General features: G+C 45.7%; 9 protein-coding genes across 24 annotated transcripts; 5 read left to right on the forward strand and 4 right to left on the reverse strand.

Moving 5' to 3' along the window:
• Window positions 1–1952: 1952 nt before the first annotated feature.
• On the reverse strand, window positions 1953–32125 carry LOC128843214 (phosphatidylinositol 3,4,5-trisphosphate 5-phosphatase 2-like). Of its 5 annotated transcripts, none has more exons than XM_054039844.1 (28): window positions 32046–32125; window positions 29663–30273; window positions 24107–24170; window positions 22747–22885; window positions 22266–22419; window positions 21657–21797; window positions 20350–20437; window positions 18217–18303; window positions 16730–16837; window positions 16058–16172; window positions 15496–15602; window positions 14021–14123; window positions 13281–13477; window positions 12174–12291; window positions 11706–11802; window positions 10969–11107; window positions 10595–10694; window positions 9712–9800; window positions 9027–9108; window positions 8804–8893; window positions 8236–8352; window positions 6796–6884; window positions 6245–6332; window positions 5363–5518; window positions 4964–5039; window positions 4068–4632; window positions 3509–3627; window positions 1953–3188 (listed from the first exon to the last, which is right to left on the reverse strand). In XM_054039844.1, the coding sequence occupies exons 2-28, from the start codon at window positions 29797–29799 to the stop codon at window positions 3056–3058; spliced, it is 3498 nt and encodes a 1165-aa protein (XP_053895819.1). In that variant the 5' UTR covers window positions 29800–30273; window positions 32046–32125; the 3' UTR covers window positions 1953–3055. The 5 variants fall into 5 exon arrangements, with proteins under 5 accessions (XP_053895819.1, XP_053895821.1, XP_053895818.1 ...); XM_054039846.1 differs by having other exon boundaries at window positions 22344–22419; window positions 31981–32081; XM_054039843.1 differs by having other exon boundaries at window positions 31981–32081.
• A 23413-nt stretch (window positions 32126–55538) lies between these two features.
• On the forward strand, window positions 55539–70775 carry ARR3 (arrestin 3). The gene is made up of 16 exons (XM_054040155.1): window positions 55539–55555; window positions 57220–57250; window positions 57722–57782; window positions 58561–58605; window positions 59041–59240; window positions 59976–60035; window positions 60406–60473; window positions 60864–60999; window positions 61596–61680; window positions 63165–63237; window positions 64013–64150; window positions 64883–64966; window positions 66577–66600; window positions 67383–67435; window positions 68563–68572; window positions 70582–70775. The coding sequence occupies exons 1-16, from the start codon at window positions 55539–55541 to the stop codon at window positions 70679–70681; spliced, it is 1185 nt and encodes a 394-aa protein (XP_053896130.1). The 3' UTR covers window positions 70682–70775.
• A 5271-nt stretch (window positions 70776–76046) lies between these two features.
• On the forward strand, window positions 76047–99886 carry RAB41 (RAB41, member RAS oncogene family). 8 transcript variants are annotated; one of them, XR_008446153.1, is made up of 8 exons: window positions 76047–76224; window positions 81428–81486; window positions 82808–82861; window positions 89964–90072; window positions 90355–90466; window positions 93446–93539; window positions 94085–94178; window positions 95615–95681. XR_008446153.1 is itself a non-coding variant. In XM_054039363.1 (8 exons), exons 1-8 carry the CDS (start codon window positions 76146–76148, stop codon window positions 97025–97027), a joined length of 639 nt encoding a protein of 212 aa, XP_053895338.1. In that variant the 5' UTR covers window positions 76048–76145; the 3' UTR covers window positions 97028–99886. The 8 variants fall into 8 exon arrangements, 7 of the variants coding, with proteins under 7 accessions (XP_053895338.1, XP_053895341.1, XP_053895340.1 ...); XM_054039363.1 differs by lacking the exon at window positions 94085–94178 and adding an exon at window positions 96963–99886 and having other exon boundaries at window positions 76048–76224; XM_054039366.1 differs by lacking the exons at window positions 89964–90072; window positions 94085–94178 and adding exons at window positions 85774–85879; window positions 96963–99886 and having other exon boundaries at window positions 76049–76224.
• An 11912-nt stretch (window positions 99887–111798) lies between these two features.
• On the forward strand, window positions 111799–116725 carry LOC128842778 (START domain-containing protein 10-like). The gene is made up of 6 exons (XM_054038964.1): window positions 111799–112241; window positions 113748–113895; window positions 114367–114470; window positions 115103–115220; window positions 115529–115581; window positions 116410–116725. The coding sequence occupies exons 1-6, from the start codon at window positions 111933–111935 to the stop codon at window positions 116629–116631; spliced, it is 954 nt and encodes a 317-aa protein (XP_053894939.1). The 5' UTR covers window positions 111799–111932; the 3' UTR covers window positions 116632–116725.
• A 3311-nt stretch (window positions 116726–120036) lies between these two features.
• PDZD11 (PDZ domain containing 11) lies at window positions 120037–129070 on the reverse strand. Its single transcript, XM_054038965.1, has 7 exons — window positions 129035–129070; window positions 128724–128823; window positions 125711–125794; window positions 124286–124342; window positions 123761–123859; window positions 123059–123119; window positions 120037–121806 (listed from the first exon to the last, which is right to left on the reverse strand). Exons 2-7 carry the CDS (start codon window positions 128808–128810, stop codon window positions 121766–121768), a joined length of 429 nt encoding a protein of 142 aa, XP_053894940.1. The 5' UTR covers window positions 128811–128823; window positions 129035–129070; the 3' UTR covers window positions 120037–121765.
• Window positions 129071–129103: 33 nt separating this feature from the next.
• On the forward strand, window positions 129104–166954 carry KIF4A (kinesin family member 4A). The gene is made up of 32 exons (XM_054038963.1): window positions 129104–129280; window positions 129985–130110; window positions 131109–131251; window positions 131436–131550; window positions 132341–132531; window positions 133923–134012; window positions 135089–135255; window positions 135568–135662; window positions 139673–139792; window positions 141199–141374; window positions 142132–142193; window positions 147311–147443; window positions 148093–148151; window positions 148355–148460; window positions 149213–149290; window positions 149636–149821; window positions 150534–150637; window positions 152670–152814; window positions 153278–153388; window positions 154414–154497; window positions 155569–155682; window positions 156669–156824; window positions 157941–158035; window positions 158535–158664; window positions 160120–160290; window positions 160944–161051; window positions 161961–162038; window positions 162142–162243; window positions 162940–163101; window positions 164597–164716; window positions 165534–165656; window positions 166149–166954. The coding sequence occupies exons 3-32, from the start codon at window positions 131129–131131 to the stop codon at window positions 166332–166334; spliced, it is 3690 nt and encodes a 1229-aa protein (XP_053894938.1). The 5' UTR covers window positions 129104–129280; window positions 129985–130110; window positions 131109–131128; the 3' UTR covers window positions 166335–166954.
• Window positions 166955–174924: 7970 nt separating this feature from the next.
• Window positions 174925–180422, reverse strand: TAF9B (TATA-box binding protein associated factor 9b). Its single transcript, XM_054039676.1, has 7 exons — window positions 180340–180422; window positions 180012–180093; window positions 178257–178393; window positions 178041–178175; window positions 176920–177001; window positions 176048–176161; window positions 174925–175280 (listed from the first exon to the last, which is right to left on the reverse strand). The coding sequence occupies exons 1-7, from the start codon at window positions 180388–180390 to the stop codon at window positions 175117–175119; spliced, it is 765 nt and encodes a 254-aa protein (XP_053895651.1). The 5' UTR covers window positions 180391–180422; the 3' UTR covers window positions 174925–175116.
• Window positions 180423–191052: 10630 nt separating this feature from the next.
• On the forward strand, window positions 191053–193503 carry LOC128843130 (growth hormone secretagogue receptor type 1-like). The gene is made up of 2 exons (XM_054039700.1): window positions 191053–191809; window positions 193211–193503. The coding sequence occupies exons 1-2, from the start codon at window positions 191053–191055 to the stop codon at window positions 193501–193503; spliced, it is 1050 nt and encodes a 349-aa protein (XP_053895675.1).
• Window positions 193504–197452: 3949 nt separating this feature from the next.
• LOC128842882 (fibronectin type-III domain-containing protein 3a-like) lies at window positions 197453–274699 on the reverse strand. 5 transcript variants are annotated; one of them, XM_054039142.1, is made up of 26 exons: window positions 274611–274699; window positions 248711–248848; window positions 240369–240444; window positions 239354–239430; window positions 232695–232923; window positions 229553–229837; window positions 225758–225816; window positions 224283–224437; window positions 223961–224020; window positions 220640–220778; window positions 219315–219368; window positions 218045–218166; window positions 217790–217964; window positions 217275–217361; window positions 216879–217017; window positions 215433–215501; window positions 215033–215151; window positions 214795–214900; window positions 213984–214159; window positions 213083–213196; window positions 212053–212202; window positions 211127–211407; window positions 201918–202130; window positions 200767–200933; window positions 199796–199917; window positions 197453–198049 (listed from the first exon to the last, which is right to left on the reverse strand). In XM_054039142.1, the coding sequence occupies exons 2-26, from the start codon at window positions 248804–248806 to the stop codon at window positions 197735–197737; spliced, it is 3585 nt and encodes a 1194-aa protein (XP_053895117.1). In that variant the 5' UTR covers window positions 248807–248848; window positions 274611–274699; the 3' UTR covers window positions 197453–197734. The 5 variants fall into 5 exon arrangements, with proteins under 5 accessions (XP_053895117.1, XP_053895120.1, XP_053895116.1 ...); XM_054039145.1 differs by having other exon boundaries at window positions 225779–225816; window positions 248711–248851; XM_054039141.1 differs by having other exon boundaries at window positions 248711–248851.
• Between the last annotated feature and the right edge of the window lie 10557 nt (window positions 274700–285256).

Raw genomic sequence — 285256 nt, forward strand, 5'->3', positions numbered from 1 at the left:
CATACTGCCAGTAAGGACAGCCTGAAGTGTTGTTTGTCCCTAGCGTTAGCTAGAGTTGCCCATCTGCAGCAGGACTGAGCGGCAGGTGAGAAACGGGCAGATACAAGGTGTGGGTCACAGCTCTGACTTGGAGCAGCAGGTGACACACGTTGGTGCCCCCTACAGGCTACAGCCTGCCAGGGTTCTGGGGCACCTCACAATACCGTCAGCTTCTGTCCCTGAGCCAGTGAAGGTTGGACACGTGTGGAGCTGACAGGCAGGCCATGTCAGTCTCCCGCCTGTGGCACATTCTCCACAGGAGATATTTCCCCCGCTTGTGAGCACCAGGTTGCAGGGGTTGATATCGGGACAGTGGGGAATTTGATGCAGCGTGCATCACTGGAACCATGTCACTAGGTTCCACCAGGGCCAGGCACGTGCAGGAGCTGGGCAGGGCACAAAGGGCCAAGCCAGCATTTCCCCACCATTTTTTGTACTGGCTATGTCAGTATATAGGAGCTGTAAGGCTGCCATAAGTGCCCTCTAAGCAACCCCTGCTGTACAGAGCAATCAGAGTCAGTGGAGCTGGTGCTAGCTCAGCCCCCAGCACCTCCAGTAGTCCCTGTGTCAGAGCAGCAGGGGCTGTGGCTGCTGCATTCCCACACTCTGGTATTCACAGCTGGCAGAAAAGCCCACAAGCCATTGACAGCTAGGGCAGCCCCTCAGGAACTGTTCTAACCTGTGCTGGCAGCTGTGTCAGCTCCCTGCACCTTACAAGGGTTTCTCCTCCTCCATGGTCCCTGTGCTAAGCTCAGCTCCAGTGCTGCTGAACTGGGCCCAGCGGCCCTGAGTGCCCTCCCACTTAGCCCCACCTGACAGCAGAACTCTGGGGGGGCCTCAGAGGAGTTACTCCTGATTCACACCAGTGCCAGTGAGGCCCGACCTCTCCCAGGGTTATTGCTGGGACAAAGACTAGTGCTGCCACCTACAGGCCAGTCTGAGGAGAGTGCCTTAGAATGGGTATCTGGGGCAAGTGTAGCCAGCAACACTGCCAATCACCCTGCATGTTTCAGCCATGCTATCCCACCCCGGAGTCGGACAGGCTGACGCACAAACATGCCCACATCCGGCTGACATGGCATTGAGTAGAGGCTTGACTAGATGCTCAAAGGAAACCCAAATATTTGCTTAATGTCCACCCTGAAGCTCAGTGTTAAACAATACACAGAGGCTTGTGTGACCTAGGCCCATCTCTATGCATGGGCAGGGCGCAGCTGGACTGCTCTAATATTAAGAAACAGATTGCTCCATGCTGGGAACAGGAAATAACCTGTTGGGACAGAAAGCACCAGCAGCAAATGGACCCAGTGTTTCCTCCCAGACAGCAAAGTCACAATAGCAGAGGGTGTGGGTGTGTGGGGGGGCACATACATCACCTGTGCACACAAGCTCCTCCAGGACAGCCTTCTCCAGTGTGTGTGACACAGACTCACAAGCACCTCTCCCCGCCATGTCTGTCACCAGCCAACACTTGGCTCTGATTAGGAAAGGTTTGGGTGTTGTTGCTCGGGCTGGAGGGGCATAGGCAGAGCTCTGTGGGAAGACCAGGACTAGCAGGAGGGCTGCAGGTCAGGGCTGGGATGGATGTGTTGCTAGAGCTCGCTGGAGGGAAAAGCTTCAACCAGCCTTGTTCATAATTTGCCTGGTTTTAGCCAGCACTATCACCCTTTTCCTGCCTCAAGCACCGACTTCATCCTGTCACCACAGGGTCATAGAATCATAGAATCATAGAATATCAGGGTTGGAAGGGACCTCAAGAGGTCATCTAGTCCAACCCCCTGCTCAAAGCAGGACCAATTCCCAACTAAATCATCCCAGCCAGGGCTTTGTCAAGCCAGGCCTTAAAAACCTCCAACGGAGGAGACTCCAGAAACCAGAGAAACCAGAAAGTGGACTAGATGTTGAGCTTCCTCGCAGCTTTGGGATTTTATTGTTAATTGAAACAGAAAGTGTATCTCACGAGAAACCAGCAATATGGAGCCTATAAAAACTCCATGTGGCAACTGCAGCTAAACACAGTGTGATTGAAGGCACATGGCAGGAGGATGTGGGGTGCTCTGCAAACATCTAGCTGCCATCTAAGGGGCAGAGCAAGCAGCCTTGTTCTCCCACAGAGGGACCAAGTCTCTGCCCCCAAGGGTGGCTGGACTCGGAGAAGCTGTTGTCCATACATAATAAGTGCATTAGACTAGAGTGTTCTCCCCTGTGACGCACTTGGAGGCCCCATGATGCTGCAGCGCTGGGACTCTGTCCTCCATGTGATGTTTTAAGGTTCAGTTCAGACCCTATCGAAATCAAGCCCTTGTGACCAAGCTACAACGCACATCAGGTGTCCAGCACCTGTGTGGGCAGAGACTGGGAGAGGTACCCAGCCAGCCCAGGTTGTAGACTCACCACCCACATCAGCTGTATCAGACTCAACAAGGAAAGTCTCAGCTCCAGTGCGATGTGGCCACATGGACTGTTGCTCCCACCTCCCCTAACTCAGACTGTATCATGCCTCTATGCTGGGTGTAAGTGGAACAAGGCTCAGCATTAGGATCCATGCCCACCAGAGGAGAAGTCAGGCCCTTTCTGTGGCTCAAAAAGGGAAGGAAGAAAAGTTAGTGCTGGAGTCTCAGTAGCTGCTGGGGCTCCCCTGTTACGTTCTGGCTACTCTGAATTCCCAGTCACCCCTCCATGGAACCCGGCTAGACAGTTTGGGGTTGTGGCCAGTTTCACCACAAGGCTAAATGTCCTTTTGGGTCCAGGCCTTTGGCAGAGCCTCAGCCAGACGCACAAGGCATTTCTGAAGCTACCGCCAGGGGAGATTATGCACGATGACATCAGAGTGACAGTGAAGGTTGCAAAGGAAGGCAGCAAGGGGGATATTTCCAATCCAGAGGCTTAGCTCAGTGACCCCAGATCTTGGCCCTGTCCCAGGGACAGAACATCTTCAGCAGCGCTCCACCTCCTGCACCAGGCAGCTGTCCAGAGGAGATTAAAAAGGCACAGAGGAGTCTGAATGCCAGATTCATTATGGGTTTGGTTTCAGACTGGGTCCCTGCTGCAGGCTCCTGGGGCTGCTCTCATGGAGCTTGGCTTGGATGAGCTTCCGATGAGTGGGGCTCAGCACGCCAGCATCCAGCAGGTCCTGGTCAGTGATATTTCTAGACAAGGGAGAGAGGGAGAGCAACTGAGGGAGAAGCCAGCAATGCAATACAAGGCAGGTAGGAAGGGGACTCAACCACCTATGACTATTGGACACGGAAGGACCATGGGACTCCAGAGGTCATCTCCCCTTAGTCTCTGCCCTGCGCTCTGCATCCAGGGCTCAGCTAGGAGGCCCCAACTCTCCTCCTGCCCCACGCTGAACTCAGAGCTCTTGCAGGATGTCCGTGGGGCACACGAGCTGGACTGTGTTATTCCAGTAAGGCACAGTGGTACACATGAGCCAATGAGCCCTCACACACCACTATCCTTACGATACCTGAAGAACTCCAGATCATCCCAGCCATTTTCATACAGCCCCGCCTCATACTGTTCCAGGCCCAAGCGACTCAGCCACCTGCCAACGCTCCGGGGGTGATCACCACTGCCACAGGGCCACTAGGAAAGAAGAACCAGGATATGGCCCAACAGCGTCACGCCAGGGGACTACAAAGCAACGACTCTAGCCCCAGCTCTGCTGAGTCTCCTGAATCCAGTCCTCTTCTATCCCTGCTCATCCCCCATCACAGCTCTGCTAAGGTGCCTCCCTTGTGACCTGCTGTTCCAGCCCCAGGCCTTCCCTGAGCCAGACTGACTGTGGTGCCCAGTGTGGACAAGAGAACTAGGATGGGAGACCCCCAAGCTCGCTGATGCCCAATCAACACATTTACACATAGGTCTCCAGAGACTTGTGCATTAACACCCTCCCTACACCTGGAGCTCCTTCAAGGCCAACACGAAGCCCTCGCCAGGCTTGGGAGTGTCTTGTCTTGGTGCATCATGTCTCCCTGGCACATAAGGCAGCTGGTGCTTTCCAGTGTGGGTTGCCCAGGACATACCTCTCCGGCACGGTTGAGTCGGCGAGTGTCCCGCTGGGACCTTGCCCCCTCCCAGCAGCTCTGCTGTGGTGGCTCCAGTGCACTGCGGGTGTGGCGCAGCAGGTTCTTCCGGCCCTCTGGCTGGCTGGGGCCCAGGCAGCTTCCTCTCTTGGGGGGCTCTGTGTCCACATCACTGAGGCACCAGGCCATGTGCAGGGCAGTGAGGGAACAATCACCTGATGTCTGCGGATCTCTCGTCAGAATGGCTGACTTGGGCCTCTTGTGCCTCCCAATCTGAGAGAGGCTGAGCTGGTGCCCACAGGAGGTGGTCTCGGACACAGGGTAGTGGGGGCTTCTCTGTAGCTGTTCCTTGGAGGAGGAGTAGGCTTGTGCTCCTGTCAGGCTCTGCAGCCTGCGGCATGGAGAATGGCCCGGGTGCCTGTCAGCCTGCGTGTCACTGGCCGGACTGTAAGGAGGCTCAGACAGGCTGGGACACTGTGCCCAGGTGTTGGGGACCCCCTCAAATATGAAATAGGCTGGATTGGTGTAACTGCTGGCTGCATCCGGGAGGCTGAGGGGCCGGCTCCTGAAACACACAACAGTCGAGTGGGTGTTTTTGCCCAGAAAAACAACTCCAACAGATAGATAATCCCAGCACTCTGGGACAAACCCAACCCCAGTTCCTGGCAGAGACAAACTGACAGACATCCCAACACTGCGACAGAGAGACAACCATGGCACTGTGGGGCAGATGGACCGACAATCCTAGAAGACAAACAGACAAGCAGCTATTTCACCCACTCAGAGTGCGCCCTCATTTGGAAACCAAACCAAACAACTCCCATCACGAGCCCTGGACTGGCAGCACTAAGTGTCCTAGCAGATTAATGGCCAAGGTGCGGCATGCTGGCAGTTACCTGACAGCGCGCAGAGTTGGCTTGGAGAGGGTCGGGAAGTCAGACTCCGTCTCGTCGGTCTCAAAGCTGATCCACTCTGCAGAGAACAAAGACTGTAAAGGTTAATGGGAATGCAGCAAAGTGTTTCGACTGAACTGTTAGCCCAAATGGTGGGAACTCCCAGCTGCTCCAGTACCAGCCTCTCCCAGCTGGGAGCTCTAGAGGGAAGGGAGCACAAGGAACGGCAGCAGGGGAACTCCCACTTATTCCAGGCCTGTCCTGTACTGGTGCCTCCTGGGGCAGAAGAGATGGCTGCAGGGGAGCTCCCCATAGCTACTCTGGGTTTTCCCTGGTCCCCAAGCAGGGAACTGGAGCCCATATTTCTGAAGCAACAGCAGTTCAGTGGCATGGCTGTATTACCGTAGAGCCTCTCGCGTGTGCTCCGCCTGTCCTTGGGGACTCGGACCTTCATCCAGCCACGCATGGAGCCCGTTTCTTCACCCCGGTGGAAGAGGAAAGTCTCAAACTGCTGGGCCAGGCTGCCAATCATAGATCTCATGGCAATGCAGCACTCACCTGCCCAGAGAGCACAGCATCACCTCAGAGGGCGGGGCACCCCATGGTCACTCAGGCACCCACCGACAGCAGCTAGCATCCTCCTCCTCCCACACTCTCACGTTCCCATGGAAAAGTACTAGCACCAGGGACTGGCGGATGCCACACCACAATGTGACACCCACCAGGAACATGGAGTTGTTCATATACATAGAGCTAGTGTCCATGGGGGGTGGGGGTAGCCTGTCCTGCCAAAACTCCAGATGTGCCTCTAGTTTCCCAGTAGCTTGGAGAAACCATTTTCTCCTGAGGGAGACAAGACTCAGTCTCCATGGTCACCACATTCAGGCTACAGCACATGTCTTCAGTGAGGCACCAGCCTCTCCTTTCTGGGCCTGCTCTGGTGGTCAGGGCCCTGCACTATCTACAGGCCCCAGGTCCTCCCCCTGAGTCCCAGGGGCAGCAGGGGCTGAAGGACAGTGCCCTGCACTGCTGGGAGAAGACTTGGCTGCTGCCCCTGGGTCTAGTCTCTTGCTCCCTGGTTCAGGAGGGAGCAGGTGAAGCCACAGGGGGACTTGGACCCTTCACTAATGTAGGTGCTCACCCTGATCCCCCTGATCTCCTGCTCTGGGCTGCTCCAGGATACAGGAGCCCTGTAGAAATCACCTTAGCCCTCTGTGGGGTTCATGTGCCATCCTGGCCACTCCCTAACACTCCCCCTTTCCAGAGGAGGTGTTGGACACACACCATATGACTCGCAACTGTCCATGCCCTTGATGCTGAGGAGCAGGTGCTGGTCCAGCAGGTACTCCAGGTCCGACAGGATTGGGCTCAGCTGCACAGGGAGAGACAACAACTCTCAGAAGGTCGGCAAACCGCCAATCCAGCCACACAGCCATGGGACCTGAGCGCTGGGCTTAGGTACAGAGACATCACAGTGACCCCACTGTCCTATAGTACAAGGGCTAAAGCCCCAGTGCTCACCACTGGGTTCACTCTGTGTGCAAAAGAACTTGCTCAGGAGATCAGCCAGGGAAAGGGAGCACCAGGGAGTCAGGGCAGAGGGAGAGGGATGGGTATGCCAGGGAAACAGGGGATGGGGGTGTGTTTCAGAGCCAGTGGGGTGGGAAGTCAGGACCAGAGAAGGGGTGGAGGAGCCAGGGAGTCTAACAAAGTCTACAGGCTGTCACTCCTTATAGTCTGCCTATGTCCTTCTCACTTGCCTCCCCTTTGTTGTGCCAGCCCCTGCCCATGCACATACCCACCAGCCTGCACCCCCCCCACCCCACTGTGCTTACCACTGGCAGCTGTTTAGCTGACCAGCTGAGTTTGAGGAAGCCCGGGATGTCGCTGCTCTGGGAGCTGTTCTCCCCACTCCGCTGAGACTCTGGCAAGAAATCAAGAGAGAGAATTACAAGAGCAAAGCTGTGTCCTGCTGTCAGGGCCGGCTTTAGGCCAATTCCACCAATTCCCCCGAATCGGGCCCCACGCCTAAGAGGGCCCTGCGCCCAGTGGCAGGGCTGCCGGGGTGGGGCAAGTGGCCGAGAATCCCTTCCCTGGCTAGAGGCTCCTTTTTAATTTTTACTCACCTGGCGGCACTCCGGTGGCACTTCGGCGGCGGGTCCTTCACTCGCTCCGCATCTTCGGCAGCACGTCCTTCACTGCCGCCAAAGACCCGGAGCGAGTGAAGGACCCACCGCCAAAGACTAGGAGTGCCGCCTGTTGAGTACAAGCCCCATGTGGTTTTTTATGTGTTTTTTTTCTTTTGTCATCCCTGCCGGGGCCCTGTCAAAACTGTTTGAATCGGGCCCCGCACTTCCTAAAGCCGGCCCTGCCTGCTGCCAACTTACCCACCTCTCTCTCCACCTGGGTATGAGCCTCCCTCCTCTTCCCTGCCAGCTCCAACCTCTCCTAGGCACCAACCACATTGCGATGGGGAAGGGGGGTGAACTCAACCCAGGACAAATCCCAGTTGTTTGTCATTAAATTAATGGAGATATCCTATCTCCTAGAACTGGAAGGGACCTTGCAAGGTCATTGAGTCCAGCCCCCTGCCTTCACTAGCAGGACCAAGTACTGATTTTGCCCCAGATCCCTAAGTGGCCCCCTCAAGGATTGAACTCCCAACCCTGGGTTTAGCAGGCCAATGCTCAAACCACTGAGCTATTCCTCCCTCCCATTGAGATAGAGGTGCCAGCCCCATTGCCCCCAGAAAAAGAATCCCAACACATGAACAGACTGCACGGAGATGACATCACCCACTGCTGAAATGCAGCCACCTCTGAGGTGAGATGTAGCAGCTGCTTATACCACGCACAGCAACAGTGCACAACCATTTAGGACAGGAAGTTTAGAAGAGGCCTAATCCTAGTGAAACTAGAGGTTGTCACAATCTAACCCAAGTGTGACACCAGCGATATACCTCAATCCTTACACAAAATGTCCTGGGATATGCAATGAGCACAAAAGGCCAGAAGCTTGGCTTTCCATCTCACTTGAAAAACAGCAGCCTGGGCCCTGAGCTCAGTACTGATTCTGGGGACAGCACCCCCTTCCGAGGAGCCCTCTGCAGCACAGCGCCCCTTAGCACTGCACTGGGGCATTGGGGTCAGCAAGGACTCGGTGAGGAAAGTCACCTGTGCTGCTCCCTGCAGCACTAGGTTTTCCTTGCTGGTCTCCTTTCCAGGTGCTAGACAGGCTTGGCATGTGGCCAGTAGAGATGCCCAGGCAGCGCTCACCTTCCAGGCAGTAGGAATGGAACTCAATGTAGCACTTGCTGCGGCTGGCTGTTTTCACAATCACCTCGATGCTGTCCCACTCGATGCAGGCCAGGGACTCGGGGCTGGAGCCAGGAGCTGCCAGCACAGAATGGCCAATCAGTGTATGCTGAAGGGGCCCCACCCTGTCGCCAGATCTGACCCCTCAGATGGGCTGTTCTCGTGCTGGCTGATATGACCCCTTGAGGACCTGGGCAGGGTGTCAGATTGCTACTACCCCAAAGGTAGCAGGGAGGGGTCAGTCATAGCTCAGGTCTGTCTGCGGGGTCAGCAAAATGAGTTCCCTGGATCCTATTCCCCAGGCAAAGACTGATCTGTTCATCTCCCCACTAACAATGCTAACCAGCACTGCTGGCTGGTAGCCCTGTGGCGACATGTGTTGGCCCTGAGAACACTGCTGTTTGGAAGTGATGGCAGAACCCCTACTCAGCACATACGGGGCTAGGACTGCAGCACTCCTGCCCTAGATCCACCAGGGGAGCAGGCCCTCCCCACCCTGTCCAGTGGCCAATGGGGGCAGCCTCCTTACCTTTCCTAGGCACGAACTGAGACGTCACTCCCACCTCAAACGTGGCAAAGACGGGCGAGTGGTCACTGGTCACAATGTCATCAGTGCAGCCTGAAACACCCAAGAGGGAGCCCCGTCTGCCACAGAAACCCACTGTTCCATGCACCTGTTCCAGGCTGGGCCTTGGAGGTGCCAGACTAATGGCCTTTGTGCTCCCAAGCAGCCCCCGGGGCTCCACACTCACCATACGAGTTACAGAGCACGTGAGTCTCAGGGCGTGACTTCCATAGGATGCGATCACACCAGGAGGGAACGTTGATTCTCACCTGCAACCAAGAGCAAAGAAGCTTTAGGTGCATGGCTGAGCCTGGTTTGAGCTGCCTGGATTTCCCTGCAGCCTCCCACACTCCCAGCACATCTCCCCTCCCAGCTGAACTAGGGAGGTTACCATCCTGTTTGTTCCCAAGGGCAGGGTACTGATCATCCCAGTGTCACTGAAGGCGTGGGGTCCCCCGCTGCTCACTGTTCAGTGACAGCACAGATCACAGTGTGAGAGAGGCAGGGAGTGTAGGATGAGGCAGTGTGGGCTGAATACAGGGCTGGGAGCCAGGAGCTCTCGAGCCCTAACCCCAGCCCGCCATTGCCTCGCTCTAGACTTCCTTGGTCCAGCTATTCCCTTATGGCCACAGGCAGCCAGCACAAGCCAGAGGAGCTTCAGAGACCCAGCCTGAGAATAGCGGTGGCTCAAAGCCACTGTGTCTTCACCCCTACCCTGAGTGCAACTTAACTGGAAGACAGAATTGAGCCTGCTGGCCCAGTCCTATTCCCTCTCCCAGCCAGGTAGTGCCATGGAGCACCTCACCTGGGACAGTCCCTCATGGGAGCCCTGGCCAGATCCCAGTCCCTTCCTCTCGGGGCCAGACACTCACCCCTGTGGTTTTGAACTTCTGCCAGACATAGCTGTCCCGGGAGCCCCGTTCATATCGGTATGTGGGGGGGAAGGAGATGTCTTCCTCACCTGGAAATGGAACAAACAGGAAGACATGGAGGCGAGACTGCGCCAGGCAGACACTGCCCGCAGAGCCGATGGCAGGGTCAGAGAAACCCAGCCAGATTATTCTGTCAGACTAGAAAGACTTCCTTCTCCTCCACTGACACACACAGATCTACCATTTCCTCTCAGCCCTGAACTTTATCCCTGCTCTTGCTCTGCCAAAGCACTTCCATCCTGGCCTGTAGCCCCTCTGCTATCCAGCCCAGGGCCTCTCCTCAGCACAGGGAACTGTGTACAAACATCCCCTGGGGACTAAGCTGAGCCAACTACCTCACTGAGCTTACCACCTGAGGCTGCGTTTCTTTTGTGCACATCAAGGTTTCTAGCACATTTAGACACTATGTAGCACAGCCCTGGCTGGGAGTGACACTAGACTGTTTATGGCTGGGCTAGGGGACAGAGTGATGGTTTGGATGGGTGAATCTGTGGTGTCTGGGTGTGGGGGGTGTAGCGAAGCTCATTGGCCCATAGCTGTTATCTGCATCATGGCAGGGGTAAAACCCCAACCACAGGGCAAAGCCCCATCCTGGCTGTGCTGTATCTGCTGCTGTTGGAGACCTGGAGGCTCCTGTCTCTCCTGCACATTTTGGCAGCAGTTGTAGAGCTTGTCCTGCCTTAAAGCACTGTTGAACTGTGAGTGCAGGAGGTGGCGATGGGGGCATGGTATACGGGAGCCTTGCTGGGGGTGAGGCAGCAGACAGGCAGGCGGTGCTCTGGGAGGGCAGTGTGGGCTCCCCATCTGTCCCCATCCCACTCACTAAATCGCAGGAACACCTTGTTCTTCTCCCGCTCCAGGGTGAGCTGGTCCACGGCCAGCAGGGCCTCAAACTCCTTTTTGTTCACATGAGCTAAGATATCCTGAGAGGGAAGAGAGAAAGGTCCATAAGCACTAGGATTTGCAGGGCTTTCCTGTACTCTTCCCCCAGCATGGGATCCCACCACAGGAGTCCTCAGAGAAGACAATGAGTCCGTGTTCACATTCCACACCCATCCCCTGCAAGCCTTTGGGGCTGGGCTGGGAGGAGGGACTGAGCTGCCTGCCCCAAGAGTGTTCCCACAGGTGGCCTATTCTCGAGAGCAGCTTTGTGGAGCTCAGCAGCAACCCTGGGCACAGATGGGACCAGTGTCCTACCTGGACTTCCATATCAAGGCGGTAATTGAGGTCTCCAAACCAGAAGAGGTGGGTGAAGCGCAGGGTTAGGTCGAAGCTGCTGAGTCTCTTGTCACCCAGGACCAGAGAGCGCAGAATGTCACTGTAGTTCTGGTTCCGCCTGCACCGGATGAGGGTGGCACAAGGCAGAGAAAATCAGGGAAATCCCCCAGGACTCCATTGCCCTGCAAATCCGCAGAACCCCACTTGCCTCCACAGATCCCACCCTGACCCCTACCTGCCTCCACAAATCCCCCCAGCATCCCATTGCCCCACAAATCAACCTGGGACCCATCTCACCCTGACACCTACCTGCCCCCCACAAGGCCCCCTCTCCCTGTCCTCACAGATTCCCAGCCCCCACTTTCCAATTTGACAGTGATCAAAGTGACACTAACCCCAGCTCCTTCAAGCCAACACCTTGGCCTCTCCCCAGCCCTGCAGTAGGCTGGACAGAGTCCCAGCCCTGCACACATCTACCCCAGCCAGTTGGAAGAGAGCAGTCGTTGGGTGAGCATGTCCAGCCCAGTATCCAGGCTGTATGGCCATGGCAGGGTGGCTGAGATGAAGGCTGACTGTGTCTGAGACAGAGGAAAGACCAGGAAGTAGCTAGTCAATGCAGGAGGTGATGCACTGGCTATGGGGCAGCTGTGCTAGCATCCCCAGCCCCCTGAGGGTCTCATGCAGGCACGGGGGTCAGGAAGCAGCCCGCCAATCACCTGTGTGTCTTCTCACTCCCCGAGGCCAGGTGGCAGTTCACAAAACCAAACGACGTCCCATTGAAAAGGAAAGAGACGCCCACAGCCCCTTTGTTACCTGAGGAAACACACCAGGCCCAGTCAGCCCTCAGCCCTGTGTGTTCCCCTTGCCGGGGGCTCCTCACAGGACCTGGCTGTCCCCGTATGCTCTGATCCCCACTGGGACCTGAGACCTCCTCACTCCCTGGTATGGCGCCCAGAGCACTCCCCTATGCCCAAGATATAACCCACAGAGTACTCCCCAGCTCCCCTCCTCCTGATCCATATACAGACCCCAGACCATTCCTCTGCCCCTTCCCCAGATATGGCCCTGGAACATGTCCCTCCTCCCACCCCAACATGGCTCTTCAAGCACTCCCCTGCCCCCCAGTGTTTTCCCCTCCTCTCCTCCCACTCCAGCCCCCAGATGCCCTTCCCCTTCTGCTGTACCTAGTGTGTTTGCAATTCCTGTTTTCACACTTGACGTGTTCACATGGCTGATCCGGCATTCGTGCTCTGGTTTCACCAGCACCACAATCTTGATGCTCCAGAGGCACTGTAAGGCAACCTGCAATGAGATTGGGGAGGGAGTGAGACCACCCCAAGCAAGAATAGGGGAATGAGAACACACTGTCCTCTTCTAGAAATCACACTGCAATAGGCAACCCTCCAGCAGCTGGGCCAGGTATCCCTGAAGTCTTGTGTACAAACACCCTCTCCCTGGGCCCAATGTCAGGTTTGGGTTTGCTGGGTCTGGCCTGGACAAGACTCCATTAGCTCCCTCCTGGGCTGTGGGCAAGACCTGCTTGAGCTCAGGCTGTGGGGAGATTTCTCAGGCCTGCTTCCCAGCTCTCTGGGCATGACCATGGCCATCCGTGCCACAAGGCCCTGGCTTCAGAGGCCACAGCCTGGAAAATGGCACCACACAGATGAGAGAACGTGTCCTGCCTAGGCAGGCACCAAGGAGGATGGCTAAGAGAGAATTCAATTCAACTGTAGAAATTACTCTCCCAATGGGGAGAGAGGGAGAGAGAACCCAGGGCCATGAGACAGAGAGAAGAGGACACAGGTGAGAGGATGATCTCAGCTTCCCCATCTCCCACTGGAAGCATCTGTGGGTCCCTGAACTGTTCTCCAATCCTTCAGCCAACAGATGGAAAGGGGGATGGTGAAGGAAGCAGAAAAGTGGGGTCAAACAAGCCACCAAAGTGTCTGAGCACCAGGTCTCAACAACAGGCTTGGGGAGGGCATCTTTCCTGCTTGTCAAGGGCTCTGGTGGTGATCTGTTGGATCCCTCTGGCTTTATCTTAGGCAGTTGGTTATGGGTGTAACAGCCCAAGGACAATTTGTTGCTGAGCGATCTACTTCCAATAATAGTTGGATGAAGGTAAGTCTTTCCAATAGACTCTTAACTGAGTGAGTGCTGGCAGGCACCACTCCTTACAAAGCCAGAGAGGGCAGGTAAGGTAAGGAGAGTCAACAGGGACAGGGGATACTAGGGACGTGGGCACTGTCCCTCCCTCAGCATTGCGTGAATGGGGTGGCCTGGGCCCATACCACTCGGAAATCTATGGACATCAAGGTCTTCAGAGAGGCTCGCAGGAACTCCACCCATTCGCGGTCCCCCAGCGAGTTCTCCTGGGTGCCAATAACATAGATGTCATGCGGGATGCCAGCTGTGGTCTCATCCTGAGTCCGTCCCAACCCCCTTGATGTCAGCCATGAAGCCATGGACCTGGGGGGTGGAGCGCTGCCTGGAGGGAAAGGAGAGATGGGATCAGATTGCTACATTTCATTGCCTCCCCACGCCTGCACCAACCCAAGCACATTGGTGGAATATCATGTCCATAAATTGGAACCACGCTGGATGAAGTGGGATTTGGTTACCTCTCATTCTGTGCCAGGACCTGGGGTGGTCTAATAGGTCCCCTGTCAAGGATGGAAAGTACCATGGCAGCTCTTGAGTCCAGCCAAAAGACAGCTTGTTTCTGAGGTTCGCTGACATGTCCCACCACCACTGACCATATATCAGCAGCTCTATTTACTCAGCAAAAATACAAGATGTGGCAGGTGCATCGTGATATTGACCCACCATAGTGCAGACAAGCCCAGGTAAGGCCTGAGGGCGAGGGCTTCTCCAACCTTCTCACCTCACCAGGACTCAATAAGAATCTCAGAACTCCTGGGCATGGCTCCCTTTGGAAATCTGCAGAGATTTCAATTCCAGAACTATCCCTGGATTCACGACAAGAACCCGTGGTCACGCTGGAGGTCTCTGACCTGTCCTTACTCCTTACCCATGTTCCACGTCCCAACATACACAGAAATGAGGTCTGGCTCATCCAGGTTGGAATGCTGGATCTTCATGAGCTGCAGCAGTTGGCAAAAGGCCTCTCGCTTCTGCAAGAGAAGAACACGACTATCTGCTTGGGTCCTGACACAGAAGGCAGAGTTCAAGAGAACACGGCATCTAAGCTGAGCCACAGGCCTGTCCCCACAGAGCTGCAGACTGGTGGTGGTCAATGTTAACTACCAGTCTTCAGTGCAGGGCTCATCTGTATTACTCTGGAGCATCCCTAAAGCCTCATAGTGGTGGACAATCCTGCTTTTAGCTGTAACCCCCATGTCTAGTGATGATCAATGGATGTAATTGTCCTACGACCCACTTCTTAGAAGAAGAGCACAGGAGGAAGGGCCTCCAGGACCACAGTCAAGCTCACATGGGCATCATGGAAAGAGGCAATGAGAATAAAATTTGACAATGGTTGGGCTGTTGGTGTGGCAAGACCACTGTCAGTTGTGCTGACCAGTATTGTCTCATTGTGTCCTAGTTCTCCCCCATCTGTCTATCCGCATCCACCTGTCATCTCTTGTCTTAACTTAATGTGAACTCTTTGGCGCAGGTAATGTCTTTTCATGTTGTGTGGTACAGTGCCTAGTACACTGGAGTTCGGGCACACTATAATAATAAACCTCAGGGATCACAAATCTCTAGGCTCCTGCCAGCTAAGGAGTAGAGGGAGAGGAGGCCCCATGCTCCAGCAGAAAGCAATGGAGCACACTGCAGCCTCACAGGCCAAGCCTCCTTGCTGAATAGTTCAGAGTCTAGGGTTAGTCTGTGATTAGCTCTCTTCAGTGCACCTCCCAGCATAGTATCTAGGTGATGCATATAAGTGCCATGTTCATCAGCCACCTGTAAACACACAGGGCAAAGCAAACAAACAGGGATTCAGGATACTGGCCCCCTCTCTACTGGATACCAGTAAGCTAAGGGCCAGCTCTGCCAACTCACACCAGAGATGGAAACAGTGGTGCCTGAGAGGTCTCTCCCACACCAGCAGAGGGCAGTGTTGCACAGCCACATGAGCATCAGGCTCGGAAGATGGGCTGAAGCCCCTTGTTCCCCTCTCTGGTTTCATGTTCCCCTCTCTGCACGTTCCACCTCCTGGGTGCTGAGGGGAAGCCCTCACCCACCTTTTCAATGATCCCTTTGGGGGCGAACAGAATACCCCCCATGTGTCACTCAAAGAGCTTGCTCTCAGGCCCCTGCGCTTTCCACGCCAACATCCCCTCATTGCCTACATACAGCAGAGCATAAGTGGGTTTCCTACCAGGCAATTCTCAGAGGCCAGGCAGAGAGAGCCTGGATGCCAGCCCACAAACAGGGCTAGTCTGCACCGGGGGCAAATACAGCCCCGTGGTCTGAGGCCTGGCCCTAGTCTTTTGCTGCAGTGAAGCTGGTGGGAGCCCAGACCTTGGGAGGATCCCTTACCCGTGCGTTCTGGAAGATGAAGTCCCTGGTCAGGCTTCTGTGCTGGTCTCTGTCATACACTAGCCTCACTTTGCTCTGCATGCTCTGGTATTTAATCAGCTGCAAGACTGAAGACAGCCACACCAGCAACAGTGAGACACAGAATGGCACAACCCCCAAAAGCACAGCCAATACACCCCTAAGGAAGGGCACTGCTGCTGCCTCTCAGCATGACACAGAGGGGTGTGGATACGGCTGCCCCTCACTCCCCCAGGATGTCACGCTGCAGGAAGGCAGCCAGCACTGAGCTCACCAAGCGGGGCTCCTGTGTGCATCCAGTAGGATCTGGCTTATCCCTCCCATCCTTGGGATAACTGTTCAGCAGATTACCCTGGGTGAAGGAGCCCATCGGCCTGGCTTCAGCCAGGAAGCCTAGTGGTGGTCATGTTCCATTTGTGCACCACAGAGTATTCTTGACCTCTCACTGCTGCTTCTCCCAGGGGTCTACTTCAACAATGGGCCAATTACTCAACAACCTTCCAAGGCCTACTCCAAGTCAATGGACTGAAGGGGTTTCCCCTACTTTTGTCCTGAGAGATGGTCTCCTCTGGAGAGCTGCAGCCCCTCTTTGTGATGGCCATTGTCCCAGACTCCACGTCCACTGTCAGGGAAGCCCTCTGTGTTTTGCCCACTTTCACCTGCAGCACAAGGAACTAGGTTATTGAGGCAGGTGCAACTAGGTTGGGTGCAACTGAGGGCAGGAGCAGGGAATGTATGCCCCTTTATCTCTGTATCTCCCTGGCACATACATTTGGGCCGGGGGCTACCCCTCTCCTGGAGGGGCACTGCTCGCATGGCACCCCGCTGAGCTCACTAGGCAGGTGCTGTAGCTGCATGGAGGCTGGCTTCCTCCACACCCTGTGTCTGAACCCCAATTTATTGTGGCAGGTATAAACCAGCTCTTCTCATGCTAGCTCCCGCTGTCCATTGGAGAATAGGAGAAGGGCAGCCCCACAGACTTCCTGCCCCTCCCCCCAGATTGGCTTTCTCATCTGTCTGAAGGGGAAATCACACCCCATGTTGACTCGCCTACAATCCCACTGCCCAGCTGGCCCACAAGCTGCAGGCCCCACATTATGTAGGGCCCAAGCTAATCATACCCACTCTAGTCTCTGCCTGTGCTGGGAAAGGCCCCATCAAAGCCCCTGAAGGGAGCAGTGCAGTGAAGCTCGCCACACCTAAGCACCTCTCTTACCTCAAAGTTCTGCACAGCCATGGGCTTGGCAGCAGGGGGGTGCGCCACAGCCACACTGGGAAGAGCCAGTTTGTGCTTGGTCACTGTCTCCTGCAGTGTCTTCAGCACCTACAGAGAAGGAGTCAGAGACAGGCAGGTGTTGAGAGACACAGAGAGACCAGCTGTACAAGGGAGAGGGTTCAAATCCAGCTGCCTTTCCAGCAGGCGAACTAGGGTCTAGTGGGAGCAGGAGATTCTAACATGTTGCTGACTGCAGGGCATGGATGGGGCTTCCTGCTAAGCACAACAAGTGACAGGGGGAACTTTGGAATTGGGTCCTGATGAGGTACCACATGCTGTTTTCTCTGTGTCTACACAGATTAAAGTGAAGGCAACACCATCTACTAGTCAGAGGGGAAGACTGGAGCCCTGGGTTCTGTTTCTGGCCCTGCCACTGACTTGCTTGCAATCAGTCACCTCCTCTTTTGGTGCCTGAATTTACCCATCAGCTATTGGCACTATCTGGCATGTATTGACTAGGCAGTGCTGGAGCCATCAGTGTGAAGAACCCAGGCAACAGTCAGCAGAATGTGCTCCCTCCCGCCCAGCGCTCCAATCACCCAGGGAGGGGACAAGGTGAACAGCTCATGTTTGAGAGAGCCATACACAGACTCTGTCAGCTTCGCCATGGAGGCATCCAGAGCAATGGCTTGGCTACAAATCACAATGCCCTGCTCTAGGAAGGAAGCAATGACACAGATCTGTCCCTCATGGCTGTCCCACAGGAGGGCAATGTCACACTGCTTGTGATAGAAACCTCAGGGATCTCAGCAAAAGTGAGCAGGAATTGGGAACCAGGTGACCCAGTGGGCCAGCACAAAGAGCATGGAGACCCAGAGGCAGAGGTTGGTTTGTGAAAGTGTTAAATTGGTAATGTGTGTTGTGAGTAAGGTGGAGAAGGCTGATTGGCTAGAACCTGTTAGGGGTGGGACTAAGGAACTATAAAGCATGCTCCAGGTGGAAGGAATTCCTTTTCCTCCAATTTAATGAGAGGCCTGTGCCCTTCCTGAAGTGGTCTCTAATGTCTGGGAGCTCAACCTCATAGAAACTTGCTCTGTCTGGGAGTTTTAATTTATCCTGGGAGTTTGCTCAAGTTTAAGGAGCTTATTCTAGTCTGGAGAGCTAGGGGACATTAGTAAAGGTTGCAATTAGTAGCTCTTCTACCCTTCATGGGGGAATTTATAAAGGGGTATTTCTTCAGAGGTTTTTGCTATAATTCTTGTAATTTAAGTTGACTTCTTCTAGGATCTTAAATTCTAAACCTGCCTATATTTAATGGAATTCTAACTTCTGCTTTCTTTGCCTTCTTTTTGTAGCTTAATCCATGGCAAATGCACTGTTTATGTGCCATGGCTGCAGTGTGGCAAACTTGTACCCCTGGGCTTCTTTGCAGAGGAATGGTCCCAAGCCCTAGCGATGTGTGCTGAGATTACAAACCCACTAGGCACCTTTTTCTCTAGAGAGGAGAGCAGGTGGTTGACAGTGGAGATCTTGCTGAGGAGCAGTTCAAGGTCTGGATCGCTGGCCAAGAGACCCTGAACAGAAAGAGAGACAAATTCTGATACCTGGTGCTCTTAAAGCAGCAATGACAGATTAAACTGTAGTGGACATGTCCAGAAACCTTGGTGAGTTTCCAGGGTCACTTCAGTACCTATGGAGATTAGAGCTGCATGAATAACTGTTTTTCTCCCCCCAAGTTTGGTAGCTAAACTGAAAAATCTGGAAAAAATCATTGAGTCAAAACTGATTTTTTTTTTCTTATTAAAACACAAAAACATGTTGCTTGGGTCAAACAAAGCATTTTGGAGGTTGATGTGAATTGAGATTTTTTTTTTAACTATTTTGACATTTCTGAAACTTTTAATTTTAGGTATTCTCAGCCTAAACTATTTGCTGAATTTCTGAATAGTTTTGGTGCCCCACAAATGCATTTTTTCAGAAAATTTACTATTTGCCAAACTTAAAAAAAAAAAAAAAAAAGGCTCTCTAATGTAGGGTGACCAGACAGCAAGTGTGAAAAATTGGGATGGGGTGAGGGGTAATAGGCTATATAGGAAAAAGCCCCAAATATTGGGACTGTCCCTATAAAATCGGGACATCTGGTCACCCTACGCTAATGGTTATTAACTACACTTTGGGTCACTAGCAAGGAGTTGGGAAGGTCTGGAGACACTTCTCTATGGAACTAAAACATGCACACACAGTTTAGCACAATTAGCACCTTTGTGCGTAGGTCTGTGCAGGGAGCTGCGGAGCAGGACTGAGGCGCACAGGCAGAGCAGTGAGGGCAGGCTGGGGCTGGAACAGCATGGGGGGCTTTGGCTCAGGACACAGGTCTTCACCCCCAGGCAGATCTTAGAATCATAGAATATTAGGGCTGGAAGAGACCTCAGGAGGCCATCTAGTCCAACCCCCTGCTCAAAGCAGGACCAACACCACCTAAATCATCCCAGCCAGGGCTTTGTCAAGCTGGGCTTTAAAAACCTCTAAGGATGGAGATTCCACCACCTTCCTAGATAACCCATTCCAGTGCTTCACCACCCTCCTAGTGAAATAGCGTTTCCTAATATCCAACCTAGACCTCCCGCACTGCAACTTGAGAGCATTGCTTCTTTGTTCTGTCATCTGCCACCACTGAGAACAGCCTAGCTCCATCCTCTTTGGACCCCCCCCTTCAGGTAGTTGAAGGCTGCTATCAAATCCCATAGATTCATAGATTCATAGGACTGGAAGGGACCTCGATAGGTCATCGAGTCCAGTCCCCTCACTCTTCTCTTCTGCAGACTAAATAACCCGAGTTCCCTCAGCCTTTCCTCATAAGTCATGTGCCCCAGCCCCCTAATCATTTTCGTTGCCCTCCACTGGACTCTCTCCAATTTGTCCACATCCCTTCTGTACTGGGGGGGACCAAAACTGGATACAATACTCCAGGTGTGGCCTCACCAGTGCCGAATAGAGGGGAATAATCACTTCCCTTGATCTGATGGCAATGCTCCTACTAATACAGCCCAATATGCCATTGGCCTTCTTGGCAACAAGGGGGCACTGCTGACCCATATCCAGCTTCTCATTCACTGTAATCCCCAGGTCCTTTTCTGCAGAACTGCTGCTTAGCCAGTCGGTCCCCAGCCTGTAGCCGTGCATGGGATTCTTCCTTCCTAAGTGCAGGACTCTGCACTTGTCCTTGTTAAACCTCATCAACATGCTCTGGGTCAGTCCAGCTGAGGTGTCCCAGACCAGATCCCTGACCTGCCCCATCACTGAAGTATTCTTCCTCTCCCAGGTCCCTGCATTGCAATTTCCAACCTTCACTGTAGCATCTAGCCTGCTGCATCTGAACTCCCTCTGGATTTGAGCTTTAGCACTTGGTTCATGAACATAGGCAGCTGGCTCGGCCTCGCTCCAGGAAAGGAGCATGGTGCCCTCTATGGGTGCAGATATGCAGGAAAACCAAACCCGAACAATGAAATCCCCCATGACCAACTTCCCCCTCCAGGCCAGGCTCAGATGCAGAGACGTGCTGTCGCCTACCATGAGGCTCCCTGCCCTGGGCCAGCACTTTGGGGAAGGGGAGGGCTCACCTGCTCTCTTACGGGGCTCCGAGGGGAAGCTGGAGGGTCAAACACTTTGGCCAGAGTCTCTAAACCAGCCAGCGTGAAGTCAATCTCACTGCAGAGAGAAGAGCACTGAGTGGGGAAGCTCTGTGTGGTCCGAGGAGCCATTCACCAGGACACCCCTGCTGGTCCTATCCCAGGTCCTGATAAGCCACCAATCACATCCATTCAGAGAAGCCGGGCTGGGGGCAGCAATCCCACATCAGGCCCCTCTGTCTTACTGGTGGGGACTGCCATCAGGTGGTGCCACCTGACACCTCAGTGCCAGGAGCAGGTCCTTCCCACCAGAGAGTGCAGCAAACCAGAGACACTTTCAGTGCCGGAGGAGTCTAAGCAGGGCTGGGCCTAAGACTCCACAAAGCTCAGGGGGGGTTGGTATCAGGCCCCTCCCAGAGTCCCAACAGGGACAGTAACTGCCTAAGAAACCCCATCACAGTGCCCTGCAGCTGACTCAAAATGAGGAGGCTGCTGAGGGCTGGATTACAGACGTGCCCTTTCCTGGTTTGCAGGGCTCAGGGAAGTGGTGCAGGAGGCTAGTTCAGCAGCCTCAGGCCGCTAATGTCTGAGCTGGAACCCCTGCTGCCCTGAGCCTTCCAGTCTCCAGAGGTAGCTGAGGCCTGGCTGTGGCATCTTGCCAGGGCCTCCAGATTTAAAGCCTTGTTGCAGGGGGACTCAGCTCTGCGAAGTGGGCGTGCTTTGCAGTTACTTGCTAACACAGCTGCTGTTTAGGCACTTGAATCTGAAGGATGCAGCCACTGAGGGGGAGTGGGAAAGGGGCTGTAATTAGGGCTGAGACCAAGCAAAGGAACAGCATGAGACCTTCGGGGTAGGGATTTCTCGTCTTGTGGATGAGCTCAGCGAACCACACTCCCCCAGCACCCACACAAGAAGAAATGCACACATTTCTCACCGGCTGCAGGACACAGAGCCAAACTAAAAGGGCAAAGCAGCAGGTGCCATCTGTACCCAGCACATACGAGACCCCCTAGGGGAAGGTATTCAAAGCAGCAGATGCCAATTTTACCCAGCAGAGAACAGCCTGCCAGCGTTTAAAGTAGCAGATAGCATCTGTACCCAGCACAGATAAGATGCCCAGAGGAAGGACTGAGAGGGCCGGATATGAGACAGATGTCCTGTCTCTAGAGAAACCTGACGTCCTGTCTCTAGAGAACAGACAGGAAAGAACAACCCAGCCCTGGGACCTCATGGGGCTTTTCTGCCTCTGACTAAGATGAGTCTATCCCCAACCCACTTCCTTTCCCTCCACTGCTCACCTGTGCAGCCCACGGCAGGCAGTCACTAAGGCTGTGCTCAGGTGTTTCAGCTGCAGGTTTCCATTCCTCAGGGCCTCCAGGTCAAGCTGTAAGTGGTGGCTGAGGTACTCAGCCATGAATCCCATGAAATCGCTGGCCGGGCTGCAACAGGTGGGGATGTGTGAGTGTGTGAGTGAATTTCTTATTGAGAGCCCCAGCTACCTGCCCCAGGTTGTGCTGATGCAGGTACTGCCGCTGGCACCACGATGGGGAAAGTCAGCGGATATTGCAGACCTCAGGGAAAAGACAGGGCTGGCTGCCAGTCACCCCGAGCTCTCCAATCTCACTCTCACCATGTGGGGTTGGGTGAGAAGGGGTGTTCTAGTGCCACCTGTGGGCAAAGGCAGGTGCTAGAGGTACAGCTCCCACTGTGTCCTTTAATCAAGCTGTCCAATTCCCCCCCTCACTGCTGTGGCCTCGCCCTTCCCAATGGGACAGTTTCCACTCTCCAGAGCAGGAAGGGAAGCTCTCCTCACACGTGCACTGGTAACTCACTCCAGCAGCCTCTGGACATCCCAAAATATAGGGCTTGCTACCTGCTCTGTGAGGTGTGGAAGTGCCAGGCAGTACCTGCTGTGAACCTGCTCCTGCAGCCTCAGCTGCAGCTGCTGAGATATCTGGGCCTTGTTTGGCTGAGCGGTAACCCACCCACTGGTGCTGCCCGCGATGTTCCCACTGTGAGGCACCAAGCTTGGAGGGTGGCTGGCTCTGCCATCTTCACCATCTGCAAACACAAAGGCACAGCATCTTAAGAGAGAGAAGTAACCAGTTTCTCCTCCCCCAAGCCCACCCCTGATCTCCCCATTGTGTCCAGCATCCTTGCTGGGTCAAGGGGGCGTGGGGTGAGTGGAATGTTACACCCCATTTAAGCCATGACCCCCAGGCACAATTAGGTGCTGGGGAGACTATAATTCACTCTCTTGGGGAGCTGAATGGCCGATCTGCACCCTCCACATCCCCCATTTCATTTCCTTTCCTAGCCCATGGCTTCATCCAGCCCCCCAAATGCTCCCCTCACCACACACGCACCCCCCAGTCCCTCCAGACTCACCAGAGTCCTCATCCACTGGCTCTCTTGCTCTGTTCACAGGGTAGAGCAGTGGGATCACCAGGCCATTGTTGGGCTGCTGGTAGGCCCCTATTAGATCAGTCAGGGTGCGGAAGCATTTGGCTTGGATGCCCTGGATGGTCTAAGGGAAGAAGAAGAATGGCTGTTGCTCTGGCACGTCCCACCCCAGACTCTGGATACCCACGGCATCCTGCAGCCAGCCCAGGAAGGATTCGAAACATACAATATTTCTCTGTTACATGCAGCTAATGAGCCTGACTTGGCTCAGGGTACAATGGAAGACCGGTCCCATCCCAAGGAACTTACACTCCACAAGACCCAGGGGAGCTGGGGAGGGCGCTCACTTAGAACATTAAACAGCCTTAGATTTCTCTCCTCTGCCCTGACATCGTGCTGGGGAGAGAGGGAGTTTGCCTAATGTGGGTCATTGTTCATGGGCATCGCTCTTTAGGAGAGATTTGAGTGAGGAGAGGATGGGGGCTCTGGGACAGGGAGATGATTCCACACACAAGGGGGCAACCTGGCAGCCATTAGACAGATGGGAATGGGAGGAAGACCCAAAGAGGCAGGGAGGCTGGTGCCACTGGCACAAATAAGGGGAGAAGTGGGGACATGCTAAGAGCCAAGGTCTGATCTGAGTGGGTGGAACCGTGCAGGGCTATAAAAGGGAACACCTCTGGGATGGGATGTGATCACTGTTTTCTGAGAGCTGTCACCCAATCCCACACAGCAGTTTAGGACAGGAAGTGAACAAAAATCCTGTATCCAGCAGAAACTGAAGATGGGTCAGAAAGGAAATGGGGAGGAATAGATGTCTCTCTAGAGCCACCCCAGTTATGACAGTAACGTCTAATGCAGGCATGCAACATCAGCATGGAGCGGCCAGCGAGCTGCATTCCCAGGCTGTTGCTGAGCGCAAGGCCGTACCAGAGATGAGTGAGGCTGTGACGCACTGCGTCTGTGCAAAGGAAACACATCCTGTGGGCTCTGAGCACTGCAGGTTCTTACGCTGAAAGGAAACCACAGTGCTAGCTTGTGGCTCCCAGCAGGAAGGGAGGCACATATACCCCCTAGTCCCATCCCCAGATGCTGCCAGTGCTGTGTCCCTCCCGTTTGCAACTGCAGAGTAGAGAGTGAAGGCAGGGCCCTTCCACATCTGCTTCCTGTGCAAACCCCAAATCACACAGCCAACAGGGGATCTCCACACCTAGAGGCCATGGAGAGAGGTGCCTTAAATATACCCGAAGGAGAGAGATTCAAGGGACAGCAATACTAGTGATTGGGCATCTCTGCTATAGCTGCCTCCTTCCCACCTGCAGCCAGTGGACCCCACTCCACCCACCTGCACAGATAGCAGCCCCTCCTCATCGGGCAGGATCCTATAGGTGTGCACGTGTCTCTGGAACCTAGGAGGAAACAGAACAAGGTATCAACACCAGATTTCCACCCTTGTAGGTCTAACAGTCAGGTGGGGCCAGTGATGGTGGGAGGAGCCTTTAGCCTATTAGGAAGGCAGGGAGGGATCACAGCAGCACCCATGAGCTCAGCTATATCTGGATGAATCTGGAAACCAGTTGTTCTCAGGGAAATGAGGGACAATAATACTCCCATTCTCCCAGCTTCTGTCTTGTCTGGGGAGCTTGTAATCTCCCTGAGGCAGGGACTGTCTCTCACCATGTGTATGTGAGTGCTGTCCCTACCCAACGGGGCCACAAAACAAATACCTCATAAGTTTCTCTCCCATTTGGGAGCAGCAGTCAACGATCCCCAGCACTGTGATAAAGGGCCCAATTGGCTCTCAGAGCATTACCCATAATTAGTACCTGGGACAAAGGGAGCAGAGAAATTAAGCTTCTAACCTTGGAAATAAAAATATCACCATAGGCCCTAAGCTGTAGTAATGCCCCCAACCCAGGCCACACAACAGGGAACCCCATTGATGGACGGGTGCCCTGCCCCCATTGAAGCCTGAAGCTAACTTGTCACATGGATAAACATCCTTGTTTGGCCAAAGAACCCCCTACAAGGCCATTGCAGCTGGATACTGGTTCTGACTCAAGCCCTCACTCCTGGTGTGTGAGGGAGGGTTTGAGTGACACATGTCCCTCCCTCCTTCTCAAGTGACAGGCCAAGTACAAAAGGACTTTATGGGCAAAGTTTTCAGGAGAGGCCACTGATTACAGATGCTTCCAATTCTGGGTCTCAGCTGAAGTACAGTGGGCCTGATTTTTCAGAGGCGCTGAGTCCCTGCAGCTCCATTTGGCATCAGCAGAAGCTGTAGATGCTCATGCACAAGCTGTCTCAATTTGGGTATCCAAAATCTGAGCCACCTAAAATTAGCTGCCATTGTTGAAAATAATGAGGAATCCTTGTGGCACCTTAGAGACTAACAAATTTATTTGGACATAAGCTTTTGTGGGCTAGAACCCACTTCATCAGATGCATGGAGTGGAAAATACAGGAGCAGGTATATATATACACAGGACATGAAAAGATGGGAGTTGCCTTACCAAGTCAGTCTAACGAGACAATTCAATTAACAGTAGAATACCAAGGGATGAAAAATCACTTTTGTAGTGGTAATGAGGGTGGCCCATTTCAAACAGTTGACAAGAAGGTGTGAGTAACAGTAAGTGTGAGTAACAGTAGTAAGCTCTAAGATACAACCGCATTTGCTCCAATCCTTCAGACAGAGACAAACACCTACAGCAATAGTTCTCAAAGTTTTGTACTGGTGACCCCTTTCACATAAGAAGTCTCTGAGTGAAACCCCCCCTTATAAATTAAAAACACTTTTTTATATATTTAACACCATTATAAATGTTGGATGCAAAGCAGGGTTTGGGTTGGAGGCTAACAGCTAGGGTGACCAGACAGCAAGTGTGAAAAATCGGGACGGGAGTGGGGGGTAAAGGAGCCTATATAAGAAAAAGACCCAAAAATCGGGACTGTCCCTATAAAATCGGGACATCTGATCACCCTACTGACAGCTCACAACCCCCCATGTAATAACCTTGCGACCCCCTGAGGGGTCTTTGAGAACCCCTGACCTACAGGATCTCTATCAAGCTTTCTTAAAACTACTATACCCACCTGGTGAAGTGAAGAAACAGATTGACAGAGCCAGAAGGGACCCAAAAGTCATCTACTACAGGACAGGCCCAACAAAGAAAGTAACAGAATGTCACTAGCCGTCACCTACAGCCCCCAACTAAAACCTCTCCAGTGCATCATCAAAGATCTACAATCTATCCGGAAGGATGATCCCTTACTCTCACAGACCTTGGGAGACAGGCCAGTCCTCACTTACAGACAGCCCCCAACCTGAAGCAAATACTCACCAGCAACTACACACCACACAATAAAAACACTAACCCAGGAACCAAACCCTGCAACAAACCCTTGTGCCAACTCTGTCCACATATCTATTCAAGGGACACCGTCATAGGACCTAACCACATCAGCCACACCATCAGGGGCTCATTGACCTGCGCATCTACCAATGTGATATATGCCATCATATGCTAGCAATGCCCCTCTGCCATGTACATTGGCTAAACCGGACAGTCTCTACGCAAAAGAATAAATGGACACAAATCTGACATCAGGAATTACAGCGTTCAAAAAACAGAGGGAGGGGCTTCAATCTCCCTGAACACTCAATAACAGACTTAAAAGTGGCAATTCTTCAACAAAAAAACTTCAAAAACAGACTCCAATGTGAAACTGCAGACCTAGAATTAATTTGCAAACCGGACACCATCAAATTAGGCCTGAATAAAGACTGGGAGTAGATGGGTCATTACAAAACTTAATTTGACCATACTAATTTCCCCCTACTGTTACTCACACCTTCTTGTCAACTGTTTGAAATGGGCCACCCTCATTACCACTATAAAAGTGATTTTTTCCTCCCTTGGTATTCTACTGTTAATTGAATTGTCTCGTTAGACTGACTTGGTAAGGCAACTCCCATCTTTTCATGTCCTGTGTATATATATACCTGCTACTGTATTTTCTACTCCATGCATCTGATGAAGTGGGTTCTAGCTCACAAAAGCTTATGTCCAAATAAATTTGTTAGTCTCTATGGTGCCACAAGGACTCCTCGTTGTTTTTGCTGATACAGACTAACACGGCTACCACTCTGATTGTTGAAAATGTGGTTCTGGACATGTCGGGGGCAGGGCTAAGCACCCCTATGACAGCCAGGCCAGAGGCAGCAGACAGTGACCCATGTTGTTTTGCTGAAGAGCCGGACTTCCTGCAGCTCATGTGGCCACTCCTGTTCAAGTGTGAATTAAACTGCCTACAAAAGGACAGCCTAGACCTGGGCTAGTGAGAGGACATCCTTCTCTGGGAGCCCAAACACCCCACAGCTACTCAGAGCCAAGGCAAGGGCTTTGGAGAGAAAAAGTGCTTAGCAGTATCTAAGCCCCTGCAAGTTCGGGGGGTCTGGGCAGCTCATTGGTTAAATCCCCAGCATGCACTGCGCCTCCCACACTCCTCAGGACCATGTGTTTGTAATTTGTACCATGGTCTGGGCCAGGAAAATCATCGGAAATGGAACGGCATCCTTCCAAGACTCTTAAAGGAACAGCATCTTATTCCTGCAGCACCCTGACTACTAGCTGAGCTTTCAGTGAGTTATGCAGACGTGTGACTTGGCTGGGAGTCGGGATCATTGTGGCAGCTCAGTCACTGACACCACAAAGGGACTCCTGTCCACTCAGATCACACCCAGCAATCAATCTCCAGCCAAAGGCTTTAAACCATGTTTAGGTAAATCTGATACAATGTTGTCCTCAGGAATACGAGCAATTGGACAGCACTGGCTAGCCAAATGCAGTGCAGAGCCCTGCTACTACATTCTGATCCAGAGTTGCAGCACCCTGGCTAGTCCAGCCCTGAGCTCCCACACAGATCTGCCAATGCACTCAGCCCTGACCTACCTAGTCCCTGCTACTCCAGTCCTTGCACACATGAACAGCTTGCTCTGTCTGCTAGTGCAAATTTTAAATTGTGGTTACGATCAGAAATGCGACTGTATAAAAATGGCTCCTCCTTACTCACCAGATCTGAGCACCATGCATGTCAGAGTCAGATCTGCTGACTTCAGGGACAAATTGGTTTTCACAATCTTTTACTCCTGTAAAGCCTACAGGAGCCAGTGCAGCTAGAGTAGAGGGAGCTGGCTCAGTGGTAGCTCCTGCATCACCCACACAATTCTTAACTAACTAGCCAATTGCAGAACCTTATTGCTGGTAAGCCAGAAAGAGCCCAGCCCAGCGCAATTCTCCGATCCCAGGGGAGTTTGCAGCGCTGGCTGCTAGAAAAAAAACGACAGCTTTTCACTTCCAAACGGAGCTAGTTTGATCTGCAGTTAAGATACAATGAACATGGGATTCCACATTTGCCATTTGTATACAGGCATGTTTAGAGCAGAGTGCCACTTTAGATTTCAGGGCACTAGTAGGGTCTGGATACCAGGGATCACCGAGCACAGAGTGAATAGAGGGATTACTAGTACGTGGAGCATAGGCGGAATAGGCTGCCCCCATCAAAACTCCACTCTGAGTTACCTGCACATAGTGTCCTCATCAGGGACCTGTCCTTTTTGTGCAGTGCCACGCCTGGGTGAGGACTTAGCAAACACATTCCCATGCCAGGGATGGACATTTAAAGGATCTCTGTGCCCTGGAATCTAAAGAGTTAACTGTGTGCTCTGGCTGCTGCTGAGTTTTGGGGTGACTTTGTTTTTACAGAGAGGGGATTGCACCCGCCTGAGTGACTCACTCCCTCACTCACAGCACTAGCAGGGTCCAGGAGTCTCACACAGTGCGTAGTGGCTCCGCTGGACACCCACATCAGAGGCAGACGCTGCTAGGACGAATGGGGACACAGCTGGGGCAGGCGCTCTGGAGTCTAAGGACCTGATTCTGCTCCTCCTTACACTGATGAATTGAACATGGTGTGAATGGAGAATCACACCCGAGATTCACTGCCTCCGCAGCCACATTTCACAGATCCTGTTCTCAGAGCAGGGCTGCTGGCTTACAAACCAGGCAAAGCCACTTGCACTCCAGGCCCCCTTAGAAACAGGATTTTCCCTTGCATGGGGAAGGGCCGGTGGTGATAGGTATATCTCATTTGCCCACTTCTCAGAAAAGAGGGTTCCCAGGCTACATAGCTCCCAGTGTAGCCAGGACTGTCTTACAGTCAGGCTGTGTAGTTACTTCCACTAGAAAGACTCATGCTTATTCCATTGATACAGCTGCACTGTGATCTAGGGGTTGGAGCATGGGTTAGGAACCAGGGACTCCAGGGGGCTAAACCTAACTCAACCACTGTCTCACTTTGTGCCCTTGGCCAAGTCATTTCACCTCACTGTGCCTAGTTTCCTCATCTGGGGATACAATCCTTACCCACTTGGTTAATGTCTGCGCAGGGCTTTGAAGGCTATCAGCGCTCAGCAATATTATTAGTCACTTCCACAATGAGCAGCCTGGAGACACCATAGCCAGATTCTTACAGCAATGTGCGAGTGTGTGTGCATGTTTACACCATAGGATCAGGTGGCCCATAGTTAGAAAAGGGCATCTCTTTGTCATTATTTCCTATTGACCTCTCCAAGAATGATCCAAGGAGTCTTAGCGCACCATCAGAGACAAAGGGGATTAAAAAGGCTGGCACCAGCCTGAGGTGCAGAGAGATATCTCCAGGAACCATTCACCCAGGTTCAGCCTGCTTCTCACCCTGGGTCTGGGCACTGGGGATTTGGGCCTCAGGGTCAAAGCCTTTTGGCAGAACAAGCAGGTTTGTAAGTGACAGGTGTCAGAACCTGAAAAAGGAAAAGGGACAGAGAGAGACAAAGATGAGAAGTCAGATGGGCACTTACAGCAGGCAAAGGGCGTACGCCCCAGACACGGACTCGCTGTCTCGCACCAGGAAGCACCCATCCTTCCCAGCTTTGGCCAACAAATCCTCAGCCACAACACGACTGATATCCCGGTGATACCAACTTGCTGCTGTCATTCTCTGCACCAGTTGGGCATGGACCGAAAGTTGTCCCCAAAGGCAAGTCCACACTAGGGATCCTGCTGCCACAGAAGCTCTGGGATCAGCACCTGCTGTCAGTGATCAGGCCAGACTAATGGGGTCCAAGCCAGAGGGTTCAGTACAGAGGCAGTAAGAGCTGTTGAGGGGAGAAGGGCTCCCAGCCCTTGGATAAATTAGGGGCTGAAGATCAGAACACAGCTGTGCCAGCTTCAAATCTGCATGTCCTGCATGTGGTCTCTGATTCATCTGTTCCGCCCATTAGGGGACACTGCCTTGGATCTGCACAACCATGCGAACCGAGCCAGGCGGAACCCCCACGAACATTTAACTTGGTCCAAGCAGAGCCAAATGGGGCTGAAGTTTGCTGAGGAGAGTTGATCGTCCAGAACGCTGGTACACTCTTCATCTCAAATCATTCCGATGGGCCTGCCAGATAGGAGAGGGAACGAGCTGGGGAAGGTAAAGACAAAGGGGCCAGTTAGCAATCGCACTTCTGCCGCAGTGACTTCCAGTAACCGTCTACCCCAGGGAGCTGCCAGGCCCCTGCCTGATCTTCGGTTAGGGGCCTATGGTCCCCGTGAGAGCCTGAACAATCTCTGCAGCAGTGAATGTGACCCTATCACAGGATGACAAAGAGACCCATTCTGTACAGGAGTCCAATAAAAGCAATCTCCCTTTAATAGGGATGCTTAGAAGGGGGAGCTGAGTTCCAGCCCGGGATTCCCTGGGACTGTCCTGGGTAGGGTTACCATACGTCCGGATTTTCCCGGACATGTCCGGCTTTTGGGGGCTCAAATCCCCGTCCGGGGGGAAATCCCCAAAAGCCGGGCATGTCCGGGAAAATCGGGAGGGCTGGGTGGTGCTCGGCCGGGGCCGGCGGTGCGGGGCCGGGGGCATGGTGCCGGGCCGGGGTCCGGGCTGGGAGCCGGGCCGGCCGGGCCGGCGGGGAGCCGGGCCGGCCGGGCCCGCGGGGAGCCGGGCCGGCGGGGAGCCGGGCCGTCCGGGCCCGCGGGGAGCCGGGCCGGCGGGGAGCCGGGTCGGCCGGGCCCGCGGGGAGCCGGGCCGGCGGGGAGCCGGGCCGGCCGGGCCCGCGGGGAGCCGGGCCGGCGGGGAGCCGGGCCGGCGGGGAGCCGGGCCGGCCGGGCCCCTGGGGAGCCGGGCTGGCCGGGCCCGCGGGGAGCCGGGCCGGCGGGGAGCCGGGTCGGCCGGGCCGGCGGGGAGCCGGGTCGGCCGGGCCCGCGGGGAGCCGGGTCGGCCGGGCCCGCGGGGAGCCGGGCCGCCGGGGAGCCGGGGTCCGGCAGTGCTGGGCGGGCCGGGGGTGGTGGGCCGGGTCCGGCACCCCAGGGCCCGAGCCGACCCAGGCTGGAGCCGCCGGGGGGGCTAGCCTGGGCTGCGCCTCCTCCCCCCCACACCCTCCTTACCTGCTTCAGGCTTCCCGCGAATCAAATGTTCGCGGGAAGCAGGGGAGGGGGCGGAGACTTTGGGGAGGGGGCGGGGTTGGGGAGGGGGTATGGGCGGGGCTGGGGGCGGGGGCGGGGGCCGTGGAGTGTCCTCCATTTGGAGGTACAGAATATGGTAACCCTAGTCCTGGGGAGCAGGATCTGTGCTACAGTCAGAAGGGGAGGGAGTTCCCTCAGACTGACTGGTCCCATGGCAAAGGGTATCCATGCTGGGATTCCCTGGGGTCTGTCCAGAGAGCAGCCTAAGGACAGGGCCCATTCACTTCATTAGCCAGAACACACCCAGGCAACCTCCATACAGGGATTTTATGACCTCTTCACACATGTGCCCCATCCAGAGCTTGGGCCATTTCTCCGGAGCACACGAAGCCTGTCCCCTGTGCCTGCGGGGCTCTCAGTCACTCCCTGAGGCAACTTAGTCCTGTGCACTTCGGAAAGCCGACTGAGCCCCGCTAGCTGCTGGTAGCTGTGCTGCGTGCTAAATGTCCACTTGATGATTTCAGTTTCCCCCCGAGCCCATGTCTCCCGACTGCACCAGGCATTCACCCCAGCCTGCTGCAGCTCCCTGCGGGACCCCTAGCTACTGCACCAAAGCCGGACACATCCCAGACTAAGCTTGGATGCTTAGCCCAGGCCCCCACAGTCCTCCCCTCAGGAACACCCAGGCCCAGGAAAACTTTCTCCCGTGGCTTTTTACCACTGTCCCGTGGAGCAGGAAAAACAGCATCACCCTGCCTGCTGGATGGGTCCTCCGTCCTTCACCTGGCTATAGCTGGGCCTGGCTCCTCTCCGCACAGTCTGGTTCTCTCGCTTGTGCTCCTCTTCCTTCTTCTCACCACTTTTCTCTCCTCCGAGGCTGTCAGGACCAGCCTCCTCCTTCCCCCTCCCCCAGGTTCAGTCACTCTGCAGCAGGCGCAGCGGCAGCCGCTCTGCTAGAGGAAGCCAGTATTAGTCATGTGGGTGCAGTACTCACATGCTGCCTCCATTCTCACAGCTCCAGTGGCTCAGGATGCAGCCCTGTTTGCAAGGCAGCCCCAGCCCTGTGGGGAGAGGCAGCCAGAGAGCCCCTCGGGGGGCCAGCTGCTGAGTCCTGGCAGTGTCTTAGCCTTTGCTTCACAGAATCCTCGGGGTCAGCAATGGAAACGGGCACGGCCCATTGGAACACCCGGCTCCTCTCCCAGGAGCCAGGGCAGGGTTGTCTCCTGTTGGACATTGTCAAATGCTTTCTTCTGCATAGTTCAGAAGGTCTCAGGCACTGAGGCATCCAGCCCATGCCCTGGGGAGATCACACCACAGCTTGCTGGCTTGAAAGGTTTTCTCACAACCAGTCTACACTTTTCTTTTCATTGGCCATGTCTGCACTACGGGGACTATAGCGGCTTATCTAGGTCACTGTGGCTATGCAGCATAATCCACTGCATAGACGCAGCTTACAGCAATGGAAGGGGTTCTTACATCGCCGTAGGAACACCACCTCCCCGAGCAGTGGTAGCTAGGTTGACAGAAGCACTTTCTCATCAATCTAGCTACGTCTACACTGTGGCTTAGCTCCGCACAGCTACAGCGCTCCCAGCATATAATAAATAAATATATGGAGATATTCCTATCTCATAGAGCTGGAAGGGACTCTGAAAGGTCATTGAGTCCAGCCCCCTGCCTTCACTAGCAGGCCCAAGTAGATTTTGCCCCAGATCCCTAAGTGGCCCCCTCAAAGATTGAACTCATGATCCTGAGTTTAGTAGGCCAATGCTCAAACCACTGAACTATCCCTCCCCCTAGAGACAGTATTGGATTTTTCACACCCCTGAATGCTGGAACTATATCGGCCTAAAGTTTAAGTGTTGACCAGGCTTTTGTTTCATCCTATTTCTCCTCATTTTACCCCCTGGTATCACCCTAAATAAGTACATTCCTTCCTTGGTGTTGACACCCTTCATGTACTCACAGATTGTGAGCATCAGATTTCAGCCACTGTGGTAGCCGATGACCAGAGCCTCCTTTTCCACTGGTGGAACAGTGGGTTATCTGGGAGCAGACTGCACTGCCCTCGTATGGATTCATTATTCACATTTACTTGGTGAATAGTTGCCTTATGTGGATTGATCGCAGCATGCAATACTCAGTATTTGTGATTTCAGTGTCTTGGTTAGTTTTGATTGCTAGAGCATTCATGTGGTATTATTTCCGATCCGTAAGTAGATAAGCATAAGAGAACTTCTGATATGAATACTCACGCCTGTGACTTGGCCAGTTGCTTTCTATGAACATCCAGGCACGTAAAACTTATTGGATCAAATGTTTTCAGGGAGCAAATACAGAGGGGGCATGCAGTGCTTAAGTTGTACTGAAAGAGGTGCTGGGATTCAAGCAATTTTTTTACATTAATAAATGATGCAGCAAGCTCAGAGGTGCTGGGGCTATGAACTGCCAAGCCTAGAGGTGCCGGGACTCAGCCCTGGAAAGCCCTGGCACAAATTAAGCACTGGGGGCATGAGCTTAGCCTTAGTCAGTGAAAAACTCAAGCATATATTCCCAGAGTCTATTTTAGAGCATTCCTCATCAACCCCTCGTGTTCACACTAGGAAAATTACCTCTTGCTGTTGCCAGGTGTCAGCAAAACATTCAGCTGAATGGGTGCTAGTGCGGCTTAACTGCAAATATAGACCAGAGCAAAACCATGGTTAAAATTTGCTCTATGCTCAGCTCCAGCAAGAGGAGCCTGGTTCAGCCACCTCAGGAGTAATGATGGGTTCCTGAGGGGATCACCTTCCAGCCAGAAGGGTGGGTCTGCCCAGCATGGGGCTTTCAAGGGAGATGGGAAAATAAAGGAGAAAATAGGGAATGGCCCCCTCCCCTACAAACCGACCTCACCAAAAGGAATGGAGAACCCAGCAAGCTCTGCCTGGAGCAAACAGCAGAAACAAACAGCTCTGCTGACTGACCTCCAAGGGTCCCATGGGGTAGGACCTGGTCAGTGGGCCAAGCTTCCCACAAGGACTGCTCTGTGACTCTGCCCTTGGGACACGTGCCAAGGGAGGCTGTCCACATGAGAAGAGAAATTCTCAATGTGTTTGGCATCGGCTGTAATCACACTTATGATGGCACCACATCCCCATCCTCTGGGAGTGGGGAGGGAAGACGTGAATGAAGGGCTTTGGGGTCCTCCTGGAATTTGGGTGAGAATGAATGGTGCGGCTCATGGGAATAGGTAGGCAGGGCAGAGCGGCAATACCGCCAGAGCTTCATAGGCTCTTCCCAGCCAGAAATCCTGAGCTTCAGTCAGCGCAGCTATAAATAGGCTGTTAGAGGGAGTCAGTGTGTGTGTGTGTGCGCGCGTGTGCGCAGTGCTGGTGCAGGGAGGTACTCTGCTGTGGCCACTGGCTCCTGAGAGAGAAGCTAATTAGGGTTTTGTTAGGATGATTATCAGCACAGAGTTCAATTAATTACAGATGAGCAACAGCCACCATCTGTCACTGGGGAGGCTGTGGAAAGGTGAGACCGGAAGGGCAAAGAGAGGGTGATGGGTGACAGCCAAGGCCCAGCAGGAGGAGGGGCCCAGGTCTCAGGCCAGGAGAGGTGCCCCTCTGCCTTAGAACCAAGGCCTATGACCCTCCAGCAACATGGGATGCAACAAATCATAAAGCCAGCTCTGCCTCTGAGCCTCTTTAGATCCCTTACTCAGCCCTTTTCTCTGCAGAATTGACACGTGCCTTCAGCACAGGATGACTGTACCTCCCGCGCTTCGTTTTACTGTGACTGCAAGAACCACAGGGACTATGGCTTGGACAGCACTCATCTGCTCAGTCTTCTGTAGTGAGCAAGGCAGAGGTTCTTAGGGCTGAATGAGGAGTATGAGTGAATGTCCTGGTCCCCCGAGGGCAGGCTGGGGGGGGGGGGGGGGGGCTGAAGAGGTCAGGGTGGGGAGCCCTGTGCTAGAGGACCTTGGAAAGCCCAGGAGTGAAGGAAGCTGGGGACTGAGACCTTGAATCTCAGCTGCAGCTGGTGTAGTCCAGAATGTAGGATGCGCAAAGGTGGCTGTGCACCCCCTTCACAGTTCCTGGGTCTGCTGGGGACAGGTTTAGCCTCTGCTGTTAGCTTTACCAGACCCAGCCTGCAATGGTCCCCAAGGAACTCTTTAGCAGCTCAGAGCAGCCATGCCCCATCCTTCCCCAACACACCTTCTCCTTGCTCTGGGCCTACCCCTGAATTGCGGCCCGTGGAGGGCAATTCCGCTGACCCTGCAATCTCCTTTACTCCAGGACTATTCCCAGCAGGGAGAACACAAAGGAAAATCAGGATTCTACAACCATTTACATAAAACTGCAAGATCTGAAGTGGCCAAAGCTTCTTTCCAAGGGTGGCAGCATCATGCTGCTTCCTGTACACTTTGGTTACTGTCACATTTACCCTTTAACATCAGTGGGAGGGTCTGTGGGCTGGTCTGCTGGGAGGTTCCGGAGAACCTTTGCTGCCTGCTTTGTTTTCAGTTGGTGGCTCCCTGGGTTGTGAGCAGCTCCGCTGTGTTTGTGTCTCTGACCCCTTCGGGGCAATGGTGAGGGAGAGACGCTAAAGGCTGATACTAAGTCCTCTGGTGATATAATGTGTGTAAGCAGGACAGGCTGCTCACCAGTTACACAAGCCACCAGGATCAGAAATAGCAATCAATGGACAGCCAGGAGACTAGCTACTTAGGGACTCTTTCCATAGAGTCACAGAGGAAGCTGCCCAGGGACCCTCTCCAATACAGATTTGGCTAGTAGGGGGGTGCTTATCTCCCCTTTTAGACAAGCAGGGGTTATTTAACAGCATTGCACTAATTTGTCAGACCTAAGAGGATGCCCAGATCTGGGAGCAGAGCTTGGTGATTAATGCCACTCACACGCCTTAATCCAGACCAGAGAAGGAAAGACAGTTTGAAGCTTTGAGGGACTTTGGGAAATGACGAGAATCTGAATCAGTCATACAATGGCTCCAGCACAGGAGCTCTGTAGTGTTTATGTAACGATGGGGGATGCATGCACATACAGACACCATGGCTGTCAGCTGGGATCATATTTCGGGCCTTGAGCACCAGAAGTACAGGCTTTTACTGCTTGAGTTAAGGGAGAGCTCCATTAGCTGTGAGACAGTAGTAGGCTGTTCTGTCACTGGAACCAGCTACTATAGGGATACATGATCACACACACACACACCAGTGTATTAAACGCAGGCTCTATTTCAGGGCTGGCCAACCTGTGGCTCTGGAGCCACATGCGGCTCTTCAGAAGTTAATATGCAGCTCCTTGTATAGGCACCGACTCCGGGGCTGGAGCTACAGACACCAACTTTCCAGTGTGCTGAGGGGTGCTCACTGCTCAACCCCTGGCTCTGCCACAGGCCCAGCCCCCACTCCACCCCTTCCCGCCCCCTCCCCTGAGCCTGCTGTGCCCTCGCTCCTCCCCCCTCCCTCCCAGAGCCTCCTGCATGCCACGAAACAGCTGATTGGGAGGTTCTGGGAGGGAGGGGGAGGCGCTGATCGGTGGGGCTGCTGATGGGTGGGAGGCACTGGGAGCAGGACGGGGGAGTGTTGGGGGGCTGCTGATGTATTACTGGTTTCAGAGTAGCAGCCGTGTTAGTCTGTATCCGCAAAAAGAAGAACAGGAGTACTTGTGGCACCTTAGAGACTAACAAATTTATTAGAGCATAAGCTTTCGTGGACTACAGCCCACTTCTCATGTATTACTGTGGCTCTTTGGCAATGTATATTGGTAAATTCTGGCTCCTTCTCAGGCTCAGGTTGGCCACCCCTGTTCTATTTGGAACACAATGTGTTATGCACTGGGTGGGTGGCCACCTCAAAGTGAAAATGTATTGAGGAGAATAACAACATGGGGGCTCTACATTCAGAGCTGGGCTGGGCTGGCCTGTTAAGTGGTGAGAGGGCAGGTATGTTAACACCTTTCCCAAGCTGCCATTTGTGCTCCAGAATCTCAGCTCTCATTTGTCAATAAAGTAAATCTAAAGCTGCTGTGGTTGCATGTGAAAACATGTGAATGGAGTGTAAAGGTTGTAGTGATTTCTGCCTGAGTCTGGAACAATGGCTCTGAGAGGTGTGAACTGGCCCATGCATCTCAATGAGGGGTTAACTCTGATGCCCAGTGAAGATTATTTAAAAGCTAGCATTGTAACTATTCCATTGTTCATTAAAATATGTGGGAAGGGAAAGGTGGGATGTGGGGGAGGAAGGTCTCTAATCTCCACAATCGTCTGGGAGTGGCATCTCATTTTGGCACCATGGTGGATGGCATTTGGGAGATATCAATACTGGCTTTCTCTCCCTGTCAAGGAGCAAAGCCCTGGGAGCCTAGCAGAGTTCAGGAAGGCATTCCAGCCCACCAACGGGGAGCCATGCTCAAGGAGCCCAGTAGAGCCAAGCAAACACCCATAGTCATATTCCAAACATCTACTCAATCTGCAGTGAGTGGTGCCTCATGTGTGTGCAGTTTATTTTGTGGGGTGGGGCTTGGAAGAGTACCATCACCTTTTTTTCACCAACTTGACCCCTGAATTAATATGTTAAAATGTGAGTTTTCCAGGAAGCTTCCAGAGCCCCCTGTCACCATGTTGCTCTCCATAGCTGTGCAAGGCATTGGGGTCTCTAAGACGTCCAGGGTGAGGATGGAGGATAGGATTCAGAGAGGGCAAGCCTCCATTTGAATGCAGAGGAAAGCAGGAGACTTCCAGAGGGAGTTATGGCAAGTTGGTTAAACGCCTTACTACTGGTGTTGGTTGCTGCTGTGATACAGAGCTGACTTTGCAGAACTTTGAAAGTCCCCTGCTTAGCTCTGCATTCCAATGGGGGCTGCATTCCCTGAGACAAGCCTCAGTCTACCTCAGAGTCTCAGAATACCTTCCTGGTGGCTCCACTTTGGCTGTTCATTGCAATGCTATTGCTATAGGCTGCACAATGGTTCCCTCTGCTCTGTGAGTCAGTGTCATAAGTGGGCTCTCTTTATATGTCCCTGCACTTTTCCTGTGGCCTCAGTTGGCTTTTATCATAGCCAAGGGATCAGATGTGCCTCCTGAGTCCTTGTGCCCACTGCTCCCACCCAACCCTGGTGGCACTTCATCCTCTTGTCTGCATCTCCTCTGATGTAGACCTTACACACCCAGAGTTACAGCTCTTCTGAGTGGGAATTGTGCACAGAGGGAGCGAGCAGTGCATTCTCAGAGCCATGTCATCCTCCCCAGTGTAGCCATGTGCCCTGCACAGTATCGCAGGGACTCCCTGCAGGACCAGCACACACACTCCAGAGTAAGAGGATCCGAAAAGGGCAAGACTGACAGCTTCTGTCTTATCATAGATAGAATCATAGAATATCAGGGGTGGAAGGGACCTCAGGAGGTCATCTAGTCCAACCCCCTGCTCAAAGCAGGACCAGTCCCTAGACAGATTTTTACCCCAGTTCCCTAAATGGCCCCCTCAAGGATTGAACTCACAACCCTGGGTTTAGCAGGCCAATGCTCAAACCACTGAGCTATGGGGGTAGGATATGGAGCCCCTATACACACGTCAGACTCTGTTAATGGAGTTGGAGCATGGATCCTCCATACACATTTCACATGCTGTTAATAAGGATAGCAGAGTAAATGGGGCCAACTTCTGATGCAGACCAAACCCTTAATCCTGACCCTACCAGAGGGAGCTAGAGTAGTTTGCGGGGAAGGGACATCACCAGGACCAAAGGAATGGTGAAGAGTTTTCACTGGTTTTATTTTCCGTACAGCCCAACCTTTGTCCTTCCAGACTTACGAAGGATTAGTGCCTCCAAAAGATCAGTGAGTGCACCCTGCCAACCTGCACAGTACCGTCACTGCAGAGACCCTTGTCCTGTGGAGACCCACAATGCTCCAGCTAGCTAGTTAGGGACCTCTCAGCACCCAGAATCAATTTCTGCTCCTATGTTGCATCCCTTTTCCCCCACCCTTTGTCTGCCTTGTCTTAATTATAAGCTCTTTGGGATAGGGGCTGTGTTTTATTATGTTTTTGTACTGCTTCTAGCACAATGGGGTCTTAATCCTCATTGGGAGGCACTATGGCACTAGATAGATAGATAGATAGATAGATAGATAGATAGATAGATAGATAGATAGATAATACCAGCAAGATGTTGTCAGGTTGGATGGATTCCATGGGGTCTGAAAAGATTAGGACTAAGTCTGTCCGTTCTGGCTACTGGATATGCTAAGGGTCTGGAAGAACCTGATGATTGCAAATGCCAAGAAGGGGGAGAGACTATTTATTAATGGGACCAAACTAGGAGGAATGGAACGGAAAATCCAAAAGAAAGTCTGAGAGGCAATCAGGAAGCATTGCCAACCTGTGAGATTGATCAGGCTGTGGAATCATCTCAGAAGAGAAGGGCTGGGAAATGCAGACCTAGAGACATTTAAAACTGGACTGGCAATGCACTAGATGGGACCTAAGTGTTGATACCAATGGATTCAATTCTTTATTGATAAGACATCAGATAACTCAACTCAGTTTATTGAGCATAGATAAATCAGCACAATACAGAAAGGGTTAAATACTTTACCCAATCAGGAGAACAGGCTTGCAGCTTACATCTTCACTGTCCCAAATGGATTACAACTACCTGTTTTTATACCCCACTTGTTTACAACAGATAGAAAATTCTACAGATTCCACTTCATTAATTAAAGCACTTACGCACCTGTTCTGATCTAGTTTCTAATTATTTTGCAGGTCACAAAGATATCTGAAAGCATCTTATACCAATTATCCCTAAAACTAGCACTGTTCATATTTGGCAAGCCTTAACAGAACATACATCTTCTTTTTGTTGGTTCCTATATGTACAAGGAACAGTGTCATACACAGTTTACCTATTAGTACATTTCTACTATAAGCTTAGCATGAATTGAAAAGCATGACAGAAGTATGTTCATAGTTATACAACTTAGCATATGTGATATTGTCTGACATAAGGCTTTTCTCAGGCACTCCTTTTCAGGCACTTCTGGAAACTGGAGCCCCTCCCTCATGGGAAAGGCCCTGTGTAAATTACAGTTCTATTTTATTTTAATTTTTTTAGAAAATTCATGCCAGTGTAAACAGCAAAGTGTTGAATTTTACAGAGTTTTCATGGAATTAATTTTACAACTAAATTTAATCAGTTTCAGGGACAAAAGCTCACAGTTTGGGGGCATTTTCACGATTTCCATGCTCTCCATGAAACTGTGGTTTATACAAGGCCCAACTGATGGGCAAATGGAGAGACTCCCTGCTATCTGAGAACGGAATAACCTCAGATATTGAAACAGCTGGGATGAACTACCTCCAAGACTACTGTTGGGTGGATCTAACATGTCATTAGTCTTTATTACCAGCAGGTGTCACTGTCCTCAATTCAGGAATAAAAATGAGCACACTGTGAGCAACTAGGAAATAGTTAACTCAAGCACCTATACCCACCCTGTCCAAGCCAGCCTCTGCACTATCACAGGTCTGCTCAGTGAGATGGCCTGATACGTTCCCTTATGTCTACACCAGATAGCAAGTGTAAAAAATCGGGAAAGGGTGTGAGGGATAATAGGTGCCTATATAAGAAAAAGCTCCCAAAATTGGGACTGTCAATATAAAATCAGGACATCTGTTCACCCTACTTATGTCTGCACACACTCACGCTCTAACACAGGCATGACAGAGCTGCAGTCACCTATTCAATCCCTTCAGTCTTTTAAGCGAAATGGGACAAGGAAGAGGTCTTTGTATCTGCACCCAGATCAGATTGAGGATAGGGTCTGAAGGTGCACCAGGGTCCGAGTTCAGATTCCATGGCGCAGAAATTGCAGCAGTTATTCTCAAGAGATTTGCCTGCATCTGAACTGGAACCAGAAAATAGGCTTCTTCTGGGTTTGATCCAACCCAGAGCCCAAATGGAGGGGTGGGTTTGGATCTGAGGAAGCTCTTAAGGGGTTCAGATTTGAGGATCCAGTTCCAATCTCGACTTTAAACAGTGTTTGAATGTGGGGGAAGGGGTTCAAGTGGGAGGGATGTGCCCAAAGTTGCTTCTTAGGCATGGTCTACACTTAAAACTTAGATTGACATAGCTACGACACTCTTAAGTGTGAAAAATCCAGACCCTTGAGTGCTGTAGCTATGCCAACCCATCCCCTCTGAGATCCAGATAAGTCAAAGGAACTGGTAGGGAGGTGGCAGAAAAACCCCTCCTGTCACTATAGTCTGCGTCTATGGTTCAGAGTTACAATGGTATAGTCACGACACTGTAGCTATGCCACTATAGCGCCTGTAGTGCAGACATGGCCTAAGGTTGTATACGCTTTGGGCAGTGACTGTCTTTTTGTTCTGTGTTTGTACAGTGCCTAGTACCATGGGGTCCTGGTCCCCGATGGGCTCCTAAGCACTAAAATCATACAAATAATAATAATTATAATAAGAGAAAAAAAGGTGGAAAATGCACTCCTCCTACCCTCCCACTCCAAACCCTGTCTTTCTTCTACACGTTCCCAAGGTATCCATCTGATTAACACTGCTGAACTTTTGCCTTGTTGGATAATAAGATCCTTGGCTGTTGCCAGTTTCTTCCTCTACGTTTGTTCAGTGCCCAGAACAATAGGAACCCAATCCTGGCCGAGGCCTTTGGATGCTACCAAAATGCAAATAAATAACAAAGAATCATAACTGCTTAGACAAAATGTAAATGCTAATTAGAGAGAAATGCTAAGGATAGCTAGAGGAATGTCAGCTAAGGAGAGGTTTCAGAGTAACAGCCGTGTTAGTCTGTATCCGCAAAAAGAAGAACAGGAGTACTTGTGGCACCTTAGAGACTAACAAATTTATTAGAGCATAAGCTTTCGTGGACTACAGCCCACTTATGCATCCGAAGAAGTGGGCTGTAGTCCACGAAAGCTTATGCTCTAATAAATTTGTTAGTCTCTAAGGTGCCACAAGTACTCCTGTTCTTCTTTCAGCTAAGGAGGTTAGGTTGAAACACGATGCGGGGGACGAGGGGGTTTTCATGCACTCACATGGATCGGAGTGACCAGAAGAGAATACGTTGTTTTGTGCTTGCTCAAACAAGCCCACAAAGATTTGGCCGAAAGCTATTATCTCTGAGAGTGCAGATGGGAGTTCAGACTGGAAAGGCCGAATCAGGTGTGTGCATCCCTACACTGATACACATGCTTGCATACACTAGCAAACACACTGTCCTGTGCCTGACTACAGTGGGCTAGTGAAAAGCCTGAGATGTTTCTTCTAGCCGACCTATCCCCCACACCTGGTCCGTAATTCAAAAAAAGAGCCATTGAATACATTAGTTGTTTTAGTCAGGGAAATAAGTTCTTCCCCACTGGATCCAGATAATGGGAAATAAACTGAACTGAACCTCTCGACTGTGGTTCCTTGCATCCTGCCTGGACAATATTCTGACTGATCTATCCACCTTCATTTTCTGTAGTGTTCATGGCCACTGCACCACTGAAAGAAAGCAGGCTTTAAGGGCTATCCTAAGAGCCTGAGTCTCAGGCCAAAACCTGGAGATTAGGCAGCTTTGATACATGCTGAGGGTTCTCCATCCCCGCTCATCACAGGTGCCTGTGTAACTACCACCAAGAACACAGACCTGCCCACTCCTATGGCTGTATCTCTACCCACTACATCTGTGCAGAACAGGTCTCTCAGGAGTGTGCATCCTGTTCCCTGCAAGACTGTCACTAGAAAGGTCACAGTTCATGTGTCCTCCTGACCTTGATGGAAATAGCCAGTGCTAATCTACAGACTAAGCAGCTCTCCTGTGTACAATTACAGGATCACAAGCCCCAGCGATGGGCAACGTGTTCTGACAGATAAAACCCTCCCAGCAGAGGCTGGCTTGACAAAGATGCTTCTTTTCAGCTTACAGAGACCTGAGAGCACAGGTGGGCTTAGGGTGACCAGATGTCCCGATTTTATAGGGACAGTCCCGATTTTGGGGTCTTTTTCTTATATAGGCTCCTATTCCCCCCCACCTCCTGTCCCGATTTTTCACATTTGCTGTCTGGTCACCCTAGGTGGGCTAAGCGTGAGGAGGGGGTACACAGTGATTAAAGGTTGGTGACAGAGTTCATGAGCATCAGAGATCCCTGGCAGCCCTGGGAGATGGGCATAGAGGGGTCCCAGAGGCAAATCTATGAGACCCAGAATCAGAGATCTTTACAGTCCAATATTCCACCTTCCCTACTCCCCTGCTGCTTTTGGGAGTCAGCTACCTTGTGAATGCACCAACCATGAAGCACAATGGCAAAGCAATAAAAATAAATACAAATGCTCATAGGAACCTGAGCCTCAACTATCTACAGTACCGCTGGAGCCCTGCAGGGCTGTCGGAACAGGGTAGCAGAGGCCTAGGAGCGGAAACAGAAACAAAAGCATACTTAAGGCAACCTAGGCCTGGGATTGTGTCTGAGCACAGACCCTGGTGAGCTCATTCATGCACTATACCTTGCACGCACAAATGGTAGCATGTCCGTGCACAAACCCCACTAGTGCTCAGTCAGTCTGTGCTGGATTTGTGTTTGCAGAGGCGTTTGTCCTGCCCATCTTTCAGTGGTGCCTGCGAAGCTGCACAAGCACAAATACAGGCCACATTCTAAAGCACAGGACAAGGACTGCACTTGGAATTGACAAAGTGGCAATAAAGCCCTTGGCCTATAGATTTGGCACTGTTGTCATTTTCCCAGTCTGCCAGACAATACAGTAGTTCTTGATCCTATAGCTTAGTTGTGCTCAGTGTAATGCTTAGTGAATAACATACACGAGCCCCAGAGAATTCAGGTATCAGGCTTACGCTGCTGCACATCTGATGCTGTGCAATCCCACCACAAAAGAGCTGCTTCTGTTACAGATGTTGATGGCTGGGAGGTCTCTTTTCTCATCTCCTAGTAACAGCACCGACATAGCCAGGCACAAATGTTCTTTGCTGCATTCAAAGTCTTCACACATCCCCAGATTTGCTACTTGATCAGATAAACAGAAAGGCTAAACCCTTATCTTCTCCTTAGCAGGTGGAATTTGCAGGGTTTATATTCACCCTGTGGGATTTTTTTGTTCTTGGGTTTTATAAACGCTAAACTGCTCCATAATGGCTGCCTCATAATGGGCACTTCTGGCTGGGTTCTGATAATAGTCCTTGGGATCTGAGCTTCATTCTCAGACCAGAACCCCTCAGTGTAAAAACACATAGTCTTGTGTTGCTGTGAGTGCAGTCACTATCCTGCTGCCAGGTGCAATCACAGGAACTCAACAAATCTCTCCTGGTGGGAGAGGAGACTTTGGCGCACTCTGTATGCAGAGCGATCAGCACATGTTGCAGCGCATTGCAAATTGACAGAAATCACCAATTTTTTTCCCCAAAGAAAACTCATTCCAGGAGGATTTTCTTGCTGAAGGAGGGAAGGAGACTTTGTTGTTGAATTTCTTTTCCTGGGGTTTTAGCTGTGATCAGAGGCTGTTGTAACTCTGAACTCACACTCTGTCAGAGGCCAAAGAGAATGGGCTTCATCTAGTACTTTAGTAAGACCTTCCTCTCTCCCTCCCTCTCCCTTTGGCAAAATATGTCACCCCATTTGACAACTCTGACAGCCTGGGACTGCGCCAGCTGATAGCCAGACAGATAGTGCTGTAGAATATTTCCCATGAATGAGCTCAAGTGGTTCCTGATCTTGCTGCTTCCGGGGGCCTGGCACTCCCTTCACATTGACTGGCAAATCAGATTATGTGCTGGTATTAATATAGCATGATCCAATGGCTGGAAGCTGAAGCTAGACAAATTTAGACTGGAAATAAGGCATAACAGTGGGGGTAATTAACCATTGTAACCGTTTATGAAGGGTCGTGGTGAATTCTCCATCACTGACAATTTTTAAACCAAGGTTGGATGTTTTCCTTAAAGTTCTGCTTTAGGGATTATTTTGGGGACGTTCTCTGGCCTCTGTTATGCAGCAGGTCAGACTAGACTCACAATGGTCCCTTCGGGCCTGGGAATCTATGAATCTATAATCATGTTCAGACGTACATATTGGAGAGGCAGCCTCAAGGGGAGGCTATAGAGTTTGATGAGTGTCTCACACTAAATGTAAAGCAGATTCCAGCAGATTGATAGGGCAGTCTCACCAGGGGGCTCAGGGTGACGCATATGATTAGCATTGAACTTGGCCCTGATCTCACACCTGATCATCCACATTCTCCTGAGCGTCCCACTTCCTCAGGGAGTTGCCTACCTCCCACTTTCCTGTTGGGCTAGCTGGCTCTCTCCTCCTTTGGGCCTCCTGTGCATGAGTCCATCACAGTGCGAAGAGAGCAGGACAGCCAAGCACTGAGCAGCCCTGGAGGAGTCACCTAACCTGAGAAGCTTCTCATCAGGAGAGTGCCTCCTTATCCTGGCAGTAATGGGGACAAGAGAAACCAGAGGGAGACTCTGGAGTTGCAGTAATGAGAAAGGGCAGCCTTGTAGCAACCAGGCAAGTGAGGGTACCAAAGAGGCTTCCCCAGCTCTAAACATAAGTTTGGAAACATCCTTTCATCACATCTTCAATTTGGAATTGGGCACTCTCCGTCTGTTGGCCTGTCTCTCCCTCTCGCTTTTGGGAGCCATAGGATGACACAAGGCCAGCCCTTCTGAGAGAGGCTGGGGAAATTCCTGCTATTTGGCCCAGTCTGTAAAGGCAGAAGGAAGTTGGGAGTGGAGGCTATTTTGTCTCATAAAACAAAGCCACCTTTACTCTTGCAAGAGTTTTCCATTCACAGCAGGAAGCCATTGATTAAAGGCATTGTAATAGGATCAGCTGAGGCCAGCACGTGTTGTTATGAAACCAGTAGGGACATGTGAGCCACATTCTTATAGGAGTATGCTGGCACTGCCATATGGGAGAGATCATTGGCCCAGCTAGTCCCACCTCCTGCCATACCAGAAGAGATGATTGGCTCAGCTAGCCTGATATCCCACCTCCAGCAGCAGACAGCACCTGCTGCTTTAGAAGAAGATGAAAACATATTGATAAATTGGAGAATTGGTCTGAAATCAACAATATGAAATTCAGTAAAGACAAGTGCAAAGTACTGCACTTAGGAAGGAAAAAATCAAAGGTACAACTACAAAATGGGGAATAATTCACTAGGCAGTAGTACTGCTGAAAAGAACCTGGGGATTACAGTGGATCACAGATTGAATATGAGTCAATAATGTGATGCAGCTGCAAAAAAGTGTATTATCATTTTGGAGTGTACGTGTAATGCCGACAGACCCCGGTCGATAACTGGTGTAGCATCTGTTAACCACCTAGTCTGTCTATCACCCACAGGTGTTACCACAGCGTGTGTCTCAGTCTTGAACCCTCTGTCAGAATACACAGAATATCCCTGATTAATGCACTGAGGTACTCAGCACAGAACCAGTGGACATAAATGGCAACACCTCAAACTGAATAGGAGTCACATCCTATTTCTGCCCTAGCTTCTGCAACACACATTTTCTTCCTATGTGTATCACAGAAACAGAGTCTTCAAATTAACAGAGAATCATATTCTTTTGTTCTCCCTTCACCCGCCTCATATTAGTCACATGACCAAAGATTCTCATAGCCCTCTTAATGTCTGCTGTACTATCAACAGGGGACACATCAGTGACCAAAATGGTCTTATAGGGATCTAACCCTAATTGTATATGAGTTTCTATTATCTTAATAATATTAATACAGTGCACAAATTCAATAATGTTCAATAACACCACATTCTTTTATAACTAACTGCAATATTCCTCAAAAGAATTCAGAGGTGAGTTCTGAGCAATCCTCAAGTCCCTGTCTGTTCGAGCACAAATTTGTAACTTTTGTGGGGGCTAGAGTTCACTTCATTTCCCATCTCCAGTGCCTTAAAAAAAACCAACTCCCATAGAAAGTAGCTGGAGACCAGAGTTCAGTCTCTAAGGATTTTCAGCAAGGATTGCACAGGGTCAACCTCCCCATATTCAAGTCCCAAAAGGAACTAAAGAAATGAATTTAATTAAATAACTTTATAAAATCTTATGATAAAGAAACATATAATCTAATTTTTACAGCATAATATGGCTATTTTATAATCCACAGACATTACCTTCACAGTTATACATAAACATAAATAAAGAAAACAAATTAAAATCTGAACAGTTCAGTCCCCACAGAAATACAGTGAGAAGAAACTGAAAGTTCCTAAAAGCTTAGGTTTTGTTCTCCTAAGTCTCAAGTAGCGTCTTCAATCACCAAATCTATACAGTCTGAAGAGTCTAAAACAGTGGTCATCAACTGGTCGTTGCAACCGACTGGTCGATCCTAGAGGATCTTCCAGTCGAGCGTGATCTCCGGCGGCAGTGCAGTGTGGCTGCCACTAAGGCAGACTCCCTGCCTACCCCGGCCCCACGCCACTCCCGGAAGCGGACACTGCAGCCCCACAGCCCCAGGGGCGGTGCCGGTGGCAGGGGACTCCCTCCGTGTGCTGCTCCTGCCTGCAAGCACCACCCTGCAGCTCCCATTGGCTGGGAGAGCTGAGGGGATGGTGCTTGCAGAGAGAGGCAGCGTGCAGAGCCACATGCCCCATTCTCCCCCACTCCCCAGGGGCTGCAGGGACGTGTTGGCCCTTCCAGGAGTGATGTGGGGCCTAGGTAGGCAGGGAGCCTGCCTTAGCCTCACTGCACTTGCCGCCGAGCAGGAGCTACTGGAGGTAAGTGCTGCCTGGCGGGAGGCCACACCCCAACCCCATTCCTGAGCCCCATCCTGAGCGCCAGTACCCCGTACCCCTTCTGCACCCCAAAACCCAGCCCTGACCCCACTCCCAGAGCCAGCATCCTGTACCCCCTTCTGAACCCCAAACCCCAGCCCTGACCCCCCTCCCAGAGCCAGCATCCTGTACCTCCTCCTGCACCCCAAACCCCAGCCCTGACCCCCCTCCAAGAGCCAGCATCCTGTACCTCCTCCTGCACCCCAACACTCTGCCCGAGCCTGGAGCCCCCTCCTGCACCAAACTACCTCCCAGAGCCTGCACCGTGCAACCCCACCCCCTGCCCCAGGCTCAGCCCTGAGCCCCCTCTCACACTGTGAACCCCTTGGCCCCAGCCCAGAGCCCGCACACCTCCTGTACCCCAATCCCCTGCCCCAGCCCGGTGAAAGTGAGTGAGGGTGGGGGAGGAGCAAGCGACTGGGGGGGATGGAGTGAGCAGGGCAGGGCTTTGGGGAAGGGAAGGGGCCTCAGGGAGAGGTCTGGGCCTCAGGGAGAGGGCAGGGTAGATCCTGGGTTGCCCTTAGGGCTGGTCTACACTTGGGGGGGGGGGAATCAATCCAAGATACGCAACTTCAGCTACGTGAAGTCGAAGTATCTTGGATCGAATTACCTGGGGTCCACACGGCGCGGGATCAACGGCCGCGGCTCCCCCATCGACTGCGCTACCGCCGCACGCTCTGGTGGAGTTCCGGAGTCGACGGTGAGCACGTTCGGGGATCAATATATCGCGTCTTAACGAGACGCGATATATCGATCCCGGATAAATCATTGCTACCCGCCGATACAGCGGGTAGTGAAGACGTACCCTTAGATTCAAAAAGTGATCTTGGGCATAAAAAGGTTGGAGACCACTGGTCTAAAACAACATCTTCCCTCCACTTGCTTGTAGGCATTTTCAGTTGGAATCCATGCAGACTTTTCCTCTACTGAAATCACTGCTAGCCAGTCAGCTAACTGATTAACCACTCAGTTAAATGTATAGATTTAAAGAAACCCTGTTACAAGAAAATACAAAACTGAGAAGAGCAAAATAGAAATGACTCTTTCTACCCATTACTACATTTAAAGAAAAGTTAGTGAATCAGACTAGTTGACACAATTTAACTAGAACAGTTTGGCTAACATCAAAACAACATTCAAAGCATACAACTAAAATAGAAGTTATTTTTCCCTCCCAATTTCCCTTTGCTATAATTAGCATTGCCCAGGCTTCTCTGTTAGAGGGTTAACATTAACAATATCACTAACCTGCTGCAAAATGCTTCAGAGTTAGGGACAATAGCCTGCTTTCTGCTTCTGTGTAGGGCTACAGATAGCAACTATGAAAAAACAGGACAGGAGTGGGGGGTAATAGGCGCCTATATAAGAAAAAGTCCCAAAAAACGGGACTGTCCCTTTAAAAACGGGATGTCTGGTCACCCTATTCCTGGGCTCAGCTTCTCCCAACTCACCCAGGGCACATGGCCTTCTGCAAAGCAGCTGCCCGGACAGCTCGCCCTCATGGAGCCTGACCCCAGCAACATGGAACCTATTAGAGCAGACCCAAAACTACCACACCCAATTCCAGAAGCTTCTGGATGTGGAGTGCTTAATCTGCCTAGCAACAATGACCCAGAAGTGTCTTCCGCCTCAAGGCCCTGCAGAGGCTCATTTATGGTGCAGGTAGTCCGGCATGTAGCGTACGGGCCCTCCTGTGCCACTTCTGAGGGCTCCGATAGGACTGGCACCTGCTTTATCTCCATCCGAGAGGTCTTCCGTGAGACTCTCTGGGCTGCCGGTCTTCTACCAGGACCTCCTCTGGACCTGGAAACTGCTCTTGATGACCAGGTCCGTGGCGGCCACCGAGGGGGTGGATCTGCTCGCGGAGCCCCTGCTCCGTGTACAGGTGGCGGAGTCCCCCTCGGTGTGCCAGAGGTTGATCCTGGTAGAAGTCACCAAAGTCGGAGACCTCCTGGACTACGATCGGGGAGACTGGCTGGATCCCTTGACGTTCACTCAGCGCACGGGGCTCTCCAGGCCTCGTACTCTCCGGCACGTATTTCAGGAAGTGAGGGCCCCTAACCACCCACTGCTCAGGGTTTCCTTGACCAGGTCCTGCAAGAGGGCACGCCCCACCCATCCTACACCCCAGGCCCCCTGGACCTTTTCATCGGGCTCCTGCCCCATGGATCTACCTGGTCATTGCACCCCTTTACTGCAAGCCAGCTGCACAAATTGCAGCCAGTTCCATTCCGGACTGCACCAAGGAAACATCTGTACACGCTCATGCTCCACACTCTTCACATCCTCACCCTCGCGTCCCGCCCCAACACGGAGTGGTGGGACCTCCTGCTACCTCTGGAGGGTGAGGGGCCCTGGTGGGCCAGCCTATATTTCACCCTGGTCCTGAGGCTCGCCAGGGACATCAGCTGGCGGCTCCTTCATGGAGCCGTGAGCACGGGCATGTACTTGGCGTGGTTCACTCCCCTCCCAGACACCTGGCCCTTTTGCGGCATGAGGGAGACCCTGGCATGCGTATATCTGGAGTGCACCAGGTTGCAGCCCCTATTCCAGCTCCTCCTAGATATATTATTACGGTTTTGGTTGCACTTTTCCCCTCACCTTCTCATCAATGCACTTCCTATCCATGGCCCCACAAATTCACAGGTCCTCCTTGCCAACCTCCTCCTAGCCCTGGCCAAAATGGCCATCTACAAAACCAGGGAGAGGAGGTTGGCCAACGGGGTTTCCTGCAACTGTGGGGCCTATTTCCGTTCCTCAGTCTGTTCACACATTCGGGCAGAGTTCCTCTGGGCGGCATCCGCTGGCTCCCTTGACACCTTCGAGAAGCAGTGGGCGTTGCCCGGAGTTCTCTGCTCGGTGTTCCCATCTGGTTCCCTTCCTTTAGCCCTGTGACCTCACTCCTGTTCCTGTTATATCTTTAGTTGTCCCCTGCAATTACTTGGAATCCCGGACCTGTGGATCCTACCCCTAGGCTGGGGGGAGGTCCTTTAGCAGTGGGCGGGCTTCTGTCCGCCCACTTCCTGGATCCCAATAGGAACAATGACCCAGACACAACTCACTCCTACCTCCCCCCAATTGGTCTCTTAAAGAGATATCTCCCTATTAGGCACATGGGTTACATATGACCAGGACTGTCATATGGAAGACATAGGAGGTAATTGTCCCACTCTTCTTGGCATTGGCGAGGCCTCTGTTGGAGAACTGTGTCCAATTCTGACCACCACAATTTAGGAAAGATGTGGCCAAACTGGAGAGAGTTCACAGGAGAGCAACAAAAATGATAAAAGGCTTAAAAACCTCACCTCTCAGGAAAGGTTAAAAAACTGGGCATGCTTAATCTTGAGAAAAGACGACTGAGAAGGGACCTGATAAAAGTATTCTGATATGTTAAGGGCTGGTATAAAGAGGACCTGGTCACTTGTTATTCATGACTATTGAAGGTAGGACAAGAAGTAATGGGCTTAATCCACAGCAATTTAGGTTAGATATTAGGAATTTTTTTCTAACAATAAGGACCATTAAATTTTGAAATAGGCTTCCAAGGGAGGTTGTGGAATCTCCATCATTAGAGGTTTTTAAAAACAGGTTGGACAAACACCAGTCAGTGATGGTCTAGTTTTCCTTGGTCCTAGCACAGTGCGGGGGGCTGGACTTCATGACTTCTCAAGGTCCTACATTTCTATGATTCTATGATTGACGAATGCCAGGAAGAAACAAGGACCACAAAGCTTCCCCATTCTAATGTCAGCTCTCTCCCTGGGCTTCCCAGGGCTCCTCGCCACACCTCTCCCTGCTAGTTTCTCAAACCAAGTCTCCTAATGACCTGGTGTGATTTTGCAGCAGTGCAGTGATTGTGGAAACAGGCTCCCAGCATTGTGCAAACTTCAAATGTGCAAGAGCAAAGCATCCATCCTAATTACAGTACCATCATCAGGGTTTAAGCCTGCTCTACCTATCTCTCTAATCTGCCTTCTCAGGGCTCCAGCAGAAGCATTATTTATAGCCCACTCTTACTTACTAAAAGTCCCCCAACTAATAAAGTAATAGGATTCTAGCCTCAAAATACTCCCCCTACAATACGCACACACACACAAATCACATCTCCAGTCAAAGCCCCTCTGGCAAGAGCAGCCTCCAGGGGAGGGACTAACAAGGAGCTATAAGAAGCCTACGAGCAGAGAGCAGAAGCCTCCTAGTAACTTGGCTACAGAAGAAGGGGCTGGAAGAGGAGCTGGGCTCAGTTCACTCATCTCACAGGTAAGACCTCTCTACCTCCCTTTTTCTCAGGCTGGGAGAAGGAGGGGCTGATTCTGTCCCTCCCATCCAGTACTCTGGGGGAAGGTCGCTTACCCTGTGTGGTTACGTTATGAGCTCACTGGGGTAGGGACCCTTCTGGGTCTTGTAAAGTGTTGCGGACCAGTAATGTTAATAATCAATAGCGGCTAGGTAGGTGGGTAGCGTCTTCTGGCCCGCAGGGGGCTAAAAGAGGGCTGCCTGCCTGCTGAGACGCTAAAGAACTTTGCTGACTCCAAGCAGGGAACCCAGGAGCCTGCATGTGGTTGAGCTGGAAACCAGAGAACAAAAGTGTTAATGTATCAGAGTAGGAGATGCCCCATCCTAACCAAGCAATAATATGTCTCCAAATCCCTAGTGCACCCTTCCTCACTGCGGCCTTAGGAGCAATAGGAGGGGACTCAGCTCCTTTCTTCTCTGGCTTCCTCCTTCCACTTTCTTCTTTAATTCCCATCACATCCCACCACCAACATCCTGCCACAGCCCGGCCTTGTCTCCATCTGGGGAATGGATGAGGCCCATAATATCCTCCTCTGCTTCCTCTTTCTCTGGACTCAGGATAATCTGCCTGCCACTGCTCCTGAGGTCTAGCTAGGGCAGGTGCCCAGGGTTTCAGAATCCCAGAGCTTTTCCACAGGGCATTAAAGGCACAGTCTACTGTTAAAATTAATTACCTGTCTCCCAGTGGGGCAGAAGGGGGCTCATCCCTCTTTCCCCCAGAGTTCTGATTTCTTTTTTCTCCTGGATTTCATTTCAATTACACTAAAAAAAGCTCTGCCTACAGTCTGTCCCACTTAGCGTTCTGCCTGGGTTCCTAGCCCACCTGGCTTAAGCAGGGCTATCCAAGTTTAAGATACTGAGCTCATCCCTGCTAAGCTCCCCGCAAATTAGCTGATTACAACTGAGATGTTTACAAGTAAAACTCATTCAGATGATGAGAAGATCTTGAGCATGCCCCTGAGTGCAGGGCGAAGCCAGAATCCACTCCATGTTGGCACAACACTACAGTGCAGGGTTTACCTGAAATTGTCTCTGATGATATGATCACTAAGGCAGTCTATGCTCTCAGACCATTCACTGGGGCAGAGGGAAGGAACCGGAACTGGATATCTATGGTCCCGGGAATTGACATAGGTTTTGCACTCCCCTGGAATGGACTTTGGGACCCTGGCCCTGCACCACTAAAACCATGGAAGTTTTTATGGATTTCAGTAAGAGCAAAAGCAGTCCTCGTAGTAGCTATGTAAAGAGTGAAGAGAAAGATGATGGATGCATGAATGGTGAGAGACAGATCTAGAGGTAGAAGTGGTTAAATATGGAAATGTTCAAAGCGGAATGGTATTTTCATTTCCCACAGGCTGAATTATAGGAAAGCCCACTGTGTAGACTGTGAGCTTTCTGGGGCAGGGACTGTGTCTTCCTGGGTATGTGTATAGTGCTAAGGACTAATGAGCAATGATAGTGGCAATTGTGCTTTCCCATTAAACTGATGTGGGGGTAGAGACAGGAGAAATAATTTCCTATAGCAGCAGTATGAGATGGATCTTACCTGCCCTATTTTTGTGCCTTCTCAGAGTAATAATAATTAACAGTACTTAGCACTTAACTAGCACTTTCCATCCACCGATCTCAAAGCACTTTACAAAGTGCGATCAGCTTATTATCCTCATTTTACAAGGGACAAGCTGCTGAGGAAACTGCGGTGCAGAATGTAAGGACAACAATTTCAGAAGTGGCCCTATTTCTGGCTGATCAGCTTTTGGGCACCCAGTTTAAGACATGCAGGATCTAATTTTCAGAGGTGCTGAGCCCGCACAGCTCCCATTGACTCCAATGGGAGTTACTTGTATCTTGTCAGAAGAGGATAGGACCTAAGGAAGAGACTTCTCTTATGGGGAAAGCCAGCTCTTTGTCCTTGTTCAAAGACCCCTTCGTGGGAGGTTGTATGTAATTAGTGGCTTGAATATGCATTGGTCTTGACTGCGCTAAGCTTGGTTTCCTAGCTCCCTTTATAGAGGGCTGGCAATATAGCAACCAGCAGCTTCCTCCTAATAAGTCATTACAGCAAATTTCTTGCAGATAAGGACTTGCGTAAAATGCTAGCTCCTCTAGTATCTTCATTCATTCATTTCTCTTTCCCAGCCCCGCAGACGCTCACTCAACAGTCACTTACCATCAGGATGGTCCAAAGTGGTTCTTCTGTCACCTTCTAACATCTGTCCTGCCCTACTCATCACTCTCACCTTTTCTGACCCTCATTTTCTTTGCTGCCTTCCAGTGTAACAGAGGAAGAGTTGGATTCTAGGTCTGTTCCCATCTGGGTTATGGGGTATTCTCGAACCACAGTTAAACTTGCATCAGTGGTGCATGCACCTAGCCACGTCCACCAAGTCCTTAGGGAATCAGGAGCAAACCTGGGCTGGGAAACAGAATGCCCTAACCCCCCTCATAGCCTGCTCCTCTGCTGTCCTGAGACGTATGAAAGAACCAGTGAGACCATAGCCTGAGACCCCAGGCTGAAAGAAGGCCCTGGCTTATCCTAATATCATAGTGTCCCATCAAACGTTGGACCTGTCATTGTGAGAACTAGGGCTCCTAGATATCTCACCCTGCTGACCCTAGGCTGTGGAACCAGGGGGCCGCCCAGGCCATGGCCTGGCCACTTTTTGGCTGGGCCAAACCTGAGTGGCACTGGGACCCCACGTGCCAGGTCGCAATGCGCAATGCCACTCACTCAGATTTGGAGGGGGTGGGTGTAGGGCAGGGGTTCTCAAATTGGGAGGTCAGGGGGTCGCAAGCTGTCAGCCTCCACCCCAAACCCCGCTTTGCCTCCAGCATTTATAATGGTGTTAAATATATAAAAAAGTGTTTTTAATTTATAAGCGGGGTTGCACTCAGAGGCTTGTTATGTGAAAGGGGTCACCAGTACAAAAAAGTTTGAGAACTATGGTGTAGAGGCTCATGGGCCAGGGGAGTCAGGCTGCTGGTGGGAGGGGGGCGCCTGAGAGGGGAAGAGGAGGGTCAGGTGGGAGGAGCGCAAATCTATGCTCCCTCCAAACTTTAAAGGGCTCTCTGAAGCCTCTGCTGCTGACTGTTTTCTTTTGCTTCCTTTTGCAGAACCCCTGCTGTGCAACGACTGATTGAAAATGTCAGACAGCTCCAAGTATGTCTTCCTCTTCCTTCTCCCACTATGTATGGGATTGGGGCACTGCAGAGTGCCAACATGCAGCACCCTTCACAGGAAATAGGGGACCCCAAACACACTGGGTTAGCTCGCCCCAGCCCTAGTGGAGGCAGTCCATGCCCTACAGAGATCGGATGGAATGGGGTAAATGCCCATTGTTCTGAAGGCCTCAGCCCCCTCCAGGGACAGTCCTGCAACCAGCCCATGTCGTTCTTTGCTCTCTCTCCATGTGGGACTGGGACGTGCCATCCTCCAGGGATGGGCAGGAGTCTCATGCACGTGTGTTTAGCAGTGGGTGACAGGGACTTTGCCTGGCTTTGGTGGCCCATCCGTCTCTCTGTCATGCATATGCAATGCCATCTGCTGGCATTATGCAAGCTCTCCCACTCTGTATCCAGCCCAGAGCACAGCCTGCGTCTGAGGGAAGCTGGGTGCTTAATGTTAGACTCGATGCAAAGGGAACGTGGGATTATGGTAATTGGAATTGACATTGAAGTCACTATCAGCTCCTTAGCATCAGCCTCCAGCTGGCAAGGATGTCCAAGGCGACTTTAATCCTCCAGAGTCTGGGCCAGGAGCCAGATGGACATAGGACCAGAGGAACTTCCAACCCAGTCAAGTGTCCCAGCTCCTGCCAAAATCAATCCAGTCCAGTGGTCCATTAAGTCCAGTGTCCTGGCCCAAGTAGTGGCCAGTTCTTGATACTTTAAAGGAGGAGGAACCCCACCATCACAAAAACCCGGCCCTTGTGGTAGGTCATATGTGCTGCAGTGTTCATGTGTAGTGGCTAGGCCCAGTGACTATACACCCTGCATCCATCTCATAGATCAAGCAGTTTAACTTTGTTGCTGAAGGTCCCAAGTCCAGTCTCTTTTGATGAGAGCGATGTCTGTATACGTATGCAGCCACATCTATGTACATGGGTGGATTTTCCCCATCCCTGAGCACCTGTTGACCTATGTTTTAAGTGCAGACCAGGCCTGAGTGTTTGGCAACAGTAGCTCCCTGTCCTGTGGAGAAATCCACTCCCCAGTGCCAGCAGCTAGAGACAATTGGGGGAATGCAGCAGCCCTACCTGAGGAACCTGAGACAGGAGCAGGAGCAGTGCCTGACTGGCTGACCATACTCTACAGTGAAGGGATATATACACACAGCCTTCCTAACCCCAGGAGCTGTTCACTAGCTAACACTCTCACATTGCAGTTCCCTGCTTTCCTCCCCAGCCTCTAAAATATAGTCGGTGGCAACAGTATGTCCTCCACCTCTCCCCACCAGGAATATTCTCCTCATGATAGTAGGCAGAGAAATCCACAGCACAAAGAGCTCAGGGCATATGATATCTCCCTTTTCCCCAGCCATTTGAGTTTTCACCAGGCAGAAACAGGCAGGGGCTCAGTATGGGGTCTGACCATGCAAGGGACTGAATCCCCAAAGATCCTGAATTCACATGCCCACTTCTCCGTAGCCAAGAGTTCTGGCTACAGACTCAGCCTCGCTCCCCGACTTCCTCCTAACTACCAGGTGAACTGACTCCCCTTCTCCTCCCTTTCTCTGAACACAGAACTTTGGCAGAGGCCAGCCTGCAGGGACTTGCAATCTTTACCCAGACCTTCCCAACCCCTTTGTGTTTGTTTCCTCTGCAGGGTTTTTAAGAAGACCAGCCCCAATGGGAAGGTAAATACACGCTGAGCTTGGGCACGCCTGGGGGGGCTTCAGAACACAGACACATGTACATTTGTATCCCAGGACACTTTACCTGTTGAACTAAATTGTATCTGATTTATCCAGGCACTACTAAGAGAGACCTGCAGGAACATGTGTGTCAGAGACTCCATACCAGGGGGATTCCCAACCCACCAGGGGTGCATTGTGGGGAATCCCTCCCCTTTCAATCTCTCTCTTGCTCTATTTCTGATACACCTGGCATGGTGCTATCATGGAGCTTTTCAGGAAGAATTTTTTTTTTAAATATAATGAAGTCCCTAAGTAATGATGGCTGTTCTGATAACTTGAATAATCAAGAGATCTCCATTCCCTGATCCCAGCCACAGCTACAAACTTGAAACTTCCACTGATCAAATGAAGAACAACAACCTGTTTCTTTGCCGTTCTTTTTTCTTTTCTCCCCCCTCATGCTGCCTCCAGTTATCCATCTACTTGGGAAAGAGAGATTTCGTGGACCATGTAGATTCTGTGGAACCTGTAGGTGAGTGACGTTATCTTCCCCATCCCATTCTGCAAGCCAGTATCCTCTGCATGTGACACTGCAGCTGATTGCTGTGTAGCTGGTTGTCACATTACAAACAGAGGTTTCATGAGGCCAGATCCTCAGCTGGTGTAAAATGGCTTAGCTCCATATGTTCCAGTGGTCAGTGATTTTCAGTGGGAATAAGCAACAGGAACAAGCGAGACTTGTGAGAAGCAAAAATTCTGGTTTCCTGCAAATATCTGTAACATAAGGCAAAGGTGGGAAAAGCAGAAAATCTAGCCCGTAGGAGCAGGCAGACAGACACGTACTAGCTCTGCTCATGAAAATAGAAATGTGCCCATGACAGCATGAGCAGCTTGCCTGAGTATGTACCCAGGGGGTCAGGCAGGACTGCATATGGAGAAAACTGATCACTATATGGAAATGGTTTCGGAAGTATTTTAGGAAGCGGTAGCAGCTCTTCAACATGCAATTTCCCTATGGGATGAGCTAATGTCTCTGTAGATGGAGAAAGGAGCTACTTTTGTTGACAAAATTTTATGGATAAAGCGCATTTTTAAGTATCAGGGGGTAGCCGTGTTAGTCTGTATCTACAAAAACAACAAGGAGTCTGGTGGCACCTTAAAGACTAACAGATTTATTTGGGCATAAGCTTTTGTGAGTAAAAACCTCACTTCCGAAGAAGTGACGCATTTTTAAAAGGACATTCCCACCATTTGCAGCCCCACCTGTTGCGAAGGCTGAGCTCACCTGCACCTCTTGTGCTTATTTGCAGATGGTATTGTCTTGATTGATCCAGAGTATCTGAAGGATAGAAAAGGTAACTCTCTGCAGCAATAAGAGGCAAATGTTGAGGCTATGATATGCCTTGTGACTGTAGTTAGATTAAAGTGCCTAGTGATCACCAGTCTCCCTATTCAAAGCAACCATTCCTGAGCCAGAGACAAAAGACTGTCTTTGTTTTCTGCTCTTCTCTTCTGTCTTGGGGACTGATTCTGAAGCTACCAGAGGCTTGAAGAAGGATTTCATGGATCTTCCTATCTTTGCACTGGGCTTTAGAGACCCAGCCCTAGATAATTGGGTCAGATTTTTGCCTGCACAAAAAAACTGCTTTTAATTTTGAAAAGTCATTAACATGGTCTCTTCTCTTGTCTCAATCCCGCTCCTCCACCTGCCCTTTCCTTATTTCCATTCCTTCCTTTTGCTCATCTTCTTTTCTCTCTTTCAAATTCCATCTGTCCTGCACTGGCCCCAGTGTATGTGACCCTGACTTGTGCATTCCGCTATGGCCGAGACGACCTGGATGTCATTGGCTTGACCTTCAGGAAGGACCTCTATGTCCTGAGCACTCAGATTTATCCTCCTGTGCCAGAACAGACGCCAACTTCCCTCACTCCTTTGCAGGAAAAGCTGCTGAAGAAGCTGGGCGAGCATGCTTACCCCTTCACTTTCGAGGTAAGAACTTCTCAACACACATGGCTCTTTCCATTCACACCCTCCAGTATCTCTTGCTGTGCAAGCTCTCTGGAGCTGTGAAGCAGTGGCCACTTCTCATGCTCCCCAACAAATGATCCAGGATCAGTGGCAACTAAGTCAAGGAGTTAACTCATGGTAGTATCCTTCTCAGCTACATCAGCTCAAAGGTGCTCCCATATTGCTGGGGGAGCAGTCTTGGGATTTTGTCCCTTGGGTAAGGGGTTGGGGCAGAACAAGCACGAGCATCAACTTGAACAGAAGCTTCCTATGGACAGACATAAAGCCCATGTCATAGACAGTGGCTTAAGAAATTATGAAGAGACTATGGGGCCCCAAATGAGGTGCTACCTTGAGGTGTGTATATGGGTGTGTGTGTGTGTGCATGCGTGTGTGCTTGAAGTTCCTTGCTCCATTTCTGCCTTAGGGTGCTAATCCTCAGGCACACTCCTTATCTGAGCCTATAGCCATGATGGAAAAGGAAACTCACCTGCAGCTACTACCAAAATACCTGCCAGGGACACATCTATCCCACCATAAACCCCAAGCCTCAGGGGACTCCAGCTAGGCCTTTTGCCATCCTGACAGCCCTCAGTACCAGGGATCACTGGTCTGGAGTCAGACATTACAGTGAGTGAGGAGGAACCCGAGCTCTGATCGTGCTGTTCCGCTGGGTTGGGTTTGGTGTTCTTGGTAAAAATTTCCTCTCTCCCACAGATGGCGACCAACTTACCCTGTTCAGTCACTCTCCAGCCAGGACCGGATGATCTTGGAAAGGTGAGCTTGAGTTCTGCGTTTCATACCTATCATTGGTCTGAAAGAAAGACACAGGGTGGTCGGATGAATTAAGAATCTGTCTCCAACAACTTCCCCCAACTTTAGGGCTCCAAAAATCACAGCTGCTTCCATTGTGGTGTCAAGCAAAATGGTACAGCTGTTGGGGGGGCAGCTCTGAGAGGGAGGTAGCACAGCCGCTTCATGCAGAGACAGGGTTTTCAGTGAGGTCGAGGATACACACTGATGTGATGAGGAAGGGAGGTGAATAAATGTAACTATCAGCACTTATTATCCCTGGTGGAAGTTAAGGGGCCCTGTTCCATCCCGAGGCCTATCACAATAACCTTGTAGCCATTTGTGTTTTCCTCAGGCTTGTGGTGTGGACTTTGAGGTCAAAGGATTTTGTGCTGAAAATCTGGAGGAGAAAATTCACAAGAGGTAATTCCAGTGCATCCCTTCTTCCCCCATCACCCTAAAGCAAAAGAACCAAGTTTCTCCCCTCAGGCCAAATCCCTGCAGGAGGGCAGCCCTGGGTTTAGACTTCCAATGGAGGCCACAGGCTTTAGCCTCCATCATCCCTGCCTCATGCTTTTTGATTTAAGGGTGCCAGCCTCTGTTTCCATTTCTAATGCTTCTTAAGAGCAGACTTTGGTTTGCCCATGCACCCTGGGGCAGGGGAATAAAAGTGTTCATCTGTTTAAGCAAACAGACATTTTCCTCCGTTCTTTTAGATCTAGCTGGGGGAGAAGGGTAGGTTATGGGTGGAACCCCCTGGGACAGACCAAATATCTCTGTGCTTACAGGCCTGGCCATTTCTCATCCCTGCAGGAATTCAGTGCGACTGGTGATCCGAAAGGTCCAGTTTGCCCCAGTAAATACGGGCCCAGCACCAAAGTCAGAGACTACCAGGCAATTCATGATGTCTGACAAGCCCCTACACCTCGAGGCCTCCTTGGATAAGGAGGTCTGTATTGAGTCTCTCCCCTGTACTCTTGCAAGTAGGGTCTGTCCCACACAGACTGGGACATGCTGGTCTTTCCAGCTGCTGGAGACTGATTACAGCAGAAATGCTCAGCTGTGAAACTGAGGCTCCAGAAGAGGATCTCGCACCCATTCCAGCCTGCTAACCTATTGTGCCTCTCAGCCTTCCAGCATCCATCATTCATTTGCGAACAAATCTGGGGGCTTCATCCCAGTCTGTACTTTTTAAGACATGCTTTACCCAGGTGTGAATCCTCAGGAGTTTAGTCGGGCTGGAACTTTCTCTTCTATGTCTGTATTTCTAGTGCTTGGAAACAGACCCTCTCCACAGACCCAAGAAGACAAAGGATCCCCTCAGATCTGGGCTGTCCTCTTCTTGGAGAGGAGAGGTCCTGGTGCACATTGCATATGCATTCCCTTGGGTCCCTGCATCCTAACTATTACAGGCCTCTCTTTCCATGGTGCCTCAACTTCTACTTATCTATTTAGGTCCTTACTTTGGTGCCCTTCACCACAGTATCTGGTTACTTCCTTAACTCCTGTTAGCGTGCAGTGTAACCAGATCCATTCTGATTGCAGATCTATTACCACGGAGACCCAATCACTGTCAATATTAATATCAACAACACCACCAACAAGATTGTGAAGAAAATTAAAATATCAGGTGAGAGAGAGCATGGTGCACATCCCCAGGCCTCAGCTTCATTCTTACCTCCTGTGCCCCACATCCTTCCTTTTGCCCTCTGCCCTACACTTTGCTCATGCCCCACACCCTGGGGCAGACCTTTAAAACACCTCTGTGAGAGTCAGGTTCTATAAATAAGTGTGCACATGGGCCCAATAGGCAGGGCCAGCTCTAGCGTTTTTGCCGCCCCCAGCAGCAAAAAGCAAAACAAAAACAAACAAAAAAAGCTGCGACGGCAGCTCTACCGCCACTTCATTCGACGGCAGCAATTCGGCGGCATGTCCTTCGCTCCGAGAGGGAGTGACGGCCCCGCAGCTGAATTGCCGCCAAACGGCCGGATGTGCCGCCTCCCTCTTCATTGGCCGCCTCAGGCACCTGCTTGCTACGCTGGTGCCTGGAGCCGGCCCTGCCAATAGGTGAACTGTGCTGGTTGGGCACAAGGCCAAATGCCTCACCCTCTTTTCTTCCCCACTCTCCCAGGCCCAGAGAGTAAATCCCTGTGCCTGCTTCTCCTCTCACTTGCACCAGTTCTACACCTGTGTAGTTCCACTGACTTCTGTGGGGTTATACCTCCTTTAAACCAATGCATGGGAGGGAAGAACCAGGTTCTCTGTATGGTTTAGGGCTGCGGTTTAGAGACACAATAGTTTCATAGCCATCATAGAGCTCAGACTGCTAGGGGAGGGATGAGATGTAAAACAACGGAGAGGCCAGAAGCCTGCACTACGTGTCATGCTCCAACTTTATCAAAGCTGTAAATTCAGCGGTGGAATGACTAGGAAAATCCTTGGGAAGCCCCCTGATATTCCACTGATTTAAGGAACTACCTCCTGAGATGCTATAGAGCTGCAGTGTCACAGGGGCATGCACAAGGGGGGGGGAAGCAGGAGCATACCCCCCGCTCAATCTCAGCGTGTCTCTACAGCCCAGGGAGGGAAGAAGCAGCAGGGTGGCTGGCTGCCAGCTGAGCTCCTCCTTCCCTGATCCCTGCAGGTGCAGTCTGCTGCTTCTCCTTCCCTGCTGCTGGAATCCCAGGTGTTGTCTCTGCCTCTAGCCCTGACTCACCTCAGTGGGTGCCTGCAAAGCAGGCAGCAGTGCTGGGACTCCAGCACGGGGAAGAAGCAGCAGTGTAAGGGGAGGGGGAGGAGGAGTTCAGCTGGCCGCCAGCCGCCCTGCTGCTTCCTCCCTCCCCAGGGGCATCAGGGACACAGAGAGTGCAGCTGCCAGGGGAGCTGCTGCCATCTTGCTGCTGGGCGTCCCCACCAGGGTGTCCTGAGAAATCTGGAGTGGGGGGTGTCACGCGAACCTTTCATTTGTGTGTGTTTAATGTGCCCCTCCGAAAGTGGTCAAATTTAAATTCCTGCACTTGCCTCTGTATAGAGCCAAGGACAGTGTGTGCAACATTCTATGTGATACGCATGTCATTGCCAGGATAGAATTGTGTTCCCTTTCTCTCTGATCAGTCGAGCAGATCACGGATGTGGTTCTCTATTCGCTGGACAAATATATGAAGAACGTGTGCACAGAAGAGATAATGTAAGTTAGAGGAGGTAGCAACTCATATACCACTGGGCTTGGCTGGCCAATAGAGTGATGGAGAGAGAGAGAGAGTCAAGGAGTGGGAAGAGAAAGATGGGGAAAGAGAGGAGACAGGAAAGATGACATTTCAATGCGGAGCAAGATTATCCAGAGTTCTAATAGTAAATAGGAAAAAAGCAACAGAGCTTTGGAAGGGATATAAACACCCATGCATCAGAGCATAAGCCACTGTCTAACTAATGGGGGCTAGGAGGAAACTTCCCTGGGGACAGATTGTCACACAACTGCCCACAGCAGGGTCCTTGCAACTTTCTCTGGAGCCTCTGGTGCTGGCCACTGTCAGAGACAGGATACTGCATGGACTAGATGGGTCACAGGTCAGATCCAATCTGGCAGTTCCTGTGTAAAAGAAGAGGGATAAAGAAAAGGGGAGGAGGAATAGAAAGGAGAGTGGAAGAGAGAAAAGGAGACATAGAAGCTGGGGGATACAGACAGCAGGCGCGTGTGTGTGTGTTGGGGTGGGAAATAGAGATTCTCCTCTTCCTGGGGCATACAGACAGCAGGGTTGGGGGAAGGGATCAGGTAGTGTGCTGTGACCTTGCTCTGCCCAGACGCATCTGCTCTGGGTCCATAATCACAAGCCGTTCCCTGGTGCAGCAGCAGGCAGCTCAGGATCCTAGCTTTCCAACGGGTTACATGCAATTGTCATTGCCCTGTTCTCTGTTGGGACTTTGTTGGCTGTTCTGAGCTTTCTTCTCTGCATCCCTTTCAGTGAGACTGTGGCTGCCAATTCCACATTCTCCAAAAGCTACACAGTGACTCCCAGCCTATCATCCAACCGTGAGAAGCGTGGCCTGGCACTTGATGGCAAACTCAAACATGAGGACACCAACCTGGCCTCCACCACCGTGTAAGAGAAAGGCCTCCACCCTGCCAACCATGTTCTCCGGCTGATCTCTTTGCTTCTCTTATCAGTCTCTGCCAGACAACCACTTCCCACACACCACTCGCACTTTGTACCATCCAGTGCTGCTTGCCAATACCTAAGTACCCAAACCTTGAGCTGCAGCCTCCACTCCTGCTAGTCCAGTCCTGGGCCCCTACACACTGCTTACGTACCTTGATCCTGTCCTGCCTCAGTCCCTGCAGCTCTGTTTCTAAGACCTTCTTGAGCAGAGACTGTTAATCATGCTGAAGATTTTGTTGAGTTTGTGATGAGGATGCCACACTCACTGATCCATCTTGCAGGTGAGAGGTAAACCCATGGGCCTGACCATGATCTTTAAAAGATCCCATCGCACTTTTTCCAAAAGCAGGTGCATCAGCCCTAGTGTCCTGATAAAATTCCAGCTGAGGTAATTACCATCTACCCCCAGAAATTCCTCCATGCTTTCAGCTACATTAGTCTTCCCTTCCTTTGTGCCATGTGGCTGTGCAGTTAAACAGCTACAGTACTTCCCTCTGCACAAGATGGAGCCCTATGGCAGTCACAGATTATAAGATTTTTGTCATTGTTGTGGTGGCTTAAACTATCTCAGTAGCTGTCATCCTGATCATCAGGCAACAAATTCAGCCCCCTCTGATCACATGGCATCTCATACCAGGTCATCTTCTGACCTCTTTTCTGTGCTTTTTCTTGTAGACTGAGAGCTGGGATGGATAAGGAGGTATTGGGGATCCTGGTGTCCTACAAAGTGAAGGTCAACCTTGTGGTATCCAGAGGAGGGTGAGCATCTCTCTGGTACATAGAGTGTAACTCTTTGGTGTAAGAGTTGTGTGTTTGAACAACACCTAGCATAACAGTGTCCTAGTCCATGACTGGAGTTCCTAGGCACTACCACAATACTACTACAGCTAATCATAATAATACTGACATGTATTGACCAGGGAAATAGCTAATAACTGGATTTCTTAGTTTGCCTTTGGGGCCCCCTCTGTACCCTACAAACACTTAAGCCAGGGGTTCTCAAACTACATTGCACCACGACTCCCTTCTGACAACAAAAATTACTATACAACCCAAGGAGCGAGGGCCAAACCCTGAGCCCGCCCGAGCCCCACTGCCCCAGGTGGACGGGGCCGAAGCCTGAGCCCGTCCAAGTCCCACCGCCCCAGGTGGAGGGGGCCGAAGCCTGAGCCCGCCCGAGCCCCACCGCCCCAGGTGGAGGGGGCCGAAGCCTGAGCCCGCCCGAGCCCCACAGCTCCAGGTGGAGGGGGCCGAAGCCTGAGCCCGTCCGAGCCCCACCGCCCCAGGTGGAGGGGGCTGAAGCCTGAGCCCGCCCGAGCCCCACCGCCCCAGGTGGAGGGGGCCGAAGCCTGAGCCCGCCTGAGCCCCACCGCCCCAGGTGGAGGGGGCCGAAGCCTGAGCCCGCCCGAGCCACATCGGCAGCCAACTGCTCCCTTTCCCCCCAGCACCTTCTGCCCACTGCGAAACAGCTGATCGTGGCAGGCGGGAGGCGCTGGGAGAGAGGAGGAGGAGTTAATCGGAAGGGCCACCAATGGACAGGAGGTGCTGGGGAGGGAAAGGGAGGAGTTGGCTGCTGATGGGTGCTGAGCACCCACTAATTTTTGGAGCACCCACAGAGTCGACGCCTATGCCCAGGTGAGGGGCCTGTAACCTGAGCCCCGCCACACAGGGCTGAAGCTGTCGGGCTCAGGCTTCTGGCTCAGGCTTCGGCCCGGGCCCCAGCAAGTCTAATGCGAGCCCTGGCAACCCCATTAAAATGGCTTCGCGACCCACTTTGGGGTCCTGACCCACAGTTTGAGAACCACTGACTTAAGTCATCCAGGCATTGGGTCATCCACATGGCATCCATTCCTTGGATTCTCAATGATTCCCACCCCTTTGCTCCCAGGTCACATCCTCATTTATACCCCTGCACCTCACTTTATTACCAAACATTCTCTAATGCCCCACATTCTCATAAGCAAACTAGGGAAATGTGGTGGAGATAAAATTCCTATAAGGTGAGTGCAGTACTGGTTAAAGACCATATTCAAAGAAAGAAGTTATCAAAGATTCATTGTCAAACTGGGAGAGCGTATGTAATGGGGTGCCACAGGAGTCAGTTCTAGGTCTAGTACTATTCAGTATTTTCATTTATGATTTGGGTAATGGAGTGGAGAGTATGGGACTCTTGACACATCACCACAGGATACCTGGGTGCCATGACAGCAGGGACCTGTGAAGGGTGTCATTCACCTGCCCAAGATAACTGTGACACGAAATGAAAAGCCTCATTGTCCAGAAGGGGACATTTTCCACTCATTCATTACGTTTGTATTTGTTTTACTGTTCTTTAGCTGAATTCTGTGTTCTTTCTTTCATCCCCACAGCATCCTGGGAGATCTCACTTCAAGGTAAAGAATGAGTCAGTTGACAGGTGTCTATCAGGAATGGTGTCCCTGCTTATGGAGCTTTGTAATCGGATGGTGCACGGGGCCCAGAGACAATGAATCCTCCTTTCACTGTACAGGAATGAATATCAAGCCGCCCCCACAGCTTCACACCTCCAAACACACACACACATGCACACACACTTTCAGACACCTTGCGTGAAGATGTGATTGTCAAGCCCCACACCGCCTGTGTGACACCTTCCTGTGCCCTGCTAGTGGGTGGCTCCTCTTCTCTGGGCTCTTATATTCCCTGCTCAGCCATTAGTGCAATTACCCAGCAGATGACTTGTGCTAAGAGAACTTCACTCAAAGTTGAGGACACAGTGGAGCAAGTAGAAAATCCAAGGCCTTTTCTGACCTGAAGCATGATTTGCAGCCTGACCTCTCTCCAATCCACTCTCTGAGCTGTATTTTGCAGTGCCATTCAGGGAGTTGGATGCTGTTTCTAATGCAGAACACACAGCTGCTCCCCACGCTGTCCTTGTCCCACAAAAGTTAAGGTTACATTTTAACACATATCAGTTTTAATTATGATTTTGATTATCTGATTGTTGCAAAGCATTGTGGGATGTTTCGATGACTGCCAGGGTGCTATAAGCAAGCCTGAGCAGAGACGGCCAGACCTGTACTCATGCCCAATGAAAAGGCCATCAGTTCCGGAGGATTTAACATATTCTGTGCTTTCCCTCACAACTGTCTCTGTGTAATTTTCCCCTTTAAGAGATGTGTGCTTTTCCTTCCAGCGATGTTGGTGTTGAGCTGCCTCTTATTCTGATGCACCCAAAGCCCACTGATGGTAAGTGATCACGCTGGAATACAGTTTTCACTAGGGAAGCAGCAGGGAGGAAACGCATTCACATTTATGAAGGTGTCAGAAACACTAGTGATATCGGTTATCCCTAAGGCCAGGTGAAGCAGTTCAGCTCAGAGAAGACCCAACCCAGATGGCAGCAAACCTCAGAGCCTTTCCAGGGTGGGATCAGTTCATTTGCCCTTTTCTCTGTGGCTCTGTTCCTTCCAACATGGCCAGGCCTGGAAACTCTAACACACCCTGAAAGAGAGAGGCTTGTATTATTCCCTCTCCAAACCGAGCTTCCACACTTTCTGAAACTGACCCATCACTGGGTCAGTTCCCAGGATGTACTGCACAGTGTGCCAATGATGAAAATGGCACGGGCTGTGCTTTCCAAAATCCATTGTTTCCAATGGATTTGGAGTCAGTCAGAGCTGTTCCCACTTACATTTTAGCCATGATCTGTCTATGGCGTGCTGGGGGGGGGCTCCCATAAGTTTGCCACCTCTCCAGATCTTGACAGGACCATCTCGTTTCCTGCAAACTTATCTTGCAGAACACGCAACTACATCATCACACCAGTATGCTGCGTTGTGATGGCACAGACATCACAACTTCATAATGCCATGGGTTTGTAGTGGAGGACAAATTTTTAAGGGTGGTGATCCAATGCTCACCCAAGACTTGAGGCTAATGCTCTGCTGGAGCAAAGGTCCTATTTTGCAATTGCGTGTCTGAGCCACTAAACACAACACATGTAACGGGAGAGCTGTGAACTGTGCTTAATGCTTATTTAGCAGAATTGAGTGGAGTCATTTTATAATAAACACAAAACTCCACAATGTGTGTAGTGTAGTGGAAGATTTGACTTTGTCTTGAGATCTAGACTGAGAAATATTCACAAGATTGTATGGTGTCTCAACCACATGTCTATTACTGATCTTCCACAGTAACTCTGCAGATAAAACACACGACCCCTTTCAGTTATTTGCCCCAGAATATGTCTTTCCAATAGAAATATCCCAGCAGTAAGAACATGTCCTTTTGAAATGCCTGTTTCAGACTAACCTCTGTGTGTGTCTCTCAATCTTTCTCTGCCTCCCCGCGATGTGTTTATAAATGGACTATAGACAAGCCAAGGTAAGGAAAAGGTTTCTCGGCCTCTACACCAACACTTTCTGTAAGAAATCTGTGCTATAAACTCATTGGAGATAGATGCAATACTAAATAACCTGCTCCCATTTCAATATGGAGTCTCCTGTGCTGTGAGTGTCTTGGACCAAAAGATCCATCATAGATCTCAGGCTCAGGCCCCACAAACTTGTGCTCTCTACATCACAACAGACACTATGACATTACAATGTGATGTCACCGCTAAAATGAGCATTGTCACAGCGAGAGGAGAAACCAGAGCTGGGAGAGAGGCATGTTTGCAGCTTAATTTTGTTTATTTTATAGTTTCCTGGCTTTTCTTCTCCTTGCTAAAATCACACTGGCCCCTGTTGTTTCAGATCCAAACTGTGTTGCCTATTTCAATGTTACTTCATTATTTTCTGGAGGGAGTTGCTGTCACCGACTTGGCTCCATAGATACATGCAATGCTCTGTTGCTATGATAGGTGGCCCACTGATGGAGATTTCTGTCCCTTGCTCCAATCAGCACAGCTCAGAACACAGACTACAGCTTTCCCAGTACTGTTGTTTCCTTAGTAATCTCAGCTGGCTCCAGCTCACTTAAGCTTAGTGGCAGCTGGAGGCTGCACTCCAGGCACTGGACTACAGGAAACTGTAACCAAAACAAAATCCAGAATATCCCTAGAGAGAGGGCACTGGCTGAATTCTTAACAGCAATAAATCCTGTAACTACCTTAATTGGTGGAAATTACTAAAGCATCCAAAAACTGTCCCAACAGGACACAAATCCACCAGGATTGTTAGCATTAAATCCTGCTATGTGCCAATGAATTATATATTGAGAGCCAGCCTCATAAGATAAAGTCCTGTGTTGCCCTGGTAATTCTGTTTAGCTCCAGAACACTCTATCCAAAGGACTCTAATGGTGAAATCCCACTTCCCCAGCTGGCAGCAATTTATACTGACCAAAACACCAGGATGGAGTTGCCACGCTTACAAATTTGCCTACTAGGAAATCTCACAATGCCAAATCCATCCCCCACTCCAAAGTCCACCAGCTATGAATTTGATCTGTAGTTACAAGACCATGAAAGACCCATTTTTGTGTCTAGTTATATCCTGCAAGCTGCTGCTGCGGGACACTGGAGAAATGCATGAAAATCAGAACAGTACTTTGGGAACAGGCAGAGTCCAGGAGCTGCCTGTGCCTAGATAAACTACTCACATGTTCTCACAGCAAAGAATGTGCCCTTTATAGCCCCTCTGTGGGCCTAGTCAGGATATTTCAAATTTCTCTTAGGAGCATGGAACCCCCTGATCGGTCCCTTTCCTACCCACTTGCACTTCATGCAGTTTGTCGAATCACTTTGTATTCTTAACATTTTGGAACCTGTTTTGCTGAATTTTCTCCTTTTTTCCTTTGTTCCTTTTTGTGCCTCTTTCTCTGTTTCATGGTGTCATTTTGCATTTCCCTCTTGCAAGGAGGTAATTAATCCTCTTTATGTCTCTCTGTCTCCATTTTTTTTGTTTGTTTTATCATTGTGTAAAACTTTGTCTTCAGAAATCTCTTTAGATGCAGGTTTCCCCCCTCCATACACACACCTAGCTGAGTGTCCTGGGCAGAATTGCATTGCTGCTGCTAGTAAAAGTCTCAGCCACTTGAGTAGTTATTTACTATTTATCAGCACATCTTGTGGATTTCCTTCAGTAAATGTTCCCCACTGCACTGTCCTTATCAGTTAGCACTCCGAGCCTCCTGGGGCCAGGGCTGAAATATGTACTGAAGGCAAAGCACTGTTCCTCAGCAGAACATGTGCATTGAGGAGTCCTGTGAGGCTGGGTGTCAACAGAAAGTGGACATTGTCTCCATGGTCCTGATGATTTGAGCAGGGACTTCACCCTTTTGGGACTTTCACACTGTGACCTTCCCTCCTCTCCCCCCCCGAGGCAGACGATGTGTGAAGTCAACCAAAGTCCCAATTTTGAGACCTTATCATGCTGTCTTCTTCTCTCCAGTGAGGAGGACATTGTGATTGAGGAATTTGCTCGCCAAAAACTCAAGGGGGAGAAAGACGACGAAGATGAGAAGGAGGAAGCTGACAAAGACGAAAGCTAATCTGCTGCCCTGCCCAGCCCAGCCAAAACATGCGGTAGTGACCACTCTAGTGCACATAGATTTTTTAGAGCAGTCCCTGATGTACCAATCTTATATGTGTGGTGTGATACAATCATCATTTGTTAGCAACTGTAACTATTTGAATGCTGTCAAGGAAATGTGTTACATTCTGTTTATGCCACTCACTGGAATGCTGCAAAGTTATGCAATTTCTTTATAAATAAAACTGTATAAACTGAAATGTGCTGGGAATCCATTTATTTTGGCTTTGTTTTTACTCTGATCACTTCCTCACAAGTCATGGAAGAGCTTACAAGCTAGAGGCAAAGTTGGTGCACAAGTCCCTGTGTCTCTTTCACAACAGCACCAGGTAGGTGGACACCACCCCAAGGGAAGGGTCAAGTCTAAAACAAATTGTTTTTTATAAACATGTTATTAAATGAGAATGTTCAGCATATGCTGTATATACTATTCTTGTAATGAGTTCAGATCTGTAACAGCCTTCCAAGGGGAGCAGTGGGGCAAAAAACCTAATTTGTTTCAAGACTGATCTTGATAAGTTTATGGAGGGGATGGTGTGATGAGGTTGCCTAAAATGGCATATGCCACCCATCTGCGACTGCTATTAGCAAATATCTCCAATGGCGAGAGATAGGACCCTAGATGTAGAGTTACTACAGAGAATTCTTTCCCAGCTGTCTGGATGATGGGTCTCACCCACATGCTCAGAGTCTGACTGTCATAACTATAGAGGGAAGGGTAACAGCCCTCCTGTGTACAATACTATAAAATCCCTCCTGGCCAGAGACTCCAAAATCCTTTTACCTGTAAAGGGTTAAGAAGCTCAGGTAACCTGGCTGACACCTGACCCAAAGGACCAATAAGGGGACAAGATACTTTCAAATCTTGGTGGGGGGAAGGCTTTTGTTTGTGCTCTTTGTTTTGGTGGGAGTTTGCTCTTGGGACTAAGAGGGACCAGACATCAATCCATGCTCTCCAAATCTTTCTGAACAAGTCTCTCATATTTCAAACTTGTAAGTACAGCCAGGCAAAGCGTGTTAGTTTTATCTTTGTTTTCTCAACTTGTCAATGTACCTTTTGCTAGGGTGTTTACCTCTGTTTGCTGTAACTTTGAACCTAAGGCTAGAAGGGGGTCCTCTGGGCTCTTTAAGTTTGATTACCCTGAAAAGTTAATTTCCATCCTGATTTTACAGAGATGATGTTGACCTTTTTCTTTAATTAAAAGCCTTTTTTAATAACCTGGTTGATTTTTCCTTGTTTTTAGATCCCAGGGGACTGAGTCTGGATCTACCAGGAGTTGGTGGGAGAAAGGAGGTGGGATGGTTAATTTCTCCTTGTTTTAAGATCCAAGGGGTTGGATCTGTGTTCACCAGGGAGTTGGTGGAAGAGTCTCTCAAGGTTATCCAGGGAAGGGAGTTAGCCCACTGGGAGTGGTGGCAGCGGACCAGATCTAAGCTGGTAGTTAAGCTTAGAAGTTTTCATGCAGGCCCCCATATCTGTACCCTAAAGTTCAGAGTGGGGAAGGAGCCTTGACATTGACTGATCACCATGTTTGAAGTCAGGAAGGGATTTTTCCCCAGGTCAGATTGGCAGAGAACCTGGGGAGGTTTTTTTTGCCTTCCTCTACAGCATGGGGAATGGGTCACTTGCTGGTTTGAACTAGAGTAAACAGCGGATTCTCAGTAACTCAGCCAGAGGTTGTGGGTCTATTGCAGAAATAAGTGGGTGAGGTTCTGTGACCTGCGATGTGGAAGAGGTCAGACTAGATGATCATGAGTGTCCCTTCTGGCCTTAAGGTCTATGAGTCTATGATTTACACACAAAACCCTTTCAAATCTGCCACAGTCCAATGACGTTAGTTTGCCTGCTCTGGAATTAGGTGATGTCATTGGGATTGGCTCTCTCTCCTCTCATCCCAAATGCCCAGCCTGCATCATTTTGTTTATGCAGACCAACATACGGACAGGAGATTGTATTTACTGCACCTGCTCAAGAAGCTGAAGTCGCTGATGGCTGGTGAGGTGCAAAACTGGATCTCACAGGACCTAAAACATGATAAGAGTGAGCTTTGAGGTAATTATGTGCTGACTACACTTCAGCCAGGCCATTTGGCACCAATTGCAGAAGAGGATGGAACCAGCAGGATCATATTTGTCATCCATGTTTAACTGTGATTGTGACAACAGTTGACCAAAACCCCATAACAGCATTACAGTCAATATCTAGTGCTCTGTGGCAAGCAAGATCTAAATTCTGCAACAAGGTTCTTTGGATTTTTCTGAAGGGCGCAGAGACTGGAAACTTTGTGGCAGCTAAATTTAAATGTTAAAAAAGATGTTTAAAATTAAATATGTAAAAGAATAATACAGTCAATAGTATCCACTCTTTTTTATTGTGTTATTAAACTCAATGCATTTTTACCCTTGTTGGTGTCACTAGGCATAGCTACCAGGTAACTCGGGGGGGTGGAAGGCCATAAGTGCCGATGAAACCCCCCTGCTCTGGGTCTAAGTGAGCCAAAGCAACTCCATCTTGTGAACTTTAACCAGCCTCAATGCTAACAGCCTAAAAGCAGAATAGCTTTTTTAGCATACAGCTGCAGTTTCGCTCAAGCTAGCAAAAGCAGTAGTGATAAGGGAGGGGGAGGGGAAAGTCTACTACGTATAAGCCTACGAGGCCAAAGATAAACATTTTCTAACACACCACCATGTAGTGCCTACTGTAACTGCTGTTGGGAAGGGAGGGGTGAAGGGAAAACAAAACAAAAGGCATACACAAACAGCTTGGAATATAAAATGGGAAACTTGCTTATATTTGTTGCGCTTCTGATTTGAAACATGCTGGTCTCCTGAGTGCCTTTTCAAAATCTCGAATAAACATGGTTTGCTTCTCCACCCTGGTGTGTCTATTGGTGCGACGCACACCGGGCAACGAACCCCCTGTTGCCCCCTTGGGCCCTCTGGGCCGGCAACACCCTGGCCCCACATGTTCTGTTTGGATTGACAATGCATAACTTCATCATAGAAGCTATGATAAAAATAAGTTCCGGCAGCTAGAAAGGCATTGCAGTTTGGGAGCTGGACATTTCTGCTAAAATGAACAACAGTGATGTAAACTGTTATATTTAGACTTCAGAGTTAATACTACATTAAGATGAATGGGGCATTTCACACCTCAGACCTACTGCTTGAGTCTGTCTGCAAACTCAGGCAGTTATCATTGCCTCAGTGGCAGTCATGATTTGTCTAGATTAGGGAAATTTACACCAGTGTAACCATATCAATGTAGTTACACCAGAGCAAATTCCTTATGTATTGCATTGATGCAAAAGCGGGCTCGCTTCTATGCAGGTAGGTTTACATTGGAGAAGCTCATTCCGTGTTGCACATGAATACAGGGAGGTTGCATTGGTTTAGTTACATTGGTGCAGCTACATAAGTGTAACAAAAGCCACGTTTAGACAGGACGTCATTTCCTATATTTCAGATTTTCCACTACAACCATGGTTATGTTTACACTAGGAAAATTCAGACCCATAATTTACGACCGGGGTAGAAATGTTGAAAGTACTGTACTAGTGTGTGCAGGACATCAGCATTCTTACTATGTGACCTAAGTATTCAAGGCCCGTGAAGGCTAAAAACCCAGTGTTGTTCTTGCAAATGGAGGCTTATAGTCTACAGTACGTTTGGGCAGGGAAGGGTAGATTCCTGTAATCCATCTGATGGGTGGGCCTGTTATAGGTGGATTAGGGGGAATCCTGGTATCCAGCTGGTGCGGAGCTCCTGGTATAGGTGCATGGGAGGATTTTAGGTAAATATCTGGTGGGGGGGGTATTCCTGTCACAGATGCAATGGGGGATCCCCATTACTCATCTGGTGGAGGGGTTCCTTTTACAAGAACATTGTGTTATCCATCTGGTGGGAGGTCCCTATTATAGGTGCATGGGGGACCCCCTGTTATACATCTAGGGGGTTCCTGTTATAGGTGCATGGGGATCCCCCTTACCTAGGGTTACCATATGTAACAAATAAAAAAAGAGGACCCTCCACGGGGCCCTGGCCCCGCCCATTTCCCCACCCCAAGCCCCGCCCCAACTCCGCCCCTTCTCCGCCCCAACCCCGTCCTAACTCCACCCCCTCCTCCCTCCCACTCCCAGCCACGCGAAAAGGGCTGCCCGAGCGCTACCGGCTTCACGGTTTGCCGGGCAGCCCCCAGACCCTGCGCCCCTGGCTGGCACTTCCCCAGCGCAGCTGAAGCCCGGGAGGGGAAGCGCCCAGCCAGGGGCGCAGGGTCTGGAGGCTGCCGGGCAAACCGTGAAGCCGGTAGCGCTTGGGCTTCGGGCAGCCCCCTTGCCTCCGGACCCTGCGCCCCCGGCTGGGCACTTCCCCTCCCGGGCTCTGGCGGCGCAGGGTCCGGAGGCATGGGGGCTGCCCGAAGCCCGTAGCGCTCGGCTCTTAAACAGAGCCGAAGAGTCAGGGGAGGAGCAGAGCCGCCGCGGCCGGAGGCTCTGCTCCTCCCTTGACTCTTCGGCTCTGTTTAAGAGCCAAGCTGCCCGAGCACTACCGGCTTCGGGCAGCCCCCATGCCTCCGGACCCTGCGCCGCCGGCCGGGCACTTCTCCTCCCCGGCTCCAGCTGCCTCTGTTCCTCCCGTCTCAGACTTCGGCTTTGTTTAAGAGCCAAGCTGCCTGAGCCAGCGCTACCGGCTTCAGGCAGCCCCCCGTGCCTCCGGACCCCAGCCACCGGAGCAGAGCAGCTGGAGCCGGGGAGGAGAAGTGCCTGGCTGGCGGCTGGGGTCCGGAGGCAAGGGGGGTTGCCCGAAGCCGGTAGCGCTGGCTCGGGCAGCTCGGCTCTTAAACAAAGCCGAAGTCTGAGAGGGGAGGACTCGCAGAGCAGCCGCGGGAGGGGAAGTGCACGGACGGTATTTTTCCCGGACATGTTTGGCTTTTTGGCAATTCCCCCAGGACGGGGGTTTGATTGCCGAAAAGCCGGACATGTCTGGGAAAAACCGGACGTATGGTAACCCTACCCTTACCCATCTGGTGGGGGTCCATTACAGGTGCATGGGGGACCCCACCCCCCTTGCCCATCCAGGGCTGGGTGGGGGTAGCTAACAGTCTGGGGGAAGGGTGTTTGAGTAATGCATCTCAAGCATTTACTGTGTTGGGGTGTGAAACTCCCACCCTTGACATCAGCATCAGCGTGCCAAGTGACGTCACATCGGCACACGGTGCCGTCAGACGACAGGAACTGGCAAGCTGGTACGTGAAGACGTCGCTCACGCGCTTGCCTGGATGAGCCCACGGCGCAGGGGGATGACGTTTTCTGTCTCTGCGTCTGCGGAAGTGACGCCCGAAGCGGTGGCGGTGGGTGGATCCCGGAGCGGTGGGAGTTGGGCAGCGTCTCCTTTCCCCAGTCCCGGCTCGGCCTCCCCGCTCCGCCATGTCCGCGCCCGGCAGCGGCGGCGAGTTCGGGAACCCGCTGCGCAAGTTCAAGCTGGTGTTCCTGGGCGAGCAGAGCGGTGAGCGGGGCGGGGCCGGGGCTGGGGTGGGGGCGCCGGGGGCAGGGTGGAGCGAGAGGGGTCCGTGCCTGGGCGGGGGTAAACCCGGGGCGGGAGAGGACTTGGGGGCAGGGTGGGGTCTCTGCCTGCGGCATGGGGGGGGGTCTCTCTGTTACTGAGGGGGGGGGCACTCGGAGCTGGGGGCGGTGGTCCAGGCCTGAGGCGGGGCAGAGCCGGGAGTGGGGGTGCGGTGTGGCCAAGTGGAAGAAACAGACTCAGTGGCTGCATCAGTGGCCCGGGGTGTGGCCCCGTGGGTTTCCGCAGGAGCTGCAATCGGGATGATTTCTAGCCTCTCGGGGCGGGAAGGGCGCTGCTGTCGTCGAGCTGGTGCTCTTCGCAAAAGGCCAGATCCAGATCTTAGCCCAGCTCACCCTTCCTGGTAATGGCTGGCTGTGTCCCTGCCACTGCTGCCCTGAGCTGCTGTGTGGGGTGTCTAGCCAGGCTGTCAGCTCTCCAGTCCTTAGCCATGGATAAGACCTTATCTGCATCGCTGAAAGCTGCTGTTCTGACAATGATATGCTCCTGTCAGCACACTTCTAACATGCTTGGTGACCAGGCACAAGTGCCCCATTCAGATCACCAATGTGGATGGAGGTGTTTGGAGTTATAGTATGAATGTTGCAAATAGTTCTTCTCTTACTCTTCTGCAGTGCACTGGTTGTGATATCCCCACATACACAGTTTCTGCCAGCTCTGTCAAGAACTGGGAGTGGACACCCAGAGAGTAGTGCAACTGAAATGGCTTTAAAAATGGCCTAGTGTGGATGGGGGACAAAACTGCATTGGTTCAAAATATGATTCAGTGTGGACAGTGTAGGCACACTGAACTTTTTATATTAATGGTGGTTCAGTCCCACCAGTTCAGTTGTTCACTGAAAACAGCCCACTGTGTTTGCTTGTTGGCATTATCCAGCTTTGCAAAATTCTGCTCACTCACTTTTGAGCAGGTGAGTTTAAAAAAAGCTCACTTTTTTATCACAGGGTAAGCAAGCAGACTTTTATGTCTTGGCTGGCTAATGTTCATAACATGTGTGAGGTTGCAGTAACATATGTGCACATATAAAGCACTGAGATTACTATTGAGGTACTTAGTGGGAAATTAGTCAGTTTCTCCACAACCTGAAAGCTGCTGGGTTTAGAGTAATTCCACGTTTCTGGGAGCTGCATGTGGAGGGTGTTCTTGAGGGAATCTCCTTCCTTAGAGGGTTTTAAGGTCAGGCTTGACAAAGCCCTGGCTGGGATGATTTAGTTGGGAATTGGCCCTGCTTTGAGCAGGGAGTTGGACTAGATGACCTCCCGAGGTCCCTTCCAACCCTGATATACTATGATAAAGAGATTTCAGGAATCCCACTCTCTGCACTTGTGGGAGAATTGCATTATCTTGATGCATTTCCACTAGACCGGTTGGGGGAGCACCATGCCCAGGTGCAAACAGTCAGAAAAGGCTTTTTCTGTTGCTCTGCTGAAAGCTCACATTTTTGAAGAAGGATGGTCAGTGGTTAGGGCACTAGCCTGATGCTCAGGAGACCACAATTCACAAGCTTCCTGCGTGATCTTTGGGAAGACATTTAGTGTCTCTGCCTCGTCCTCATGTGAAATGAGAATAATAGTGCTTCCCTACTTCACAGAAGGGTTGCAACTCAAGGATAAATATTTAAAGATTGTGGCCCCGCCGCCCTAATTTCCCACCATGGTGAAAACTGAAATTGATAAAAATAGAAAAAAATATTTAAAAATAAACATGGATATTGTCAGTCAATATTATTTAAAAAAATTAAATTCTGTCAAGCGTAATTATGATCCAAGTGCTATAATGTTGTCGTTTCAGATCTGTGTGGACAGAAATTACCATTTCCTAAGTGTTAATAAACTGTAACTAATCATGGTTTGATAACCATATTTTGGTGTAGATAGCTAAAGCACTTATGGTGACTTCTGTCCAGCATTGTAGAACACAATTGCAAAATATGATTATCCCCAAATGTGTTTAAGCAGCTGTTTTTTAGCATAAACTAGGGCTGAAAGTGCAGTGTTAAGAAGCTGTATGAGGGAGCATGGTCCAGCTTGGGAAGGCAGTAGAGGAAGGGTCACTGCAGTGTTGGGCGTTGGGGTGGTAAAGGAGAACATGAGAAAATCAAATGATTGCATAAGGCAAATTCCCCAGTGGTGGTCTGCGGAGTGCTTGGTTGTCCATGGAGAGCTGATTAGTGCTGGCTCCTCCCCCATTCAGCTACTAAACAGTGCTTAAAGAAAGCTAAAAATATATTGTTTTCCTAATGTTACTATCTATGTTGGCAATGGCTGTAGTTTCCACAGATAAGTTAAGCAGTTGTGAATGGATAGGAAGGGATCCATATTAAAATGTGGACCCTGTTATGAAACCACTTGATAGCCCCTGTCAAAAAATTATGCCCTCTTCCCATGAAGGGAAAGAGAGGGTGCTCAGAAGCATTGGTGCAACTGAGAAGAGTAGATACAAGTGAAGAAACAGAGACCCTGATTTCATACCTGGTATAAGCAGGTGCAATTCCCATAGACATCTCAAGGTCAAACTCCATAGTGATGTAAATGGGATATAAATTGCATATTGGTATTAAATAGCATATGTGGTATAGTAGTGTAACATATATCACCACTCTCATCCCTCCCATGCAGTTCCACTTAACCTCTCTCTCTTCCCTCACAACAGAGGCATACTTTATCTAGTTCCTCCCATCTTAAAAAAAAAAAAAACCTTTATCCCAATTGCCTTTGCAGCTACCTCCCCTTCTTCCTTCTGTCTCTAAGCTCTTTGTAAACAGAGCAGTCAATCGCTGTCTAGAGTTGCTTTCCAGTCTGGCTTTCTTTCACAAGAGTGGTTTCAGCAGAGTGCAAGTGGAAGTCTTCAATGATTTATTCCTAGCCAAAGTTCCGAACCAGTACTCCAGCCTCATCCTCCTTGATCTATCAGCCACCTTTGGCATCACAGACCATACTGTTCCTGAAATGTTGTCCTCTCTTAACTTCAGTGACTGTCTTCTCCTGGTTCTCTTCCTACCTCTCATTGCTCCCTCAGCATGTTCTTCAAAGGATTCTCCTCATCCCCCTTTCAGCTAGTTGTGGGGGTTCCACTGGACTCTGTTCTTGGTCCTCTTTTCCATCTCTGGATTGTCTCATCTGCAAACACAAATTCAGCTGCCATCTCTGTGCTTACGACTTGGAAATCATCTTCTTCTCCAGACCTGTCTCCAAACTAAAATTTCAGCCTCTCTCTGACTTCTCATTGTAGCTGTCCAGTCAAAAGCTCAAGGTTAACATAGCTAAAACAGAACTCTTGATCTTCCCTCCCCAATACCTCATTTTTCAATCACTGTGGACAACACCACTGTTCTGTGTACCTCACAGGCCCATAACCTACGCATCATCTTTGACTCAGACCTGTAGCTTCTGCTGATTGTTTCTGATTCGCATCTCTGAGATACAGCCTCTCCTATCCATCCACAAAGCTCTCGTCTTGATTACTGCAATATCTTTTTTGCTGGCCTTGACAAGTGCAAGCATTTACTTCACTTCCTGGTTCAATAGACCACAGAGGTCCTTAGCTGAGCTTAGAATTTACTCCACCTCTTTCTATCAAGGGTATATGTTTTCAGTTGATGGTAAATCCCAGTAAGAGCTCTTAGGTTGCTCGGTATTATTCCTCCATCTTCTTAGATCAACCATGCCACTGGATACCATAAAGATGACCTTCCTGGTGGAGCTTAGCTTGTTTGTCTTCTGTTATCCTACCATTCTGCCCACTGAAGCCATTGAGATTTCAGAGCATTTATTATTTTTGGTTCTTCCATGACTTTCTGCAGTTTCCTGTTAGATCTTCACCACACAAACTTGCCTCACTCATATCCATTCAAAATATTACTGCAAAGTTCACTTTACTAGCCCATTGTTTTGACCATATCATCCCTCTCTTTGCATTTCTTTACTGGTTCCCACTTTTCTATTGCATCGCACATGAGCTATTTGTCTTCATTTTCAAGGCCCTTCACGGCCTGTCCCTACCCTCCCTATCATCTCTCATTCACTATTGAGATGTCGGCTCCTGCCTCTAATCGGCCCATGATACCAACCTACATTACCCACTTGTTAAATTTTCAAACAAGCAGCTTCATGCTTTCTCATGTGCTACCCCTCAGACTTGTGAGGAGCTCCCATAAGTATCGACAGAGCTACCTCATTAACTTTCAAATCCCTCCTTAAAAAATTCCTTGTGTGTGATGCCTACAAAAAATGGTTAGTCTGCTAGTGTGCTGAGGCCACTGCCTATCATGCTATCCAATACTGTCACACTGTTTCTTTGTAATCCACCCCACCTCTGTATCCATTTGCCTCTTAGTTAGATTGTGCACAGTTTGGGGCAGGGACTAGCTCATTGTTCTGTTTGCGCAGAGCCTAATACAGGGGTAGGCAATGTAGGACATGCGTGCTGAAGGCGGCACGCAAGCTGATTTTCAGTAGCACTCTCACTGCCCGGGTCCTGGCCACTGGTCTGGGGGGCTCTGCATTTTAATTTAATTTTAAATGAAGCTTCTTAAACATTTTACTTTACATACAACAATAGTTTAGTTATATATTATAGACTTATAGAAAGAGACCTTCTAAAAACATTAAAATGTATTACTAGCATGCAAAACCTTAAATTAGAGTGAATAAATGAAGACTTGGCACACCACCTCTGAAAGGTTGCCGACCCTTAGCCTAATACAATGGTGTCCTGGTCTGTGACTGGGGCTTTTAGGTGTTACAATACAAATAACTTACACAGATTTGGCACTGTTTTGGGTGAGCAAAATGAATAATTTTTAGATCCCATCAACACTTCAGCTAGAACTAAGTTGAGGACCAGGTTACAGTATACTTAGTAATTAACTAGTACAGTCTTGAAAATATCATGTGACTTGGTTAGGTCTATTCTACACTATATTTTTAACCATGTTGTGACTGGGTTCTTTGTCTAGATATTTTGTAGTATAGACAGTTCCTTACAGGCCAAAGAAGGTTGTAGCAAGAAGAGCAACGAACATTGAGTTTGGAAGCTTTATCATTTGAATTAACAGTGCTTTGTGGGAAGCAGCCTTACTCCTTTTCTACCACTTGAAAGTAATTATTTTTTTCTCTCCTCCTGCAGTTGGGAAGACATCTCTGATCACCAGGTTTATGTATGACAGTTTTGACAATACTTATCAGGTGAGTGGGAGCCCAGTAAATGCTTTTTTATCAAAATATATCAAATTCCTTCATTGTTTGGGAAGAACTGATCTTTCAAGAACTGTGATAAAAGCTACATTAGCCTGGGATTGCATCCCTGACTATCTTGGCTAATAGACATTGATGGACCTATCCTCCATGAATTTATCTAATTTTACTTTGAACCCAGTTATACTTTTGGTCTTCACAACATTCTTTGGCAATGAGATCCTTAGGTTGACTGTGTATTGTGTGAAGAAGTACTTCCTTACGTTTGTTTTTAAACTGGCTGTCTATTAATTTCATTTGGTGACCCTTGGTTCTTGTGGTATGTGAAGTTAGACGCATGACGTTTCACATAGGTAGGTGCTGATATCTCAGTGCCATATGGAGATAGATAAGATGTGGAACCTGTGTAACTCCCCCTCCTTACGGTGGCTACACAGTTCCCTGCCTACATATGAGTTTCCCAGCATGTCAGACTGCCTAGACAAGTCAGTATGAGCATTTTGCTTTCTTCTCAGGGGCTATAAACAGCATAATTGCCCACCATTATGAGTTCTCACACAGCCCATTCTAAGCAAGCACACTTAGTCTTAAGGTGAAAGCATTTCAGAGAAAACATATTAAACAATAAAAGAACCTACACACACCAATAAGCTTTACCAGAGAGAATTCAACTCCCACAAGGGCTCTGGCAGGTGATCAGTTCTTCAAATCCCACCAAGGGTTTTTTCTGTGGTTCATAATAGCTGTTAGCTCAGAACAGGCACTCCCATGAATTTGTAGTTTAGGCTTTGATCTTCAGATTCCAGGAATAGGTAATCTGCAGACAATGGGTTTCTCCTCAGGCCATAGCTTCAATAGGTTGGATCAGGAGGTAGGAATTTGCATTCACCTCCTCCCAAGCATTTCCTAGGAAACCCACTTAATTTTGTCCCAAAAGTTCCTCCTTGTCTGGTACTTTGTTTAAAATAGTCCTTTGACGCTCAGAACGCTTCCCAGGGTTTACATTGGTCACATCTCCTCCCTAAAGAAAGTTATGCAATCCCACAATAAGAGATAAGGTTTGCATGTATACTACAGTGGATTCCAAAGCTACTTAAACTTAATTCAATGAGGTCTTGCAAAGATACTGCAGAAAATTGCTGTATCTATCACACTTTGTAAGACACTCTCTCATGGACAGATTGAGGCGATAAATGCACATGAACAACCTTAATTGGAAGATTTTTGATACTAATAAATATAATACTTTACAAACCAGTATGAGCGGATAAATTTCAGGTTACTAAGACTTTTTTTTTTTTCTTCTTTTCAGGCAACCATTGGAATTGATTTCCTGTCAAAGACAATGTATCTAGAAGACCGCACGGTGAGTGAGGACTCTGTAATTAACCTGGCAAATGCAGTCACAAGAGCAGCAGTTGCCCACGTACACAATGTTTCTACCTGGTTCTTCATGCAATGGCCATTCCTCCAAACCCTACAGCAGCCTTCACAGGGACAGTGTTTAACAGGAGTTGCCAGACCTAGTCAGGCTAGTAATCTGTCTTGCATGGAATCCTGTTTCCTGTTGTACTGGCTCAAACCATTGGTCCTGTTTCTGGTACTTGTGATAATACTTGGTGCTTCAGAGGAAGGTCAAAAAAGCACTATGCAAAATTGGGTCAAGTTCACAAATCCATGTGCTTGGAGAAAAGGGCTGTCTTTGTGTTGTACTTGTTGCTGCTATATCACCGGCATAACATGCTCATTCTCATAAGTGGCTGCAATGCTGCCTTTGGGACTATCAGTATAAATGGATCGAAGTAGACCAGGGTGATTCTGCTCTGTGAAGTCACTGAAGATTTCTGAGGCAAACAAGGTCACTTCTCACAGGACAGGTGGCCAGATAAGTCAGTAACATAATTCTAACCTACAACATTCAGATAACAAACATCTCTCTGAATAAAATCAGAGATGGAAGGAAAATGTTCAGTGAACCAATACAGTTAAGTGTGTAGGCTACATGATGTCCCCTGTGCATAGAGAGGCCCCCTAGATTTCTCTCCCATTCCTTTTGGTATATTTACCTGTTGAATCTCAAATGAGTACTCATCACTGGCTGAGCAGGTGAAACTGGCCTTCCTTTGGAGACAGTCGCTGGTCCTGAGTGATGTGATGCTAACCCTTCTGGTTAGGTGACACTGGGCATGCTGCCTCTGCACCTGATCTTCAAACCAGAGCAACATCCCTCTCTCTGGTCCACTGTGGCAGAGAATGAATTTCCTAACTGCCTTCCTCTCGCATTATTTCCACTGTTAGCTTTCTGGGTCATGTAGGGGGACCACCAGAGGCCATAAAGCCTGTTAAGAGGGCAAAGATGGCAAAATGGGAGATGAAACAGGGGAAAAAATACCTGCTCTCAGGTTATCTGCATGTCTCTTCTCACAGGGCCTTGTAAAATCTAGCACCAGCCAAGTCTGAGACAAGGCTCTGGCTGCCATGCTGGGATAGAACCATGACAGGGCCTTGCTTGCACACTGGCTAATTAACATTTTGGTGCATACTTGGTTTGGTGTGTTGGATGTATCCTCCCTTCAGAGCTATCCTTGTTCCAGATGCTCAAATTCTAAATCCATCCTGCGTTGCCTGTACCAGTGAACAGAAGAAACAACTGTCTGTAGCCCCTAGTGCATGTACTTTTTCATTCTCAAAATCAGCCCTAAGTAAATTGCCAAGAAAAACACTCACGGGCTTTGACTGTGGGAAATAGAACACAAACATGCTGCTTACAACTCTTTGCTTGTCGGGTGGATGAGACACACCAAATTAAATGGAGTGTAAAATCTCATTTACCTTAATGAGTACCCATAACTGTCAGACAGAGCTCCATGTCACGCTACAACCTCAGCCTGGGAGGATGGATGGAACTTCGTCCTTCACCTCTCAGTATTGCTCCTAACAGGCTGAATTCTCAAGTACAAGTTCAAAGCTTTGGGGCTTCATTCTTCTTCATACTATGAATCTTTAACTTGTGTGATCCTGGAATGGAAGAGAGGAATAGGCTGCTGAGGTGTAGAGAGATTTGGCCTGGAACTGAAGCTCCGCTTGCCCTCAGCCATCACAGTGTCTGGGTGCAGTTCCCAAGTCAGCATGATTGGTAGGTTTTTCTAGATTTTTTTTTTTTTTAGGACTTGTGAAAACTGGTCCTACATGGCACAACCTTCATCAAGAGGTAAGGAAGAGCCCAGTTCTATGGCAGCAATATCAACTGTTAGTAAATTATCTTGGGATGGTGTCAAATCTGAGTGAGCACAGAGGGCTTGCAGGTGGTCCTGCTTTTTAGGTTCTCATGTAATGGCTTCCAGTGTCATCTGTTGTATGTATTCCCTTTTTCCACTGTGGGATCCTCTGTTCTGAGCATGACTGATGATGGTAAGCGAGTTTGGAGGGTGTTTGATAACACTATATCAGGAGAGCAGACACTCCAGTTGAATGTGGCTGGGGCCTCACGCATTATCCTACCTTTGTGCTTTAGACCTTATAATGAGATTAAACAAAGTCCCTCTTGGCTCCATAATGAACTAATCTACGACAGGCTCCAGGATGATTAAGTCCTTATTTATTAGGTGTGACTGCATACAGCCATATGTAGGCAGCAAGCATTGTGGATAGCCCTGTCCTGTCTGACTGCCAAAATGTAGTGATACAGATACACATTAATGATTCATCTCTGGTGGATGCTGTTAGAAGTAAAAAGCAACAGAGGGTCCTGTGGCACCTTTGAGACTAACAGAAGTATTGGGAGCATAAGCTTTCGTGGGTAAGAACCTCACTTCTTGCATCTGAAGAAGTGAGGTTCTTACCCACGAAAGCTTATGCTCCCAATACTTCTGTTGGTCTCAAAGGTACCATAGGACCCTCTGTTGCTTTTTACAGATTCAGACTAACACGGCTACCCCTCTGATGCTGTTAGAAGTGATTTTTATGAGGGATGTTTTGGTTTTCCACCGAAATAGGGTGTCTCTTACACCTCAGCAGGTAGAGGTGGAAGCTGAGTGATGGTTCTGCCATGTTAGTTGCGGCCATTGCATGGAAGGGATGGAGAGGTACCTTCATCACTCTTCATTCTTCTGCACTGCATTTTTGTTCCATTTTAACTTTCCTTTGAATGTTTGTTTGCATTATTTTTTGCCTTGCAAAATAGTTTTTCTTTTTATTTCACTTGGGTTTTGGTTTTATTTTGTTTCCATTTTTCCTGCTCTTCCCCTTCCTCTCCCCCCACATTTTTCCATTTCCCAGATCAGGCTGCAGCTGTGGGACACAGCCGGCCAGGAGAGGTTCCGCAGCCTCATTCCCAGCTACATCCGTGACTCTGCTGCAGCTGTCATTGTCTTTGACATTACAAGTAGGTATTGAGCCTGAGGTCCTGCAGGGGCCTTGCTGTTAACAGGTTCCCTCTAAGTGGAGGAGACAGCTCTGTTTTTGGAAGGGGCTCATTTCCATACGAGGTGGGGCTAAGCTCACAACTAGAGCCCTGCAGGTGTTTTGTGGGTGGATCTCCTGCCTCTGGGGGAGGTAGCCGAAGTCTCTTCTTTCCCACTTCCAAAAGTAATTCCATCAAGGCTGCTTAGGGAATTGGGAAATCATTGATTTCTATTTACTCATATCTCAAACCTTAAAGATGACCTACAAAGGGTGTGTACGTGTGCGAATTGGATTTATGCCTTTTTATATCCCTCTGTGTTATTAAAAAAAGGCCTTAAGGGTTTTTCAGAAGCTCTTATCTACTTGTTTTAATGCTAGAACTGTAGGATTTCTCTGGACAAGTAGAGCACTAGAAGGAATTTGACAAAGATACCAAAGAAGGGAAACCTGAGTGGGGGGAGTAACTCTTTTTTTATTTTCAAACTGTCTGAAACTGTATAACACCAACTTAAAAACTGCACAGTGCACATCTGGGTTGTCCAAAGAGCCTTCTAACAAAAAGGGAAAGGCAAGACTTAATATTCCTGGCATTTCTAAAGAATAAACAACTTTGAAGGGAAAACACCCATCATTCAAACTTTCTCTAAATTAAAATGGTCTTGTCTATATGGGAGGTGTAAGCTAAGGGGTGAATTTAAATTAATAGTTGTACTGGTATAACCCCTGGGATAGACACTTATTCCAATATTAAGAGTTCCGTTCCTTGGTTTAGTTTATCACTTGGGAAATCAAAAAGTGATTTATATCTGAAGAAGTGTCCACATGGAGGGTTATACCAGTATATCCATATGGTATAGACTAGAGCTAAGTAAAATAAATAAAAAACACTGCCCCAGTAGTTTTTTCTTAATAGATTCACTTTAATCTAGAGTTTAGGATACAGTAATTCTAACTTCTAAGGTTTTATGGGTGGGGACTTCCTTTATTTTTGTCATGCACTGTGCTGAGTACATAAATATTTAACAAGTAAGATCACTTTTCTGTTTGAATTTCCCCCCAATGATTTGTAGTGGGGACAAGCAATTGAGGTCTCTGTAATTTCCAAGATTACTCCACTTTGCGAATGATTGTCTGAGACTTCCTTCAGGGAAAGGCCTCTGGGGTGGCAGAACATACAAATGTAATGTGCCATAGGGCACCATGCAGGAATTTGAGGGGAAAACGAGGACAAGTCTGCCTTCTGGACATAGACAGGGACATGCTCGGATATACATTGGGAACAGCTCTAGCTGAGGTTGGAGTTTGAGAGACAGGATGTGCACTGTGCCAGTCTGTGATGACATCTGTCCCGGGCTGGATATTGTGAGGGGCATAACATGCTATTCAGCCTGTTCTGCAGCAGGCTATGGGAAGCTTCTAGTTCTGTTTGGACTCGGAGTGAAAGATTGTGCTTATGCAGCCCTGGCCACAAATGAAATGGTGAGAGTTGGGGATAGGAAGGATGTTACAATTGTTTCCCTTATTCTCCCCACACACACTTAAAAAAAAAAAAAGGCGTGCATATATGCAGTCTGTCCCTACAGCAACTTCAGCTTCTCCAAACAACTTAGGCTCCAATAAGTCAAAACCAGGGGTTCTCAAACTGGGGATCAGGCCCCCTCAGGGGGTCGCGAGGTTATTACAGGGGGAGGGGGGTCAACCTCCACCCCAAACCCCATTTTGCTCCAGCATTTATAATAGTGTTAAATTAAAAACGCGCTTTTATACATTTATAAGGGGGGTCGCACTCAGAGGCTTGCTATGTAAAAGGGGTCACCAGTACAATAGTTTGAGAGCCACTGGTCAAAACAGTCTAGCAGGTCAGCAAAGCTGTGGCACTCCATACGACATACTTGGATGCCTGCTGAAACAAGCTGGCAGAGCGGGAGCTCAGCTGGCCTTGGGGGAGTGGTGAGGAATAAATCCAGAATGAGTGCGTGAACCTCTCAGTAACACCTTCTAGATACGGAGGAACATGAGTGGCAGCCGTGTAAGTGAGGCAGCTTAAACTCCATCTTTTTTGGACCCTGCCTGGGTGAATGGGAGGTGGGCAGCAGTGATGTGGGGACCACCATGGAGGTGCATCATGAAGCTAAGGAATGGGCCTAGGGTACAAGTCTCAAACCTGAATCTTGAGGGCTGGTATACAGTGTAGCCTAGGGGCTGGGATTCACTGTTTGGATTTCCTCTGGCACTGGGGGACGCTAGCACAAAGCAATGCCCTTTATAGGAGAGGGAAGGGCACCAAGGAGTCTAACACTTAAAGTTAGACCCCAATGCAACTGAAACCACAGGGCAATGGAGTGGATTCTAGTGCTGGTACCATAGGGGTTTGGAGAGGTGGTCTGCCAAAGCTTCTCCAAGAACAAGTCTCTTCCTAAACAGAATTTGGCAGTCTGCCCTTCTCTTTCCTTAGTAAAAACTGCCACCTTCATCTTATAGCTAGCGTTGGGCACCTGCAAGCTCACTCAACTAATATGCTCTTTCAGGCATAAAAGGGCCACTGTTCCAAACTGCTGAGCAATTAGAATTTGTGAGCACATCTAGCCTGCTCAGATACTCCTACTAGGTCCTTTCTGGGGCTTCCTCTAGCTCACACTAAACATGTTTGATCACTGAAAATGTCAGTAGCAGGCTTTTCTTGCTCTGTCAGACTGTTCAGAGCAGTGCTGCTAGCGGGATGACAGTTGGCAGCATTTTGGGGAGACGGAATGGGAAATCTGAGGTGAAACTACTTGATATATTTTATTAAGCATTTGTTCACTCACCATTGTGGTATCTAGGGGCCTTTTTTGAGCCCTGACACTTCATGTAGGTAGGACACACCTTCCACCAGGCATAATCACCGTTACTTCTTTCTGACCTCCCAAGAACCTGTGGATATGAGGGTGGAGTGGGGGAGGGAGAAATAACATTTTTAAATTGTGGTGTCTCTTGTAGCCCCTTTTGTGCTTTGGATATTCTGACTGAGCTAATATGGCTGCTGTGCTAGAGACCAAACTGTCCTCTTCTTGCCAAGTAACTGGTGCATGTTTCTGCTTTTCATGCTTTTCTGCAAGGGAGCATCGAATGCCATTTGTGGGCTGGGGCTTGCTGCGTGTGCTTTTTTTTTTCTTCCTGAAACCTCTTGACCTAAGCTTACACAAAAATCCCCATTACCCTTTTTTTGGATGCTTGATGCTGAGGAGAATGTAGATGCTATTTCACTACGTGGTCTCCTGAAGAAGTTGTCCCTTGTCTTTGCATTGAGTATAAATTTGAGAATTACACAAGGGGCTCAGATCTGAGATTCTAGCTCCCTAGACTAGGCCCTGGTCTACGGTGGGGGGAGGATCGTTTTAAGTTACGCAACTTCAGCTACGTGAATAATGTAGCTGAAGTCGACTTACTTAGATCAACTTACCGTGGTGTCTTCACCGCGGTGAGTCGACTGCTGCCGCTCCCCCATTGACTCTGCTTGCGCCTTTCATGGCACTAGAGTAGAGGAGTCGACGGGAGAGCGCTCGGGTCGATTATCGTGTCTAGACTACATGCGATAAATGGATCCCCGCTGGATCGATTGCTATCTGGTGGGTAGTGAAGACATACCCTAGGTGTGTTAGGGAAGCAGCATACTCCTCCCTTGGAGGGAATGGTCAACATGGTAGGTTACTTATTGGCCACCTTTCACAATGTTAAATAGTGTTGATGGGTACCAGTGGGTGTCCTTTTTGGTTGGAATGGCAGTAGCCTCAAGGTAGAGCTCATGGGTATGGGGAGCGGAAGGGTGTGAACTTCATGGGACTTCCAAGCACACAGAAGGGGTAATTAAAGTAGGCCTTCTTACAGCCTGAAATAGACAGAACAGCTGGGTTCACTGCTCTTTGCGTGTTCAGGGGGCTGGTCAGCAAGGCAAATATCCAGTTCCCAGACTGAGACCTGTAAACAGTTAGTTCTGGCAAATAGCCTTTTCTCTAAAGGACAGTTTCCTCCTTTCTTCTTTCTCTCTCTCTCTGCTCTTTCTGCTCTCCCTGGCCTGGTACCAGCAGGTTCGGCTACAGCTTTGGGACACAGCAGGCCAGGAGCGGTTCCGCAGCCTCATTCCCAGCTACATCCGCGACTCCACCATTGCTGTGGTAGTCTATGACATTACAAGTGAGTGGTGCTTTGATGTCTCATTGTGTTTGAAATGCTACACTTGAGCGAGGGGCTAGTAAGTGTACAGTCATGAGTTATTACGGAAAGATAACATTAGAAACATAACTGTCTCTTCCCTTCTGGGTGGACAAGAAGCAATCTAAGGATGTCCTCTATGCAGTGCTGGGGGAATTGGCAAAGCATAGGGGTGAAGACACAAGTAGTTTTAGAAGTGTTTCATTATCCCCTTGTTTGAAAGAGCTTCTAGTTAATGTGTTCAATCCTCCTCTCTTCACACAGATCTGAACTCGTTCCAGCAAACCTCCAAGTGGATTGATGATGTGCGAACAGAGAGAGGAAGTGATGTCATCATCATGTTGGTGGGGAATAAAACTGACCTGGCAGACAAGAGGTAATGGAGGGGAATTGGTGACCTTGCCAGTTTGACAGCAAGTGGCTGGTATACTTTTTAAGGGGACCACTAACTGTTCTTAAGCCCAGACTACAATGGCCCTTTGGGGCTTAAGTAGTCAGTGACGAGTGAGATTCCCACTCTCCTTGCTGTTGGTTCCATAACAGATGTAATAGAATGCCCAAGGTGCTTTGTCTTGTTATAAACTGTACAAATCATGTTTAGAACAAAGTCAACTGAAAAAGCTTCTCAGGCCACCAAAACAAGCACCTGCTCCACACTGTTTGGTACAAAACACGCCCCTAATAGGGAGATAAGACTGAAAAAGTAACTTCACAAAAGTCAGGAAATTCTGGTTCCCACAGCAACATTAAATGGGTCTTTGTGCATGGCAAATGTAAGAGACCCTGTCAAGTCTAATTTGGCATCAGATGTAGGTGTATGGAAAACAGATTTTACAAAATCTGAGATCAACAGAGAGGCTTCCTCCAAAACAGAATTCCCTGCAGTAGCACAGCACTACAGTGTTCGGAACCAGCAAATGAAACAAACTCACAATTAACCAAAATGAATCTGGCCACTCAACTGTCCAAAACGAGAGATGTAAAAAGTAAGCTTGACTCTTCAAACTCAGTCAGGTTTACTAATATAAAATGCTACTAGTATGTTAAAGAAAGCAGTTCAGTTTTTGAAAAATATTTTAAATGAGACAGTGCCACTTTAGCATGTGCAGTAGGGTAGTTAGTATCCTAAGGGACCAGAGGCTTGCATTCCTGAATCTCTTAACTTCAGATTCTCATCCTTAATGTTGAATTCAAGCTTATTCCATTGATTGAAATTTACTTTGTATAAAGGACAAAGTGCACTGAGATTCAAATGTCACATAAGTACCATTATGATGGACACAATAGAAATACTGTAGATACAAATAGCTGCTGTGCCTTTATTTCATGGTGTTCATGTATATCACGTGCTAGGCACCTCAGCACATTGTTAGTGAGGGAAAAATTAGACTGCGCAGTATTTTTTTAACTATTAATTTCAAAACTGTTACCTTCAACTGTGTCAAAAGCACTAACTTTACTGAGTTCTGAGTTCCATGGGAAATTTGCTTCAAGTTAACCTATTTGAGTTTAGTGTACAGTAAAAATCTAAGTTGCTGAACTGGGGAAAACACTTGGAACTTTCACAGCCAAATGCAGTCTTACCAAACTAAAACAATTTACCCCAGGCTGCCCACAGATACGTCTGTCTGCTGGGTGAGTTTCAAGCCGTAAGAGGAATTTAAACAGAAATGCTTTGTCAAACGTAATTCTTTCACCGGTGCAGTAGCCATGCTAGAAAAATTGTAAACATTCAGCCAAACACCCTCAGCTGGCTATTTAATTTCCTCTGCTTTGATGTGAGGCTCAACAAGATGTCTGACTATACAACTCTGTTAAAGGGGTATTTTTAATACTTTAGAATTTTTAAATTTGATTTTTATTTTACCATTTCCATGAAGTATAAAAATCATTTTAGAGTTTACTGCGTGCATTCTCTGCTTCCCCCGTTGTGTTGGAGTTGTATAGTGCTCATGTGACATGATACTCAACCTTGCAAGTGCATATTGCTGCCATGAGAGTCTCATTTTCTCTTTGGCCCTTGTCTACCCTTACCGCTTCCCCTTCACTGGGGAGAACATGCCTTGCTGCTGTGTTGAGCTTTCCAGCCCTACTGGGAAGAACATATGCAGTTCTGTTAAACCATCTTGCAGTGAGTTACTAACAGAGGCTAGGCTCCTACACACTATGCCACCTTAGAAGTGGGATACCGACAGATGCTCCGTGTCAACTGAACTAAACCATTGTCATATTTTCTTCATTCCCCTGTAGCTCTACTATAGTTCACTTCTGTTTTCAAAGCTCCTTTCTACTAAGGTTACTTCACAGAGTCTCAGCTTCAGTGGACGCCACCATAAACGATGCCTTACCGCACTTACCAGGAATATGGAAAACTCTTCCCACCCAGGAACAACTTAAACTAGGTTGTAATTAACACACATCAAATGGTCTGGACTGAAAAATCTGGCTGACAGGGATTCCAAGCTGCCTCACTTTGGATCAGCCAGGGAAAGTGACTACTAGATAAAACATGAGAACCATGCTCTATCCACAATAACAGTATGGCCTGAGCAATTAGTACTTTATGTCCTTCCTGGGTGCCCAGAATAATATTAGTCATCTGGCTCTCAGATTTTGGGCTTTCTAATTTTTAGCAAGCTTGTGGAATCTGCCACTCTTGTCTTTTTCCAGCACTGGAAAATACAGTAGGAACCTCATCAGTCACAGGATGACTGATGGGACAGAAGTGTAGGGCATCCTGTGTATGCCAGCTCAACATTTGTACCAGCCCTATCAAAAAAGCCAGAGACTTTGCCATGCTTGCAGTATACCTGTAGTTGGAGTGCATGTGGCATTAGAAATTCCCTCCCAGTGGGGTAATCTAGGTGGTACCAGATGTTTTGTCTAGACTAGGAATTAAAGGTGATGATGTTAAATTGAGCTAGTTAATGTGATCTAACACCTAAAACTCTGGTCAAAGCAAGAACCTGCCTTGTCGTGCCTAGAGTTTTAGGTGTTCAGATCATGTTGGTTAGTTAAAATACTGCATCTCTAATCCTAAACTAAACAAAGCCCTAGTGTCAATCTGAGCCTAGCCATGACTTCTGTGTCTTGATAAAGTCCTCAGGAAACTGTTAGCCCTTTGAGAAGAATCAGGTACTGTCCTCTAAGCTGTAGTATCAAACATGTTTGAAGAGTTGAGCCATTTATTTAATTTGTCATTTTATTTTGTGTAGCCTGTATGTTTTCTTTCCAAGCTAATGTTATTTCAGTTGCTGGTCAGTTCCTTTGTGGTTTATTTTAATTTCTACTACCATTTCTGTCTAGTTTTCCTTTGTTTTGGTTTCTTTTCTGTGATTTGTTCTCATTGCTGTAGACAGGTTTCTATAGAGGAGGGCGAGAGAAAGGCCCAAGAACTGAATGTGATGTATATTGAAACCAGTGCTAAAGCAGGATATAATATGAAACAGGTATGTACAGGTCACTGGTCAGGGATGCTCTTGCAGATGCTTCGCTTCCAAGCAGCAGCTCAGTACTTGCTGTTGAATTTCACCTCCTGCTGGAGCCTTTGAGACCTTCCTATCACCTTACGGAGTTTCCTTCTGTTGACTTGGGGGACTTGCTTTTTGCATGGCTGCACACTGATTCTGTTGCATTAGGTACAGCTGAAGAGGGCCCTTCCTTCCCCCACAAGGAGGCTATGAATGAGACTTAAGTGTGTTGTTACATGAAACTCACCCGGTGCAGACTCATCCTATTGGTTATTATAATCTACATATTCCCTCAGCTGCTCATTTGGATTGGTCCCATCTTAGCTGGAGCATAAGGAGGAGGTAAAGGGAGGGAGGGGCGTAAAGGCTCAGAAGCCCTACGGTCTCCCTTCCTGGACAATACTCTATTAAAATCCTTCACTGAAGAGTGTTTCAGTCACAGAAGTCTCTAACTCATGCCTTCTCTCTCCTGTCTATTCTTCCGTCTCTTGCTCTTTCTTTCCTGTTTGCATCTGTCTGTCCAGGCAAATCACTACGGAGGAAGGTGAGCAGAGAGCCAAAGAGCTGAATGTGATGTTTATTGAGACAAGTGCGAAGACTGGATACAATGTGAAACAGGTAGAGCAGCACTGTGCCCTCAGGATGCAAATTCTGCACTTTCCACTTCACTGTGATCAGGGAGATGAGCTGCTTTATGGGTTTTGTGCTGCATCAGGTCTTCACTTCCCACTTTACCCTCTGCCTCTATATTCCCAGCCTCTGAAATTCTTCCCTTTAGGCAGTCAATGTGTCCTTTAAATAAAGGAGGCTCCCTCTCCTGCCAAGCCAAGGGGGCTCATTCAGGTAGAATGCTAAGGGATCCTGTCAGCAGCTGACGTATCCTGTTCCCAGACCTGTGACACCAACAATACTTGTTGCTAAAGCATGTCAGAGCTTTGGAAACAAAGCACCTGTGTTCCCTTCAAATCACAGCTAAACTAGTGTCTTGTGGAATTTCCTTTCCCAGGTGGTGGTGGTGGTGGTGGTGGTTTCTGCTGGGACAGAATTAAACCTTGTTCCATATTTACTTTTAAGTACACCCAACATCATTGCTGTCAGGAAATTCTTCATCTCTGATTTGCACTAGTCACAACATGCTGCAGGGCAACAGGTTTGGCAGAGAACCTCACACTTGGGTTTGGGGACTTCTCAAACAGTAACTTCATTTTACTCTTTAACTAGATCACTCTGCACTAGTGTAAAATTCTGGGCTTACTCTACTTGATAGCATTGCTTTATTTGCCTAGCAGAAATTTGTAATGCATGAATTTCTGTGATTCTCTAGTGCTGCAAGGTAAGTCCAGCTTTGTGTGTTGTGGCCACAATTACCATCCTGCACCTGAGGCACTATTCGTGATTGTCTGAGGTGGGGAAGGAAGAACATGAATAGATAGCTTTTAAGGACAGGCTCTTTTCTATGTGCAGCACTCAAGTCAGCCCCTCCACTCCTGGCTCACTGCCTCAGAGCTTGGATTTCTTTTAACTTTTAAACACCATGTCCCTAAAATCCTGAGCTCATTCTGGAACAAACTAGATCAGTTTAGTGGTGGATAGCACTATCAGTAACAAAATCAATAACAGCTATGCACAGAAGCAATGGGGTTGGAATGGTAAATTGCTGCCTCTGACTTGCTTCTCTGTTGAGTGAGCGCAGGATTGAATTATTAGCCAGCCTGCTCTTAACATCCTGGCATTTTGTGATGTGTGTGTGGAGCAATGGTCTGGTATATTTTAAAGAAATAAAAAAGCTGAAGCAAAACCTGGCACCAGAAGTGTGCTTTGTAGATATTCAGTAACTTACTAAGCTTGATAAAATATTTGGACTGGGGTTGAATAAAGTCCTTAGAGATATTCTTGTGAGGACTGTTAAATACTGCAGTGCTGGCTAAAATGTGTATATAACTCTTGGCAAAACTATGGCTTTCCAACAGCAGCGCTAGAGAGAAAATTGAGGTTTCTTTTACTTTCTTTGACAAGTTCTGCATTCACCTGTTACTTTGGTTGCTGCCTTTCAGCTTTTCCGCCGTGTGGCTGCTGCCTTACCTGGGATGGACAGCACACCTGAGAAGAGCAAAGAAGACAGTATCCTTGTCTGCTATGCAGTAACTTTCTTATTTCAAGAGTTAGCAAGTTTTCCTTGTTGCCAGGTCTGGCTTGCTGCCCTTGACAGATTGAGGGCAGTCATGGACCTCGATTCAGTTACGTCGCTGCAAAGCATAAGTAACCTTTATATTGCAGTGCTCACTTGCATGTGTAAACTGAGGATCTGCAGCCAAATGGCTTGGCCGCTTCTACCACTGGGGCCAGTATTGAGCTTTTGCTGTTTAGGCCTGGTGTGAAATGGGTTTTGATTTGTAATGATTCAGTATAATCTAATCTTTTCTGATTCTGTATTCTGCAAGCAAGATGGCCTGGGGCGATACAGAGATCCTTTTGACTGGCCTGTCCCCTTCCGAGTGCTGGGTGAAACCAGTCCCCCCACTCTTGTGCATCATGTCTGCTTTTCAGTGTACAGTACATGTTCTGCTAATGCATCTTCCCTTCTCCGGAAGGGTGACTGAGAGGCTATTCAGAATTACAGGAGAGAGAACTGCCAAGTGGGGCTTAGCTAGAACCCATCAAACTCAGCTCCTAAATGATTGTCTTAGACTGAAGGGCAGGAACATAGCCTCTGCCAAAGCAACAGTCCATAGAAATTCATTACTTGCCCATGTATCCAGCTAATGCCCTAACAGCAACTGGTGACTCCATATGTGCACACACCTGATATTATAGCATGGGGTGGAGACCGTCAGTTGTTCTTGAGAAGCATGCTTCATGGGGCTAGGGGTTTGCCATGGGCTATTTATGGAGAAAGACCAGTTCAGATTTATAGTAAAAATGCCCCAAATCCCAGGTCACACTAGTTTAAAGCTACAGGTAGTTGCTAACATGCTGTAGTCAAAATGCTGGCTTCTATCAAGGAGAGTAGGTGCTGTCTTGGGCAGTGCATGCTGATTCAACTGTTATCGCAGCAGCCTTCGTTGTCAGATGTCAAATCTATAGCTGTCACTTCAGTACTTCTTCCTAGCTTCAACCTTCACAAAGGCAGCAGCTCTCTACCAATGCCTTCAGACAGCTGTTGGTTCTGGAGATGTCTGCTTCAAAAAACAAACCTCATAGTTCCTGGCATTGATGCCTATGTACCAAGCCACCTAAGTGGCTGCACTTGTTACCCAGTTCTTAACTGTGGAAACCCCCAACTTTACTCCTGGGTTAGGTAAGGTCTGTGCTTTGTCCTATGTGCTCTACTGGGCTTGAGTTGTATTGTGATGCTTTGCCCATGACCCTGGCCAGGTGGCTTCCTTAACTTGTCTTTTACAGTGATTGACATCAAGCTAGAGAAACCTCCTGAGCAGCCAGTAACGGAGAGCGGCTGTTCCTGCTAAAGTGCCCGTTGTATAGCAACACTTTCCCTGATTGGCCAGTCTCACCGAAGAGCATCACTTCTCATTGGCTAGGCAAACCTACTTTCTGTGAACTGAAGAAACAGCTAATCAATCTACTAAGTCAGCGAGCTCCCTGTTAGCTGGTGGGGAACAGCCCTGGCTGCCCCTCCTATTGCATGGTATGAGCCCTGAGTGCAGAATGAATGTCATGTCGTCCTCTTTTAGTAGTGCACTTTGGCACCACGGTGCCCTTTACTCCATCCCACACCTTGGGCCTATCTGCACAGGTGTCTTTTTCTGTGAATGCAACAAAAAAGCTGCCACGTTAGGGAAAACAAAAATAAAGCTGGGGGTTGGTTCTCCACCTCCCTAATTGCCTTGCATCTTAATCAGTTTTCCTTCCACTCCAGTAATTTTTTCTCTCCCATGCACCACTTCCTTTTTTTATTTTTTTTCCCCTTCAGAGGCTTCTCCTTTAAAACTAGTCACAATTTGTTTTGGCCTTGCCTGTTTTGAAAGTTGGGGGTGATCTGTTCTCCATGTCCTGCTTCCTGCAGAGGTTGCACAGTACAGGCTTCCCAGTCCCTCCCTCCTGTGGTTGGTCTTAGCCAATTCCTGGGTCTTCTCTTTTGAGGTTTGGGAGAAGGAACTTCCCTGCCCTCCTCACTTCCCGCATCAGTGTGAGTGAGAGCTGAGCACTGGCCATTCTACTCCCAATCTGCTCTAGCACAAGCCACTGATCTTGTTTGCTCCCTTTGTCCTGTGGTGGGTAGAATTCCCCAGGATCACTGGCTTCAGTTGGATTCTTTACCCTGGGGAATGCTGTCAGCTGCAGGGGAGGAGGTTAGAAAGACTTGCTGCAGCATTCAGTCTCTGTGGGAGAGCCTGCCTGACTTCATCTGTGGATGACCTGGGCTCTATCTGCAGGCTGCATATGGAATCTAGAGTTTATCCCTAGGATGGCAGTATTAGGACTGGGCATCCCAGGTCCCATTCTGGTTATCTTCACCTGCAGACATATTCCTTTTTCTTGTGGAACATGCACAACCTACTGTCTGCTAGCCAGACATAGGATACAAGCTACACAGTTACTAGTTATGCAGAAATGGGGCTTGCACTGCAGAAGTGACTCAATCCAGTGCCAGCAGCTCCAACCAATGTGGTGGAAGGGCAGCTGAGCATCTTGTATTCCACTAGATTGAATCTGGGTAACAGCAGTTTTATTCTTTTAACTATCTAGTGCAGGGGTCGGCAACCTTTCAGAAGTGGTGTGCCGAGTCTTCATTTATTCACTCTAATTTAAGGTTTCGTGTGCTAGTAATACATTTTAACGTTTTTAGAAGGTCTCTTTCTATAAGTCTATAATATATAACTAAACTATTGTATGTAAAGTAAATAAGGTTTTTAAAATATTTAAGAAGCTTCATTTAAAATTAAATTAAAATGCAGAGCCCCCTGGACCGGAGGCCAGGACCCAGGCAGTGTGAGTGCCACTGAAAAACAGCTGACATGCCACCTTTGGCACACATGCCATAGGTTGCCTACCCCTGCTCTAGTGTGTTGCCTATGAAATAGAACATGGCTACCCTCAACCTTGCAGCTGCCTTTGCTGGAGAACCTCCCCAACCCTGTATGTGGAGAAGATGCTAGGTCATAATGTTCCCAACATTGGGACAAGCAGTAGGGTGGGTTTGTTCCCACCTTCAAAGGAGGGGAAGATGGGATTAAATAAAGGGAAACGTTGCTTTTTGTGGCTGCTTCTGTTCCATTAGCTTGGGTTGAGGGAACATTGCCTAGTGACTCTTATGATCATTTTAAAGGGGATTTTTTTAAAAGTGATTTTTGCCTCTGTGCCCACCCACAACCCTGCTGTGATCAGGCTTGTCCATTGGCTGAGAGGAATGTACATGGAAGAAATGGAGAAATCCTGTTAGATCATCCATTTGACCACCATTTGACTGTGTAGTGGTGTCAGGGTACATCCTAAAGGGAGGGTAGAAACAGTGCAGTAGAACAGGGGCTTGGATGGGGTGCAGCGGCATAAATTGTATTTCCTCTGGTATAATGCCTTGTTGGTCACCACTTCAGCTATGTACTCTTTCTGTGAACCCTGTGGCCCTATCCAGGGAGAGGAATGAAGTATCACTTTTACCTGGATGAACTAACTTGAACGCTGATAGCTGGGATTTCCCTTTTGGGAGCACCCAATTCATGATGCCAGGGCTGGCTCTTCTAGTTGTGTTTACTTAATGGCCATGGGAGTACCCTGCTACTGGTTGTTAAGATAGATACATTTGGTATGTGGTCAGCATTGTCCCTTCCTCTCCATGTGAGTTGACCTGCAGGGAGAAGCTGGGATGTTTTGTTCTTTGTTTCTCCTTCCTATTCTGGAGTGTTCCCTTTTTCCTACCTGAAGCCCTCAGTGGCCTAGTCTGAGTCCTTTAGAACCCATCCCCAGGGTGAAGCCCTGTCCCATACTATGTATATACTCCCTATTGTGTGGGAATTGCTGATGTTCTGTCAGTGTGTCTGTGTCTGCAGTAGAACAGGTTCCGCTCTCCCCTTCTTACAGGCAGACATACCCTGCCACTGTGTTGTATTGTTCTCTCAAGTCACTGGACTTTCTTTTTTGGGGGGGAAGGGGATAGGAGGGGGAGAATAAGTAATCGGGAGGGAAAACCTAGTGAAATAAAATACTTCACTTTCCACTGCCTTCCCTATGAATGTGCATAATAGTGAGTGTGTGTCTCTGGCCCTGCTGTCTTCTAGCTGTTAGCCAAGTAAGTGTGACTATTAATATGAATAGCGACTGTCTGACCACAGCCGTGTATCACACTAAATAAAGTTATTTCACCAACACCTTTTCTATGTTTGTTTTGGGGAGAGGACTGCTGCTGCCACTATTTACTTTACTCAGAGCCCCTGCCCATCAAAGGCCAACACCAATTTATCTGTGGAAGAAACAGGTAACAGGCTGTCCCATCTAAATGCATTCTTCAGCTATAGATGCTCTGTGAAGCTTAAGGGTTGTCTGGGAAATGTCTTCTGGATTCTTTATGCATCTTAAAAAGAACCTACCACTTTGGCCTTTGGGGTTTTTTAGTCACTTGTTCTTCCTGGAAGTTGTACAGTCAGTAATGTACTTAAGTCCTATAACTCTGCTCATTCCGATGAGACACATGCATGCAAAAAGTAAATGACCCAGTTTCATCCACTTTGATGAGAACTATGAAAGAATCCCTCGAAGTTACACAGTTTTAAAGCACTTTACAAACCAATTGTGAACAGAAAGTATTGTACTTTCCAGATGGGGAAGCCAAGGCTCTGAGAGAAAACTACAGTGCCCTCAGATGATGGTGAGTTGGTTATAGGTTTGGGAGTAGGATCCCGGAGTCCTGACCCCTAGCCCCAATACCCATTGTCTCCTGCTGTAACCAGTATGTTCCACTTTTTTGGGAAGATAATTTGTATGTGCCAGTTGCCAAAGGACGGACGAAGGAGGGGCAGAAATGTTTGCTCATTTCCAAGTGACCCCTGATAATCAGAGTAGGGGGGTGCTGCCAACAAGCAATAAGTAACAGGTGCTGCTGCTGGCACTAAGAAGCCTGCTCATCTAATCTAGCTAAGGCCTATCACCTGTCTTCCATCATGCTGTGAAGTCAGATAAGTCAATGAAGAGTGAAAATACAAACAAGAGGAACTTAAAAGTTCTTATGAGGGCCCATGTAAACCGCTAGCTCCCTATGGGGTCTATTGTGTACTTGCAATGAGTGAAACTCACATAAAGAAGGGATTTGTGCAGTAGGAAGTTGGGATTGCTGCAAGGCTGTATACTGTTTAATACATGATACTTTCACTGATATTTCCACTCCTGGGTGAGGGATGTTGCTCCCCTTGGGAAGTTACAGTTGAACAAATGTAACATATTCGGAGATGCTTCTTTACTCTGTTTTTCCAAGACTTGAAGCTGAGTGAGTGATAGGGAGCACTGGAGAATGAATTTCAGTATTACCCCACCAGTGAGGAAAGCATCCCTCTGAACAGCAAAAAACAGACTTTGCATGGCAGACATCCTTTTCAGCCATAGGTCGGGTCCTACCAGTGAATTGCCAGCTCTAGAGTTGCCTGTCATTACATTATAGTCACGAACATGAGAAACTGGGCTTTTCTGTTGGGCATGGAATAGTCTGCATTATGTACAACTAGGATACATCGCTACGTTTGTAAATCCACTTCCTGGATAAGGATGTTGATGGCACTTCAGGGGCCTGTGTGAGATGAGTAGGTGGGCTTAGCATTATAGATAGATAGGAAGGTAGCACTACCTATTAAGGTTGCCTGATACTTCCCATTGTAAGACCCTGTTTTCAGTTGCTTATAACTTTGCCAAACTATAACCATTGGGGCTGAAATTTTCTACGTTGAGTGTCAGGCAGAATTATTTTTCAATTATTTTGGAAATTTCAGCCAAAATAGTTCAGCTGTTTCCAAGAATTAGGGTAAGGAAAACATTTTGGTGATTCCTGCTTTACAAAGCTCTAGTGCTCCTATGCTGTGTAGTAGGGACTGCAAATTTGTCAAAGCGTGGCCTGTGTGTCACTAATGTGCCTTTTGTTGTCACCATGAAAATCCACCCAAATTTGATCAAATTATAAGCCTTTGAAAAATTGCAGTTTGCACATGCTTGGTACAGACTTAGATTTTTAGCAGGTAAGACTCCAATTGCAATAGGCATGCTCCAACCTGAGGTTCAGTGAGATTTTCCCTATAATTGCCGTTCTCAATTGATGCAGACCTGGCTGGGTCCAGGCACACCTACTGAGAGCAGGGAGCCTCTCTCTCTCTCATTGACCCCCCCTCTGCTGGGCTCAGGTGGCAGAGAGGAGGAAATTAACTGATTCAAATATAGAGGGGACAAGAGCCAGAGCTGGGGGAGAGTGGGATGAGGAGTTTGGAGCACTTGCTGGGCAAGAACACTGGGACTGGAATGAGACAGAGACAGAGATGGGCCAGGGATGGAAACGAGACAGGACTGGGCAGAAGTCTGTGCCCATTAGAAGAATGCTCCCTTCCAAAGCCTGAAATAGAACCCAACATTCCCAGGTCAACCATCCCTCTGTTATCAGCAAATATCTGTGAAACCCACTGACAGTGTCCCATTCCCTTCTAGCGCTAGTCAACATAGAGGATGACAGCCTAGTACTGCTATCAGTTCTTTGGTTAGCTCAAATGTCACACGTCTGTGTGGTGGACCTAAAGATTCCAAATGATGCTGATGACCCATGTGGGTGTTAATATGATGCCGCATGATAATTTTTTTTCTTTTTCAGTTTGCTTTTTTAAGTCTAAGAAGTTACCCACAAAAGTATTAAAAGAACATTAGTAAGCTTGCAAAGTCCAGCACTCAAAAGTTAGGAAATGCTTGCGTAACCTTAATTCAGCCCCCTTCTATCTGTGCATCATGATACAATCTAATTACATGATCACATATTATGCTTTCCACAGGAGCCCTGCCTTATTCAGTGCACAGGCTGTTCCTGCTGTGGGGTAAATTAGGATTGTGTAATGAAAGAGACTAGTCTGTAGGACTCATTTATTTGTTGCAGAAGTTGGAAAGTATGTACTTACTGTGGTTGGCAAGAGATAGCAGGCTTAACCCAGCCGTCAGCTGAGTGAGCGTGGCCATGGAACCCAGGCCACAACTAAATACTGGGCACAACAACTGAAATAACAGGGATGGAAGTGAGGTTCAAAGGGCAAAAATCAGAACTGCAAGGGGACACCAAGCAGAGAACCTCCAACAGCGTCCACTACTCCTCAAAGGTGCCTAAAAAGTCAGTGGAACTCTGCTTGGAGATATGACTTAACAAGGGCTTGGAAACAGGCCTCACAGAGCACCCTGCTCCATCCAGCTTCCTCCTTCTGGAGTGATGGATGGCCGTCTTGGCCAGCACCAGGACGAAATTGAGGAGGACATCACGCAGCTTTGTTGCCGTGGATGAGGTGTGCAGCTTTGAGGAGGCACATGGAGAAGTGCAACCCAAACCTTTTACATAGGTTCTGGAGGAGCTGGAAGAGGGGTTGCAATCTGACACACACTAGGTAGATGTGTGTCCAGGGTGTCCTCACTACAGAAAGGACAGGTGTCATGAGATTGTGAGCTCTGTCAGGCAAATGCCCATGCTGATGGATCCTTGGAGGAGCTGTCAACTGCTATCCCCGGCAGTCCATGAACACAGAGTGAGGATCAGGCTGGCCAACCAGGGTTCCTCGCCCTCCTCAGGTGGCAGTAGGCCCATCACTTAGGGTTGGTGTGGGACATGAGCGCAAGGAAGTGGATGGTGTGAAGCATGAGCACGTACAGACATTTTCTGGGCACAGTGTGGAAATGGACCATCTGGCCCTTGTTCAGCCAATTTAGGGGATCGGGGTGTACAGACGCTTGTGGGACAGGGGTCCACTGAGTTCCGGAGGGCCAGGGGGAGCAGAGAGGACCTGCTTGAGAAAAGTGAGAGAAACAGGAGGCAAGGATGGCTTCACTTGGAGCACCCGAGGGGGGAAATGCAGGTGGGCGGCCCATGTGCTGGCTGAGCACCATAGGGTCCACCTAGTCCCTCCATTTGTTGGCCAGGAGGGCTCCAATTCTGGTGGCACTAGCCAGGACCAAACCTCCGGTGCACCAAGGGGGACTCCACCACCTGCACGAAGAAATGGGGTTGTGTAGCAGGGGTTCCATGAGGAGATCTTCCCACTTGGCCGCTAGGGACCTGGTTGCTGAAACTAGCTTCTAGGTCCTGATAAGACAGGCAGCTCAGAGAGGTCTCGCTGGAGACAAAAGAGCTGCTGGTTGTATTGGAGGTGAAGGAGGAAGGCATATATCAGCACACACTATGCCAGCCTACCTGCACTACCACAGTCTCTGCAGGGTCTGAAGGTGGAAGGCGTGGACCTGGCTACAGTTGCATACCAGGGCCTGTCTGCCCTCCCCAAGAGGGAGGCTTAGGACACCTGCAGAGAGCCAGTGCAACCCTGGCTAGAAAAACTCCAGAATCTTCTGCTGGAGGCTGGCCAGGGTCCCTGGGGGTTGGCTCATGGTGTTGAGCTGGTGCCAGAGCATGGACTGGACTAGCTGGTTGATCACCCACATCAGCTCCAGCACCTGAAGGGAAAGGCACTGGAGCAGCCCTGTCCACCTCCACAACCCGTCACACATCCTGGCCTCTAGGTCAATCCAATTCTCCAGCAGGGAGGGACCAATGGCAGTAAAGTGATACCAAGACAGAGCAGTGGACCCTACAGCTGGCACACTATGGGTGGGAGAGAGCTTTCCTGCTACCTGTCTGACTATCAGACCAGCGCTCGACTCAGTTGACCCAGGCAGAGGAGGCTGCCAAATAAATGGCTTGGCATGCCTCCACCCATGCTAGGTCTCCTGGGTCCTTAACCACAAGAAATACGTTGTTGGCATATGCCAGCAGGCCCACCTGCAAATCCAGCTGCTGAAACACCAACCCAGTCATCCTCTTGCAGGGCAGATGGAGGAATGGTTCAATAGCACTGGTATAGAGCTGGCCAGACAGTGGGCAATGGAGGCAATCAGGGCCAAGAGGCCGTGGGAGGCAAGAAACAAACAATGAAGGAAAGGGCCTGGCATGGAACAAACAGCAAAGGTTGGGGCTTGGGCAACCTAGGGAAGGCAGGCAGGCAGGCAAACAGATGGGGCAAGGCAGGGGAGGCAAGTAACAAACAAGGGGGAAGCCCGTAACAAATGGAAGGGGGAATGAACTGCAATGAGAGGGGGACCACACAAGACAGGGGGCTGCAGTGAACTGCAAGGGGAAGGGAACAGGTGAAATGGTGGCGGGGGGGAGCAATAAACTGCAAGTGAGATTGGGGCCTTGTGAGATGGGGGGGGGGGTTTGCAAACCATGAGAGGGAGGGCTGGTGGGTAGACAGGAGGAGGAGGCCCACCAGCCCAATGCAAACTGAGGGGAAAGGAGGTGAGGGGAAGTCCAAGGGGGCATGTGTACTCACATGCGCTTGCAAAATTAGGGTCTCTGCTACAGCAACCGCACCAACAGAGTCACAGGTGTGCCGGGAATGAGGCAAGGGAAGAATAGTGTCATGCTTAAATCAGTTGAATGCTGCCCCTGGGAAATGGATTCTATCCCTGCCACCGCTGCAGAGTTCTTATGTGATGCTGATGCTGGCAAGTCACTTAAACCAAACTTTTCACAAGTTGTCACTAATTGTGTGTTCTTAATTTTCTAGTGCCTGACTTGATACTTGATTTGCAAAAGGGTTGAGCACTCACAATTCCAACTGAAGTCAATGGGCGCTGTGCTTTGAACATATGAAGTGCTATATAGTGCTAAGTACAGTACTTTGAAAAATCAGCTCCTAGGAATCTCAAATTGGGCACCCAAAATAAGTGAGCACCTTTGATCTTAATCTCTTTGTGCCTCACTTCCCCATTTGTAAAAGTGGGATAATACGCACTTGTGAGGTTTGTAAAAATGGATATATTAATAGTTGTGAAGCACTTAGATACTATTGAGGGAAGTGCATAAAAAAAGCCCCAGAGGAAATTTTAAAAATCTGTCTTGTGAGCAGATTTGAATAGTTTGCAGTAAATAAGGCCTGGAGTCACGTATTGAACAATGTGGAGAAAACAAAATATTGAATCAATAAGTGAGCTCTGTGCAATAGCACTGAAATAGGCAGGTTCTTGTAGAAAAAATAGTGATTATGTAACATAATGCATACCTGAAAGGGGGCTGAATTAAGGCTGCACAGAGGGAGGGGTGGTGGGTTGCACAAGCAATCTTAATTCTGGTCTTTTCTGACTACAGAGTACTTGACTTTACAATCTTAAGAATTTTTTTTAGTGTTTTGGGTGTGTTCTTTGTTTTGTTTTTGTAATTAGTTCTTATGAACTGGCCTCCTCCTTGCTCATGCACAGAGGAGAGAACAAGAACTGAAACATTATTCTTTGGCCTTGGCTACACTTAGTTACAGCGCAATAAAGTCACCCACAGCGCTGTAGCTCACTCCCCGTCCACACTGGCAAGGCACGTACAGCGCTGTATCTACGTGGCTACAGCGCTGCTTGTACTCCACCTCCCCAAGAGGAATAAAGAGTATTGCGCTGCCGTTGCTGCGCTGCGGCACCAGTGTGGCCACCCAATGCGCTCTGATTGGCCTCCAGAAGTATTCGGCAGTATCCCACAATGCCTGTTCTAGCCACTCTGCTCATCAGTTCGAACTCTATTGCCCTGGCCTCAGGTGACCAACCATCAGACCCGCCCTTTATATTCCCCGGGAATTTTAAAAATCCCCTTCCTGTTTGCTCAGGCAGGTGTGGAGTGCTATCAGTGAATCTTTCCAGGTGACCATGCCTCCATGCGCCAAACGAGCCCCAGCATGGAGCAAGGGCAAGTTGCTGGACCCCATCAGTGTTTGGGGGGAGGAAGCTGTCCAGTCCCAGGTGCTATCCAGCCATAGGAATTACGATACCTTTGGGCAGATATCAAGGGCCATGATGGAAAGGGGCCATGACCAGGATTGCAGTGCAGGATTAGAGTGAAGGAGCTGCGGAATGCCTACTACAAAGCCCGCGAGGCAAACCGCCACTCCGGTGCTGCCCCCATGAGCTGCAGTTTCTACAAAGAGCTGGACGCGATACTTGGGGGTGACCTCACCTCCACTCCGAGCACCACCATGGACACTTCAGAGCGGGGGGAGGGGGAGGAGGAGGAAAGCGGGAGTGAGGGTGCTGGGGTGGGGGGAGATACCCCAGAATCCCTGGAGGCATGCAGCCAGGAGCTCTTCTCAAGCCAGGAGGAAGGTAGCCAGTCGCAGCAGCCGGTACTTGGTGGAGGATAAACAGAAGAGAGATAGCTCAGTGGTTTGAGCATTGGCCTGATAAACCCAGGGTTGTGAATTTAATCCTTGAGGGGGCCACTTAGGGATCTGGCGCAAAATCAGTACTTGGTCCTGCTAGTGAAGGCAGGTCCCTTCCAGTTCTAGGAGATAGGATATCTCCATTAATTTAATTTAATTTAATTAAAAAAAAAAAAAAAGCAGGTTCCCAGTAAGTGGCTTTTTGTGGGGGGTTGGGGGGGAGTTTTTTTTCGGGAAGGAATTTTTTCGGTGCAGGCTCTTTGGGAGAGGAGGGTTAGGGCTGCATGCATGCATAGATGCGGAATAGCGCATTGATGTGATCTATCACATCGCAGTAATCAGCCTTGGTAATCTCTTTGAAAGTCTCATCCAGAACGTGGGCAATGCGCCTGTGCAGGTTTATTGGGAGAGCCACCGTGGTCCTTGTCCCAGCCAGGCTAACATGTCCGCGCTACTGTGCCGCGAGGGGCGGGGGGACCATTACTGCACACAGGCAAGCTGCATATGGGCCAGAGTGGAAGCCGGATTGCAGTAGAAGACCCTCCTTTGCTTCCCAGGTCACCCTCAGCAGCGAGATATCTTCCAGGATAAACTCCTGTGGAAAATGTTGGGACAGTGTTCAGTGTAGGTGCCCCCTGCAGCTGTTGGCTCTCCCCAAGGCACAGAAACCCGGCTGAGAGACTGCAAAAACTCCGGAAGAGATCGCAAAAAAGCAAAGAAGACATGCTGCACGAAGTGATGCATCAATCAGAGAATCAAAAAGCACAGGAGTGGAGGGAGAGCAAAAGCAGGATCCGCAAGGAAAACGCAGTGCACCGGAAGCAAAGCACGGATCAGCTGATAAGCATCATGGAGCGCCAAGCGGTCTCTCTCCAGGTGGTCATAGCCATGCAGGCAGAGCACTACCGCCCCGCTCGCCCCTGCAGCCCTTGCCCCAAAACTCTTTCCCTTGTGCCCCCATGTCACCTCCAACCCACTTTCCCCAACATCTGGGTTCTTACGCCACCAGCTGCCTCCAACAACTGTATCTTCACCAACCAGCCCTGAGAACTACGACCCTTACCCTCTGCACTCAACCCCCATCACCATGCAGTATAGCCATCCTGAAGTGCAGCACTCATTGCACAGCACTCCAGACAGGACATATGCAAATCTATGATTGTACCGTTCCCCACCCCACCCCCTTGCCCTTTCTGATTCCCAAACAGTTGTGTTTCTTTCAATAAATGAATTTTCTTTTCAATAAATGGATTTTTTGGCTTTGAAAACATTCTTTATTATTGCATAAAGTAAAAGATACCTTAGCCCAGGAAAGAAACAGGCACTGCAAATCAGCTTAGCAAACACAGATTCCTACTGACATTGTAACCACTGCACTTCACTCCCGTGCAGGGCACCAGACATTACTGCTGGTTTTCAGCCTCAAATTGCTCCCTCAAGGCATCCCTAATCCTTGCAGCCCCGTGCTGAGCCCCTCTAATAGCCCTGCTCTCTGGCTGTGCAAATTCAGCCTCCAGGTGTTGAACATCGGAGGTCCATGCCTGACTGAATCTTTCACCCTTCCCAAATAATATGGAGGGTACAGCACGCGGATATAACCGCGGGGATGCTGTTTTCGGCCAAGTCCAGCTTCCCATACAGAGATCGCCCTTTAAACAGCCAAAAGCACAATCCACAGTCATTCGTCACCGGCTCAGCCTATAGTTGAACCATTCCTTGCTGCTGTCAAGGCTCCTTGTGTAGGGTTTCATGAGCCACAGCATTAATGGGTAAGGGGGGTCTCCAAGGATCACAATGGGCATTTTGACTTCCCCTACTGTGATCTTCCGCTCTGGGAAAAAGTCCCGGCCTGTAGCTTCCTGAACAGGCCAGTGTTCCAAAAGATGCGTGCATCATGCACTTTCTGGGCCTGCCTGCATGAATGTCAATAAAACGCCCACGGTGATCCACAAGTGCCTGGAGAACCATAGAGAAATACCCCTCCTGATTAACGTACTCGGATGCTAGGTGGGCTGGTGCCAGAATAGGAATATGCGTCCCATATATCGCTCCTCCACAGTTAGGGAAACTCATTTGTGCAAAGCCATCCACAATATCCTGCACGTTACCTGGAGTCACGGTTCTTCTGAGCAGGATGCGATTAATGGCCCTGCAAACTTGCATCAACCGATTCCAACAGTCGACTTTCCCACTCCAAACTGGTTCGCGACTGATCGGTAGCTGTCTGGAGTTGCTAGCTTCCAGATTGCAATAGCCACCCGCTTCTCCACTGGCAGGGCAGCTCTCAATCTCGTGTCCTTGCGCCGCAGGGTGGGGGAGAGCTCCTCACACAGTCCCATGAAAGTGGCTTTTCTTATCCAAAAGTTCTGCAGCCACTGCTCGTCATCCCAAACTTGCATGACGATGTGATCCCACCACTCAGTGCTTGTTTCCCGAGCCCAAAAGCGGCGTTCCACGGTGCTGAGCATGTCTGTGAATGCAAAAAGCAATTTTGTGTCGTACGCGTTACGCGACTTGCTATCATCGTCGGACTCCTCACTGTCACTTTGGATCTTAAGGAATAGCTCGACTGCCAAATGTGATGTGCTGGCGAGTCTCGTCAGTATACTCCTCAGCAGTTCGGGCTCCATTTCCCGCAGACCGAAACAGAACACAGATCGCGCTGCACAGAAACCGTTGAAAGATGGCGCCAAATGTGGACGGAAACACAGGGATTGCTGGGATGTGAAGCGATGCATCACGGGGCGTTGGGACAGGACCCAGAATGCCCCGCACCCCCCGCACCCTTCCCACAACCAGGGCCAGCTCCAGGGTTTTGGCCGCCCCAAGTAGCCAAACAAACAAACAAACAAAAAGCCGTGATCGCGATCTGCAGCGGCAATTCGGCGGAAGGTCCTTTGCTCCGAGCAGAAGTGAGGGACCATCCGTCGAATTGCCGCCGAACAGCGGGACGTGCCGCCCCTCTCTGAAGTGGCCGCCCCAAGCACCTGCTTGGTAAGCTGGTGCCTGGAGCCGGCCCTGCCCACAACCCATGGCGCCAGAATGGGAAGAGATAGCTGTGGGATAGCTGCCCATAATGCACCGCTCCCAATGCCGCTGCAAGTGCCGCAAATGTGGCCACGACAGTGCACTGGCAGCTGTCAGTGTGGACAGACTGCAGCGCTTTCCCTACTCAGCTGTACGAAGACAGGTTTAACTCACGGCGCTGTACAGCTGCAAGTGTAGTTCTCAAAGCATAAGTAATTCTCCTCTTTAAAGGGGAAGAAGAAAAAGTGTGCTTAACCTGAGAAGTGAAAAGGGTGGGTGAGAAAGCAGCCTGTGACTGAGTCAGAAATGGACAATAAACCCACATAGGCTCCTGGGGTAAAATAGCAAGTACCCGCATAGAGCCCTGTACTAGACCTTGTCTACACTAGAATTTACTTCGGTATAATTTACATCGCTCATCAGGGATGTGAATAATCCACACACCCCTGACCGGCCTAAGCGCCAGTGTTGATCAGCAGAAGAGCTTCTAGCGCAGATGTAACCTGAGATGAACAAAGAACATCTTGTTCTGACTTATTTGCTCTGCAACCCCTTTGATTCCAGTGAGGTTAGATGGGAGTGTAACTTAGGGCAAGATTTAGCCTGTTGTCTGTGTCTTAACTTTGGTGACATCAGTACAGCTTCTCATGTCAACAAGGGTTTTAAACTTAAACTGGGCACCTTCTCTCTTCCCCAGTGGTGGGTAACTCCAGGGCACTGAGTGGAATGAGTCTCACTGGCATGGGGCAGTAGGGGCTGGACTGGTTGTGTGCCAATGCCTAGACGCTGGCCTTAGCCCCAGAGGTGGCTGCATTTCAATCCTGCATGTAGTGATGCCTTTCTAGTACTATTATTCTGCATTTTTTTAAGCTCTGCCAAGGGCACCCCTCCCTAGCGCTGAGTGCCCACTCCCTACATGAAGAGTTACAACACAGACAGCTAAAGCTATTTCATTGCCTTGCTCCAATCAGGCCACCTACTCCCCCATCACTAGAGTGTCTGCAGCTAATGGACATTAGAGATCACAGTCTTGTGGTCCAGCTCCACGCCCTGGTCGTGGTTAGGGTTGCCAGGTGTTTGTTTTTCGACTGGAACACCTGGTCGAAAAGGGACCCTGGCGGCTCTGGTCAGCAGCATTAAAAATCTAGTTGCCGTGTAGCAGGCAGGCTCCCTGCCTGGCTCTTGAGAAGCAGCAACGTGTCCCGTGGGCTCCACATGCTACCTCCCCACGAGCGCTGGCTCCACAGCTTCCATTGGCCGGGAACCGCAGGGGCATCACGGGGAGCCTCCTGGCCGCCTCTCCGACTAGGAGCCAGAGGGACATGCTGCTACTTCCCCGGAGCCGTCTGAGGTCAGCGCTTCTGGAACCTGCATCGCAAGCCCCCAGGTGAGCCCCCACCTGTACTCTGAACACCCCAGCCCAGAGCCCCCTCCTGCACCTCACACCCCTCATCCCCAGCCCTGCCCGAGCCCGCACCCCCAGCTGGAGCACCAACCCCCTGCCCCAGCCCGGGGAAAACGAGCCAGCGAGTGAGGTGAAGAGTGAGTGACGGACAGACGGGGGATGGAGTGAGTGGGGGCCGGGGCCGCGGCCTCGGAGAAGGGGCGGGGCAGGGGGCGGACGGACATGCCACGGGGCGACACAGGCCTGCTCCTCACAGGGCCCCCCGCCCCGGCTGTTCCCTCTAGAGCCAATCCCCACCAGACACTCCATCCCAACAGCCAATCCGAGCCCTCCCCAGCTCCTAGCCACGTGGGGCGCGGCCTGTTTCATACTGTATCTAATTCCGAACCCGCCATTGATTTTTAAAATTTCACCCGTCACGAGGCGGCAGGTGTGTTCCGTGCGGGGACAGTCCAACCAGGAAAAGAAGCCGCGGACGTCGCGGCCAATCAGCGAGTAGGGCGGGGCAGGCGGGGCGCACCTGGCCGGAATCGTTGGCTGATTGGCGGCTGGTTCGACGAAGTGAAGCCAATGAGGAGCAGGGACAAGCTGGGCGAACCTGGTAGGGGCGGGAGCTACTACGCCAACTGCGTATGGGGTGGCGAGCGGGTAGGGCCTTCGCCGGCACCTGTGTTCACCCGTCCGGCGCCTTCTGCTGCTGACCTCGCCGGCTCCCCAACGCCTATGGAGCCTGTGCAGGTGCCCGATGCCGACGCCTTCCGGGCCTTCCGGGCTCAGTGCGAGGCGGAGCAAGGCTGGCAGAGCAGATACAGCCGGGAGGGCGTCGGGGTGTGGGTGCAGCCGCCCCTGCCCTCCGGCCCCGCCGTGCACACGGTCAAGGTGAGCCGGGGGTGGCAGGGCAGGGCACGTTGTGGGGGGCTGGGAGAGGGCACTTGCGGGAGCCTGGCGGCTGCTTTGCGCTGCTGGAGCTCCCCTGGGAGCGGGGCTCACTGTGGGAGTTGTTGGATGGCCTCACGCCCAGATCTGGCACCGCAGGCTCCGCTCACCCTGAGTTTGACTATTTGTAGTCCTGGCTCCCTGTCACAAACTGAGGTCCAATGTAGTCTGGGCCTGGACCCTAAGCGGGGGGAGTCGGGGATCGTGTCACGTGGAGACAGAAATTGGGCACCAGAGGAGTTGCTGGGCTCCTGCCCCAGAAGGTGCTTGCCAGTGCCTGTGCCAGGATTAGAGTAACTGATTAACTCTAAAATATGTAGTGGAGCCTATCTGTGCTAATTGTCACCATCTTGTATGGGCTTTGGTGTCCCTTTTCCCTGGTATTCAATTCACACAGCCCTCGCCTTTGCCATGTGACACATCTGTGACCCAGAGGTACTTGTCACTCCAGTATCTGGGTGCCAGGAATCTGATGTGAACTTCCCAAGAAAGTGGCCAGTGAGATGCATTCATTATTCTTCCTATCCAGTTGTCTGCCCTGGTGATAGCCTTCCCCACAGGAGTCTTCTTTGCCCATGTGGTATAAAACAACATAGTGAGTGGTTGTGGAGTTGCACCAGCCTTGAGACTGCAGTCTGAGTTATGCTTTCTCTGTAAATCATTGACTCATATTGACAAACACCACTGTAAGTGGCTGAAGTCTGGTACAGGGTGATGGGATTGGAACTAGAGGTTCAGCTTCTCTGAACCAGTAACAGGAAAGCTATTCTTTCTGGGATCTCCCAGGCCTGCTATTTGCCCCTGAATTCTGGTCAACCACAAGCCGTTGAGGGGGCCTACTGTGCATCTCCACGCTGGAGTCATCTGTGTAAGATTGGACACCTCCGCTGTCTGCCTGGTTGCTTCTATTTGGAGACTGGAACGTAGTGTCCAGCTCTGACTTATTCTGCTCACCTTCTTCCCTTCTCCATTCTTCGGCACTAACATATGCGGTGGTACCTTAGTTATGGAAGCCTGTGCCATGTGCTTCTTGTTCGTGATTCTGGTTGTTGTGTGGACTGGGATTTGTCTAGTTATGGGATAGGGCTTTTAACACTGATCTGTTTGCGTTTGTCTCTGCTGAATGTTTCAAGGGCAATAAGTATTGTTACTTTGGAATGGATTCTCTGCCCTTATCCCCGTTTTTGATCTTAGGTGAGTTGCTTCCCTCGCTGTTCATCATTTCCCCTCATAGTGGGTTGACATTTGCAAAGTGTTTTGAGTGGAGGGTTCCAGTGATTTGTAAAGGGGTAGTGTTACCCTGTCTGACACCCTTCCCCACAAATGGGAGCCCAGCTGAGAATGAGGAGCTCTTCCCTATACACGGATCAAGTCAGCTACTCCAATCGGTAGTATGGGGGCGGGTGCAGCCAGCCAGTGTCCTGACTGTGGTCCTGCTCCTGCCTGCAGTGCTGCATTGACATCCAAGATGTGCCAGCGGAGACGATGTATGATGTGCTGCATGACATTGAGTATCGCAGGAAGTGGGACACGAACGTCATTGACACACATGACATTGCCCGGCTTGCCACCAATGCTGATGTGGGCTACTACTCCTGTGAGTGATGGCTTGGGGGCTGCTCTGATTGGCTGAGTGCGGCAGGAAGTGTGATCAACCCCAGAGAATTGAAATCCTGACTTAAACAAGTCAAGGAAATGGGATGGGCCCTTCAGTAGGAAGGAGCAAAGACTGAACCCATTCTGTATGCCCTGAATAGATACCATCTGGTCAGCAGTAGGGCAAGCTTCTCACACACCAACATGCCTCAACCCACTGGACTTTCTAACAGGAGAGGGGAGTTCAGTCCCCCGGGTTCATTTCATCCTTGGCATCTCTGTTGAGGCTGCTAACAGAAGAATCAGCTGGGCTCTTAAGAGATGAGGGGAGGCTTTGGTGGCAGGATACAGAGAGATCACTAACCTCACCGAGGGGCAAGTGCAGGCAAGGTAGAAACCCCCTAGTGTGACTGCACTTCCTGCAACTCTTATCACCGGTGAGTTGAAGTGACTTTGCTTCCTTCTTGGCTAGGGAAATGTCCAAAGCCCTTAAAGAACAGAGATGTGGTGACACTGCGATCCTGGCAGGTTGTGGATAAATCTTACATGATCATCAACTTCTCTGTCAAACACCCGGTGAGTCAGGGGGTGGGAAGAGTTTAATTACTTAGTCCCATGCTCCCACGGGAATCTCAATAGTGCTTGCTCAGATGCCTCCTTGATGAATGACTCCACCCCACAGCTACAGTCATGAGCTGGGTGAAGTTTGTCCGGGTTACAAGTTAAATTAATGGAGATATCCCATCTCCTAGAACTGGAAGGGACCTTGAAAGGTCATCGAGTCCAGCCCCCTGCCTTCACTAGCAGGACCAAGTACTGATTTTGCCCCAGATCCCTAAGTGGCCCCCTCAAGGATTGAACTCTAAACCCTGGGTTTAGCAGGCCAATGCTCAAACCACTGAGCTGTCCCTCCCAATCCATTAAGGATGCTCTGAGCAGAATGTGACTCTGGCTCTTCTTAACCTGAGCTAGACTTGTTTATCTACCACCCCTTACTATGCCTTAGAGTGTATGTAGTCCCTGTGTCCCTTTGGATGTGCAGGGACCTTTTATTATTGTGGGATATGTATTGCACAGCTAACGCTTTACAGACCAGGCACGGTGTCTGAGCCTCTAGATTAGTCCCATTGCCCTGTGTGTATAACACCAGGTCTGAGAGAGAGTCCAGGGAAGGTGACAGAGTTTGAGTGTCTGATTTCACCATACAGCAATATCCTCCCCGAAAGGACCTGGTAAGGGCTGTTTCTATCTTGGCGGGATACTTGGTGCAGTCAACTGGACCAAACAGCTGCACCTTGACTTACCTGGCTCAGGTGGACCCCAAAGGTAAGTCTGGCTCTGTATCCCTTGTGGGTGTGCAAGGGGATGAGGCAACTTCAGGTCTAGGTGAACAGAAATTCTACTCCCTTATACAGGGCATAAATTGTATTGCTTTCTTTCCACACATTTCCCTCCTAGGCATCCATCTAGGATCACTTTGCAACATGCCATGGAAATGATCTTGCAGCTTCACAATTGTACCTTGGTGAGGAGCTGGAGCATTGCGTGCAGTTGCAGCCTGGCATAAATGCAGCATTTTTCTGCTATGGCTCACTAATTATTCTGTTTCTCCACCTTTCTTTCTTGTGCATTAGGGAAACTGCCAAAGTGGGTTGTGAATAAAGCTTCCCAGTACCTGGCACCAAGGGTGAGTGAAGGAGCTCCTGAGTAGTGGGTAATAAGGATCAACCATTCCTCATGGTTAGAGGAAAGGGCTGGCAGTTAGTGGAGATCTAACTTGTCCTTCGACTTTCCAGCCCCTCCAACTTCCTGGTACAGGCCTGAGCAGTAGAGAGAATGGGGCATCCTAGGTATCCTTGGATTTGGTACTAAAATGTGCTGTCCTGGTTAGTCCAACTTCTGACAATGACCAACCTCTGATGCATCAGAGAGGTGAAAAACCTGTGCACAATGCTTTGTCTTGGGGTCCCCAGCTTGTGACCACCGGATTCTGCATTCTGAAGTTCAGCATCCTCTGAGCTCTTGGCGTAGTGGGGAAGGCACAGGTCAGGATTGCAGGGCATAACTGTGGGGAACCTATTTGGCATGAGGTGTAGTTGAGACACAAGATTGCAGCATGGGTCAGCATCCTGGGTTCTGTCCCCAGCACTGTCACTGGACTTGGCCAAGGTGTCACATTGACTTTTTGGCTCAGCCTCCATTTCTCCATCTGTAAAATGGGGCTAATAATTGTCTGCCTCCTAGAGGAGAGGCACCTGAAGCACAATGAGATCCTTAGCTGTATTGAAGATACTGATTGCTTATCCAAACAAATGGAAAATGCTCCTGTATGGAACTGTACAGTATTAGTCTCTCCATCCATGCACTCAGGTCTCCCCCTTTTACCTGACTCAGGTAACTGCACAGCACCCACCCTTTCCCAAGCATTAAGTAAATACAAAAATGCAGGGGGTCTGGTAGTGGTCAGATTCTAGGCTGCTTCCATTTTCTTGGTCCCCTTTTCTGCTTTCTTCAGATGCTGAAGAAGATGCATAAGGCCTGCTTGAAATACCCCTCCTGGAAACAGCAGCACAATGTCAGTGTGAAGCCCTGGCTGTATCCTGAGCAGAACGAGCTCCCCACCATGATGCTGTCAGACCTGGCACTCCAGCATGCTGCCTCTCTGGAGAACATTGATGAGAGCAGCCTGTCGGAGGTGAAGGACGAGAGGGGAGACCACAGTGGCTCTGAGAACTGATGCTGCTTGGTTCTCTTCCAGGAGCAACACTGCATTAGACTCTGTTTGGACTCTTCCTGACTGTTTTACATTAAAGGGGGGAAATGTATCTTTATGCCCAGGGTTTGTAGTTCTTCCTGTCATGAGCTAAGAGACCATGTTTAGGTCTCAAGCATATAGGGGTGTCCGTTCCCATCAAGATGGGAACAGAGGACAGTGGCTGCGTGAGGAGCTTGGAGCACCTGGGGCCCATTGTGCTGAGACAGCTATCGCAGTGAGCAGGGTAAATCTTGGGAAGTTATCAGTGACCTCCGATAGGCTGGTATGAATTTCTTCTCCTTCTGCTCGATGATCCTTTCTGTACTATGACAGGTTTCAGAGTAACAGCCGTGTTAGTCTGTATCTGCAAAAAGAACAGGAGTACTTGTGGCACCTTAGAGACTAACAAATTTATTTGAGCATAAGCTTTTGTGGGCTACAGCCCACTTCTTCAGATGCTTAGAATGAAACATGAAGGTTTTTTTATTTTATTTTTATTTAATATATACATACACAACACGTAAAGGTGGAAGTAGCCATACCAACTCTAAGAGGCTAATTAATAAAGATGACCTATTAATTAATTAGCCTCTTAAAGTTGGTATGGCTACTTCCACCTTTTCATGGGGTGTGTGTGTATATATAGATAGATAGATATAGCTAGCTTACTATATGTTCCATTCTATGCATCTGAAGAAGTGGGCTGTAGCCCACGAAAGCTTATGCTCAAATAAATTTGTTAGTCTCTAAGGTGCCACAAGTACTCCTGTCCTTTCTGTACTGTGACCAAGATCTGTTGCTTCATATGAAGGTAAAGATATCCATAATGCATCTGGCCAACTGTGCTGTTGCTCCCAGAAGTGCTAATGCTGCCCCAGTCTGAGAGGTTTTGCCTGTGTATTCTGAGAGCCATTAAGAACTGGTTAGCATTAGACCAAGTACCCTCCTACAGAAACGGGCAACAGGAGTGAGTTTGGGATGGATGGACATCCCTACCTCCTGGGGCACTTCTGGGGAGAGAGGATAAACATGTTTCCCTGTTCAGAGTTCATGTGATGCTCCGTCAGAGCTGAGGAATTCAACGCCAGTGCAGGAGGGAGAAGTGTGCCCCAGAAAGGCCTTGAAGACTTACCCAGGTTTATTGCTGCTGTAACTCGGGATGTCACCCTGTTGCCCCAGGGCTGAACTTGACCCTAGCAAAGCAGGCTTGTATTGAATGGGGTGCTGTAATAGGTAGCTGCAGCAGTGAAGCTGGAAAGGGACTGAGGCAAATAAGTCTCAGGGGAGCAGATTGGCTTTGTTGTCAAGGTGACAGGAAATGGACTTGGAGTGGTAAGAACTGGGCTGCCAAATGAGTAAAAAAAATTAATCACAATTAATCATGAGATTAAAAAAAAGTCATGATTAATTGCATTGTTAAACAATAATAGAATACCTTTTTATTTAAATATTTTTGCCAATAGTTTTGGTTTGGTGGGTATGGAAGAGCACGGTCTTTTTCAGCATAGCACTTTTCAGCCAGCAGCAGCTGTTGTCAGCAGCACTCACTTCTGAGCTGCCAGCAGCAGCAGACAGGTTCCCCCGGTCCCTGGCCTCAGCTCAGTGGTGACCAGCTACATGGGCGAGGGGAAGGGAATACCCCAGCATCGGCCTCCACACCCCCACTCTGCACAGGAGGCTGGCTCCCAGTCAGGAGCAGCTTGGCCAGAGGCAGAGAGGTGGGATCCACAGTGGAGGAGGGCGGCAGGAGATGGGGCACCCTGCCCCAGAGGCATGCAGCAGCACCCCCTGAGCATGGTGCCTTGGGCAGTGGCCCCCTTTGCTCAGCTGGTGCCTCCTTACCTGGCCACCACTGAGTCCCATCTGCAGAGATGTGTGATTAACGCTCATTAAAAAAGTGTTAATTTTTGAGTTTGACAGTTCTAGTGAGAACATAAGAATGGCCATACTGGTCAGACCAGAATCCATCTAGCCCAGTATCCTGTCTTTTGATAGTGGCAGGTTCCAGATGCTTCAGAGGGAGTGAACAGAACAAGGCAGTTTGAGTGATCCATCCCCTGTTGTCTAGTCCCATCTTCTAGCAGTCAGAAGTTTAGGGACATCTAGAGCATGGTAAGGTTGACTGAGTCCTGGAGCTGAGAGGTGTAAAATGGATGGAGCTAGTGCTGCACTTGAGGGTCCTGCTCTTAACAAATAGGATGAGCAGCTTGAATGTTCAGTGAGAATTTTTAGGGTTTGTTTCTGTGGGTTTGTGTTTGTAGTCATCTGTGTGCAGGTAAGTTAGGGACAGCCCATGGGCCTCTGGCCATAGGTCCCTCAGTGATACTGATTGGAGTCTCCTGTTAAGACCCTATGCAAATACACTTGTCTGTGCTGACAGCAGTGCTCAACCCTGCCAGGCCTATTTGCTCACTGCACTCTCCATTCCGCAATACATGGTAGGTGTTGGCTCTGAGAGGCTGGGTGTGGAACTGCTCATTGAACTTTCCCCTGGGATTTTGCCGTCTCAAGCAGGTGACACTGATGAAGCTAGAGAGAAACTAATCTTGACAGTTGTTGGATTTGTGGGGTGTGAGATTGGCTTGTAATGATAACACTGTGTTCCTTCTCCAGGCCAGTGGAACTGTGTCCATGGGTGTGCTATAAAGGCAGGTCAGTATGAGGAAAGGGCCTGGGCCCTGTGCAATACTTTCACCCGTCTCTGCTGTGGAAATGCCTTGGGTTCCTTGTCCCCCGGGCATTATTCCTATTGGCAGCAGCTGGCCTGTAGCAGTGAGGCTGCCAGTTCATGTTAGGTTTTATAGAAGATTGTTACTGAGAACAAGTCATTGTGTTAGTTCTGTCCTTAGTTTTCAACTCTTTATTCCCTGGGTTGAGTCCAAAGCACTGGGGGTGGGGAGAAGACTGGCTAACCCAGGCCTGTAGGTGCAAAAGCTGGGCCTAGAGCTGCTTTTTTCCTGCAGTTTGACCTTTTTTGAAGAGACAGTCCCAGTGTTGCTAACAGCAGTGTTTACTAGAACTTCCAGCAGAAGTGAGACAACACCAGCTGCCACAGGTGGGACTAAGTGGCACATCCGATTCCTTGTCAGAGAAAGTCAAACAGACTCAGTGTTTGGCTTGGCTTGCACTGGGGTTCCCACCTCTGGAACTGAACCAGTAATCACAATGGTGGCAATTGTTAGAAAGTGTCCCTATATGTGCCAAGGGTCCCTTCCAGTGCCTGCAGTTGCAGAAGTTAAGGACAGAGTCTTGCACATAACTTTAGCCTCCAATGCTGATGTCAATTGAGCTATGCTCACTGTACTTCCTCCATGTGTGGGATGGGCGGGTACAATTCATCAGACCACATTCATTTCCTGGGAGGGAATTAAAACGTAGTACAGGAGCCAGACTTCAAAAGTAACTTTATTTTTATTAAGACTTTTAGGTGCCTACAAAGCAATAGAACAAATCCCAGCTCAGGAAGGCAGACCTAGCCCCAGATCCTGTTTGGCAAGAGCAAAGAAGGTTTGAGGATAATGACACCACCCCACTACCGTGCTAGAAGAAGTCAGCTGCTAAGAGGAACTGCAATAAGCTTCCACACATAGGGCATAATGGGTTCTCTTTTGCTTCATAAACAGCCAACATCCAGTTAATTCAGTAGCAGGTTGTGTGACTTGCTTACATGGATGGAATGTGAGGGATGGATGAGTGCAGGTACCTCGCCCTTTACAGCTGGCTGGGAATCTTAATGGGAGAGAATAGTAAAGGGACAAATGGTGTGATAGTGCAAAATGATGGATGTGTCCTCAGTAGATAATGTCCACCACATCATCAGCAGGAAATGCTTAACAATGAAAGCAGCAGTGCTACACAAGGAGCCTAGCAGAACAGTTGTGTGTGTGTTTGGTGCTAGACTACAGCAAGCATGATTTGGAAACTAGTCCCAAGAATTACTCCACCGTTGGGGGTGTTAAATCATGATGGGATACAAGCATATGTCCTAATCTTAAAATCCAGGAAGATGGCTGGACAGACACACAATACTAAAGTTCACTGAAGTTACCTCTTCTCTCTTCCATGGATCCCAACCAACCCATTGCCCTAGAAAGGAGCAGCTGGGGAGGGAGGAAGGATTTCTAGCCATGTCCATAAAAGGGGCTGAACAGTTTGTTCACCTTCTAGAATTTGGGAAGATGGCAGTGTCAGGCTACAGCAAGTGGCCACTGGACAAGAACAACAAGGCAGAGTCAATCTCCTATGCAGTAACTGCTGTGCTACCCCCCTCCCCCCGTTCTCTTACCACAGAGCACTTATTCCTCTTACCGCCCAAGTGCTTCTGTGCTGTGAACAAGGTACAGGGCCTACTTTTAAAGGAAACTCCAGTGGATGGTGAATTGTGCAGAGGCACCTACCTAGGCAATGGCAGACAGCAGCTTGGCTGTGCCTAATGCCAGGTTCTGCCAGCTACTTTCTCCCTCCAACACAGCAAGAAGTAGCTACTTCACTAGTGTTTGTACAATTTTGCAGTGCCTGATGGATAGGGCAAAAGACATTTGAGACCATGTTGGAAAGAGAGCCTGCTCTGTGCTTGGCTTAAAATCAGCACCACAGCCTCATCATCTTGTGCTCTAATTCAGACATGGTGCATGTATACAGACCACCCTCTTTGGCCTCACACCTCATTTTGATGGGCAAGAGCAGCACCCTATAAGGATCTCCTTTAAAAGAAGCAATCACCTACTGGAAAACACACTCACTCCATGGATACAGGTCTGGCTACAGAAGCCACCCTTCATTCCCCAGCATCCTCCATACCCCACTTCTCCATCAACTTGTGCAGTGCCTAAGCCAGAAACTGGAGATTAGAGCCCAGCTCCCTGTCCTGCCACATCCTTGACTCCATGGTGTAAACAGGAATAGGTTGGGTCCATCAGTACAGAGAGCAGAGCTGGGATCTTGTGGGAGCTGAGACCCACAGAGCCAGCAGGATAGTCACACCTCTGCCCGAAGCTGAAACTTGAAGGAAAATCTAGGTTAGTGTTAAATCTCCCCAATGCTGCGGAGAGCAGAGTCTTCCTGCTGTGACCCAATGAACTGCAGGGCAGAGCAGCCATTACTAGAGAGGACCTCATCAGGGACAGTGAACAGTTCTCTCCTTCTGCCTCTGGTAATCTGGAATGGAAAAGCAGGCATTAGTGTGGCTGATGGAGTAGGACACACAGAGAATGGGCTCGGGGTGCTATTTGAATGCAGGCATTGCTCTATATGGAACAATGTCTTGTCAGTAGTAGTGAGGAAATTGCTACTACAGTAAGGGTGACAAGTCTAAGGTCCAGGATCAGCCTGAATACAAGACTCCGAGGACTGCTCTCTAGAATTGATTTTAATGGCATGTTTGTTGGCAGCTTAGCCACTTCATTCCTAAATTCCTTCAGCACTCTTGAAAGTAGAGCAAAATCTAGGGATTTGGTGCCCTTTGATTTGTCAGCTTGTTCTAGCACTTCCCTTTGACACTTCAGTCAAGACACCTGATCTTAACTAAGGTGAGGCACTATCTCACACCACCTTCCATCATGAAGACTGATGTAAAGAAGTCACTTAGCTTCACTGCAGTATCCTCTTCTTTTAGCTACCCCTTTTGATTTCCTGATAGGACTTGTGGGGTTAAACACTCAGGCATCCTACATCTCAGATTTAACGGATATCTTTCTGGTTGTGGCCCTGGCTATTTGCTCTGTTTAATTTCCATCCAATTCAACTGCCATAGTTTGCTTCTCTCTGATGGCCTCATTAGGGTTGGATTTCCATTTTCTGCAGGATACTTGTTTGGCTCCAATAACCTCAAACATGTCATTTGACCACCTGTGTGTTTTCTTACATCTTTGTACCTTGGTTGCTTAGCATGCGGAGTCCTAAGACTTTAAAATTTGCTCCTGTTGATCAGTCTCCTTTTTAAAAAATCTCCATTCTAAAGAGCCACCACTATGTGGCACCTTTCCTCCCCTGAGAAAGTTTAACAATTGCAGCCACTGTTAGTTATTCAAATTATATCTACTGAACCAATTCCTGAGTTAAGACTAATTGCTGCTTGTGTGCTCTAGATCTAGCTGTTCCAAGAACCTGTTTTAAGCTGGTCAGTTGTTTGTTTAAACCTTGCCTTGCTAGGACGTGACCAGTTTATATGCAGGTACTGGATGTCACCCATTTACTGTTTTATTTGACTAGTGTAAAATCTTGAGAGATCAAAGCAGCAATTGTTTCTGATCAGCAGCCTGCTACTCTAATCCTATGTTTGACTCTAGCTTTTTAGTATTTGTTTAGCTGGGGTCAGCACAGTCTCTTGCTAGGATGCAAGGCATCAGGCTTCACCATCAGGATTTCAGAAGCAGCTGAGTCATGGGAGAGGGAACTAACATGCACTTACTGTAGGGGAAGTAACGCACTCGCATGATGATCTCACGGGCAGTCTTGAGGATCTCAACAGCCTGGAAGGGAGTCACTAAGTTAACAGATTGGGCTGGCAGAAATTAGTTCTAAAGAGCCTGCCCCCATGCCACCCCTCAAACCCAGCTAGAGGTTCCAACCCCCAGCACACAACTTGCACTGATTGCTGCTGCTGCTCTAAGTGCAATGCTTTAGCATCCATTCAACTTCTGTGGGTCAGGACTGAACCATAACACATTAAGGAAGGGATGAGGGGCTTCTCCCCTACCCATCCTATAGCAGGCTTGTGATGACCAATTCTGTGCTTTTTCCCTTTTAGGGTTGCTCACTTCTTTAAATCAAGAGCGAGCTCTTACTGAAGAATCTCACAGTAGACAAGGATCATTCTCCTAGTTTATAGGTGGGGAGATGGGAGCTGCCCACGGGCACACTGAGTCAGGAATAGAACTAGGAATAGAGGTCTAGGAGCATGCCTTCTAGACTTGCTCTAGCTAATAGACAAAGCTGTAAAGTAAATGCCATACTGCAGGTTAGTGCAGGCTGGGGTGATGCTGTGAGGGGGCAGGATCAGCTCTCCTCACTGCACATGCCTCCTGCCTCACTTCCCTTAAACCCCTTTCTATGTATCTCAAATCGATACAAGCAGTATATGACCCCTAGCAGCAGCAGGGGGAGCTCTTACCTTGCTGTGCTCAATGTCCTGGAAATCTACATCATTAACTGCCAGGACCTGGTCTCCCTCCTGTAGCCCTGCTCTGTGTGCATCTGAGTCAGGGATCACCTGGAAATGGAAGAGAAAAGATGGTCAAGTCAGTCAAACCAACATATCAGACTATGCAGAGCTACTAGTCCACAGTTCCCTCCCCAAACAGGTCAAGTCAGACCCCCAGAGCTCTATAGTACCACTCAGCCTCTATATTTCCCCTTTGTGGTGTCCACCTCTGCTCCCCTCAAACCAGTAGGGCATGGGGTTTGGGTCAGAACTGAGGTTCATTAGAGCTACAGGGGTAAGGAGTTGGAATCTGATGTGCTATGGTCCAGATTGTCCCCACTTGCTGATCCTTTGGCAGTTGGTAGTTCACAGCAACGGGTGCTAGAGCTCCAGGTAGTGTATAAATCAGCCCCAAATAAGTAAACTCTGCTGGTTTAGCTTGTCCAAAAAGCACTAGACAAAGTGGCAGAGAGAATGGCAAAGGGACTGATGTACCTTGGAAATGAAGATCCCCAGCTGGGAGGCCTTTCCTCCTCGAATGTTGAAGCCCAGCTGTGAGAAGAAAATAGGATTAGTAGTTGAGTGGAATGTGAACAACTGCCAGCTACTGGGACTTCTGCTCCAGTGGCAGCAGGGGAAGGCATTCAGAACCTGCAGCTGTTACCCATGGGTTCAGACAACACCCTGAAGCATTCAGTGTCTCTACTGGCACCTCTATGGCAACCCTTGTATCCCCCTGTAAAGCATCATCCCCATTTTACAGCTGGGGAGTGGAGGTAGAGGTCAGTGGCCCAGTTGGGAATTTAACCCCAAGCTTTTCTCAGTCCCAACCCTGTGCTTCAACCACAAGACATCCACTGCCTGGGGGGATAAGTGTCAGCCATCGCCCAAGAATAGGCCAGCAGAACTCTAATGCCCTGGCCCCCAATTTCAGTTTATTATCTAGGAAACATTTTAACAAGTGATAAAAGTAGGACAGGGAGTCACCCTGGTAACAGGAGCCCCATTCCCAGGGGCAGCAGGTTTGTATAATTTTTAGTGATGCCCAAAATGGGTCCAAGTCTGCCCCTGCAACTGCCTAAGGTTCTGGGAGGGAGTTTGGATGCAGGCTCTGGGCTGGGGCAGGGGGTTGGGAGGGGTGCGATGTGGCTCCTGGGCAGGGGTCTCCTCATGCTGCTGCCTGCAGGCACCACCCCCACAGCTCCCATTGGCCACAGTTCCAATGGCAGAGTTGGGGCGGGGGCAGCGCGCAGAGACACACCCGCACTCCCAGGGGCCGCAGGGATGTGCCAGCCGCTTCCAGGAGTGGTGTGCTGCATGGAGCGAGGGCGGGAAGGAATTTTAAAATCGCTCAGGGACTGGGAGATGCTCTGAGGGAAGCATGCAGGGATGGCGGGAGAGACCAGCCCCTGAACGTTGGTGGAGCCGAGCCCCTGGGCTCTGAATATTTCTGGAGCACAGGCACCACAGGCCCATACAACTCGCTGCCACTGCCTCCAAAATGTCTCCCTTAGCATGTGCAGAAGGATGATATCCTTCTCAGAGTGTGGTGTGGGGTTACCTCCTCCCACCAACATCTCTCTACATGGACTGGTCTCCAAGTAGGACTTTTCACCTCTCAGTGGAATGAGATTGTTGTACAAGGGGCTGGAGAGGTGAGCCTGAACTGATCCTTCACTGCCAACAGCTTCTCTAGGAAGCAGTAGATGAAGACCGTATTTGTGTATGACCCATATCTCCCATCCCCTGAGGCCATGGGGCATATTGTGCCTTAGAGCCCTGGAGTGAAGCAAACCTGCCACAGCAGAACAAGAACCTACTAAAGCAGCAGACTGCACACATTGATGCCAGGCCTCAACCAGCAGTCAACCCTACCTGGGCCTGTAGAAAAGGCTAGTGCCATGCCCTCAGAGTTCTCACCTGAGCCCCAGGAGGCTTCTTCAGCACAATAGTGCGAGGCAGGTACTGGGTCAACTCATTATTGTAGTCAGGGTGGCCAATTCTCTGCAAAATGCAACAACTGCTGTAAGAGACCTGAAAGCAGGGAACATAATCCCCCTAAAGGAGTTTTCTACACCCCAGACAGGAATTCCATGCTATCACTGCTCAAGATGCACTTTTGATACCTATGGTATGCTGCCAAGTAAAAGTGGTGAGGCTGGTGGCCAGCAGGGATTCCTCAAGTCATTGATATCAAGTACTTATGTACAGCTAAAGGAGATCCATCAAAGCCAGCTAACACTCAGCAAGGCTACATTACAGTGTGATCTCATCCCTATTACCATCACCCTTCCCTTCCTCCCCAAAACATACACAGCCATTTGCTTGTTACCCCCACTTGTGTTATTATGTACACTTTTCCAGGAAAGGTCTGTTTTGTCCTATGTTTTTGTACAGCACCCAACACAATGGAGACCTGACCCTGATAGAGCTTGTGTGCGCTACCACACTACAACTAGTGTGACAGCCTTATTCCATCCAAGACAAGCAAGGATCTCTGCTGTCGGATGCAGGCTGTGAGGGGAGGGCAGTGCTAGCCAGAACTCAGCATCACGTTAAACCACTAATTCAATATTAAAGGATGTGTTGAATCAGGGGGTTAGACCAGGGGTGGGCAAACCGTGGGCCATTTTAAGCCAGCCCCCTCTGGCCGGGACGCTGGGTCGGGACCAGACCATGCGGCTTGGCCCTACTCCAGTCGGGGTGCAGGGTTGGGGCCGCACCACGTGACTCAGCCCCACTCCGGCACTCCAGATGGGGTGCAGGGTTGGGGCTGCACCACGCAGTTCCTGGAAGCCATGGCTTGGTCCTGCTCTGGCTCCTACATGCAGGGGCAGTGCCTGCAGATGGGACAGTGTGGAGAGCCACCTGGCCACGCTTCTGCGCAGGAGCCGGAACATGCCACTGCTTCCAGGAGCCGCTTGAGGTAAGCGCCACTTGGCGCCTGCACCCGATTCCTTCTTGCTCTCCAAACCCCTCGATCCCAGCCCGGAGCACCCTTCTGCACCCTAAACTCCTCATCCCCATCCCCACCCCAGAGCCCACACCCCCAATCAGAGCCCTCACTTCCCTCCCACACCCCAATTTTGTGAGCATGGCCCACCATACAATTTCTATTCCCCAATGTGGCCCTCGGGCCAAAAAGTTTGCTCACCCCTGGGTTAGACTCTGATTCTTCCGGGCTTTGACTGGGCCCTAAGCAGACCACATATCTTCTCAGCCAGTTCCTTATAAAAGGCATCATCCCTACCCCAAAAATTAGGCTTTCTGGTCCACCCAGGAAACCCAAAGACCCTGCTGTCTAGCTCAGAGAGCCAGGGCCAAATAAAGTTGTAACCTCAGCATCTCCTTTAATAGGAACAAGGAAACTTCACGGGATATGGCACAATTGCTGTAGATCAATGCAGTCTAGATGGGAGACCTGGGAGGACAGTAGGTCACGTGGTTTCTTTTTCCTCTGAACAGGGGTCCCCAATGCAGTGCCCGAGGGCGCCAGGGCATCTAAGTGCACCCGCGTACTGGCCAGTGGATGAGCATCCGCCGAAATGCCGCCGGCAAGCAGCGTCATCCAGAGGCGCCACTGAAATGTCGCCAATTTTTGGTGGCAACACCTCTGGATGAGGCTGCTTGTCGGCGGCATTTCGGCGGATGCTCCTCCGCTGCCACGGTCCTCCGTGGCTCATCGTCTGGCCAGACGAAAAAGGTTGGGGACCACTGCTCTAGAACACCTTGGCACAGCATCACAAGTTTGAAAGAAATGGCTATGGGTGGAACAGGTTCCTTGCATTAGTCAAGGAGACTGGGTGTGGTGGCCCCAAGCAAGGCAGAGGACTGCCATTTTTACTCAAGGGATGCTCCTGTGATAGCCAGAGCTGGTCAGAAATCTGAGCAAATCAATGCCAAAAAGCCCCAGCAGCTGCTGCAAATAGGAACTCTATGGTAATAAAGGGGGCTGTAACCACTGTATTAAAACAGAAGGGAAGAGGACACCAGGAACACACAGAGGGGCAAGTATCAAAAGATTATTTGGAGAGTTAAAATGTATCCTTTTAAAACAGATTTCTTCTGTCACTAATTAAGCCTGAGATAACTAGCAAAAATAAACTTTATGATCTTGTTTACTTTTTGTGCTTCTTGTTATTTGGATGGAAAGATCAGATTAAGTAGTTTGAGGTTTTAGTGAATTTCACCTTCGAGTTCTATACTAGGCTCAATACTGTGAACACTGCAAAACAAGATTTAAAACAAAACATGGCTTTCACTAAATATTTTATTTCATGGAAGTTTCTAGCAACATTAAGTAGTGGCTTGTAAATTCTAGTTCAGCTTTCTGATTTATAGCAGGCTTAGCTCTTATTTAGGCCCCTGTCCTGCAATGAGTATGGGTGGATCTGTTTTTAATTGAGTTCCATGCAGAAGTCCATCTGCGGTTGTAGGATGAGGACCTTGAATTACAGAGCAGAGCACTGGTGGTCTTAGCCATCTGTAAGGCAGAGCAAGCTGTTGGTGTAAAATGAATTAATATTTAACAAAAATAGTTGATACTTATGTTAAAAAAGGTTACAGACAATTATAATAGCTATTTTCCACCCAATTTGCCTCTCAATCTACCCAACCTGACAAAGGGTTAGTAAATGCTTAGCTCATTTTAAGAGAATCACTGACACCACCTACAGCTGTAAAGGTTTATAAAAGAAGAACAGGAGTACTTGTGGCACCTTAGAGACTAACAAATTTATTAGAGCATAAGCTTTCGTGGACTACAGCCCACTTCTTCGGATGCATATAGAAGAAATTTCTGAAGACTCCCCCAGGTTAAGCCAAGGCGGCTCACCCAGAACCGAGCTCTCAGAGGAACCATCATTCCAGCTGTAACGAGTTTCCCCAGGGCCCAGCACCCCATTTTTCAGAGCGCCGGAAGCCAAGCACTGACCTCGTGGGGAGGGATCCAGGCCGGCGGGTTCTCATAGGCCGGCAGAAAAACGACAGGGTAATCGTCATAGGGGATCCTGCTGTCCATAGCGGGAGCGGCTCTGCGGGGAGAAAGTGCGGCGTCCCGTGAGCGCCTGGACCACTGAACCCCGAGGCCACCCCCACCCCACGGCGCTTCCAGCTGCGGCGGGGCGAGAGCAGGCTACTGGCTGCCCCGCAGTCTCAGCTGATGGGGCCCGTCCCGCCGCACCGATGGCGGAGAAGTCCCCTCCTACAGCGCCCAGGCCCGTAGCTCCGCCAGAGGGAGCCCACCCCGATAACCGCCACCGTCCGGCTTCCTCGCACCGCGCCCACAGCACGATCATGTGACCGAAACCGACCTAGATCATGTGACAAAGCGCGAGTCGATGACGCCATCCCTAGGTGCTGCCCCTGGTTACATGTAGGGAGCGTGTCTCTTTCCGTACGTGGTGACGTATCACGTCGTGGCCCTGCCATTGGCAGGCGGGGCAGGTTTGAATGTTGGCGGTTAAAGCTCCGGGACAAGGAGAAGGACAAGTAAGTGGTGGCCGAAGGTTCAGGCAGGTGACGGTTCTTTCCCGCGGCCCTGGGCTGCTGGCGCCTGTGCGTTGTCACGGGGCCTCCGCGAGGGCCGGTATCTCTTCCCCGGGCGGCCCGGGGGCTCTGCGGCCCGGCCCGGCTTGTTCTCCGGTGGCGGGATCCGAGCTCCCCCGGTTGTTGGCTCGGGGGCCTGGGCTGCCCCCATGGCGTCCCAGTGACCCTCCGAGCGCGGGGCGGGCGGAGCTGGGCAGAGCCTGGCGGCCCAGAGCTGGGCCCGTGTCCCCTGCCGGCTTCCCCACGGGGCCCCGCCTCAGCCCCTCGGGGTTAGAGAAACGGGGGTGCAGCTAGGAGCAGCGCCCGCCTCCCCGGCTTGGCTGAGCCCCGCCCCGCATGATAGGAGCGGGTCCGTCTCTCTGCTGCGAGGCCCCTGCCAGCACCCCGGCCCGCTCGCCATCTCCTCCCGCCCTTGTTCCCCGCCACACAGCTGGAGGCAGTGGAGCCCTATGCCCGCCTCCCTGCCTGGCGCTGGTGCTGCCTGAGTCACCCCAAGCCTGGGCTCTGCTGGCTTCTCTCCAGGAGCGTTTTATGAATGTTATTACGCTTTCTTCGTGGTCGGTTTGTCACGATTCCTCCCGTGGGAAGCTCTGGGGCAGACAGAGCCATGTCTGCTGATGGTATGGCATGATGATGCTCTCTTCCAGAAGGGGCTCGGTTACTATGGTGACTGGACACAGAAACTGAGGCTCAAGGAAGTGAAGGTTGTACAGCACGTCATCATTTTGGGAATAGGGAGGAGAAAAGCTGGTCATCTCTCTCTAGAGCCTCAGGTGACAAAAATGCTTCTTTCCTCCTGTTAAAACTGATATTTTTTATCATTTGTACTATTTTTTTTTCTGAGAAACAACCTCCTTTTCAACTAAATAGCAATCTGCTGCAGACACCTTGTAGCAGATATTGATGAGAGATTGCAGCAAAATCTACAGCAATCCTTGACCAGAAGTGTAGCCACCACCTGCAGCTGAGGAGAGAGAATGGGGTCTTTACTACTCCACATGTTCCCTAGCCTTAGTGTTTTTGGTCTTCCTTGCTAATGTATAGCTCTGTCTGTTGCTGTTCATCCTTTTCCTATGCATTGTCAGAGTGAAATTATCTGATTCTTATTAGTTTCAAGGCTAGCCCTGAAACTCTAAGCAGTCATAAAACCAATCAGGTTGTCATTAGTTACTCTGGTCCTTGGAAAAGCTTTGAGCAGCAGAGGCCTTGGAGGTATGTTTATGTGCTTGGGTAGATGATGCTGCTTCAGGTCACCTATAGCAGGTTTTCTTTACAATTCTGAGGGCTTGCCTACTACAGGTTATAGCAGCATTATGCTGACCTAAGCACCGGTGTGGACAGCACAATGTCAGTGGGAGAGCTTCTCACGCCAACATAGCTACTACCTTTCATGGAGGGGGTTTTATTATGCTGATGGGAGAACTCCCTCCTGTCAGCATAGAGTGTCTTCACCAGATGTACTACGCCACTGTAGTGCTTCTAGTGTAAATGAGCCCTAAGTGTCCTAAAATCTAATTAATTTTTTTTAAGTTAAATGTTAAATTTATGCAGAAACGGCTAGCTTAGGGTTTCTCACTTATATGGGTAAATTTTCTTTGTGCAGTGAATGTGATATAATGGAATCATAGACTCTTTCCAACTTGCCGGTGCAGACTGTGTGGAAGCTAAATGTGTCTTAATGCCCAGAGCGGCTGTCAAGCCTGAGAAAGGAAATCCAGCTGATGATACTTACAGTGAGACACACTGAATTTTATTTCTTTGGTTTTTTTAGGGAAGCTATTGTAATCTGAAATGGTGAAAGAGGATGAGAAAGTCATTCCTGTGCGTGTGGTACTCCGCTGCCGCCCCTTGGTCCCCAAAGAGATCAGTGAGGGATGCCAGATGTGTCTATCCTTTGTGCCTGAAGAGCAACAGGTAAGTAAATGATGTCTTGACTATGAAGGATCAAAATCTTTCACTTACACTAGAATCACTCCATTGAGTCAGTGGTGTTTCTGTAGACTTGTACCATTGTAAATTAGCTGTATTTAATATCAAGTAAATGAACCCATAAACTGCAATGTATGTGTCACTACTTGCTTTCTCATCTTTCCCACAGGTGATTGTAGGCAATGACAAATCCTTCACGTATGATTTTGTGTTTGACCCATCTGCTGAGCAGGAGGAAGTCTTCAATACATCTGTTGCCCCTCTGATACGGGGCATCTTCAAAGGTGAGAGCCTGTTGGGTTGTTCATAGTAACTAAGTGAAATCTCTTTTTAAAGATGCTGTCAACTCTATCAGTTGGGTTCAGGGTGGCATCACAAAGTCAAGTAAAACAGCAAAAGCAGCCAGGAAAGATCACTTGGTTATCCACTTTGATTCCCCCCACCCACCATACCTTTCCAAGTAAACAAAATGCTTCTCTGATTAGGAATCAATTCCAGGCTGCAATGGTGAGTGCTAAATCCTGCCTATTTACTGCTAGCGTGATATTCCACTTGGTAACCAAGATGACTTGTGCAGTCTCACTGAGCTTCAAGGAAAGCAAAAATGGACTGACTGACTGACTTAAAACACCATAGAACATAATGTTCTATGTTAAGATCCATTTGACTGCTTGATCTGCAGTCTGACACTTGATTGTTATATACTTCAACTTTGAGATTGGTTACCGAAGATGTTGGTGGGGAGGGGAAGGTTGACAGAGCAATTAAAAATTGTTTCTGGCATATTTAGTCAGCCATAAAATTAGGTTTAATTAATAAATCTCACCTCATATTTCATAGTCCAGATAAGGCATCTGGTTCTTTTCAGCTTTTTGTTCTTGATTTAGCAGACTATGAATTGTGCATTTATGCTGTGTAAACTGAGAGGGTGAGTGCCAATGCTTCTCTGAATTGGAGATTCTAGCTTCTGAGGACACTTCACACGGAAGCATACTAGGATACTCCAATCTGATAAGGTCTCTTCTTAGATAATCCCATCCTCCTCCTGATTCCAGGCATTCTCTACTTCTTCAGGGTATAATGCTACTGTCTTGGCGTATGGACAGACAGGCTCTGGAAAAACATATTCTATGGGAGGGACTTACACTGCTGATCAAGAGCATGAACCTACTGTTGGGGTCATTCCTCGTGTTATCAAACTGCTCTTTCAGGAAAAAGAACGGAGGCTGGAATGGGAATTCACCCTGAAAGTCTCTTATTTGGAGGTAAAAGCTATTTACAGTTTCAAAATATCTGGAATTAAAAGCAGACTTTGTAATAAAGTGAGGCTTAAATAGGTCAAATTCTTCGGGCAACCAGGCTTATTAAAATCGAAGCCTTAGGTCACACATTATGTTGGAGGCTTGGCTGGGACTGGAACCAGATTCCAGTAGGCTCCTAGTCTTTTTTTCTAATCATAAAGCCTCCTTCTTGTGGTTGTTTAAATAGTCTGGTGTGTTTTTTTTTTTTTTTGTTTTTTTCTTTTGTAACACTCCAGTGAGTAGGGTTGTGGCAGCTGAACCAGGAGAGCTGGTATAAAGGGGGATCTCAAGGACTTTAGAAAGGGACCTATAACTTTCCATGAATGAAAGCCTATGTAGCAGATGGGACTGCATCCTTTTGTCCTCAGTGTGCATATCTGGCTGCTAAGTCTAACCTTATATGCTTGCTACCTGGGACAAGCTCCTAGAATGTTCTGTTGCAATCTATAATGGGGATAGGACTGCTGCACTTCTTCCTAGAGCAGTGGTTCTCAAACTTATTTGATCAATTGAGCGCCCCCCCCCCCGCCCCCTTCTTTGTGTCTGTAGTCGTTTACGCAACGAGTACATATACCATCACACCACTCTGAAGGCAGAGTGGAGAGCAGCAGCGGCTGCTGGCTGGGCACCCAGCTCTGAAGGTAGTGCATGCTAGCAGCACCCAGAAATAAGGGTGGCAATGTGAAAAGTGAGATGTGTCAATATCACTTTTCACAGTAGATTTAGCGCCCCATTGCCACCCTTGCTTCTGCCACTGCAGGGCTGACAGCCAGAGCCCGCCACTCTTGGTGAGGGATTGAGGGGGAGACTAGGGAAGGAGAGCCTGAGCCTGGGTGGCGCAGCTCTGGTTGTCCCCTTTATCCCTGCCTCCCAGGTGTGCACAGCCTTTGGCATGAGCCCCAGCCACCCAGGGCTGACAGCCAGAGCTCTTCCCCACCCCTAAAAAAGCACACAGCTCTCTCCTCTCTTGACACATTCCCACACCTCCCTTGGGAGTCCCACCCCATGGTTTGAGAACCGCTATCCTAGAGAGATTTGCCTCAGATGAGCAAGGAGCATCTCTAGCATCACACTCTTCTCTTTTGGGAATTGGGGTGCTCAGGCTTGTGGAACTTCTGTCATTGAGAAGGCCATGAGGATGGAGAGAGGGGCATATGTAGAAATAGAATGTAATGATAACACAACTCCAACTCACAGGACTGGGGTCAAGTTAAGTCTGCACGTCTTAGTGAGTAAGAGGTGTGCAATGTCTTGCAAAGTTAGCCTGGTTCAGCCTAACCCTGTATTGTCTCTCATGCTCCATGCCCACTTCTCCCTGGACCACTTATTCTGAGTTTCTGTTCAAATACCTTCAGATCTACAATGAGGATATTCTAGACCTGCTGTCCCCATCTAGAGAACGATCTCAAATCAGCATACGGGAGGACCCCAAAGAAGGCATAAAGGTGCGCTGTTCCCACAGAGGTGGGCATGTTGGGGGCTGGGGAAGAGGTCGGAGTCCAGTGTTTCAATCAAACCCAGACACGCTTTTACAGTTCGTAATCTTGCTGTCTTGGACTCTCTCTTGTGCTTCACTCTAGTCTCTGATACAAAAGCATGCTGACTTCCAGCTCTTTTCTAAATTAAATGTCTGGTGATTCTCAAACCTACTCTGTGGTAACTTCATTAGGATCTAGATTTCAGATCACAGCTAATTAAAGCTCTCAGTGAACTGATAACATTAACTCAAACCCTGATTTTATTTAAAGTAACTAACACATTACTGCAGTTCCCGTAGCCAAACTTCCTTGCTGCATGCCTTCTCCCAAACTTAAAAAGAGGAAAGCTACAGCAAAATGGCTATGGCAGGAACTGGCCGTAGATATGAAACTAACCTCTGTCTCGAAGTCCCCCAGAGTAGGCCTGAAGTCCATAGATGGGTTTGGGGTACGGTGTAGGGAAAGCTTGTGCTGCTGTTTCATTCTGCATCTGGTCTATGGATAAATTTAGCTTTTGTCTCCAGGGCTTGTCAGTCATACTTCATTAATATGAAACTCCATTTCCAAATGGTGGGTGGGTTGCTGAGTTCCACGCGTCCAAAAACCTTGGCCATATGTAGTATGTGTTCTAGATGGATGCCTGGAATGGAACAATGGTTGTCATATGCATCTTTGCATGCTGGCACCCTCAGAGGATTTGCTTCTGTATTTTAGATCAGGCATGACTCATGTTAGTGGCAGCATTCTGGACTCATAGGTGGAAATTAGATGTGCTTACTTATAAGCTGTTAATGCAGCTCTTAGTTGGCACAAGTTTGGACCTCTTGGTGAGCATTAATCTTTCTGGTAAAGTCTGTTAGACTACAGCAGAGTGCAAATGTGTTTTCTCCTTACTCTTTTGGTTTGCTAGTTATGGTCACAGTGGCATAGAAGCAGGGACTTGGTCGGAGACATAAAGTACACATCTGTGATGTAGTAAATAAAGGCTGAATATTGGGAGGCAGGGGAAGAAAATGAAATCCAATTCTTTATTCTTGGCATAGATTGTAGGATTAACGGAACGGGATGTGGCATGTGCCCAAGATACCATCCTCTGTCTGGAGCAGGGAAACAATTCCAGAACCGTGGCCTCTACAGCTATGAACTCTCAGTCCTCGCGGTCCCATGCAATCTTCACCATTTCAATCGAACAGAGAAAGAAAAGTGACAAGTAAGAAAGCGATAACTCCTTAGGTAACAGTTCTGATTCAACCCTGTCTCTTGTCAATCTGAGATTTCATACTTGCCTATCAAAAAGTAATCTTTCTAACCATTACTGGTTGACTTGCTCTAGAAAAAGCTGCATCGACGATATACAGTCACTGGACTCTGCTAATTTCAAAAGCTAGTGGCAGTACTTTGATGTGAAATGCACTCTTAAACCCATTCGATCAGCTCTGATGTGAAATCCCCTCCATCCTGCTTGTTGCTCGCATTCTAACTACACGTTAGCTCAGGAATGTAACTTTTCTGTCTTCTGTAGGAACAGCAGCTTTCGCTGCAAGCTACACCTTGTAGATCTTGCTGGCTCCGAAAGGCAAAAGAAAACCAAGGCTGAGGGAGACCGACTAAAGGAAGGTAAGGAAGCACAGTAACTTCAGACAGCTTCAGTAATGCAAGCTTATGCTCTTCACATCTGACATTCCTGGAAAGGACAAAATATAGCACACCACTCTGAAATCTTGACCTTAAAGGTGACACACAAAGGGGAAAAATACTTGTTTTTGCTGGGTTTTGAGGTATAAGGAGAGCTTGAAAGGTCTCTAGTAAAACGTTCTGTTTGGCTTTTATGTCAGGAATATATCCGGCTTTGTCTTCTGGACTCTGAGGGCTGAAGGACTAGCTAGATCATGGCTTCTTAAGTGACTGAAACATATGCCATTGAGGGCGAAGCTTTTTGGTCTGATTATCAAACACTGTGTTATTCGGTTTTTAGCTCAAGTGCATGAAATGCTTTTGAAGAAAAGCTCTCTGAAAGATTCATATACCTTCAGTTTATGGCTGATCTTCCATTGCAAATCTCCAAGGAATCCAGCAAAAACAAAGACCAAAAAAAAAAATATATATATATATATTCTTCTTTTTTTTATCCACTAGAGCAGCGGTTCTCAAACTTATTTGTGTCTTTGTGCACATGCTTCCTCCCCTGCAACTACATATACTACCACTCAGCTCTGAAGGCAGAGTGGAGAGCATGCAGCAGCACAGAAATAAGGGTGGCAATGTAAAAAGTGATATTTGTCAATATAACTTTTCACAGCAGACATAGCACCCCATGGCCTTGCTTCTGCCACCTGACGGCTGATAGCCAGAGCCCTGCTGCCTCCCAGTGACAGACTGGGTGTGGTGGTGGGAAGGAGAGCCCAAGTGCCAAGGCTCTGGCCGTCCTCTTTATCCCCACCTACCAGGTGTGCTGGCCCTTCTGCCTGAGTCCCGGTCACCTGTGGCTGACAGCCAGAGCTCTTTTTTTAAATCCACACATTCCTGAGCCTCCCTTGGGAGGCCTGCCCCATAGTTTGAGAGCTGCTGCATTAGAGGACTCATCCAGTTCTTCCTCTGTAGTCACCTTTTAAAATCAGAACAAGATTCCTAGGGTTGGTGCAGAAGAAGGGGAAACTTGGAGGAACTCATGCTAGCCACTGAAGAGGAGTAGGGCTCTAAGTAGATTTAAAACTGCTATTCACCTTTGATCATAAGGACATTCAATGAGATCCAAAGGCAGCCAATTCAAAACTGATACATGGCTTTTCACACACGACAGAAGATGTTACTGCTACAAGATATTGCTGAGGCCATTAGCTTAGCAGGATTCCAAAAAGCATTCGACATTTAACTTGGATAACAAAATATCTTGTCAGGTTTCAGAGGGGTAGCTGTGTTAGTCTGTATCAGCAAAAACAATGAGGAGTCCTGGTGGCACCTTAGAGACAACTAATGTATTTGGGCATAAAGCTTATGCCCAAATACATTTGTTAGTCTCTAAGGTGCCACAAGAATATCTTTGCTTTTACTATTATAACTCATCAGAGGGGTAGCTGTGTTAGTCTGGATCTGTAAAAAGCGACAGAGTCCTGTGGCACCTTATAGATTAACACGTATTGGAGCATAAGCTTTCGTGGGTGAATACTCACTTCGTCAGACACCTAGTAAAAGCTAAAAATAAACAAGAGCTATGGAAGAAATATAAATCCTCAACTTTGGGGCATAAGACAACCTCTAGTGAGAATTAGGATCAAACTTTCTCTGGAGCAAGTTATTCCATAACTACCCACTGTAGGGTTTCTTCTTCTGAGGCTGTTGATGGTGTTCACAGTCAGAGATGGGCACTGGATTAGATGAGACGTGTTGTCAGTTACTACATTACATTCCTGTGTTCAACTAGCAAAGTATGGGGAAGGAAAATGTGCCTTGTCTTCCACTCTTGCCATCACACTGTAGCTGATGTCAGCATTGACGTTTCTGGGTGGAATGGATCTAAGATATAAGGGTAGAGGTCCAACATGCTAAAACATCACTGCCTGCTATGCTCTTTATGAACCTTTGACTGTACCAAAATAAGCCATCTGCTGCACTCTGATAATGGAGTAGGAGGTGAGAAGGGCAGATACTGTTCATCCTTGGCTCTGGTTTTTAAAAAAAAATCTAAATCTAGTAGGATGAGACTGATGTTCATTAAGTCAGAAATATAGGGCTGGAAGAGACTTCAGTGAGACAAGTCCAGCCCCCTGTACTGAGGCAGGACCAACTAAACCGAGACAGGTATTTGTCCAAACTGTTCTTAACCTTCAGTGAGGGGGATTCCACAACTTCCTTTGGAAGCCTATTCTGGAATTTAATTAGCCTCATAGCTAGTTTCCTAACATCTGACCTAAATCTCTCTTGCTGCAGTTTAAGCCCATTATTTTTTGTCCTACCTTAGTGGACATGGAGAACAATTGATCACCATCCACTTTATAACTGTCTTTAATGTATCCGAAGACTACCATCAGGTCCCTCTTAAGTTTTTTTTTCTCTTTTTCAAGACTAAATGTAACCAGTTTAACCTTTCTCACAGTCAGATTTCCTAAACCATATATCATTCTTCTCCCCCACCCTCCCAGGGGACTCTTTCCAGTTTGTCCACATCTTTCATAAAGTTTTGCACCCAGAATTGAACACAGCACTTCAGCTGAAGCCTCACCAGTGCCAAGGAGAGCAGGACAACAACTGCCCGTGTCTTAATATGACACACCTATTAATACACTTCAGAATTATATTGATCTTTTTTGCAACTGCATCACGTTGCTAGTTCATATTCAATTTGTGATCCCCTAAAACCTTAAGATGCTTCTGCAGTGCTACTGCCTAGTCAGTTATTCCCCCTTTTGTAGCTGTGGATTCCCCCCACCCCTTCCTAAGTGCAGTACTTTGCACTTGTCTTTATTGAATTTCATCTTGTTGATTTCAGACCAATTCTCCAATTGGTCATGGCCATTTCAAATTTTAATCCTGTCTTCCAAAGTGCTTGCATCCCTACCAACCTGTCATCTGCAAATTTAATAAGCATGATCTCCCCTCTAGTAGTCAAGTCATTAATGAGAATACTGAAAGTACCAGATCCAGGTCTGACCCCTGCAGGACCTCACTAGATATACCCTCCCACTGTAATAGCAAATCATTGATAACTACTCTTTGAGTATGGTCTTCCAACCAGCTGTGCACCCATCTTATAGTAATTTCATCTAGACCACATTTCCCCAGTTTGCTTATGAGAGTGTCTTGTGGGACTGTCAAAAAGCCTTATTAAAATAAACATAACATCTACTGCTTCCATTCCCCACAATCCCCTAGGCCATTTACTCTGTCAAAGAAGGAAATTAGGTTAATTTGGCCTGATTTGTTCTTGATAAATCCATGCTGGCTATTCCTTGTAACCCTGTTACCATGTAGATACTTCCAAATTTATTGTTTAATAATATGTTCCAGTACTTCCCAGGTATCCAATTTAGGCTGACTGGTCTATAATTCCCTAGGTCATCTTTGTTCCCCACTTTAAAGATATGTACTGTGTTTGCCCATCTTCAGTCCTCTGGGACCTCCCCCATCCTCCAAGAATCCCCAAAGATAATTGCTAATGGTTTAGAGATTGTCAGCTAGTTCCTTAAGTACCCTAGGATGAATTTCATTAGGCTTTGCTGACTTGAATACATCTAACTTATCTTAATATTCTTTAACCCCATTCTTTCCCTATTTGGGCATATTCAGTTGGAGCAAAGAGCAGGTCTTTAAAGAAGAGTTCCCCAGCCATTCTGACTAGGACAACACCGAAGGTTATTAACCTGCTGTGCTTCATATGGCTCCACATAGCACATCTGTTCTGTAGCCATGATCATATCCTTCTTCATTAAACCTCTTATGCAAACCCGTGGGAAGAAGGCATAGGGTGGGATTTTCTTCTGGGAACTGGAGCTTTCTATGAGGACTAAACCTCTCCATTTTCTACGTTTTGTGGCCTTTGTTGGCAAGTATAGGACATAAACAGTAATAAAGCAAACCTCTCTGTTTGGTTTAGCTCCTACTCACTTTGGATATTGTTTGTTTGTGTGCAGGAATCAACATTAACAGAGGCCTCCTATGCCTGGGGAATGTAATCAGTGCTCTTGGTGATGAAAATAAGAAGGGTGGTTTTGTCCCTTACAGAGACTCCAAGTTAACACGGCTGCTGCAAGGTAAGAGTATAGTTCTTTTCTATAGTTAAAAATAAATATGTAACAAAATAATACGTCAAGGGCTGTGTAACCTTCAGGACAAGTCTTACATTCCTACTGACCAGATATGAATGTATTGTTTGTGCTTTATTCCACAAACCTATGATCCTTAATCCCTCTGTGTTTTTGTTGTCTTATCTTCGACTGCAATTGCTTTGGGGTAGGGGCACAAACAACTCTAACTCTATCCTGCAGTGACACCATAAGGAAAAAAACCATGAGAAACTCTAAACTGCCTTTTTAAAATGCTTTAATCTGGAGGCACAATCACTAGTATCAACAAATCATAACTGAATGGTTACTGCACCATGTCACTACAGGGCAGAGCTAAGATGCTGTGTCCCTTAACAGTACGTTTACACCTTAATATGTGTGGTGGTTTATTTTTTATTTTTATTTCTTAAGTTTAAACTTAACTCTGAATTTTCTGAGTTTATAATGCTTGTTTTTGTGATAAACACATTACAAGAATGTTGTCATTTACCCTAAATTCCTGATCTGGAATCTTTAGTCTTGTCTTCATCTTAATGATACTTTAGTCTGGGAATAAAAAGGAAATAGCTTAATTTACTAAATTAGTTTTTAGTCTTCCTTTTCACAGTACAGTAACTTGCTACATAAAACCATTTTTCATGGTATTTTATATCTTTCAAAACATGGACTGTAAGGTACCATAATCTTCTTAGTAAGAAACCCAGTTGAGTGAGCTGAACTTGAGCAGGGTCACTTGTGCCCTTCTCAGGAGACTTATGGCACAAAGCTGGATAATACATACTCTGCGTGCAAAAGTAATAAGCCATGCTGGGCAGCTCATTGCCAGGGGGAGTATATTTGTTCAGATCATCAAATGCTTCCTTAAATTGAAGAAGAATGAAGTCTGATCTGATGTTTTGGCTGTCCAGAGTATCCATGAAATTCCATCTTTCAGGGGCGCTGATGCAAGCAGAAGTAAGAGTACTTGAAACATTGATATTGGGAACTGTGTAGCTGCTTCACATGAGAATCCCGTCAGGGGCATGTGATGTCAAACACCGGCATTTGGAGTAGAAACAGGAGGCAAAATAGCATATGTGGAAAATGTTCTTTAACTTCAGGGGGGGGAGAAGGAGGTGGAGGTGACATATTTCCGTGGGGCTCTTACTAGTTGTAACCTGGAAAGTTGCTTTTCTTACCAGTGTTTCTTGTAATGGGAGAAATCAGCTATTGGGTATTACATGAATAGCACGTTGGTCAAAACCTCTTGTCTGTGTTGGCTGTTGTGTTTTATGGGCCTGGTGCACTCTTACAGCTCTGGGTTTTCCATCACTAACCCTCTTTGCCATTTTCACTGTCTCAATAATGCTCTGTCCCATTCTGTTTCTATTCAGATTCCTTGGGTGGTAACAGCCACACTCTCATGATTGCGTGTGTGAGCCCAGCAGATTCCAACCTAGAAGAAACCTTAAACACTTTGCGCTATGCTGACAGGGCGAGAAAAATAAAAAACAAACCGATAGTCAACATTGATCCTCAGGCAGCTGAGCTAAATCATCTAAAGCAGCAGGTACTGGACACTTCCCTCCTTCGGCTGGAGGCTGGAAAACATGTGTTGTGCATAGCAAAAGTGAGAAAATCCTCACTGCACCAAATTCACAAAAGAGAAATACACTGAACTCACTTAGTATGGGTCACCTTAAAGAAAATTCTTAAATGTTTCTTTGTCTGTATGGAGTGGCCTCTTCTCTAATGCCACATGCTTCTTGAGATTCTCCACTATAAGTGTGCTGCAATTGGAACATTTCTCTTCTCCACTGTTAGATTGGGCCTTCAAGGTCACACTTCGGTCATGGCCAAGTGTTGGTGTCAACTAAAATTTACATTTCACATGAATTTGTGCACTGGACACACCATAAGAAATGTCACTCCCACCAAAGTGCAGCCATCTCTGGAGTGAAGTATGGCACCTAGTCAACACTACACAGCTATACTGCCCAAGTTTAGGATAGGAAACATAGAAAGGTTCATATGCAATCAATTGTATGCAAATCTAGTTAATCAAATTCTAGTTTGTCTAAAACATAAGGATAATGCTTCCCCCTATTGTCCCTACAAGACTACCAGGAGCTCCTCAGTGAAGATAGTTTATGTGAAAGGCAACATTGTGCCATCAAATAATATTGGAGCATTGGTTCAGGACTGATGAAGAGGGAAAAGCTCCCTCTTCATTATTAATGTTAATTCCTGCAGCTCCAGCTCTTTCTTAGAGATCAGCGTGCTCTGGGCTGATTAAAAGTTGGTTAACTTTTTCTGTTTCCCTCTAGGTACAACAGCTGCAGGTCTTGTTGTTGCAGGCCCATGGAGGGACACTCCCGGTGTCTATCAAGTAAGACCTATAGACTAATGCTTAATGTAACTAGAGGCCTTGATTCCCCACGTCTCCACCTCCCTGGCTGAGACTAGATCTCTTGCACTGAGGCTCTAGACTGCACTTGGTGCTAAGATAGGATCTAATTTTGCCACTCAAGTATCTGTCAAGGCCTCTTTCTCACTCCTTTGACACCCTCACTAAATCTCATTGCACCAATGTTTCACTTCCACGTGCAGCAATACCCTCTGTAAGAATGCAACAGTCTAGCTGTAGTAGAGGAGGCAGGGGGAGGAACTTGATCAATAATGGTAACATTTTAGTAGTGTAAATATCTGCCTTTCAAGAGGTTGCTAACAAACACTATGAGCAACTGACTTTATTTCCCCTCTAGCTTAAAAAGCAAACACTAGCAAATCCAGGGAGGAAATGATGTGTGTATGGGTCTGTTTTAGAGAGTTCATCGACTCCTAAGTGAATGCCATTTCTCGATTTTAACACCAGCCACAGTGATGCTACCTAAATAGTATCCACTTGTCTATGTGATATAGTAACTATTTAACTTTTATAGTGCCTGGAGGTCTTAAATTCAGGATTTGGGTTTTTCCAGTTATTTCCTTCTCTTAAACTGATCCAGCCCCTGTTTGTCATTATTCTGTTGGGAAATGTGCAGAGAACTTAAATCTCACTCCAAAACTTTACTAAAGTTGCAGTTGAGCTGTAGTTGGCCTTGTTTGACTGGCAGCTGCTGGGGTTACCCATAAAACTTGGCTGAGCAGGCCTCTGACCCTGCTTTTTAAATTGAAGGGTAGCATTTTACTGACCATGTATTTCTCAGACACCTTGGATAAAATCCCTTGTACTTCCTCCTTCCTACAGGACACTTCTGCCATATAGTTTCTCAACCCATCACCCGAACTGTACATTAAAAGCAAGCAAAGATTACTTTTCCATCTCCCTAGACTGTACCGGGAGTTTTATCTCTTCCATTTTCTGTCACAGTTCAGGGTGACTCCACCTGCATCTCAGCAAGGACGCCTACCCTCAGGGTTCCAGCTCCCCAGCTGTTGCCTCTCTCAGGCAGAGATGTGTGTCTCTCACCCTTCTGACCAGGGTATTTCCAGGTTGTACGGTTTCCTGCCTTCATTGTGTATTTCCCAGCAAAGACAGTCTGCTTAAACAGACTTACTTGCTTTCTCTAGAGTCTGATACCAGAATGATTGCCACAGATATGTGACTACACGATTCTTTTTAAGCAAGCCTACTTTATTCTTAAGATTAAAAAGCATTAGGGAGAGAACCTATTTAAAAACAAAAGAACCTACAACATATGCTAATAGGGGGTTTGGTAAGCTTAAGGTCATGCCTACATTACAAACTTATGTTGACTCAAGTCATGTTGGCACACAGCTGCTGCAGTTACTACATTGCTTGTTGCATGCATACTTGGCTCCTTCTGTCCAATGGTGTGCATAAGCACACCTGGTAAGTGTACTGATGCAGAGTGCAGTGCTCCATGGGTAGGTATCCTGTTGTACAACTTGCCACCGTTCAGCGCACTGTCTTTTGGGAAGATGCGTGATGGGTCCGAAACAAGTCACACAGGAGTGACTGGGAGCATGGCATCAACGTACCAGTTTGCAATTGTCCGCATCCCATACTTTTTGTGACTTTTGTCAAAAACCTGTGACCCTCCTTGCTGTCTGCCATCTCTGACAGAAGCATGGAGCCTGCACAGCTCAGCACTATTGTCACGAGTGTTGCGAGAACAGGGTATGTGATCCTGGAGTATTTGCAGAGCCACAAGAAAAACTGAATGAGAGGGAACGTGACATTTCCTTGCAGGACAGATTTGCTGTGGAACATAGTGAGAACCAATTCAAGGTTCTTCCCTTGCTCATGAAGTCCTACACCGGCCATCTCAACAGCACCAAGGAATGAATAATCTACCAGCTCAGCAGGTGCAGAATAGCAATTGAATGGGCTTTTGGTTGTTTGAACGGTCATTGGCATTGTTTACTCATAAGATTGGACCTCAGTGAGGAAAAAAATCCCAATAATTAGAGCTGCCTGCTATGTCCTGCATAATATGTGAAGCAAAGTTGGAAAAGTTTCTGCTATGGTGGAGCGAAGAGGTGGAGCAGCTGTCTGCTGAATTTAAGCAACCAGATATATGGGCTATTAGAAGAGCTCAGTGCGACGCTATGTGACTCGGAGGTTTTGAAGACTGTTTTTAACAGAGAGCCAGAGTAGGGTATGGTGGTGTGGGCTGTCCCTGTTCTTTTGTGCTCTGGTAAGAATCATGTGTTGGTTGCTGTACATATAGGAATATAACCTTGTCAATGCACCTATTAATTTTGTTTGTGAATGATCCTATGAGTTGTGTAACAAAAACAAATACATTAAAAACTTAATAAATTAAGAGAACAGAACTTCTGAAGGGGCAAGGCCATTCAGGTCCATTTTGGCTACATACGTACAGCGACCCGTGAAAGTCACAGTTGGTGAATGTAAAGCTGTGATTGTCATTAATGTTCCCTGGGGTGGAACGGAAGGAGTAGTGCAGCAACCCCTGATGCCAGGTGAAATGTTGAGGGGGTGCATATTGAGTTCTCAATGGGCTGCAGAGGGAGACGAGCACAGGATTGTTGAACATGCATGTTCACCACTGTGCAGCACCTGTGTTTTGCTGCCTGAGAAGCCCTAGTGTGTCCTGATGCATCTCCCTCTCCTTTTCCTGCTGGGACTCCTGGGCCTTTCTCCTCTCCGCTCTTTCCTTCTTCAGAATGTCCACAACGTTCATCCTACAGGTTCTGTGCTCACAGTCTGATGCAGCACTAGTTTGCAGGATCTCATTGAACATGTCCGCCCGAGTCCAGTTCTTTTTCCTCCTTATCTGGCTCAGGTGTGGAGCAGGAGACTTTGAAGGCCACAATGGCAGCAGCTGAAGATACAAACCATTATCAGCATGTTCGCTACAGAAAGCAAAACTTAAAATGTTGATCTCACTCTCCTTGCTCCCCTAAAGTTATAAGCACTACATTCTCACTTTTTTGCTTGGGATTGCTTGTGAATGGTGCCAGTCGCATCACCAGCCATGGTCGGTATGGCCTGCTGGAGGATGTGGAAATGAGGAGGGAATTGTTTTGTTGCATGATTCTAGTAGCATAGGGCAATGGCACTGAATACTGGCACCATTTTCCACAGATGGTGACTTTAGCTAGCATCTCACTGCTGAGGGTAACAAAGGCAGAGAACACAGCTGCTGCTTGTGTCCTGAAGCTGCCCAGACCCACATGCTGCTAGCCATGTACTGCAATAGTGTCTGCTGAAGTTATTGCTGAGGGGCATGGGAAAGTGTCCTATTGCGGAGGAAGAAATAAAGCAGCTCTCCCTAGGAATCTTTGGCAGAGTACTCCCATGAAAGTTTCATCATGAGCTCTCAGGAGGATTCAAGGGCCATCCCTATGTACATACATAAACTGCTCTGCATGCCCCCACATAATCCTGGAGGGGAATGAAAAGCAGATAGCAACTCTACCTCTTTTTTTTTTTTTTTGGTTGTACCACTACCTATTCTAGTATGACTAAATTAAGACTGTGTCCTGCTACTTTGAGGGTGCCAGCCTTGTAATTGAAAATAATGGTTCCTTCCCCTGTATCAGGCTTGTCTATGTTGGACTGTGGTGGAATCAAAACAAAAAACCCAGGTCCTGGCTTGCTGCACAGCTGGGTTCCTTGGTTGCCTGTCCCCCATACTCCTCTTCATCCATCATGTCCTCACTGTTCATGGCAGGGACCTGTGACTTGGGCCCCTCAGAGATATCCCCGGTGCTGTGGGGATTGGTGGTGGTGTCTCCATCAATATGGCATGCAGCTTTTCAGAAAAGCAGCAGGTCTGTGGCTTGGCACCAGGTTGATCATTGGCCTCCCTGGCCTTCTGGTATGCCTGCCACTGCTTCTTGGCTTCTCACACATCACTGCTGCTGGTTCCTGTCATACCTCTTCTCCTGCATCCCCTGAGTAATCTGCTCATAGGTGTCAAAATTTTTACGACTGGTCCATAACTGTGCCTGCACAGCCTCTTCTTCCCACAGGCCTAGGATATCCAATATCTCCTGTCTACTCCAGGCATGAGTGCATCTGGAGCAGGTAACCGACATGGTCAGCTGGAGAGTTGCTCTCAACAATGGAGAGCTACTAGGTGTGATCGCCAAGCCCAGCAGTCAGGAAAAGGAATTTCAAAAATTTGCAGGGCTTTAAAGGGGATTGGGGACTTCAGGATCTCTGACTCCTGGGCAGTGGAGTTCACAATGGTGACTAACTAAGTCAGTGTGGAGCATTGTGGGACAGCTGCTAGAGGACATTTAGTGTCGACATAAATAATGCAGTGTCTGCACTTGCATTGTGTTGATTGATTGTCGCTCTATGCTTGTCAGGGAGCTGGTGTGACTATGTTGGCCTATCAGGTTTCTTACAGTGGTGGGAGACCGATTTTAAGTGTAGGCACATGCACAACTAGATTGACATAAACTGCTTTGCATCAACCTAACTGTGTTGTGTAGACTAGGCCTTACGTGTATTTTTGGCAAGAAGAGTCTTTCAACAGCCCCCTGGGGCTTCCTTATAGTTTCCAGTTCATAACTGCTTTAACTGAGAACAAATACCCTCATGACATGTTTAGGCCACCCTTTATAATAATCCAGGAGTTTTTGAGCTGGAGTTTCCAGAAGCAGGTAATTAGAATACAATGGGTGTCTGTCTCCCTCCCTCCCTCGTTCCCTCCCCAAAGGGTGTCTTCAAAGGTTGGGTCTAGAGGGGTAAAACTTGCATTCCCTCCACCTCAAGGTACTTCCTAAGGAAATCTATTTCAAACATATTGTTCCAAAAAGACGTTTTGAACTTCCTCATACCTTCCAAAGATTGCAATAATATTTGTCTTCCTGCTAAAGAAGTTCCATAAAATCTCACAATAATACATAAACACTTTCATTTCCTATACAATGTATCCCACAGGTATTAACCCCAATTCAATAAGGTTTAACTTAATTCAATAAACTTCATTCAGGATATTGTCAGTCTGTGACAGTAAACACCTCATTGGCATTAAAATAATAAATACTTGTCTTAATTAGTATGAAGCCATCAGAGAATCTGCAGTCCCTCATGGAGAAGAACCAGTCCCTGATAGAGGAAAATGAAAAGTTGAGTCGAGGCCTGAGTGAGGCAGCTGGTCAGACAGCCCAGATGTTGGAGAGAATCATCCTGGTAAGGCTAAAATTCTATGTGAAGAGCTTTTAGCTACACGTTACTGTTTCCTAACTGTTGGAAGCTGACCACTAACAGTGTTCTAATGCTATTCAGGAGCATCTGACTCTGGAGGACTAAAGCTGAATTTGAAGGGAACAAAACAGTAGCAATATGATGATAGGCTACAGAATGCATCTGGTTCTGAAGCCTGCAGGTTTTGACTCAAATGTACTAGAACTGGAATAATCTGCTTTGAAAATGCATCACTCACAGGAATATAACACTGAATACCAACTTTTCCATCTCCCAAGTTCTCCCATCGGTCACTGTCGCTCTGTATGTCTTGACCATTTGGAGGCCGTTTGCCCGCAGCGGTTGTACTGCCAAACTTTGCTATTCCAGGGTTAAATAAGTCAAAATGTGTCTTGTATGCCAACTTCTCCCGAAACCTTCTAAGACCCGCTCTTTTGTGGGCTTTGGAGAAAAGTCCAAACTTACTTTCATTTAAAGGGAACTAACCTTCCCTGATTGTACAGAAACCCGTATAGAATCACAGTGCAAGTCACCTTAACAGCAGAATGATGAAGCAGCTATTGCTACAAAGAAGATAGCTGTTTCTTGCTTCTCCTTCTATAATTCAGTATCTAATTGACTTTTCTTTTCTTAGACAGAACAAGAAAATGATAAGATGAATGCCAAACTTGAGGAACTCCGTCAGCATGCTGCGTAAGTCCCATCCAGTTTCATGTGCTGCAGAAGTACCCTGCAACACTGCTCATTTCATTTATTGGCTCTGCATTTGTTATTCCAAAGCCCATCTGTGTGCGGGGAGGGTGAACAGTATGTTGCCAATACCCTATCTACTGAGGGTCAGACATGCAATTGCCAAGCAAAACCAGTGGACTCAGTTGCATGTCTGAATTTTTCAGGTGCAAACTTGATCTGCAGAAGCTGGTAGAGACTCTGGAGGATCAGGAGCTCAAAGAGAACATAGAAGTGATTCGTAATCTGCAGCAAGTGATAGTCCAGTTGCAGGTAAGAACTGACCTAGAAAATGGGAAGATCCCTGTGCCAAATGAGCTTCCTACTGAGAGGAACCCAGTGGTATGGTGCCAGTCTGCTAGGTAGTTGTTTCTTTATAGCCCTGCTAAATAAGACCTCTGCACAGGTGTGTGGCTGTTAAATGGCTTTTGGCAAGTTACTTTAATATAGACTTACTGTTGAAACTTCAAAGCCACAAAATGACCATTTTATGCTCAGATAGCTGCTCACTCCAGATTAGAGTATCCTCAGAAGAATGCTGTGAAGTGAGACTATTGCACAAATTTACAGTCCAAAGACTGGGTAACGCAAGGCGCAAAAAACACTCTTGTAAATTCAGGGCTTTAGCGTCTCTATTTCTATTAAATGGTCGTATTGGAGGGAGCTGGAATTGTTTGAAAATTTCCATGTCCTTGTCTAATATGACTCTTCTATATTCCCCTTCCTAGATGTCCCTCAAAGCTCCAACCACCCCATAAGGAACTGGCTGCTAATTCTGTGTAGTTCAGGAAATGTCTGATAGGGACTAACTTTGCCTAGTCAATTGAGACTCAGTTCAGAAGAGGCATTCACTGCTGCTGTTAAAATGGGATGCCAGTGGCCTCCTCTTCCCAGAGAGGGGAGTTTTTTCAGATCAGAGGGCAGAGTCTAGAGAACCCTTTCCTGCTCTAAATGGACAGCAAGGAGCCCTTGTTAACTGCACTTCTCACTGCTGTACATTAAAGTGCTCTGTTTGCCCTACACAGGATGAAAGTGCTGCCTGTGTGGCAGCATCCATGGAAGCTGTTGCTGAGATGGCAAACTCTGAGCAAGAATCTGACTCTGTAAGTAGTGGGGGGTCTGAGATACTGCAGAGTTTGACTATGTAAATATTCTCATTCACTCAGTAATTGTATCTTTCCCGTTCCCTTATCCCATGTGTTTGGCACTTAGTTACTTCTTACCATCCATCCTTCCTCCTTTACTGTACCCTTTCCTATTTTTTTTTTATTTTTCCCTTCTTAAAATTATGAAGTTATGTAAAAAAAAATTTCGAAACATTTTATATTAATACTGCTGCTTACTTCAGTAGTATTCAACTGTTCTGCTATGTTCAGACTGCCAGTGCAAGCACTGAGGAGCCCCTTGGTATTGGCTTCTTTTGGCTAATAATTGTGACTATATTCCAGCAAGCAGAAACCAGCCAGGACAGCAAGAGATCCCCAGATGCTTTCACCACTCAGCATGCCCTCCGCCAGGCAGAGATGTCCAAAGCACTGATAGAATTAAATAAAGCCCTGGCTCTAAAAGAGGCCTTGGCCAAGAAAATGACCCAGAATGACAGCCAGCTGGAGCCCATTCAGTCCCAATACCAGGTAAACGCTCCTTTCCAGGAAGGCCCATGGAAATATCTGTCCAGTGTTGTCCTCTTCTTCACCCCATATGTGTGCATTTTGTAACGCTAGTTGGGGGGAGGGATTCATCAGGACATGAGCATTCCCTTGGTGGCTCTCATAGTAAGAACTCCATATTGCCTAGAGGTGTGGTATGAGAGGGCAGAGTCCTGTGAAAGAGGCATCTCTGGAATGGTAGTCGTCTAGCTGTAGGTGCCCACAGGTGGCAGAACTATGGTGCCTAAATGTCTGCACGTGGTTCTACTAAGCAGACCGTCCTTGCTTCTTCTGAGCAGGACATTGGCCATTGACTGTTCCATGTAATCCCAGTCTTCCAACTCACTCCTCAGAATTGCACTTCTGCTGTGGGACTGCTTAGCCTCCATGGAACTCAGCCACTGCTGCCATTGAACTGGCTTCCTCTCTCCTATAAGTGCTAGAATCCATCATTTTTGAACCCACTTGACTTATTGATCAAAACATGACTGCCAGACTAAAAGGCTAACTGCAGTGTATATTGATCTGGCTCCTACAGCTGCTGCATGGGGAGGTCTTCTGATCCCTCTGACAACAGAGCAGTTGTCCAACCTATTGAAAGGAAACATGGCTCCCCAAGGCCTTATCTAGCCTTGTCCCTAGCCGCTGGGATTTCAAGACTTGTAACCTAAGCTCTCTGCTCCTGTCTCCGTTCTAGACTAATATCAAGGGCCTGGAGTCGGAGGTGAGCAGCCTGCAAAAAGAGAAGGAAGAGCTGATCCTTGCACTTCACACTGCAAAGAAGGATGTTAACCAAGCAAAGTAAGGCTGGCTAGAAAGGCCAAGTAGATTGGTTCCGATAGATGCTCATTTCTCTAATCAGTGGCACTTGGCCTGGCAAGTAAAGCCCTGCTGGCAATTGCTGCACATACTGACTACTGGAATAAATCATCAAATCCTAAATTCCAAACTGTTGCAATGAATGGGCTTGTCTGCTCCATGACTAATGTCCCAGGTGATAAATCTGCTAGCTCAGCACACTTCAGGTGTTGGGTGTAGTTTTTATCACCACACTGCACAATGAACCAACTTAGGGAATTGCATTCACACCCGTGCCAGATAATGAGGGCTCTGGGGAATCTCTTGTCCAACCTTAACTACTTCATTGAGACAATGAGTATGTTTTGAGGCTGTGGAAGGGTTCATGTTTGGCACTAGGAAGGGGCCTACTGTATCAGGTTTTTACCCTACAGACTGGCATAAAGTGTGAGGGGGAAATATCCTCAACTCTGAATGAGTAAATTTTCAGTTTCTCTTGTAGAGAATCTATTCTGACTTAGTGCATCCTGCTAGGAGTTGAGATGAGGAAGGGGAGGCCCTTGAGACTGAACGCCCAGAACAGGGAGCCAAAGAATCATTCTTAGCCCTGCTACAGACTCTGATCTTAGGTAGTTCTCTCCCTTTTCAGTGACTCAGTTTCCAATCAATAAAACAAGAATAATGAATACTTGATTTGATTTGTTGGGAAGGACTTGTCAGACTTATCTATCTTTAAAGCGTTTTGCCATCTGCTGATTAGAGTATACTCCTGTTTTTCCAAATGGCTTGGAACAACAAGCTGAAACTTTTGAATAACCAGGCATTCAGATAAACAGAAGTACTATTTTGATCTGGGTTCTAGCTTTGGGCTGGGAAGCAAAGGTCTGGATACAGTGGGAGTTGCAGGCTAAAGTCACTCTGGGGAGCTGCTTTACCCAATTGGCTACTGTTGCCATTCTTGGCTATGAGCCAATGAGCTCTGTGTGTCAGCCCCTCTCCTGCACAAGTTGCCTGCCCTGGGCTATGGTCGGACACAGCTCCTCAGTGATGAGTCCAGTGTCAGTGAAATTCCTGCATTAATGGTCACTCGGAAGGGTCGTGTCCTGGACTGCAGGGCTCCATGATGGGAGAGGAGGGTTGACGAGAGATGCCGCTATGGCTATAACTAGTTACAGGCTTCACTTTTGAACTGGGTACAATGCTGCAGCCATGGAACCAGATTGAGTGGATCTGTTGTTGCACTGGTATAGCATGAATTATACTCATTGCTGGATATTACTTAGCGTTAAGAGGTTAATTGAGAAGTTATTAGTGGGCTACCTGGGGGATGCGCTGTGGATTCAGATAACCGAAAATTCTAGTTAACTGGGAGTGTACTGCATTATGGTTCCAGGCTCTACTGGTATGTCTACACTGCCAAAAAAAAAAAAAATCCTGCAGCAGAAAGACTCAGAGCCTGGATCCAATGAATTGGGCTTGCATTATGAACCTAAAATTAGCAGTGAAGACATATTGGGCTTGGATTGGAGCCCAGGCTCTGAAAACTGGTGAAGGAGGGTCTCCCACTGTATCCAGGCCTAGGCTCCAGTCCAAGCATGAGTGTCTTCATTGTTGTTTTTAGCTCCATAGTATGAACCCTGCAAGCTTGAGTCATTTAACCCGGGCTCTGGGACTAGCTGCTGTCCGTCTCTCTTTGGGAGTTTTAAGTTATGTTTGCACTGCAGTCGGCTCTCATTCACCTGAAGGGAACTGATCTCATAGCTGAGATGTTCTTAGCTTGCCCAGGATCAACCATTCTACTTACACCCTGGGAAATAGATTTCTAGTGTGCATCTCCCTTCCATCCTTCTCTTTGGATTGAGTGAGTTGCTGAGAAGCACAACTGGAGTTTCTAAACTCTGCTTTATACAGTGGTCAGGCAATGGGGTGAGTGAGGGACAGCAATTCTGGGTCTGTTTTCACAGTAAGGAGAAGGGGAGTCTATTACTGGAGAACAGCACTACTAGGCATATATTTATAGGGTGATTCTTTGCAGGCTGAGTGAACGACGCAGGAAAAGACTCCAGGAGTTGGAAGGGCAAATGAATGAGCTAAAGAAAAAATTGAATGAACAGTCAAAACTCTTGAAGCTGAAAGAATCTACAGAGCGCACAGTCTCCAAACTGAACCAGGAGATTCGGGTAACTAACACTGCCATATGCAGCCTCTGAGCTCCATCTAATGGAGCAACTTCCAGCCAGAAGACGGTGAAAGCTTCCATTTTATTGGGCTGGCATCACCTTGTATTGCAAGACTCATGTAACTGTAGTTCTGTGACTAGTGCTGCTAATGATGGAGTGGATAGGAGGCTCTTACGATATAAGCATAGGCCTGGGAGTCAAATCTGGCTATACTACTCATTCAGTCCAAGCTTTGGGCAAGTCACTTGACTTTGTTGTAACTTCGTTTCCATGTCTGTAAAATTGAGATGGTTCCCTACACCTTTAAGTGGGGGTTAACAGGATGAAATCATTAGTCTCAAGCACTGACATCCTCAAAAGGCTGGTGCTGCGGGTGGGCAAAGTTTTCGTAATATGTCCTCTTGTCAAGAATACTTGAAAAAACTATGCAAAGTGTAAGTATTGGAGTAACTTTCTCCTGCAGGAAATGAAAAATCAGCGGGTACAGCTGATGCGCCAAATGAAAGAGGATGCTGAGAAATTTAGACAGTGGAAGCAGCAGAAGGACAAGGAAGTGATCCAACTGAAAGAACGGGTAAGTGAGCCATTAATCACCTGGACAGTCACTGCTGGCCATGAGTTAACTTACCTAAGGGGTTGGCTCGACTTACAAATAAACATCTGAAAACATAACATCTCTACAGTGCCTTGAAAATAACAAACCAATAGGTCAAAAAGCCTCTTGTTCCATATATACCTGAGTGGCAGGCTGCCACCTTTCACCAGTTGTGTGTCAAGGGAAGATTGACTATTTGCTTATGTCTGAGGTTCCTTGATCTGCCAGCAGAGTGATCACAACTCAGATCTAAATTAGAAGTAAAAAAATAACACCGCGTTAGTACCTAGGGGTATCTTTACCACAAAATAGAAGTTGGCATCTGCCCTTTCAAGAGCGTATTGAGAATATACCACATGAGCAAATAGTTAAAGCTGTTACTATTACAGTAGTTAATGTAATCAAATCAGGTTGTGGCATTCAGGTCTAATGGGGCTTCTGTGCCTCTGAGTCTTCATGTGTCCTTGTCTCAAGGTGTTGTGAGCAGAACGGTTCTAGCCCCAAAGGATGTAGGAGACCATATTCTAGAGCAGGGGTAGGCAACCTATGGCACGGGTGCCAAAGGCGGCACACGAGCTGATTTTCAGTGGCACTCACACTGCCTGGGTCCTGGCCACTGGTCTGGGGGGCTCTGCATTTTAATTTAATTTTAAATGAAGCTTCTTAAACATGTTTACTTTACATACAACAATAGTTTAGTTATATATTATAGACTTATAGAAAGAGACCTTCTGAAAACATTAAAATGTATTACTGGCATGTGAAACCTTAAATTAGCGTGAATAAATGAAGACTCGGCACATCACTTCTGAAAGGTTGCCGACCCCTGTTCTAGAGCAACAAGGGCCACTTGAATTTTGTCAGCTCAAGGTTACAGTGATTAGTGTTGGTCATAGAGCACATAGGATGTCTGTTTCATGCTCCCCCTGGACTAAACAAGTACACTGTAAAACATGTCTTTATATGACTTGCAACTTTTTGACCTGCCTAGTTTTTCTCTTCAGGATCGCAAGAGGCAGTATGAGCTGCTTAAGCTAGAACGAGACTTCAAGAATCAGGCCAATATCCTCAGGCGCAAAACAGAAGAGGTAAGGAGCGAACATCTGCTCGGGGCTCCTGATCAATCCCCCAAGGTCTGGAAGACATGACTGGAGTTTTGGCAGGGGACAGACCGAACTCTTGATATTCAGGGGAACAGTTTGGGGGTTTGGAGATGAATTGAGGATGTCAGTTCAGAGGGGGTGCATTGTGACTTTCTTTTTCTCTCCCCCTTGAAAAATTTTGGGACTCTGCCTCTTAATTCTCACTGTCTCCTTCCCAAACCCAGTAACTCTTGATTGCACTGTCTGCCCTAGATTCTACCACCTGTTTCAACAATGATGGATAAGCACACTAGCTGGGTCTGCTAAAATGATCACCAATGAGATCACTAATGTTTAAAGTGTTGACATTAGGCTTCAGACTTCTCATTGGCATGAGTGGGTGCAGTTAACACTGTGCAGAGCTTGTCTCAGGCTGTTTGCGGACAGGAGAAAACAGCACTACATCAGTTTACTCTGGGTCCACTTCTTGAAGTTTTTCTTCAACCATAAGGTCTAGAAGCAGAAATGCTTTGACGCAAAAATTCTTTTAAAATGAGAGCTTCAGTTCTGGTACACAACTGCAGTGGGTGTATTCTGGAGACAACTTGGCTGCAGAATCACAGGAAATAATGTACCCAGTATATAGACTCAACAGTAAAAGTGCATTCTAGAGGTGAACCAAGAGGCTTGTAATATGACTAAGACCCTAATTAAGGGGTATGCTCCTCCAGAGGCTATTGACATCAATAATTCCAAAAGCAGATCAGGCAGCTGTTTCCTTCATGCTTAATACTGCCCTGCGTGCAGTGACATCCCATCTGTATCTGCTCTACAAGTGCTCAGTGAAGGAAGAATGGATTCTTATAAATGTAGATATACTACTCCACAGCTAAAGCTAAAAGCAGCAGTGTTTTTGGTTAGCATGTCATTGTGCAGATGCTTTCTGACTGGCTTTCAGCAGCATGGAGTCCTGCACCCAGAGCTGTGAATCACATTAAGCTAAGCAGCCCAATAGTTTCCACTGTGTGAGGGATTCAAGGAGGGGAAATGATTGTATGTGTGGTGGGGTTTTTGCAGGCAGCAGCTGCTAACAAGCGCCTGAAAGATGCTCTACAGAAACAGCGTGAAGTAGTGGATAAACGGAAAGAGAGCCAAAACCGAGGAATGGAAGGAGCTGCTGCTCGAGTAAAAGTGGGTATCAGTATAGTGGTGCACTGCCTGATGCACCTCTTTGAATAATGAGCTAGCACAAAGGTTGCCTGACTAGCTCTCTGATGGAGGCTGGGTTAGATGGGTGGAAAACAGAGAAGGGCCATGGAATTTCCTGTCCTGTATAGGAGTAAATAAGGGCAACATGGTTTATTTGCCCCTAGATATGGAGGACAATTCAGAGGAGGAAGTGAGTGACTGAAGTCCCACAGTTGCGATGTCCAGTAGAGTTTATTACAGGGGTGGGCAAACTTTTTTTGGCCTGAGGACCACATCTGGGTATAGAAAGTGTATGGGGGGCCATGAATGCTAACAAAATTGGGGTTGGGGTGCGGGAGGGGGTGAGGGCTCTGGCTGGGAGTATGGGCTCCAGGGTGGGACCAGAAATAAGGAGTTACGGGTGTGGGAGGGGGCTCTAGGCTGGGGCGGAGGGGGTGCAGGGTGGGGTGAGGGCTCTGGCTGGGGTGCAGGCTCTGGGGTGGGGCTAGTGATGAGGGGCTTGGGGTGTAGGCAGGTGCTCCAGGCTGGGACCAAGGGGTTCGGCGAGAGGGGGATCAGGGCTGGGGTTGGGGCATGGGGTGGTGGTGCTTACCTCAAGCAGCTCTCGGAAGCAGCAGCATGTCCCCCCTCCAGCTCCTACACGGAGGTGTGACCAGGTAGCTCTGCTGCACACTGCTCTGTCTACAGGTGCCACCCCTGCCGCTCCCAATGGCCGTGGTTCCTGGCCAATGGGAGCTGCGGTGGCACTGCTTGGGGCGGGGGCAGCATGTGGAGTGGAGCCCCCTGGCTGCCCCTATGCACAGGAGATAGAGGGGGCACATACCGCTACTTTCGGGAGCCGCACGGAGTGGCCCCTGACCCCGCTCCCCAGTGGGAGCTCAAGGGCCAGATTAAAACCGTTGATGGGCCAGATGCGGGCCATAGTTTGCCCACTCCTGGTTTATTATCTCTGTCCTGTCTTTCTCCAGAGCTGGCTTGCAAATGAAGTGGAGGTTCTTGTTAGTACTGAAGAGGCCCGACGCCACCTCTCTGACCTTCTGGAGGATAGAAAGATCTTGGCCCAGGAACTCCTGCAGCTTAGAGAAAATAGGGAAGCTGGGGAGACTCCACCTCTAAAACTTCGGGTGAGTGACACACAGGGAGTCATAGCTGAGAGCTACACTCACTCTGTCCCCTAACTGCTACACTTGTTCTCTCCTATTTGGGTCTGTGAAGTCCTATGACGAGTAGATTAATGTTTCCACAGCCCCTCTGGCTGATGAAAGGAATAGCAATGAAGAGGTGATTGGAGCACAAGAGGTAGCGGGGATCTGGTTCTTCATGGTTCTATTCCATAAAACAATTAGTCTAGCATCAGTGTCATGAGAGTGGGCCCCAGCCCCATCAAAGGTTTCGTGTACAACCCCTTGTTCAGTTGGGAAGGAGGGTGGTGTTTTAGCTGAGAAGAACTACTTGTAAACATTTTTCCAGGTAATGCAACCCCTATCTTAAGTGTTTAGAGTGTCTAAAGCTCAGACTCAAGCACAGGGTGGGGAAACTTTTTGGCCTGAGGACCACATCTGGGTATAGAAATTGTAGGGTGGGCCATGAATGATCACAAAATTGGAAGTTGGAGTGTGGGAGGGGGTAAGGGCTCCAGCTGGGGGGGGGTGGGCTCTGGGGTGGCGCCAGAAATGAGGAGTTCAGGGTGTAAGAGAGGGCTCCGGGCTGGCCAGGGAGAGGGGGTGTGACCTCTGGGATGGGGCTGGGGAGAGAGGCTTGAGGTGCAGGAGGGTGCTCTGTGCTGAGACCAAAGGGTTCAGAGGACAGGAGGGGGATCAAGGCTGGGGCACGGGGGTTGGGGGAAGAGGCTCAGGGGCACAGGCTCCGGGTGGCACTTACTTCAAGCAGCTCCTGGAAGCAGGGGCAGTCCCCACACTGTGTGCTGCCCCGTCTGCAGGCACTGCCCCCACAGCTCCTGGAAGCAGCGGCATGCCCCCCCTCCCACTCCTACGCGGGCACTTGCCTCTGCAGCTCCATTGGCCGCGGTTCCCGGCCAATGGGAGTTGCAGGGGGGTGGCGCTTGGAGCCCCCTGGCTGCCCCTACGCAGGAGTTCAAGGGCCGGATTAAAAGGTCCGATGGTCCGGACGTGGGCCGTAGTTTGCCCTCCCCTGCTCAAGCACTAGGTTGTTCTCACTCCCCTTCTGCCTCCCCAACCTCAAATTATTTCATAATTATGTCTTGCTGCAATTCTCTTCAGAGACGTACATACTCGGTCGCAGACGTGCAGGCTTCAGAAATAGACCATTCCATCACAAAGCAGATAGAAAGCCTTGAAACAGAGATGGAGCTCAGGTAAGGGAATGTCATGAAGCTTCTAACAGGCAGAATTAGCTCTCATTTTTATAGCACCATCATCCCAAGGTACCCTACACTTTCACCATTGCAGCCATTCTGTGAGACCTGGGAGAAGTAAAGAATAGCAAATAGAACTGACCTGCTCTGTGTAGTTTCAGACAGAATATAGCTATCACGTGAGAATTTCCAAGATACTGGGGCTATGAACGCTATTTATGCAAGAGTGATGTATGTCCATTTTGCTTATCTGAAAGATGTTAGCACAGCACCTACTTGCATGATGCTGAAGCAGTGGCTTGGTACAGATTCAGGAGAATGAATTTTCAGCTGAGTCATCAATGCAGCTTTGCAGCAGACCCTACCACCGTACAAACAATCAACTAACTGAAGCTGCTTTCCATAGTTTTTGTAATGTTTTGGGAATATGACATTACTGTTATCCACGAACTACTCCAAATTCTTTTCCTTGAGCTCAAATGCATGTTTGTTTCCAAAGGAGTGCCCAGATAGCAGATCTGCAGCAGAAGCTATTGGATGCCGACAATGGAGACCGGGTGAAGCAACGCTGGGAAACTATTGCAACTATTCTAGAGGCAAAGTGTGCCCTGAAATACCTAATTGGAGAGGTACATTCTTTCTGCATTGTGGCACACCCATCTGTTTAGGATTGCTGCACTGTATTTATTAGCTATAACCATATCTGCCACAAAGAGCTCATAATCTCAGGTTAGACAAGAATAGAAGGAAGTAACAAATGTGGTGATACATGACAGGGGAAGGGGTTGTGACAAGGGTCATTGGGTGAATAGTGCGTTCATTTTGAAGGTTACATAGATGGTTGTTTTAACAATAGTTGGTTTCCTTGAAGTGGGTTGTATGGGCAGCCTAAAGAGAGGGAAGAGGCATGCTGGATCGGGTCAGAATGAGATTCCTGGCCTGGGGAGTAGCATGGAGGCAAGTCTGGGGGAAAAGACACGTAAGATGCATCTTTGACAAATGGCTTGGGAGGTGAGACGCCATCCTTAAAAAGGAAGAACTTGAATCTGACACAGGAGGTATGGTGGAGCCCATGATGGTGTTCAGGGAAGAGCTGACCATGGTCATGGCTACAAGTGAGCCATGTAACTTTCTGCTGCAGAGTTTTGGAAGGTTAAGAGTGAGGGATGAAGTGTGTAAAGAAAGCCAGAAAGGAGCAAGTTGGATTAGTAAAGGTATGATACGATCAAAGGCTGATTGGGACTTTCAGAAACTGGAAAGATAAGTTGTGGAGAAACAGGAATTTATTAGCAATGTCTACGGTTGGGAAGTGGGAAGATAACTCATTCAGTCTCTGACAAGATGGCTTTAAATTGGCATCGAGACACCCAGCAGGAAAGGTAGGTTTAAAAAAAAAAAATACACAAATTGGACAGAAGTAAATCTTGAAGGCACTGGCCTGGAGACACTAATCAGATCTTTGTGAGCAGATGAGTTTGCCTAGAGGCAGTGAGGGCAGAGGACAAATCTCTGGGGGTACTCTGAGTGTAAGGGAGGAGGGGAAAACAGAAAAAGAGTCCCTGAAGGAGTAGTCGGCAATGAAAAGCACAGTCTATAAAGGTCAGGCAAGGAGTTATTGTCTTTCTATGTGTGGTGGGTAACTTTGAGGGATAACAGAAGAGGCCACTCATAAAGGAAGCATAAATGGAGTGGAGGAGGAGGAAACCAGACTTGTAGAGAATCAAGGGGAGAGTTAAAAACTCAGGGTAGGAGAAGTAGATGTCAAGTCCAAGAAGACTGGAGACAAATGAGGTAAGTGGGATCAAGAGAGATCTGAAGACTGGGGAGACCATGGCATGCCGAAATGCAGAAACAAAGGTAATAGACGATGATGGAGTCATTCTAGTAACTGTTGTCAGTGCTGCCTATTCTGTCTGTTTCCATAGTAAAGTGTGTGTGTGGGGGGGGTACCTGATAATGGCTTTCAAGTGTGTATAGTTTTAAATTTGACTCCAGCACCCTTGTTGCTGATGTCCAGTCCCAATCATATGCTGTGGAGAGTGGCACCCATTTTCCTCAATAGTCTCCTTACTGATGTCTTTCAGCTGGTTTCCTCCAAAGTGGAGGAAAGCAAACTTCACAGCAGCCTGGAACAGAGCAAAGCTAATTGTGCAGATATGCAGAAAATGTTGCTTGAAGAGCGAAACCAGGTGGCAGATATAGAGGCTGAGCTCCAAAGTCAGTTGGTGATGCAGGAGCAGCAACATCAGGAAAAGGTAAAACCCAGGGGTGAAGGAGTACCATGATTAACACTGCATGGCTTCCGTGGGGTTAAACAAATGCCTTGGAGCTGCTCCTAAAGGTCTGCCCATGAAGAAGAGTTAAGGGCGTGGTGCTAGATCCAAGTGCCTCTTTCCTTAAGAGAAAAAGGGTTAAATTAAAATCAATTTGCAACCTGTCTTTAAAAAAAACAAAAATCCCAAAACAAACCCAAACCTATTTTCATGAGGCTTTATTGGCCTCTGGCAGACCTGATATAATTACCCCCTAGGAAGTCTCCCTCATCTGTCTTCTGATCTCCATTTCTAAAGTTTTAGTGGTGCTAAATGGTCTTGCTGAAGTAAAAACAGAACCATTTTATTCAGTTCCATTCAAAGGCACAAACTTACTGCATCTGAACACAAGGTGGGTTTTCAAGTGGGCCCAGACTACTCTCATGCTATGGATGGCAAAGAACTAGCTTATTTGTATCTACAACTATTTGCCTACTAGAGATTGCCCACCACACCATCTCTTCACCTGCCCCAAAACCTCCAGGTCTACTGAGAATGTCAAGACTGCCAGGCATGCCTTAGGGGTTTATCCTTTAAAAGCATTTTTTGTCACTGTCTGCATCCTTTTCATTTATGCTGTGTTAATTTGCCTGTAGGTTCTGTACCTGCTTAGCCAACTGCAGCAGAAAGAAGCAGCAGAGAAGAAGCTGGAGGACTCTCTAACCGAGCATGAGCAACAGCTACTTGAGCGGCTCAAGTTCCAGGTAGATTGGCTGGAGGTGGACTCAGCTGTGGCAGGTTCCCTCTTCATGGAGGGGTCCCCTGGTGCATGAGCATTTTATATGTGGGTGTAACCCCATTGCCCCTGCTGTAGCAATGCCAGCTCCTTGCCACTGGAAGCAGGGCTTCAGAGTGGCTGAGTAACAATGGATATTATTCATGCTGCTCTCCCTCTGTAGACTAGACTTCTTGGAGAAGTTGCTAGTAGATGGCTGGAATATTGGGCCTCTAGTCTGTGTTCATAAATGCTCCTTCCAAAGAAGCAAACTAAGTGACAACAGACTTGTCTCAGACCAGTTCAGCTTCCACAAGCCTAACATCCGCTGCTTTTCTGCATGCTCAGCCAACCAAATGAATACTGAATACTGTTCGCTCCATGCTGAGTGCAGCATCAGTCTGCCTTCAATGATGAAGGGTCTTTCGGGGGGATCCCACAGTGGGAATGTTGAAAGCACCAGCTCCAGGGTGGGCCCTACAGTAGCAAACAGCAGTGGAATACGCTATCCTCTCCCTCAAAGCTACTAGAGTTTTTAGTATAGCAAATTGCTAGGGAAGAAGAGAGTTGGCCAAGCTACTGAAGCAGAGCTTTCCTAGCCTAGCTCCGAGATTTCCCTACCCTTCAGGGACAGGTGTTAAAAGTTGAGAGACTGTAACATGAGAACTGTTGGCCTGTTTGGTAGGATAGAGGAAGTTAATTGACAGTGAGGCTTGTATTCCTCCTGACCTCAAAACTGAAGGTCCAGTCTCCTGTTGGAGAATTGTGGCGCAGAACACTCCTAGGCATTGAGCAAGACCTCCTCCTGACTTGAACAATCTGCTAGCAGTTTAGAAGCAGTTTCTACCTCTCAGACCCTAAATAACCCTACATATTTCATCCTTTTTCTTGTGAATAGGATGAAGAGCTTGAGAAAATGAGGGAACTTTGTGAGAAGAACCAAGAGCTTCTCCAGGAGAATGAATCCCTCAAACAGGTAGGGAAGGGTGTGTGCATAGCCACCTGGCAGCTTATTGGTGGCAAGGTTTGTTAGGTTTGGCTACTTATGATGCAATGAAATTCATCTTCTTTTCTAACAGAAATTAATACTCCACCAAATTGCCAGCGGACAGAAGCTCCGACACATTCAGCAAATGCCGACTCAGTCCCCAGATTCTCCCTTTGATTATATTCCACCCAAGGTAAGCAACTGCCATGTGCTAATTGCCACACTTCTCTGTGGCTGATTGGGCTCTGTATGGATAAAGATACTGGCTAACAAATCTTTCAAACTTCCCTCTTACACCTGAGTTGCTTTATTAGTCTTCTTTGTTCTGAAGACTGGGGTAGATGCATCATCTGCCCTAGGCAGGCCCCAAGGATTCCTCCCATCCTCCTCTTTAGCAAAGAACTAGAATCCTTTTGTACCCGGTTGACACTGTTGCTCCTCTTCTGTCTAAAGGAAGCTGTCACACCTTGTATGTTGATACAGTTTGCCTTGTCCCCACCCTCACAAGCAGGCTGTTTCCTCTGCAGCACTGCCAGCGTTTGCTGAGCCAGGGAGCAAGAAACCAGAAATCAAGTATAACCTATGGCCTGCCAATATGCTAACCACTAGCTGTTGGAAGGAATAATGTGGTGATTTAGGATCACTTGTTATAGCTGTGTAGCAAGGGGGAGTGCACCAAAGTTCTGCAAACTGTTTAAAGATAACAAGCTAAACCAGCTGCTGCTTTGAACTGTTAAGAATCCCTGCCAACCTGATGACTTGGCACCTCCTTGGTCCTGCAGTTCTCTTGGCTGTTCAAGTAAGCTGGGTGTGATATGCTGCTGGGACTCTGGAGTAGTCCAAATTCTGACACATTTGAGGTCTCAAACAATCTAATTTCCATCTGTAGCCAAAGATTCGCCGTCAGACAACTGCAAAACCCCGTGCACAGACACCAGAAATGGATGTGCAAGAGCTGTTCTCTGAATCCGAGGAGTCTGGAGGAGAGATGGAAGATGCAGAGTGGGTGCCGATAAAAGCAGCCAAAGGATCCAAGAAAAGCCTATCAGGGGTATGATCCAGTTACCTTTCTCTGCCTCTGGCTTGGGTTACTAGCTCTGACTGAGGGGACCACTTACCTGTGTCATGATGCTGCCTGGCACGTGCAGAATGAAACACAGCTGAACTGTGGGGTTTGCACTGGCATCCTGAAGCAAAAGCCACTTACTCCAGCAGCACCAGAGGGCATTTAGTTTGGATGGATGGTTTGTCTGTCATCCACCTGAACACTTTAGATAGCAGCAAAAGTAGCAAGTGCTCCAGGGCAGCTATACTTCCTGCGCATCAAAGGAGTTTGTAACTCTCTGAACTGCTATGCTCGTGCATGTGGCCGTTCCAGAGAGAAACGGGCTAGGATTGCAAAGTCCCCCTGCAGACAGTCCCAGCTATCGTGTGGTGCAGAAGAAGCTGCATAGTCAGCTTCTATGTGTACAGGGCTGTTGATCCCATGGGGAGAAGATGGGTATGGAACACTAAGCACTACACATAGAATGGGAAAGGGGGACAGAATAGAAAATAAGTGAGGTAGCGTGGGAGATGATAGAGGCAAAAATATTGATGACACTGGTACCATGCAGCTTTCTCCACAAGCAGTGATGGGTACCAAATGAAGCACATGCATACAACTAAAGAATGGCATTTGGGAGGTAGAGAGATGCGTTAAACTTTGTGGGAACTTCCCTTTCCTTCCTGGTTCCCATAGTGATATCTTGTTCAGGCTCTTGCTCTCCACTAAGATTTTTGAGGGAGAGGCAGCGTGGACGGAGCTTGCATGTGCTGAACACTTTTAAGTCCGTAAGAACCAATGGGCCATTCTAAGCTTGAATTTCCCCTTATGAAGGCTGACTGCCTTCTCCCTCAAATCTTTTTTGAGATACACTCTGACACATCTGCAAGCTACATGCAGGCTCCTCAACTGATCTGAAGGGTGGGGGCCATCCACATTGAAACTGCTGCTTGGCATCAAAGGGAGTTTGTAATTCTGAACTGCTGTGCTCAGACCTCATTTAAAAACTGGGCAGTTTCAGAACAGCCATTGCAGGGGTGAGAGTGGCTGATTGTACTTCACACTTAGAACTTAAAACTGTGCCACAAAACCAATGTAGCCCTTTTACTTCTGAACTGGGATGTGCATTAGCTTTATCTGGGAGAAACTCTCTAGTTTCATGAACTTAGACCTGTGTGTGAGACTGGCTGTTGCTGGCATGTGTAATGGGTACATGGAGAGGTCTCAAGCTTGAATTTGACCTGGTGAGGTGATGAAAGTTATTGTGATGGTGCTGAAACACCAATATTCAGAATGAACATCTACTCTAGGAGATGGCTCAGTGGGTCACATGCATCTCTTTTCTGGGGATAGAGTGGCAGTGAGGTGAGGGTCATGGTAATTTATGCAATTTGGTGTCCAGTACTAGCACTGGTAAAGACCCTCTGACTGCCGGGGAGTATCTAGACTCAGCCCAGCAGCAGTGGAACTGTTATTACCTTGAGTTCTCTTCTCTTAAAAGTGTTCCTGCCGGGGCCGATGTGGAAACAGGCAGTGTGGCTGCAGGAAGCAGAAGCTAGGCTGTACCGCAGGCTGTAACTGTGATGCAACAAAATGTAGAAACCGTGATTCTGGCCTGCTGGTGAGTACTACTGCATTTGGCGCTTGGACCTTGGTGCTGGATGCACCCAACATCTACCCGATAACTTCCATATAATCTAATTGAGAAAGATGAACATGGGCATCCACAAGCTAGTGGTGCCTATGCACCTTGGCAACCTCAGGTCTATCCCTATGTTGGAAACAATTGTAAATGTCACTGCGTATAATCCACCTGGTGCATCTTGCCATGTAACCATGTTAGTAGCTCCACCTGCTTTGCCAGCCTGCAGCATTAAAGTATATGAATGTGGGAGTCTTCCTACTGGTCTCCAGTCTTTGGGGTTAACTTGCTGCAATCTTGCAGATGCTTCTTAGAGGATAGGTAATGGTAGTCCCTTCTGCCTGGTAGCGGACATGAACTTGTGCCTCTGGTCCAAACTGTACAAAAAACTTACTCCACTCCATTTATTCATGGCTTTTTAAAAACAGCCAAAGAGGCACTTAGCTGGTTTTAGCTACCTCACAAACCATCCTGATCACTTATGATTCCAAATAGTAGCCCTATCTGCCTTTTGCATTTGAGTTTGACTAGCAGTCTGATACTGGGAGGCCTCTGCTCCAAACCTCCCACCCTGGTAACCCAGAAAGCAAAATTAGCTGATTTTTTTTGATCCCTTATCACCTTGAAGAACCAGTTGCCTTATAACATGTGCCTTCTAGTGCCCATGCCACTTTCTCTAGAGTTGCTGTTCACAGCGAGGGGAAGTAAAATACTAGGATCCATAAATCTATTTCCTGAATAAGATTTATTGATGGGGCAGCATTGGCCTAGACTAATGTGCATGTCTGTCCCTCAGGATGGTCCTATGAGTGAGAACCAAACAAGAGATTCTGAAGGATCCTTCAAACTGGAAGATCCCACTGAAGTGACTGCTGGGGAGACCTTCTTTGAACCAATATGTATCACTCCAACCAAGAAGGTACAAATCAGAAATGGGGGAGCCTGGGTGGAATTGATTTCCAGCCACTGGCTGCCGTATCTTGTTCATGGCTAGCAGTGGACACTAAATCAGGAGAAAATTCACTGAGACAATTTCTCTGCCTCTTGTTTATCCCTAACCTTCTGAGCAGTCTGGGGGAATTAGACCTTTTTGCTCTCAAATAAGCCATTGACATGTTGGCCCTTTACCTGGCTCAACCTCACCCTCACCCTAATTGATTCCCAGTGTCCTTATGCCAACTAAGTACACTAGATTCTGCTCCCTCACCCAACTTCTTTCTGCCCCATTTTATAAAACTCTTTAGAGTTTTGACATGTAAAGTAAAGAAAATAGAGTAGCTTTTGTGGATTACCATTAGTGACTGGGGAAAGGCAGCTTGCAATTGTGGATGTCTTCCAAGTCTCACGGAGGGTTGGCTGGTTTCTTTGAGTGCTGTGGCAACTCAAGCTAATAGCTTCATTTTCTTACCAGGTCCTGAAAGAGATCGCTGAGCAAGATGTGTTTGTCAAGAAGGCCAACACAGCTGCACTCTTAATCAATGGAGATGTAGAGTCCCAGGAGAACCAATTGCCACTAGTGAAGAAAAAAAAGCGAATGTTGAGTAGTAACACCAGCTTCTTCTCTGGCTGTACCCCCATCAAAGAAGAGGACAACTGAGGGCAAAGGAGACCTACCCGTGACTTTTAATGTTACCATGTTGCACTTCCTTTCCCACCTCAGACACTAACTCTTACATGATTAACAGGATCTATTGCTACAAAATAAAGCTTCAGAAGAAACAAGTCTCAGCTGCTGGCCGTGATATGGGTGTCATGGGACAGCAGCTCTCCGTTGGTTGTTTCTCTAGATCTGCCTGAGCAGATGTTTGCTGTACCAGAACAATGGAAGGAAGAGCTACTTTTTCTTTGGAATATTTAGTGAGCAGAGTAGACTCCTCTAACCCATGCATTCCAGTTGCATCCTGAACTGTGAACAATTTTACCTGCATTGTTCTTAGTCATTTTGAATTGGACCGGTTATTGGCCCCTTTCTTCAAATGCAGAAAAAGGAATTCCTGCCCAAGTTGCCATGTGAGCCCTCATGGTGCTTTTATCTCAGTGAGGCACTGTTTGTAGTCTTAAAACTAGCTGGCACAACAAACTTGTCAGTGGGTGTGCTCCCTCTAGGCCACCGGTGCCTCATTAATGAAATGACTCTCACTAGCCCTTGTGTTTGTGAATATTAGTAATTTTAACCTTTTTTTAATTTTTGTAGCTTTAATAAAGAAGTATGAAAATGCATAAGCTCTCGGTGCATTATGTCCTGAGCGATTCTAACAGCACCTATTCCACAGAGCCTGAGTAACTTCCTAACCCAGGTTGATCTGACTAGACAATGGAGTTTGATCATGTCAGTGGCATAACTGCAACTATCAAAGTTCTTCTCTGACTACATGCTCAATTGTACTGCAATGGATGTAGTTAGTAAAACTTCCAGCAACTGCTCCAACCAAGTACAGGGTTCAATAGCTAATAGTTTTGTGTTCAATAGCTATACTTCACTTTGAAAGAACAGGGAACACACATGGGATTGTCTAACTCTCTTCCTCTTGACCTACAAGGAAAAAGTACTGCCAGCTGTACTTGTTCCTGTTTACTACAGCACACGGGGTTCTTACATTTTCCATCCCAGGAACTAAACTACAGGGCCCTCTGAAGCTGAAGCAGTGCAGCATGTTCTAGCTAATCTAATTAATGCACAGATGGCTCCTTTCCTAGAGGATGACTAGTGACTCAAATAAGCACAGTTCTTCTTTGAGTGATTGCTCCTGTGTATTCCACAGTAGGTGTGCGTACTCGCCACGTGCACCGGTGCCAGAAGTTTTTTCCCTTCGCAGCATCCGTAGTGGGGGAGCACCGCTGCGACCGCTGGAGTGGTGCCGACATATCACACCATAAAGGGGGCTGTATGCTCCCCCCACCCTCAGTTCTTTCTTGCCGCCAGTGAAGGTAGTCGGAACTTGGTGCTCCAGCCTTGGCTGCAGCGTTTATAGCCTTAGTGGTATCCAGTTTCACTGAACTTTCTTGCTGAACTTTCACTAGTGCCTGGCTCGGGGCATGCCCTGTGGCCCAGGCTTCGAGTCGTGCGACTCTTGTCACAACTGTATGCCCAGAAGTGATCCACTCACTCAGTGTCTTCGCTGTCTGGGCAAGGTTCACATTAGTGAGAAGCATAAAATTTGCCGCTCCTTCAAGCTGCGAACTAAGAAGGAGTGTGAGATCCAACTCTGAGCTCTCCTAATGGAGTCGGCATTGGCCCCAGCACCAGCACATCGAGCCAACCCTGCGCCGGGCACCGTGTCTTCAGTGCGTCGCGAAGTGCCTCCGGTGCGCTGTCCTCATTCTGCGCCCAGTACCGCGTCGTCTGTGCACAACAAGGCACCGTTGAGCTGGCACCACTTCCCTTCTAAGAAGCTAGGGAAGACTTGACGGCGCCGGGAGAAAGAATGGGGTGAGGCCAGACCCGCATTGGGCAGCCCACGATCCTCATCAGGACCGAGACCTCTAACTCGGGTGGAGCAGAGTAGTCCAGTACCATCCACATGCGCCTCGCCAGAGGTGAGAATGCCTTTGATGCCGGAGGCAGCTCAGGCCGCATGCGACATCACAACGCTTCCGGTACCGGGAGCACCGCGTCGGTCGGGCTCCCGAGCCCGTGGGAAGCCACTGCTGAGTGCCCATCAACCTTCTCCGGACATCTTGGCACCGTCCCGAGTTGAAGGGCCAAGCTGCGGACCATGGCACGCCTCCACGCCGCGAGCAGGGTCATCTGCGAGCTAGCTTACCTCCTCCACTCCGGGAGACCGTAGGGGAGGCACTAAAAGACGTCATCGCTCCTCTTCGAGCCTTGCACACAGGGACAGGTCTCATCAGCGACGCCACCCATGTTCATACTCCGGCACCCCCTGTGGAAGGCGCCATGCTCGGAGTTCATCACGGGAGTCCTAGGCACTGAGGCGCCGTAGTCTTGGGCGCTGGAGAGAATACAGGGATAACACCCCCGACTCCTACCTGTCTTCCTTCTCCAGGGGCCGTAGACGTCATGTTCGGGACCGCTCCAGCCGTTCATAGGGCACCGTTTGTTTGTCCCAAACCTCCGCTTCGGCACGCAGCCATCCCTCTTCGACTCGCTCGGTGCCACAGGACCAGACAGCCCTCCCAGGCCCCCTCATTTCCCAGGGCCAGGCCGTTCCCTGGCAGGGACAGTGGTGCCAGTGGGCACCATGGCTCCAGGCACTAGCACGGCCGGGACCCCGCTCCGTGGCAGGAGTGTCCCAGGCCCAGCTAACGTCACCACCTTGGCACGGGGATGAGGCAGTGGGCATTGACCCTCCAGCACCAACTCGGGCCCCGGGTCAGGATGTTGAGCTACCGGTACCGCCAGGTACCGATGACACCACGCCACCAACCTCCTCGGCACCGGATGACTCCGTGGCCGCCCTTCCTCCTGTGTCTCCGGCGGATTTCAAGGCCCACCAGGAGCTGCTCAGGAGGGTGGCATCAAACCTCCAGCTCCAGGCCAAGGAAATGGAGGAACCCTCAGCCACATCGTTTAATGTCCTTATCTCCTCAAGGCCGGGATGTATGGCCCTCCCGCTTCATCAAAGGGTGGCCAATGTTACTACTGGCCTTTGGCAAACCCCGCCCTCTCTTGGCCCTATCTCTAAAAAGGCCGAGTGAAAGTACTTTGTGCCTACCAAGGGGGCACAAGTACCTCTACTCCCACCCAACTCCGAACTCTCTAGTAGTGGAGTCCGTGAACCACGGGGAGAGACACGGCCAACCCACTCCCACCCCCAAGGACAAAGACACTCGCAGGCTAGACTCTTTTGGAAGAAAGGTTTATTCGTCTGTGAGTTTTCAGCTCAGAGTGACTAACCACCAGGCACTCTTGAGCAGATATGATTTTAATCTGTGGGGGTCCCTGCCCAAATTCAAGCCCTCTCTCCACAAGAAGGACAGGAAGGAGGTGCGGGTCGATGAAGGTGCAGTGGCGGCTAAAGCGGCGCTTCAGGCCGTCTGCGATGCGGCGGACATGGCTGCCCCTTCCATGGCTGCAGCTGTCTCCATGAGAAGGGCGTCCTGGCTTTCGCTCTCTAGACTATCGGCTGAGTCCTAGTCACTCATGCAGGACCTGCTGTTCGATGGTCGGGCCCTGTTTGCAGATCAAACAGACATGCGTCTGCGTAGGATGAAAGACTCCCGTACCCCCCTACAGACGCTGGGCTCGCATCTCCCGCCGGCCAAGGACAAACCCACTCCTCGCATCTCCTGCCAGCCAAGGACAAACCCACTCCTCCCACCTCCGCTCTACAGGCTCGGGCCAGACATAAGTCCCCGCCTAAGAAACAGCGGGAGCAGAGGCGCAGGTCACAACACCACTCCCCTTCGCCCCTCATCCCAGGCCCACTAAGGCCAGGAGGCCAGGGAAGCAGTGTTTTTGACTACCCCCCCCCCCCCCCCCCCCCCACACACACACACACAGTTAATAAAATTCAGGTTTGTAAATCGTTTACCTACCTTCCATCTGCAATGGTTCCGTATCACTACGGACCGCTGGGTCCTCACCACTCTATCCCTAGGGCCTAAGTGGCAGTTTGTGCCTTCAAATCCTCAGCCACATGACTGCATGCACCTCGGTGGTGCAACATGCCAGGCTCCGGATAAGGCCCCTCCAAATCTGGTTGGCCTCCTAGTTCTTCTAGGCGAGGGACAGCCTGGACAAGGTAGTAGTCCCTGCCGAGCAACATGCGCCGGGTATCCCCTGCTGAGAACCATCTCCCACACGAGATCTAGTGTCGGATGCCTCAGACCTGGGCTGGGGAGCCCACGTGGGAGACTTCAGGACCCAGGGCTTGTGGTCACCCGAGGAACTGACCCTGTACATAAATGTCAGGGAACGCAGAATGGTGTGCCGGGCGTGCATGGCTTTCCCCCAGCGCTTACAAGGGAAGGTGGTCAGAGTCCTCATGGCCAATACCACTGCAATGTATTACATCAACAGGTAAGGGGCCATACGCTCCACGGCCTTATGCCAGGAAGCCCAGCTCCTGTGGGATTTCTGTATAGCCCGCAACATCCTCCTCCAAGCGTTCCACCTGCCAGGCGAGAGCAACACCCTTGCGGATCGCCTGAGCAGGGTGTTCTCACAACTACAGGAGTGGTCCCTACACAGGGAGGTAAAGGAGTGGATCTTCCTACAGCGGGGTACTCCCCAGGTGGACCTGTTCACTGCTCAGAATTGCCTGTGTCCCAGGTTCTGCTCCAGGGTGGGAGAGGGCGAAGGTGCCATGGGGGACGCATTTCTCATCAGGGCCCCTGCTGTATGCCTTCCTGCCTTTCCCCCTCATAGGCAGGGTCCTGCAGAAGGTGAAACCAGAAGGGGCAAGGATTATCTTGATAACCCTGGATTGGGCCCGTCAACACTGCTACGGGACCCTACTGCAACTTTTGGCAGCCCCCCTCGCAGGCTGCCGCTCCGCCCAACCTAGCCCCGCTCCACCTGACAGTTGGGCTGCTCCAGGGCTAGATGCGGAGGAGGGGAGGTGTACCGAGGCTGTTAGACGGGTCCTGCTTGAGAGCAGGAAGCCATCCATACGGCGGTCCTACCTGGCTAAGTGGTATTGGTTCTCCGTATGGGCAAGGGAAAGAGGTTCCTTCCCCACATCTGCTCTGCTCCAGTTGGTCCTGGACTACCTCCTGTCCCTTAGGACCCAAGGGCTGGCCCCCTCTTCGAGCAGGGTGCATCTAGTGGCCATCTCGGCCTTCCACTCTCCGGTGGAGAGACAGTCAGTCTTCTCCCACCACATGACTTCCAGGTTTTTAAAGGGGTTGGATAGAGCGTTCCCTTATGCTAGACCCCCGGTTCCACCTTGGGACCTGAACCTGCTCCTGTCATGCCTCACGGGGGAGCCCTTGGCCACGTGCTCCTGGTCCCACCTATCTAAGAAAGTGGCATTTTTGGTGGCTATCACCTCAGCCCGCAGGGTTTCGAAGCTTAGGGCGCTGACCTCTGAACCCTCGTACACTGTCTTCCATAAGGGGAAGGTCCAGCTTCGCCCACACCTGGCCTTCCTGCCGAAGGTGGTCTCGGCATTTCATATGGACCAGGACATCTTCCTGCCCGTCCTGTATCCTAAGCCCCATTCGTCCAATGAAGAAAGATGCCTACACATGCTAGATGTGCGTAGGGTGCCGGCCTTTTACTTAGACCGAACAAGGCCGTTCTGGAAATCCCCTCAGCTTTTCATTGCTACAGCCGAACGCATGAGAGGGCAACTGGTTTCCACCCAGCGGATCTCCCACTGGATCACCTTGCGCATACGCATGTGTTATGACCTCGCTGGGGTTCCCCCACTTCCTATTGTGAAGGCACATTCGACAAGAGCCCAGGCCTTGTCAGCGGCCTATGTGGCTCATGTCCCTCTTCAGGACATCTGCAGGGCTGCTATGTGGTCCTCTGTCCACACTTTTTCATCACACTATGCAATTGTCTCCCAAGCAAGGGATGATGCTGGATTTGGTAGGGTGGTGCTCCGCCCGGGTAACCCTTAACACTTATCATTTTGAACTCCTACCCACCTCCATCAGGTATAGCTTGGAGTCACCTACTGTGGAATACACAGGAGCAATCACTCGAAGAAGAAAGGACAGTTACCTGCTCCGTAACTGGCATTCTTCGAGACGTGTTGCTCCTCTGTATTCCACATCCCACCCTCCTTCCCCTGTTGGAGTTGTCTGGCAAGAAGAAACTGAGGGTGGGGGGAGCATGCAGCCCCCTTTATGGCACGATATGTCGGCACCACTCTAGGGGTTGCAGCAGTGCTCCCCTACTACGGATGCTGCTAAGGGAAAAAACTTCCAGCACTGGTGCAAGTGGCAAGCACGCACACCTTCTGTGGAATACACAGGAGCAACACATCTTGAACGCATTACAGAACAAGTAACTGTCCTTTATCCTGGGGGGGAGACTATACCTCAAAGGTATAAAGTTGTAAAAGAGGGGATGGCTGTTAACTTCATGAGCCAAAACCCTTCTTCTGCAGGAAGTTCTGCTGTAGTAATTTCACTTCTCATGTTTGTTCAGAGGAGTGAAGTTCTGGAACAGCTTTCCAAGGGCAGGAATGAGGGCAAAAAAACAAACTAGCTTCAAGCCTGAGCTTGAGAAGTTGTTTTTGGGTGGTGTTTTTTTTTAATGGAGGGGATGGTATATTGGGACTGCCTATGTGGCGTGTGACTATCAGTGACAGCCAATAGCAAAAAAAAATCCCCAACTCCTGCAGAACACTAGCTGGGGAGGGCTCTGAGTTACTAACAGAATTATTTTCCCAGGTATCTGCACGTCACATCTTTGTACATTTTGAAATGCTCAGGGTCTTCCTTAAGTGGGGAAAACCTTGACATTTCATCACTACTCTTTTTCCACTTTGGAACTCCACCTTAGGTTGATATGTGAATTTTCAGCTGACTGTACAGTTATTAAAACTGCACTCCAGACACTACTTTCTGGGGGTGATTAGCTTACAGCACTGACTTGTAGAATGCTAGGTAGTTACTGCTGCAACAGGGGCAGGCACTGACAGAACGTTAAATAAAGCAATTTGAATGATCTTCAAGCATTTCCTCTTGCTGCATGTATGCTACTGGCTACTACTACTGAAAGTGGTCAAAGTGGCTTCTTGTACGAGCACTGTTAATAGCTATCTTGTGCATCTACTTATTAATTGCTCCTATGCTGAGACACTCCACTTCATATGGTGTGCCTTGCTCCAAACTAGACAGTGTATTAGGAAAAACATCCCTCCTATTGAGAATCAGCCAAAAAATACACAACTGAAGATGCAGGATCAGTTTCTTTATGTAGTTTATTGGACTGGCACTGTCAACTAGTTCAGCTCTCACAAGTTAGTGCTTGCAGAGTAGCATTTTCTTTCAAGCCATGATCACGTCAATAGCTAAGCTACCAGAAATCTATTTTGTAAAAGCCCCAGTGCTTAGCCATTTTGAAAACAGGGCCTACTCACCTTTAGCTAAAAGGCTCAGTCCACTGACTGTCATATGTCCTGCCACAGTCTTGCTATATTAATTCTCACCACCTCCAATGGTACCCAAACAGTATGAGTTGCACACTCACGGTCTTTAAACAAATCTACTCTACTAACTTTAGCTTAAGAGTAACAAGGTGCATAACCAACTTCTGCTGGTGAGAAAAAAGAAGAGCTCTGTGTAGCTCAAAAGCTTGTCCCTCCATCAACAGCAGTTGGTCTAATACAAGCTATTACCTCGGTTATCCTGAGAACCAATACAGCTACACTCCCGCACATAGCTTAAGAGTAAGCAGTTGCACAGTAACAAAGGTTGGACCATATTCCAGGAAAAAGGGGATCATTTATTTGAAATACTACCTCCTCTTTGCATAAAATAGTACGATCCAACAGTTTTTCACTGGATATAGTGAATATTTTTCAAAGAAAGTTAATACTGACATGACACTTAATAAAACTATTTGCTCATCTGTTTTAAAGCAGAGGCTAAATTTGTTAGTCTGTCTCTTATCCATATGTACATTAGGATCCTGTGAACAGCAGCGAAGTAGGTAGTTAAAAATCAAAGCCACTGACATTATGTACTTCCCTCCTCCCCCTTTTCATCCCCTGCCCATGATGTTCTAAATTCTTTGTAGCAACTCTACCTAGGGATCGCTGCAGACAAGCTTAATAGGCAGCTGCAGCTGAATGAGAGGATATCTAAAAAACAAACATGCAATAAGGTAAATTACGGTATTCCAGATTTGGGGTGGCATGAAAACACTTCACCTAAAGAGATGGATTATTTACTTTAAAAGGAGACATATTAGGAGTAGCAGCTCAGGAGCAGAAAAAGAAGTTCTCAAGAACTAAACCAAGACTTTTTCTGGTTATTTAAAAATTGACACTAACTTCAAACCTAGTTTAAAAAAAAAAAAAAAGTCCTTTCAAATTCTACACCTACCTCTGATTCCTTTTAAAAAATTCTCTTAAGAGACAGTATAGTAAGAAAAGCATCTGGCAGAAACTGCACTCTGCAAAGCTTAAAGCATTTCTACTTGAATTAGAAGAAAGAGTCAAGAGGAGATGGAACAAAGTACATAACTATGGTACAAGACAGAAACCCTGAATAATAATGAACATCATGGTGAGTGAGCACCAAAAGAGATTTTGAATACAGACAAGGTTAAAAAACAGCTTTTATTGCAGCATCGTTCTCCTAGCAATATCATTCTTCTCCTGATTCCATTAACTCTGAATATTTACACATTTTCTGTCACAATTTGTGAACAACATTTTGGCAAGTTCCAACTCGGCATCAGACTCAATATGAATCACACCTCTGAAAAAGTATGGAGACTGGACTGAATCCCTTTACAAATTATCATAATCGTCATCATCTTCATGCTTCCTTTTCAATGGATTTGCCTCACTGGCTGCATTCTGTGATATCATATTTGTAGTAATCAGAATGTTTTTTGATCCAATTAATGAAGGATTAATCAGAACATTCTGAACTGTAGGTGTAGTAGGCGTTGCTGCATTTAAAAGGAAAAGAAAAAGTGTTTATTAGCTGCCAGTGTCATTATACAACTTCAGGTCCTGTATAGAAAGAGCATTTAGTGTTTCATGCTAATAAAAATATAGTTTCCAATTATAGGACATGTAATGTCCCAAAGTAGAAAGTTGTGCTGCATGCTAATATTCCTGTTTATTTTCACTAATGTTCACTGGAGTATCCAACACACAATTGTGGATTTGTCGCAAAGCTTAAATGAAAATTTGCTATATTGTTTCCTTCAGGTTTTGTTAGTATTAGTACTCTGGTTGCTTGTTTTTAAACAGGCTTAGTCCTTAAAGGAAGTTTTTGCTGTTTATGTTTGTTGAAGTAGGATCTATGACAATTTTACTGATAAAGAGATAATTAAGAGAATTTGTAATGGTTTAGTAGCAGAAAGTGAATCAATAGTCAAGTAAGACTAACAATGGCTTTGGTACATTTGTACTGGTTATATTAAGACTAAAGAATTGAAGACCAAAATAAAGTTGAAAAGGCAAGCTTAATTCTGGCATTTCATGGTGCGTGTGTGTGTGCGCGCACGCCTAGGTTTTTAAAAGAGCACATGGAAGAAAAAAATTCCATCATATGGCATCACATTAACCACAGGGGTCATTAATAGGGTTAGAACCTCTAGATCCACCATGCAGATCTCTTGCACCTCAATAAAAGAAAACGAAAATATGTGGTCTTTTTAAGAAGTGATGTAGGTCTCAAGACATCAGTGTTTTGTAACTTATGTTATACCTGATTTGACTGTTGTCTGAGAGGATGGGATTTGTACAGTAAACCTTTGACCTGTCAGCGATACCGGAGTGCCAACTTTTGTTGAAACAGCTACTGTTTGTGCTGAAGGAGTTCCTGAAATACACAATGATTTCATTAGAGGACTCAGTGCAGGTAAATATACAACTCTTTATATTACATAAAATGTCTTCAAAAACTGAACTTGCTACTTTCATATAGAAAAGAGATAATTACTATTAAATAATATCAATATACATTGATATTTCAAACCTAGCTATGATCTAGATCCTAATGATGGCCAGATATTCAGAGTAAGCTGTGTGCAGCAGCATGCATACATTTGGCCACAACACATGCACTCACAGAGGTCGACATGCACAGTTACATGTATATAAATGCACATGCCCAACTTAAATTCTGGTTCAAAATAGCTCAGTCAGTAAAAAATCCGTTTCAATCTATAGTTCAGGGTGTAAGTCCTCCTCAGAATGTAGTTTGCATTTTAAAAAAAGCGATTCAACTAGTTCATTTTTCTCTCCTGAAAAAGTTTCCATTTTATAGAACAGGTCAGAAATACAAGAATGGTATCATCATCCTAGATACTAAATAAAAATGGTCTAGCTTTGGTAATTTAGAGAGAAACTTATTTTCATTTAACTTCCATTGCACTTTTCTAAAAAGCCATTAGGTTGTTAGGATATCAAAGTTCATTGAAATGGTGAGTTGGATATTATCTATTGTTCCTTAAAAACATACTCCAAGATGGTTTTTAACATGTAAGAATATTCTTCAAAATTCAGAACTGTTCCATAGGTTTCGAGTTTTTTCTAAGCAAGGTCAACATGGCAAACCATAACTGAGCTCTCTCTTACCTAATGTAGGCGTGCTAGGTCTACTACTTACAGCACCAACACTTAGTCGGGGTACTGTTATTCTTCCCGCAGAGGAAGAGACCTGTAGAGAGAGAATATATGCATTCAGATTAGAACCACCATTTCAGTGTTAAGAATCATTGATTATTTCTATGATCGCATATGTACGCTCTGCAACATGGAAGAGTAACAAAATATGAACCGGTGATCACGCACAGCCTATTGCAATGCAACACTTATGTCACAGAATTTACCCACTGGGACAGAGTTTCTCAAACTCCTCACACTGTGAGCTACATCCCAGCAGAAATGCCTTATGGAACCACTAATCCACCATGCTTATGCACAAAGTACAAAATCCCTGCCTTTTCAAAAACTTAAGCTGTTTGAGTTATACAAGTGTAAAAGAAATTACATTAAACATTTAATTTTAAACACACCACTTACAGACTAAGGCCTTCTAAACTTTATTTTGGCTCAGGATGAAATTTGTTACCTGCGTAGTGTTTACAAGGGAAGTGTTGCTACAGTTATAGCAGTGTTTTAATATTGTGGTAGCACTAACCAATCATTTATACTGAAACTGCATGGCTAGTTTTGAGTAATACAATAATTTTCAGTACTATTCACTGTATACGTGACCACAAATACTACTATTACATTAATAAGAAGCAATATAATTTATTTTGATTTGCTTTTTCAGTATACTAAGCCCTTGCTTTGGCTCATGCAAAAAGAATCTAACCAAAGGAGAAGTCTTCACTTTAGCAATTTGTTTATCCAGGAAAGCTTTGTTCAGATTCTGTGTCTAATTTTCAATGACTTTCTGCCTTTTACCCAATATTCCAGCTGAGCTGACTGAATGGTCCACCAGGATACACTTAACCTGAAATCCTTTATGCTAACCATTAAACAACACAGCCTCTTACACACAATATTAAAAGGTAACTGGTAGAAAGAATATCTGCCAGAATTAATTTCAATATACTTTAGCACCCAGAGATCTCTATTAGTATGTGCACCTATGTTCGTACCTTGAGAAAAACTGAATAATTTGGGCATCACGTTTAATAAAATGTCATTATCAAACAAAAATCCCATTTGGCTCATAAAACTCTTACCTTTTTTTGCAAGGACTTAAGTCTGTAATTTGGAGCTGTTAAACAGTATCTATCAGGTGGCAGTCTGGGTCCAGAATACGGCTTTATCAATGGCAGTGGGGTCTGATTCTTTTGTCTTGCAATATCTAGCAAAAACTAGGGGGAGGAAAGGGGAAATAGTTATCAATACCCACGTTCTTTTGTTATGTTACGATTCTCTGAATAAGCTTTACTTACATCTCTTGGGGGAGGAGAGGTAAATGATTGATCTGTTCGACATTGGATTGCTAGTCTCACATCATCTGCATCAACACTGGACTTCTTAGCATGACTTGAGTAAATTTTTGCATCTTCCAATATAGTAGTCACATATCCTTTGAAGAACAAAACAGAATATCTCCCCCTGAACATGTCTAAAAAAATAGCAACCTCTTTTCACAAAAATTTAGTAAAAGTTCATGTACTCTACATGTTTTCCAGAAGCTATGCAAGAAAATTATTTCCTGACACATTCCATGACACAAAATATCAATCTGTCTCGTCACAATCAACAATACATTTATTAAGTGTGACAAAAATAAATCCTTAAATACCATCTAGTTTTATTTAGTTCGTCTTTTCCTTCAAAACGTTTTTTTAAAACAATTGTGCTTACTGAAAGGCTAATAGCAATGACTTGTGCAAGACAGTACATGTTTTTCTATCAAACATTTGTTTATGTACATGAAGCCTCGCATGCAATATAGCTCCCACTTGTGCCACAGTTCAGGTCATCTCATCAGCAACATCTGCAAATTGTGCCAAATAACGTGGTGGATTTTTAATATATATATATTTTTTTTTAAATGGCAATGGACTCATTTTTACTTTTGTTCTCATGCTAAGATTGGAGCCAAAAATTCCACAGGTGAAACTGTACAGCAGCAACACACTGCACCACAAATCTTCTAAACATCCCTTTTTTTTCCCCTGTGACATACATTGGAGAGTTAGGAACACGGAAACTGCCACAGTAGATCAGACCAGCAGTCCACCTAGCCCAGTATTTTGTCTACAAGTGTCCAGAACCAGATGCTTCAGACAATGACACAAAATCATCCTGACGGGGGGAGGAGAGATAGCTCAGTGGTTTGAGCATTGGTCTTCTAAACCCAGGGTTGTGAATTCAATCCTTGAGGAGGCCACTTAGAAATCTGGGGCAAAATCAGTACTTGGTCCTGCTAGTGAAGGCAAGGGGCTGGACTCAATGACCTTTCAGGGTCCCATCTAGCTCTATGAGATAGGTATATCGCCATTAAAAAAAAACAAAAAAATATCTCTGCTAATCAGAAATTGATTTAGACCCTGAAAAACAAGGTTTACTATTGTTTCCTAAAGTTTTATTGTCATTACTGATAACTCTGGATACTCTTTCTATCCCTATAAATATCCAATCACCTTCTGAATCTTGATAAGTTCTTGACCACAATGATCTCCCATGGCAATTAATTCTACAACTTAATTACAAGTCATGTGCAAACATCTTTTCTTTTATTGGTTTTCAACTTTCCACTTTTTAATTTATCATAGAATATCAGGGTTGGAAGGGACCTTAGGAGGTCATCTAGTCCAACCCCCTGCTCAAAACAGGACCAATCCCCAGACAGATTTTTACCCCAGTTCCCTAAATGGCCCCCCTCAAGGATTGAACTCACAATCCTGGGTTTAGCAGGTCAATGCAATTTAATTGAACATCCACTTATTCTCCTATGCTAAGACACACAGACAGGCACTCCTGAACTTTCTTCTCTGTACCATTCATTACTGTACATACTTAAACAGTCCCTCTTATTGGTCTCGTTTTCCCAGGCCTTTGATCATCCTAACTGACTTTCTCCGAAGCCCCTCCACTTCTGCAATAGCCTGTGTGAGAGGTGCCCAGTACCGCCTAGGGGAGGTCACACCTGGAAAGGCAGCGCAGCATGTTCTGTATTTAGCACGTTGACAACTTACTGTACGCGAATTCCAACATCTGATTGATAACGCGGGGTTCATACTCCGTGATCCCCATGTCCTTCAGGATCTGGGCCATAACCTGCGATTGGGAAGAGAAACACAGCGTGAGTCCATCAGATCAGGCGCTAACCTCCCCCTGCCAAGGGCGCAAGAGGCTGGGCACACACTGCTTCGGGGCTAGCGCCCCAGCTTCTCAGCGCCCCTTCGCCTGAGCAGCAGCCGAGCACAGGACCCGGCCGGCCGCAGCGAGGACACCCCAAAGCCGCCCCGCCGAGCCCTCCACCCAGCCCGGCCCGCGACGCCCCCACTGGGAGCCCCCAGCTACCTGAGCATCCTTAGGCGCGCTCTTGGGAGACGCCATCTTGCTTTGCTCCATTGCTTCCGGTCAGCTGACCTGCTTATTTCCGGGGCTGCCGCGTGAAGAACCGCCCTCCCTCCCCCTCTAGGTGTGCTACTGAACATGCGCAAGCGCCTCCGCACGTTCCTTTTGGGCATGCGCCGTGGAGCGTCAGGGCTGCAGTAGAACCTGCCTTTCGGCGGTGCCCTGGCGGCTGCGCGTCCCTGGGCGCGCGGTACAGCCAGAAGCCGTGAGGCCGCGGCTCTGTAGGAGCGCCAGGACCCAGCTCCCGGGGTGCAGCGCGAACGCGAGGGTCCAGCCCTGGTGGCGCGCCGGGCTCGGCCGCGGGGGATGCCCCAGGGCGGGCTGAGGGCTCGGGGGGGAACCCCGAGTGCTCGGCTTCGGAAGGAGCCTGGTGGCTGTTTGTAAAGCCAGTCTCATGGTTTCGAGTCACTCCTGACTTTTTTATTGCTGCAGTTGGGCGCTAGTGTTGGCGACCCCAACTGTATAAAAATAACGAGTGGGGCCCTCCAAATCGTACTTAAAAATTAGTAAACGAAGGCTTCATTTGATTTGCCTAATGGTGTCTGAGCCTTTGGCCTGCTCTTGTGTCACATATTAATGTTTTTCTAATAAGGAAAGCTGAGATCCTCACCTAATCACATGCCTCCAGGAGCTGGGGCTTTCAGAAATATATCAACAATCATACAGTTTGTGATAAAAGCACAAGAGTTGGCAGTGCTAGATTACATGAGTTTGGGGGAGCTAGAAGAGGGGCAGGATTCCTACCAAGCAATGAGACGCTTGTACAGACTGTTGTGGGAGAAAATAAAACTGAGCCGGGGTCTGCAAAATAAATAAAACCACAAATAAATGCCTGCCTTCCTTCGTTCTTTTCTCCCACACATGCAAAAGGCAAATATATTGACATAAGAATGGCCATACTGGGTCAGACCAAAGGTCCATCTAGTCCAACAGTGGCCAATGCCAGGTGCCAAATGAACAGAACAGGTAATCATAAGTGATCCATCTCCTGTTGCCCATTCCCAGCTTCTGGTAAATTTGCTAGAAAATAGGCAAAAGTATCATAAAATGGAACAGACAACAGTGATGAATGAAATTCTAAAAGAGAAATTGGGCAAATGTTAAATATGGACCAGGCAAGGGCAATTAATAAGCATTCACTTGAAAAATTAGAAATTAGGCAAAAAGTGATTTTAAAAAAATGTATTCCTATCAGCAAGGGCAATTGTTCAGAAAATGAAGACAAATAAAAAACAATCTTGAGCTAACATGAGATGTCTGCCACCAGCCTGATCACTCTGTGTGTATGGTGTATCTCTAGCCATTGCCTTTTGGCTTTCTCTTTATAGGTCCAAATCTTGCAACTTGATGTGTGTAGGTTTGTGTGGATTCACTTACCTTAGATACTGATCCATCAAATACTTATACATATGCATAAGTTTATGCACAAGAGTAGTCTTGTTGACTTCAGTGGAACCACTCACACATGCAAAGTGAAACATGTTTACAGGATTGAGAATGTTTAGGGCACTTACACATTTTTGCTTTTGGGCCTGATTCAGTAGGAACTATGGACCAAGTTTCACCAGTGGGCTGTAGTCCACGAAAGCTTATGCTCTAATAAATTTGTTAGTCTCTAAGGTGCCACAAGTACTCCTGTTCTTCATCTTGGGAAGGTTACCAATGCCTGACAAAGCCTCTCTGGAGGCATGGGGGCAGAATGGGACCATGTGGACTTTGTCCTCCCTTCTCTACATTACTGTTGAAAGTAGGAGGGAAGGGGAAAATCATTGGGGCTCAGAGGGGAAGTGACTGGGGGCGGGGGGAGGTTGCTACTCCAAGTCACTGTCAAGAGGCAGTGCAATTTGGGGCAGGACCATCTGTGGATGATTCAAGATGGAATAAGTGAGGTCCATGATCAGTCTGGGCTGTTGTGGAGCCTCCCATTCAAGGTGGTGTGGGGATGGGCTGCCCCGGGACAATTTAGGGGCATGTAGTCACTGTGGGTCAAACTCCATTAACCCCTCTATCTACGTCCCAGAACTCTGACACCAGCATTACTATGAAAGGACTGCGAACTGGAAGAACATTGTGCAAACAAGCACAGAATTACTTATATTTTTAAAAGCACATTGTTATTCTGCGGAAGCGGGGAGACGCGTGTAGAAGATAGTGGGCAGCTTCCTTCCTTTCAGGCTAAATGTGGGAACAATTAAATACCCTTTAGTTTAGAAATAGTTGAAACAATAGTTGCCAGTGCCTAAAGCATAGGTTGCATTTAAGGCCATTCAGGAATCTGAACTAACTGTGTGGGCAGAGGAGTTTCACTAGGGGCTGAATGTAAGTACAGGGCAGGGGATTGAATTGATTACATCTGTGTGTTTGTGATAGAAGGCAGAAGCACCACAGGAGCATGCAAGGAAGCCTTAGACAAAGCCAGAGAAGCGCTCATACTTGACCCTGAGAAAAGCCTAGAGGGGGAATTTTTGGGTGGAGTGCTGGCTGGAAAGGGGGTTGGACCTGTGAGGAAATAAACTGTCTCCTGCCATTTGATTTCTACTGTGGTCAGGGAAACAACGACATACGTGACACTTTCATCAGTTTCTCCTAATGACAACAACCCACTAAACCCCAATTTTAGTTAACCACTCAGGTCAAAAGGGGTAGCAATATTTCCCTACAAAACTATGATTTGCGGCTCCAAACTTTTCCTATCTGACAGCCTGGCCAGGAACCCAAGGCCCACACCTAATATGCAGGCAATAGAGAAGACTGCCACCCTCTTCTCTTGCTATGGAGTCAGGCTCTGTGGCAATGACAAATCCTAGCATGCCTGGTTCCATTACTAGCTCAGTGGATTTAAGCGGAGCAGGCAGCTCTCTATATTAAAGATGAGGGACGCCATGCACACCATTGTGGCGCTCTGCACAGAGCCACCTCTCTCACAGAATTTGCAGACCCTTAATTTTATTAATTATTTAATTACTCATGTATTAATTTAACAAGAAAGCAAGCAAGAACCACCATTATTTATCTTATAATTTTCCATGAAAGTCACCTTTACCACTTACATTATGTACAAGCTGTGGAAAATGATGTGAGTGGTACAAAAAGAGAGGCTGTATCCTGGAGACAGCATGAATATTGTATAATGTAGCTCTTGCTGTCTGTTCATTTATACACTAAAGCAAACATGTGTGTGAAATTTAGAGGCCCACAGCACAAGTTGAAGCCGCAGTCTCCTGGGAAGCATAGATAATGGTGCTGAACAGGAAGAAGGGTTGGGGACATATTTCCCCTAAATGGAATGCATTATCAATTTCCCCCTTTCAGTGTGCTTTTTTCTTTACTTTGAGGAAGACATTTTCCTATTAGACGACTGGCTGAATGTCTCATTTCTGTACTCTCTTAAGTACTTATTTGACCCCATTACTGTAGCATCTGAGCAACTCACAACAGCCCTATAAGGTAGGGAAGTACTATTATCCCCATATCTGGGGAATAACTGGCTGGCTATGCAGTAGTACTGCAGAAAAAGATCTGGGGGTTAGAGTGGATCACAAATGGAATATGACACAACCATGTGATGCAACTACGAAAAAGGCTAATATCATTTTGGGTTGTATTAACAGATGTATGATAACACAGGGGAGGTAATTGTCCCAGTCTGTTCAGCATTGATGAGGCCTCAGTTGAAATACTACAGTATCTCCAGTTCTGGGCACCATACTTTAGGCAACGTGGCCAAATTGGAGAGAGCCCGGGGAGAGCAACAAAAATGATAAAAGAGTGAGGGTGGACCTATTAACTATCTTCACCTACGTTAAGGGCTGTTGTAAAGAGGACAGTGATCAATTGTTCTCCACAGCACTGAATGCAGGACAAAAAGTAATCAGTTTAATCTGCAGTGAAGTAGATTTAGGTTAGAGTTTTAGGAAAAACTTTCTAACTTTAAGGCTAGTTAAGTATTAGAATAGGCTTCTGAGGGAGGTAGTTGAATCTCTGTGACTGGAGTTTTTTTTTTAAGAACAAGTTAGACAAACAGCTGTCTGGGAAAGTCTAGGTTTACTCTGATGTATCTCACCACAGGAGCTGGATTAATTGACCTTACAAGGTCCCTTCCAGCCTTATGATTCTCAGGGTACATCTACACTACAGGGGGGAGTCGATTTAAGATACGCAAATTCAGCTACGTGAATAGCGTAGCTGAATTCGACGTATCGCAGCCGACTTACCCCGCTGTGAGGACGGCGGCAAAATCGACTTCTGCGGCTTTCTGTCGGCGGCGCTTACTCCCACCTCCGCTGGTGGAGTAAGAGCGTCGATTCGGGGATCGATTGTCGCGTCCCGACGGGATGCGATAAATCGATCCCTGAGAGGTCGATTTCTACCCACCGATTCAGGCGGGTAGTGTAGACCTAGCCTTACAGAGGGGCGTGAGGCACAGACAGACTAGTTAACTAGCCTGAGGTCACACAGGCTAGCCTGTAGCCAGGTAAGGACTTGAACACAGTTGGTCTCCAATGTTCCAGGTGAGCATATTAACCACTGGATCACTTGTCTTCACTGCGTTACAGCAGTACATGATATTTCATTACTAGTACTGGCAACAGCTGTAAATGTTGAAATTAAATGTTGAGGGGTGTTTATTTGTAACAACTATATAGGAGAAAATGCAGCTGTACTGAAGGCATTGCTTTACATTTTTGTGTTCATAATCTCACGACATGAGTATTAGCAGCAAAAGCCACATCCTGATCTTATTGCTGTTACCCTCATCCTTTTTTCCCCCTCCCAGCCAGTGTTTGAAACCATCAACTCCCATTTACATCAATGTAACAACTCCCAATTATTTCAGGGGAAGCAGGATTAAGCCCATAGGCCTTGGCTACACTGGCAATTCACAGCGCTGCACTTGCTGCGCTCAGGGGTGTGAACCCCCCCCCCCCCCGAGCGCAGCGCTGTAAAGCACCAGTGTAATCAGCGCCTGCAGCGCTGCACGCTCACTCGCAGCACTGCAAGCTATTCCCCTCGGAGAGGTGGAGTACTTGCAGCGCTGCGAGAGAGCTCTCGCAGCGCTGAATCCGCGAGTGTAGCCAAGGCCTAAGTTCCTGATCGTGCAAACTGATCTGCAGTTAGATCCCTGGGCTCATGTCATTTCATCCTCTGCACTAGCTGAAAGCATACTGGCACTCAGCCTTACAACATTCTGCCTTGATGACAGTTTTTTGCTATGGAATGTATTCTTGACATTGAAAACCAAGTTAAAGCAAGGAACTGAACTCCAGAGAATGTGGATTAGCATGAACATTGCTGAAGAAATCCTTGGAAGGTAGAGAGGAAGGAATTTAAGTTATCATCAAGAGTCAAAACACTCAGGTGTGGTCATCATTTTAATTTCAATGCAAAACAAATGGTCTCATATGTGCTAATGATGTGTGACTTTTCACAGCATGGAAACAACCACCTGATGAGCAACCACACCAATGCAGCTCTACTATCCATCTGGCTCTCCCATCACCTCCTTAACCTCTTACAGACACTCCTCCACTGGAGCTCCAAGGAGGGAGGAGTGCTCCATGCCCAGATTTTTGCGTGGAAATCAGCATGGGAGATGGTACAACTAGGAGCTGTTGTTTTAAGTTTGTCAGTGAAAATGTCTATCAGTATCTGTCCTCTGCATCAGTGGTGCAAGTAGAAATAATTTCTTGATGGTACTGCACTCATGGGAGGGACATAAGGAGGGGCACATGACCTCCCCTCCTTCATGTGACTCCTCCCCGCCCCGCCCTCAGCCCAGGGCCCCCACGCTCTCCCCAACCCCCCTGCTTAACTACTCACTTTCCCCCTACATATGTAGTATTCAGTCAGTTTATATGGAATATGGGAGTTGGGTGAGGAGCCATTTCAGCATATGTATGACTTATTAAAAGACAAATTTTAAGTAGGACTGTATCCTAAACTGCTTTATGGTATTGTACCCAATCATTGCATTTCAATGGGGGATTCAACTTCCTTTATAAGAACAGATTCCTGAAACTCTTACCAGTCCACAAAAGTGGTCCATAGGCATGCAAATAGTCCCATTGTCTTCAATGGGATTGATCAAATGATTAAGGGTTTTCAGAGTTAGGTTCCAAGTCTGGAAATTGTCCTGGATGAAACTGACAATGCCTCAGCTGTCAGCTCAGAAGGAGTTTCTTTCAAATAAAGGTGGGCAGATGTGTGATAAGTCCTATCTCCATTGCTAAGATGAGGAACATATTTTCAGCAAAGTTCTTGGCAGATTCTTGAGGCAGCTGGTTTAAGGCCATCAGTGTCTGGGATTATAATCTTTACTTATAGTTCTCTCACCCACAAAGCTGGGAAATGAGGCATTTGTTTTCTATGTTTTGCTGCTCCAATTCCAGTTAACAAAATGCATGTTAGACTAGTTTGGCTGCAAAGAAGAATGGATGTCATGGATAATTCAGACCAATGGAGAGAAACAGAATAAAAAAGACAGTTTAAATGCCTTCCGTCTCCCCCACTTCCCCGCTCCCCTCTTGAGGACTCCTCAACAATGTAACAGCACAACACATATGCTAACAAACTTAAACAAAGCCTTTGTTTAAGTTTTTTAACATATGTATTTTGCTGTTAAAGCCATTTAAAGAATTAATGCCCTCCCTAGCTGTGTTCTGCTCCTGGGGGGGAAGGGGAGGAAGCTAGCCCCAAGTCTTTCTGGTACCCTGTACCTGCTAAAAATCTCTTGCCGGTACTGCATACTAGAGGGTACCACCCTACTTGCACTCCTTCCTCTTCTTGTCCTATAGGGGTAAGGGCACTGCAGTCTAGTCTCATGTGGGGCACAAGAAGTTCCAGAGCCAGCCCAGTATCCAATACATGCCAGCATTAGTTCTGGATGAAAAGAGAATGCAGCTGCTGAGATTCTTTGGGTTGCTGCATTATATCATTATAGTCCAAGAAATTTAAATTTCATGAGTCTTAGTATATTACACAAAAACATCCTGCTAGGATGAGAGGAAAGACAACAAAGGCTATAGACAACAAAATGAAATTCAACAAAGACAAATATAAGGTGTTACACTTAGGGAAGAAAAACCAAATGCATAAATATATACTGGGGGATAACTGGCTTGGCAGCAGCACTGCTGAGAAGGATCTAGGAATTGTGGTGGATCAGAACCTCAACATGAGTCAGCAATGCGATGCTGTTGCCAAAAAAGCACATGCAATTTTAGGTTGCATTAACAGAGGCATAGCATGCAGGTCATGGAAAATGATAGTACCACGCTACAGGTCGTTGATTAGGCCTCAGCTGGAGTAGCACGTCCAGTTTTGGTCACCAATGTATCGAAAAGATGTGGAGAAACTGGAAAGGTTGATCAAAGGGATGATCATAAGGCAAACCATATGAACAAAGGCTGAAGGAACTGGGTATGTTTAGTTTGGAAAAGAAGAGTTTAAGGGGGGACATGATAGTGATCTTCAAGTACTTGAAAGGCTGCCATAAAAAAGATGGAGAAAAGTTGTTCTCTCTTGCCACAGGGGGCAGGACAAGAGGCAATGGGTTCAAACTACAGCATTAGAGATTTAGATTAAATCTCAGGCAAAACTTCTTAACAGTAAAACAATGGAACAGACTGCCAAGGGAAGTCATGGAACTGCCGTCACTGGAGGCTTTTAAAAGGGGTCTGGATAGCCATCTGTCTTGGATGGTTTAGGCACAACAAATCCTGCATCTTGGTAGGGGGTTAGACTAGCTGATCCCTGTGATCCCTTCTGACCCTATGATTCTAAAGGTTAATCCCAGACACTGAACTAAACCAGCATGTTTCTGGCAGGAAAGGGGGATCTATTCTACCAAAAACGGAGCAGTTTTTACATGGCCTCAGACAATGGATTAAATCAAAAGCAGACAAAATCAGGGCATCTGCCATGTTGCCATTCACTCCTGACATACTGTATAAGAAGGCAGGGCCGGCTCCAGGCACCAGCGCAGGAAGCAGGTGCTTGGGGCAGCCAATGGAAAGGGGCGGCACGTCTGGGTCTTCGGCGGCAATTTAGCGACGGGTCCCTCAGTACCCTCTCAGGGAGAAGGACCCACCGCCGAATTGCCGCTGAAGAATGAAGTGGCACGGTAGAGCAGCTGCCAAAGTGCCGCCGATCACAGCTTTATTTTTTTTTTTTTTTCGCTGCTTGGGGCGGCAAAAAAGCTGGAGCCGGCCCTGTAAGAAGGAAATATATTGCTGACAGCTTATGAGCAAGGACTGATAGCATGCATCTTGTACTGGTGAAAGGGGCTACATTAACAACCCTGGAAACTGAAGTCCTCTGTTTATCCAAAGACAGTGGGAGGGCAATTCTGTTATGGAAAGACAATTTTTAAACATTCACAATTCACAACTGGGACAGAGCTTGGGAATGTTTTTCACAATGTAGCTATTGGTCCACTGGGACAGAGACCACGAACTCCTTCTACATAAGCAACCAACCATCCCTCAGATGATACCTTTTGCTTCCTAAGGCTTGATCTGGATTCAGACTGATTACCTAGACAGGAAGGGTGGAGATTAGCCATTACCCACGCAGTCCTCCTTTTATAAATGAATGTGTTTGGCTAACTTGGAGGTACTGTAAGTAGTGGAAGAAGAAAAGAACATTCAAAGTGTATAGCGCTGATCAGTTAGTGAACACCGTCCAGTCAGCACAACGCTACAGTCAAAAGTTCACTTTTTGGAACACAAGTTGTTCCTTGTCCAATAAGATGCTCCAGTCTTAGCAGTGTTGATAATGCTGCTTTGCGCAGGATTTAGGGTGGCTTGTTTTTAGAACTCCTATTCACAGGAGGCTGTAGATGCAGCATAAGAAGTGAGGGCTTTGGGGACAGATTTTTAAAGGTGCCGAAAACCTAGTAGGGTTTTCAATAGTGCCCTGCCTAACACTCATTGATTTAAAAGGACATTTGGTGCCCAAACCCAGATCCTCAAAGCTATTTAGGCATCTAACTCCCATTGAAAGCAGTGGAAGTTAGGTGCCTATCTACACTTTTGAAAATCCCACGAGTTGCCTATATGCATCTGTAGGCACCTAAACTCCTGCTGAAGTCACACTGGAATGCTTCCTGTAAGCAAACCCACAGCTCTGCACTTTTAAGAAATTAGCCATGCTGGACATGCACCTTTCAACCCAAATACTGAACTATTGTGCAGTACATTTCAATAGCCCACCTTGAATAGGCGTTAGGACAAGAACAAATCAAAAACAGCAAAACTATGAAGGAAATGAACATAACAGAGTTATTCTCTTCTGTGATCCCTGTTTCCTTGCTCACTGATCTTGAATTTATGGGGAATATAGGAGTTCCCTCAGATTACTCAGTGAAGCACCCTGTTTTCATATGGAGCGTACTATAGCTCTGATATTTAGCATAATGGCTCTCTTCTAGCTGTGAAGAATGAAATCCCTTTCAAAGTCTCCGTGAGTCAGCCACTAATGGCTTCCTTTATGTTTTGTACAGCTCTACCAACACCTCCCCACCCCAATCATTTAGTAAATAAATTACTGATCCTTTCTGAAGTTAAAAGTAAATCAAAGTGACACTGTCTCATTTTTTAAACTGATGTCCAAACAAATGTGTTTCCACATAACTTGATTATCTTATTAAGACACGTTCAGTCCAGACCTCTCACCCTGCAGCATATGTTGTGAAGGAGATGTAGGGGAAAAGGCCCTAAATAAACATAGCAGTTCTATATACAGGCCAATGGAAAATTACATAATTATCCTGAGTGGTCATTAAGTTTCCAGTATCAAAGAGCTCTTTAACCTGCCTGTTAGCTACGACTACTTTCCACAAGTTAGGGAGAAAAATAGAGTGAAGCCTAAGTATTTAATGATGTGTCATTAACTGTATGTAGATGGAAGAGGAGGAAGATAGATTATTATAAAAGTCTGTGTAATGTCCATGCTCCACAGGAAGTGCACTAAAAGATCAAAGTACCCAAAATGCTCTCCTCAGAAATTGTGACACATGTCAGACGTCTACACTTGGCTGGGGACTTGCTAGTAAAAAGAACGTTTTGCTCAGATTCTGTGTCATTAAAATTGATGTTCCATATTGCAAATGAAGCTTACCTTTTCTCTGCCTCTGGCAAAGACCACCTGTAAATCCAACTGCTTTGGAGGGTTCTTTAGAAAGGAGCGCTTCTTTGTCAAGAAAGTGTCTGAACTTTTGTAACTTGCAAATTCTTAAATTCTGGCAAACTTTCGCAGAGGTAAACAATGCCTTTCTCAGTCCATGTCTCGCTGCCTGTTAAGATGGATTGTATCTATTTGCATCCACATTGGCTCCATCTTTCAAGAAATACCCTTGGTGGAATTGTCAAGATACAAATGCTATTTTGAAGCAGGGTAAAGCAAACGTACATTTTTACTGTTTTCAATTTTTTTTTTAAATTCCAAAATGTTTGGTATAATAAGCAATAGCCACTCTCTCGCAACAGACCAGTGGCTATTTCCATATTCAGTTATATCCAACCAATATTTTGATGATAATTATTTTGAGTTTGTGTTTTAAAATTGATCTTTAAAGGAGATGACGAGGCGCCTGATATCACTCTGATGATATCAAATGATCTGCAGCCAACACTACCATTTCTTTTGAGACCAGACATGGATTCCTTCTCAAATTACAGCTATTTCCAAAATGATACAGACTACTATGAAGAGCAGTCTTTTTCTTTATTTGACATTCATGTCCTGGTGCCTGTGACTATAATTTCCAGCATCATGTTTTTCTTGGGTATCACTGGGAATTTGCTAACACTATTAATTTTCAAAAGATACAAGGAAATGAGAACTACAGTTAACATGTATTTATCCAGCATGGCGTTGTCTGACATTCTGATTTTCCTTGGTCTGCCTTCTGATTTGTACAGGATTTGGAAATACAAACCATACATATTTGGGGATTTTCTCTGCAAATTTTTATTTTATCTCAGTGAAACCTGCACATACTGCACCATCTTGCACATCACCACTTTGAGTGTCGAGCGGTATTTTGCAATATGCTTTCCTTTGAAAGCCAAAACGACAATCACTAAATGCAGGGTGAAAAGGATCATCCTTTCTTTATGGGTGTGGGCTCTCCTGACTGCCAGCCCAATTCTGTTCCTGTTTGGTGTGGAACACCGCAATGGAAGCCTGCCTGATGAAGCCAAGGAGTGCAATTACATAGAACGCTCAGCCCGCACAGGACTTTTAGAAACAATGACTTGGGTTTCAACCATTTATTTTTTCCTACCAGTGCTTTGCCTGACTCTGCTCTATGGACTCATCTGTGGAAAGCTTTGGCGAACCAGGCACAAGCTGAGAGGACCTCAGGCCGCAAGCAGAGAAAAGTACCACAAACAAACTGTCAAAATGCTAGGTAAGGATCTGGCTTGAAACCAGGCTAAACAGCTACATTTTATATCACACTAGGCCAGACACAAAGAAAAGGTGGAAAGAGGGAGGTGAGACAGAAAAGGCAAGGAAGGGCCCTTACAGATTGAAGGTTAGTACATTTTACTTCATTTAGTCACGTTCATGGGTTTTACGGAGATACAGGCCCCAATTTGAATTGTGTGTAGGTTGGTCGTGTGCACAGTTAAACTCATAGCTTGCTCTGGACTGATGCAAAGTCAGAATAGCAGCAAAAAGAAATGTATGATGTTGCTGTGACTTTTTTTTTTTTTAAAAAGCAAATCTGATCAAGTTTGATTTGTGTGTGTCAGGAGGGGCCTGCACTTAGCAGTCATGGTCTGACAAGTAGTTTTTCAAGCCAGCCACTCTCACTTCTCCCACAGAAAGTTTCATGTGTTTTAGCAATTAAACTTTGGGCCACAATCTGAACAAAATCATGTGTCCAGGCCTAGTTAAACATTGGCTTTATTTCCGCTTAAATCATGTTTAACATTTTAGTAGACTCATTACAGAACCCACTGGTCAGCATGTGGCGTGTGATCCTCTGTGGTTCAGGAACAAGGGCTAGGAGTCTGAACTAGGGTGACCAGACAGCAAATGTGAAAAATCGGGACAGAGGGTGGGGGTAATAGGAGCCTATATAAGAAAAAGACCCAAAAATCAGGACTGTCCCTATAAAATCGGGACATCTGGTCACCCTAGTCTGAAACCACAGCAGCATTTCCTACTTTAGTTCCAGCTGTAGTGACTCATCCTTTTAGCTCTGAAGGTCTCTGGTTCAATCCTGTGTCACAACTAAGATAGCAGTCATCACAATTTGATAAAACAAAGGATTTATTTGGGTCAACAACATTTAAAGCTTCACTGAGCCTGTTCGCTCATCTCAGATGAGCAAAATACCCATTGCTTGTTGCTGTCAGCAAAATTCAGTGGGTGCAGGTACCAACTGTCTGTGCTCGCAGTGGAGGTAAAAGCATTGATGGCCCTGGCCTCAGTCTGTTCACAGATCCTTTATCATCATGACTGAGGTAGATTTCAGGATAACAATCTAACAGCAAGAAACAACGCTGAAGTACCAATGCTTCTGAAACCTAGCCTGGTTTTGTTCCTTTCTTGTTACTGTACTACATACATTTAAAGGGTCTTTTATTTGAACCCTGGACACAACACTGCAGCAGGAAAACAAATCCCCAGTGCTTATATCTACCTGCCAACATGAAGCAAAAATGGCTGCACAAGTCAGGTGGTAGCATGTTACGGTACATATTAATGTAGTAGTCTGAGGTTTCAGCCACAATGTAGTTTAAAGAGACAGAACAAACAGTGCTTCAAAATGACTGTACTAAAATATATTCTTCCTTTTTAGCAGTCGTAGTCCTGGCCTTCGTGCTGTGTTGGCTACCATTCCACATCGGCCGAATCCTCTTTGCCCAGACCACAACCATCCTGTATGACATCACTCAGTACTTCAATCTCATCGCCATGCTTCTCTTTTACCTTGGAGCATCTATAAACCCAATACTTTACAATGTCATGTCACAAAAATACAGAAAAGCAACGAGCAAAATTCTGAACTACAGTCAAGTCTGGCAATCCAGAAACTTCACAAGGAGCGAAAGGACTTCTTTTGAAGGTACAGAAGTCAGTTCTGTCATGTAAACGGTGCAGCACTGACAAATAGTGTCCTGTACAGCTAAACTATAGCTGTCCACTATGCTTGTGAACTATGTTAATATCAAGCCAGGGCACTGGTGCATGTTGTAGGTGAAGGGGGGATTTTAATCACTCTCGGGATGGAAAAAGCTTGCTGCTTCCATCTGTGCGCACAAAATTCTCCATTAACCAGTGTCACTCCTTCTGCTTCAGGGTGATGTCACTAGTATTTCCTGCAATGTTTATAAAATTTTAGCAATGTCAGGATCAAGTCAAAACTATATGCAGAAGCCAGTAATGACTCACTCTTGAGTGCCAATGGCTTCAGTCAATTGCCTTGCAATGTGTGTCTATGCCGTTCCAACTAGCCACAAAACTGTCATCCGCTAGTGGATTTGTCCTAAACCCTACAAGATCACAGCTTTTGGTTATGGTTGATACAGAATCTATTCAACGTCCTCATTCAAGTTCTTAGCATTTGTTTGATGTATGAAAACTAATCAAAACAGACAAGCTGGATTGAATGAATCTACCTTTGTTCTCTTCATTTTAATATATTTAATAACTGGGCAAACCTTAAAGGGAAGGGAAAGAAAAATATTAAGATGTTACAATTGTGAAAGCTGCATGTCCGTTACAAAGGGAAGCAAAAAAGTAAGCTGCAGACTGGGGAAGGGAGGGAGAGGCAGAGCAAGTTACTTGCTCAACTTCCACAAGGAGTTTGTGACACAGAGGGATGGAACCCAACTCTCATGCTAGTTCCTTAACCTCAAGGCCATCCTCAAGGAGGGTTAATGAAATTATATTGTTTGGACAGCCAGATTACTGCACTTGCATTAAAGGCAAAGGATTTCGATGAGTAGAGAAAGGATGGAATTTATTTCAAGCTTAATTTTCCCTGGTGGAAATCAAGGTTATGTCCAAGCAATCAAGCAATCCTGCCTTTGTTGCTCTGTCACCGTTTCATGAGAAATTGTTTGTGTTGTTCTGACAGAGCACAACAACTTGCTACACATCACTTCACACACCACCAGAGTGGTGCTATATCACATCACTCAATGCTGCTTTCCTTTTCAAAATGTTGATCTCAATGAGACCATTTTCAATCACTACTTTTAGTCATACATGCTGCTTCTCATCTGAATAACTAGAAATGGAGTTATAAAGAATAGTACACAGTGGTTCCAAAGGATGGAATCCATCAGCTTATAGCAAACAGAACAGCATCACCAAGTTCACTCATTTCATTAGTAGATTGTAAGATTTATTTTTTGCCCTTAATGCATTGCCTGTAATCTTGCATAGGAAAAAGGGGTGGGAAGGTTCATTTTATAAGGAATAATAGGATATATTCTCCACTAGATGGAGCACTGTGAAATCAAAGCAGTGGAAATTCCATTGCAATTGGCCAAAAACAGTTTGAGGGAAAGGAAGTGAGCCAATCTGGTATAATCCCATCTCCTTTCCTGGACATATCGTGGCTGGGCAGAGCCAGGGAACAGTTGATCTACACAATTTCAGTGAGTTTCTTTTAGGTGATTCCCTGGATGACCCCATTGGAATTAACTACTGGAGTCCCGCTCTTTCCACTGCACTGGAGGTGGGGAGGGGAACAAATGGCAGCACAATCCCCAATAGAGGAGGGCACAGAAGGACTGGTAGTTGCCTATGGAACTTGGGAAATCTGTGCTGTGGGAGAACTACATCCCCTCCACAAACCTCCTCCCACATGGAGATATCCCCTTTGGAACTGCACAAGTTTCATCTCGGAACTTCCTGAGCACCTTTCTCACCTGTAGGTTTAAGATGATATAGCCCATTGATGCTACAAAGCAACTTAATTCCATGTTGCTGTTTCCTTCATCCTAAACCACATATTACACAGATGATCGGATTGCTCCAGAAGGAAGTTATTTTCTTATTCACAAATTAAATACACAAATATATATAATCAAATTTGAAAACTTGTATTTTTTATTGGCTGTATTAAATATATTATCTATTTCATAGTTACAATTTAGTAATACAATGCATGGCAGCTTTAACATAAGTTTGAAATATCTCAAAATTACAATGCAAAAAAATGAAGGTATCTAATATGTTAATGCCTCTAGGGTACATCAATCTGGAATGTATAACAGTCAATATAAAATCTACATTACACTATACTTTCCAGTATATTTCCTGGAAATATGAACATTTTGTGGCAATTCAGAAGCATTTTATTTTAATTTTCTAGGAAGTCATGATTTGGGTTAATATTTATTCTGAAAGCCTACTTTATTTTAAAAATATGTCAGAAATGCTATTGCCAAATAACTCAGTAAATGATTTGCTCTGTCTAAGAGTTAAAGAAAAAATCCTTTGGCAAAAGAAATTTGCTGAAGGCAGTCTATTGTTTTCTAAAAGTAAAATATGAAAGGAAATAAAGAAGGCATATTTGTAAACTTCGGCAAACTAAAGACACTAATATCTGTATAAAACTCTTTCCAACACTGAAGAGAGACTTCCATGATATAAATGATTAACTTAAAGTTCTGCTACAAGTAGAACAATACATTCAAACATACATTTTCCAGGATTTTTTAATCAAAATAAATAGAGTACAAAATGAAGAGTATATTTTTGAAAAGGTTAATTTCAGATTGCACCATAGATCTGCTTTTAAGAATATTAACTGATACTATGTCATAATTTAGGATTTCCACATTTGAAATGCAACAAAATGCCTCAAACTAACTTATTAACAGCCATAGGAGAAACATCCTTAAGATGTTTTATTCTTTGAAAGAATTAGCCTGTACTCAACAGTACTATCCCACATGCAAGTGCACTGCCCCGATGTACATGAAATGTAGCTGTAGCATTTGCAAAATATGTTAAATCTGTAACTCTATGGCATGTTCTTTTAATGCCAAAATAATTAAGATGACCCATTCGGAAACAAATGTCTAAATTTGTGGCTTCCAGCTTTCAAAACAGTTGATGTAAAGAAAATAGCTGTCAGACTTATCTTCAGATATCTAAAGAATATGTTTGACAAGGAACAGTCATATGTAGTGCATAGTATCCACCAAAAATATTCCTCAAAACACAGTCAGAATGCATGACAAGTTTTGGAAAAGTTACATAGCAAACTGAAAATTCTCACCACCACCACAATGGAATGTGAACTGCCACCATTGTGATAGCAATTAATTTAAAACATTGTATAAATGTTACCTAAAAATATTTCATGTATAGTTTGATAATTCAGATAAGGATAGAAGAGCATCCAAAAGCAGTTTGAACTTTTTTATTTTTAGGTTAAGAATAGTACAAAAACATTTGCTCAGTTTGAGCCAATAGTGAAACATTTATCATAAATGCACTCTCTCTCCTTAAAGACAAATCTGTGCCTTCTCTGAAAATGCTGAAAAGATTTAATCAGACGCACAGGAAATTACTGTTCTCTCAGGCACTGAGAATGAAAATGTGGATTGGGCCAACAGTTATTTACCAACTGCTGAAAGCATTTAATTCAGAAATGTAAAGTACAAAAGAGGACCAATTTGCAATATTACATACAAATGCAATCACTCTGTTTGTACACTACATCCCTCTAGCATTTTTAATTAAAATTATAAAAATGCTGGCACCTGTGTACTTTAACACTTGAAATATTAATGACTGAACCCCAAACATTAAAATAACTGTAAAGTAGTAATATCGTATTTTGTTTTTCTTCTACAGTATGTTAAATGTGGTTTGCTCTAGCAATGTTCTGCAGTACAGTACTGTTCTAAGCTCAAGCATTTTTGCTGCTGTATTTCATGTATACCAAACTATAATACTTGATTAAAAATTGCTGATCCACTACCACTTGCCTAGTTGTGCTTCAAAAGACTTTATATAAAGCCTTTTCTCTAACTGGCCAAAGGGCCTAGGCTTTGATATTGAGAAAGACTGTGGGGGGAGGAGGGGTAGGGGGGTGGAAGGCAGTTTTTTGCTGTTTTATTAACACCTAACCCTGATTACAGAGGACCCAGGATTACCCTTTCTATTGCAGTTGTGTGTTCTTTACTTAGAAAGGTTCTGCCAACGCAGTCTCAATGTCAGTCAGCAGCAAAGATGGAAATGTGTGTGTCACTTATACAATCATTTCCAGCTAGGATATTATTTAGAATTAACCAACATAAATACCCAGAATAACGGTCATAAAAAGCTGAATAACGACTAGGCTTTAAACAAAACCAATCTACTTGATTACAAAGTACTGAATAACAAAAGCAAACAAAATAGCAACCATTGCAAACCCCACAAGAAGAACAAAAGCAAACTGCTCGTCACTTAACGTCTTCTTAATCTTTGCAAATTTAGCTGTAGAATCAGTACACTGTGGAACCAACTCTTGTTTTTGAGATGAGAATACTGTACTGGGACTGTAAGGTCCATACAGTTCTTGCAATCCAGTAGAATCTGGATACTGGCGTCCAGCACAGACTCTGAACCGATATTCACAGTTTGTCTGAAAGTTTGTGAAACGGAATGAAGTCTCTGATCCCTTGTATACCTAAATAATAAAGAGAGCGAACAAATTGCTCATCTATTTCACTTTCCCAATATCTAGCAATAGACAATAGGCAGTGCAACCAGAGCAGGCCTGCAAGGGTCTGGGAAGCCTTCCTCACCCATCCAATTTGAGGGCCCTAGAAATAAAAGAATCTCTGCTTTTATTTCTAAAGAGTTTCCTAGCGAACAGTCTTTAAAATGTAAAAGAGAAGTAGGAGTGAAAACTTGCCCGTGATGTTCCCCTAAAGATGACAAATTATTTGCCATCCTTGCAAGCCTGGCCTCTGAAAAAACTACAGCTATAGGATAGTGCCGACAGTCCATCCTAAAGGAAGAAAGCACCTGCCCCAGAGATTACAATTTAAGATAAGCAACAAATGAAGTGCTGGGGATAGATAGGGAGATAAAACGTAGTTATCCCTCACCCACATAAACATCAAATCCCCAACTGTTCTTTAACCTTGCCTTTACTATTTGGTTCATTTCATAGTACAAGTGGGGTTTGGGAGGAGATTATGGCAGTGGTTTTACAAATCCATTCTGACAGAGTGCTCCTACCTAAGGGGTAGAGTACAAGAAAGCACAAAGTTGTTTGCAGAAAAAGTGGGCAGACAAGTAACGAGGGACAGCCAGGCTGGCAATACTGGGATAAGGAGAGGGGCCAGATTTGTGAAGGGCCTGTTAGATTGGCATGTATGCTAAAGAATCTCATTAACCTTCTCCCAAATAATGGGGCTGCTCCTGTGCATGGTGGTACACTCAGGTCGATAGGAAGTTCTTTACATGTGAGATGGAACAGAAACAATTCTAGCTTTTTGAAAATTACCCTGTTCAAAACCTACTTGAGGTTTTCAGTGACATAAGGCATTCAACATTTGCAATGGTATCAAAAGCTTTGTGCATGACAGTGATACATGAAGATAGGCATAAAAATTGGAAAGATCCTTTTGAGACTGCGCTGCCCCAGCTGTAATTGTTAAAACGGTTCACAATAGTTTAATAGTTTGAGGCAGTTTGTTCAAAAATAAAAAGGCAACCAGACTTTTCCAGGTTTAATATCCACACGAGGGAGGATGGTTTATAGAGCCTGGTTTTAGTAGTGGTCAAGAAAGTGTGCACAAGAGGGCTAGGCAGTCTAAAAACCAAGAGTCTCAAGTCTGTCATCTCAGAATTGGTACTTACCAACCACTACTTTCACAACTGTGCAAACAGAACTCGTCATGTTCCACCACCTCCCTCTGGGGAAAAACCCCGTATCATTTCTGGCTAACTTCCTAGGTTAATACACTACTTGAATTCTGTGCCTCTTATGGTCTCATTAAAAATTTATAAATTAGAGTAGGGGATTCAAATTTATTACTTTGAGCGCGTTCAATTTGAAGAAAGCTGAGCAAAATCAATATGTATTAGAACAATTTAAAATCTAATCAGCCTAAGGCCATGTCTTATGTCGGCAAAACGCATGTTGCTCAGGGATGTGAAAAAAACACACCCGAGTGACATACATTTCGCTGGCATAAGCGTTAGTGTGCACAGCGCTATGTCGGCCGGAGAGCTGCTTCCGCCACTCATTGAGATGGCTTTATGTCGTCAGCATAGAGCAACTACATGAGCGATCTTACAGCAACACAGTTGCATTGATGCCGCTGTAAGCGGCTTTAGTAACATTCAGAGACTTGATTAGCTTAAAAAAAAAAAATTGTTAGAATAATTTTTTAAAAAATAGCAAATGAAATTTTAAAGTTACCTGATCAACCTCTCTCCCACTGGCAAGCTGAAGAATGTAAACAATGGAATCTCTTTTCATTGATTGTAAAGGCTCCCAGGTGATTTCACAGATGTTTTCTCCCACCTGATTTACTTTGGGTGCTGGGGAAAAAAAAAAAAAAGAATCCACACACAACCTTTCAAAAAAATTTAGAAAAACCTATTTTTTCATGGTTAACCTGAAACCACTGTAAACCCTTTTTTACATGACTAAGGACATGGCTTTAGTAACCCAGCCACCCCACTAATGAAGACGTGATTCTGAATGGGGCTGTTAACAGGCTCAGGATGGGTATTCAATTTTGTGGTAGTCGGATCTCTGTTAAAAAGTAATTCTATCCTAAAGTATCTTGGTAAAGATTGAATATGGAAGCCCATTATGCTGTGTGTCCATTTTTCCACATACAAAACTTGTTTATAATTTGGTAGCAAAAGTTTTTTTCCATCTGTTAGCCCCAAAATTGAGGCTGGGTCAGGATTCTTTCCATTTTGCATATCTCACCAATGAAAGGTTTTGCAGGCCAAATATGCTCTCCGAGACTGTGCAACTCTGTTGCAAGACTTGAGGGGGATGCAAAGGTGCTTCTGAAAACATAATTTGGCCTGAACAATCTTTACTCACTGGTGATGTGCCAGACTGGGTTTACACCTGCAGAATGTTTCGTCCCAGTAGGAGAATTCCTAGCTGGCCAAATACAGTCACAGTATCCAGCAAATCTGCACTGCCTGTGTTTGACAAAGGGGTTAGATAGGGGAGAGAATCGGTTTTTAATATCAAACATAAAAACAGCCATACTGGGTCAGACAAAGGTCCATCTAGCCCAGTATTCTGTCTTCCGACAGTGGCCAATACCAAGTGCTTCAGAGGGAATGAACAGAACCAGTATGCTATTGTTTTTTTATACACTAGAATTACAACAACTCTTAGAATGCTGTATGATGAATGCTCACCTTTAAGAGATGCTGGTGGAGATTTGGTTGTAGTGAAAGCATAAACTTCAGAAAACTCCCCTTCTCCAGCATCATTGTATGCCTGGATTTTAAAATAGTATGTAGTGGATTCACTGAGTCGCTGCACCTTGTATGTATGACAAGGTCCACTATAAACAGTAACAAATCTAAAAAAAAAAATTTTTTTTTTTTACAAATGTGTACATGTTTAAATATTAACAAATTTGTTTGTGTAGTTCTAACACTGAAAAGTGTGTGAAGGGTGAAAGACATTTGTTTGTAAAATTTTGTACAAAAATTGTGACTTTTACCTTAAGTTTGTTACACAAGTGTTAGACCAAACAGACCTCTTTTATTGCAATAAACAGCTCATTATGTGTATTAGTGTTATTCACAACAACAACACTGAGTTGTCAGCACCAGGGGGTGCCAATGCATTTTCCCCGCCCCCACTCATTTTATGGGATCTATCATTAAATCTAAAGATTTGCACTAGGCCGGAACATTACACAGGAGGTTTGTTACTCATGGTTAGTCAGGCACTTTCTTTCCCAACCTCTCAAGTTTTTAAGTTAGAGGAATTGAGAACTTCTGGGGGGAAAAAAAGGTTCATTCGCTTTTATAATCTTAGGTCAAAAAGGAATTGTTCACCCTATTTGTCGGTTACATACACTAAACCTTTAAATTTAGAACAGATATTTTTTAAATACAGAAAACTGACAATATACTTATAGGTTAATGTATTACATTATTACAATGTAACAACTCAACTTTCTTAATCTTTGAATAAAAGATGTTATGCAAGTGGTAAGTATTAATTTCTCATGTCATACAATGAATCAGATACACCCAATTTAGCTTTTCCACTGGAAAATGAAACTGAATATCCGATTCCACCATGAGAGTTCTAAGGAAACATACAAATGCAATTTAGACAGCAAATGGGCTTAACGCTTATAGTCTTGATTATCTTTCCAGTTTTGTCATCCAATAAACTATATCCACTAACAAAAGTGAGGAAACGAATAGTTTTATGATATACATCAGACCCATTAACTAGATAAGATCACAGTGGACTACAAAATAGGACATGAAGCTGTAAAACATTAGCAGGCTTCTGAATGTTCCAAATTGTACAGTAATGATCTCACCTGCCAAACTTATCCTCCATCTGCAAGTTGAACTGTGTAGGATTGGTAATTAAAGCTCTACTAGGACCTTCACCCCATTTCAGTTTAAGGCTCTGGTAGCTGAAGACCACACATTCAAGATGAGGCGGGTCAGGAGGTAGTGGTTTTGTTTTGGCTTTAATGGAATGACTGAAAGGACCAACTCCAAAGTTGTTTATGGCCTGTATTCTAATTCTTCAAGTGAGAGAGGGGGGAAAAAAGGTTGGTTGTTAATTTACAACTACTAGGTTAAATAATGTACTAAAAAAGACTTTTACTGATTGTAAATTTCAATTACTGATGTATTGAAATAATCTTATACAAGCCCCTAATAACATTCTGCAATGAAGCAAAATCTCAATTGTCATCTGCAAAGAACCAAACACCACAAAAGTTATAAAGCTACAGTTAGAGATTTCAGAGTTGATTTAAAAAAAAAATGGTTTAAGAGTTAAGATCTCTTTCAAGTTGAGCTAATATCTGGAATACAAGTGAGACAAATACTACAAGGTTTTCAGTGGGATTTTGCATAGAATAATCCTAAATAATACTGAGAAATACTGCAGAATGGAAGCACAGTTGCTGCTGTTCATGAAGGTAAACTGTGCAAGTTACAATTTTTTAAGAGTTCAGAGTTAAAGCAGGTTATGGTGTAATCTTAAAACACAAAGCAAGGGAAAAAAAACGGTTACTCACCTTTGTAACACTTGTTCTTCGAGATGTGTTGCTCATATCCATTCCAATTAGGTGTGCGCGCGCCACATGCACAATCGTCGGAGAATTTTCTACGCTAGCAACACCCGGTGGGTCGGCTGTGGAGCGCCCTGGAGTGGCGCCTTCATGGCGCTGGATATATACCCCAGCCGACCCAGCGCCCCCTCAGTTCCTTCTTGCCGGCTACTCCGACAGTGGGGAAGGGGGGCGGGTTTGGAATGGATATGAGCAACACATCTTGAAGAACAACAGTTACAAAGTTGAGTAACAGTTTTTTCTTCAAGTGCTTGCTCATATCGATTCGAATTAGGTGACCACCAACCCTTACCTAGGCGGTGGGGTCGGAGTGAGACATCGCTGTGTGCAAAACCGCTGATCCGAATGCAGCATCATCTCTGGACTGCTGTACAAGCGCATAGTGAGCAGCGAAGGTGTGGACCGATGACCAAACCGCTACTCTACAAATGTCCTGGATCGGGACATGAGCCAGGAAGGCAGTTGAGGAGGCTTGGGCCCTCGTGGAGTGGGCAGTGAGGTGCGGCGTCGGGGCACCGGCCAGGTTGTAGCAAGCACGAATGCAGGACGTGATCCAAGACGAGAGACGTTGCGAGGAGACCGGTAAGTCTTTCATCCCGTCGGCCACTGCAACGAAGAGTTGCGTCGTCTTCCTAAACGGTTTTGTATGCTCAATATAGAAAGCAAGGGCCCTGCATACGTCTAAGGAGTGCATACGCTGGTCTTGACGGGTGGCGTGTGGCTTAGGATGGAAGACCGGGAGAAATATATCTTGGTTCACTTGAAAAGCTGACACCACCTTGGGAAGAAAGGCAGGGTGGGGGCGAAGCTGCACCTTGTCTTTATGGAAGACTGTGTATGGAGGCTCAGACGTGAGCGCCCTGATTTCAGAAACACACCTTGCTGAAGTGATGGCTACAAGGAAGGTTGTTTTCCAAGATAGGTAAAGGATTGAGCAGGTAGCCAATGGCTTGAATGGGGGCCCTGTGAGCTTGGAGAGAACCAGGTTAAGATCCCACGCCAGAACGGGTTGGCGCTGCTGTGCGTATAGCCGGTCTAAGCCCTTGAGGAATCTGACGATCATCGGGTTAGAGAAGACTGAAGAAGCGTGTTCTCCTGGGTGGAACGCCGAGATAGCTGCCAGGTGAACTCTGACCGAAGATATTGCCAAGCCCTGCTGTTTTAGGGATAGGAGATATTCAAGTATAAGAGGAAGACACGCCTGCAAGGGGGGTGCGGCCCGGTGCTCGCACCAACAGGAGAACCATTTCCACTTGGCTAAGTAAGTGGTCCGTGTAGAGGGCTTTCTACTTCCCAGCAGAATCTGTTGCACTCGATGTGAGCATCGTAGCTCTGTTCGATTCAGCCATGGAGAATCCATGCTGTAAGGTGGAGCAATTGCAGGTCGGGGTGACAGATCCCCTACACCGGGGTCTGGGGCCTGCGTGGGTGTCTGCACTGGAGCCTCCATGCCCCCTGGGGGAGGACGGGAGATGGCCTCAGGAACCCTGGGCTCAGAGTGTGCCGAGCGAGAGGCCGCTGGTGGAGCCCCTTGAGCTTGGTGATATGCCATGGGGTCCAGAAAGACCAATGTTCAGGGTCCTGTCTAGGGTCCTCTGCCCCCTCCTGCCAATGACCAAAGTCGTCTGCAGCCTGACCCTGAGCAGGGTATGCTGATCGGGAAGCCCCTTCTGACTAGCGAGACACCAATCTTGAGGGCCAAGGCGGTGCCGAGCGCGGTTGCAGGGGCTCGTCCTGGTACCGTGCCGAGCGGTGTCGGTCCACAGACGAGCAGTCTCTGTGCGGTGTCAGTGAGCGGTACCGGGATCGAGAACAGTGCCGATGGCCATGCCGGTACCGGGATCCAGATCTGGATTGCGAAGACGAAGACTGTCTGTAGACTTGGTGCCGGGAGCGGCCTCGTGAACGGCGCTCATACCGGTGCCGGGAACTGCGTCTGGACTCCGACCGGTACAGATGCTCAAGTCGGTGCCGAGAAGTAGACCGGTGCCGAGAGGAAGATCCGGGCCGCGAGTACGACCGGCGCCGAGATGGAGATTGGTGCCGGGACCGCAAGCGGCGTCGGGACCTGCTCCGAGACCGGGAGCGGTGCTGCGAGTCCACGCTCGGAGATGGAGGGCGTAGCAGGGCAGGCTTGCTCCTGGATTGCACAGTACGAAGGGCATGTAGTGCTGCGGGTTGAGATGACGCTGGCTCCATGAGGGCGATGAGGTCTTTCACCGTTGCAAAAGTCTCCAGTGTAGAAGGGAGACAGGACTCAACCACAGGACGAGGCAGTGAGCCAGTCTGCACCAGACTCAACGGCCCTACACCCGGTGCTGGAGTCAATGGTGTTGACGATGCCTGCACCCTCTGGCGCTCCGAAGCCGGACAGGGCTCTACCACCGGTGCGGGGGGAGCCGGTGCCTGTTGGACAACAGTGTCCTGGGTCTTGCGGGGTCTTTTATGCCCCGGAGACAGGGAACAGCGCCGAGGGACTTGCGGCGGATGCGGTGCCAAGGGAGGACGGTGCCGTGGGGCCTTATCCGCGTCTGCTCGCGGTGCAGTACTGGAGGGTGCCGCTGGAGCTCTGCGCACCGAGGCGCTCGGTGCTGGAACTTAGCCCAGATCCTCCTTCAGTGCGCCAAGTGCCACTTCCATAAGGAGCTGCTTAAGTCTAAAGTCCCACTCCTTTTTGGTCCTGGGCCTGAAAGCCTTGCAGATCTTACACTTGTCCGTCTGGAAGCCTTGCAGATCTTACACTTGTCCGTCTGGTGAGACTCCCCTAAACACTTCAGACAAGAGTCGTGAGGGTCTCCTGTTGGCATAGGCTTAACACAGGTCGCACACGGCTTAAAGCCAGGAGCCTTGGGCATGAGCCCGGCTGCGCGCCGGGGGGGAAAAGGGAGGATAATACCCCCCTTAACCCCCGCTAAATATTTATAACTACTCTACAAACTATTAACAACAAACTACTAATCTAAAGAATATAACCAACAACTATCTACAAGAACTAACGAGTAAAGGTAGGGAGAGTGGAGAACAACTATGCCACGGTCCACAGTTCTAACGACCGTCACGGGCGGTAAGAAGGAACTGAGGGGGCGCTGGGTCGGCTGGAGTATATACCCAGCGCCATGAAGGCGCCACTCCAGGGGGCTCCACAGCCGACCCACCGGGTGTTGCTAGAGTAGAAAATTCTCCGACGATTGTGCACACGGCGCACGCACACCTAATTGGAATCGATATGAGCAAGCACTCGAAAAAGAATTTGCCTTAATTCACCCTGTTTTGACTGGGTATTTCAGCTCATCTGGTAATTCTCCTTCCCTCTCTAGTAAAGCATCTAATAAACTGTAAAACACAGGCACAATGTGATGACTAAGGCCAAAATGATAGCCGTGACTATGATATTCCCTCCCCTCCCCCATTTGAATTTTACTGGTTAACCTGTAGATGTGATATTTTAAACTTTATTAGCCTACTAATTTTTAAAATATATTGAAGAGCAGTTACAGATAGATGTGTATTTAACAAAGCTAAAAAAATAGTATTTACATTTACAATGCACATAAAGTGAACAGGATTTAATTTTACCCCTTTCATCTATCCTTCATATAGAATCACAGATATGTAGGTCTCGAAGAGACCTTGAGAGAGCCTCTAAGTCCATCCCCTGAGACCATCCCTGCCAAGTGTTTATCTAACCTGTTCTTAAAACTCTCCAATGACATGAATTTCACAACCTCCTTTGGAATCCTATTTCAGTACTTACTTTCTAACTATAAGGAGAGTTATTTCCCAATTATTAAACCTAAATCTCCCTTGCTGCAGATTAAGACCATTACTTCTTGTGCTTCCTTCAGTAGGACATGGAGAACAATTGATCACTGTCCTCTTCGTAACAGCCCTTAACATTTGAGGACTGTCATTAGGTCCCCCCTCAGTCTTCTTTTCTCAAGACTAAAAATACCCAATTTTTTTTAACCTTTCTTCACAGGTCAGGTCTTCTAAACCTTTTATCATTTTTGTTGCTCTCCTCTGTTCTCTCCACTTTGGCCGCATATTTCTTAAAGTGTGGTGCCCAAAACTGGATACAGTGTTCCAGCCGAGGCCTCATCAGTGCTCAGTAGAACAGAACAATTACCTCCTGTGTCTTACATATGACACTCCTGTTAATGCATTCCAGAATATTAGCTTTTTCGCAGTTGCATCACATTGTTGGCTCATACTCAGTTTGCGGGATCCGTTACAATCCCGATTCTTCTCAGCAGCAGAATAGCCAATTATTCCCCGTTTTGTAGGTGTGCATTTGATTTTTCCTTCCTAAGTGAAGCGCATACCACCTGTGTTTACTGAATTTCATCTTGCTGATTTCAGATCAACTCTTCAATTTGTCAAGGTCATTTTGAATTCTAACCCTGTCCTTAAAGCCCTGCTGCTTGGTGTCACCAGCAAATTTAATAAGCATACTCTCCACTCCATTATCCAAGTCATTAATGAAAATATTGAATGGTATCGGACACAGGAGCGACCCCTTGGGACCCTACTAGGTACATCCTCCCACTTTGACAGCAAACCATCGATAACTACTCTGAGTACAGTCTTTCAATTAGTTGTGCACCCACTTTATTGTATTTTCATCTAGGCCATATTTCCCTAAATTGCTTATGAGAATGTCACGTGGAAGTGTGTCAAAAGCCTACTAAAATCAAGATACATCACGTATGCTGTTGTCTCAGACTCATAGACATTAAGGTCAGAAGGGACCATTATGATCATCTGGTCTGACCCCCTGCATGCTGCAGGCCGCAAGACCCTTCCCTGGACTCTACCGTTGAAGTCCCCAATCCTGTGTTTTAGTGACTTCAATCGGCTGAGACCCTCCTGCTAGTGATCCCTGCCCCATGCTGCGGAGGAAGGCGAAAAACCTCCAGAGGCTCAGCCAATCTACCCTGGAGGAAAATTCCTTCCCGACCCCAAATATGGCGATCAGTAATACCCCGAGCATATAGGCAAGAGTCTCTAGCCTGACCCTTGTTGGCCATTATGCTGTTCATGTACCATTGCTTGGTTTTCCTTGGCTACTATGTTTTATCATTAAACCATTCCCTCCATAAACTTATCCAACTTAATCTTAAAACCAGACAGGTCCGTCGCCCCCACCGTTTCCCTCGGAAGGCCGTTCCAATATTTCACCCCTCTGATGGTCAGAAACCTTCGTCTAATTTCAAGCCTAAACTTCCCCCCGGCCAGTTTGTATCCATTCGTTCTCGTGTCCACATTAGTACTAAACTGGAATAATTCCTCTCCCTCCCTTGTATTAACCCCTCTGATATATTTAAAGATAGCAATCATATCCCCTGTTGTCTCCCCTGCTCCACCTCCATCCCATCTACTAGATTAGTAATCCTGTCAAAGAAGGACATTGGTTTGGCATGATTTATTCTTGATGTGTTGCTTGTCTTCTTTGATTGTGAGCTCTTTGTGGCAGAGACTTTCTACTTGTATGTGGACATTTCTTAGCATTTTGTGGAAGCTTCCAGCAAAACACAGATATTTTGTGACTAATAAATACAGTTATGAAAGATCAGTTCCAGAATTCAAAGTGTGATTTGTTTTATTGTTAGGACAGAAGTCCATAACTATATAGGCAAAACAAAAGGAAACGCCTTGGTTTTTAGGGTGTCCAGGCTCTTCAGGCCAAGGTCCATGACCAGTGTTGTAGAAACACCTACCATACTTCTGGCATTCTGGAAACACTACCAAAGATAGAAAAACTATATAGCCAATCAATGATATTTTGCACTATAACTGAAGTTGGACTTAAATATTTTAATATGGATTTGCAATGCATTCTTTACCAAGAAGAAAAAACTATTTAAAAAAAACCCCAACCCAGCTAACTGAAACCACAAAATTATTTAAAGCAATGCAAGGAAGAATTTGAACTAGTGGCAGACCTTGCTGGACTTTTAACTGCAACTTCTCATGAAAGCTATCTGATGTCCTATGGACAGCTCAATGAAGCCTCTGCCACTTGTCTCCTGGCAACCAAAAAAGTAAACAAAGGATACAGGGGGAATGGGACAAAGAGTGATGACAATATTACGATGCCTTTGTGAAGTCAGTGGTATGCCTTCACCTAGCCTGCTCTGTTCAGCTCTATTATTTGTATCGTAGCACTTAGGATACCCAGTTCTACACTCCTACTTCAAAAAGACAGCAGAAATAAAGCTCAGGGAAGGGTGACAAAAGGATTAGAGGCAAGGAAAGACTTTCATATGAAGAGAGCTTTAACAGACTGGTACAGTTTAGAAATGACAGAGGGGACATGACAGATGAACATACAAATAATAGTATAGAGGTCACTTGGTTACTCCTGTTCACTATTTCATAAATGAAGAGGCAACAGATTTAAATCTGATTTGAAGGAAGTCCCAATTAGCTTTTAAAATTCTTTGTTACCAAATATCATGGAGGCTAAAGTGCTTAGTCAGCTTCAAGAGAGGTGTTGTTGTTGTAAGATGTTTTAGGGCACAAGTCAAATACTAAACTCATGGATTTAGGAAGAAACTCCACTGTCGGCAAGTAATCCCATAATTGTCCATCTTCCTCTGAAACATTTGCTTCTGGCTGCTGTCAGGAGCCAAACAGGGCTAGATGGGGACTACTAGTTTGATCAAGAATCCATACTGTTTCTTTAATACCCAGAGTACTGTTTGCACTTGGTAACATTTCCTGGTATCTGGAATGCTAATGGCCAAAGGGACTTCTCTTCAGTGAAGTTCAATTAGAGCAATGTTACCATGCTGCCCACTATCACAGCCCTGATATTTTTTAAAGTTATTCAGCACTGTAAGGATTGAGAAAAAAAATCAGTAAGCTGAAAAACAGACCACAGTCAGTCTGAGAGTTAAGCTCAGTCCTGCAACTGAATAAGACAAAATGGCTGGGTTGTAGCAGCAAATAAGAATGCAGGCCAATCTCACTAGCTGCCAGTTCTCCAGGTGCAGGTGGTGGAACTTATGAGGAGGGGACTACAATGGCAATGAGCTGCCACTGCCTGGTTAAGGATACCATGGCAACTGAGTGCACAGGCCATCTTCACGGACTAGCTGATCATCACAGTGGCAATAAGACCAAAGATGGCTTTTCGCCCTCCCAGGAGCTTAAAGAGTTCTCAGGACCCATTTGACTGTAGCTGGTACGTGGGTAATAGAGATGAATGAGTCCCAGGATATAAGAGACAAGGTGGGCGAGGTAATATCTTGTATTGAACCAACTTCTGTTGGTGAGACAGACAAGCTTTCAAGCTACACAGCGCTCTTCTTCAGGTCTGGGAAACGTACTAAGAGTGTCACAGCTAAACAGAAGGTGGAACAGCTTGTTTAGCATAAGTAGTTAACTTTGAATGATCCCTTGAAATGTGTGTTAAGTGGCCTGTTAATACCCCTCCAGTCATTGGGGAGTTGGGGGAAGGGCAGGAGAGAAGGCAGCTTGGAGGGGTTATTAAGGGTTATGGATTTTTATAAGACATAAATCCAGTGTCTCTATTCAGTCCATGATTATTAGTGTCTATCAAAGTTATGAATTTAAGCTTCACTGCTATAGCTCATGTTGGGTTCAACCTGCAATCATGTTCCATTTGTTCCTTCCCTGATTTCCTGTGATGTTTTTCTTTCTTTCTGCAATTGTATTGTCACAACTTCTGAAGGCATTGGGGTGTGAGCTGGTGGAGGAGGGTGGTGTTAGTGTGGCAAGAGGGTAGTTAAAGTGACAAATATATGAAAATTAGATAGTTATTCAAATCTGGTGTTTGGACTTACTCCAACCAATTTCCAAATAAATTTGTTAGTCTCTAAGGTGCCACAAGTACTCCTGTTCAATTTCCAAATAATTAACCACAGGAGGATGCCACTCTTGGTGCAAAAGAGGAAATCTCTTACACACTGGTTTCCTTAAAACCAGCGGACCTGGCAACCTCTTCAATTGTCCTGATTTAGTGTTGGGGCAGAATCCCAGAATCCCCCATAAAGTTAGGGAAAGTAGCTAGGACGGATTCCATCACAGGAGAGAATTGACTTACAAAGACTAACTCTTTATCAAGCTTCTGCATTTTGGAGTACTAATAAAGTTGTAGACAAATAGAGAAAAATCTAGATATTTGCCTGTCTCTCTTTATTCTGCTGTGACCTCAGCAACGTACTGATACAATGTATGCTGTATTTTAGGGCTCCGGGACTCAGTGTCTTCACTTTGGTTTTTTTTTTTTTTTTTAAAAAGGTCAACCACTCTGAAGACAACCCATTACATAAATGCACACTCTGGGGCTTACAGCATGTTCACCTTAATGAAGTGGACTAGTAGACCAAAAAAACCTGGGGAAAAAAAATAGTCCAGAACATCATATGTTAAAATAGCTACAAGACTAGTTTCAGAATAAAATAAGGAATAATCACCTGTACAAAGTGTCAGGGTGCAGATTCTCCAGAATATGGCTCGTAACTCTACCAACAGTTACAAGTTGCTTTTCCCCATATTCTATATTATATCCAATGACCTCTGACCCATGGCAACATGGTTCCTCCCACTGAATGGCAAGGCATATTGACAAGGGACAAGGAATTTCCATCTGATCTTCTTCAAGCAGATGTAGTACTGACACTGCTGCAGGCACCGATGCTGGTGTTGTTACCACACCAATATCTCCAAACAATCCAACTCCAGCTATATTCACAGCCTGAAAGAGAGATTCCATTGTGTTCAAAGAGTCCACATTTTTCTATCTTGTCTTTGAGAAAGTTACTGCTTTGATTTTGTGCTTCATTAAAGAAATTTGCAAGAGGATGGCATTTTCCTAACATAATGAAAACTTATCAGTCCAGAACTAAAGGCAAAATTCCACTTTAGTACGTGCAGCTCACATGGAGGCGGAGAGACATGAGAACAGCAGCAGAATGTCCTTAACCATTCTGTCTTGCATGATAACTCAGATCAATCTGTTCTGAAACACTTTTTGTTGTGTTCCTTCGAAATATAGTAAGCAATAGCTTGCAGATCTTGAGCACCTTCCAATAAGGACATCTCGCACAAGGGTGTAACAGGCCTGGGCATGTTCCCCAGACGGCTGGCCACAACCATCTGGGACTTTGAAGAGACACAGAAGACATTAGTCAGTGTTTAATCAAACACTATCCTATTCCTAGGTGTACACATTTTGGTTGGAGTGACAGAAGATGCTCTCCAAACCCTTTTCCTCGTCCAATGCATCTGTACAATTTGGACCAGAATTGTATCCGAGTTTCTAGCTGAAGTACTTATTCAGGTGCTAATTATCTTTAGGTTTTGATTTTTAAAGTGATGTACAAAAGCAAGCCTCTCATACCTGCACTCTGCAATAATACGTGGTTGCAGGTGTAAGACCTTTCACTTCATAGCTCAGACAAGGGCCAGTGTATACGATACGCATTGATCCTTCCATTTGTCCCCAGTCCAGCCTATATTCACAAATTTCAGCACCATTGCATGCAGGACTCTGGGAAATTCAAGTCAATGAAAGATTAGTGTTCAGATAGCTCATGATTTGTAATTATAAATATATATTTAAGATTATATCAATGTGGAATGAGTAGAGAAGAGTGTGAATTCACTAAAGTTATCAGTGAAATGAGTTGGCTGGTTTCTACCTACTCTCAAGAGAGTATATGTCCACTTCAAACCACTACACAAATGACACTCCTTGCTACAGGGAATACAAGTATTAAAACAGGCGTAATTTGACAAAACTGCATTGAGAAGTTTGCACAGTATCCACCCTACAGCACATCGGACTTTGGTCAGTGGTGTTTTTTCACGTAAGGCACTACTGCTGAAACTATGCTAGTAAACAATGGTGTCAGAACACTTTTATTACTAGTACAGTCCTAGCGTGCAAAATGGAGGTTTTTCAGTTTGAAAACCATTCCATAAACAACATCCAGACCTTCCAGGTAGTCAACAGCATGGCTATAAGTACAGTTTGTCAGAAAATCTCCATCTAGCCATTTGACTGAAAACAGGAACATTCTTCACAAAGATTGCAATTCCCACCTGGTTCCATAATTTTCCAGTAACTAGCTGTAACAGTGGTGTGCACGCTACTTAAGGAAAATGTGCTAACAGCAAATAGTCACCCACACTGTGAGAAGGGCTTAACTATCACTCAATTTTCTCATTACAAGAACAAAATCTGTAGCTGAGAACATTTACAAAACAAAATTATTCAGAGCTGACTTCTGCCTGAGTACTGGTAAAATGGGGGAAGCATTTGAAATATTCCATCAATATATTCAGTTCTTCTCTTGTGTATTTACTTATGTGCTACATATGATGCATGAAATTCTAAAGCCTTAATATGAAAAATTTAAAAAACCTACCTCCCAAGTGACCACTACACAGGTGGCAGCCTTACAGGTTAACAAGGGTGTACAACACTGATCAGGAGGTCCTGCAGCGGTAGAAATCTCTGCTTTTTCAGAGAGAGGGCCAAACTATAAGGAAATACAATTGCAAGAGTGTGGCAATGACACAAAAATAGGACAAATGCACATTTGCTCAGTGAGAAGTTGGAGAAAATAAGAGATGCCATTTTATTTTGATAGGTACTGTGATGCAAAATCTTAGTACTAACTTCACAACTCCTACTGGAGCTTTTTGGGCAGCTGCAACACAAAATGGTTGTATGCACACAGAACCTCCAAAGAACTCCCACTTGTATGGTTCTGCACACTGGCAAGCCTCTCAACTCCTCCCCCCAAAATCTTCCTTTCCTTGCAGTCACATCTTGCTTCCAAAAGCAAGTGGCATTGCTCCAGAGGCACTCTTCTGTGACAAACATTGCTCCCACCCCTACCTCCAACCCAGTATCGCTTGGAGGTATCCTCTCTGCCCAACACTACCACTACCCTACTCCTACCCTACCTATCACATACTGTACATTTAAAGTAATCTGCACAATCTAGATGGGACATAACAGAAAATGGGATCACTGGGACAAAACTCCAACTGCAAAATTAGAAGAAACTTGTTGAAGGCATAAAGGACAGTTGGGCTCCTAACTAGTCTTTGAGTCACTGATGATCTTGCACATAAATATCACTGTCTTATCTTTGCCAGAAGGGCTTTTGCAAACTAGTCCTTCAATGGGACTAATATGGAAATCCACAGAGATGCTGCAAACAATACCACCAGGATCCTAACATATAGCCATCTTATTAGTGGTAGTACCTGTATAGTTACTTGCAAAACAAAAACTGATTATATAAAGAGATTGATTACCCCAGCTTTATTTCCTGCTCTTATCCAGAAGCAGTACATTCTCCCAGGAAGTAGATTGTTCACTGTGCATTCTGTCGTCAGACCCTGATACACTTGCCTGTGTTCATCTTGTTCAGATTTTGCCATTTCAACTACATACTCTGTTACTTCTGAGCCCCCATCTGTGGAAGGGGGATCTATGAAATATAAAGTTGCATTAATACAAAACCAAAGTAATTATTTTCAGAAAACAGCTCTTATTTTAATAACTGTTTCAAGACTGTCTGTATGAAACCAGAAGTTAGATGAATTCTAAAAATAAATTTGTAGATGTTTGGTTTCAGCATCTATTTGAGCTGCAACAATTCACAAGCCTCTAATCCTTTTAAAAAACACATCTGTCTGTTAGTAAGAGATTCATATCAATCTTTTTGATCAGGCATTTATGCATATTATCTCTTACTTCTCCCCTTTACAGGGCTAAAAATAAAAAACCAACAACTTATTTTTGCTTTCAATTGCCAGTTACAAACGGGTAAAGACCAACCATAGCATACTATTCCCTAGCTTCTGTGCTGGCTGCTCCTTAAAGTTCGGTTAGTAATATACCAACTGCCCCACAAGCTATGCACAGTATAACCGAAGAGCTGTGTATTACGGTTTTTACATTTTTTCCTCTTGACTGAGTTGAATTCCATAAGCTTTCAAGTTTTTGAATGAGTCTCCCGATATTTCAATTTTAGTTTTGTGGGATAATTTTTGTTTTTAGCCTTCTGTTTTTATAATGTTTAAAACCTGGAAAAGGTCTATCTACAGAAACACTGGTCCTTACCCCATTGTAGAGTTATTTCTCTGGGCTTAGCTTTGCTAACCAGGCATGGAGCACGGCAAGGTCCAGGAGGAACAGCTGATGTTTGTACCGTCAGAACATCAGAAGCCTAGGAAAGGATACATGTATTATTTGAAAGTTACAGCTGTGAAATACTGCACAACATTCTTTTACTAACAGAGAAATAAAACTACTTTCAAGGCCTAATGTGTTTATTTTTTCAAGTGACTTCTTGGCTCACCGGGCTTTCACCTCCCTTACTGACACACGAAACTCTCAGTCTGTATGAAGTACCAGGCTTGAGATGATCACACACATGTTCTCTCATGCAACCACTATATACTACTTCCCAGTTAGTTCCTGCGGGAAAGGTAAAGAAGACCAATTTACAATCAATGGAGAAGGTTTTGCTACATTAAAACATTGAACTTTTCCCCATATACGTTAATTTAAGGCGCACACATCACAGAATGAAAACTGAATCTTGGATTGGTTCCATTATGCATACAAACAGAATTTACCCTAACTACTACGCCTATAACAAAATGAACATTCTAATTGCTACAGTAATGACAATACATATTTACATGTAAACAGAAGTGAACAATAAATTGAACAAGGCCTTTACGATGATTGCTTACCAATTAAAGTTTCTGAAATTTCTAGAAAATACTTAGAAATGTCTGATCCTCCATTATCCTTTGGTGGATCTGAAAGATACATTTTAGTTACAATGAATTTCAAAAGTTTAGAAAAAACCTGAGGTTTATGTATCATGTTGTAATCAACTATTTAGAACAATATTTTTCATTGTGGAATATACTCATATGGGAAGTTAAACTGGAATTGCAATAATACTGCAATAAAAGATGAAATATGAAAGTTTCATGTTCAGAAAGAGCATAAAATATAAGAGTGCTATGAGAATCTGTTTTTATGAAATACTATACACATTTTAAGACAGCAATAGAGTGGGTTGGGCTCCACAGTAAAAGTATGAGGAGACAGTAGGCCAGCTGCTAAAGTTCTGCTACTGTTTTTTGACTTGAATTATTTTATATTAAGACTAAGCTTTAATGTGTAAATTGCAATTTTTCTTGGAAGCCACACTCAAAGTTAAGAGTAGGGTAATCCAATAATCTCTCAGTTGGTAAATATATTCTGAAGGAATAGCTGATTAATACATCTTGAAAAGATATGGGATTAGGAGAAAAATGTGTATTTTTAAGGATATTACATTTAGGCTAAAAAAGTTTCTCTGAAGAAAAGAACTGCATGGAGACCGACTATAGTCTATTTTTAGACCAGTTCTCTATGTTATTTTAAATTTGTTTTACTGATAATTTATAGCAGGGGTAGGCAAACTTTTTGGCCCAAGGACCACATCTGGGTACGGAAAATGTATGGCGGGCCATGAATGCTCACGAAATTGGGGTTTGGGCTCTGTCTGGGGGTGCGGGCTCTTGGGGTGGAGCCAGAAATGAGGAGTTCAGGGTGCGGGAGGGGATTCCGGGCTGGGGCAGGGGGTTGGAGTGCGAGGGGCCAAGGGGAGGGCTCTGGCTGGGGATGATGGGTTGGGGGTGCAGGAGGTTGCTCTGGGCTGGGATGGAGAGGGATCAGGGGTGCAGGCTCCAGGTGGCGCTTACCTCAAGCAGCTCCCAGCAGCAGTGGCATGTCCCCCCTCCAGCTCCTATGTGGAGACGCAGCCAGCCAGCTCTGCAGGCTGCCCTGTCTGCAGGTACCACCCCTGAAGCTCCCAGACAATGGAAGATGTGGGTCAGCACTTGGGGTGGGGGCAGCGTGTGGAGCCCTCTGGCTGCCCCTACATGTAGGAGCCAGAGGGGGGACATGCCGCTGCTTCCAGGAGCCGCGTGGAGCAGGGCAAATCCCCGATCCCACTCCCCAGCTGGAGCACTGGAGCAGGGCGAGCCCTGGACCCCGCTCCCTCTCAGGAGCTCAAGGGCTGGATTAAAACATCTGGAGGGCCAGATGCGGCCCCCAGACCGTAGTTTTCTCACCCCTGCCTTATAGGCTCATTTCTCTTCTGAGGAGCAAGGGAAGACAAAAATTAACACAAGTTCACTTACCCCATGTAACTTTCACATTGTGTGAATGGATCTTTCCCTTTACACTTGGTTTACTTGGTGGTCCAGGTTTATCAGGAATTGTGCTGTATTCTACTACCTCACTAGGGATACTTTTTCCTTCATTGTTGCAGGCAGAGAGCTGTTAAGAATGAATATAATACACTTATTGATTGCCATGGACAATATCAGGCTAATTTGCAAACAAAGATCAAAGAGAAAGGCAATTATTTTTAAAACATTTCTGACACCATAATAAAAATGTAATCCCACTGAAAAATTACTACTGCTAGGTTAGCCAGCTATTGTATGTGGTTAGGAAACAACATACAAGTGCTACTAGCAAATAGCTCCAGAAAAAAAAATAAAAGGAAATCATATACGTAATTTGGCACATACCCTAAACTTATAAGAAGTACTCCTCCTTAGATTTTTTAAAGTGCATGAGAGTTCTTCTCCGTTGTATTGTGGCTGAAAACCATAACCCTGTAAAGCACAGAAAATTAAGAACAGGCATACAGTCACTAACAACTCTCCTGGTAAAATGATAAGAGCAGCAATTGGTCTCCACAATTTCTCAAGCATTAAACCATTTGAAATCTCCTGGGACACTTCTAACCAAGTCTATATGGTTCTATACTATATAAAGTGTCTTTAATAAGGTGAATTACTTCATAAACAGAAGAGTATGGCAACTTCAGCAACTACTCTTGAATTTTTTTTTATCATTAGATAGTATAGGCCTTTACATACTTCAGCAAACATAAAAGCTGTTTTATTAATTATACAGTGTTTATGAACTGTTAATTTTAGTGCAATGTTTCATATTATTAAACTTGGGATAATCTTAATGAGTTATATTTACACCTGAAATTACAGACTATTCATCAAAACATTAAGAAAACCCAACTTACAGAATCTTCTTCTTCCATATCTAAAGTGTAAGTCAGAGAGTCATCTGAAGACATGCCATTAGGTGGGCTCCATTTTAATGATAACCATGTTACTCCTGCTTCAGTAAACTGAGGGGGCAGTGGTGGTGAAGGGACGATTCCTGCTGTATAATATGCCACTGTCTCACTAAATCCACTGAAAAGTTAAATTTAAAGGTTAGTAACATTAGCTTGGGCTGTTGAGAAATTAAAATGAGAAAAAACAACACATTTTACCTCATTCCGATGTCATTTTTAGCAGCTAATCTGAGCGAGTACTTTGTAGAAGGAGAAAGTTTGGTTAGTTTGTATTGCTTTAGATTCCCATAGTAGCATTCCTTGAAGGCTCCACTCCTTCCCTTTAAACAAATAAAATAAAGACAGACTTAAGTAACTTTTACATAGGGACTATTTTTAAGGTTAAATTTAATCTCCTCCGCTCTCCACCTTCCTCTGTTACTCCACTAATTCAAAATTTTAATAAAAGCATTAAACCTAAATATTACATGTGGACAGGTTGTGATCTTATCCAAGCTGTTTATTTTTTATATTAGACCACTTTTCAAATCAGAAGGCCAGTGGCCTGACATTTACAATGCTGGATACCAGCCAAACAGGGAAACCAATAACTTACAACTGAGGATATGTCACTAATGGGGGGAGGAGGGGAGACAGACTACAATATAACAGAATTCCTGGAGTGGAAGGATGGTCATTAGAGCTAGAAAGATGAAGGCCTACTGGTAAGAGGGTTTGGAATGCAGAGAAAAATAACCTGCAAAAAAAGGGATCACAGGAAGGGCTACTCAAAAATTTGAGACTTAGAGCTGGTCTACACTATAGTTAGGTCGACATAAACTGCAGCCTTCCCCCCGTTGATGTAATACTACACGGACATAATAACTCCACTTCCACCAGAGGTGTAAGGCTTATTTCAGTGTAGTTAGGGTGATGCAGTGTGTCTATGTTACTTACATAGGCTGTTGGCTGTCTTATCAATTACACAGCAGGAGCTGTTTCTAGTGTAGGACATAACCTTAGTTAACGTAGCAATAAGCACCCAAACGCTCTTGGATACCTATGCAAACTAATATTAATCCTTTGACATTTTGTCCAGTCATTACAAAACTCTTTAGTAATAACTTCTCAAAGTTTTAAGTGACGTTTATGATTGTCTTCATGAAATGGACCCATCATGCTCTGTTCACTAATAATGGATATATTATGAACATTACTTGGGATGGCCAAAAAAAAAAAAAAATCAAATACATCAAACAGTTTACAATTTAAATTACTCTTGAAATACAGTGTTAATGGAATCTCTGTTTGAAATAGCAGTAGTACTATAGATCAGGCCCAAGTTTTGTTTGTTATTTTAAAGATGGCTATACATTGATTGGCACAATAAAAAAGTGTGTATCTACTTAAGCAATATACATATTCACTCATATCTGCAAAGCATTCATGCTTGCAAGCAACTTTTCCATCATAAAAATAAAGGGCTTACCTCATCCCATTCTAAGAGAAAATTAGTTATTTTGGAACCATTATCATTTGAAGACTGAAATAAAGAAACAAACAAAAAGATCAGATCAAAGGTTTAAAAGTAGAGTTTCATTTTACACAGACACCTGGATGTTGAACTGAAAGATTTTAATACCGAGGATAGGGTTTCACACTGTGTTACTTAGACATAACTAAGTAAGGACAATACAAACTAATTTTAACTGTACAGTTCACACCAGTTTGATTTATGAACTCTATGTTTATATACTTTTGGATGTCTCATCTACTTGCATCATACCTTTTGTGTTACGGAGAGGGGGGCTGGCATTTGGTTTCTGCCACTCAATGTGACAGATATTAAAGCCCACAGGAATTGATGAAATTTGCACTAGCAGGACAACGGAGCCTCCCTGGAAGGATTACTGCTCTGCTAATGACTCCTGTCACATCACTACCCCTTCTGAGACATGAAGGTAGCAACACTGGGGCATGTCGTCTCATGCTGGAACTCATGACCAAAACTGTGCTTATAAGCTGGAGGATTTTTATGCATGCAGAGAGAGACCAAAACCAGAAGATAAGACTGGGCAGCAGGAGGAATGGTGCAAAAGAATCCTGAACTGGGCATTTGCTCATGCGATGACAGCATATGTAACTGCAATTGAGTAATGCACTTGTATGTTTTTGAAAATGGAGGTTGACAATGTATGTTTACTGAGTGTGAATCTACATTAACCAGAGAGCCATATGTAATTGCAAAGACATTGTTCAGTCAAGCACATGGGATAGTCTTACAAAACTCAACAGTCTAATAAACACAATGTATTGTAACATTTCTAGATAGAATACATTGCATGGTCTATTCAAGAGATAGCCTGGGGGGCAGGGGGAGAGAGAAAGATCATGATGCATAAAGCAAACTAAAATAATAGAATTCAGCGTTATCTTCGACATTCTATGCTATTTAATCTACCACACTGGGATCCTAAGCATTAGAGGTGTTGATGCTCCCCTCTCTCACATGCCATCATTTCAGTAGAGAATTTTTCCAAATATTCTAGGTCATACACATGTATTTTTGCACTGACAAAAGACATGTATTTTATGCTGACAAAAGCATGCTACCAACTCACATATTAATTGGATACAAAGGATATTGAATAAGTAACAGAAGAAAACAGGATGACCTGGAGATGGAGAAGTGATATTTCAGCTATATTGTAGAGTACCAATCTTCACTGAGCAACTTAAAATCCAACTTTAAAAAAAGAGAACTAGTACGTTTTGCTTTGTCAAGACTTTAAATATCCCTGCCAAGTTATTTACCTTCCACTGTAAACTCAAGCTGTTTTTCGTTCTGTTGATTAGTTTAGGTGCAGCTGGAGGGTCTGGTTCACAACTTTCTGTAGTAAAACTCACCAATTCGGAAACAGATTCTTTTATGGAACTGCTTGTTGCTGAAACTCTGAATGACAAAGGGCAATTAATGAAGTGTCCCAAGATTATCACCACATGAATATTGTAAAATTTAGAACATGGAGCATCAGTTTGAGAACTGCACTTGGAGGCAGAAGGTAGAGAAAAGAGAGAGTAGATGGCTTATTGTATTAGAAGTGTAATACAGAGCCTTTCTTCCCTAGACCACTGGTTCAAGTATAACTCACACTGTTAGCACTGTAATTGTCCAAGAGAGGCCTAATGAAGTGAGTTTATGATCTCATTCCAGGCCACAGTGGACTGGTATTCATAAACTCAACAATCACCACCACAAATGCCACTGTTGTTGGCAGTGTCAGGGAAATAAAGGAAAATTGGAAGAGCAACATGGAGATGCTCACAATGCAGTTTCTTTGGATTTAACCATTTTGTGGACAGAGGAGCTCAGACTCGAGGGCTGTCAATGTGGCACTGTTTGTGAGCTCTACATTTAATGTTTTTAAATATGAAAAGCACTGACTAATCAATTCTAACTGTTGATGTTCCTCTGAATGAAACAATTCAGCATTTCTGGGGCTTACAGTTAACAAGCTTCATCTTTAATGCTAGAAGCAAAAGTCAATTTTATACCTGCTATAGATCTTTGAGAAAGGTAAACAACTTAATGTTAAACAATTTTCAAATGAATTCTGTTTTCAAGAAGCATATTTAACATGAGCCCAGTTGTCAGACTGTCAGGATGTCACCATTGTGACAAAGTAAATGATGAAACACATATGGGACTCATGATCAAAACTATATTAAAAAATGTTACCAGATGGATGAGACAGTAGAAGAGGATTACTTTATATTCAAATATGCTAGAAGGCCTTGACACTCAAGGGTATAGAAAATGACTAAATTAAATTAAACTTTCAAATTATTCAGGTACAAGTCTTCCAGGTAAATTCTTATTATAAATATCTGCACAAACTACTACTTAAATGGAGGTTAACTTCTTCTTTTGTATGGCTTGGATAGGTAGCAACAACTACAAATTTATATCTAAGTTTGATAGCCAGCACATTGCCACAGCACTGAGCAGGTGAATGTCCTTCAAGCTCCCGGCAGAAGAACGAAGGGGACATTCAGATATGATGTGTTCTATCGTTTGTGCCTGGTGACCAGTCGCATATAGGTGTTTCCCTCATTTTCCACTCAAAGAGGGTTTGTCCACATCTCCCATGAGATGTCCAATGTGATTCAATTTGCACCCGTTTTTCCTGACATAAATCAAAACCCAGTGATTTCTCAACAGGATCGATGATGAGCTGTTTGTTTTGAGTGGTTGAAATGCTCCATGTGATTCTCCATTGAGCCTCAGCATCAAAGTTGGGTGTAAGGATCTTGATACGGTTCCAGAGGGTTACGGGATTTTAATCTCGTTTTTGGCGGGTTCTGCAGGTCATGGTGCAGTGGGATCCTCATATTTGCACTGACACGATTAAGAAACTGTGATGTCTGAGCAGCTCTTCTAATCTGCGGAAGCTGGATGTGTGATAGGACCGGGAGCCAGTCAACTGGAGTAAATTTGAGCGTCCCCGACACTATGGGCATATCATTAAGTTGAGTGTCAAGGAGTTTAGTGTGACTGCCGACCTCTCAGTGAGCTTAACAACAATTATACTTCCTCAAACCGCCCTTTCCAGGACCAAAAAAGAACAGTTGGGCCAGTCCTCTGAATATACCAAATTAACGTAGAAGGGATGTGCAGGGAAAAAGTGGATTACATCTTGAGAACCCTCAAAGAGGATCACATTGACATTGTGGCCCTCCAAGAAACACACATGAAAGAAGATATAGATGCCAGACATTAAATCTATGACTATACTAAAATCGCTGCTGTCAACCATCCAAAACATGGGGGGGGGGGGGGGGGGGGAGGAGAAGAGGTTAACTAACCAATATATTTAGAACTGTAAGGGAAATAATTCAAGAACACTGTAGCTCACCTGAAAAATCAGAAAGACAAAGAATTCCAAGATAACACTACACTTGAACAAGACTAGAAATTAAGTAAATACAGAACCAAGGCCCCATACCTATTTGGTCTTCTGACCACATCTACTTGTCTTCCACCATGTATGCATGTTTCATATTGCTTAGATCGGAGGTGGCTCTTGTGATCTATGCAGCACATTAGACCTGAACTATGCAGCAATACTGCACTGAATTATGCAGCACACTGGAAAACATTCTGCAATTTATAGGAGTGGCGTTTCTCCTGCAGTAGGATTTGAGAGTTGTCTTCTCCTGTATCCAACAAATATTGGAGTAGAGCCCTGTGTAGGATGATTTTTAATCCTGCTCCTGTCCTGCTCCCGCTATTATGGCAGCAGGTCCTGCAGGACCCATGGGATTCCAATCCCGCTGCAGGTCTCTACTTTAGTCCCGCACAGGATCCTATTGGAGATCCCTTCTGCTGTTGGATGCCCCAAAACTCACTACTCCAGCCAGTCTCCTTTCTTGCATAATTAGGCACTGTAGGGGTAAGGATTTGTTTGCTCCGATGGGCATTAAGTGCTTTGGATGGCAGCTGCTGATTCTTGCAAGCCTCTTCTTCTCTCAATACTCCATTCTCTCTTCTGCCACTGAGGGGTCTGCTCTCCCACTACTCCAACCAGCCTCAGTTTCCCCTCCTCTAGTACTATTAACATTCCCTGGGGAGCAGTTTGGAAGCTTCCCCTCACCTCAACAGAGATTAGCTCAGAGACTCCTTCTGCTCCCCCTAGACATGTGAAAGAAGGTCCTGCTAATAATACAAATTATTACTGATGATTATTCTTTTCTTTGCTGCTGTCCTTAGTCTAGAAGAATCTCCCTCTTCCTGATTCCTGCTCTACCCTTTAGAGCAGTAGCATGGAACTACCGGAAATCCACTTAACTCCTCCTTTTTTGCTAGAATCAGAGGAGACAGGCCGAGGAACAACGGTAGGCAAAAATGCTAACCAGCAAAAGGCGGGATATTTATCTATTTAGGCATTACAAATAGGACAATATTAGTACACAAGTGGAACAATAACAGTGCATGGACACAATCACATTTTACATCGAACCCTGGTAAATAGTTCATAATCCCATCCATCTCAAGAAGGAAGAAATCATATAATAATTCTAATTTAACACAATATTGGGTATTCCAATCCTGTTAGGGAATTTCCCAGTACATACCTGACATGGTAATCTGTTGCTGGTCTGAGTTCAGGAAGGGTAATTGTTGTTTCTTCTCCTCTGTAGGAACAAAGAGTGATAGCTCTCCCATGTACTTCAAAAACACAGGCTTATTGCAAAATAAAACTATATAATGTACATTTAGTGTCAAAGTGTCCATTATCCCCTTTATACATAATGCCTATTGATATTACTTAAAATGATTTGCATGTGAAAAAAGTAGGTCTGCAAGACACCATACACCTCATGATAAAAACACTGCTGATCTATGTCAGTGTATTTGAACATATGTATTGTGCTTAAATTAAGAAACCAGACTTACATATAGACAGATTTAAATTTTCCATTTTTACCACTGTTGGATACTGCTACTTCAAATATAAATGTTGCTGGAGTGAGACTCTGACTTTCTCCAATCTGCGAACTAACTGGGAGATTCCAGGACAGAACTGCTGATCTTGCTTGTATATCAGAAACCTTTAAAAACCATAAATAATGCAAATAGGTTTGTTTGCTATAATAAAGGTACATTAGTCATTAACATGGTACTTGCCCATTTGCCCACTAAGTTTCTCACTGGAGGAATTCTTTACTTTTAGTTAGTGGAAGTGCTGGATCTTTTTTAAGTTAGGACTTTACTGAGTTTTAATTTCAATTTTAACTATTAATCATTCTAGGGTGTTCATATCAAGGGCACTATATAAAATAGAACAGACCATAGGCATATTTAAACAGTCTTGGGGCGTGAAATGAAGTTTCTATTTCACTTGCAGTGTTTGCACTAACTACTTAGGCCAAAGTTTTCAGATTTGGTACCCTAAACTAAATAAATAAAAATAAAATTAGGCAGCCAGATGTGTGTTTACGCACAAACAAATGGCTCCATTTTCTAGCTGAGTACCCTCAGTTCCCACTAACTACAGCACCTTTGAAAATTTGACCACTCTAGATTTCTCAGTGCAGATTTTTTTAAGGTGCTCAAATCTAAAAGATTTGGTCCAAGTACTAAAAAGCCTTTTCTGCCATTTGGTTTTAGTTCTTCATAGCACTCCGAATTTCCTCCAAAATAAAGTTTGTACAGCTTTTTCTGGCACTAAACTCACAGGGTATCAGTGGCAGCAAAATAGCAACATTATCATAACATAATGAACGGCAGGAAAGCTGGAGCAAAAGAATGCAGCTTGCACTCTGTACGATTGATGCACAAAAGGAGTTACGTGTACTTGACTGCAATTTTAGCCTATAATCTATTTAAAATATCACCATAAGATTCCAAGATCCCAAACAGTCTGAAAATACTCAAATCTATGCTCCAATTTGATTTTAAATAAAGCAGAAAATGATGCACTACTTTTTGTAAGTATCTCTTTATTCTTTAATACTTTGCACTCAACTGAGCTGAGTCCAAAACCCAGTGAAGTCAGTGGACAGATTGCATCAGACCCAGAATGCTTTTCATCACAGGATCTCAAAGCATTTACAAACATTAAATAACCTCAGAGGCAGATATTATCCCCATTTTACAGAGTGGGAAATTGAGGCACTCAGAGATTAAGTAACTTGCTCCAGCTGTCTCAGCAAGTGAGTGGCAGAGTTGGGCACGGAAAACAGAACTCCTGATGCTTGCCCCCAAGCGCCGACCACTAAAGCATGTACTTTCAATTTACAACACTGAAAGCATTTCAAATAAAAGATCATTGAAGAAAATGCTTTTATACTGTTTGTAATATTAGTGATTTATCAAGAGAAAGTATACAACCAGGGGATTATACATAACATTTCGAAGACAATACTTACTACAGGTTTACCAATGCTTACGTGGAGATTGTACAACTTTTTGGATTCTGTGTCAGACTCTGAAAAGCCAAACGTAAAACTTCATTACAGTTAAAAAAAAAATAAAAATAAACCCCCACCCCCTCATACCAGCAGATAAGAAATGCTTATCTAAGTGCAACCACAAGATGGAGTTAGCTTCATTAAGAGATTAACAATAGTATATATTATGTAAAGTTCATTTCCCCTATTTGTTTTGGCTGTGTGATTTGTAGAATTGTCCAAAACTAACAGCGTTACACAAACCCCGTTTAGTACATCCTGCACAAAGGATATATTTCCCTAATCTGAACAAATCTTTACTTTGATTGAACAAAAATCTTTATATAAAAATGAAAGATGTTAAAAATTGACAACATGATTTTGTCTTGGCTGCTGTACATGCTGGTGATGTAGTTAATGCTGCATTTCCTTTGCAAACTAAATTTCTCTATGGACATAAATCTGGAAGATGTATTTGAGATTTTTAAATTACATACTAAAAATACATACAGCAGAACACATTTCCACCCAGAGTTGTTATAGTCAGTCATATGCTTGTGAAAAATATTTCATTTAAAACATGTATTTAATGGAAGCCTATACATTCAAGAGTTCAGACTGAAATTGCATCCTTAAAGGAAAACTGAAATGTTTTTAAAAGATAAAAATGTAACCATTTTTTGCAAGGCCAAATCTTTAACAAAACATATGTTTAGACATACCAGTGAAAGTTAGTTCCTCCTTTACTTATCCTGCCAAGACCCAAATTCTGATTTCTGTTTTACTCTACTACTGAAGTGCTAAGTTTGTCATCTACAACAGAGAAACAGACCTCGGAGTATTGCAATTTGAATCCTAATAGGCAAAGTCTTTCACTTTAAAAAACCTGTATATTTTTATTACAAGCCTACACACGCATTCCTTTAATGAATTGGGATCACAAATCATTTACATTTCATTCCTTCCTTCAAACTAGTGTGATAAACCAAGATACACTAGTATCTCAAGTGCTCAGACAGAAGGCAGAAAGCTGATTTTGCAGTTGCATAATTTTTTTAAAAACTGGCACTTAGTCCATCATTGTGCTCAAAGGAGTATTTGAAAACATTTAAAGAGACTGAGTAATTTCATTTTAAAATGCTGTTTACTGCTCAGACAAACTTTTCAATTGAAATTTCCTGAAGACTTAAAACCGAGAGTCACATGAAACACTAAAATGAGAAAGATTTCCGATTCTGTTACGCATATTTACGGTACACCCCAACATGGAATACTGTTTTGAGTTCTGGTAACACTATCTCAGGAAAGATATGGCAGTAACAAAAGAAAGTTCAATGAAGGGAGATAAAATAGAGGCACAGAGGCACTTCCATATAAAAAAAATGAAAAGAGTGCGACTGTTTAGTTGAGATGAGATGAGAACATGGTAGAGGCATAAATCTATTGACTGGTATGCAAAAGGTAAGTAAAACACTCATGTTTATCTTCTCTCATAATACAAGAGCAAGGGGACACTCAATGAAATTGAAAGGCAACAAATGAGAAGCAATACTTTACACAATGAACAATTACCCTGTGAAACTTTGTCACAAGATGAAGGACAAGAGTTTGGAATCTACTAAACGAGAATTAGAATTTACCTGCCTACTGGGAATATATCCACATTTACATAAGACAATTTTAAAAGTTAGGGAAAAGAAATCTCCATGTTTCAAGGCATTAACAAACCAGTAGCTGAAGGGTTTGAACAAACTTTTTCTATGGATAAGTCATTCCGTAAATGAACTATGCAGTTTTGAGTACCTTTCTCTGAAGTGACTAGTGGCAGTATACCAGACTAGAAGGGCCACTGGTCTGATCTGGTATGGCAGTTCTATGTTGCTATCCAAAGGAGCAAGATTAACAACTGAGAAACAATACAGCCTATCACGAAACTAGCACACAAATTAGAAGCTTGAGAACAGCCAAATATCCTGCAGAAGCAAGCACCCCTAAATAGTAGTAACAGGAATTTTCCAAATACATGGCTAAGAGATGCACATTCTAAATCAGCAATCGTTGCAAGCGATAAAGAGTGAATTTCTCACAACACATTTCAAAATTATGTAATCAAATGGTTAATTTTTTTCAAACCCATGTATAAACTATGACAGGATATCTGTAGCAAAAGTGATGAACAAAACATTAGGAAAAAAGTTTGAATTTGACGAGTTTTTTCTTTATGATATATAAAGCCTGAAAGGATTTTTGTTTTCAAGCAAAAAATGATTTTCTGGGTTTATATTAGAAATTGAGGTCTTGTCTGCTCTGGAAGACAGTGATGATGTATGGAAAACTAGCAAAAAATCACATCAGTCTCTCTCAAAGTTGAGCAACTGACAAAACAGATTTTTAGTCAGGGGGTACAAACTGTTTTAATACCACTTGAATTTCAATGACTAACTGAAATTTTGGAGAAAGAATCTTTGCGGAAGATTCAACACTCTTCCATTTCAATTAAGTCATTTGAGGTTATAATAAATATGCTTCCAGATTCTCCCAAGAGGTACTCCAGTGCAAAACCATGGAACACCAGACTTGATATTCCCAATATCTCTAAACTAAAAAAATCTAAAAAAACAATTGAAAACCTTTCAGGCCTTCTCTATAAATCCTAAAAAGGCAAAGAAAAAAATAAAATAAAAAGACTTAAATTAAGTAACTGCAAGAGACCTTACTCCTGGGGGAATTCTGCACCAAAAAATATAAAATTCTGCATATTTTAAAATTTGTCAAAATAACACAATATAATCATGCCAGTTTCAATTATTTTGGTAGTTTATTTCAAAATACCTGTCAGCACGTATGTCTGTAACAATGCAGACAACAAAAAAGACTCAGGAATTATTTTTTTTTTGGACAGATTCCTTACTGGGCATTTTGATACAGAACTCTGAGTAATAATTAATTTAAACTACAATACAGAAATGTATTTCCTGCATCCCTCAGAAGCAGTGGGGAAGTCACGGGGTAACAGAGAAACTGAGAGAGAGGAAGTAATTGCTGGGCAGGAGCCTGTGTATGAACTAGGAGTGCTACTGCCTGTGGGTGGGAAAAGTATGGAACAGGGTTTTTTGGAGAAGGGGAAGGAAGGGAGGGATTATTAGGGAGCCACCCCCATGCAGACCTTGGCTGAGCTCTAGTCTCTCCGATTCAGTCAGGCACATCTGCCCCATCCCCGAGTGTCCCTGCACTCCTCCCCTCCATCCCCATGTGTCCCTGAAACCCTGCTCAGCCACTTCTCCTCCCCCATTCCCATGTGTCCCCGCACCCCCATTCCCATTGAACCCCTGGGATCACCCCACTAGCTCCTGTGCCCCTGCCCCAGTCTGTCATCCCCCCGACTAACCTCTCTGAACCCCAGTCTGCTTGACTCTCCAGCAGCCCTGTGTGCTCCACTCTGTCTGTCCCCTCATATCCCAAGCCACCTCACTTGGCCACACGAGCAGGGCACTGTGAGGAAGACAGCCTCTCCCCTGCCCTCTCTGCAGCTGGCTGAGCCAGCTGCCCTCTCTTCTGGCACTACAAAAGCCCCTGGTGGGTGAAAGGTGTAATTGCAGTGCCTTCCTGGAAGAATGTATTTTCTTTGGGGAAAAATTTCTGTGTGGGACATGAATTCTGTGCATATGCAGTGGTGTACAATTCCCCCTCAGTCCCCAGGAGTAAGACCTGTAAGATACTTTAGGTATTTCTGTCAAAAAGTGTACATGACAAAAGTAGCCAGCTACTACTTACCTCCCATTTCTGAATCTGCTGATGGGCTTGCTCTTGTTTTTCCTATTTGTTTTTGCTTTATTAGCCCGCATGCTGCTTGCTGTCCCTTTCCATTTCCATATCCATTCTGAACATTTGTATTGGAAGAATTGTGAACTCTATGCGGTGAAGAAGGAGGGCTGTTAAGTTTATTATTAGTATGCCCACTAGCTTGTTTCTCCTTAAGTCTTTTCTTCAGATGTTCTTGCATTTTGACAGTCCTTTCATCTCGCTGAATAAAATTTGTCCTTCCATGGGAACGAGATTCTAAAAGACAACAACATTTGTATGTTTTATTCAGTACAATTTACTTAGCTGGCAATTGAGAAACACTCTGGAAGTTATTTTTTTTAACTGCAACATAGCCAGGCGTTGAAAAATCTTGCAAATTCAAAGTAAGTGTAAAGTGCAATGCTATCTAACTGAGTCTGTAGGAGGACAGATCTGGTGCTGCTCATAGCTGTGACAAACTGCACCCAAGTGAAGACCAAAGTCTTGACAATTTTCACACTGTTACTCAGATGGGTGTGGGCACCAGAGGAACTGATAAGAATTTCACGCTGAGGACTGGCAGGGGCTTCCTATAGTTCCAGGCAATACACTCAGTGTTTTAGGATCATTTGTGTCTAAATAACAGAGGTAGTGTAAAAGTAGGCAGCTCAAAGTTTATTTTGGTTTTATACTACAGTAGAACCTCAGAGTTATGAACACCTCAGGAATGGAGGTTGTTTGTAACTCTGAAATGTTTGCAACGCTGAACAAAACGTTAGTTATGGCTGTTCTTTCAAAAGTTCACATCTGAACACTGACTTAATACAGCTTTGAAACTTTACTAGGATGAAGAAAAATGCTGGTTTCCCTTTATTTTTTTGGTAGTTTACGTTTAATACAATACTGTACTGTATTTGCCTTTTTGGGATCTCAGCTGCTGCCTGATTGTGTATTTCCGGTTCCAAATGAGGTGTGTGGCTGACTGGTAAGTTCATAATTCTGCTGTTCATAATGCTGAGGTTCTACTGTATTGCTAATTTTGCTCATATTTGTTTTAATGTAGCCCTTGCCTTTAATTTATGACCATTTACCTTTCTCGTTGTATTTAATCCATACCCAGTGAGTTACAGTTATGAACCATAACCTTTTTACTATTTTTAAATCCTCTTTCAGCTTTTTAAAACTTTTCCTATTTTCTCTGTTTTTAATCCTTCATATTTCCAATAGTTAAATCTTTCCTTTTTGCTAGTCTTTACCTAATATCCCCTACCTACAAAACTATGCCTCTTGATTAGAGCTGTCCTCCTTCCTATGACATAGCAGTGCAAACAGCAGAAGTAACATTTTCAAGATTAAGGATCCTAAGGGACTTAATCATTTTTGAAAATCAGATTTAGGTGTTTTTTTTTTAAATTTCCCTAGGCTTTTCTCCCCAAGAAGTTGCCACCACTACTATCAATGATCAAGCTCCCCACACATTATGACAGTGAGTACTCTTGCATAGCCCCATCGTGTTAAATATCCTCTTTTCTATTATTGCTCATAAAAGGAGAGCTATGTAAACCTGCTAGGTTACAAAAGGTTATGTCAGTAGGCTCTTTAACTGAGTGTGTTCACAAGTAACTTTTCAATGTGTATAGCTACTCCCGCCACGCTCAACTTGGAGGACCAGTTGTGTGTGCCAAGGTTTTTTAATTTTTTTATTTAAGCCATACCTGACTTTGTTAAGAAAAAAAAAATCCCTGAATAAAATCTTCCCATAACATAAAAGCAGTTGAAAATTTCCTCAAACTTCCCAAAAAATTCACCTTTGGGCTGAGATCAAGTATGAAGAGTTTCAACATCAGCAGAAACTTTTTCAGAAAGTTAGAAGCAATTTCTAAAATGGTATCATTGAATCTGCAGTAGCGAAGACTAAGATTTAAAGGTATTAAAGATATTAAATCTAAAATATAAGACATTAGAAATTTTACTTACCGTAGAATTTTTCTACATTGCTATCCACCCGAAAGACAGAATTAAAATAAATTTAGTTTACTCTGTGAGCCTGCACATCCATAACACCTTTCATTTGAGGATTTCCAAACACTTTAATGAATTTAGGCATACAACATCCCTCCAAGGCAAATATTTCCCCCACTTACAAATAGAGAAACTAAGGTTTGAAGAGGCTACGGCCTGCACCCATAAAGCTTGAGCTAGGCACCTAGGTTCCCTATACTATGAAGGGGGAAGAGACAGGCACCTAAGAACGGGATCCACAAAAGCCAGCACGCTAGGCAGAGGGCAACCTAAGCTAGCCATTCAGAAATTCTTACCAAGAGAGATGTTTCTTAAGCACTGCCCTCTCATGGAGTTCAGTACCCTTAGCCTAGGCTGCAGGGAGGCGCCTACCTCTCCTTAGAAACCACAGCCAGGAACCCTTGTCCTGGAGCCAGACTGCTTAGGCTCCTGCCTAACACCACAAAATGACCAGGTGGGGAGGGACACCTGCTTATAACCCAAGGGTTAGGGTACTCACCTGGGATGTGGGAGACCCTGGTTCAATTACCCCTTCTGCCTGAAGGGAAGGGATTTCCCACCTGTCAAGCCATTGCCCTAACCACTGGACTATAGAGTGATTCTGTTGCTGTATCTGGCCCAATTAATATTTGATTATTTTAATTAAATTGGAATGGCTTTAACATTAGAATATCCCATAATCTCTCAAAATCCCCCCCAGCCATTGTGTGTGGAGTTAGGTCAGAGCACCCTTACTGGATCAAGTCCTGCAGGCCTTACTTCTCTCTCCCCGGTTTAAGGATTGCTCTAGGACTTTGGTGTGAGACAGGCATCCAGATGTCTGCCTGAGGCAGCAGTGTGCTTGCCCAGAGGAAAAAAGTTAGGTAACCAGGGAACTTCTACAGTGGAAGTGTAGGTTCTGAGTTTGGACACCTACAGGGCTAGGCGACAGCTGAGTGAGGGTTTTGTACATTGCATTGGTACCTAAATCTGGGCTTGAGGTGCCTAAGTCCCTTTGTGGTTTTAGCGCTAAGTGACTTATCCAAGGTCACACAGTAAGTTTGACAGAATGGCAAACAGAACGCAGGTTATGCCTCTTTGTCAGTGAAAGCACAGTATTAGCAAGTCTTACCTTGTTCTTGATAAACATGTGTTGGTGGAGGAGGCTGGTGAATGAACTGCGGTGGCATTTCTCCTGTCCCTGGAACTGGAGAGTACACTGGATGAGGTGGGTGAGGAAGCAAAGCAGGGTGAGGATGCATGTAATGTGGCACATGTGGTGGAGGGGGATGCATGGAAGGATGGAATTCAGACGAATGTGGTAATACCACCACCTTACGAACTCCATTTTCTTCTACCATCTGTGATACAATGTAAAATACAGAAAAAGTCAGTAAAATTTTTTTTTGTATAATCTACATTCCTTAACGTTTAAGGTTAGATTCTAGCTTAAAATAATTGATACTCAGAACCAGATACTTGTATTGCTTTGGGAGAAAAAACCCCACTGTGATGGGCCTCAATAAATTCAAACTCTTCTGCAAGAAGTCCCAAATTTCTGAGTGCGCCCATTTAAAAAAAAAAAAAAAAAAAGCTGAGTCTGGCAGAGAAGTAAGTAACCCAGAAAATATCCACAACATATTCCTGGTTACAAGTAAACTTGAACTGACCGTAAGTGCCATCCCTACTTCTTTCAACAACTATGCCGAAAGTGACATATGACCTGCCTTAGGTCTTGTCTAGACTAGGATAAAGAGATGTGATAGCACTTTAGCTAACATAAAACTAACTAATGGTGTAGACAATGCAGCATATACTTTAACATATGTTAATCTGGTTGATCTGAAATCTTGGCTCCCCTTAGGATCTAATTTGTCTGGCTTAGCACATGCTGAAGTACATATACTGCCTTGCCTATGCCACACTTAAAATGTGCATGTGTTAGTTAACACACCATTGAATGCTAATTTAGGCCAGAATTTGGGATGAAACAAGGATTTTAGGAGAGCACATATATAAGCAGGAACAGAAAGAAGAACTCAAAGGACTATATCAGACAACTAGAACCAACTGTGAAATAAGCAATGCCCTATCCTGCTGGATCTTCAGGCCATCTGCCAGAGACAAGCATAGGCTAAAATTTGGGATTTATCCACAGGGAAAGATCCTAGCTGATAATGGATGCAGAACACCTACAGCCTTCCTGTGGTATCTGGAGGTAAATGAATCCAGTATCTCTTAGGCTTGGTCCACACTGGGGAGGGGGATCGATCTAGGAAATGCAACTTCAGCTACGAGAATAGCGTAGCTGAAGTCGACGTTTCCTAGATCGAATTAAGTTTACTTACTGCGGGTCCACGCGGCTCAGGCAAGCTCCCCCGTCGACAGCGCTTCCTCCTCTCGGCGAGCAGGAGTTCCGCAGTCGACGGGGCAGCGCTTCTGGGATCAATTTATCGCATCCAGATGAGACACGATAAATCGATCCCAGAAGATCGATCTCTACCCGCCGAATCAGGGGGGTAGTGTAGACCAAGCCTTAGACTCCACGGAAATATTATCCAAGGGACTAAACTTTTCAGTATCCACTCTTCTGGTTGGTCCAAAGGCCTCTGGAATTATTACTGTCACAAGAATTGTAAAGTTCTTTTCCCACCATCAAAAACAAGATATCACTGATTCTAGATTAAGATTGCATCTAGTCAAAAGTTAAAGGGATAATGACGTGTGTCTCCTGAAACCCCACTCAAGTCAAAGAACAATCAACTACCTTCCTTTCCCCTCTTTCCCCACTAGCTGCTGAGTGATATGACAGAAGAGACACTAGATGACAGAATATATGTTCTGATGAAAGAGGCAAAACAGGTACTTGAGAAGTAACCAGAATTCAGTAGAATAAGCAGAGGACTTAAACTGGTTTAAAATTAAATTTGTCTGTAACCTCATCCCCTCTGACTGCCCCCTCCAATCATTGTTACACATCAAAAATTTAGATTACAAAACACTGGTGCTATGAAATAATAACGTATTGATTATCAATGGACGCAAGGAGAAAAGCCCACACGAGACGTACACTGGCAAAGACAAAATTGAGACATTAACTGATTTGCTTCTTATATACAGTCCTCAAAGTAAATCATACAAAATTAACACTGCTTTTAAAACACCAATAATTTCTAACTAAACCATATTACTAGAAGTATGTAACACTCATGCACTTGTAGACATTTGCACATTACATATTAACCTAAAGAACTCAATGTGCTAGTTTGTAAACCTCTCTCAAATTCTAAGCCCTGCACAAAATTAAATTAAGTTGCTCCTTTTAACACCTTTAATGCTTGAGAAGGAATTAAATACATCAATATTACTGTAAAAAATTTTATACAGTTAAAGCAGTTTCACAAAGAGGACCGTATGTTTTATCCTGCTAATTCTATCAAGATCCTCTACTAGAAGGGCTGGCTATAAGAAGCCATCATAGCATTTCATAGTTAGCTAAGCAGAAATTGTGGCTGTAGAGTTGTTACTTATGCCAAAAATATTTTGAAAGGTTCCTCAGTAAAAGATAAAGCAAACTGACCAAGTAAAAGAAAAGTATTTTTTCAAGAGAACAAGAATGTGTCAACTCATGGATTATTACGACAAAAGTCTGCTGTAATGTGACCCCTAAATCAGTTGTAATTATATTGCCATTTGATTATTAGGATTTTTTGGAAAAAATATAGATTACCTTCTTCAATTTAAAAGAACATAATGAAAAAAACTTGTCTTTTGTGTATTGAATTTTTGTTTTAAAAATTTTCTCTAGAAATAAGTTTTCTACATCAATGAACTAAGTATATTCACTAAAGCTAAATAAATCTAAAAGTCATGGCAAAGTTTCATGGATCCATTGAACCTAATTAGGAAAACACTCAGTTTGACAAAGGAGATTAATGGATACAATAAGGGTTTCAGCTACAATTTTATAGTTTGGTGTTGATACAAGTCAAGACCTATTATTCCAGTATTTCATTCTACTAATGTAGAGACCAACATTACCACCATGTGTTTACTCTCGTACATCTTTGAGAACTGAAAGTTGAGCCCTCATTTTTACTGGGCTGAGAAAAAGGTTTTAAAACCCCCAATTTTGTTTTAAATTTGGTTTCTACCATTCTTTAGGCCTTCCACGGTGGCCACCCAAATCAGCTTAGCTGGACAGTATTTAAATACTATTTCCATAACATTCACACTCCACTAGAGTCAAGGCATCAGCTCCTAGACTATAGAGAAGTTTTTAATCTCAGACATTACTTTTTGGTCCAAATATACTAATTTAATGACACTAAACAAGGAATTTTAGTTCTGAAAGATTTAGAATAATGAACATTCACCAGATTTTTTTTTTTAATCAATCATCACCATCAGTAAAGTTTTGGGTCTCAGCAAACAGAATCCTCTTTACATCTGATAATTTTTGCTAAAGTGTAACTATTATATTGAAGTGTTAAGAGGATAACTGTTGATAAAGAGAAAGATTTTGAAATCCTTTGAGAGTTACTATAAAAGTGCAGAAGACAACCTGAGAAGATCTAGGGAGTATTTACATTGGCCAGGAAAAGAAAAACAAAAACAAAAAACCCCCCCACAAGGATGAGAGGATGACATTATATCAGACTGATATAAAAAGATAATATAGGAGATAGAAGTCTCATTTATCCGCACTATGGTTAGCTCAAGTTTAAATATTAGTGCTGCAAACAAAGTGCTTCAGCTATATTCCAGAGGGATCCCCTCAAGGAAAAGCAGAGCATGTTTATTAAGTCTTTTGACTCTTTGTAGTCTAGTGCCTATTGTGATTGTTTACATCACCTGGAAATCTATTACCACCTAGAACTAGGACTGAAGCAGACTCATGGCATGGGGACAGACAGGCCTCGTAGAACTAAAAGATAACCGCCTCATAACAATGGACAGATCCCATATCGCAATCATTCTACATGGCTGCAGCTTTTGTCAGAGTCAGTCACAAGATAGTACTGACCTGCTTACATCACTTAGCTGAACTAGACAATTGCAGTACGATTGTTTTGATAATTCCTTTCCAGACAGACCCATAGAACTGATGGGAAACTACTTGCTCTCCAAAGCCCTCACTAGTGTAATCCCAGAGCGAGCTATCTTGTCCTACATAAGAGCTCTTGGAGAGGTGGTAAGCAACATGCAGGGCCGGCACCAGGCACCCAAGCACATGCGGCGGGGGGGAGCGCGGCGTGGCATTCCGCGGGGGGGGGGAGGCGGGGCTCCGCTTGCGCGGGGCTCGGCGAGGGGGCGGCGCGGGCGCAGCGCTGGAGGGGGGTTCCGGCGGCGCTCGGTGGGTGGTGGGGGTGGGCTCCGGGGGCGCGGCGCTTGGCGGGGGGGGGCAGCGTGGGACTCGGCGGGGGGGGTTCCGGCGCGCGGCGCTTGGTGGGGGTGCGGGGCAGGCGCGGCGCTGGAGGGGGGTTCTGGCGGCGCTCAGCAGGGGGCACGGGGTTCCGGCAGCGCTCGGCTGGGGGGGCGGCGCTTTTTTGCTGCCCCAAGCAGCAAAAAAAAGCTAGAACCGGCCCTGGCAACATGGATTTCATTGGCAACAATACATTGATGACATCAAGCTTTATATAGTTCCCTACAGGTGCCAATATCAGACCCCCCAATGCCTACAAGAGATAAGAATTTGGATGAAGAATGGCTGGCTCAAACTAAACGTGGGCAAGACCAAAATCATGTTGGTTGGGAGAGGCAAAAGTTGTGAAGACCAAGCTGAAACAAACACTGAACTCCCCCTCCCATCTAGTTTCTCCCACTGACCCCCAATTAAATCTGTTATGTAACACCTTGGAGTCCTATCAGACTAATCATTAATCCGAGATGACAATGTAGCAATAGTATAAAAGAAATGCCTTCCTCTCCACCTTTAATTTATGAGAGGAATAGATGAAGTCTCCTACAAGAATCTGGTCAGTGAACCACTCATTCACAATTTCCTAGAAACAGAAAACGAATCTACTATATCTTGATCTAAAGGTTTAATTAATGCAGATACACAATCGAAAGCATATGACTCTTCTACCTATAACCACTGCTAGCTCCCAAGTCACTTGCATCATCAGTGTAAGTTTGTTTCTGATTTTTCAAAGCCATCCACCTATGGTCAACCCATGACCCAAGGCTGCTCTGGGATAATGCAGTTAACAGGTAATGTCCTAAGTTTTGTTATCTAGTCTGGAGGTGATGCATAAATTATGTTTCAGAGTTAGTGTTTCACTTGAGGGAGTCTGGCAATGGAATGAGCTCCAAAAGGAGATTCAATTAATTTAAAACCAGACTACCAATTTTTGAATATGCTTCAAAATTTCTCTTTTTAATCAAACTTTTTCACATATCTGGAGAGCTTTAATACTTAAACATACAAACAAAAATCCACATACTCTAAAGAACTTGCTAGAATCTGGGAAGGGCAAAGAACAGATTTCTCTATGATTTAAATCAGAGATGGGCAAACAACGGCCCGGGGGCTGCATCCGGCCCTCCAGACGTTTTAATCCGATCCTCAAGCTCCCACTGGGGAGTGGGGTCCGGGGCTTGCCCTGCTCCGGCACTCCAGCCGGGAAGTTGGGTCGGGGACTTGCGCTGCTCCACATGGCTCTTGGAAGCAGCGGCATGTCCCCACTCCGGCTCCTACACCTAGGGGCAGCCAGGGGGCTCCGCACGCTGCCCCCGCAGCTCCCATTGGCTGGGAACCACGGCCAATGGGAACTGCAGGGGCGGCGGCTGCGGAGGGAGCAGCGTGCAGAGCTGCCTGGCCACGCCTCCGTGTAGGAGCTGGATGGGGGACATGTTGCTGCTTCTCGGAGCTGCTTGAGATAAGCACTGCCTGGAGCATGTACCCCTAACCCCCTCCCATGCCCCAACCCCCTGTCCCAGCCCTTATCCCCCTCCTACCCTTGAACCCCTCGGTCCCAGCACAGAGCACGTCCTGCACCCCCAATCCCTCATCCCCTGCCCCATCTCAAAGCTCGCACCCCCAGCTGGAGCCCTCACCCTCATCCTTTCCCACTTCAACCCCCAATTTTGTGAGCATTCATGGCCCACCATACAATTTCCATACCCAGATGTGGCCCTCGGGCCAAAATGTTTGCCCACCCCGATTTAGATTATGGACCTAAATTATCTGTGCTGGGATTAGATACTACAGTGAGAGGTGCTATAGGAAACTAAGATTTTTCACATGTCAACACAGATCCCAAACAGTCAGATTATAACTACTTTGGTAATGACTGACCTGGGAGTAAATCAAATCTGTGGCCTAAAGGGTGAAAGGCTCTATATTCCACTACATATATCCATGATCATACAACTGGAATGTCTTGCAGCAACTTTCATGTTACTGGGTAGTGGCAGCACTTGTGGAATATGACTATCAACCTCATCAATCAGACTGGTATTTAAAGAAAACTCTGCAACTTATATTGGCAGCAGGAAAACCTAACGTAAGAAAAATATTGCTAAGGTTTTCAAAGCCATTAAAGGGAGCTAGACAGGCAATTCCCATTTGTACTGGAATTGGATACTCAAGTCAATAGCCATTTTTGAAAATCTCAGCCTATGTGCACAAATCAGACACCCGATATACTAGATCTGTCTTGTGAAGGAGACCATGAGTTCTACAGTTATTAAACAGCTTTAGAAATTGTCTTTCATTTTTATTAGGGATGTGATAAGCAGCAACTTCCGATGCAAAAGCACAAACAACAGTAAATTAATTCTTACCTGAGATACATAGCCAGGAGGTACAAATATTGGAGGCACAGAACCATTTGGTGACACCATGGGAACATGTGCTGGACCTGAAAAGGAAAAAAGTGTAAGATGTAAAAGTGTTAGCACTTTTTACCACAGTGAGTATTCCAAATTTTATACAGTCAGAAATCTCCCCACTCCTCCCCCCTTTTATTTGGTTGCCTAAAGGTAAGCACTCATTCATTTAAAAAAACATGGCTAAGTTACTTAGGCTGCAAATCCATATTTATGCAACCATCTTTAGGTAACTGAATTTAAAAACGACTTGAAAATTAGGAAAACTGTAAGCAAATCTTAGTGTGTACTTTTTCCATTAAAAAAAATTAATGAAATGCTGAGAGAAATGAAGAGAGACTAAACAAACTTTATGGGCAAACATTCTGAGAGGTGAAAATAGGCATTGCAACTGTGGAAGTATTCTGCAATATAATATAATCATATGAAGCACATTTTGAAACCATGCTTAAATCTGCAGACTTGCCATTGCTACTATGGAAGAAGCTCTTCATAACTACATGGATATTAGTATTTACTCCTTAATAGCAACAGACTACAAATACCACAGTGTTGCACAGAGATTTTGCCATACAATACCCATTAAAGTAATGTGGAATTAGGTAGCTAAAACCTCAGTAAATTGAAGTGTTAAAATCCTGACAAGATCATTACAAGTCAATAGTGTTATCTCATTAAGACAAGTTTCAAATTGACTTGCACTATATTTTATAACCAGCAAAGTTTGCTAAGATGTAATACATCCAAGATATTTAACTTTCTTCAAGCTTAACATTTATCTTCCAGTTGATTCCTATTCATGCTTACACTACAGACTGAACAGATTCATTCACTGTATGACAGAAAACATGTAAACATACCTATGACTATGTAGTGGAAGTCTTATGGCAGTAGTTTTATGAAGAATCTTTTAAATATTTTTTTTCCCTGTTTAACACATTTGATTGAACTCAGTGGAATTTTCTTTTACCTTGGATACACTGGATATGTCCATCTTCAGTTCTAATTGTGAAAGTTTCTCCTGGGTTTACCTGTACAAGTATAACCTGAAAACAAAAAAACCTGTAATTTCAATAAACGTCATTTAAAATATTTTAGAGATTAAAAAAAAACAAAAAAAACCTTTCCTTTCCAGTCTCGTCTTACAAAATTTCTTACAGAAGCAAAGAGGGCAAGTTTAGAAATACTGATAATGTGGGCTGAATTCCCATCAGTCTCAATAAATTAATTACATAGTTATCCTTTATTCTGAAACATTCAAAATTGTTCTGATAATATCTACCAGTCATTTCTTCACTAGTTACAGTTGAAAGGTAAGCTATACTTTACTTTTCTTTGTCAACTTTGTTTTCCATAAAATTTCCCTTTTTTTACTTAAATACCACCACCACATTATCTAAAAAATAAATACTTTATCCAAAGTGAATACATTTTGCTTTACAGACTTCTCTATGACACCGCCTCAACGATCTCAGAATTAGATTGACAAGATCGGGTATCTAGAGAGAATATTTATAAAAGAGGTTTTACCCAGGAGAATATTTTAATCAAGTTTCCATACTGGAAATAGGTTAAAATATAGTTTGACAATGAGTTCTCCAAAGACCAATTAATTTTTCTTCATAAAATTATTTCTGAACTTGGTCATTAACATTTTCCATGCCTTCTCTTTTTGAGGATGCGAAGCCTATAATTTTCCTAGACATATTCAACCTACTTAAAATTTTGCTTTATAATCAAATAGATATCATGTATTGACTGTTGTATCTGACTGTTTGAAAGAGATAAAGCCTCTGGTTGTAGTCGGTGTCAGTCTTATTTCTGAAGACAAAACCCTGGTGCATTATATTTTATATTGAAAATATAATTAATCCATTCTTTGTACCACTTTACTGCAATAAAATAAATTAAAAATTGCCTTAAGCTTTAAGTTAATTCTCAGTTTGTTTTTACAATTGTGTGTTTGGCTCTGTGGCTTGTAAGAGCTTCTCTTTGGAGGAGCTGCAGCAGAAGGGATGGGGACAGCAAGTTACGCACTCAGACAGTGGAAACGTGACAATTATTTATTACAACCTTTTGATCAGATGTGTAGGGACAGGAAATGTTGCCAAGTTAACACTACCACCGCTGTAAAGTAAATACAGACCCTCCAATTCATACAAAAAGGCTTCTATGTTCCTCCCAAAACAAAACTCTAGAAGACTAATTTCCTAGCTTTTGACACAAAATTAATATTGATTAAGTAAGCTAAATCTTAAAGGATAAAACAAATACATTTAACCCAGGATTAACAAACAAGGTTTTAGTCAGTTCAAAATGAAGACGTGTCAGATTTTTGCCTGTGCTGCTAAGTGTCATGATCAAAGTTGTTCTAATTAACAGTCCAATGAATTACACATAAAATTTTAAGTGCCTGGCTTGTTTGTATGCAAAGACTACTCAATTTAAAACCTGAGGGAGCTCACTGAGGATTACTTGTCCTATTTTCTACTTTGTGTTTGCCTTTTTCACCCTATTGTAAAGATTAACAATGTCAGAACTATTAAGAAAGGGATAGAAAATGAGACCGAAAATATCATAATACCACCACATAAATCCTTGGTATGCCCACAGCTTGAATACCGTGTCCAGTTCTGGTTGCCTCATCTCAAGAAGGATATAGCGGAACTGGAAAAGGTTCAGAGAAGGGCAATAAAGATGATCAAGATTATGGAACAGCTTCCATACGAGGAGAGTTAGGGCTGTTCAGTTTAGAAAAGAGGTAACTAAAGGGGGGGAACTGATAGATGTCTATAAAACCATGAATGATGTGGATAAAGTGAATAGAAAACTTATTTATCCTTTCCCACAACACAAAAACCAGAGATCACCTGATGAAGTTAGTAGGTAGAAGGTTTAATACAAACAAGAGGAAGCACTTTTTCACACAATGCACAATTAACCTGTGGAACGCTCTGCCATGGGATGTTGTGATGGCCAAAAGTATAACTGGATTAAAAAAAAAAGAACTAGCTAAATTCATGGATGATAGGTCCATCCATGACTATTAGTCAAACATCAGAAATGCAACCCCATATCTCTGACTGCCAGAAGACAGGAGTAGATCAATCCAACTGCCCTGTTCTGTACACTCCTCCTGAAGCTCTGGTACTATCCACTGTCATACAGTATAAGGGGCTTAATGGACCATTGGTCTGATCCAATATTGTAGTTATGTCATGTAATACAGAAAAACCTCACTACACTAAAAAACTCAGTGAATTTACTTTATATATTGGTGGTTTTTATATGGACATTTAATTTTTGCCTCCTTTAAAGAATGATGGAAAGCAAAAAGACTTCAGGAATTATTTACTGCTGACAATTTAAACCATGTATTATAATGAAGTTTTGCCTGTGGTTCAACCTACATTTTCAGTGGGTTATAGGAGCAGAGTATATATAGCCTAACCACAAGAGAATGCTAGGTTTACGATGGCTAAAACCACAGAGATCCTAAACACTGTCTATATAAAATGGTTCAAATAGTTAAATCCCCAATGTCTGCCATGAGGCATATTAGGAAGGCAGAAAAGCCACAGCAGAATTCATTAGAGTGCTCTACCAGCTACACACCTCACACACTGTGCAGTAACCCACCTTGAACCTCTCATTTCTTAAAAGGCATACATGGATTTACAGACTCTTGCTGTGCAACGTAAGTAAGCTTATTAGAATTTGATTTTTTTAAAAAGAGTTTTGGATAATATCTATGTTTATTTTTAACCTTTTATTTTTATCCATTTAAATTTTCAGTTTGCACAAAATTATGGGTTTTACACATTCCCCCCCCCCATTTTACTGATGTACATTTTCACAGTTATGGGAAACTGTGAAGGAGCAAGCAATAGGGGAGACTGAAAATAATTTAAAAGATTCAAAAAGTTAAAGATTTATAACCGTTTATAGTCATTAAAACAAATAGTCTACATCACAAGTCAATATCCTTAAATCAAACTCTCAAGTTCAAGTAGATTTATTACTTTGTCTAATTGTAAATTTAAATAATCATCTATTCAAGTATTTTTTCATTAGGTTGAGAGTGTCTGAAAAACATCAACATTTACCATTTAAAACCTAATAATTCCAAGCCTAAATATAAGGTAAGCAGATACTGGTGCAGGTTGTCTCGAGATATTTGGGTGGCCCGTCCAATGATGTGATCTACTTCTCTGGTTGAGTGTCTTTATTTGGTGATGGTGATTTTGAGTGTGTTACGGTGTATATCCCAGACTTTCTCCTCCGAGTACACTCTGTGGTCTCTGAATGCCTGGCTGTAGATATCAAATTTCTTGGTGTGTTTGGTGTGGTAAGTGGATCTATGAAGGTAGGTAAGGTGATCAGTGGGTTTCTTATATATAGTTGTCTGTAGGGTTCCATTGTTGAAGCAGATCGTGATGTCCAGGAAGTTGTTGCTAGTGTGGGAGTGTTCCAGAGAGAGTTTAATGGATGGATGGTGGTTGCTGAAGTTGTGGTGGAAATCTATGAGGGGGATGAAGTCATCTGTCCAGAGGATGAAAACATCATCAACGTATCTCAGCTACATCATTGGTTTTATGATCCATTACAGAAAGTAATTTGGAGATTTAAATTTTAATTGCAACAAGCATTGTTTTGATTAGTTGACTATTAATGATTTAAACAATTTCAACCATGGCCTATTCAGATGTAAAGGGGGGGGGGGGGGGAATCATTCCTACTCTATGGCTAGTTTAGGGTTACCATATCTATTAAATAAAAAAAGAGGACCCTCCAAGGGCCCTGGCCCCACCCATTTCCCCACCCCAACTCCGCCCCTTCCCCGCCCTAATTCCACCCCCTCCTCCCTCCCACTCCCAGCCACGCGGAAAGGGCTGCTCGAGCGCTACCGGCTTCACGGTTTGCCGGGCAGCTCCCAGACCCTGCACCCCCGGCCGGCGCTCTCCCAGCGCAGCTGGAGCCTGGGAGGGGAAGCGCCCAGCCGGGGGCGCAGGGTCTGGAGGCTGCCCGGCAAACCGTAAAGCCGGTAGCGCTTGGGTTTCGGGCAGCCCCCTTGTCTCCGGACCCTGCGCCCCCAGCCGGGCACTTCCCCTCCTGGGCTCCGGCGGCGCAGGGTCCGGAGGCATGGGGGCTGCCCAAAGCCCGTAGCGCTCGGCTCTTAAACAGAGCCGAAGAGTCGGGGAGGAGCAGAGCCGCCGCGGCTGGAGGCTCTGCTCCTCCCCGACTCTTCGGCTCTGTTTAAGAGCCGAGCTGCCCCAGTGCTACCGGCTTCGGGCAGCCCCCATGCCTCCAGACCCTGCGCCGCTGGAGCCCGGGAGGGGAAGTGCCCGGCCGGCGGCTGGGGTCCGGAGGCAAGGGGGCTGCCTGAAGCCCATAGCGCTCGGGTAGCTCGGCTCTTAAACAGAGCCGAAGAGTCAGGGAAGGAGCAGAGCCGCCATTTTCCCGGACATGTTCGGCTTTTTGGCAATTCCCCCCGGACGGGGGTTTGAGTGCCGAAAAGCCGGACATGTCCGGGAAAAAGAGGACATATGGTAACCCTAGGCTAGTTTCATATGCATAACAGTTCGGATGCTGAAGTGTAGTTAAACCTTCTGACAGATGACGACAACTGAGTTAGAGATTGGCCTGGGCTGCAAAGTTTGCCTCTAAATTTAAAGTTTGAGGTGGTGTTCTTTTGAAGAGATTATGCTATAAATAAAGAGAACTGTGGGCTCATAGGTCACAGCTGAAACTGAAATCAATGCTAATAACTCACACAGTAACTTTATAACAACCTCTCCATGACACTGTACGCTAATATTCGAGGAAGCATACAGAAAGGTGTCACTGAACTTATAGAATTAGCTACAGAAAATTCCTCATTCTCAGAAGAAGTCCAGACATGTAGGACTTCGGAAATATCTAATTGCCTTGTTAACAATCATTCTGCCAAATGCTGCAACAGCCCAACACTGTGCCATATGTTATTTTAATGTTTGTGTGTAAAATGGCATATTGTCTTCAAAATTTTCAGAAGTGCAATCACCTCTGCTGCTCAAAGTGAAAGCGCATTGCAAAATTAGTTGTTTAAGTGAATTTAGAGCTTTACCACAGTTAAAAAGAATTTTCCCCAGTGAGTGCCTTTCTCCAACTCTACACTCTCTAGATGGATGATGTCTGCCCTCTTAAGCCTTCCATGCAGAGGGAATGAATATCAGGATTCTAAAACCCCAAGTCCTTACAACACAAATCTGTGAAGCTCTAAGTAGTATAATCTGCTCTCATTTGCATCAGTTATTATGGGAAAAGGAAGAAGATAGTGTCCGGAGAACCACTATAAAATGTTAAAATATTAGCTTAAGATTCTTTGCAGGATACAGCACTCAGTTTTCCCATTCACTTTTCAAAACAAGTGGCTGCCAGGAACACCTTCAGAATAAGTTTTTTGATATCCTACACAGAGAGAGGATTATGACAGTATTCAGGATTAAATTAAACTGCTTTCTATATACCAAGTGCTTTCAGGAACCTGGGATAATCCATGCAGCAGGTCCCACAAGGACACACTTCTCTGTAGGGTCCAATCACTGCAGATCAGACTTTTAATAACTAGCATTCTGCCTCTTGCCTAGCCCAGTTTAAGAAACACCAGATGTCAGTTGCTGCTGGAATAAACACTAGTTTTGCCACATTATCCAAAAAATATTTTCCTCCCAAATATAGTGCAGATGCTAAATAAGTCATTGCTAAAACAACTCTGTCTGAGAATCCATTCTTGAGGTTCGCCCACATAATGGCTATGATGTAAAAGCATGCCAGATCTTAAAAAGTCAGACAGTCAGCAAGTCCTCCAAAATGGACAAATGGAATGAAACTTCCTTTAGTTTCAGGTACCATGGGTACCTCAAGTAGTGAGAAGCAGAGATGAAGTTCCCCAATGATCTGATTTTTTTTTTATAACAACTCTGTAGATCAAGTTAAAACTCCAGCTGGATGAAGCTCTTGAATCTACCCAAGTTCTTTATTTTCCTGATGGCTCGATGCTGCATGAAGACTCTGGGCTGAGGAAAATGGCGGCCACAAATTAGGGAAGAATGACAGCAACTACAGCTTTTATAGCAGTAGGGTTTCTCTGCAACACCCGGCCCCACCTTTCTTTTTGCCTCAGGGATCGCTACATAATTTAAGACATGACGCTGGGCTGCTTTAAATCCAATAATGATGGCATCTCTGTTTTAGGATTCCTGTAGGAAATTGCTGTGCAAGCTGTGCCTCTGGCTCCTCTTCTCCATATACACTCTTTTGGGGTGAGCTCATCCACTGAGAGCTTCAACTACGAACTTTGTGTTGATAACTCGCATCTATCTTCCTTCTATCCAATCCTATCTCTCTGCTTCCTTCTGAATAGCTTGCTGTCAACTTGAACTTAACATGGCACAAATGGAACAAGTTATTCCTCCTCCAAAACATTTCCCACTCTCTCCTATTCACTACTGCTGAAACAACCACTATCCTACAAGTCACAAGGCCAGAGCTGGGTAATTATCTTTGTCTCCTCTATTCTTCACAGTCAGGCTGTGTTCAAATCATGTCATTCGTTTCTTCCTTTCAGCACCTCCAAGATCCCACTCTTCCCTGCTCAGACAGCAAATGGTCTCATCTAGGTCCTCAGCATCTCTCACTTTAATTACTGCAGCCTCCCTTTCTTGGTGGTCTTCCTGACACCCAAATTGGTCACCAACTTTAATTTGCTATTTTCCTGGTGTAACATGATGCATCAGCTATTTGAATATTCTCTCACCTGGTGAGTGTCTAGAACAGGGGTAGGCAACCTATGGCACGGGTGCCGAAGGCGGCACGCGAGCTGATTTTCAGTGGCAGTCACACTGCCCAGGTCCTGGCCACCAGTCTGGCGGGGCTCTGCATTTTAATTTAATTTTAAATGAAGCTTTAAAAGCCTTATTTACTTTACATACAACAATAGTTTAGTTATAGATTATAGACTTATAGAAAGAGACCTTCTAAAAATGTTAAAAACGTATTACTGGCACGCGAAACCTTAAATTAGAGTGAATAAATGAAGACTCGGCACACCACTTCTGAAAGGTTGCCGACCCCGGTCTAGAAAGAGGGATTTCACCTTGCTAAAATGCTAGGGTAGGCCAGTTTATATGCTTTTTAGCTTTTGTTTATTGTGTGATATAAACTCTCCTTTAAAATTTCCCCCAATCAACACCCGCTATTTAAATTCTGCTGGTAAAAGTACAAAGTATAACATATTCCTTTGCTAGTTCCTTCTCTGAACACTTTCTAGTTTATCAATATCTTTAAAATAATGAGATGTCGGGAACCTAATACAACATTTCTCAGTGTGATCACGCTAGAAGTGTACAAAGACTATAATCTCGAGGTCACATAACACTTCCTCTTTATATTTAGTACAATGCAGTAACCTTTAGAATACCATATCCAATTGCAAACTCACTTCTAGCTAAGTGTTTCCTAGATGTACTAGCTTACACTTTACCAAGCTGAATATCTTTTTTTTTTGCCTACAGTTCTAATCTCACTAAGCACTTGTGTTATTCTTATGTCCTCACTGATATTCTGATCTCCTTCCAAATTTCATGAATAATTTTCATTAGTGTGCTATGAAATAAGTTCTATGAACTCCTTTTTGTAGATTATTAATGAAGATATTAAATATCACCAACCTAACCGATCCTTGCTATATCCTACTACACCTCTCTCCAACATAATTATTTCTTTGTGGTACAGCAGCCAATTTCTAATCCATAGTGGTATTTATAGTTAAGACAGTTTGTTATAATCAAAGATTTTGTGAATTATCAAATGCTTTATTAAATCCAAATACACACTTTTTTTAATCCATTAATTTTGTAATTCTATAACAAAGCAATCAAGTTTGTCTAGTGAAAAATATTCTCTCTAAGCTTTACTGCTTATTTTCATGGTTCCATCACCATCTAGATTCTTAGTGATTTTTTTCTAGTCTCCATATTTGCGTCAGAAGTTAGAATAAAGACAGCAACAGAAAAACTCTTCTGATTTTGAGTATCAGTACTACACTTACTTTCCTTCCATTTCCTGTTAATGCCCCAATTTTCAAGGCGTTTTCAAACAAGAATTGTCAGTAGTACAAGCACAATTTCTCTACTTGTTCTATAAAGCACACAGCCCAATTATGGGTAGCATTGAAATATGCATCACTCCAATTAGCTTGTTAGGCAATTAATACCATAGTAGGCAAAGTCTAAACTGACTTATGCATTCTAGTTTTACAGGTGTACTTGCCTGTTGTATGCTGTCCCCATTAACCATATGAGGTAGAAGTGGCACTTCATTCATTATAGGTGTGGCTTCTAATGGAGGCGGCTGGTCGGCCATCATGGCTAAAATGACCGTTCATTGACAGCGTCACACATCAACCACCTGCTGAAATGAAAATTCAGAATCAAGATCAGGAGCTTTTTTATTTTAATAACTTTCTTACTAGCCTCATTTTTATAGAAGTTTGCCCTTCATATGAGGTGTCTATCTTTGAAAAGAAAAATATAGCAGCGTAGATTCTCTTCTTCAGAAGAAAGATTTTTTTTTATATTAATTGGTTCCTTTACTTACACCACTCATACCAACTTACTGACATCTGAAAGTCCCAAGAACAAAAAGAAAGACGACTTCCTTATTCCACACACACACACAAAAAAACAATTATCCCAAAGATGTTAAAGTCATTTCAATTTGAGACGAAAAAAGTTACTACAAGAGCCATTTTCAAAATCACTGCAACTTTAAAAAAATGCACAAATTATTGGTAATTCCAAGGATATTTAGCAGTTTTGAATTTGGAGCAATATTTATTGGGTGTATCTGTAGGCCCACTACATTACAGACACACTAAAAGCCCAAAACATTTTCTTGAGCGTGATGCTAAGGAACAGACTTGTGCCATACAGAACCTTACTTCTGTAAGTAAGTTCCTGAAATTCATTATATGCATCTTTAAACTGAAACAGCACTATCACGGAGACATCAGAAGTAAATAACTAACTAGGGCCCTGTGTGTAATACAGTTTCACAGCCATGTAAATTACTGCATAAAGGTGGGTTATTTTAAAATTGCTGAATTTTTACGCTCCAGAATTTAAGCTTCAATAGAAAGAATTAAGTTTCTAAGTCGCCAGTTTAGCTCACAGAGTGGTACAAACCTCTAAGAGTTTTTACAATGCAGTTGCTTATTATCAATAGAAATGTCTGCCACAAACTGAAAAAGTAAAGTTTAGAGAAAGCATAAAATAAATCAAAAAGTTAGTAGCAAGAAAGACTGACTGGACTGGGATGGCCGCATTGGAGAAGGAAAGAGGTGTGCTGCACAATTCTGGAGTCTCTATTGTATATTTATGAGGTCTAATGTGCTGCATAGGATAACAGGATACAGGAAATGCTGTATTACATTTCGCTGATATTTCTTTCTCCCTCTCCACCTTCTACAATTTAGACAGATTACTACAATGCAGCCTTGAGTATTTCAGTTTATTAAATTAGCATCTTGCATAGACTGAGATAACTCAGTGTATAATAGTAAGTTCTCTTAGTCTGCTGCATCACACTCCATATTGGGAAAAAATGATTCCTGTGATTATTTCAGCACTTAATGATGCATTTACACCATGGTAGCAATGGTAGGGTTACCATACGTCCGTTTTTTCCCGGCTTTTTGGTACTCAAATCCCCGTCTGGGAGGAATTGCCAAAAAACTTGAACATGTCCGGGAAAGTGTTCTTTGGGGGAGAGCAGAGAGAGCAGCCAGCTCTGGGAGCTTGGGACAGAGCTAGGTGCGGCGCGGGGCTGGCGGGCTCTGTGCCTGGCCATTGTGCACAGGCTGAGAGCGCCGGGAGCAGCCCGCCGGGAAGGTGCTTAATCAGCCTGGCTACAGCAGCCTCTGGGCAGCTGAGCACAGCCACAGCTTGCAAACGAGACCCCCCCTGCCGGCCCCCGGGCTTACCTCCTGCTGCCTCCATCCCCCCGAGCACGGTGGACGGGGCACAATTTTGCAAAGCTCAACAAAAGTGTCTGCTGGGATGAGCCGGCGGTAACCCTTTGGCTGCCAGCACGGGCTGCAGTGAGCAAACCCAGCTGCACAGACCTATTGGCAGCTTGGGGCGCTTTCGAAACGTGTTGGGAGCTGTTCAGCCAAGCCACAGCTCTGCCCTTTGCGTTTTCTTGTCATTTACCTGGGACATTGGCCAGCAGCATCTGGGATCCTTGTTACTTAAGGCAAGGCTGACCCATGTGCTTAACTTTACACGTGTAAGTGGGCCCCCAATCTGAAGTTGAGTGGCTGTGCCAGGGTTTGCAGGATGAGTGTTTAAAGCAGGAGGCTGAAGAGGTGATCGCTGAGGGTTGTAGTTTCGCTGGGGTGCTCAGTTCACTTGCATGCACCAAAATGACTAATAATCTAGCTTGTATTTGTTCATTTGGATTCAATCATATAAAAAGAGTGCTAGAAATCAGCCCTGGGCCCCATGACAACAATTAAATACACATCTCTATCAGATAGCACCCTGCCGCACCACAGCATATAGGATCATCCCCGCCAATCAGTGTAGCAGCAAAATCATCCCTCATTTCACTCTGCCCTGACCTCACCCCTGCAGCTCCCCCCAGACACCTCAGCTCTGTGCAGCTGAAGAGCGGAGCTGCCCGAGCGCTACTGGCCTCACGGTTTGCCGGGCAGCCCCCAGATCTCCAGACCCTGCGCCCCCAGCCGGGCGCTTCCCCTCCCAGGCTCCAGCTGCGCTGGGGAAGCGCCTGGCCGGGGGCGCAGGGTCTGGAGATCTGGGGGCTGCCCGGCAAACCATGAATCCAGTAGCGCTCGGGCAGCTTCGCGTGGCTGGGAGGGAGGAGGGGGAATGTGGGGCACTCAGGGGAAGGAGCGGAGTTGGGACGGGGACTTTGGGGAAGGGGCGGAGTTGAGGGGAAGGGGCGGGGCCAGGGCCCTGTGGAGTGTCCTCCTTTTTTAAGGTTTAAATATGGTAACCCTAAGCAATGGTAGGAGCACTAATGTAGAGTGACTGATGTAGTTTGTCACCATGCCATCTAACCGTGTTCAGAGTAGCTCTACAGTGAAGGTGGGAGAAATCCCTGAAATCCTTGGTGCATACAAGGTCAAAGAGACCTACAGCATCTAACTGAAAAACATTCCCTCACTCAGAGGAAGTTCCCATGATAATTGACATAGTAGTAGTTTTAGTTCAAAGCTACTGTAACTTCTCACAGCACATTATGAAATATCAAACAGTACCAAATACAAATAATGTAACTGGACACCAAATACCTTTTAGCTTTGCTTTTAGCAAAGGAGTTTTAGGAGAACAAATGGGACTGCACAGGTGTGAGGGCAGAAATTGTCCCACAAAGTTTATTTTAAGCATGCCAACATTAGTAAGTTACTTGTATCCTGAATAAAATAATTGTTCACTAAGTAATATTTTTGATCTGCTGCAAACAAAATGTACTGATATCTGATTGCATATAATTATTCCACTTAAAATAACTGTATTGTAATGTTGCCATTAGCAATCCTTAAAGTAAGAAAGTCACATGGCTTTCACTGTACAACTCCTGTTTTTATTGGTTTAAAGCTAAATAATTAAAATTATCCATAGCATGATTTTAGCATACATGAGTCATCCAAAATTTTGCAAGACAGTCTTTGATCTACGAATCAGTCATATCAGAAGATGGAAATAAACACTTAACAGCTAAGAAAAAACCCTTATGGAAACAGCATTCAAATAATGAATAAAAATATCAAATTGTAAAAATAGGTATACAAATTATCCTAACACCTGCAACTTCAAATAAATATTTAACGTTTCTATCCCAGTCTCAAACTTCTAACATAAAATAATGTATCCTGGGGAATACTGCAACCTCGAGGAAATTTCAAATATAAATACTACTATGTTGTGGCAGCCTTAATTCAGAATGCTCTTATGTCTGAAGGTGTACTACAGCTGTTTGGCAGCGCTTAGCACTTTCCAGGAGGGAGAAGTGGGAAGCCGCAGACTCAGGGGAGGCGGCGGAAATTTGGGGAAGGGGCTGGAATAGGGGGGCAGGGAGGTGGCGGAGTTGGGGTGGGAACTTTGGGGAAGGGGTTGGAATGGGGCGGGGAAGGGGTTGGAAGAGGCAGGGGAGGGGGGAGGCGTCAGTGATGCAGCTCTCATGCCAATGTACTAGTCCTCATGTGGCCCTCGTGGTCATTTGAGTTTGAGATCCCTGGTATATAGTAAGAATTCACAGCCCTATTATTTCTTCTGTTACAGTGGTATCTAGAGGCACCAGTTATAATCAAGGCCCTATGTACTAAGTGCTGCAACTTTGTATTTCTTGCATTAAACAGTTTGGAACAAAGCTTACGCTAGGGAAAGAACACAAGCCAGAACAGGAAAAGAACAGGTTAAAATATATTTAGTAAGTTAGATGTATGCAAGTGGGCAGGGCCTGATGAAATTCGTCATAGAGTACTTAAGGAACCAGTGAAAGCAATCTTGGAACCGTTAGCAATTATCTTCAACAACTAATGGGAATAGTTAAGATCCCAGAGGCCTGGAGAAGGGCAGTAATAGTACTGCTGATCCATATGTCTAGATTTGACAGATCGGTGGTGAAACCTCCTCTTCAGGGCAGGCGTGTATATCCACAGCGAGCAGAGGGTAGCCCTGGAATCTTTCAAGGTATGGAGGGACTCATCGTCTTCTATTGAAGAGGTGCAATTAATCGAAGGGGAGGTCCTTGATGGTATTCTGGACCTCCCTAGGGACCCCTGATGTATAGAGCCATGACTCCCTGAGCATGACTAATCTAATGCTAAACAGGTAAACTGTTAAAACTACAGTATTTACAAACTAGATGATTTTTATTTAGTAAAACGAAGCCAAAGCTGCAGACACTAAAGATTCCGACTCAGACCATATGGGAGAAGGAACTGGAGAGGCAGTCTGTCTGCCCTGCTCTTATCCCCTCAGTCAGAGGCATGATGTGAGCCAGGGTTCGTGCACAGACCAATGGACAATACTTTCAAGTTTAGTGGCTCTAAGCGTATGATGTGCATCAACAGGGACCATCACTCGAAGAAGAAACTTTACTTTCCAAAACTTCAACCCCATTTGTCATTGGTGGGATATGCTATTTTAACAAAATTTATTAAGTGAGTCTAGCTTAGTCTGTTGGCTAATACTACAATGAAATAGTGCAATGATTAAACTTGATAAATTATTAGCTTAATATCCAAGTTCTGGTTTGGTAAAAATTAGTTTTTGTAAGGCTTGAGAAAGCTATTTGCACTGAAAAAAATCCACAGGCCACCCTTTTACTATTAATAAAAGATGAACTAATACACAAATTCCAAAATTCTGATTTAGGTCAATGTGAAGCAGGAAACTAATTCCATCACGGATTGTGCTATTTTGTAGTTTTCCAAGTTGCAAAAGCATTGTGACAGTCTGTATCCCTAAATTCACCCCTTTTACAACAAAACTATAACGGATTTTGTACAAAGTATGCCTTGTGAGGGATCATTTGAAGACTTGATGTGCCAATCATTATTGTTCTGACAAAATAGGTGGCAACATTGCACGTAAAAGTTATAAGATAACATTATTGAGACATATTCCAAGTTTAGAAAAGCATGCACAAACCAGTTCCTCAAAGACAAAACGCACACTTACACCACAGCCAGGTGTCAACATAATCAAATGGACTATCGCCTGGTTAAGCAGCCATTCTTTGGCCAAAGAAGGGTGTAAGTGAGAAATTTACATTTTGGCATTAGAACAGCTTGAGGTTCCCATGCAAACAGACTGTGTCATGAACCTCAGCTGGAGATGATTTTCAAAGAGGCAAATAATTATAAAAGGTGAGACCAGAGAAGACAAATCCTCTCTCCCTTTAGGTCTACTCACAGCAACCACAATACCTGAGGTATATAGGAAACAGGTTGGGGAGAGATCCTGGCTGAAAGATTCAGCCAGTAAAACTACTAGAACATGTGGTAAGATAGACTTTCAATTTGAATTCACTTAGCTTGTTAAGTTAGGTATTAGTTTGCATTTTACCTTTTATTTCTTTATAACCAATTCTGACTAAGTGATTACAAGGCATTAATCTATCTTTCTGTAGTTAAACTTGTTTTATCTAAACCAGTGTGTGTTTGGACTGAAGTTGGTTGGGAAACTCCATTTGAGATAAGGTTTGTGCAGATAAAAATCCATTATTTAATTAAGAGAAAATTAATGAGCTTGTATTGTCCAGGAGGGTAATGTGCAGTACAAGCACCACATTTCTAGGGAGAAGTCTGGGACAGGGAATTTGCTAGTGTTGCTCTGTACTGTAATATAATTCAGGAGTGGCGGGCTAGAGCACTCAAACACCACCACTGGGAGTAATTTCCATGCTAGAGGCTGTGTGTGAGCAGACAAGGAGTGGTTGCTCTCATAGCGAAGTCGTGTAAAAGGCACCCCATTTTGGAAAATTGAGGAGACAGTTGTTCAACAGTCCAGATTGTACCCTAGGGAATATCACAAGCATATACCGAGAATTAATCAGTGGGCAGTAGCTAAATTTTCTGGGACTCTGTCACCGTACAGTGTAGGCTTTCAAGTCAGTATGCAATTTAACTTGTTAATTTTAGTAAAATTAGATTTTACAAATGTAATTCTTGCCAGATTCATTTCTCTACAGAGGTTTCCAAATGATGTATTAATTGGAGGATCTGTTTCCAAACCTTTGTTTAGTTGGAGTATGAATTAAAGTCTGGTATAAGATGCAATCTGCTATTTTTTAAAATAAAGAAACAAGGTTTCTATATTCTTTTGATACCCACAAGAAATAGAGTTTTGATTTAGTATACCAATCTGCAGTTTGATGGCTTCCCACAAACAAGCCATCAACAGCACTGTTTTGGTAACAGAATCTTAAAACCAGTAAAACATCAAAATGCATCATCCATCCCTAAAAGTAGTTACTCAGGTTATTTTCAGTACATATTCTTTTTAAACTTTAGTAGCTGAAGTCAACTGCACATAAAATTTGGCAAATGTGCTTGAAAAATAGTAAAATACAATTAAATCAAATATTCTAACTTTTGTATCTAAGTATCTTTGGTTCTGGTAGACTTTATTATGGAAGGTACAACAATTGAAAAAACTTGGTTACGTTTGCATTCAACAATACTTCAACAAGCATCAGCAAGCCTCACATTTTTGTTTCAACTTTGTGTAGTAGTTCATTAAACTACACCTCTACTCCAATATAACACTGTCCTCGGGAGCCAAAAAAATCTTACCGCATTATAGGTGAAACCGTGTTATATCAAACTTGCTTTGATCCGCCGGAGCACGCAGCACACCCCCTTCCCCCCCCGAGCGCTGCTTTACCGCATTATATCCGAATTAGTGTTATATCGCTCGCGTTATATCAGGGTAGAGGTGTATCTGGATTAAGTGCAGTGTAATATGTACATGTTATGGTCACACATTTACTTCTGTATTATGCTGCTTTGTTCTAATACAGTTTTCAATCCCTTTCAACACTGGCATTTTTGAGATTGCCAGCCAAATTAACATTTAGGAAGATTCTCCTATAGCCTCCCAAGAGTTGAATTCTAGAATGCTGGATTACTGTTTACACAGAATTGAGGCAGTTAAACTTAGATACCCTATGTGTTGTATGCATAATATATAAAGATTCATAAACTTTCTCTCACACTACTAGAAGATCAGGTAAAAGTAAGTAGGTAAAAAAAAGTTTCCTATTTAAACTTCCCCATCAGAAGTACACTTGAGTAATTCAATATTCTGATGGTATAAATCAGGTAATCATATTTAAAAAGAAAAGTTACAAAAGAAAGCAACATTTTCCATAGGCAGTCTCGATTACAAAGGCTTCTAAGAAAAACAGAGAGAAGTCTATATGACTAGCTTCCCACAAAACAAATACTGTATATAGCAGGGATAGGCAACCTATGGCACGTGTGCCGAAGGCGGCACGCGAGCTGATTTTCAGTGGCACTCACACTGCCCAGGTCTTGGCCACTGGTCCGGAGGGCTCTGCATTTTAATTTAATTTTAAATGAAGCTTCTTAAACATTTTAAAAACCTTATTTACTTTACATACAATAGTTTAGTTATATATTATAGACTTATAGAAAGAGACCTTTTAAAAACGTTAAAATGTATTACTGGCACGCGAAACCTTAAATTAGAGTGAATAAATGAAGACTCGGTACACCATTTATGAAAGGTTGCCGACCTCTGGTATATAGCATTGTGACTGACCTCACTTGCAGATACAGGAAAAACACAGAGACTGACAGCTGAAACACCAGCCTTCCCTTCTCTCTTGCTCCCAAAATTCTCTAACACACGCTGCTGCGATTATTATGAATTCCCATTGACTTGGGCCCAGTATTACCAAATGCTTAAATGAACACAAGGGGTCCAAAAGTTGGGGGGGGGGGGGGGGGGCAACCACACAGATAACAAGAAATGGGTAGCAGTGATTCTCAAACTGTGGGTCAGGACCCGGTTTTAAATGGTGTTGGCAGGGCTGGCATTAGACTAGTTGGGCCTTGGGGCTGAAGCCCAAGCCCCATCCCCAGGCCTGAAGCCCAAGCCTGAGGGCTTCAGCCATGGGTGGCGAGACTCAGGTTACAGGCCTCCCACCTGAGGGCTGAAGGCCTAGGGCTTCAGCTTTATGTCCCCCACCCTCACCCCCGGCAGCAGGGCTCAGACTTTGATCCCCCCTGCTCCTGGGGTTGTGTAGTAATTTTTGTTGTCAGAAGGGGGTTGCAGTGCAATGAAGTTTGAGAACCCCTGCACTATTTCATAGTTGAGGATATTAGTTCCTCAACTATGAAATTTTTTACTTAAGAACATTTTGTTTAAAAAAAAAAAGGGGGAGGGGGTCATATTTTACTTCAACCAAAAAGTTAAAGGTATATGCAATATTAATATACAGGAAATGGTAAATATCAGACTTTTACTTAAATTAACAGAAGGTATCTAAGCTTAATAGGCAGTGTTTAAGATTAAGGGGAGGAAAAAAAAAAATCAAACTGAGTCTTTTGCCAAGTAAGTTAATAAAACTATATCCACTGGGATTATATAATGGAAACGCCATCAAAACTTTAACATAACATCTCTAACAAGAAGCTATGATATGAAGTCATTATTAGTTTTCCTTGACAAGATATTACACCTCTTATTTTATGCAAAAACTTGCATTTGTTTTCAACATAAAAAAATTCACAACTAGTATAAAACACCAACAGTAAGCAACAATTTACAATAATTAACAAGTTTCTAGTGAAATAAATCTCCTAGGAAAAGTAATGTGGATATTATAAAGTCATAAGCAGACTTGTAAAATTAAAAAAAAATCCAGTCATTTATATTCACAGCTTAATGGTCTAAAGAAAGTAGCACAGCGAGTTTTTCATGAAAAGAAGTGACAACTAATAAAAACATCTTGGGAAAAAACACTCCACAGAAAAGCAGCAGTGCTTTTGACAGATGTTTTATCAGCGTTTGTACTGTACTTTGAGCCAGATTTTTCCTGATAGAAATAATTTTACTAATTTTTATGAACATTCATGCTACTTTTGAGTAACCTACTTTTATCTTAACACCTGAAGTAAGAATTCAGCATGTACAAGGCTCTTAATTAGTAACAATATCTATTTTAATGTAATACGAGGGGGAAGGAAGAGAGAGAAAATTAGCCTGTTCTAAGGAGAAAAGGTTGTTTATACTCAATGTCTGTATGGATTTTTCCCCTCCAGTCTTGTATAATCATCAAAATATAATTGCCTTTTGTTGGATTCAAATGCTAGATCAATATTTATTTCTGGATTTAACACATTTTAGACTCAGTGACTAGGTCTCACATCAAAATATTTTCCCAATACCCAAAAGTCTCCCCAGAAGGGCACCACATGTCCTTGAGAATACCATGGAACTGTGTTCCAGTGGGCCTTAGCAGACTTAATGTTATTGGCAATAAGTAATACAATTTCACACACATATACATAGTCTCATGTGATCTATTGTGATTTTTATTTTGTAAAGAAACAACAGTGTTGGCACAGGACCTCACTAATAAAAGGCCACCTGCAAATCTTTCAAGTTGGCTCCGTCTAGTAGCTGTCAAACTTTTCAAGCACTGCTTCAAATAATATTTAAAATGAGATGCCAGCTAATTCAGACCCAACATTTAGGATCTGCAAAAGTTTTCACAAACACTGAAAACAAATTTTTGAAAAAGTAAAGAGACTGCCTGTTAAAGCGTAAGTCTCAAGAAATGAGCATGACTAAACAAATCAGATTAATTTAATTGTCCAAATAAAGCAATGCGCAGAAGCTAAACAGATTGCATAAATAGTGAAAATTAACTACAGTACCACATAGATGCTAGAGTGGTCTGTATACATCTTAGATTTATTACATAGTTAATACATGTTTGTTTTTTTTAAAGTCAAAAAATTCAAAATTAGGGATAAAAACAAGAGTAATTTAAATGTACTTCAAATGTTCCAACCAAGAAATACTCATTTGAGTTCACCCATCAACAATAACTCTGTCCTTTCACTGCCACTTGTCCTCCAGTTCCCTGTAGAACAACCCCACTAAGTGCTACATTAATTCTTTCATGTTGAGCACATGAATTCATATATTAAGGCTAGATGAGGCAATTATGATAATCTAGTTTGATCTTTTGAGTAACACAGGCCATAGAATTTCATCCAGTAATTTTTTCACCAAGCCTTTAACTTTAGGTGGAACAAGAACCTAGCTTTTACAGATATCCAATCTTGATTTAAAGAATGATAGTATGTTATTTATCTCTGCTTTGTCTTGAGTAAAGTTATGCTGAGAAGGATGAAGAAAAAAAATCTGTCACCTTTACATCCAGATAGCTGTGACAAAGTTTAACTCCAGTCTGTATTTATAATGTGGGGATTCTGACCTATTGGGAGGCTAAATGAAGTATCCAGCTCTTTGAGTAGTGGGGGACAAGGACTGGGTCTTGCATGGATCATGTGTGGATGGGAATAAGCAGGATGCGGTCTCTGGGCTGTAACAGGGGTGAGGTGGTGGGGAAAATGATGTCTGCAGTCCTTAATTAGAAGCAGGGAAACCACAATTTACATACAGACATGTAGAGTTTCTCTTAGGTAGCTGGAATCTGGCTGAAAAAAATCAAAAGGCCAAATTTGCTAAGGGGTCATAGATATCTGGTATTGGTACCTCAAATAAATATTTCCAAATTTTCTAGATATTTCTGATTTTTTTGGTGTACAATACTTGATATTTCTGATTTTCCAATGTGTTTCCTCTGTTCCCAATAATTATCATGTTCCAATATAAATTAATGCGCTATTTATAACTAATTCAGAGATTGTTAGAGCTTTTTATTTTTTGGAAAAAGCTTCTTATAAACTTTGACATGTGAAAATTTTATGTGCTGAAATTGCTATATTTGAGGCAGAGAAAAAACTGGGGGTTCCTGTCTTGCTTTGGGACTCTACAGAACACCCTGCCAATTCCTATTGAGGTGTCCTGACTTCTGAACATCTTAAATCTAGTATAACCTGCCAGCAGAGTTTATGCCCTCTAGAGTTTACAGGTTCAAAAACCCCATACCTGCCCAAGCCATGGAACAACTAGAAACTTAAAAAAATAAACGAAGAAAGGTCAAAAATCAGTCCCCAGTGAGAACAAAAGAAGAAATTCAGAATTAATACAGACCAGGCTATTTTGAGCTAGGAAACATTTCACAAACTGCAATACATTGCCAGTTTTTCAAACATCAGTCAGATCTCAGACACCCTATTGTATCACCCCAATCTTAAAATATTTCTCCTGTGCCAGAGGACCACACATGAGAAGTTTTAGGCAGATTGGTTTATTTATGGCAAAATTAGAGGGGGTATTAAAATCAGGCTTTTAACAGAAGTCTAGTTACAATTTTAGTTCTGAAGAGACCACCATCTCTCCATAACACTAATCTGTTCAAAGCTAGTATGTTTTTACTAAATCTTTGGAAATAATTTAGAATGATACCCAAGTGATTTTTTTCTAAACCCTGTCTTGTATAAAGTTTGGCTTCTAGCCAAAAAGGCACCACAAGTTGAATTGACAGACACTGAAAATATTCTTTAGGGCTTACCCAACAAGTATGTGCAGTCAAACATTTTCTATATTTACAACTGGGGAAAATACCATATAATTTAAGCCTGTGTTCTCAGGCTGGGAGACCTCAGTGTTAGGAAAAAAGGATAAAGTTAACTCCAGAGACAGAATATAAGATTATTTACAAAAGAGACTACACTGCTTTATATTAAGTACATTCTTGCAGGAACGCTGCTGTTTAACCTGTTCTCATCCTCCCTTAATACCCAAATAAGCAGCAGAATGCCACAGTGATTTAAGGTAGCGCTATCTGCAAGATGCTCCTGTGCAGAATTACTTTCCAGGTGACAGTATCAGAAGCTATATGAAACACATGCTGGCCACAATTTGAGAGTTTTACTGCTGCTGCAGTCATATAGGAAGTGCTATTGCTCAGAAGCATATCCAAGATAGTGATTATGAACGTTCTTTTGTTGGAGGCTTTTAAACAAATTGCAGAGTATCTGGAGATGCAGAAACTCATCAACACCACAGAGAAACTTTTGTTGTTGCTTTTTAACAGTTCTTCCAAAAACAGTTTCCCCAGGTAATATACAGAAAGAATTGTGTTACAAATCCTTTCATGGGCCATGTTCCAGACTTTGTACCAGCATAAAAGTTGTGTTGGAATCTTTCTGGAAAGAATTATGTTTAAAAGCTGTTTTGGTTAACTTGATTTCCCTGTAGTGTAGACAGGACCAGAAAAACAAAATATCAGCAGTGGCTTTGATACTAGGAAGACTCCCTTGCATTTATAATATGCCCTTGACATTTTTTGAGCACTCCAATCCAAGGAAATTAATTTGCAATCATATGGATTCAAAGGGGAATCTTTTTACTGAAGCAATTTATAATCCTCTGGGGGGATTAAGTAAATAATATATAGAGCTAGATAATATTGCTTTTGACCAGTAGATCTCAAAGTGATTTACAATGGAAGTATCATCAGATGGGGAAACTGACGCATGGGTGCAACCTGATGCTGGAAGCTTATTAGATTTTTTTAGTTAGATTTAGGTGGTCAGTTGACTGACCATACTCTGCCACATCAAGGGTCATCCCCAAATATTTTAACTAAATGGTTAATTTACTTGGTATCAGGCCCAAATATACAATTTATATAATACAAACATCTATTATATTGCCATTTGGGCATGCACAGTGTATCAGGTTTTTTTACACCTAACTCCCTCTGCATTCTGAGCATTAAAGGGACTTAGGCATTCAATGCTGAATGTCACAGTGCCTAGAAAAAAACAAAAAACAAAAAAACCAGAAACAACACTGTGATCCACAAAGCCCAACTTAGGCCCCCCATACAATAAATTGGGAGAGACAGGTGCCCCCAGACTGGAATTCTCAAAGTTAGCATGCTAGATGGGGAGTCGCTTAAGTCAGTCAATAGGAGATGTCCACCAGAGGGGTGCGTGCTAAGCCCAGTCACTTTTCTGGAACACAGGCTGCCTGGAGGCATATAGCTCTGCCAGAGATCCAGGAACTGGGGGAAAATAGGAGCTCAGCCACCTAAGTTGCATGCAGGACCCAAAACAAAACAGCTGGGAGCAGAGAAAGGATTTGAACACAGAACTGCCAAGTGAGTACCCTAACCATTAGGCTATGGAGTGTTCTGATGTGGCTTCTCTGATGTGGAACAACTTCAATAAAAGAGTGACACTTTAGTAAACAATGGAATACTTAAATATTATTTGGGCCAGAGAACGAGTTAGAAGGACTATAATCTAGTGGTTAGAGCAGTCATCTGAGAGATGGCAGATCCCTGTTCAAATCCCTTCTCCCTCTCAGGAGGAGAAGGAACTTGAACTAGGGATCTCCCACATCCTAGGTGAGTACCTTATCCACTAGGCTAAAGATTATATGGGAGCACCTCCTCTGTCCCCTGCCTCCAGCTGTTTTGTATGACTCTGCCTGAGGGGTCCAATCTGCTAGGCATGCTCAGAGGCTGCCTACCGGATCAGGCCCCTGCACAAAACTTGGGCAGTCAAATGCCTGTCTTTCCCAGTTTATGAATTGCTCAGGGGTTTAGGCAGAAGACAGGTGCCCAGGCGCCTATAGTGAGACTGCAGCCTGGATGCCCAGAGGAAAAAAATTAGGCACCAAGAGACTTTAGGTACTTATAGGGTTAGGAGGCAGCTGAGAGGGCGTTTTGTGGATCGTAGTGGTACCTAAAAATGGGATTTAGATGCTTAACCACCTTTGTGGATCCCATCCATAGAGCACAATACTATGAAGGAGCCAAGTGGCTTCTGAAATGTGCTATTTCCACTTAGGTCAATGGGAATTAAGGATACGCTACTCCTTGCAGAATTGGGCTCTTAGAGTGTTTAATTCTCCAACTACAAGGAGCAATGGGATTAAGATGTTTTCCAGCTACAGGTGGTTTTTTTTGGTTTGTGTGTGTGTTTAAGCAGATGAGTGCACAACAGTTGCTTTCTTTCCACTTGCTGGGAATACAAGGTGTTTTGGCATCAGCTAACTTGTTCATGTTGCTAATGCTGTCCTGAAGCTATAAAGCATGAATTCTTTAACACTTAGTACATTAAGCTTATTTAACACAATTAAAGATAATTTCTTATGTGAAAATAGGCTAATTACATCTCAAAGCATTGCTCTGGATGTTTAGGGCCTGAAGGAATCCATTTTATTTGTATGTTAACACTGTACTTTGAAATCCTACATATATCTCTCTCTCATTTGTAAATCTGAAAAAATGGCCTTAAAGAATTATAGGAAAAACAGACAAAAGTGTCCGAAGATAAGCAAACGAATGACTTGGGCTAAAAAACTGCAGATTTACGTCGCAAAGGCAGAGCCATTGCTGGAGATCAAGGTTAGAGACAGAAGGAGAAAAAGAAGAACCCAGAAAATAGGGAACAAAGATTGTGACAATGTCTGTAAAAATTCCACAACAGCTGAAACATAAACACAGCATTGGCTGAGAATACTAAGAAAACTGTTAGGCTGAATGCTTTGCATTTAAAATTAAAGCAACTCTAGACAGACAAGACAAGATTGTAAGCTCTTTGGGGCAAGGACAGTCTTTCTGTCATGTGTTTCTACAGTGCCTAACACAAGAGGATCCCAGTTCATGACTGCTACCATAATACAAACAGCACAGCAACGCATCAGACCCTATTCAGTCACCAAAACAGAAGCAGGTTTTTAACCTCCTCAAGAAGCTACAGGTTTCTGTAGCAAAAGCAAAATGTTTGGATGAATGCTGATCCCTTGTGAGATCTCAATAGGAGCTGCATGTGCTCAGAATTTCTGAAGTCCAGGCTACTTACATAGGTAACTAACTTTAAGCACCCATGTTTGAAAAATTTGACCTTAATGGGAAAAACACAGTGAATTAGTAATTTCTTTCATTAGAAACACAGGTAAAACTGAATCCTTTCTAAGGTAATTTGCATTCAGAAGAACCAAGTGCTACTCACTCAGCAAGCTACCAGCTCTTTCTTAAGTACCTGGGGAAGATGTAGCTTTTTGTCTGAAACTACACAACCCGTATATTGCTTATTAAGCCTGGAAACAGTCTCAAGGTAATGAGTATGTTTATTCAGACTAGCCCATTGTGCAGAAAAGACATGGAAGTGCTTCTGAGGTGGTTAACTTGAAGACCCAAGTGGCAAGATACCAAATTCAAGCCCACTAAGTGGCTGATTTAAGTATACTTTACCTTATGGAGGATATTAATTTGGGTACAGTATTTGAAGATTAAAAAGTTGTAGAACAAGAAATGTTTGAAAATGCTTTCAGATGAAACTGTGAAATATGTAAACTCAATAAGCTTTGAAATAAGAAGTGAATAAAGAGAAGCAGCAGTCTAATAGGGAACAATGAAACATACAGATCATTAAAAAAAATCATATCCCAGGAAAGGTTCTCTATTAAGAAACTGGTGAGACCAGTCACTTCTTTTTGAACCCAACAAAACAGTAGTAAATATAGGACTTCACAGCGTTAATACAATCAGGAGTTTGTTTTCAGGCCTACATCTGCACTAAAAAAAGCAAAAGTTGTTTTCCCGCTAGCTCTGAGTCAGTCTCCTTATGGGAATCAGAAATGAGCTTGGTCTACGCTGTCAATTTCTGATTCAGATGCAAACTTTTCCAATATAAGAACTCATTTACAAAGCATGATTTACTTTAGTTTTGTGCTTCAAAATAAAATAAAAAATTACAGGCCTTGCTACAAATTAAGAGAAATCTTAGTGTTTACTGCCTTGCTACACCAAAACAAGGGGAAAAACCCCATCTTTTTACTAAACCTCCAAAGGATATTTAAACTATCATGTCCCAGTCTGATTGCTCAGCAAGTCAGTCTAAGGCTTGCTCTCTATACACACACACACAATAACTCAAAGGAATGATGTTAAAATGACTTAGTTAAACTGGTTCAGCTTTGTTTGTGGATGCTCTCATATCACGTAATCATACCTTTAGTTAAATCAGTGCAACTCTGGGTGAAGGCAAGCCCTAAATTTAACAGCACATAGGACAGGTTTATAAAACGTGAAAGCTTTCCCAATTTTGATTGAATATGTCCCACTTGAAACCTCCATTCTTTTTCCGCTTTTCCTAAAATCACCAGAAAGGGAAAATGTTCTCGACAATGACTAAGATTTTGTCACAGTTATTTTTAGTATAAGTCACAGACAGGTCGTGGAAAATAAAAATTCACAGAAGCCTACAACCTGCTTGTGGACTTTTACTAAAAAAATAACAGGGGGGGGGGAGAGGGAGAGGAAAGGAGGAGAAGGGACGGGGGACAAATGAAGTCCGAGCCCCATGGGGGTGGTTAGGTGGGGGGAATGAGAGCCAGACTTCTGCTGGGGGTGGAGTAGGGAAGGTAGACACTGTGGATGACAGCTCCAAGGCCCCTGCCACCCACATTGGCTGAGAACCTCGGGGCCAGCAGCTCGGAGCTCTGGGGTTCCCGCTAGCTGACAGCTCTGGTCCCAGATGAAGATGTCGCGGAGGTCTCTGAAAGTCATGGAATCCATGACTTCTGTGACCTTCACGAAATTTTATCCTTAACAATGACTGATTTTTTTTTGTTTCTCTTTCCACTTTGGTAAAGATTGAGTGTTAAGAATCGAGAGTGTTGTGCAGAAAAATTGGGGTTGCTATAGTTCAAACCTAATGTTTAATAGGTTAGTTATATAAAATCTTAAATCTTGTATTTTCAGATACCTACGCCTGAAATGGCAAGAGTATTACCATTTGTGTTGTACCCATACCAGAAAGTTCATTTTCATAGATGTTCCATGTTTTAACAATTTCCATGGCTGGAGAAACCTTTTAGATAACAATGGCCGTGTACAACCATTTAAGACTATCAATGGGAAGAAAGGAAAGAATTAGTAACATATAAATAAACAAATTTGAACACACTTTTGTACTTTTTTTATCCACTCTACTTAATATTTAGAATCTCTGGGTAGTTAAAAAAAAAGTTTTAATACATTTATATCCTTAAGTCTTTGTAAATATTAAATACTACCCGATTCCTGTTCTTTCAAATACCTATAGTATCACAGTCCTTCAGTAATCCTAATTAGAGCAACACATTTACAGTACAGATTAAATAGCTAACTTCGCTTAAACCTCCACAAGGCAGAGCCAAATAAACCAACCCCTTTTATAGTGTTATCAGTGTTGAAGATATTTACTATAGGGCATTAAATAGCAGTAGATATGTATAATCATTGTGTTACTTTATTTATAACAGTCAGCTTAACAAATGTCTTTCGCCTGACAAAGTAATAACTACCTAGTCCAAGGACAGTATACCAAGGCATGGCTACCAAAGAGTTCTTAGCATACAAAAATCTCTTGTGGGTGTTTCAAGACGGCCCTCTCCCTACACAACCAACTGTTCATTTTATGGGAGAAATTAACTATTCTCCATAACTGAAGTACCTCTTCCCAGGTGTTTGCTTTTTATTTAGTCTTCCAGTTTCCTGCAACCTACCACTCTCTTCCTCCATGAGCCAACTTGTGTTCTTTCTCCAGTTCCATCTACTGCTTTGGAAGATAATGAAACAAATTATACTGATTGGGAAGATTCAAATGAGCAGAGTAGCAGCCCTTTACAAAGATCAAAATGGCACGTCACAAAGTATGAAATGTGGCTTTAACAAACAGCATGTAGTAGCTGTGATACGTTATTGAAAGATGCGAGTTCACTGTATGAAAGAAAAAGTGTGTGTCTAGAACTGGGGAGAGGAGGGAAATCATACAACTGTACTAGCCAAGAGAATAAAATGCATGACTGTAAGCCGTTTGCAGCCAACACTATATACCAAATAGAAGTGCTTGAAAACATAACGAAGGGCAATGTTTACATAAGGACATACAAGTCTATGGGCTTTTTGGTGGATGTTAATTTGTATAGCACTTCTACAAATGTCTTTTTCTCCCATCATTATCCATTTTTGTGCTTATAACAATTAGAACAACAGTTAATTAGATTCAGACCCCACAGCAAGCATTAGATGACAGATTAAAGACATACTTCTTTCAACTTTCCAGGAAGAGTTAAGAAGTTACACAGTGTATATCTGTACACCAGAAAGCTCTTTTGCATTTCACAAGAACTTTTTATGCTGCAATCACTTATTTTCCACCCATTAAAAAAACAAAATTACTCTAGCTCACTGGTTCCCAACCTGTGGCCCATGCAACTTATCCTCATCTCAAACTAAATTAAGAGAGACAGAAAAATCTCTAAATACTTTTCTAATACTGTAGATTTTTCATGAAACAATTATAATTTCTACAGGGATCTTATGGAGTTATAAATAAGAGAAAGGAATCCATGAGAATCTTTAGCTTTCACAGTTTGGACTGTTTTAATAAAGAAACCCTGCTGTAGGTAGAAACAAACTGGACATAAAACAGAATTCAGTTTACTCAGATTCATCTTTATTTTTAAACCGGATTGGAACCTTCAATCTCAAAGCTATTTAGAAATATATATATTTTTTTAAATCTGAAATGTCATCTAGTTAGTTATTTGATCAATATATTATTACTGATTAGGACTAAATATTTCCTTGCTGTGTGTCAGCACAGCTTCTGCTTTAGGCAGGTAAATAGTTTCTGCTATATATTTTAACTTGTTTTTTGTATCCAAATGCCACTTATGCAAGTCGCCAGTACGATAACACCACGTAGCAAAGAAAATGTGTGAACCTAATGCCAACATAAACAAGATAAGTCCACACTGCTCCTAATTAAATAGTTGATATCTATTGTGTGTCAGTCACAATGCTGATTTTAGAAACTGTTTTAATAGATTTTTTTCACTTATTAACTATTGCATCAATGTTTACATAGAAACATTTAAAGCCCTTTTCTTTCATCTTCTCCATCTATCAGTGTTTAATTGTGTGTATTTTTCCATATACTCGCTGGCTCATAACTTATCCAAGTTTCTTCCAAATAAGAAATATCCAAGTCCCAAATGTAAAAATTTTGACACTCATTTACATTCTTTCACTTTAAAATGTTACTAAAGAACTGTAAAAAGAAAACTGTCAGCTCCGTATGATCAGGAAGACTAAGATTCACAGAACAGGGCATAAGTCTAGGAGGGTTCTATTTCCGATTATCATTAATTCACCGTTGACTTGATCTTGTGCCTATTGATTTTAACAGTGCAAACTCAACTGGCAACTCACAATTATAATGTACTTCAGTTTTTCCTTAGGTAAAATTAAGATGAAAGTAGCCCTCTTCTCTCTGAAGACTTCCTGACATCAAAAAAGAACATGAAACATTGCATACATTTGATAGCACAGGTGAAAGACATCACAGAGCACCCAATGATCAACTCCAATAAGACCAGCAAATAAATTCCAAGGCCAGCCAAATTTGTATGACTCTCAGTACCTAGGCAGTCTTAAGTTTACTCTTGGGGGAATTCTGTGCTACTGCACAAGCGCAGAGAGAATGTCGCCCTCAGATTTTACTCTTTCCCTGCAGAATAATTGATTTATACACCCCTTCTGAGCAGTGGTCCTGAGCAGGCACGTCAAGAGCAGCCAAGGGAGACATAAATCACCTTCTCGGGAGGGGTGGGGTGGGGGGCTGGACATGTGTGCGAGACTTTGTCCCTCTCACTCGTTATCAAGTTGCGCTTGGAATGGCAGGGCTGGGGTTGTCCCACCCGGTGGTTCCTACCCTGCACAGGCTCAAGCTGCTAGTCCTGGCTGGGCTGGAGTGGGGACGCGGCTTGCTCTTCCCCTGCATGGGCTGCCCCCGGGTCAGGTCATACCCACCCCCAGGAACCTCCCTTGGCTGCAGAAAGCGCCACATACACACACATCCTGCTTCCTGCCGCCCTCACGCCCCAGCCACAGGAGGAGGGAATCACTGTGTGGGGAGCTGTCCTCCCCATCTGCCCAATCTCCATATATCCAGACCTTCCCCTACTCCAATCAACTCCCACCCCCCTACATCTAGAGCTTTACCCTTGCACTCAAACCACCCACCCCACCCAGCCTGTACAATGACGGGCTGGAGCTCAGGCTCTAGGGCCCTGCACAGTGGGAAGGTCCCAAAGCTTTGTCTCTAGTCTGAGCCCAGAAGACTGCACAGCAATGAAACAGCCCCACACCCTGAACCAACTAGCACAGGCCAGACACATTTTCTTCTTTGCTGTGTAGACATACCCTTAAAAGCTTTTGTGCTTGACATAATGGAAATATTAATATTGCCATGTGCTCTGTGGAGCCATATAGATGTACTAATACGCCTAGTAAGGAATCTGTGTGTCAAACCACATTTCCTGAATCTTTTCTGTTATCTGTTTTGTTACAGACATACTTACAGATTGGTAATTTATTTCAAAATACCTAAGTAACTGAAAATGACACGATTATATTGTGTTATTTTGACAAATAAAATATGCAGAATTTTTAATTTTTTGGCACAGAATTCCCTCGGGAGTATAAGTTATATTTAGCGTGTACAGAATGACACACTACAACCTTGTGTGTGTGTGTATATATATATATACACACACACACACACACAACATACAATAGCAGTGTCCATCTTAAGAGCTCAATTATGAAGCTAACAGAGTTTCAGTATTATGTAAGTATTAAAAAATAACTTGCACGTTATGAAGATGTGCTAGTACACAATGTATTCTTTGGAAATTAAGGCCCCAGTCATTAAAGATACTGTCCAATTATTAAAAAACTGGAAAAGATTAAAAAATTTATAAAGTTAAGCAAATTTCTTCAAATTTGAATTACCTTGAAAATATTTTATCTGATAGGGAATGTAAAGAAAAATCAACTATTTATCTATTTGTGTGGCCTAGAAAATGTGTTCTTTGTGCTAACTCAATAGCTACAAACTAAAATCTAACTATAAAAATTGCTCTGCTAAAAGCTTTCCAGTAGAAGGTACTGAATTCATTGAAGTTGTTAAAAGCAGACATGTTACATTCAAGATAGGGAAAGAGGATTCAACGAATGTCAATGGAAACAGTTGCTAATGAAAAAAATATTTTTTCCTTCAGAATATTACAAACAAAAATTAAGTACTATTCTAAAAAGTTGACAGTGCCCTTTTAAAAGTATCTACAAGTCTAACCAAGTCATTTTAAATTTAAAACTATCATCTAACTCAGGTTAGTCTACAAAACAAGAAATTGCTTCTTACTTGGAATAAAATAAAGTGATGGATCTGGCACCAAGTTCCAACCTCCAAAGAGTGTGTATGTTAAAAGATTAAAATGTCCTTGCCCTTATGTATATGATGAGAGCCAAAGCATTCAAGGTCTTTGCAAATGCTAGATTACGAATATGATCGTCTACAGAAAGTCAATTTTAGTCAGATATACTGATTAAGATCCAGGTCTAAATATTGAAAAAAATGAATCCTCAGAAAACGGAGGCAGTTTCCATATCAATCAAGAGACACAGAACAATAGTAGATTTACATTAAGACTGGAAACAGACTAAGGGCTCCGAGCCAGTGGTCTGTCTATGCTGGTCGATACACAGAAAGGATTGTGTTAGCACCACGGAAAGAATAAATTATCGCTGCTTTTACAATAAGCTCTTCAAGAATGTAATAAAGAGTTCAGTGTGTGCTCCTCACTCAGGAATCCAAAACTTTTCAGTTAAGGTCTGGCTTGCACTAAAGATAACAGCTGAAAACTAACTATCTTGACCTGGGCAAACTTAATCAGAATTTGCCTTATGTTGCACACTAGAAAGCAGGTAAAAGGAAAAATCTGATGTTATTTTGCTGGTATTTTGCAACAATTACATTATATTTTCTAATAGCAATAATTTGATTCAGAGACCTGGCATTGTTATTCATAATCATTTGAAATTTAGTGATAGGTTGACTTGTAATTAAAATAAAGATTATTTCCTTCTTTAGTCTCTAAGAAGACATCACAACCTTATTAATATGAGGACACACCTGCTTTCAGAGGCATATTTTTAAGTCTCCCTTAGTTACAGTGAATTAATTATTTATGTCACAGAAAAGTATTCCCAGAACTTTTCATACCCAATGTATTTTTTGTAGTTGACTAAGTTTTCAAAGTTCATGAATCACAGGGTCACTAAATAATGGTTGTATTAGAGCTAGGGTTCCAGTTTTCTGAACTTAAAACAGATGCATATTTTTGTTTCGATACAATATACTTCATACAGAAGAATCCCAAAATATTTTTCAAACAATGCATATACATACAACCATATACTATAGGAACACACAGTACAACTGAAATGCAGTAACTGTACAAAATTGGTGAGAGTTGCAGGTGGGGGAAAAAACAGCATTGCCAAGGCCAACGGGACAAACTATCTTATGAAAAGGGCACTGGAATTCTTACTGTCTACACAGTGCAGATAGGATTTTGGTTTTAAAGGTCTCATCAAAACTTTTCCAAAAAATAAAGATTGGTATTAGTATTGACAGACCCGCACACAGTCAACAGAATACAAAACGTTACCCCCGCCAAAAACAACAACAAAACCCCAAACCACTTTAAAAATGTCCCACCAAAATATTCTGCTTGACTTTGTTGCAAAGCTGGTTTCAACTTAACCTCAAAGAAGGACATAGTGTGTGATCAAGGACTGTGGCAGGAAACACATTTGTGTAGACAGAGTTATCTTTATTCTCTCTAAAAAAAGTGTGCACATTATGAGTTACTGTTCCAAATAATTCCACGCCAATTCTTTGAAAATATTGATAGGTATAATGCTTTAGTACAATTGCTGAGCATGACAAGAAATAAGCTATTCTAATATTACTTTAAAGATGAAAACTACTTGAAATATGCATAATATCTACAGATATAATGGAAGTTATAATTATTCAAATTCATTGCCAAGGTACTGCCTAACTGCAGCCCAGGCCAAGTTTTTGAAAAAGAAAATCTTGTTGCAACAATCCTGAACCTACAAGTGAGTGAGCTACTTGTAATAGCTTGTTCCAAGAAACTTTAAGATGGTCAATACAAGGGATCTTTTCATAGAATCTTGTAATTAAAAATTGCAGGTTAAAATACAATGGAAAATTTTCACTATACTTTCCCCCAACCCTATTGGAAGGTCAGAACTGGCGGGAGACCTTTCAACTCGGCATTATGAAATATCAGACTAACGTGACCCAATCTAATGACAAGAGATCACAATGAAATGCAAGGATCCCACAGACTGCAAGACTTGGGACACAGTGAGGCAAAGTCTTGGAAAGGAAGAGAGCATACCAACTAGCTATTTTTCCAACAGGCACAAAAATTCATATATTATAATTTTAGGTCTCAAGAAATGCAACCATTTTTCCTGTTGTTCATTTTTATCCCTTTTCACACACATCCTTTCTGCCTTTTACTTGAGGAGTTCGGAAGACAGGGATAAGGAATTTTTTTTTTTCTGATAAAGGCACTGGACAGCATATAAACTACCACTATTTTGTTGATTTTAGTACATAAATCCAAAGATATTTTATTGGTTTAAAATACAGAAAGGATGGTCCAATGATTAGGGCACTACTCTGGAACTCAGGAAACCTAGATTCAATTCCATGCTCCACCACCGACTGAACGCATGATCTTGGACCAATATCTGTGTGCCTCATGCCCCTCACATCTGTAAAATAGGGATAACAGCATTTCGCTACCTCACAGAGTGTTGCATGGACAAATACATTAGAAGATTGTGAGGCACTCTGATATTGCAGACTTATATAAATACCTAAGATATACCTGAGCTCGTAGTTCTACTGTAAATTCAGTTGTTTTCTGTGTCAATGTTAATACTTAGGCTTTGGACAAAACTTGCAATGACTTCTGATATCAGCAAAATCTAAATGCCGTAGAAAGAAAGGGATTTTAAAACACAAAGAAACTAGCTGGAAATTGGAAAATTCTAGTTCTTTTTAAAAATACAATATACATTCAGAGATAGGAGTCTCAACAGCAAGCTTAAAAACAAAAGATTAACCTATCTTTAGTGTTAAACCCATCCAGGAATAAGAAGTCAGCTAGCAGACAAAGAATAGTTATAAAGAGGAAATAAATTCTGAGTCTGAGCTAAATACACCTGCCAGCTATGTACCACCCAGGGGCTAGTTGAAAAGATTATAGCTGTACTCAATTCATAAAGTGCCTGCTGCAAAAGGTTAGGAAGGAAAGTTGCCATACTGCATACTGTGAGACAGGGGTCCCTGGAGGCCCCCCCATCCCAAGCACCAGCACTACACACTAAAGTAACAGCAACGGCCTTTTTGTTAGAAGCCAAGAATAGGATCACACTGGAAAGTAGTCACAGTAGAATACCCACCTTCACGGCTTGCCCCTAGCTGGAGGGGTACCAGGCAGGAGTAAAACAGATCGCTACTAGCCATAGATCAGATGGCAGGACCGACCTACCCACCTCCCACCCAGAGAAGAGAGGTTGAGGGAGGTGTTCAGTCTGTATTTGCTGATCACTCCAGTCAAGGGGAACAAGTAGAAGGCTACGTGGCATTTGCAGGCAGCAGCGCCGGCTGCCGGGGAGGAGGGGGGGGGAGAGGAGGGAAGAGGGACTCCAGACCCTGAACCCCCCCCCCCCATAAATAAACGGAAAGTAGCAGGGGAAAATATTGGGGATTTGCTGGAGATAGCCCGAAGGGGAGGCAACAGGAAGGCTGGCTATGTTCCAGCTGGCTCCGTATGGCACACATTGGGGAGGAGATGAGAGTTTATTCCCATGAGCTCACCCCCATCTCAAAAGGGGGAACCTTACTATGATCTCAGTCCAGCACCCCATCTGCCTGCCCCACGGAAAAGGGGGAGGAGTCAGATATCCGTACCGGGTCAGAAATGTCAGTAACCGCTCCCCCCGTGCGCTCCCTACCCTCCTGCCCCCCCATCTCCCGCGGTACACGCCCTACCCCCCACCCCATCCCATCCCGGTGCCCTCTGCATCCTTCTGCCCCCATTCCCGCACGGTGCGCTCCCTGCCCCCCGCCTCCTTCTGCCCCCACTGTGCGCTTCCTGCCCCCATTCCCGCCCGGTGCGCTCCCTGCCCCCCGCCCCCTTCTGCCCCCACTGTGCGCTTCCTGCCCCCATTCCCGCCCGGTGCGCTCCCTGCCCCCCGCCCCCTTCTGCCCCCACTGTGCGCTTCCTGCCCCCATTCCCTCCCCCTTCTGCCCCCATTCCCCCACGGTGCGCTTTCCGCCCCCATTCCCGCACGGTGCGCTCCCTGCCCCCTCCATTCCCCCACCTCCCGCCCTGCGCCCCCTGCACCCTACGAGCCTCCCAGTAAGCGCCCCACCCCAACAGGCCCCATGGCGCCCCCCAGCTCCTGGCACCGCACGCACCGGCCCGGCTGGGGAGCGCCCGCTCTGTCCCAGCCGCCCGGGTTTACGCAGTGCCCGGCAAGGAGTCCGTCCGGCAGGGGTAACACCACTCACCGAGCGGGGCGCGACGCGAGCGTAACCACTGCCCAACCTCAGCGCTGCCAAGCGCCCCAGACGCCGCCAGACGGCTCCGCCATGATGGAATGCGGACACTGCGCGTGCGCAGCTAGCACAGGCGGCTCCAGACGTGATAACCAGAAAGAGGGGCGGCCGGGCGGGACAACCAATGTAATGAGACCAGCATCCCAGTTTAAGCCGTTCAATCCGGTAAAAAGGACTCGGGAGGGGGACATTCCAAATGAGAACAATTTCTGGTACCCATTGGTTCAAATAGGATTATAATAATAATTAAAAAAACCCTTAGATTATAATGGGAAGATAGATGAAAGTATAATCAGAGACTGTGATTATACATAATTATAATTTCAGAGGCATATTATTACAAAACTAAAAGCAACACTAAAGTAAGATTACTGAAGGATAGAGGAAGAAGTGGGTCTATAATAAGACCCAGCTGACATATTGGTATTCATTATTTGTATAGCTACGACAGTGCAGTAGGCATAGGGTTGCCAACTTTCTACTCACACAAAACTGAGCACCCTTGCCCCCACCGTCCAACCCCTCCTCCAAGGCCCTGCCCCCGCTCACTCTCCCCCCCCTCCCTCTGTCGCTCATTCTCCCCACCCTCACACGCTCATTTTCAGCTGGCTGGCTCGCTCCAGGAGTGGGGGGGTAGGAGGGGGTGAGGGCTCTGGCTTGGGCCAGGGATGAGGGATTTGGGGTGCAGTAGACTGGGCTGGGGGGTGGAACTGAGGGGTTTGGAGTATAGGAGGGGGCTCTGGGCTGAGGCGGGGGTTGAGGTGTGGGAGGAGGTACAGGCTCTGGGCTAGGGGTGCGGGTTCCAGGGTGGGGCCAGAAATGAGGGGTTCAGAGTGTGGGAGGGGGCTCCAGGCTTGGGCAGGGGGTTAGTGGCCAGGAAGGGGTAAGGGGTGCAGGCTCCAGACAGCTCTTACCTCAAGCAGCTCTCGGAAGCAGCGGCATGTTCCCCCTCTGGCTCCTATGCGGAGGCACTGCCAAGCAACTCTGCGCATGGCCCCATCTGCGGGTGCCGCCCCTGCAGCTCCCATTGGCCATGGTTACCAGCCAATGGGAGCTGTGGGGGCAGCGCTTGGAGCGGGAGCAGTGTGCGGAGCCCCCTGGCTGCCCCTACACGTAGGAGCCGGAGGTGGGACATGCAGGCTGCTTCCCGGGAGTCGAGTGCCGCAGAGGCTAGCAGGAAGCCTGCCAGCCCTGATGCATGGCAGCGCCAACTGGACAGTCAATGACCCGGTCATCAGTGCTGAGTGGAGCCGCTAGGATCCACACCCAGTCGAAAACCGGACACCTGGTCACCCTAAGTAGGCACTTTATAGACAAATGAAGGCAGGATGCCAGCCCCGAAGAATATACAAAGGAAGCACCAGAGATTATTCTGCAAACTGCTTTGTAAGCGTGGGCCCCTATGCCCATGTGGAGCCCAATATGTGGTTAAAATTGGCCCCCGATGTGAGTCTTTCCATGTGGAGTTGTTTAGGACATAGTGGTCTAAAGCCCAATCCTGCAAATACTCAGGTGGGAGTCTAGCCTTAAAGACTACGAATCCATGAGTAGTCCTGTTGAACTCTACTATACATGTGCTTAGGTAGGCGTACTGTAGCAGCAATAGATGAATAAGACTGCAGTTCCTAAGAAGGCAAGGGAGCTCGAGTATAGTCTCTGTTTAATACAATGGGGAGAAAGTGAAGAGTATGAAAATTGGAGTTGACCTTGACAACATGTAATTTAACCACCTATCTTTGACAACTTGCTCACCTGAGGAAAGAAAACACTTTCCTTTTGTCACTTACCTGACAGGCCAATTTACAGTTCTCTTCATTCTTTACTACTCTTGTGAGATGTTTGACTGTTTATTAGGACTAGTTAACACTGTAAGAAAAAAAAGGAGCTAGGACTCTATGATATTGCATTTCATACTTTGCTGGGAGGTACTTTCACTGATGGCTAGTCTAGACTAGAATTGCTACAGTGGCGCAGCTGAAGCCCACCAGTGATTTGTCCCCAGTAGTGTCATGTCAGGAAAAACTATACAGGAAGTTCTCTTCTGAAAGAGTCATTTTTGGAAGGAAAATATTCAGCATCTCATCTACTCCATAAATATTGCAGCAATGATGTTTGCTCTCTACTACTTACTTCCACTTGACAACTCACACTTCCAAATCATAGACACTTTCAAGGTACATTTTGTGCAGCAGTGATTAGAGGCATATGCAAAAAATAAAAATATGAAGATGAAGTTCTATCTGCTATTCCATTGTACATGAGACAAGATTCTATGCAAATCTGCACACATATCCTGATTTTTTCCCTTGTAACTTGAATATCCATAGATAGTTGTGAAGTCTATTATGTATAAGCAGCACTTAACAGGTGAATTCATGTGGTTTCCACTATATTAAGCTTAGATCAACGATCGCTGTTTTAATGAATAAGGAAAATTGTTCCTGTGTGTTAGAAACCCCTGTACAGAGGGACTCTCACTACTGGCTGAAGTGATTAACTTGATATACTAAGCTATCAAAACTAAAATAAGCTATCCTAGCTAGGTGCCTTTCAAACAGCCAGTTAGGGTGAAGGAAGATCAGGGTTGGTCTTATTGTTTGCTGAATCTGTAAGTAACTAATTAATTATTTAAACATGCAGAGTCCACCAGAAAAAACAGCATTATAAATAATTCTAGTCATATTGGTCCTTTGAATAATAATTAATAACTTTCCACTAAAAACTGCATTTAAAAACGGTTAACGTTGTGATAGAAAGCGATGAAAGAATGGACACAATCTCCTGTAAATTTATGCATGATGGGGCACATTTGGAAAGTTGTTAAAGCGTTACCCTTTTCTCTGTGTGTGTTTGCATATATATATAAGTAGGTGCTGAAAGACTTCAGTAGAAGTTTGGGGTGAATTTGTGACTTCCCGTTAATTTATTTATGATAATTTTATTCCTTAACACAATTGAGAAACTGCAGCTGCTGCAGAATGAAGCTGACAGCATGTTAAAAGGGTGATTCTTGCAAGGAACACATTACTTAAGGAACACTGTGTGATCTTTGTCGGCCTTCCTATTTATTTTGGGTTGTAATTTAAGGTGCTGGTTCCTTAGAACTTGGTTACCTACAGAACTACTTATCTCCCTGTGGGGTAGACTTGGATGGCTTTGGCCTCTAGTGCATGTCCTGGCCTCTGATGGATGCCAAGAAATCCATGGGATTTGGTACCTGGACCCATAGCACATTCTACATGGGGAAGAAATGGGGAAAATTTTGCCTATTGATAGAGTGATTTGGGAGAAATCTCATACAGCGTTCTCCTCCCACTTACACCTTCTCCATGGGTTTGACTCTCTCTCTCTCTAAATGAATGGCCTGATCCTGAGAGGTGCTGAGCACTGGCTGTTCCTGTTTTTGTCAGTTGGAGTAGCCATGTTCAGCCCCTCTCACTATCATACCATTTAAAAGGTACTTACATTTATATTTATATTAAAATAGATTAAAATATAAATTAAAAGGATTTGGAGGGAAAGTAGCTACTATTGAATGTTGAATCACATCTTAGGTAGAAATTGTTTATTTCACTGACAATCCTAATATCCAGAAGAGCAGCCATAAATCTATACCAAATTTAAGCCCTTTCATATACTTCAGAAAGATAAGCTTACATGATGTGTTTGTTGATTAGGAACAAACGACTGGTTAATCCTTTCACCTTTGAGAGAATTCCTGGAATCTTCAGCACTCAGTCTCAGGAATCTTATTACTCCACAGGCTCTAACTCATCTACAGTGAAGCATATCTGCTGCCCTAAGGATTTAATTTTCTTAAGTGAAAGATATCCCCTTAATTTTTAGGAAAAAGGTACATCAAGATATTTTAAAATTTGAGATTGTTAATGAGAAAAATGTATTGTATAAAATAAATTTTGCAATTTCAAGCAAGAACCTACAGTACTTTATTTTGAATGCACAGTATTTCCCCAAGATCTAACTTTTTAATTATTACCTTCTTGACATTAAAAGGGATGGCTAGTGGTGGTGTGTCTTATTCCTCATCATGGGCATAAAAGCTATGATATGCAGAGTACAAAAGTTCTCCAGAGGTGAATACTTGACATTCTTTGCACTGAAAGCCCCATGGTCTCGGAGTTCTGCCGTGATTAGGAAAAGGAATTGGATTCTCTTGTAGATAATAAGCCTATCCTTTAGTAGGGGGTGGAAATTCCTTTTCCCTTTTTGTTGTTGGATTAAATCATTTTTTGTCTTAATTTACCTCCTTAAATGTATTTTATGTGGGTTATAGCATAGCAAGGTCTTCCCTGGTAATTCAAACTCTAGCAAACAACATTACTCACAGAAAAGCTTACAAAAATCACTGCCATTTGCTTGTGAGCCTTAGGATGAAAGGCCTAAAAACCTGCCAACATTCCACAAGCTCCAGACTTCCTCTAGAATTCAAATTGCTTCAAGTATGAGAGCTAACAGAGCTATTCCTAAACTGCAGAAATTAAATGACTGTATATTTGCTGCCTAGAATCTTATACACAAATTGTTAAGGGGTAATGGGAAAGGGAGAAAAAGACAAGTTTTCAGCAGAGTTTGGAAATGATACCGAGAGTCAGTGAGGCTGAGTCATACAGGAAGTCTGTTCCAGATGGCAAGAGCTGCAGAGAAGCAAAGTTTGGCACCAACAGTGGCTTGTCTGCATGGAGGGACGGAGAAGAGGCCGGTGCTAGATATGAGGTAGATGGGACAAGAATCATACGATAGTTTGGAAAAGTATATGGCAGGTTTTGAAAACAAGGAAGGAGAACTGGATTTTGAAATTAATGAGCAGCCAGTGGAGTTGTGTGAGGACAGGACTGATGATCAGGTTTCTTTGAACATGAGAAGGCAGGCAACACCAGTCTATGCCTGCTGGAATCTGAAGGGCTGGAATTTAGGGAAATTATAGCCTAAGAAACTGCTTTTTAGTCAAGGTGAGAGGAGATGAAGATATGCATAAGAATCTGAGGGTTACTGACTTGCTGTATTTGAGTATCAAAGACATAGATTACTGGAGCAGGAGCATCTCTTTTATCTGGGTTGAGCACCACCACTCCAATAGTTCTCTCACTTCTCCATCCATAAGCCATGCAACCCTTCCTAGTGCCAGTCCTTGGCTCTTATGTCCTTCATAGTTTTGCTGATACTGTACCCTGATGCCTAGTGTAATTGGAATTCTTCCATGGCATATTTCTGAAGATTTCCAAGGCACCATGGGAGTATTTCAGATGCACAGAGCATTTTCTGGTACTTCAGAATGAAGGCAGAACCACAGGGGGCACTGAAATAGGTATATTGGATCCAGAAGTGGATCTGTGGATGGGAGGAGAAGTTGAAAGGAGCAGAATTAAGATCAGAACAATGATGGGGGAGGAGAGATATAACTCAGAAAAGATAAAGGAGAAAAAGGAGAAAACAGTAAACAGTGGGAATGGGGAATGAGGGCTTGGGAGAAAAAGGAAGAAAAAGCAAGAGGAGGGTTGGGCTTCTAAAAGGAGGAGGATGGTGGTGGGTGGGAAGTGTGGGTGTTATTTACAGCTAGTCAAAAATGGAAAAAAGGTTTTGGGGAAAAAAAGTGTCCCCTTTCTTCATCAGCAAATTTTGAAATTTGAAAATATCTTACAAGCGGTGGTATTAATGTTTAATAAAAAACTAAAGGTGCATTAAAAAAACCCCATCAGAACAGAAAGAAAAGCAGGGGGGAAAGGTGTGAAAATAAAATAAAGAAATGGACAAGAAAATGGGAAAAAAGAAAGTGGAATAAGATTTGCATTGAGTTAGTCATTATTGCATGTTGCTTTCTGCATTTCTTAGCATTTTCTTGGAAGCTGGAGCACAACTCTACATTTCTGGGAAAGAGAAAAGGGAACAGAAAGGCCTGGCTAGATATTGTGCTGATGGGACTTGATTAAAAACCACTACTTGCATTCATTCTAGGGCATAACTAACTGGGTTTGCAGGGTACACATTTCCAAAAAAATCACTTGTCACGCTGACTGGTATCTTCTTTGAATTTCAAGCTTTAGGAACTGGGCATATGGCACTAACATTTTCCAACACTTGCATAGCTTCACAGTGATGCCAATATTTTAACAAGGATCTCTAACAAAATTCCCCCCTCTCCTGAGTCTGTGATAGAACTTGTGTATCAGAGCTGTGTGCAGTGCACACCTACACAAAAATACTCATTCTTAAACCATCCATAAGAAAGGCAGGAGGCAACACCCCTGGTAAACTCACTTATATTAATCCACACTGTGGATGCTTGGATCCTTAAAATAAACTGAGTGTATATATGGGGTCAGAGCATCAATCAGCATTGTTCCATTGATCTCAATGGAGAGAACATGTTTATACCAGCTGAGGCTCTAGCTTAGTGATACAAAAAACAATGTTCATCCTGTGTAAGCTGAAAGGAGCACGAGAGGCTAAAGTCCTGGACGAATGCCTTGGAGTTTGCTTCACAGCTAAATTATTTTTGAAACATGCCTACCATTGAGTGCACTCTGATCTATTCCAAAGACAAACAATTTTCTGTTCACATGTTAATGGACCCCAGAGGTAAGTCATCTCTACACTATTTAACACTATCCAGGGAGAAAGAGGTGACTGAATCAGAGGCCTAGCAATCATTCCAACTCTTGTCAACGTGGGGGCAGGGACTTGGCCAGTGCATCGCTGTCCAGTAATATAATCTTTAATGAAATGGTTATACAAAAGTACAGTGATCTGAGTTCAGGAATGGACGTATAACATTTGCTACCCTTCCTGGCTCAATGAACTGTGCTCTTGGTTACATCAGAGTGATGTTACATTCCTGATATGGTTGGCAATTACTTTTATTGATAAGGGAAAAGGAAAGGAGAAGTAATGTAGGCTGTTGTCATCAATATGGGTAGAAAGGTGCAAATGGGGTCAGAAGCATGGCAGGGCGTGTGGGGTGAGGAAGCAGAGGCATAGCTGCCTGACTGCCCCTCTCTGGTAGTGCACAGAAGCCCATCTGCAGCACATTCCCCTGTAAACCAATCATTCAGAGTAGAAATCTGCCTGGAAATGAATGTGCCTAGGAGCAGTGCTAACTCATACTTCCTGCTGTTCCCTAGCACAGGGAGGAGTGCCAGTGGCAGTATGTTTCTTCAGGAACTCATGGGCCGAGGTGGAGTGGGCTACACAGAGCAATCCAGAGGTGCAGCCCCTCCAAAGCGTTAGAGCTTCCTTTCACTGAAGATCCCCAGAGTCCTTGAGGGCTGCAGGCACAGTTCTACAGCTCCCAAAGCCCTCTCTTTGATGAAAAATTTGCAGAAACTCCACAAGGTTCAGCTTGTAGGATATTCTGGTCTCTCTCTCACACTTTGGAGGGTTTTCCCCAGGAATGTCCTATGTGAAGTCCTAAGACAGGACTCTGTGTGAAGTTCTCTTAGTTTAGCTTCCATTTTTGTATAAAGCTACTTATAGAAGGTAAACAGTACATTATTCAATAAAGCTTTCAAGGAAAAATTATAAGAATGTAAGAACTGCCATGCTGGGTTAGATCAATCTAGCCCCATATCCTGTCTTTGACAGTAGCCAGAAGTGTAAAGAACAGGGCAGTTGGAGTGATACACCCCATCTTTCACTCCCAGTTTCTGACAGTCAGAGGTTTAGGGCTGCCCTAAGCATGGGGTTCTGACACTGACCATCTTGGCTAATAGCCAGGGATAGACCTATCCTCCATGAACTTATCTAATTTTTCTTTGAACCCAGTTATCAGTTTGGCCATCACACCATCCCCTGGCAATGAGTTCCACAGGTTAATGGTATCTTGTGTGGAAAAAGTACTTCCTTTTGTTTTTGTATCATACCCACTGCCTATTAATTTCCGTGGGTGCCCCTGCTTTTTGTGGGGAAGGGTAAACACTTCTCTATTCACTTTTTCCATACCATTCTTGATTTTATAGACCTTTATCATATCCCCCTTAGTAATCCCTTTTCTAAGTTGAACAGTCCTAATCTTTTTAGGCTCGCCTCATATGGAAGTTGTTCCGTACCCTTGATCATTTCTATTGCCCTTCTCTGAACCTTTTCCATTTCTGTTATATCCTTCTGGAGATGGGGTGTCAGGCCTGGACACGGTATTCAAGTTATGGGCATACCATGGATTTTTATAATAGAATTAAGATATTTTCTGTCACTTTCCTATTCGTTCCTAACTTTGTTAGTCTTTTTAACCGCTACCGCAGATCGAGCTGAACTCGAGAGAACTAGTCACAGTGACTCCAAGATCTCTTTCTTAATGGTAACAACTAATTTAGAACCCATCATTACAGATGTGTAGTTGGGATTATTTTTCCCCTATATGCATTACTTAGCCCTTGTCAATGTTGAATTTCATCTGCCATTTTGTTGTCCAGTCTCCCAGTTTTGGGACTCCTCTTCGCAGTCAGTTTTGGACATAACTGTCTTGAGTAATTTTGTATCATCTGCAAACCTTGCCATTTCACGGTTTACTCCCTTTTCCAGATCATTAATGAATATGTTGAACAGCACAGGTTCCAGTACAGATCCCTGGGGGACCCTGTGGTTTACCTCTCTCCATTGTGAGAGCTGATAATTTATTTCTACCCTTTGTTTCCTATCTTTTAACCAGTTACTGATCCATAAGAGGTCTTTCCCTGTTATCCCATGACTACTTAGTTTCCTTAAGAGTCTTTGGTGAGGGACCTTGTCAAAAGCTTTCTGAAAATCCAAGCACACTACATTTACCAGATCACCCTTATCCACATGCTTGCTGACTCTCTCAAAGAATTCTAATAGACTGGTGAGGCATGGACTTGGAATTCTGTTGTTTACTATGGTTTCTACCAATTTTCCTGATACTGAAGTTAGGCTCACTGGCCTGTAATTGCCAGGATTGCCTCTGGAATCCTTTTTATAAAGCAGTGTAACATTAACTACCTTCCAATCATCTGGTACAGAGGTTGGTTTCAGCAAAAGGTTACACACTACAGTTAGTAGTGCTGCAGTTTCACATTTGAGTTCCTTCAGAACTCTTAGGTGAATATCATCTGGTCCTTGTGACTTAGTCCTGTTCAGTTTATCCATTTGTTCAAAAACCTCTAGCTGCACTAAAGCTAGCCACCATGTGAATGACACATCCAGACATTTATGACTATTCTAAATGGAAAAGAACAAAGTTCAACATTTGAATATGGCATATAGCATCTGCTTTATTGTTCTTTAACTAGTTTATTATATAGACTAGACTTTGAATCTATATGCTGCAAATAGTTTTAAAATATAAATACACCCCTGATGTTATTTATTTTGGAACTTCAAAACTAATGAGTCCCATTAAAAAGCTGTAGTTTTTTAGCCAGGATCTGTCCAAGAAAGCCATTTGGTGAATTAAGCCTTGGCTCTTTGCAGCAGCTCCATCCTTGCCCCCCCAAAAAAAAAACATGAGAAGCAAAAGATAAGTTTAATTTTGTCACTCTTTATGACAGACCTTTGTAACTACAGAAGTTGGAACTGTCAAAGCTTCTACCTTACATATGGAATATGTCCTTTTAATAATGATGGACATGCTTAAGGCAGAGTGACTCAGATCTGCCAGTCAGTCACAGAAAACTAATTAAACCACAGCAGCTTTTAAAATGAAGGAAGAAAGGTGGATTGAAGCCCTTCAACACAACTGAAAGGATCCCTATGGGATCAAAGTAGAGTGTTTGTTTGTTTTTGAATGTTTGCAAGTGCTTGGCTAGCAGGAGCTATTTATCTGAAGGACCAGCTGCAGATACTTAGCAGCAAATCTGACTTCTGACCTAAATAAATCCCTATAAATTAAAACACTAACTTTTTTTTGGCTTTTATCTGAAAAGGCCTACCAGAATCAAGGGAACAGTGCTGTTTGCGAGAGAACTCATAATAACCAGCTCTTCTGTCTTTGCAGATCCTTGAATGTGTATATACTTAAACAGAGAAATGCTACAAGATGTTCAGGCTTTTGGCCAAATATAATGGTACACTCTGCAGTAATGCTGGTTGGGAATTTTTCAATTAAATGTTTTTTTCATTGGAAAATGCTTATTCGTTGAAACAAACTTTTTGCAGGAAAGGTTTGGTTTTGATGAATTTCTCAACTTAAACATTTCTTTTAACAAGTTTTGAAGCTGTCAGAATGAAAAAATCCTGTGTCTGGTACTTTGTTTTGAAATGTAAGCTAATTATAGTAAAAAAATTAAAGTAAAAATGGTCAGCATTGAAATGAACCATTTTCAACTTAATGAAATGAAAAACATTGATTGACCCAAACTGAATTTTTTTTTCCAGACTATTGGTTGTGAAACGGTCAATATTTCAAATTTTTGTCCCGATTCAGGTAGCAACAGTTTTTGAAATCTCAACATTTTTGGCAGGACAGGAAAACCACTTCCCAATGTATCAGCCAGCAACTGCCCCAGATAAGAGTCAGATACAGTTTAAGTTCCAACACAGCCAGTCTTTATGGGTAATTTTACAACAAATAAAAACAATATAAGAGAAATGAAAACAGACTGGGCTAGGGCAAATCCTATAGAAAGCAT

Source organism: Malaclemys terrapin, chromosome 9, assembly GCF_027887155.1.
Source record: "Malaclemys terrapin pileata isolate rMalTer1 chromosome 9, rMalTer1.hap1, whole genome shotgun sequence".
NCBI lineage: Eukaryota > Metazoa > Chordata > Testudines > Emydidae > Malaclemys > Malaclemys terrapin.

Bases quoted from the DNA above. Each gene is read 5' to 3' on its own strand.
- LOC128843214 (XM_054039844.1), bottom strand. From the start codon at position 29,799: ATGACAGCAGCAAGTTGGTATCACCGGGATATCAGTCGTGTTGTGGCT. The intron at 18,304-20,349 runs GTGAGCCCTCCC...CTTTCTGTTCAG, and splicing joins GGAGCCCCGTAAGAGAGCAG to GGTCTCTTGGCCAGCGATCC. The intron at 15,603-16,057 runs GTAGGGGAAACC...GGCTGTCTTCAG, and splicing joins GACCATCTCTCAGGACAAAA to TCTTGCAGCTGATTAAATAC.
- ARR3 (XM_054040155.1), top strand. The intron at 58,606-59,040 runs GTAACTCTCTGC...CACTGGCCCCAG, and splicing joins GTATCTGAAGGATAGAAAAG to TGTATGTGACCCTGACTTGT. The intron at 66,601-67,382 runs GTAAAGAATGAG...TTTTCCTTCCAG, and splicing joins CTGGGAGATCTCACTTCAAG to CGATGTTGGTGTTGAGCTGC.
- RAB41 (XM_054039363.1), top strand. From the start codon at position 76,146: ATGTCCGCGCCCGGCAGCGGCGGCGAGTTCGGGAACCCGCTGCGCAAG. The intron at 90,467-93,445 runs GTAATGGAGGGG...TCATTGCTGTAG, and splicing joins ACTGACCTGGCAGACAAGAG to ACAGGTTTCTATAGAGGAGG. The intron at 95,682-96,962 runs GTATCCTTGTCT...TGTCTTTTACAG, and splicing joins TGAGAAGAGCAAAGAAGACA to TGATTGACATCAAGCTAGAG.
- LOC128842778 (XM_054038964.1), top strand. From the start codon at position 111,933: ATGAGGAGCAGGGACAAGCTGGGCGAACCTGGTAGGGGCGGGAGCTAC. The intron at 113,896-114,366 runs GTGAGTGATGGC...CTTCTTGGCTAG, and splicing joins TGATGTGGGCTACTACTCCT to GGAAATGTCCAAAGCCCTTA. The intron at 115,221-115,528 runs GTAAGTCTGGCT...CTTGTGCATTAG, and splicing joins GGCTCAGGTGGACCCCAAAG to GGAAACTGCCAAAGTGGGTT.
- PDZD11 (XM_054038965.1), bottom strand. From the start codon at position 128,810: ATGGACAGCAGGATCCCCTATGACGATTACCCTGTCGTTTTTCTGCCG. The intron at 125,795-128,723 runs GTCAGTGCTTGG...TGCATTTTGCAG, and splicing joins CCTGGATCCCTCCCCACGAG to AGAATTGGCCACCCTGACTA. The intron at 124,343-125,710 runs GTGAGAACTCTG...TTCTTCTCACAG, and splicing joins AGAAGCCTCCTGGGGCTCAG to CTGGGCTTCAACATTCGAGG.
- KIF4A (XM_054038963.1), top strand. From the start codon at position 131,129: ATGGTGAAAGAGGATGAGAAAGTCATTCCTGTGCGTGTGGTACTCCGC. The intron at 134,013-135,088 runs GTGCGCTGTTCC...TTCTTGGCATAG, and splicing joins ACCCCAAAGAAGGCATAAAG to ATTGTAGGATTAACGGAACG. The intron at 149,822-150,533 runs GTAAACGCTCCT...TCTCCGTTCTAG, and splicing joins CCATTCAGTCCCAATACCAG to ACTAATATCAAGGGCCTGGA.
- TAF9B (XM_054039676.1), bottom strand. From the start codon at position 180,390: ATGGAGCAAAGCAAGATGGCGTCTCCCAAGAGCGCGCCTAAGGATGCT. The intron at 178,394-180,011 runs GTAAGTTGTCAA...TGTTCTTCAAAG, and splicing joins GATGTTGGAATTCGCGTACA to GATATGTGACTACTATATTG. The intron at 176,162-176,919 runs GTAAGAGAGAGC...TGTGTATTTCAG, and splicing joins ACCTAGCACGCCTACATTAG to GAACTCCTTCAGCACAAACA.
- LOC128843130 (XM_054039700.1), top strand. From the start codon at position 191,053: ATGGATTCCTTCTCAAATTACAGCTATTTCCAAAATGATACAGACTAC. The intron at 191,810-193,210 runs GTAAGGATCTGG...CTTCCTTTTTAG, and splicing joins ACAAACTGTCAAAATGCTAG to CAGTCGTAGTCCTGGCCTTC.
- LOC128842882 (XM_054039142.1), bottom strand. From the start codon at position 248,806: ATGATGGCCGACCAGCCGCCTCCATTAGAAGCCACACCTATAATGAAT. The intron at 217,018-217,274 runs GTATGTGCCAAA...CATTCTTAACAG, and splicing joins GTACTTCTTATAAGTTTAGG to CTCTCTGCCTGCAACAATGA. The intron at 200,934-201,917 runs GTGAGATCATTA...TTTTTTTTTTAG, and splicing joins ATGGAGGATAAGTTTGGCAG to ATTTGTTACTGTTTATAGTG.